Source organism: Geotrypetes seraphini, chromosome 9 (genome assembly GCF_902459505.1).
Source record: "Geotrypetes seraphini chromosome 9, aGeoSer1.1, whole genome shotgun sequence".
Classification (NCBI taxonomy): domain Eukaryota; kingdom Metazoa; phylum Chordata; class Amphibia; order Gymnophiona; family Dermophiidae; genus Geotrypetes; species Geotrypetes seraphini.
In genome coordinates, this window is record NC_047092.1 from 6,256,990 (window position 1) to 6,545,347 (window position 288,358).

Here is a 288,358-nt window from a genome sequence, read left to right on the forward strand (position 1 = left end):
ATTCATTGGGGAAATCCTGAAAACACGACTGGATTGCGGCCCTCGAGGAGGGCCTTTGACACCCCTGGCTTAGAGGGAACGCAGGTCTCAACCTCCTCCTCTTCTGCCAGGAAGGGAAGGACAGGGGCAGAATATCCCCACTCCCCTGTAGCTTTTCCCCCGTAAAGCCAGAGCAATAATCATGTGACTAATGGCTTTGTGATAACGAGTGATCTCATAACGTAGGGTTACCTAATGACTGTGTGACATAAATTAGGAAAGGAGAAATATAGATGTGCATCCACGCCACTGGAAATCTATGCTTGTCGCCTTAGTTCAGTGGTCTCCTCCTGCTCCTATTTATCATTTCTATAGCGCTGAAAGGCATATGCAGCGCTATACATTTAACATTCAATAGATGGTCCCTGCTCAGAAGAGCTTACAATTTAATTTGGACAGATAGGACATCTCAGGGTTGGTGAATTTCTGGTAGAAGGAATCATACAATGGACATAGGTAATTGAGGGTGAGTGGGAGTTAAGAGTTGAGAGCAGTTTAAAAAAAGTGGGCTTTTAGCTTGGATTTGAAGACTGCTAGAGACGGAGCATGACGTATTGACTCTGGCAGCCTGTTCCAGGCAAACAATGCAGCAAGAAAGAAGGGACAGAGTTTGGAGGTGGCGGTGGAGGAGAAGGGTACAGATAAGAGGAATTTACCCGACAAATGGAGTTCATGGGGGTGGGGGTGAGGGAGCATAGAGGGAGATAAGGGAGGAGAGATATTGAGGGGCTACAGAGAGCATGCACTTGTAGGTCAGTAAGAGGAGTTTGAACTGTATTCGGAAATAGATGGGGAGCCAATGAAGTGACTTGAGGAGAGTGTAGCGGCTCTCCAACCAAGCTCTGACAACCAGCAAACGATTTCAAGCTTATACATTTAAGTCTACTGTATACTAGTTCAATACATCGTTAACTATATTTTGGTGCTCAAGCGTTTCATGATTTCTCTAACTTTGTCATACCACTACAGTATAGGTGTATCTAAATATAAATCCTGACCTTTGACCTGTCCTACAGCAATGAGGATTATGTACATATTATAATAATAATAACTTTATTCTTTATACCGCCATAGTCGTGAGACTTCTAGGCGGTTCACACTGAAGAGAGCTGGACAGTCAGCGAGTTACAATATGTTGAAGTCCAGGATACAGTATATAGAATCTTAAAAAGGCAGCAAAATATAATGTTAGACATTTCAGACTTAAAGCAGGAGTGGACATATGTAGCGTTAGGTGTAGATACTTTTTTAGGTGACAATTCTGTTGAATAAGGCAGTTTTTATGGCTTTTCTAAAGGCATTATATGTCAGTCTTGCTCCATTTATGTAGCTGTCTAACCAGTGTTGTTGTTTGTTTGCTTGGTACTTAAAAGTTCTATCCAGGAAGGTTTTGTATTTGCAGCCGGTAATGCTTGGGTTTGCAAATAGGTTGCTGTTTCTGGTTTGTCTCGTAGGACTGTATAGAGTGAAGTGAGGAAGGAGGTATGTAGGAGCTAGTCCCCAAACCAGCTTGAAACATATGCAAGAGAACTTGACACAGGTACTAGGTACTACACTGCCACGAGCCGGCCTATGGCAATCCTTTCTTCAGACATTCTATAAATGGTGTCTATCTCCTAGACGCCATTTGGTGCGGTTATCAATCAACTGCTAGGTGCATTCTTAGGTACCGGTCTTCCAAGTCCTTAGGCGCACTGCCATTTTGTCCAGAGTTTCCTTGAACTAACTGAATGCATGTAAGTCAATCCACACCCAAACTCCGCTTCAAATCCATTCCTAATTATGGTTATTTCCCAGTAGATGCCTACATCACAGTGGTAGGTGCCTACTGGCAAATTAATTTTTTGATTCATGAAAGATTGTTATACACATTCAGGAGGGGAGGGGGGAGGGATTAATAGCTGTATATTATTTGTGGGAATAGAGTACAGTTTGTTATATTATTGATTGTTCATCTGTTGCACTATATATTTGATTTAAAAATGAATAAAGAATTTACAAAAAAAAATAGTTTTTTTAAGGGCGCTTTCAATTATCAGTATTCCACATTTTGGCAATTTAGGAAAGGGGTGTAAACTGAGCGCTTTTTTGGTGTGAGTTCTGTGACAGGTTGAGTGATGGTGGGGGGGTTTCTTTTGTTTTTATGCTGGTTTGGTTTTGTTGTATTGTGATTGTATGCATTATTTACTTTGTATGTGATTTTTGTTCCCCGCTTAGATTTGTGGATAGGCGGGTTATAAATAATTTTTAAATAAAATAAATAAATAAATAATTGTAGACGTCTTTTATGTTTAAATTTCTTTATTGATTTTCAGAACACGTAGAGAAAACTACAATATCACAACAAAGTACAACATTTCCTAACCCCCCATCCATCCCCAACTCCTAAAACATGAGTGCTAATATATCGTTCGATCAAGTTATAAGGTCAAAGTCAAGTATTCAGAATTCTACTACGAGCAGAGGGCGTGAGCTTTGACTGAAAGGGTTCCCAAATTCGAGTAAAATGTTGTCCTCACAGAGAATCAATGTCCGTAAAGCTGCATCGCTTTAGTGATGCTTAAACAATCATAAGGGATTTCCAATGAGCATAAGTAGGTGGGTCAGAAGACAACCAGACATTCAAAATAGCCTTTTTTTCCCAAATAAAACAGTTCTAGCAACAAAGGCAGACAGGCCTTTAGGTGTCGGAAATGATAACAGGTAACATCCAAACAGAATCATGGCCTTAATGCACTAGGTTAAACTTAAGTCATTACTTTTCGGACCTGTGTGACAGAAGAAAACCAAACATCTGGTAAAAACATACATGTTTATGTTTATTAATTCCTATTCTGCCTTTTTCCAAGGCGGATAACAAAATAACATACATAATTACAAAATGGACAAAATCAGAAGATACTGTATAAACTAGCAAAATATAAAGAAGTCCATAAGCTGAAGCCTCAGCGGCTGCTATCATCAAACAAAATAGATATCATTTTGAATTTTTTGTCTTTCTATGTCCGAGACAGCAAGCAGGCTAAATGAAATCTGACAGGGTGGACCTTCAAGACTCATATGCCTTTCTACTAGAAAGAGGATTATCGAGGTAAGAACCTAATCTTTCCTTCTAGTGCAAAAGGCATATGTCTTGAACTAGTGGGAGGTAGTAAGCAGTCTAAGGCGGGATAGATAAGCCTGCTGTTAGCACTGAGGAACAAAACGTGGCATTCAACGGTGCTGCCACATCCACCCTGTAAAATTTTGTAAAAGTATGGAGGGTGGGACCACATAGCTGCCTTACAAATCTTCTCGGGCAGAACTTGAGGAACATTTGCAGGACTTGAGGAACATTTCAGCCAACTGTTTAAGGGTCACAACAGAGGACTTTGGAAACTGCCTCTGGGGTCCAGGGATCGTGTTTTGGAGACCACTGCCTTAGTTATTGCCTATGAGTAGAAGCAAGCATATGGTCTGTCTACACATGATTAGGATTATTGGGCAAGCATAGAACAGCAAGAGCAGGCTTTCTAAGGCACAGCTTGGTGCATCTGTAAGCAATCCCAGCTTTTTGTTCATTAGACTGATGTCCAATTGATGGATGCCAGTAACCAAGCCAAGTGGCTCAGCTGAAATTGTCCTGAGTATGCAGTTTTGTGTTAATGATTTTCTGCTCTGCCTTACACTTCAAAGACCTTCAAAGAGCAGAAAACCTATTCTCTAACACATGAAAAACAACTTCACTTTCAACTTTAAGGAAAGCAAATCCTGACTTTTAGATACTGGACCTCTTCTAACTCTTTTCAGATGGAAAATTGCACTAGCATGATGATTGTACATATCTGAATACAACATAAAAGGGCTAATTTCACATGATAAGAGTATATTAATAGGAATTTGTGTACATGAAGTTTTCTTTTGCTTCTTTGGTGTGTACACTTTTCTTTTATAATTGATTAATAAAAAGAAAGATTTGACCTTTAAAATGAGGGTAATTTCATAATAGGGTGTCTCCAAGATTTTCAACAGAGCAGATATTCATTAAGGGCAACATGGAACCTATGCGCTGTTACACAGGCTTGGACTGCCCGATATTCAAAACAATTTAGCTAGCCGCTGACTGGTTAAATTGCTTGGTTGGGGCTAGCTGCTAATATTCAGCGGCACTTCACCGGATAATTTAATTGATATATCACAAAATTTTACAATAAAATCTATGCAGTTTACAGAAAATATCAAAGGAGTTCTGACCTTTGTCTTACCCCACAATTTTCAGAATCGTGCGGTATCTTCATGATGAACAGGGTAGGAGGTGAGGTGTAGCTACCGCTGAGAGAGCCCAGCAAAAACCCAGAGCTGCCCAGTGGTATACAACACCTGCTGTTAGACCAGTGTCTTCAATTTGGCTCTCTACTCCATGGTCTAGCAGCTCTCTCCTTTCCTTCCTTTCTTCCCTCCTACCCTCCACCCCTTTCATTCCTTTCTTTCCCTCTACTGCTCTGGCATCTCTCTCTTCTTCCTTCTCACTGTGGATCTCATACCTATTCCTTCCCTTCATGAATCCGGTCTCTCTCCCACCCTCTGCTTCTCACATTCCTTCAAACTCATCCGGGTCACTGGCAATGGAAGCCATGAAAACAGACTGCTTCTGGCTAGCAGAGCCTTCTGTCTGTTGCATCCTGCCTACTGGGGATGAGATGTGGGTGAGATGTGACAGAGAGAAGGCCACTCAGTGGCCAGAGGCGGCCTACTTTTATGTCTGCTGCTGCCAGCGACCCACGTGAGCTTACAGCAACATAAGGGGTGGGGTTGAGAGATGCTGGACTCCTTAAAAGAGATGCTAGACTCATGGTGATGGGGGGAGGGGGAAATGGAAGACCCGTGGGGGAGGGAAAGATTCCAAATTTCTGGTAAAGGGGGAGATGCCAGACCCTGCAGTGGTGGTTGGGGGGGAAGGAGGGGGAGAAAGAGACTGGACCAAGGATAAGAAGCATAAAATCTGTTTTACTACTTGGGATCTTGCTAGGTACTTGGGACCTGGGTTGGCTACTGTTGGAAACAAGATACTGGGCTCAATGGACCTTTGGTCTGTCCCAGTATAGTAATTTTTATGTTCTTATGACCAGAGGAGGGGGGAAGAGATGCTAGAACCGAGGGAAGGGAAGATAGAAAGAGAGAGATTGGGGGGGGGGAGAAGACCAATTGGGAGGGGGCAGGGAAGCAGTATAGAGACAGAAATGCTGCTACCTGCTTTGCTTCATAAGACAGGCCTTGCACGGACCTTGGCAACAACGCAAAATATATTTCAGCGAAGTAAAAGTTCTAAAAGAATTCCTACAGCTGTTATTGTGGGCAACCAAAGATGGAGTTACTCTAAGCAAGATCTTACAGGGGACGATTAGGTTCTTACCTTAATAATCTTTCTAGTAGAAAGGCATATGAGTCTTGAACCAGTGGGTTATTCACCTCTAATCAAGAGTTGTGTAGAAGGCATCACTACATTTTTCAGTTCCGCCTCTTGCATCATTGGGCTGTGCTGTAGCTCCTCAGTTTGTACCAAAGCAGTTGACAACCACTATAAAAGGAGGAATAACCATGAGGGGTACGGGACTTGCCTGAGAAAGCCAATTCTGCTTTGCTCTGGGATGATTACAAGTAAACAAATCAATGTTAATAGAAACATAACTTAAATCAAGATGGAACGAATAAGCCACCCACCTGAGTGCAGCCAGCACTAGCACTTATGTAGTTTTCACAGTCTCTTCCTTGCTCCTTTGCAAGAGAGAGTTAAGTCATTCGGACCTGGGTGACAGGAGAAAACCAAACAGCTGATAATACATACATGTTTATGTTTATTAATTTATATTCTGCCTTTTTCCAAGGCAGATAACAAAGTAACATACATAATTACAAAATGGACAAAATCGCAATATACTGTTTAAACTAGCAAAATATAAAGAAGTCCAAAAGCTGAAGCCTCAGTGGGCTGCTATCATCAAACAAAATAGAAACAATTTTGAATTTTCTGTCTTTGATGTTGTAATTATTTCTACATTTCTATGTCCGAGACAGCATGCAGGCCCGGACATTCAAGACTCATATTCCTTTCTACTAGAAAGAAGATTATCGAGGTAAGAACCTAATCTTCCCTTCTAGTGCAAAAGGCATATGAGCCTTGAACTAGTGGGAAGTAGCAAGCAGTCTAGGGCGGGATAGATGAGCCTGCTGTTAGCACTGAGGACCAAAACGTGGCATCCAACTGTGCTGCCACATCCACCCTGTAAAATTTTGTAAAAGTATGGAGGGTGGGACCACATAGCTGCCCTACAAATCTCCTTGGGTAGAACTGCCCATGAAGAAGCCACACTCCTTCAAAGAAATCGGTGGTTGCTTAACACATCCAATGTATACTGAAGAAATAGCCAAGCGAAGCCCTAGAAGCCGGCTTCCCCAGGCGGCTAGGACTCAGTAGTACAAAAAGATGATCTAAGACAGTGTTCCCAACCCTGTCCTGGAGGACCACAAGGCCAGTTGGGTTTTCAGGATAGCCCTAATGAATATGCATGAGAGAGATCTGCATATGGTGGAAGTGCCAGGCATGCAAATCTGCTCCATGCATATTCATTAGGGCTATCCTGAAAACCTGACTGGCCTGGTGGTCCTCCAGGACAGGGTTGGGAACCACTGATCTAAGAGACAAAAATTATTCGTTACCTCAAGTTAGTGGAGAGCTCTCCTACGCCAACATTTTGTCCTTTTTCTTCAAACCTGTGTTAAGGATCACGGGCAATCGGACTTCCTGATTTACATGGAAGGTTGAGACCACCTTTAGCAGAAAAGAAGGTACCGTGCGCAATGAAATGCCAGCCTCCATAAATCTGAGGACAGGCTCTCTGAGACCCTTCTCGCTGAGGCGACAGCTACCAGAAAAGCCATCTTAACGGTAAGATCCAACAGCAATGCTTCTTGTGCAGAGCCTTACTGAGGGCCTGCAAGACAATATTAAGATTCCAAGTTGGGAACGGCTGTCGCACAAGAGGATGTAGCCGCAACGCTCTCTTAAAAAATCTGGTTACATCAGGATGGGAAGCCAAAGACACTTTCTCCACTTGAGCCCTAAAGCACGAGAGGCCCTCTGCTTTGAGGGAACCAACTACCAGACCCTTTTCGAGCTCTTCCTGGAAAAAACACTAGAACTGCGGAAAACGGAGTCTTAAAAGGCTCCGCATTCTGCTTAGCACACCAGCGCTGAAACATTTTTCAAGCCTGAAACATTTTCCAAGGCTGTGAACGCGGCTGGATTTTTTTATTTTATTTTTTTTAGATCTTAGGAGGGTAGCTATGACCACCTCCAAGTAGCCCTTTTGTGCTAAGGCCATGTGCTTATGAGGCATGCCATTAAGCCCAAAGTGATCCAGAGCTTCCAGGTCAATTGAACCCTGTGAAAGCAGAGATGGATGAAGCGGCAGTTTGAGAAACTGGTTCCTCAAAGCAGAGCAGATTAAAAAGACACCTCCTCTGGTTTTACCATTTTCCTTTCTCTGGAATAGATTTTGTTCTACGTTAATACCTTTCAAATATTTGAGCATCTGAATCATGAAGCTGCAGCACCTTCAATCTATCAAGCCAGGCGTGGCATGTCAAATAGTGTAATTAATTGTTGGAACCTTATCCCTATCCAACCTATAGTAAACTTTTCACAGTCTGGGGCATTTTAAACTGTGTGTATAGCACCAGGTACTCCTACGAACACTCCCTCTCTAAGGCTGCTGTTTAGCCAGCTTACAGCAGGTGGCACTAGTCTGTCATATCAGAGGCTGAGTGAGAAGGGTGGGACTCAGGCTGGGCCATTGTGAAAATGCCCTGGAGCAAAAAGATTTCCGACTTAGAGGGAGCCTCCAAGCAAAGGAGCCCTCCCAAAGTGTCAGCTGGGCTGAGTACTTTTGAGGGAGTCTCAGGGAAGTGAGGAGTGGCCCTAGCGCAGAGGTTTTCAGCACTTGTGTTAAGAAGTAGATTCACAAGGACTGCATGGGGAGAAACAGAAGACTGTAAAGGTCAGAGTGCCTTTATTTGTTTAGTGATGACCCAGGGATTGAGCGTCTTAGGTGGAACTAGGCCTGGATTTATGTGTGAGTAACTGGAACTGTTAAGAGACAAGGAAGTAAAAGTTGATGTAGTCACTGCTCAGATTGAAACTAAACGTCAGTAACAGGAACAGACTGTATTGCTTTGACCACTTGTTTACCAATCACGCTTTCCTTTTGAGTTTGAACTACATTCTGCCTGTGTGGGCTCCCACGGTGTCCACTTGGCACACTATCAGACTATAAGAAGTGTAGCGTGTATGGATTATATGCCAGCTAGCCTCCTAATTTTGCTAATCCCTGCTCTGTTCTCAAATATGTTAGGGTAGACTTCTTCATGCTCTCACGGAGCTTTAAAAAAAAATGATCTCAGGGATACAAAGCACATGTGTACAGGACTCCCCCCAACCGCGAATACGGTTTTTATAGGCAGGAGGGGGCAGCTGGGGCGCCGGCGGGTGCAAAATCACTCGTGGTCTGCTCCGACCGCCTCTTCCTGTTGCTAAAGTCAGGCTACACCAATCAGGAGCTGCTTTGACATGCAGCTTCTGATTGGTGTAGCCTGAATTTAGTACAGGAAGAGGCGGTCGGAGAATACCGCAAGTTAGTCTGCGATTTGCGAATTCGTGGGGGAACACTGTAAGAACAGGTGTGTATTAGAGAATAACATGGGGACAAATTTGTCCCCATCACCGCAGGAGGTCAATTTCCTTGCCACATCCCTGCGAGTTTTGTCGCTCTCCCCTTCCTGTAAACTCTGCCTTAACCGCACGAGCCTTGAACGCTGATTTTAACGTGTTTGAGACTTGTGCAGATAAGGACGGAGCATGCGGGAATGTCACAGAGACAAGAAAACATAGTAAATGATGGCAGAAAAAGACCTGTACGATCCATACAGTCTGCCCATAAGTGATACTCATTTAACAAAATACATGATTAGATTAATTTGTCTCTTCTTTGATATTTCTGGGCCATAGACTGTAAAGTCTGGCGTTGTCCTAGGTTCGAACTGCTGAAGTTGCCATCTAATCAAGCCATTGTGACATCACTGCTGAGGTTGGCTCTTAGGCATTGGTGGAATGAGGCATTATGACATCACAATCTCAGCTCTGGAATGTTGCTACTCTTTGAGTTTCTGCCAGGTAACATAGTAAAATACATCAGATAAAGACCTGAACAGTCCATCCATAAGTTATATTCATTCAAAAATACATGATTAGATTAATTTGTCTCTTCTTTGATATTTCTGGGCCGTAGACTGTAAAGTCTGGTATTGTCCTAGGTTCCAAATGCTGAAGTTGCCGTCCATGTTCACTCCATCCTATCCAACCATCCTGTTGTTTCAAGGACATCTACTGTAAAGACTGGCCAGTAACATACTCCAGTTCCATATTAGTGCCAACCCAGCCCATCCTACACCGAATTATCATATATGGAACACAGACCGTGCAGGTCTGTCCAATAACGGCCTTAGTTCTTTAATTTACATCATTCATTTTCTAATTTTCTATTCATCATTCATCATTCATGTTCTAATTTTCTATTACAGGACGTGCCTCTTGTGGCGAAAGGCACGTCCTGTAGTCAGCCAGCCCGCGCCACCCCTCCTTCTGCAGCACCCCCAGCAGTAATGGTAGGCTGTGGGCTGCTGCAGGAGGACATCTGCGTATGTGCAAACATGAATGTGATGACCTCATGCATGCACATAATATCATCATGTCGACATCCGCATATTTCCAGGTGCCCTCCAGCTGCAGCCCCGAGATTAGTGTGCCGCAGCTTAAAAGGTTTGCCACACAATGTTCTAGAAAAATCTCTCTAAAAGTGGGGACAATCAAATGATTATAATTAAGAGATCTGAGTTTGTGGGGGAGTAGATTCCAGGTGTGCCGTGAGATGCCAGCGAGGAGAGGTGCTTGCTTACAGGACGTGCCTCTTGCGACGTGCCGTCCTATAGTCAGCCACCTCTCCTCCTTCTCCTCGCCTCTCCTTCTGCAGCACCCCCAGCAGTAATAGTAAGCTCGGGGCCGCGGCTGGAGGACATCTTCACATGTGCAGACATTGATGTGATGATGTCATGCATGCACATGATGCCATCATGTCGACATCCATGCATTGGCGGGTGCCCTCCAGCACACACTGATCTAGAGTACGGTTACAAGACGTCTGGATTTCTCTGGACATATCTTCCTTTTGAGGACATGTCCAGAGGTCCAGACCGCCTTTCAAAACCCGGCACTTTGGGCTAGATTCATTAAAGCTTCAGATCCTGTCCTGACGATGCGATTGTTTCCCGACCCAATTCACTAAACTGTTGCCCTATCGATCCGATCCACCCATGCAAATGAGGGAAAATGGCATGCATAAGTAGGAAGCCATCGATTCACTAAGCAGAAGAAGAAACACTGATTGGTTTTGCCGATCTGAAATGAAGCGACTGCTGAGGACCTGTTGCTTACTGTCCTTGCTGACTCTCCTGCGCTAGTGACCTGGATTGGCCACCATGAGAATGGGCTAGTGGGCTTCATGGACTATTGGACTGACCTAGTAAGGCTATTCTTATGTTCTTATGCTCTCTTCCGCCCTGAAATCTCAGTATCGAGGTTAGAACTCCATATAAAACAACCATCAAAATAAAAAATAAAACTGTAAAATCTATACATATGCATACGAATTCCCTTTTTATATATTCTGCAAAAAGTGCAGTGCGAGTTCATGGTTTTAACCGGCGGGTTTAAAGCGTGTTCTGTTCCATAAAATGGCTGCATAAAAATTGAAATCATTCCTTTTAAATATCCACTTGCAGGGCCAGCAAGTAAAGTGCAGCCCCCCTCCCCCTTTATTATGATTATTATTCTTTATTCTTATATACCGCCATACCCAGCGAGATCTAGGCGGTTTACATCAATTAGCAAATGACCTGCATTGACAAGCAGATTTACAACAAAATTACAAGCAGATTTACAGCAAATTACAGCGATTTACAACAGTCTGCAATGAGGGGAAGATTTACAACAATTGAACAGAAATCGCAGCTTTGATCGAACTAGACAAGGGAAGTAGAGTGGGAAAAAAGGGAGGGTCGGGTGAAGGAGGAAGGGGGCAGGGGTGGGGCAAGTGTTATGTGGGGTGAAGGGAATATTGAGGTTCGTGTTTGCTGAATAGGTAAGTTTTTAGTAGTTTTCTGAAGGCAAGGTAAGTGGGGGCCTCGAGTATCATCTGGGCTAGCCATGGGTTCTATCGAGGCGAAAGTTCTATCGAGGAATCTTTTGAGAGGACAGTGTTTTGGCGAAGGGAAGGCGAACAGTTGAATTCTGCGTGATGTCCTGTTGTTGCAATAAAGGTTAAAGTGGGTATTTATGTAACTTGGAGTAGAACCGTTAACCGATTTGTAGCAGAAGCATGCGAATTTAAAAAGAACTCTAGATTCGAATGGTAGCCAGTGTAGTTGGTGGTAGAAAGGGGTGACATGTTCCCATTTCTTTAGGCCAAAGATGAGGCGCACTGCGGTATTTTGGATTATTTTTTAGTCTCCTGGTAGTTTTCTTTGTGGCGTTAAGGAAGATGATATTGCAGTAGTCGAGAATGCTGAGGATGGAGGATTGTACAAGTAGGCGGAATGCAGTGTCATTGAAGTATTTTTTTATGGTACGAAGTTTCCAAAGTACCGAGAAGCTTTTCTTAACGATGAGGTCTGTATGGTTTTCTAGGGATAGATTTTTGTCCAGCGTGACTCCCAGAATTTTTATGGTCGGATCGAGGGGGAAGGTCATTCCTTTTAGTTGAATTGTGGTTTCCTTGATTTTATCTTTGGGGGAGGCTAAGAAAAATTTTGATTTGTCGGGGTTTAATTTCAGTCTGAATGAAAGCATCCAGAGTTCTATCTGATTGAGAATGTTTGTGATGTGGTCGAGTAATTATTGTGTAAAGTTGGTTAGTGGGATGGCTATTGTGATATCGTCTGCATAAATGAAGAATTTGAGCTTTAGGTTGTGTAAGAGTTTACCTAGGGAGGCTAGGTATATGTTGAATAGGATGGGGGATAGGGGGGAGCCCTGCGGGACCCCACAGGTGTTGTCCCAGCAGTAAGAGAAAGAGTTATTCTTGAATACCTTGTATGATCTGTTTTGTAGGAACCCCTGAAACCAGTTGAGGACCTGGTCTGAGATGCCAATGTGAGCTAGGCATTCAAGGAGAATGGTGTGGTCGACCAGGTCAAAAGCACTGCTCAGGTCGAGTTGTATGATCAGGGCACTTGAGCCCTGACTGAAGAGCGTGTGGAGGTGGTCGAGAAGGGAGGCTATGATGGTTTCAGTGCTGTGGTCCACGCGAAATCCTGATTGGTTGTCACATAGAATGTTGAATTTTTCAAGGTATGCGGAAAGTTCCGCCTTTACCATCCCTTCCGCTATTTTGGTAAATAGGGGGATGCTGGTGATCGGCCTATAGTTATATGGGGAGTTAGGTGATTCAGTCGCGCTTTTTAAAATTGGGGTAATCATTATATGATCTTGCTCCGACGGGAAGTTTCCTGTGGATAGTAGGTGATTAACCCATGTCATCATTTTTGCTTTAAAGTGGGGGGAGGGGGGGCAGTTTTCATGATATTTGGTGGGCATGTGTCCAGATGGCAGTAGGAGTGTGTATACTTGTTGTAGTAAGTATTGAAGGTTTGCCAATCGGTTAATGCGAATTGTTTCCAGCTAAGGTCGACTCTGGCTCCAGGATCTGGGTTTGATAGATTCATGTCTGTGAGGATGGGGAAGAGCTCGAGGGGGTTGGGACTGGCGGGTAGTGTTGTTCTTAATTTTTGGATCTTTATTTTAAGCTCGCTTGTGCGAAGAGCAAGCGCATGCGCAAATGGCATCTACAACCAACAAAGATAATCTGCGCATGCCTCTTGATTGCACTAGAACAGGGGTGTCAAAGTCCCTCCTCGAGAGCTGCCATCCAGTCGGGTTTTCAGGATTTCCACAATGAATATGCATGAAATCTATTTGCATGCATTGCTTTCATTGTATGCTAATAAATCTCATGCATATTCATTGGGGAAATCCTGAAAACACGACTGGATGGCGGCCCTCGAGAAGGGACTTTGACACCCCTGCTCTACAGCGATCTGTGGGCCTGCGTCCGATCAGATCATTTGCATGCAGAATCTGTTGTGAATCGGTCGCTCGGCAAAACTCGGCCAAGAATCGCCCAATAACGATCCAGATCGGTGAGTTTAGTGAATGTAGGCCAGGGGTGGGCAACTCTGGTCCTCGAGGGCCGGAATCCACTCATGTTTTCAGGATTTCCCCAATGAATATGCATGAGATCTATTTGAATGCACTACTTTCAATGCATATTCATTGGGAAAATCCTGAAAACCCGACTGGATTCTGGCCCTCGAGGATCGGAGTTGCCCACCCCTGATTTAAAGCTTCTCGACAAAATCGACGCCGTCTGGGGGGCGGGGCTGTGAGGCAGAACTGGGCAGTCCTGGGGGGTGTGGCCACAGGTCCAGATTTTGGTAAGTGGGGACAATGAAACCATTATGATGAAGAGGGAGTCAAGGGTGTATAGCAGGGGTGTCAAAGTCTCTCCTCGAGGGCCGCAATCCAGTTGGGTTTTCAGGATTTCCTCAATGAATATGCATGAGATCTATTTGCATGCATTGCTTTTATTGTATGCAAATAGATGTCATGCATATTCATTGAGGAAATCCTGAAAACCCGACTGGATTGCGGCCCTGGAGGAGGGACTTTGACACCTCTGGTGTATGGGAAATGCCTCCAAGCACTGAGTGGCCGGGGCGTTGAAGGGCAGCACCAATTTAGGCGCTTAAATTCTACCCGCGCCCTCTCCTTTTCCACGCCTCCGGCTATTGGCCAGTGGCGCCGCCCCGCCCACCTCACGCGCTCGTTTCCCCCGGCAACAGTCGCGGAGAGCTCGGCGTCGGCTCCCTACCTGGCTCGGGCCTCCCGGCGTCGGCGCGGTGACGTCACCCGCGCCCCGCCCACCTGACCCCGGGGCGCACCAATGGCGGGCGAGCGCGGGCGCGGCGGGACGTCCCGGCCACGCGGAAGTGGCCCACCGGATGCGGAAGAGGGCGCGAGCGCAGCCATGTCCGGCTCGGGGCGGTGCGCAGGGAGCGGGCGGAGGTCCCGGGGGCCCCCCTGAGGCGCTCGCCGCCTCCTCCTCCTCCCCCCCGGCCGTCTCGGGGCGCCTTCCGGACCCGCCATGAGTGAGTAAAAGCCGCCGGCTACGGAAAGGCGCGAGTTAATGACCTCGAAAGCGCGCGACTTCTCCCCCCCCCCCCCCGAAAAGGTTGTAGCCAACTTCAACGACGCTTGAAAGGCGTACGCGGCGTTGTCCGGCAGGTCCCTGCTCCCAAGAGCTTACAGTCTAACTCGGGGCATATAGGGTTGGGGGATGTGCAACTGGCTAAGGACCTCCGTTTTCTAATGTTTAGAGAGAAAACTCTTCTTTGGCTTAGTACAATTAGGTTTCCTCTTGCCCATTCCAAGTCGCCTTAAAAGCCACTCACAAATACTAGATGAGATAATAGAACCCAAGTCAGTTCTTAATCATTAATTTTAGATCAAAGAGCTTTATCTTCTTCAGAAAGATGTGTTGAAAGTGCCAATGACTTATAGATTATGTGCCCAGGAATCAGTTCTTGAATTCAAGAATAGCTTGCATCTTCCAGCAGATTTGACGATTACCACAGTAATAGATTTGATGCATAAGAGTACGAACTTCCTTATAACGAGACCAACATACAAATCGGTTTCTGTGCAGTTACACAGCTTAGGGTAAATAACCTTGAATCGAGTTCATCTAAAACATACACCTCATCTCCCTGAGCCATAGTAAGAGAGATCAGCAGGGTAGGAGTAACTCTTTGGCAACCATGAGTAAACAAAGGTGTTTTCTTCTCCACTGCACTGTCATAATTGCTTCTTAAAACAATCACAAATGGGACCCTGCCTGCTTCTGACTGCAAGGGAAGCAGCATCAGGTGAGAAGTATTGCTTCCTAATTTCTGCTGCCAGCAGGAGGGGGAAGAATAGATACATCTCTTCTGTTCCACATTTTCCCAAGATTTTGTATGTATAACCCCCCTCCCCCACCAACTTTAATATTTAAGAGTAAACCAGCCTTCACGAAGAAACTCCTCAAAACTCCCTCCCATATCCATTATGTTTGTTTATTTGTATTTAGTGTATACAAAGCCATGCATCCTGTGCCTGAACAGGAAGCCTTCTCTCTGATGTCGCAACGTCAGAAGGAATGCTTCCGGATGAGCCGCTGCCTGCGACTTTGTGCGCACTGCGGCAGTGAGGAGGAGGGAACTGACCAGAAGATAACACCTGGGGTGACAATGAAAACGCGCATTGCACCATGGCCGCATAAAATGGCCAGGCAGGAGCAGGCCAGATGGTGAGGCACAGCATGGAGGGAGGGAGACAACAAAGGTAGGGGGAATGATTTTCATTTCAATTTAGTGATTTAATTGTGTCAATTTTGAGAATTTATATCTGCATTTGTTCAGGAAGAAAGGCATTTGTTTCTTTTTCTCAGGATTGCATCTTAGGCTTTCGTTTGTATATACAGTATTAGTTTTTGGTCCCATGTTTGCATAGGGGTTATAATTTGATTAAATTTTAACTTGATATACAAGCAAAGTCTTGCAGTACAAGTACTTACAGTATACATACATCACAACTGAGCCGATGGTTCTTCTCTCTCTGACACTGCGAGAGTGTAGTGACTGTTCTAAACGAGCGAGGTCTTGCAATATGAGTACGTATAATATTTTGTATTAAAGTTTTTGGGTTGTGGAACGAATCGTCTGAGTTTCCATTATTTCCGATGGGGAAATTCGCTTTGATATACGAGTGCTTTGAATTACAAGCATGCTTCTGGAATGAAATATGTTAGCAAACCAAGGTTTTACTGTATTGTGTTTGTATATATGACAAACGAATGGAAAAAATGGTGTTACAATTAGTACTGTAATGGGGTGGGGTCTAGCCCACGATTTAGCCTGTGTTTTGAATTTCGGCCCCTTAATGTGATTGAGTTTGACACCCCTGTCTTAGAGAGAGGAGGAGATAATGGTTACTGTGGATGGGCAGAGTGGATGGGCCATTTGGCCTTTATTTGCCATTTCTGTGTTTCTAAGTGCAGTACACAGACCACACCCATTCACTGCCCCATAACAGGATATGCAGTTAGTGTATGAATTAAGATGTTTTGTCATGTTAGCATGGTAACTTATTGTAACTGTGGGTAGATAGTTATTGTATGCTAATGCATATGCTAATTGCTTAGCATACTTTGGTAAAAAGGCTCCTTAGTGGTTATTTTTATTCTGAAATATTGGCATATATTCATTTGTGTGTGTTGAGAGGGAGGGTAAAGCTGTTGAGGATAATGTAAAGGAGCTGTTTGGCTGATCTGGATTTAGCTCATGCCTTTTCTGTACTGGCTACAGATGAGCTACATTCAGGTACAGGAGGTGCTTTCCCCTCCATATTCATGGGGGCTAGGGACAAAGCTGGCCCGTAAATAAGACAAATTCACGAATAACTTTAGGGCCAACTCTCTGACCCACCCTGGCCACCCTTCCTGCCTCCAGAAACAAACGTTATAAAGCCTGGTGGTCTAGCAGTGAAGCAGGGTTAGGAGCGATCTTCCTACACTCCTGCCTTATGCAGGGCTGCAGACATAAATGGCAGCCATGAGTTCCTGCTGTAGTCTCACAAAACCTCAGGAACTCACAGCAGCCATTTATGTTCATGGCGCTGCATAGGGCAGGAGCATAGGAAGATCACTTCTGCCCTGCTTCATCGTTAGACCACCAGGCTTTAAAAAGTAAGTTGTAGAGTAACTTGCATTGAGTGTGAGGGTGGTTAGAGGCCGTCCTAAGTAAGTTGTGGACTCTTTAAAAAGTAAGTTGTGGTGAGGTCCGGGAGAGAGAGAGAAACTGAATAATTGAAGTCATGAGTACCGAACCTGCAAATATGGAGGGGGAAGTGTATTTTCACTGTCTGAAGCAGTGGAGGGTTAAGTGACTTGGAGCTGTGCTGAGCAGTCAGTTTCTTTTTTCTCTTTCCTCTTTCCTTAATCTACGAGGGATCAACAAAAAGCTTCTGCACTTTATTTTTAAAAATACTTTTCCACATAATCACCCTGCTCGGCTGACAGACTGGTCACATGACATTCTACAACACGCCCTCTCCTGCCCCAACCATTTCATGCAAAAATCTGAAAGTGTGGAAACTTTTAGAAGAACCTTGTATGTGTATTGGAGTTCTTTTACTAAATTTTATTGTTTGTCCTCCGTCTTGAAAGTCTGACTGGAGGCAGTTAATCAAATTGAATAAAGCTAAACCTAAGATCAGAAAGAGTGTTGTTGAGATTAGATCCTGGCTTCCCTGGTTCAGCCCCTTGTTCTAATCACTAGGCTACTCCTCCACTCTGTTTTGGTTTCTCAAGCAGAATTTCTAGTGTGAGGGTAGATAAACTTAAGTAAATGTTCTCTTCTTGACAGAGCACCAGTTTGAACTGAGGGATAAGGTCTCCAAATGGGTTACTGTTGCACATACTGTGACAAGAATGAATTTCTCTTCTATGTTAGAATCTCAGTTTTTGCTTTTTTCTGTGGTATCTCTGATCTTATGCCCTTATATGAAAAACAATCGTAGATCGACAGCATCTGGAATTGCCATACTGAGTCAGACCAAAGGTCCTTTTAGCGCGGTATCCTTTTTCTACGTGGCATAATCTGAAAAAAATAGTATAAGTCACATTGTATATGGTAGTAGATGATTAAGGCAAAATTTTTGGGGTTTTGAACTCCACTATTTCCCTTCTCCATTGAGAATATTGAGCATTTAAACCTACTCTCTGTTTTCTGTCTTTCAAACAGCTCTTAATCCAAATAGGATCTATAACTTTCTAATTTCCTCAGAAGTCTTTCATGAGGTACTTTATCAAATGCCTTTTGAAAATCCAAGTACACAATATCAACTGGCTCACCTTTATCCATGTGTTCATTCACCCCTTCAAAGAAATGCAATAGGTTGGTGAGTCAAGATTTCCCACGACAGTGTTGGCTTTCTCTCCTTAATTAATGCTTATGTATATATTCTGTCATTTTGTTCTTTATAATAGTTTCTACCATTTTGCCCCGCACCGATGTCAGGCTCACTGGTCTATAATTTTCTGGATCATCTCTGGAATCCTTTTTAAAAATTGGCGTGATGTTGGCCACCCTCCAGTCTTCCATACTATGCTGGATTTTAAAGAAAAATTACAAATTACTTACAATAACCCTTCAAATTCATTTTTCAATTCTATTAGCACTCTGGGATGTATATCATCTGGTCCAGGCGATTTGCCAGTGTTCAATTTCTCAAATTGACCCATTATATATTCAAGTGTTACAGAGATTTGTTTGAGTTTCTCTGATTTATCAGAATTGAATACAATTTCTGGCACCAGTAACTCCCCCTCATCTTCCTTGGCAAAGATCAAAGCAAAGAATTCATTTAATCTCTCTGCTATGGTCTTGTCTTCCCTTTTATCCCTCTGTTATCTAGCAGTTCAACTGATTCTCTTCCTGGCTTCTTGCTTTTAATATACCTAAAAAAGTTTTTACTGTGTGCTTTTGCTTCCAGTGCAGTCGGCAGCCCCGGTCTCTCTTTCTTCCTTATTAGCAGCTGCCCAGTGGAGGGTTTAAGGCATGATGCTTCCTTAATCCACTCAGTGGTTGTTCCCCCTCCATGCAGAATATGAAACTGGCAAGGGATACCAGGCTTTACGATTGCTTCATGTATTATGGATATTGTTAATAAAGCAGCATGTAGATTTGAGGAGTAGCCTAATGGCTAGTGCAGTGGACTGGGGACAAGGAGACCCAGGTTCAAATCCCACTTTAGCTTTTTATTTTTTTGTTAATTTATTGTAAGTCCTCCAGGGACAGATAAATTAACTATTGTACCTGAATATGTGAGATACCTGCAAGCCTGAATGCTACTGAAGTGGTGTACATTCACATATTTTTCTGTTCCTTTAGGAACAATTTTTTTTTAAAGTGAAAAACAGATAAGATAGTATGGACCTGGGCCCCCTGATTCTCAGCCCACTGCTTTAACCATTTTCGTAGATCCTCTGATCTGCATGGATGTCTGTGTGGCCATTTTATAAGATGGATGTCCTGTGATGCCACCCAGGCGTTCATGGCCTGTTTATTATCTGGACGTTTCCATTCATAAAATGAATGTTTTCCATCTTGCATGTATTTTAGAACAAGCTCTATTCTGTTCTGAAATACATGCAAGACTGACTTTCATTTGTGGCAATCTGACTTGGATGATGTATTTTCTAAAATGCTACTCTGTATCATCTATGTAACCCTTCCTGAACATTTTCGGGAGGACAGATTGAATAATAAATGAAAGGGCCTCCTTCATGGGTTCATACACTTGGAAATTCCTTCTAATTTGTCCTTTGATGCCTAGTACAGTTAGGAGATTTTATTTTTCCCATTTCTCTCTTTTCTTTGATTGCATTTGTTGATATGTGATCTGCTCTTTCTCCGTGTGTATTAGAGCAGTTATTTGGCCGTGCTGTTACTTGTTTTTCTTTGTGCGAGAATTGTACTTCTTACAAGCCTGGAAATAATACTTGCCCAGTAGAATAGCTGCATATGAGTTGAACATATGCCTTCTGGCACAGCCAAAGCAAATGCATTACATGACTGGCAGATGCCCTGATATTACAAAATGAGTGAGAAATAGGGGACGGATCAAAGGTTGGAAATGTCTTATGTAATCACTGGACTCAGACCAATTCACATTTCCAGCAGTGTGCAGTCATTGTCCATCATGAGTCCAGAGGCTGTTTTGTAATCTGCAACTTGCATTGAGAAAACTGCTCTTTGACTTCCTAACCTGCAAATGCTAAGAGAGTTTACATCAGAGTGTCATTTAAACCTATTGAAAAAACGATTGCATAGCTGGGAGAACCAAGTGAGGTGCCTTTTTTCCCCGCAGAAGGGTGGAATGTGAAAAGTTTAATTAAATTAGTTTTATCTAGCATAACTATAATAAAGTTTTAACAGAATACTGGTAGTGTCTTCCATAAAGATTGTCATAAAAGAAGAAGTACTAATTAATCTGCTAAAAGACTGTGATGCCATCCTGAGCATTCTTTGTCCATTAAAATCTGTAAATACTCAATATCTACTAATATAAAAAGATTGGTTCAGTTCTCTGTGGCCCTTTTTTATCAAGCAGTGTAAAGATATTTTATCTCGGGTTGCTGCAGTAAAAGCTCTGACACTCATGAGCGTCATAGCTTTTATTGCAGCGGCCTGCGATAAAAAACCCTTACGCGGCTTGATAAAAGGGGGCCTTTATTATGTAAGGTTTCATTTTATTTACTGCCAGTAAATGTAATATCTAAGAGGTTCACAAAATTAAAATAATTGATATAAATAAGGGAAGAATGGAACAACATAGAGGTGCCCAAAATACAAACTTAAAATTATATACATGTATTTATATACCACTTATAGCCTAAGTGGTTTACTTTCAGGTACTCGAGCATTTTTCACTATCTTTCCTGGTGGGCTCACACTCTACCTAATGTACCTGGGGCAATGGGGGGATTAAGTGACTTGTCCAGGGTCACAAGGATTAACGTGGGATTTGAACCCACAACCTCCGGGTGCTGAGGCTGTAGCTCTGACCACTGAGCCACACACTCCCCACTCATTAATAATAAAGAGTATCCGTAATACAGGAAAGATGAACTCCTAATATATTTAATAATAAGTATCAATAAATTGTGCCTAAAACACAACATTCAACAAAGAATACAGCAGGTCTTTTTCTATAGTGTGTTAAGTTTTGGGCCTAGGACCAGACTTTGTAAGTGGCATCTAATTTTTGGTGGTTCCCAGCGTAAACCTGGTGAAAATCCCTGCGTGTAAATTAGGTGCAGGTCCCCTATAATGCTGCGCACAGCTTCCATGACCACACCCCCTTTTCAGTTGTGTACTATAAGATTTACGCTTGCATCTTTATAGAATAGCGCTTAGCGAGATGCACTACATTTCCATGTTTGAGGTAGCTGCGATTCTGTAAATGGCGCCGTTGTGCTTGGCTTTGGACATTAGTTTTTGTTTCCACTCACTCAGACATTTTAACCTGCGCTCTTTACGTTGCACTTGTGCTAATATAGTGCCAAGACTCTTGCCAAAGGCACAGACGCCAAAACGTTGTCAGTGTTGAGTCCTTGAGCTCTTGCAGTTTATATATCAATAAAGTGACTACTGAACTGTATTTTAACATCTTATCCTCACGACTCCACCGTTGTGTGCTCTCTCTTCATTGTTGAGGCCTTCTTTGGGCTGCTTCTTCAGTGCTGTTGTATGATTGACGCAGGATCAGTGACCGTTTTTTAGGTGGCTACTGATACCAGCACTGTTTGCAGAATCCAGCCCTAAATGCTTAAAACACTTTAGCAAAAAGGCCCCATAATTAGCACAGAGAATTTACAGACAGTTTAAAAAAATAATTAATCACATAGGCCTTTGCTCTAATGTAAGAAAGAAACCCATGGACAGTGCAATGGAATTTAGCTGTTTTAAAACCCATGTAGTCAAATGTGTTTTTGGAATGCAGGTGAAATTTGTCCCCCTTCCTATTGTTTTTTTCCCTAAATTTAATTAAATATTTTAAATTCGAATTAGTGATTGTATTATCGAATGTAACCATTAAATAATTTTTTCCTTATGTTTCACTGTAAACTATTTAAATTACCTTTAAATGTAATGTAATATGTGTTGTTTGTATTTTAGATAATTGTTTGTTTAATTTAATAATTGCAAGTGTGTTACCAACTATTTTATTTGTACATCGCCTTGAATTTAGAATAGGCGATAAATCAAAAATACCTAATAAACTTGGAATAAACTTGGAAACTTGGGATTACTATTTTGTTAATAGATTATTAGTTCAGAATTTGAAACTCATGGATATAGGGCCTCAGTGTCTTGTGAAGTTACAATGATTCTCGTTAGAGAGCATATGGGGTTTGGCAATGGTTTTGTGTAACTAGCATCTTTTACAGTAAATAATGTTTATTAAAATTTTGAATCTAATTTTCTGCTATTGTGTATGTAATGTCCAAGCCAGATTTTAAAAAGTTGCAAATTGCTTGAGTGATTTTGACTAAAAAGATTGAAGGGGAGTCATTTACTAATAGTGGGCATTATCCGTTGTAGAGCTTCTCAGAGAATAACAGAATGATTTTTTTTTTTCTTTTATTGTAATTATAGATAATAGACAAAATGCCCAAATCAAAGAAATCAAATACCCAAATAAAAGCAACATCATTAGGGAAAGATGATAATACCAAAGATAAATTGTATATGTAATACAGAAAATAAATCTTTATGAAATCTGGCGTAAATAAATTCTGGCCAATAACAAACATGCCCCATTGTTAGGAAATAACTCCCTGAGTGCTTAAGGTTTTCTTTATTTAAATTTTGCTAATAGAAATACTTGCTTGGGGGAGGGGATTAATGTGGACTACTGTTAATGTGTTATTTTACCATTAACTAGTGATAACATGCAATGATAACCTACTGTAGAGTATATGATGCAAATGAAAGCACTTTCTGCTTTCAACCTGGTGATCAGTAATAGTTTTTTTAAAATTTTAAATGTTTTCTTTTAAGTTTTAAAATTACTTTGATTACGGTAGTTTTATCTATAATAGAGGTTCTGCTTTGTTTGCTGAAACTGTTGGTGAACTGTTCTGTTCCTCTTTCAATACACTTTTATCATTCCGTGAAAACCGCGTCTTTCTTTTTCTAGTTCCATTTGAATATTGAGAGTGAGAAAAACTCCTAAAGTTTTTGATCATTTCTCCTTTTCTGCAAAGATGACTAATATTGTGTGTGTAGATCAGTTGACTGCAAAATAGTTGGATGAAAAATTCTGTGAACGTGTCATATGATAAACATTTGTAAGATTTAGAAGTCCTATGCAGTAGTAATTCAGTAACTGATGGTCCATTTTGGTCTTTAGCTTTATGTAGGTCAAACATTTTGCCCATAGTGGAAACTGCATTGATAGCCTTCAAAGCCAGAGGCAGAAAGCTAAGCTCGGAGCCACTGGAGATACTAAGCCAGGAGGCGTTCCTCAGGTTCTCATTTAAGTTAAATAATGTACATTACATTTTATTGTTTGAAGTTCTTAAGATTGCCCCATGTATGGAATAGTTTCCTCTTGAAGACTGTATTCATGTTCAATCTGTTGTCCTTCAGGGAAAAGTCAAAACATGAGTCTCGTATTTCTTTATTTATACCCCGCCTTTCCCAAGGTGGGTCACAGTAAAGCACATACACAAACATACTCGCATACAATACAAGAAATCAAACATCATTATCCTATATAATAAAACCCTAGCCGCGCATGCGCACTCTTAACTGTGTGCTTCCATGATCCGTAGGTCTGTGGCCGCAGGAGTGCGCATGCGCAAGTCCCCAGCCTTACTTCTTCCCAGCACCTAACTACACTCGCCGACAGGACTGGCTGCCAACGCTGGACTCCTTGCTCTCCACAATATTCAAATCCTCTCATCAGCCGCACCAGCGTTGGAGAAGGCTTCCAACGCTGGCGGGGATCGAGAGGAGCCGCGGTGACACCTCGCGGGGCGGGGCGGAAAGCACCGAAAAACACTCCAGCCGCTACATTCTTCACGGTCCTGACTCCAAACTTACCGATTCCAGCAGCGTGTGCAGCACTCTACACATGCTGCTTCGGGGCCTACTACGGCCCTGATTTGTTCTGCCGCATCTCTGATGATGTCATCAGGGACATGCCAGAGTAAATCAGGGCAGTAGAAGGCCCCGAAGTAGCGTGTGTAGAGTGCTGCACACGCAGCTGGAATTGGCAGGTTTGTCGGGACCGCGAGAAGGGAAGGGGGGGGGTAAGGGAAATGCTACTGCTGCACAGGGAAGTGGTGTCGGGGGAGGGAATGCTGCTGCTGTGGCTGCTGCACAGGGAAGTGGGGAAGGGGGATCGAAATGCTGCTGTACAGGGAAGTAGGGTGGGGGAAATGCTGCTACACAGGGAAGTGGGGGGAAAGAAAGACAGACAGCGGGAGGAAGGCAGACAAAGAAAAGAAGAAAGACACAGGGGAAGGGAGAGACACAAAGACAGACAGACAAAGGGGGCCAGGGAGAGAGACAGAAGGGAGTGAGATGGACAGAGAGACAGAACAGCGAGAGGGAGAGGGAGACAGAAATAAAGAAAGACAGATATATATTCTAGCACCCGTTAATATAACGGGCTAAAATACTAGTAACATAATAATAATGTAAAGCCTCCTAAAATTACAAAGAGGTTACCTGCGCCTTGCATCAAAAAACTATAAATCAAGTCCAATATTTCATCTTACAGAAGAGATGTTTCATTTTCTTAAAGCTACTCAAACTAGATTGCTTTCGTAGATATCCCTGAAGTTTATTCCACTTGCGAGGACCCACACACGAAATTATGCTAGCTCTAGCCACAGCTGTTTCACTTTTGGAATATGTAGGTTATCATGAGTCACCGTGCGCAACATACGCTGTGGTTCATATGGCAGAATGCTATCCATCAAATGTTTAGGAGCCTTTTTGGGGCTACAAAAATGCACCATGTCCAGTAATTTATAATGGATTCGATGTTCCAATTTTAACCAATACAAAGATATATAGCATTCTGTCAAATGATCACTCTTTCTTAATCGAAGCTGAGTTTGAACAATTGCATTCTGGGCTACCTGCAACGTATTCGGTACTGATGCAGATAAACCCAGAAGCACCAAATTGCAGTAGTCTAAGCATGATAATACCACACTCTGCAAGACAGTCCTAAACATAAAGGCAGACAAGTATGAGTGCAATTAAAAAAAATACCTTTTTGATGACTGCACATACATCATGCCCCCTGAACTTTGGACAAGAATCCAGTAGAACCCCTAAATATTTTACCTCCATGGATAGTCTTGGACACAGCTTGGTTGGTCTCCAGTTAGCAAGATTCTGATGAAATGCAGCAATTTGGTAACCTAGCTCAGGTTTCTCTTTCAGGTATAGTTCAATTTGTATTTTACATCATTATTTATTTCACTTTGGATGATTATTCAGGGAATTGGTTTGTGATGATTGTTCATGGACACAAATGTATTGGAACCATTGCCACAAAAAAGGCTTTCATAGAAGAGTTTTAGCTAAACTTGATTTTAAGTGCAGGCTTTTCAACAATACTGACTTAAGCTGATTAAAAAATGCTTTAAGAATGACGAGGTCAGTGTGAACTACATAGGACATCCTGTCTTTCATATCTCTGTGTCATTGTGGCTGTTGTACTGGAAACCACACTAGCCTCCAAGATTGGGATGGCAGACAGTGCTTTAAATTAGAACTGCTTTCTTCTGTATGCCATTTGTCTGATTTATCTCTCAAAAAGTTGCTGTGCTATCGTAGCCCACAATAACAAGAAGGCGTCTCTCTTTTTTTTATTTATTGAAATCATAGGTATCGGGCAAAGTCTCCAAGTTAAAGAAATATAACATTGTTGGAGATAGAGGTTAATGCCAAAAGTAAATTGCATAGGAAATACAGAAAACAAATCCTTATCAAATTTAGATTAAATTCTGGCCCAGTGATACACAAGAAAAATGTTCCCCTAAACAAAAAAGTGGGAAACTATTCACTTTTTTCCTAAATTAAACTAAAACTAAAACTTAGCCTTATATACCGGGTCATTCAACCATGGGAAGCTCGACACGGTTAACAATAAAATTACTAAAAAAAAAAAAATACATGGAAATTAATTTTCAAAGTGTTTAGCAAATATGTTTTAAAGGATTTCCGAAAAGATTGGAAGGAATTAAGACAGCTCAGAATCAAAGGAAGATTATTCCATAATTGGGAGAATTTAAAAGCCAAAGAAAGGCTGAAATTCTTAATTCCTTTCTGTATCTGAAAGTAAATGTTCAAGCTGTACAAGATCAGAAAACACACAACCAGCATTGAGAAACTTAATTGAGCACTTGCAGTGTGGACAAGTTTCTTTTTCAAACTCCCCTGCGAGCAAGTGCCTGTGGGTTTTAAGTGTCGAAATGCTTTGCTTTGTATAACTGGATAACCCCTGAATTTTCCTTGCACAAAATAAAAACCACTTCTCTATAAAATAAGCTTTCAAAAGTGCAAACTTCTCAGTTTCACAGGAGAAAGTGCTATGGAGGGTAGGTAGCTGGAATGGTGTCTTGTGTTGACAACTCATCATGAGTCTCCTCCTTGTTCTTCTTATTTATGCTTCAAAAATAGTAAGTGGAAATAGTTACATTGTTGGACTTAGATAAAGCTTCTTTGAAACACTTCAATAACATCTTGGGTGATAAAAGGGACATTTTTAAACATTTTAGATTCTTTTTCTAGGTTGTCTCCAAAGCTCCAGAGAGCTTACAATCATTCTAAGGGGTCCTTAGCGCAGTGGTCTCCAACCTTTCATGTAAAAGAGCTACCAAAATGGCACAGGGACAAAAAAAAGCCTCTAAGTTTCAATCCTTAACCCTACTCCCCATTGCCCACCAACCTAGCCAGCGAATTCCCCTTAATTGTATCCATTACATCATGTGTCTTTCTTGTCTGTTCATAATGTAAGCTCCTTTGATCAGGGATTTTCTTCTTTGTGACTCTATACAGCGTTGCGTACGTCTGGTAGCGCTGTAGAAATAATTAATAGTAGTAGTCTAAGGTCACAAGGAGCAACGGTGGGAGAAGTGATCTGAATTCGGTTTTCTTGGTTCTCCTCCACTTCACTATGGGATCCTTTTACTAAGGCGTGCTAACCATTTTAGCATGTGCTAAATATTAGCGTACGTTTACGCATCCATAGATTATAATGGATGCGTTGGCATTTAGCGCGTACTGATAGAAACATAGAAGATGACGGCAGAAATGGGCCACAGCCCAACAAGTCTGCCCATTCTACTAACCCACCCCCTAATTTCTTCCTTGAAGCGATCCCACATGCCTATCCCATTTTCTCTTAAAATCCAGCACGGCTCAAGTGCCTTAGTAAAAAGACCCCTATGTTCAGCACCTCTGTCTTCCATGGCGAAAGACGTAAGAAGACTTGAGGTGGTCTAGAGGAGGGCGACGAAAATGATAGGAGGCTTGCGCCAGAAGACGTATGAGGAGAGACTGGAAGCCCTGAATATGTATACCCTAGAGGAAAGGAGAGACAGGGGAGATATGATTCAGACGTTCAAATACTTGAAGGGTATTAACATAGAACAAAATCTTTTCCAGAGAAAGGAAAATGGTAAAACCAGAGGACATAATTTGAGGTTGAGGGGTGGTAGATTCAGGGGCAATGTTAGGAAATTCTACTTTACGGAGAGGGTGGTGGATGCCTGGAATGCGCTCCCGAGAGAGGTGGTGGAGAGTAAAACTGTGACTGAGTTCAAAGAAGCGTGGGATGAACACAGAAGATTTAGAATCAGAAAATAATATTAAAGATTGAACTAGGCCAGTTACTGGGCAGACTTGCACGGTCTGTGTCTGTATATGGCCGTTTGTTGGAGGATGGGCAGGGGAGGGCTTCAATGGCTGGGAAGGTGTAGATGGGCTGGAGTAGGTTTTAATGGAGATTTTGGCAGTAGGAACCCAAGCACAGTACCGGGTAGAGCTTTGGATTCTTGCCCAGAAATAGCTAAGAAGAAAAAATTTAAATTGAATCAGGTTGGGCAGACTGGATGGCCCATTCGGGTCTTTATCTGCCGTCATCTACTATGTTACTATGTTATTATGAGAAGCAAGTCCTTTCCTGTGCTTTCTCGTGGAATATGAATGAGCTGTTTTTGTTCATTGTAAATCTACTGGAAACCTGCCTGAGAGGATCGTTATGGCGCTGTAGGTTCTACATATGAAAAGACTTACTTCGTTTTGTTTTGTTTTTTTAGCCTTAAATAAGAGCATGAAGATCTGGCTATCTAACATTATAAGCACTAAACGAAACCTTTTAAATTAAAAAAAAAAATGTAAAAATTCATGCACTTCATTCCATCTCCTAAAATATTGAAATTATAATTAAAGGCTTACTGATCAATTTTTCTCTATGAATATATCATATTCACTCTCTGCTTGGGCTTAGCTTAGAACAAAAAGGAACACGCCATCTGCACACATGAGCCGCTTTTACGAAGCGCTATCCCCACCCCCTCTTAATTTATTTTGTCTCGATGTACTTTACTTCTCCTTACCCACGGATCCCTTTGTTACCCTATGTCTCTGCCTGTCCAAGATATTTTTAACTATGAAATGTCCCCCTCTTTTTGGTTTTTCCTTATTAAAATATAGTATTGTCATCTGTCTAGGTAACCATTGATAGACAGGATATGAAGTATGAAATAAACTTGGAAACCATGCAGCCACACATTCCCTTTGTCTGTCAGTGGCACATTTAATGCTTGTTTCTAAACTTTTCCTACAACCCCATCTTGTTCAGTCCTTTTCAGAAATCCTGTTTACTTATATTTCAAGACCTTCCAACTGAAACATAGGGCAAAGTGGGGCTTTCCGTAGCTCATATTTCATTAACTATACAGAGGAGGAGTGTGTGGCGCGGTGGTTGAAGCTACAGCCTCAGCACCCTGGGGTTGTGGGTTCAAACCCCGTGCTGCTCCTTGTGACCCTGGGCAAATCACTTAATCCTCCATAGCCCCAGGTACGTTAGATAGATTGTGAGCCCACTGGGACAGATAGGGAAAACGCTTGAGTACCTGATTGTAAAACTGCTTAGAAAATCTTGATAGGCGGTATATAAAATCCTAATAAACTTAAACTTAAAACTTAAACTTAAACACACTAAAAACACATGACATTTATTGTTTTTCTTTATGTAAATGTTCAATCTTTCCAGTATAATTTATGGGCAATCAAATTTGCAGCTAATATTTTACATTTCATTTATCCCTCCCCAATACCTCCCATGGATTCACCCCCTCCCTTTCTCATTCATGGAATTCCTTGCAGGGTCGAAATGACTTTCTCCTTTTCTTTCAGCTTGAGATCATCCCTATAATTCAAATAATGCCTCTACTTCCTCATAAACTTACTTAACCTGTCCTCTTCTGTTTTTAAGAGCTTGCTCAAGCCCAGTATCGGCAAACACACCCCAGGGTCCACATTCATCAAAATCTCAAACGTCCTTGTTCTCAGGGCAGGTCTACCAGATGGGCTGAAAAGCTCCCTCCTCAGAACACCCTTGCCAGAAGCTTGATTTCTTGATGATGTAAGTTCTTTTCCTTTGAGACTGCAAAAAGGCAGTATAGTAAATAAACTGAAGAATAACTATAAATGATAAATCAATCTAAAGCGCTACCAGACGCATGCAGCACTGAACAACAGACATGCAAGAGACGGTCCCTGCTCAAACAGCTTACAATTTAAATATGACAGACATACAGGACAAAAAGTGATTTTTACATGCAACTCAGGTGGGAAAACACAAAGGACTTGGGGCTAGATTCACTAAGCTCACCGATCGTGTTCCAACCAGTTTGCAAGCCTTCTCCGACCCCGACCCGATTCACTAACCACCTGCCTGATCCGATCCGCACCCAATCCGATCCACACATGCAAATGAGGGGAAATGGCATGCATAAGTAGGAAGGCAGCGATTCACTAAACAGACGATGGAACACCGATTGGGCTGGCCGATCCAAAAAGAAGCGACTGCTGAGGACCAGTCGCTTACGTCCTTGCCGACTGTCCTGAAATCCCGGTATCAAAAATAAAACATCTCCCTTGTGCAAGAAACGCCCTGTGGGCGGGGCTGCCCTACGGTGTGTTCTGCAAAGCATGTTCTGTTCCATTGAAATGATTCTCGTGGGGCCAGCGAGTGCAGCCACCCCCCCCCCCCATTTGTTTTCACCTCAATCTTGTGCGGAAAGCAGGCGCATGCGCGGATCACATCTACAGGCAAAGAGGATGGTCTGCGCATGCGTCTGGATCACTCTGCAGCTAAGGGGTGTGCATCCGATCACTTCATTTGCATGAGGACTTTTTAGTGAATCGGTCACCCGGCAAGACTCGGCCAAGGATCTCCCAGATCGGTTAGTTTTAGAGGTAGGGGAGTAAAGAGGGAACGAGAACAGATGTGGGTGCTTTGAACAACTCCCTTGTCTCTTGTCATTGAACTCTGCCCGAAGGCCCTTTTCCCATTCCAGGATGAACTTGAATTTCTCAAACCCTTTCCAAGCTAAAAATGGGAACTGCCCCTTTTAGTTTATTCACCGAACCCCACAGAAGTACTGTATACACTGCTATCAAACTTCCGTATCAGTCACGTACAGAAGCAGAAAGTACAAGTGAAACTCTGCATGAGGAAGAGCTGAAAGGGTTTTTTCAGCATCACCACAAGCTTCCCTCCCCCAGTTCAAGAGCAAATAAACCATTATCAGATGAACAGTCTGAATTCTGTCCCCTGCTGCACTGATGACCAGACAAGAAAAGAGCAGTCTTAGCCTGGCATATCCTTGGTCTGCAGGATCATCTATCTTTGCAATCTTAATGGTCAAATCAGTTGAATTTTACAGTTCTCTAGCTTGGGTTACTGAGGCTTTAGAGACAGCTACACTGGTTTAGGAGGGGGACAGGGGATAAAGACAAGAGTGACGCAGACCCTGGGAAGGTTGTAGGCCCAGCTGGCAAGTAAACGAGGGAATAGGTGGTAGGCAGGGTAAGGAAGGCTGTGGTCGGGCAGCTAATTGCATTCAAACCAAAAAGGGGACTCCTGACAGATGACTAAATCAAAACAAAAAGCAACTACTGTAGGAAAAGCTACAAAAGTGAGATTGCCAGTACATTACATTGTAACATTACCCTACAAGCGGAGAAAAAAGCCTCAGAAATATATCAGCAGCAATAAAGTAGCATAAAGCTAATATTGTATCTACTGTGCACATCAAATCACAAGCAGGAAAAACTCCACTATGTAGCCTTTATATATCTTACAATGCACATAAGCAACTCACGATTCTGTAGACATACACTGTACACAGTGAGGAACTTATCCAAATGGCTCCACGATCTTCACTGCAATTATTCACTGTTGTGACCTCATTTAAAAGCAATAATTTTCAAAAATGGAGCTCCGTCCAACAGAAGAATCCAACAACAAGTTGTGCTTCGCCAGACTGCCCAATTTCTTCAGGGGAAATGATCACAATGGAGTTTTGATGGCCCATCATAATCTCAGAAGACCTGAGAACAAAGTCAGGGCTACCCAACCCATAGCCATAAACACTCACTAATGCATTTTATAGCACTGAGACCTAATTAACAAAATTACTCAGGTACTCAGCACGGCCTTGTTGCAATCTTACTTAGAACTGCCTTTAAATAATGTCTAAAAATGCAGGCTTTGACTGACTTATTCTAATCAGTTTAACTCTGTATGGGCTTGACAAATCAGATATGCTTTCACCCTTTCCTAAATTTCAATAAGTGAATAGTGCCATTCATTTCTCCAGGTAGTCCATTCTATAAAATAGAAGCTTAATAAGCAGTAGATTTTCACAAATCCATCTTTAATGGCTTATGGCCTTTTCTTTTAGAAAATTATCCAAACCTTTTTTTAAACCCTGCTACGCTAACAGCAATAATAGTAAAGGCTCTATTACTTGACTTCATCAATCTTGACCACTGGGATCTAGAGTGGCAATAGATGTTTAAAAGCTGAACAAATTCTAAAATAAGTTTCTTTTGTAGTTCCCTAAACTTAACTTGCATAATAATTGGTATCCCATGAAGAAAAATTAAAATGGAAGAAATGTGATCCTGGCACCTAATCCCAGCAAGAACCTGTGCCTCCTTGTTCTATACCAGGGGTCTGCAACCTTTAAGACATAAAGAGCCACTTGGACCCGTTTTCGAAAAGAAAAAAAAAACTTGGAGCCGCAAAACCATTATAAAACAAATCTAACACTGCATATATTGTTTCTTATCTTAATGCTATATACAGGATCACTAAATTGAAAATAAAATCATTTTTCCTACCTTTGCTATTTGGTGATTTCATGAGTCTCTGGTTGCACTTTCTTCTTCTGACTGTGCATCCAATCTTTCTTCCTTTCTTCCAGCCTCCTGTATGTTTCCTCTCCTCCAGACCTCATTCTCTCCCCCAACTTTTTCTTTGTCTCCCTGTTCCCCCTTCTTTCTGTCTCCGTGCCGTCCCCCAAGCCACTCGGTTTGCTGCCACCGCAATCGGGGAACAGCCCCCAAGCCACCACCGTCCCAAGCTTTCCCTGCAGAAGTGTTGCGCTGACCAGCATTCCGCTCCCTGACGTCAATTCTGACGTAGGAGAGGAAGTTCCGGGCCAACAAGGCATTTCTCCTCATTCCATCCAGCCTGAGCCCCATCTCTCCTTGATCCAGCATTTCCCTTCTGTGTCTGTCAGAATTACCATTCCACCTATTTTCCAGCATCACCCTTCTTTGTGTCCATCTCACCTATATCCCTATCTCATCATTTTTTCAGAATCTTCATTTGTCTCTGTCCTTGTCTTTACCCCATGTTCACCATTTGCCCTTTCAATGTCTTTATCTCCCCCCCCCCACTTTTTCAGCATTACTTCTATGTCTCTATTTCACCTCCTCTTCATGTCCCCTCTGTATCTCTATCCTTATTCAGTAGGTCCTGCTTACTCTTTCTCTTCTTTGTGTCACTATCTCCATTTTCAGCTTTCCCCCCTTTTCCTTTGTTACTGCACCCTGTAGCCAGAATCTTTCCACCCTCCCTCCACTCCGGCCCAGCCCAGTATGAAATATTTCATTTTGTTTCCTCCCCTCTCTCTTTCTCTCTCTCTTCTCCTCCCTCACCCACGAGTCCTGCATCTGGCCCTCTCCCTTCTACCTGCACCTGGCAACACCCCCCTGCTCCGCGGCTCTCTTCAGCAACTCGTCAGCAGCGGTGATCAAGACAAGCTGCTGACATCGAGGCCTTCCCTCTACGAGTCCCGCCTTTGTGGAAAAAGGAAGTTGAAACAAGCGGGACTCGCAGAGGGTAGGCCCCGACGTCAGAAGCTGCTGCTGAGTTGCCGAAGAGAGCCGCGGAGCAGGGGATGTGGCCGGAAGCAGGTAGAAGGAAGAGGGAGATAGGAAGGCTGTAGATCTCCGGAGCATGACACCGACCCCGGCCAGGATGATTTCTTTTTCAGGCGTCGCGGCGGGAAATAGCCATGCTGAGCAGTGAGCTCAGCACTACACAGATGAAAGCCTTGCTTGCTGATTGGTCCGGCGGCACGGCGGGGCGGGGCCGCCGGACCAATCAGCAAGCAAGGCTTTCATCTGTGTATGTGCTGAGCTCACTGCTCAGCATGGCTATTTCCCGCCGCGACGCCGGACTTGTAACTGCATGCCTGCGTGACACACTACCGGAGCCGCAGCAAAGGTGGAAAAGAGCCGCATGCGGCTCTGGAGCCGCAGGTTGCCGACCCCCGTTCTATACCGATGGCAAGGCAAATGAGGATGAATGGCACAATCCCACTAAGCTAGGATTTCAATTTGTAGGTCCTCAAAGCTCAACAGAGGCTCCTTGCTGCAGCTTTATCAACCATTAGCAACCAGGTAGACCTTGGCCAATATTGGATACAGGATGTTGGGCTTGTTGGATCTTGGTTCTGATCAAGTACAGTATAACACTTTATTTATTTATTGGTATTTCTTGTCCTCTTTTATGAAGAGATTCACCATATGTGGCCCATAGAAACATAGAAAGATGATGGCAGAAAAGGGCCAAGGCCCATCAAGTCTGCCCACTCTATAGACCCTCCCCTTAAGATTAGCCAATGTTTTGCCCTGACCCACGTAGTGATCCCACATGGGCGTCCCATTTATTCTTAAAATCTGGCACGCTGCTGGCCTCGATTACCTGTACTGGAAGCTTGTTCCATTGATCAATCACTCGCTCCGTGAAGAAATACTTCCTGGTGTCGCCGTGAAATTTCCCGCCCTTGAGTTTGAGCGGGTGCCCCCTTGTGGTTGAGGGGCCTCTGAGAAGGAAAATGTTATCTTCCACTTCTATACGTCCGGTGACGTATTTAAACGTCTCAATCATAGGTACAGTTTGACTTAAAATATACGACAGAAAAGTGACCAATATAAGAGAATGAGGTAAACCTGGACATGGCAAATTGAATTCTAGTAGCAGAGCATAAGACGGACCCTACTGAGTTCTGTCTACCCCAGTATCCTGTTTCCAGGTCACAAAATGTAGCAAGTTAGCCTGCTGCTCACACTTGTTGGTATCTGTGATTGGTTTTCGTTTAAGATGTGCTCTTGGTGTTCTTTTGGTTTTGGAAGTCTTAACATAGGCACTCAGCTGAAACAAGGCTCCACTTCATTCCTTGGCATTCCAGGCTGGAGTCACGAATTCATCTTATTTACCCATCCCTTTCCTATTATCAATTTCGGAAACATCTTAAGTTTCAAGTTTAAGTTTCAAGTTTATTAGAATTTTAATATACCGACTATCAAGCAAATATCTAGCCGGTTTACATAAAGTTTAAAAAAAAATTTTTTTCTAAAAGAAATGGTACAAGTAATTATAAAATATTAAAATAAATTAAAATACGTAGTGTACATTGAAGACTTTAACATGACCAACTGGATAGTGAGGGCAAAAGGGGAAAGGGTGGGTAAAGTTACATTGTAGAGAGAAAAATGGAGATAGAAGGGTTAGGGTTATAACAAATTGGGTGGGGAAAAATGTATGAGATGAAGAATAGTATGTAAAAGTATGATAATAAAGAGATGTTTAAACCGAAGAAAATGCGTCAAGAAATAGGAATGTTTTTAGGCTCTTCTTAAATTTATCGAGATTTTGTTCTTCTCGGAGTGGTTGTGGAAGGGAATTCCACAGTGTCGGGGCAGATACGGCAAAATTTATTTTTCGTGTGTAGTAAAATTCTTTTATAGACGGAATAAGTAGGAAGTTTTGATTAGTAGATCTCAGGATTCGGGGGGAGTATTAAGGAATGAGTAATTTGTGAAGAAATAAAGGCAAACTTATCTATTTAAAAAACAGGAAACATAGAATTGATTTTAATTTATAACCTTTAGTAATCCATTTAATTGATTATTTGATGAATTTGTATTATCAGTCGAATTCCATTTTTTAATACGTTTTTGGATGCTTCTATTTCTTTGCTTAGTGTTGTATTACTTAGATTTGTGTCATTTTCATTTCACATTGTACTTTTTTTTAGTTCAATTTGTTTATTTAAGTAATAAAGTAAAGGAAAAAAATTACATCATACAACCAAGAACAGTGGACAGAAAGTGGCATTAGACAATATGACATGGCAGAAAGCAGAACATCCAAAATGCACAGTAATTAAGGTAATATAAAATCATAGAATTAAAGAGATTGTAAGTATTCGTCAACGGGTATCCAAATATCACGTGTTGGAATTAAACGGTTAGTTCTCCTTTTACCTATAGCATATTGCTCATATCTTTTGCCCAGTGCATGATTATTGTGAACCGCCATGAACTGATGGTTTGGCAGTATATAAAAATAAACTATTCTTATTACATTGCTTCTTTACTGGTTCCCTCTTGTCTGTCTGTGATTTTAGTGTAATAGTACAAAGGTCAGAGAGATTACAACTCCAGTGATCCATAATGCACTAATTGACCACATTTCACTTTACACCCCCATTAAGAGACCTAAATGGCCAAGGTGGCTGTTCTCTTATTACACTTTGGCCAAAAAAACTTATTACACTTTGGGGAAAAAAAGTGTAATCCCAATACAAAGTTAATCCCTTTCCCCATCTCCAAAAGTCTTGTATCTGTCCACAGAATCTCTGTTTTGCTTGGGTTCAGGTAGTTTGTTGGTTTGTTCATTCCTGAGTTGAGTCAGTTTACTCAAAGTTGTGGGTCGATCTGGTTCAGTCGGTATGAGTAGTTGTACGTACGGAATTTTTTGTTCATCAGCTCAGCTAATGGAAGAATATGAAACATCTGAAAGCTTTTCTATTATCTATTCAAGAAAGAAATATTGGCCACAAACAAGGGAGAGGGAAGAACATAATGACTGTCTGACTAGAAACGGGATTATTTTCTTGTCTGCTTTAAGTACAGATGATAAATTTTGCACTTTATTTTTATTGTGAGGACTGTGTCAGCTTTGGAAGATGCCAGCGTTCTACGACTTCTGAAAATGTGTGTTGGCCAACATGTTGCCATGGCAACCCACTCTGGCTCCACTTTCTTTAGTGGATGTTGGGCTTCTATTACAGTGCTGGCTGTGCAAGAGTTCAGACAATTACAAGGATTTAAACAAATTTTACCCCCCCCCCGACCAAAAACCAAACCTACATCTGAGGAGGAAGTAAGGAAAGATGAAGATGGCGGAGGTGGGGTGGGGGGGTGGGGGCAGAGAACCCAGCTGCCTGATTTCTTTATTCCTAAAATGAACAGGTAGCTCTTAAGTGGCCTTTATTTTATTGCTTATTTCTTCTGTTAACGATCCTCTACCTGGACTTTGAATATGGCACAGCTCTTGCTTATGACTAGTGCTGTGGAGTCAGAAGCAATTTCTGGGTTACTGGAGTCAGAGGCGGTGAAAATGCCGTCTCCAGCTCTGATTCCTAATAGAGTTAAATTGTATATCATGCAAATATTATAATGCTTACATTTTTTATCTCACAGTTAATAATTTGATTAACCCATTTTTTTCAGGATATGTTTTACTTTTAGAATGTTTTGATATCAGATTCTTTGATTACAAAAAGTTAATATATTTTATGATATTTATATTGGTAAAAGTGGCACCTAAATGATGTCCCCTATCCCAGCCTCCGCAAACTCTGACCCCTTCCACACAAGCCTTGAATAGGTATGATTTTATATTGAAATCATTTTATTAAAGTATATACAGAAACAATATTCTGTACAATTGTCATTTTATAAATCACAAATACAGAGAACAAGGATCCAACAAATCCTGTATCCTCTCCCCTTACAAATATCCCCTTCACTATCGAGATAACTGTACAAGCCAAATTATTGGAAAATGCTGCATAGGAAAACCGTGCTAACAGAATACCTTAGTCGCACACACAGAACAGAAATGCCAAATCCATAATAGCTGTCCAAAAATAATAAACCTAAATTACATGTAGTACAACACCTTTAAAGGAGTCTGAGTCAAAGTGAAGATAGCCTAAATAAAGGAGTTTTATGTACCGACTCCACTGCCTTGGTTACGACGGTTCACTATGGACTGAGACTTTCTTCTCGAGTTGTATGCTATATTCCCCCTACCATGAGGGTTCTTACCCCTTTCCTACCTGCATCTATTAAATATGTACTAAGCCAAATGACTCGTCACTGAAACCTTAATAAAGAAGAACCCAAATCCAGAAATCAAAAAGTGCTATCCAGATAAAAGGAGTTCTCTGAAACCACTTCTAAGTGCAGACCAGGATTGGTGCAATGTAATCCTCTAATAAACCTCCTCTTTTACAAAAGCTGGCAGGGGCTCAATGTTTTAAGTAAGTACAATGACGGTAACATGTAAACCTAATTTGCTTACGTTTTTTTGGGAGGGCCTGAGCCCAAAATGAGTGGGCTTAGGCCCCACCCTTGGCTAGGCCATTGCCTACAGTATATCCACTATTTTTTGCCAACAAGTTGTATCTGACAAAGGGAAAACCACTGCAAAATAGTCCCATCAATTCTATTTTCTCTCGTTACTTCCAACAAAGATCATGATTGACTGTATTGAATGCAGATTAATTCTTTTTTCTTATCCCATCCATCTTCTGGTAAAGGTCATCAAGTAGTTACATCAGAGTGTTCATTTTACGATATGTTTGCCTTACCATTCCAGTCAGGATTCCAATTCCTATTCATCAAAAAAAAAAATCAGTAGGCCGTAGACTATCGCCACCACCTTACCTGGGGAAGAGGAGATAGGACTTGAATGCCGCATTTTACCCATTCAAAGCACTTTCATATATACACCCGGGGCAAAGGAAGATTAAGTGACTTGCCCCAGGGTCAAGGGCAGGTATAACGTAGGTCTATAAGCCAGGGTGCCCTCTTTTAAAATTGGTCTCATCTTTCCCTTCCTAGGTGAAGGAGAAAACGGGTCTTCTGCCAAAGCTGCATTCGCTAAGGCACAAAGCTCCTGGTTTTTCCTCTCCCAAGCTAACCTTACATGGATCCAATGCACAGATTAATGGAGTCATTATTTAAATGATCTTCAGAATATCCATTACAAATATTGGGGAAAACTGCTCTCTGACTAAACTGCAACCACAGACAGTTTCCTGTAACTCAAATTGATCAGCAGAGTCTAATGCTCATTTCCAGATTGGGCACTTTAGTCCAAACTCTTAAACCTGAAGCAGTTTTCTTGACTTTACTGGAGTGGTTTATCACCTTTTGATAAAGATCTCTTCTTGGCAGTTTTAATCCCTTCCAGTGTTGCCTAGTCTCTTGTGCCACCTCTCTGATTTGCATTCCGTAATGCCTTTTAAAATCGTAGAGCAGCCATTTTCCGACATCTTCCTTAAGATCTGTTTTTCTAGGGCCTAAGAGTTTTGAACACAGCCCACATACCGCATCCCCTTTATATCATGCTCCTGCAACATAGGTTAAATATGCCTATCTGTTTGGCTTCCCCTCCCTGAAGGGCTGTATCTACAAGAGATTCCTTGATAGAACACTGTTATTCCAAGCAGGCAAATGGAATAAATGCCTAAGCACCCTCATTTCAAATACATCCTCCTACCAATCCTTCAGGAAATCAATTAAAAACCTATCTCTTTGATAAATTTCTCTGACTCCTTCCTGCCTTGTTTGTATCTCTGAAATACTTGTTGTATCTCTGATATTCTTCTAGATATACCTAACCTCTCTCGGCTTACTAATGTAATTGAAAATATTTTCTGTAACATCGCTGTCTGTGTACAGTCTCTTCCTCTGTAAACCGCTCTGAACTGCTTGTGGTATTGCGGTATACAAAAATAAAGTTGTTGTTATTATTATTAAATATCCTTTTTGTTTATAAAAGTTTTTATAGGAGGGTCACGTGATGTTCTGAGCCGAGTGAGACGTGTCTTACTTGTGCTCCGGGGCCCCGGGTCCCCTCGTGCCTACCTTGCTCCCTTCTTGTGAGTCCTGTGCATTTCCTACTGGTTTGGGCAGTGCATGGACAAGTTTCTTCGTTTATCTAGTCCGGTCATGAGCGCAAAATCGACCCGGGCCGTCAAAGACCGAGAGAGCAGAGCAGCGCAGCCTGAACTGAAAATGGCGGCGGGGGATTTGGGCTCTGCGCTCCCCTTGTCAGAGGCCCACATCGCAGCGTTGTCGGCGTCCGTTGTGAGAGCGCTAGATTCCCGTTTTGACCAGCTATCGGGCCAGCTTACCACACTTGAATACCTCCTGTCTGAGACCACGAGGCGGACGGGTGAGCTGGAGCAGCGAGTCTCTGCGGTAGAGGACACCACCACTGCTTCTTCAGCGGATCTGGCATCCGTGAAAGCTTTGCTTTAACAGCAGGGGGAAAAACTGGAAGACCTTGAGAACCGCTCCAGGCGGGATAATATCCGTCTGGTGGGTCTTCCGGAGGAGATTCCAGATTCCCACTTGCTTTCTACACTGGAGTCCTGGCTCCGCACCGCATTACCCCTTCCGGATGGTGTAGGACCCCTGTGGCTCGATTGAGCGCACCGCCTGGGTCGGCGCTCTGATGAGCATGAGCGCACCCGGGTTACAATTTTCAAGGTGCATAACTCGGCGGTGAAGGCTGAACTGATGCGGCAATATCGAAAAAATCGGAATACCCTTTCCTTTGAAGGTGCGTCGGTTCGCCTCTTCCAGGATTATTCGCCCGCGCTTCAAGAACGGAGGCGCTTTTCCCGGGTGTGCACGGCACTGTTTGACAGGAAGCAGTGGTTTCAATTGCTTTATCTGGCGCTGTTGAAGATTTGGACTTCATCTGGATGGCGGACTTATGATTCGGCGGAGGCGGCACAAGCCTATCTAGACGCCTTACCTGGAGAGTCTGGGCCTTCCTCGGCCCCCTGAGATTGCTGGCCTGGCGAGAGTGTTGGCTACTGCTCTCCGGAGGAGGGGACTTTTCTCCCTTTTGGCCTATTTGGGCCTAGAGACCTGCTAACGACATCGGACTCATTTGTGCACTGGCTCTGCGAGGCGGGGGGGGGGGGGGGCTCGGCCTCCCTCCTGGTACTGAACTGCTCCACGTTCTTGTTTGTTGTTTGGGGGCCGGAGTTGGGCCATTTGACTTGAGTGAGTCTGCAAGGGAGCGGAGCGAGGCCTGGAGCTTCTGGTGACTGGGATCTCTCCCTTCCCTCTGTCGTGGGCCCATGGTTGTTTGCTGACTGAGAAGTTTGGGGGTTGGTTGGGTTTCTGAATGTTTGCAGCTTGTTTTTGGGACCTTTGTTCTTCATGGGCTGGGTACTGTGGTAGTGCTTGTTGGGGTTTGTCTTTCCCGGGGGGGGGGGGGCGTGTGGCTATTTCTCCACTAGCTAGGTGGGTTTTTGCTGATTCCGAGTGGGTTCCTCATTTTAGTGATTTGTTGGATTGCACTGCCTCTCCTAGTTTCTTTCTCTGGAGATAGGTTGTGTGCACTTTTGGATTTCCTTCTTAAGGGGCACTCTAGAGGGCTGTGGAACCCCCTGAAATGTCTGGTTCTCTGTGTGTGTGGGAGTGTGTCTGTTTGGCGAGGGCTACTGTGGGGGTTCTAGTTTGATTGTACTCCGGACAGCACTATGTGGAGCGGGTGGGGTGGGGGGATTGGGGGCCCTGTATGCATCCACTCGTGACTCTCTCTCCGCTTCACGTTTGTGGAGTGGGGTTTGGAATTGTGATTGGGTTTATGGGAAAACTGGTTTGGGGGGTTGGGTTGGGATGGGTGGGGTTTGTAGGGGTGGGGGGGTCCTCCGTCATTATGTATGTTCACTACTTACAATGGGTTTGCTTTTGTCTTCTGTCATGCCATTTTGGAGATCATGGGTTGCTGAGTTGGGGGAGGTTTGGGTGTGGATGGGGTTGGTTTTGGGGGGTGGGGGGGGTCCTCCTTCAGTATGTTTGTTTCAATTTTGCTGTGATCTATTGTTCCGCATTTGCTGCATTGTTCTCCTTAAGTGGTCACTGCTACTCTGGGGGGGGGCTGGGCCCTTGGGGTAGTTTTCTTTTGGATTCCTTTTTCTTCTCTCGCATCTTTTCTGACTTTCAGCTGTGAGTACCCCTTTTAGAATTACATCTTAAACTAAACTAAACTAAACTAAACCTTAGGTTTGTATACCGCACCATCTCCGCGTGTGCAGAGCTCGGCACGGTTTACAGAGGTTGAGAGGAAAGGAACTACAAGGAAAGGATATAGGAGAGGGACTGGGGAGATAGAGGGGGACAGGATACTAGAGCACGGGAGGTGATTAGGTTTTTGAAAAGAGCCAAGTTTTCAAGTGTTTGCGGAAGGATTGGAAGGAGCTAGAATTTCTGAGCGGGGATGAAAGGTTGTTCCAGAGTTCTGTGGTTCTAAAGGGGAGGGATGTTCCAAGTTTTCCTGCGCGGGATATACCTTTTATAGAAGGGAAAGATAGTTTCAGTTTTTGGGAGGATCTAGTCGAGAGCGGGTTTGAGGAGTTCCAGAAGAGTGGGATAACAGGAGGGAGGACGCCATGTAGAATCTTGAAGGCTATGCAGGCACATTTATAGAGGACTCTGGAGTAAACTGGGAGCCAGTGAAGCTTGGAGAGGAGTGGGGAAACGTGGTCGAACTTGCCTTTTGCGAAAATAAGCTTGGCCGCGGCGTTTTGAATTAGCTGAAGTCTATGGAGGTTTTTCTTTGTTAGGCTTATATAGATGGAGTTGCAGTAGTCCAGTCTAGAAAGAATGGTGGATTGAACGAGGATGGCGAAATGAGAATGATGAAAGCAGGATCTTACTTTCCTCAACATATGGAGGCTAAAGAAGCATTTTTTTACTAGGGAGTTGAGGTGATCGTTGAAGGAGAGAGAGGAATCTAAGATGATGCCAAGGACTTTGCTTGAAAACTCAAGCTGAAGAGTGGGGCCGGAAGATAGAGGGATGGAGGTGGGTAAATGGTCTAAGGTTGGGCCGAGCCAAAGTAGTTTGGTTTTGGACTCATTCAGTTTCATTTGTACAGATTGGGCCCAGGATTGGAGGTTCGTAATACATGTGGAAATGTTCTCAGCGAGGTTCGAGAGGTTCGAGTCGGTTTCGAGGAGGATGAGGATGTCATCGGCGTAGGAGTAGAGAGTTTCTAGTGGGGATAAATGAAGGAGTTTCAGAGAGGACATGTAGATGTTGAAAAGGATAGGGGAGAGGGGTGAGCCTTGAGGGACTCCACATTTTGGCTTCCAGGCGGGGGATGAGGAACCGTTTGTGTTAACGGTGTAGGAGCGGAAGCGTAGGAATTTCGAGAACCAATCCAGAACTGTGGAGCTTATGCCTATTTCGGAGAGTTGGAAGATTAGGATGTCGTGGTGAACGACATCGAAGGCTGCGGAGAGGTCGAATTGAAGAAGAACAGCAAATTTGTTGCGAGAATGGAGTTGTTGCACCTTAGAGATTAGTGAGGCCAAGAGGGATTCGGTGCTAAAGTTGGGTCTGAAGCCGAATTGGTGGGGTAGGAGGATAGAGAATCGTTCTAGGTAGGATGAGAGTTGGGTGGATATGATGGATTCTAATAGCTTGGTTAGGAGAGGGATATTTGCTATAGGACGGTAATTTGATGGAATGGAGGGATCGAGGTCGGCCTTTTTCAGTAGAGGGGACAGTGAAATGTGTCCCATGTCGGGGGAGAAAAGGCCTGATGTTAGGGCAGAGTTTATAAGTTCGGTGAGGGAAGCGATGGCCTGTGTAGGGATATTCTCGAATAGGTAGGAGGGGGGATTACATCGCCTGTTAAGAGATCCAAAATAATTGCTGCTCTACAGCGCTATCGGTCAGATATTGCCTGTTTACAAGAAACTAGATTGACTGATGCAGAACATCTTAAGTTGCGTCGTTCTTGGGTGGGAGAGGTGTACTTTGCTTCCTCTTCGGGCCGTCATGGGGGCATTGCTGTGTTGGTCCGCAAGTCTTCTCCCATTGGTGTCCAGGTTCTGGAAAAGGAGCCTGACGGTCGATCCCTGCTTTTGCGACTTACCTTGGGAGGGCGCTCCTATCTTTTGTTAGTGGTTTATGGCCCTAATTCTGGTGAATCGTCCTTCTTGCAGCGGTTGCTCCAAATTTGTTCTTGTTTTCCTGGTTATCCTCTCTTTCTCCTGGGAGATTTTAACTTGGTCATGACTCCTGATCAGGATAAATCAGGATCTCCCGTTTCTTCTTTGGGTTCTAAGGGTCACCTTCTTTCGGACTTTTGTGAATCTTTTTCGGTTGTGGACCCTTGGCGCCTCCTGCACCCTGAGGTTCGCGACTACACTCATCTTTCTCATGCCCATGGCACTTGGTCTCGCTTAGATTATATCTTCTTGTCTTCCTCTATGTTTCCTTCCGTTCAATCGGCTGAGATTGGGCCTCTGTCTATTTCGGATCACGCCCCGATTTGGGTAGATGTTTTCTTGGATTCTTCGTACCTCCGAGCGTCATCCTGGCGGTTTCCCTTCTATCTGGCACAGGATACGGAATTTCGTACCTTTTTGCAGGCCCAATGGGATGACTATTCAACGAATAATGCTTCCCACATGGATGATCCTATTTTGTTTTGGGAGGCGGGGAAGACGGTGATTCGAGGTCATATCATTTCATTTCTGTGTGCTCGTAACAAGCATATTAACCAAGGGATCGTTACTCTCGAACGGGCCTTACGTTTGGCGAAGTGGTCCTTTTCTCTTCACCCTTCTCAGGAGACTCGAGACTGTTATCTGTCTACTCAGGTGGCCTTGAACTCACTTCTTCATTCTCGTTCCCAAAAATGCAAAGCCTTTTATCAGCATCGTTTCCATCGTTATGGGAACAAACCTAGACGCCTTATGGCTCGTTTGGTTAACGCTATGGCTGGTAGGAAGCCGATTTTATCTTTGCGGACCCGGGGCGGTGGGGTGGTGTCTCAAACTTCTGAGATCTCCGGGGTTTTGTTTGACTTTTTTCGTCGGTTATATGAAGCTCCGGATGATGCTTCTTTGGAAATGATGACGGACTATCTTCACTCTTCTGGGCTTCCTCGTTTGTCGGAGGCTGTGATTTCTTCTCTTAATAGTCCGTTCCGGGCAATTGAACTAGAGTCTGCCATTAAATGGCTCCGCTCTGGTCGGGCTCCGGGCCCCGATGGGTTCTCGGGTGACTTCTATGGGCTCCTTTCCCCTTCTCTTTATGGACCTTTGTTGGCGTATTTTAATGCTGCTACTGCCCGTGATTCTTTTCCGCGCTTTGCGAACGAGGCCCTTATTACTTTGCTCTTGAAGCCGGGTAAGGATGCTGATTTGCCGGGGTCTTATCGCCCCATTTCTTTAATAAATGTTGACCTCAAGCTCTTCGCACGCATGCTGGCTGATCGTCTTGCTCCTCATTTACCACAGCTTATACATGAGGATCAGGTTGGTTTTGTTCGGGGCCGCCAGTCTGTACACAATGTCCGCAAGGTACTTCTTGCTCTTGCTCAGTGCCAATCTCGCCAAATTCCGACGCTATTTGTTAGCCTGGATGCATCCAAGGCGTTTGATAGCATTCACTGGTCCTTTTTGTTTCGTACCTTGGAGTATGTGGGGCTCGGAGGCATCTTTTTGGATGCCTTGAGTTCACTCTACTCTAATCCACATGCTTCTCTGCTTGTCAATGGGACACGCTCAGACTCTTTCCCTATTCTTCGTGGTACCCGGCAGGGTTGCCCTCTTTCCCCTCTTCTGTTCCTTCTTTCTTTGGAACCCTTGTTATGCACTCTTCGGGGGTTCGCGGAGGTCAGCGGTCTCTCGGTTGGCGACTTCGAACTTAAGACTCTGGCGTATGCAGATGATATGTTCTTAATTCTTACCCGCCCTGAAGACTCTCTCCCGGCGGCTCTGGATCTCATTTCGGAATTTGGGTTTTATTCGGGGCTGACCCTTAATTTGGATAAATCCTTGGCCTTACCTTTTCCACCGGATTTATGAACTTCCTGGAGGGGTGCTTTTCCTCTTCGTTGGGCTGATTCCGCTTTGCGGTACCTGGGGGTTACCATCCCGCTAGATTTATCTGGTCTGTACCGGTTAAATGTGACGCCGCTGTTTCAGGCTTTACAAAATAAGTTACACCTTTGGGAATCTCTTCCTTTCTCGCTTCTGGGTCGAGTACACTTGTATAACATGCTATTAGTTCCCTGTTGGCTTTATGTTTTTCAGGTCCTTCCCCTTTATTTGACTTTTCGTGACGAGCGCAGACTGGAGCGCCTGGTCCAGAAATTTCTTTGGGCCGGTAGGAGACCTCGTTTGTCTTATAAGCGGGCGGCGACTCCCTGGTATAGAGGGGGTTTGGGCTTATTGAATCTTCGCTATTTGACAATTGGCTGTGGCATGCGGCATATTAACGATCTCTTTAGGGGTACTTCAGCGTTTACTAACACTTCTCTAGAACTTACTTGTTTTCATTCTGCTCACTTTAGTGCCTATCTACATTCTGTCCCTTCTATTGCACCTGGGTCTCTTTCTCTGAAAGTATTGCATCGACCCTTGAAGAAGGTTTGGCGTTGGGTCTGTAAATTTCACACTCTTTCTTCCTCTGTTTCTCCCTTTCTACCTCTTCGCTTTAATGGTTCTTTCCTGCCTGGGATTGATGGGCCGAATTTTGTTCAGTGGGAAACGAAGGGCATTCATTATCTATTTCACTTGGTTAATGATGATGGTACCCCTAAATCTTTTGCTCAATTGCAAACAGAATTTGATCTTCCCCCTTCTGACTTTTTTGCTTATATGCAAATCCACCATTACATTTCTTCCTTACCTCCTAGCTCCTTGCAGGCATCCTGCCAAGAGTCGTTGTCCACGGCCTTTACCATTGGTTCACAGGAGCCGGTCCCTCTCAAGTTCCATCATCGCCACTTGAAAGATGAATGCCCTTTGTTTGACCATTCTCGGCTGAGAGATGCTTGGTCTTGTGATCTTGCTGTAGACTTGCCTTCGGACATACTTCTTCAGTCTGTCCGACGTCTGCCAGCATTTCGTAAATATACCACCTTTTGGGAACAACATTTTAAATTGATTTTTCGTTTATATATCTCTCCTAAAAGGGCTTATTTGGCTCACTTTCGTATAACCGCAGCCTGCCTTCGTTGTCAGGCTCCGGAAGCCAGTTTAGGACACATGTTTTGGACGTCCTCAGGTACAGCATTTTTGGACTGCTATCTTTGCTTTTATTGAGAATCTTTGGCATGTTACCATCCACAGCTCACCTTTGCTTTTGTTTGGGACTATTCCTCACTACTTTCCACGTTCCAAAGGAGTTGCAGCTTTCCTCAAGTGGTCTATCCTGATTGCTTTGAAATGCATCTTGCTGAAATGGCTTGAGGCCGAGGCTCCGGACTATTCCCTTTGGAGGAGCCGCATGATTGCTCTCTTGATGTGGGAGCGACGGGATGTGACTGATTTGTCCTCTCACCAAGGCCGCCTTTTCCAGACTACTTGGGAACCCTTCTGGACTACTTTGACCCCTCTGGCTCGTAGCCGGATACTTAATTGATGCTTCTTGTTTGTACTTATCCTTTTGTTTCATTTTATGTATAGCTTGTTCTTTGTTTCTTTTTGGTAATTGGAAGGAGGACCCAGGGGTGGGATTGGGGGGGGGGAGGGGGGTGTTTTGGGGGGATAATTCAAACTCTTTTGAGCTAGTTTTTGATTTTGTTGTGTCACTCTGTTGTTTTCCTGATTGCTCAATAAAATATATTTGACCATAAAAGTTTTTATAAATAATCTTCTGTTCTGTCTAAACGTAAGAATAGGTCTTAGAAATTTCTGAAGAATTGTTGCCACCGTTTACCCAGGTTTACTATTTACCTATACGGAGAGAAGAACAGCAACAAGGGGAAAAATTACAAGATGGCCAACAGCCATCAAATATTACATTGTTACTGGAACGCTCAGATAGGGAAATGGGAACACTTCTCCTTACAGTAGCATTAGTACCAGACAAAAACTGGGTGCTTAGACTTTTCTTTAAAAATAAATTAAAATAATTTTTTAGGATATAAAATACAAATGTTCCCAGACCTGGAACGAAACACACAAAAACGTTGACGTGAATTTCTGACTTTAAAACCGGGTGTGACTTCTTTAGGGGCAACTTTTTTTTTCTTCGTTATCCATGTAAATGCATGATACAGTATCAAATGCAAAAATATGTCTTCTATGATCCTCCCCAATTGACAACGTTCTTGACGGCCGCTCAACTGAGAGCAGAGACAGTATAAATGCTCATTGTTTAATTTGGACATTTCCTTCAGTTGACCATGTTTCCTTTTTTTTTTCATGAATATTTTTCATATTAACTCGTTGAATCTATTTCTTGGATCTCAGTATTGAGGACTTAAGTTGAAGTTAAGTTTTAAATTTCTTTATTATCTTTGTCATATTATCATAATGTATATCTGTTTATTTACTTAACTCAACTTTTCTGTACAAGTGCAATGTTCTCCCCAGAAATTTTTTCCAGCAGGGTGGCCCGAAAAAGTAGCCAGGTGGGGCGGGACGAGGAAATTTGGTGGTGCAAATTTGGTGCTATGCAAATTACCCCTCCTTGCTTACAGTGAAGGAGTAGGCAGTAGGGGCAGGGAAGAGGATTGGCGCACAGCTTCGATGCTGGTGGTGCGATGAGCGGGGTTACTGGTAGATCTGCGGATGCAAGATGACAGCCGGGTACTCACCTAAATTAGCCAGGTGGAGCGCCCGGCTAAAACACGCTAGGGAAAACACTGAAGTGGATACTTGATAATGTTATAGAAAATCTGATTAAAAAAAAAAAGAACCTAAGAATAGCCATACTGGGTTACACCGATGGTCCATCTAGCCCAGTATCCTAAATAGTAGCGAGATTCTGTGCTGCTGCTACCAGGGCAAGCAGTGGTTTCTGCCATGTCTATCTCAATAGCAGACTATGGACCTTTCCTCCAGGAACTTATCCAAACCTTTTTAAACCCAGATATGCTAACCGCTGATCCATATACTGTGGCAATAAGTTTCAGAGTTTAACTACAGTATTTTATTTCTTGAGTGAAAAAAATTATTTCCTCCTACTCATTGTGGCACCAATCTTCAGTTTTGCTTTAAGTTTCTTTCATTTGTTTTGTTAGAGAAAGGAAACTTACCCCCTCTTCTACAAAGCCGCGTGACAACAGCCCCGAAGCCCTTTAAATCTTGCAGCTTTGTAGAAGAGGGGGTTAATGTACTTGCATATTTAAAGCAACTCTCTGCATGTCCTATGATCTGAGCTGGATCTGTCTCTGTCTAACCCTCCTCCTGGACTACAAATGAAAAAGCCTGCATTGACCTGTATCAGCTGGACCATCCAAGAATATCAGAATCAGGAACAGTTTTTATTTGGTTTCATTCTTGGTTTCTAGGACATTATAAGAACACTAGTCTTTAAGCCCATTACAGATGTCTAGAGTAGATGTCTGTCTGGGGTTTTTTTTTCTTTGTCTGTCTCTCCTTGCACGCTGCCTGTCTGTCATTTTTTCTGTCTGTGTCTCTCCCTATGTCCTTAGTGCCCTCAGTGCCTCCTTCCTATGTCCTTAGTGCCTCCTTCCCATGTCCTTAGTACCTCTTCCATGTCCTTAGTGCCTCCATTACCTCCTTCCTGTGTCCTTAATGCCCCCAGTGCCTCTGTCCTGCTTAGTGCCCTCAGTGCATCCTTATGTCCTCATCATTATCTTCCAGACTTTGTCCCACCCCCCCGATGCCAGCCTGCCTCCTCCCATCCCCCTGAGCAACATGTTTCCATTTAACCCCCCCCCGATGCCAGTCTGCCTGCCTCCCATCCCCCTGAGCAACATGTTTCCATTTAACCCCCCCCCCGATGCCAGTCTGCCTGCCTGCCTCCCATTCCCCCGAGCAGCATGTTTGCATTGAAACACCCCCACCCCCCTACGATGCTTGCCTGCCTGCCTTCCATCCCCCTTCCATTGAACTCCCCATGCCAGCCTGCCGGCCTCCCATCCCCCTGAGCAGCATGTTTTTAACACCCCCACCCCCCCGCCGACCCTACTAGGCACACCAGAGACCTCCGTTGACTCTCCCAGCCGACCCTCCCACCGCTACACGGCTGACAAACCTGGCAGCTCCAGCAACGTCCCAGGCACAGTAAACACGCTGCTTCGGCTCTTCTATTGGCCTAATTTCCTCTGCCGCGTCCCTGATGATGTCAGCGTACGTCCTTGTTGACTTGTTTGTAGGGTGTGGTTTTTTGGGGGTTTTTTTGCAGTAATTTATAGTTTCTGTTCCGAGTAAGCCTTTTGTCTGGCCTAGCTTCTGTGGAAATGCAGTTCAATTTTTTTTTCCAACTAAGCCCTAATATTGTTGGAATAGAGAAGTCCTTTTGCATTTTTAGTGGAAGGTATAGCTGAATTCTTTTCTCCTTAAAGATGCAATTGACTTTGTAATTTGAACAGAAGTGAGGCAGATAATTTAGACCTGGATAATTTTTTTTTTTTTTTTTTTTAATTCAGGTGCATTTTTAATTGTTTAAAGGATTTACTGAACATTTTTGACAACTGTTCTTTGAAATATGTATTAATGTTTAACTCTTCGAATGACTTGTTCCTGTGTGCTCAATGTGAGAGGGGCTGTTTCTCAGCCAGCGGACCTGCTGCTGGCATGTTTCCTATCTGTCTTTTCAGTGGCTGCAATGCGGGGGCTGCTTTTGCAGTAAGCACAGAAAGCCAGGGAGGAGTTTCTACAGGATTCAACATTGAAAGCATTCCTTCAGAATGCAACGTGTTTGCAGAGATTGAGACAATAGGATCCCAGGGTGGTCTGTGTCCTGTAGGAAATCCTATGGGCCTTGAGACAGCCACTGCTGTGGTTAGAGCTAGACCATTGGATTGCTGCAGGAAGCAGCTACCTCTAAGTTGAATTGATTTTGTGTCATGTTAATAATGGTAATTCAGTCTCTGTATATTCTCTCCAAATTAGGACTCCTTTTACAAAGCTGCGGCGCTCTGATACCCCTAGGGATTTAATGGGTGTTGGAGCGTTTGCTAACATGGCTTTGTAAAAGGGGAGGGGATTAGTTGGTTTCTGGGTAAGAGATGCTCTAATATACCACCCTTTTTTGTTTATGAAAATAATTGGAGCAGCTTTAGCAAGATGACTGATTTAATCATTGACAGACATTTGAGGCAGGGGCAGAGGGGATTGTGTACATGCCGTGCACTTACTGGAAAAAAAAGGATACTTGTCTTTTTCTCTTTTGCTTCTCTTTGTACTGGTGACGAAATTCCAAACAGTTAAACCCAGTGCTTTGAAATACTTTGTACGTTTTAAAACAAATTTCCAAATTTAACTTCAAGGTTCAGTATCTAAGCTCTGGCAGCGGAGCTCACTTGTACTTTGTTGCAATAACTTTGCACTTTTTTTTTCCTCCTTGCTTGAGGCCAAGTGTGTATTATGCTCATACATTCTGTGTTTTCATATGATACTCACATGGTATTTTGATGGATCCGTACACCACGATACTCCGTTTCTTAATGGTGAGATATGCCAAGAGGCTTCTAAAACCTCAGAAATATACTCGTACATGTATCTATATCACTTTTCCATTAAGATATTGAGCAGCCTCTGTTTTTACTGACTTCAAAGAGCTGTACTAGCCCATTACTTCAGATAAAGACTTTTGCGGATGTGTTCTGTTCTGGCTTTTGTCATCATCAGAGATAAGCATGATAAATGCTGCGTAGCTCTGTTTATTGTCTTTGGGCTTTGTATAGGCGATTCAACATTTCTTTTTGTATTTTAAGATTTGTAGACCTCTAGAGAAGTTGAAGATTGTTGTGTACGCTTTAAGATACAAATTCAGTGAAGAAATGTTACACTCGGGAAAAATTTAATCTTTCCTAAAGACAGAATCTTCAAAAAGTTTACTAATGAGCCTGCGGTTTCAAGAGTTGATGATGGTCTTGTAAATCTTCCGTCTACGAGTTTGAAATGGTTTCTTCTTTAGATTTCTAATGTTCTCTTTATCTCTTGTGAATAGGGTATTTTAAAATCAAATTCACACAAATTTTTCCATCTACTTTTGGAAATTGCTTAGTTGGGACCTTTCTCTACTAATTGAACTGCCATGAGTTAAGAACATAAGAACATAAGAAGTTGCCTCCGCTGAGGCAGACCAGAGGTCCATCTCATCCAGCGGTCCGCTCCCGCGGCGGCCCTTCAGGCCTATTGCCTGAGCAGTGATCCCTGACTATTTCTATAACTTACCTCTTACTCCTATCCCTATAACCTGCCTCTACTCCTATCTGTACCCCTCAATCCCTTTGTCCTCTAGGAACCTATCCAAACCTTCTTTGAAGCCCTGTAACGTGTTTCTGCCTATCACAGCCTCCGGAAGTTTGTTCCATGTATCCACCACCCTCTGGGTGAAAAAGAACTTCCTGGCGTTTGTCCTAAACCTGTCTCCTTTCAATTTCTCCGAGTGCCCCCTTGTACTTGTGGTTCCCTGTAATTTGAAAAATCTGTCCCTGTCTACTTTTTCTATGCCCTTCAGGATCTTGAAGGTTTCTTGAAGGTTTTCTTGTTCCTTGTTCCTTATCCACTTTCACTTAGCATAGCAGTTGCAGTGACCTTTTTGGGCCAGGAGCCACAGAACATTGTAGAATATAGATTTCATCCACATTCTGAGTCTAATCCAGGATTCTTCATTGCAAGGCCTGGGGGCCAATGGTATCCCCCCTCTTTGTGTGACTATCTGACTCCTCTCGTCCCTCTCCCAAAGTCTTGCCTAGTGACTTTACATTTATATTTATTTTTATTTTAATGCAGAGTTTATATACTGCTAAATCACCACCCAGGCTTCAAAGTGGTTTACAAAAACAATTAACATTTGACTAATACAATGACCGCAAAACTAATCAGGTACTTTAATTTTCCCTCTCTGTCCCAATGGGCTCACAATCTATAGTACCTATGAAAGAAATATACAAACACATATTTTGAGGGAAGAAACCGTACAGTAAAAGGCACAGCTCAAACTTCCTAAAGTCATATGATGCCAGAAGAAAGTTAGTTAATTAATTTATAGTCGGCTCTATCTAGATATTCTAGGCAGATTCCAGATACGGCATACATAATCACCTGACACTGCTAACTCCCCCCTCCCCTCAGCAGGGGGAGAAATGTCCAATCCCTCCCGCTGCCAAGCAATGCTCCCCTATATCCCTCCCCCAGCATTGAGAGTGATGCCCACTCCCTCTGGCCAGTAGACCCGCCTCTTCAAAATGGCGAGACTTCGCCTCCTGGGATGCACTGGGGAGGGGCCTGAGGCTCTGATTGGCCCAGTTTGTTTAAGGCCCCCCCCTATTGGTCCAGTGGTCTTGGAAATCTTGGGTCAGGGATGGTGAGGGATAGTAATGAGTTAGTGGGCTCACAATCTAAGTTTTTTGTACCTGGGCTAATGGAGGGGCAAAGGTAGGTGCAATACCATGAAGGTCATTTGAAAATTGGTTAAAGACTGCAAATAAAAAGTATATACAGCATTTGTAAGAATTGTAGGCATGAAACTTGTATAAAATGAGAAGTACAAAACTTGATTTCAATCATCTTTGCACAGAGCGTGATAATGTGATTTGGGCAGTACTCTTAAATCCATTTTTTGGTGTTTATGGATTGTAGCTAATGCCCATGATTAGACCATAAATTGAACATTTTTCAATAATAAGACTTCAAAATCTTGTCTAAAGGAGAATGTGGTGCAGTGGTTAAAACTACAGCCTCAGCACCCTGAAGTTGTAGGTTCAAACCCACACTCCTCCTTGTGACCCTGGGCAAGTCACTTAATTCCCCCCATTGCGCCAGGTACATTAGATAGATTGCGAGCCCACCAGGACAGACAGGAAAAAATGCTTGAGTTCCTGAGTAAATTCATGTAAACTTTTCTGAGCTCCCCTGGCAGAACCATATAGAAAATTAAATAAATAGACACGTATAGGAAGAAGAAAAAGACATTGGTACTTTCCATCTGTCAAACAATACTGTGACAAAAATTAAGTAAACACGCTCTTGAACTATTTTTGCAGAATCATATACTGTATTCATCCAATCATATCAAAACACATCAGAAATAATAAGCACAAAAAGTGGAGAAAAACAAACCTCTGTACCCTAATCAATCTGTATCATAGGCTTGAAAAAAAATCCACACTAGTTGGATTGCAAACTTTTCATGCATTCTCCCGACAGCAGGTACCTCTGTTTCACACATTCATGTTGCTACATCAGGGGAAGAGTATAAATCCACAAATCTTTCACAAATAAATGTGTATCCAGAACTTCCATGCCACTGAAAAGAAAGCCAGGCAAAACAGAAATGGGTTGGGGTTAATTTTAGTTTTTGTGGAAGAATCTGTACAGCTATAGGTTCCATTTTTGATTGGTTGACTTAAACAATACTGTGAACCATAATTTCTCATATCGATTAGATTTAATTTTGAAATAATTGTACTTTTAGAAAGATGTGAAAGCAATCTGATATTGGAAGGCTCTCTTTGGCATTGAACCAGAAAATGGGTCTTCTGGTTCTTATCTGCTGCCATTTATTGTTTTGGTGAAATATGCTTCAAGTACATTAAAATCAATTTGTTCTTCTTGTCCATTTGCAGTACATAATCTCTTTCTCCCTCTCTCTATTAGCCTACATTACATTACATTAGTGACTTCTATTCTGCCAATACCTTGCAGTTCTGGGCGGTTTACAAAAGAGGATAACTGGACATTTCCAGGAAAATTACAAATTAGGGTGCTGTTTACATGGTTGAGACTTTGCTGGGAGATTTACAAGAGTGGGGATAGAAATTTTTTGAATAACAGGGTTTTGATTTCTTTTCGAAATGATTTGTAGTTGATCGTTGTTGTCAGCATGATGGAGAGGTGGTGATCAAGTTTCGCTGCTTACGTTGCTAAAGGTTGTCGTACATCTTCTTGCACTGTGTACCTTTGATTGGGGGGTGGGTAAATGGGGTCTGAGTTCTCCTTGGTCTGGTTGATTTGTTCCGGTTTAGGCAATTGATTAGGTAGGAGGGGGCAGTGCCGTTCATTACTTTGAATAATAGACAGTAGAATCTTGGGCAGGTAGCCAGTGTGAGTCTAGGTATGCGGTGGTGATGTGGTCATATTTGCTTAGTGAGTAGATTAGTGTGAGGGCTGTGTTTTGTACTGTCTGTAATTGTTTTATCATGTTTGCGGAGCACGGCAGGTAGAGGATGTTGCAGTAGTCCAAAAGGCCCAGGACTAGGGATTGGACTATGAGCCTGTATTGCTCTCTGTCGAAGAATTTTCTTATTTTTTGCAGGTTGCGCTTGACTATAAAGGCTTTTTGGATGGTCTTGTTGATTTGAACTGGCATGGTGCAGAATATGTTTTATCATCACTCCGAGGAGTTTTAGGGCTTATCATATTCCAATTTCTCCAGACTCTCCCTCAGGCATATTACTTCTAACTTCAGTAAAACCCAGATAATCTGGTGCCACAGACAATTTAGTAGGCATGGTTGACCAGGTGGCTTTTGCAGTCTAGTATAAATGGTGATTTCAGTATGAATAGCTACAGCATATGTATATTGCTGAGCAGATAAGTCAATCACTAACCTTCTGTGAATTGCTGATAACTAAAAGAACTATAATAAATGGTGATTAGAAATATCGCTTTGCCCTGGAATGCTGTTAGCACGTTAGATGATCTTTGTCAGTTGTAACAAATGTACAGTGAATAGAGCTATTAATCTGATTTGTGATTGTTTACATAAGAAATGGAAAAAAATTAACCAGCAGTAATGTAATAAAACAACCATGAAGGCTAATGTGTTGGTTTGGTTGCTTAAGTAGAGGTGGTATTGAGAAAAGGTCATATGGCCCTTATGTAGATGATCATCGCGACACCATTTCTGGAGGCTAATGTTGATAGTTTAAAATTTTATCAAATTCAGGATCCAAGATGGCCGCAACTTACTAACTGCTGCCTGCAACTTTGCTCTCACCTTCGATAAGAAATGCCGAAAAGAAGGGGGAAAAGCGCTGGTGTTGCCTCCCGACGCTCGATACCCCCGTCGGCTACAATTGATGATTTCATACGGCGACTACAGCGAGAACAAGGATCGCCAGGGACATTACTGCTGGGAACGCTGCCGGAGAGTATCACTGCGGCAAACTCCTTAGGGCCTGACACCTCTTTGAGCCCTGACGAACGGACGCCACCTCACCAGCCACAGGCAGCCAGCTCACCGCGAGATCAGAGTGCAGCCAGACAGGAAGTTCTCTCTTCTCGAGAGGCAAGCATGTTGGAGGGCTCGCTGAATGAAACACCTCAGCCTGTAACTGGGACATCTAGTGCTGAAGAAGACAAGGCTTCATTGAAGTAAACCAGCTTCAAGAACAGACTCTAACCACACAAACACAATTATTTTCAGTGGTCAAACCCCCACAAGTCACATTAGAAGCTCTTTGGGATTTGGTAGTGAATTTGGGGAATACCTTAAATCCTCAAATAAAAAATCTGGATACAGAAATAAAAGTACAGAAAGAAGAAATTAACTCTTTAAAACAAGATGTATCTTTATTAAAGCAGGAAACCAATAAAGAGTTAATAACTGTTAAACAAAATCAAGATCAATTGGTTAAAGATAACACAATTATGAGGAGGAAATTGGAAGCCTTGGAGAACAATACTCGGGCTAATAACCTGCGATTGTAAATTTTCCTAAAATTTTATCAGTTTCCCCTCAAGATATGATAAAACGATATTTTATGGAGATTCTTAAGATACCTGAAAATTCTCTACCTCCCCTTACAAGGGCTTATTACCTTCCTGTTAAAGCTCAAACTCTTCAAAAAGAAAAAGTCGAAGAACCTCAGGAACATCCATTGGATATTTCCGCTATATTAGAACAATCGGACAGAAAAGTGGCTATGCCAGCCACTTTCCTGTTGACCGTGGCTTTGGCTCCAGATGAGGACTGGATCCTAAATCTTTACTTCAAGAATAGATCCAAGGATTTCCTGGGTTTCCATATTCAAATCTTTCCAGATGTCTCAAGAGAGACTCAAAAAAGAAGAGAATTCCTGAATCTGAAGTCTGGTGTGACGCAAATTGGGGTTTTTTTTCTTCTTAAGATACCCATGTAAATGTGTCGTTAGATATCGTTCGTTGAAATATGTATTTGTAGATCCATTTCATTTGATAATATTTATCTCAATGAAACGCCTTGAGAATGAAGTAACAACAGCTCCTATTGGAAATTAGTTCTCTGTTTAGTAGTAGTTAAAGTGCTTCTTTATATTTGTTTGCATTTAATTAAGATACTCTTGGATCTAATTTGGATTTAATTAAATCTTGGATCTAATTTAATTTAGAAGACTGGTGTGTGACCAAGGGAAGCTGAATTTTTTTTCTTCTTTTCCTATAATAATTTGAGTGAATTACTTTTCAGAATTGAAAATTAATTTAAAATAGAAGTGTCTTGATCGTACTTTTCTGTACAAGATGTTTATGCTTGGAAAAATTTTATAAAACTGTATAAATAAATAATTTAAAAAAAAATTTTTTTTTAATCAAAACCTATTTGTCAACATCATGCCAATAAAAAATGTAACGCTATGTACTGTGTGAAAAGGGTATTTGTGAAAGGAAATTAAGAGCTTTCTTCCAATGTAATAGAATCTTAGAATAATCTAGAACTTTATATCATGGAAAACACATTAAAGAGCTATGAAAGAAAGACCATGACTGTTTAATTTCCCCATTCTTTACCTTACTGAACTGATCGGTTTTTGATGATAATACTGGATGTACTAACTCACAGAGTTTGAAAATAATGTGCTATTGGCTGATTTTGAAATAGTGCTTCCCAGGAGTCCTTGGTGCATCTAAGGAAAAAGTTACCGTATATACTCAAATATAAGATGAGATTTTGGATCCAAATATGGCCCCAAAATGGGGGTCTCATCTTATATTTAGGTCATGCCCACCTGCTCCCCCTTCCAAACTTGTTGCAGGCCTCTGCCGGCCTGCCGTATGACCTGGTGGGCCGGGACAAGAGGGATCCCTCCTGTCCTGACCAACTCTGACAATTTTTTTACCTCTCTCCCACCTCCCCATGTACCTTTTTTTGAATCCCTGGTGGTCCAGCGGTGTACTGGGTAGGAGAGAGCTTTCTGTGCTCCTGCCCCACGCTGAGTTCCTCCCTAAATGACTGCCTTGAGAAAGATATGAGAGCAATCTGATATTGGAAGACTCTCTTTGGTATTGAACCTGCAAATGTCTTCTGGTTCTTATCTGCTGCCATTTTCTGTTTTGGTGAAATATGCTTTAAGTACATTAAAATCAATTTGTTCTTCTTGTCCTGAATGGCTGCCTTGAGTTCTCATGGTCCAGTGGTGTACCGGGCATGAACGAGCTTTTTGCGCTCCTGCCCGGCCCTGAGCAGCTCCCTGAATGGCTCCTGCCAGTTCTCACTAGTCCACGTTCCCCTTTGTGTTCCTGTTCCTATGTTCAAACAAACCAAAACTGCAGATATGTACAACGATGTAGGCAAATTTTATTGTGACAACCAAAATATATATTAAAACCTTTTTACCAAACAAGGGACCCAACACGGTCCGTGTTTCGGACAACCTTCATCAGGGGTCCATGGTAGAAAAAGGAAAAAACATATGTCACAAAAATTGTTGAAAAAGACAATCAAAACAAACTATCAGACAATGTGTCACGTCTGATAGTTTGTTTTGATTGTATTTTTCATTGCAGACAAGGTTGGACCCCTCTTCCTCCTGGTCCCTATGTTCCCATCCATGCCCACCATCTCCCTTCTTTTCGTATATCTCAATGTCTAGCTTCTCCCCTCTTACTCCTTTACACCAAAGTATCTCTCACCCTCTCTTTCCTCCCTGTACCCCTTCATTGTGTTAAATATTCACCCCTTTCATCCCCTTGGTTTAGCATTTCTTTCCCTTCCCTCCTCCCTGCAGGTCCAGCACCTCTCTCCCTTCTCTCAACACTTCCCAAGGATCCAGCACCTCTCTCCCGTCTCTGTAGCCCCTCTTCCCATGGGTCCAACATCTCTCTTCTTTCCCTCTAGCTCCAGCTCTGAGCCGCAAATCCAATACCAATATCCTTTTCCTCTGACTATCAGCTTTAGGTCTAGCATCTGTGTCTCCTCCACATCAGTACCTCTATCCCTTCCCTCCGGTCCCAATCCCCCCCCCATTGGTCCAACACTCTCTTCCCCCCAGCTCAAATACAGCACCATCCTTCAGCTTCAGCTCTGAAGACAGACAGCATCCCAGAAGTTACATCAAGGAGGAACTTGTTGGCTAAAGGAAGGCCTCGGAGCAGACTTCTTGAGATTTTTCAGCGTGGTGCGGCTGACTCGTTTGGGTAAGGTAGGCACAAGGGGAACTGGGGAGTCGATGCTGAGCTGTGTAGAGAGGGGATATCGCGCTGACCCTGGTGCAATTTTTTTGCTACTTGATCAAGACCTTTTACTGCTCTAGCCGGGGCGGTGGAAGACCTTGTTCCCGCCATGTCGGTTACATTGTTTCCTGTTTTTGCGGGATAACTGCAGGTTGCCATGGGAACCCTTCACTGGGTCATTCTCTACCAGACACTGCAGCCTTGGACAATGGGGGAGAAGAGAAGCAAGGTGGGTTCTGATGCACAGTTCCCGTTAGCACGAGTGGCACATTAGGTTGGTCCCTATAATAATAATATAGTAATATCTCAATTGTGTTTTTCATGTTTTAGTTGGAACATGAGCTGGTTCTGACTAATAAATTCAGTTTCAGTTGTCAGCATTTACTTGGTGGTGTGAGGCTGGTTCCGATCAAAGGAGGGGGAAGGGAAACTTCCACAGAGGGGGTGAATGCATTAGGGAAGACAAAGTGGGGGATGGGATTTAATGGTAGACGTGGGTGTGTATATACAGTATCTGGGTTAGTGTATTGGATGGGAAAATTTGTCAGCGACTAAAGTGAGCAATCCGGGCGATGCCCAGACATTGGCTTCTGATGCACGAAATGAAGCGCTGACCTTTAACCAGAGCTGTGGAGTCGGTAGATAAATGTTCCGACTCTGACTCTGACTCCTCAGTTTTTTGTACTTCAGACTCCGACTCCAGTACCCGAAATTTCCTCCGACTCAGACTCCTCGACTCCGACTCCACAGCACTGGTTAATTTTCAGATCATTAAAATGGAATGTCAAGTTGAGAGAAATGAGCATTTTCGACACCACCTTCTTTTTGCTTTTAATCAAGGTTCTAAGGCCGCAGAAGCTGCTCGCAACGTTTGTGCTGTGTATATAGTGGGTGCTATAGCTGAAAGAATCGCTCGTGATTGGTATGCCAAGTTCAAAAATGGAATCGGTAGATAAATGTTCCGACTCCGACTCCAGGTACCCGAAATTTCGTCCGACTCCTCGACTCCGACTCCACAGCCCTGCTTTTAAAGCTCCAAAATTATTGGCAGGTCTGGAGGTGCTGGTGCTGTTGAATGGTATGGTAAAAGCACGTCTCAGGCATATGTGTTAAAGGCGAATCTCATATACGTGCATCAGAAGTGTACACCGGCAGGTCTAGGTTGCCAATTCACATGAGAGATGGAAGTTAGATACATTTATCATACTTGATTTGGGTGGGGGGGGGGGGGGGGTTTGCCATATGCATATGTCTTAAAGGCGCGCATCCATGTGTGTTTGTTAAAAGCATATGCCAGCAGGTAAGATCAAAAAATACAGGAGCAGCATATATGTCCCACAACAGGTAGTTCTCCACCTCTCCCCTCCACCTATAGCATCAACGGAGGCTTATGACGTGTGACCATCATGCTCTACAATAAGGCATGCCTATGATTGGCGCTCATGCTTGCTTATGATGCAGCATTTTCTGGCGCATGCGCACATTTATGCCTCTTTCCATGGACTATTCTGCGCATGTGTCATTCGCTTTCTCCAATTACTGATCTGATGGAATTTCCGTGGATCTCTGCAGAGCTTATTTGCATGTGAAGTTTTTGCAGCATCACTTGGCTTTTTGAAATCGGAACATTTACCGTTGGTACAACAACCCACAGAATTTTAACCAGTAGCCTCAAACTCGTGGCCCGCCAGGCACTATTTTGAGGCCCTTGGTATGTTTATCATAATCACAAAAGTAAAATATGTCTCTTTAGCTATAAATGACAATATTATTATTAAGACTTAGCCAAAAGAAAAGATTTATAAACTAGAAAGAGTTTTTATCTCATGCAAAATTGTCATTTCTGTAATAAGACATATTAACTGTTTTTTTCTGAGGCCCTCTAAGTACCTACAAATCCGAAATGTGGCCCTGCAAAGGGTTTGAGTTTGAGACCACCAATTTTAACTGTTGCAACTTTATTTAGAACATCAGACCCTCAGTGGCTTAACATGGTAAAAAAGGATGGATGGAGAAGAGAGTGGACATACCAGGCTTGCATCAATAGGGAAGGGAGGAAAAGTATGTTAATAAGAGAAAGGGGGTGGTGGTAGTGGGGATGTGAGTGTGTGTGGAAACACAAGTAGGCCCAGTTGCACACTTCTTCCCAGCATGCAGCCATGCAATACTTGCGTCCACTGTGCTGTGCAATAGTCTTTTCAGGCCAGTGTGTCACTAGGCTGTCCCCAGTTCCATAGCATACTCTTTATCTGTCAAGCTCCATCGTGTTAATGCTGAATGCCACTCTGTCCATAGGGAGACTAGTGGCAGAGCCTTCTTTCTTCCCAGGGCTGCTGAAACCCTGCAGATGTGCTTGATCATGTCTTCATTTGACAGCAGAGACCAACTTGCCCTACAAACACATCTCTGAAAGATCTTTGCGGATAAAGACAGTTTGGCCCACTTGAAAGAGATTTTTTGTAAGAAGTTGCTAACCTAGGTAGGCTTTTACGAACGCCATAGGAATAGAACAAGCAGCTCAGCAGCTTTGTAAAAGGACAGCTAGTTTCTCTGCTTCATCTGGAAGGTTTTGTTCATTGAACTACGATGACTACTTTTACAACTGTATGATATAGCTTTCAATCCTTAACCTTACTCCTCTGCCCTCCAACCTAGCCAGCTGATTAACTGGATCCATGATATCTTGTTTGTCTGTCTTGCTTCTTTAGATTGTAAGCTCTTTCGAGCAGGGACTGTCTTCTTACTCTTTGTGACTCTGTACAGCGCTGTGTGCATCTGGTAGCGCTATACTCCCTCCGTATGTGCTGTGATAGGGGATTAACAGAACCGCAAATACTGGAGAAACTGCGAATAACTTTTTTATATGTTATTTGCAGACTATGTAGCATGCTTGGGGGGGGGGGGGGGGGGGCGGCTCAGCAGTGTTCCACAGCGTGCTGGCTGCATTTTTGCACCTCTGCCCATCCAGGTGCACATCTGGTGGTCCGCAGGAGTGGAGTCTGACTGGCAGCCCAAAGACCAGCTTGAAGGATGTATTTCCAGCAGTGTGGCAGTGAATTCTGAACCTTCCATTGAAAAGGCTTGAAGCAGGTGCAGCAGCTGTGTTTCTGGTATCAGTGAGTACAGAGGAGCTGTATGCACATGTGCATTTATATAAGAATATCACTGGCAGTTATGTGATTTGGATAGAATATACTACAGATGTTCTAGGAGAGACAAGACCTACGGTCTAACCAAACCTGACAGGATCCCAGTATATGATCTGTGATTTAACTTCCGACTTTTTGTTGTTGATCAATATAATGTCACCAGCCCATTGGTCATCATTGACCACTTCTGGTGCTCTTATGAGTGCTAAACTGGTCAGCATGGTGGTTTCAGGTCTCAAGGAAATGCACGATAGTATGTCATTGCTGATCATGGCCTTGATTTGCAAAAACCACATCACAAAAACACTGCTCTTAACATTTTGCAATGCTATGAAGAATAAATAGCTAACCTCCAGTAATTACTAGGTACCACCACATCTGGTGAAAGTCCTGTAAAACGGATGCTCTGCTAGCCTTTCTAAATTATTCATGAAATGAGCTGTCATGAATAGTAATGTGGCCTGCATTCTACTTCAGCCTTTTTTTTTTTAACATTAAATTCATTGTAAATTCTTCGCAAGCAAAACATTGAACTGAACTAGTTAATGCATCTGATCTCAACAGTTATGGTTTCATTGGCTCTCATAAGAACATAAGATTTGCTGCTGCTCACAAGGTGGCCCTTGGTCATAGACCAGTGCCCTCCTTGAGTCTAGCCTTACCTGCATATGTTCTGGTCCAGCAGGAACTTATCTAACCTTTTCTTGAATCCCTGAAGGGTGCTTTCCCCTATAACAGCTCTGGAAGAGCGTTCCAGATTTTACTTATGTTTGTACAGAGTCTATCGCCTTTTAACTTTAGAGAGTGCCCTCTCGTTCTCTCCACCTTGGAGAGGGTGAACAATCTCTCTTTCTCTACTAAGTCAATTCCCTTCATTATCTTGAATGTTTCGATCATGTCCCCTCTGTCTCGTCTTTTCAAGGGAAAAGAGGCCCAGTTTCTCTAGCCTCTCATTGTACGGCAACTCCTCCAGTCCCTTAACCATTTTTGTCGCTCTTCTCTAAACCCTTTCGAGTAATACTATGTCCTTTTTCATGTACGGCGGCGACCAGTGTTGGACGCAGTACTCCAGGTGGGGGCACACCATGGCCCAGTACAGTGGCACCAATGCCTCAGAGCCAGCCTCAGCAGTGATGTCACAGTGGCTTGATTGTCCTATACTCAGCTCATATAAGAATTGCCATACTAGAACAGACTGAAGGTGTGGCTCACTGATACAGCTACTGCAACCAGAGGCCATAAAATCAAATCCCAGTGCTGCTCCTTGTGACCTTGGGCAAGTCACTTAATCCTCCAGTGTCCACCACTTTGAATGTCAAAACCACAAAAAGGTGGTATACAAGGCCTCTTTCCCTTAGTCCAGCAATCCTCCACCTTTTTTCATTCTGTATTTTTCCAACAGCACAAAAAATGTGGAAAATCACTGGACCAAGTGTATAGCCCTCAATGAAGGCTGCCCCTTGCAGGTACTTATCTGGATAATCCATGCATGGTTGAGCTGTTGTTTTTGATTTCACTCAAGACAGATTCCTGTAGCTGGATGCAGGAGAACTGTCTACAGAGGAGAGTGTGTACCTCATTATCTTCTCAGTGATAGACCACAGGAGCTTCAGTAAAGTCACCGAGTTGCTCCTCCGGCTCCACACTTCACGGCCCAATGAGGACCTTCCCATCATTCTCGTAGGCAACAAGAGTGATCTAGTGCATTCACGAGAGATTTCATTGGAAGGTAAGGCTCATAGATACTTATCTTAGTGAAATCACTTGTGTCAAAGGAGCCACACTATTCACTGTACGTAGAACAAAAAGAGCCAACCTTCCCACAATGATTCAGGGGCCCAAACAGTACTGGAACTTGCTCACCACTCACTGGCACCCCCCTTGCCTTCCTCTTCCCGCACCCCCATGCCGCAATTGTGTTGGAAATTTTATGCCAAATCGCTGCATCACTGAATCCTGTTTTGCTTGCAGTGGGAGACAGAACTCCTGTTGCTTTTAAGCTCTAATTGAGCCTCCTTAACTTTGTATTTTTCCATCCCTCTACACTCCTTATTCTGTTCTGCAGGGCTGTGAATAGCTCTGCAATGCTAAACATCTGTGTTGGGTTTAGCCTTCATTCCAGACATTCTGATATTTTGAAAACTACCGCAGAGCCCTACATGGTGTTTGGCACACGAGCAAACTCCTTTTAAACAACTGGAGCGTGCATTTTTTTGGCAACTTTAGGATTCTTGAATCGGGAATTCCCACAAACTTGTTCTGTTGTAAAATGTGTAGCATGGTTAATGGGAAACTGTCAGAAAGAGAAAATGGAAATGATGGACTTCTTTGCCTGCAGACTTCAAGTTATATGCAAAGTAAAACAGAGACTCAGCTGCAGTTCCTCGGTGTTGGTTTGGCAGGATGAAGGGATCTTGTGGTTGCTGCTGAATCTTAGCTTGGATCTCCTTATTTTTACTTTTATTTTCCTGTCATAAATACCTGAATTCCTATTTTCTCACAACATACATTGAAACATAGTTAAATTTAGTCTGGCTGGTGATGATTCCTGAATGGGATGCATGGGCTTATGAATTGATTGTTTTTCTTTGAATTTTTTTGTATGTACTTTTTAAACATTTTTTTAGATTATGAGAGGATGAGTCATAGTTGAATTTTATTATATGATGTTCCTTGGTTAGAGGCTGTGAATTTGTATTATTTCACACTGGGAGTTGGAGGGCTAGTGGTCAAATTTTAAGTTTATCATACTGTACCACACTGGGTGGTTATTTTATTAGGTGGATTTTATCTCTTGAGTTCAGTCTTTGAATCGTAGGTCACAGTGGGGGGGGGGGGGTGTTTGAGGGTAGGGCATAGAAACATGATGGCAGATAAAGGCCAAATAGCCCATCTGAAGTAATCATTATCTAATCTAATCCTTAGGTTTGTATACCGCATCATCTCCACGTTCGTAGAGCTTGACGCAGTTTACAGTAGGAGAAATAGGAACGAACTACAACAGAGGGTTAGAGGTAGAAGTGTGAAGAAAATTTAGAGGACTTGGGATGCCAAGATATAAGAGTTTCCTTGATTCCTAAATTGGAGGGAGACTTACATTTTTTGAGAAAAGCCAGGTTTTCAGATGTTTGCGGAAAACTTGGAGAGAGCTCAAGTTCCGAAGAGGGGAGGTAAGGTTGTTCCAGAGCTCAGTGATTTTGAAGTGGAGGGAGGTCCCTAGCTTTCCTGTGTGGGAAATGCCTTTTAGCGAGGGGAAGGATAGTTTTAATTTGTGGGAGGAACTGGTGGTATTAGGGTTTGAGGAATTCCAAGAAAGAGGGATAAAGGGAGGGAGGATACCATATAGGATTTTGAAAGTTAAACAGGCACATTTATAGTGGACCCTGGCGATTATCGGAAGCCAGTGGAGCTTGGCCAGGAGCGGTGAGACATGGTCAAATTTACTTTTAGCGAAGATGAGCTTGGCCGCGGCATTCTGAATCCGTTGGAGTCTGTGGAGGTTTTTCTTAGTTAGGCTTAAGTAGATAGAGTTGCAATAGTCCAATCTGGAGAGGATGATGGATTGGACAAGGAGGGTAAAATGTTTTTGATGGAAGCAGGATCTAACTTTCCTCAGCATGTGAAGGCTGAAAAAGCATTTTTTTACCAAGGATTGGAGGTGGTCATTGAAGGACAATGTGGAATCAATGATGATGCCCAAGACCTTGCTCGAGAACTCAAGCTGCAGAGAGGAGCCAGAGGGTAGTGGGATGGAGGTGGGTAGGTGATCTAGTTTTGGACCGAGCCAAAGAAGTCTTGTTTTGGACTCATTCAATTTCATTTGCACAGTGTGGGCCCAGGATTGTAGGTTCATTATACAAGAGGATATGTTCTTAGACAGGTCGGTGAGGTTCGAATCGGTCTCGAGGAGGACGAGGATGTCGTCTGCATAAGTGTAAATTGTTTCAAGGGGGGATAGGTGGAGGAGTTTTAGGGAGGACATATAGATGTTGAAAAGGATAGGGGATAGTGGAGAGCCTCACAGCTCTGGTTCCTGGAGACAAAAGAGGCGAAACTACTGGGCCAAGGGAAGAAATGACATGTAAAATTTTGATGTGTGCTACCTTTGTTTTTACTGTACTTTTCAGTCTTTTAGCCTTTGTCTTCAAACTTTTTCAACAGGATTTGCAAATTATAGGGACAGATTTCACCCATCTTTCCCTGTCAGTAAAACACATGGAATGCAAATATCTATTCTTGTGGCTACTTTAGCATGGTGAACACGGTCTGTTAATACTTCAAGATGTATATTTTAAAAACAGTATTGAGAGATCAGAAAGCTAAAAATATGAGAGACGACCAAGCTAAAAAAAAAAAAAAAAAGCCCTCCCAAAAACCCTATGGCTACCAAGATCCTTTTATTCAAACTTCTCTTTTCCAGCTTCCTAACTGTGAAACTGCTCCTTTAGAGAGAGCTTAACTTTCTCTGTTTTTGAAAGTTAGCATTGCTCTCATTTTGTGGCCCTAGAAACTAACAGCATTTATACCGAAATCTGAATGGTGATAACGTAAACATCCTACAAGCTTCTCATTTGAGAATTTCTTTCCTTGCATCTAATCTAGTTTTTATACATTAGCTAGATTTGCTTAGTTTAGAGGCCCAGAGAATAGTGCTGCTGTGAAAGCTACAGCGGTGCTGACCCAGTGGCAGACCTTAAATTTTGGAATTCTTTATGTGCGGACTTGGGATTCAGTTCTGAGATGCAAATTCTACTCCTAAGTCAGCAGTGCAGCACCAAACAATTTGCCAGGTCCTGATACTGAAAAGAATGAAATTTTTATTTGTATACTGCCAGTACCTTTTCGAAGTTCACAAACAATGAAATAGCTAATATTAGGTGCTTAGAAAACCTTCCTAACCATCCAATAGGCTCCCAATCTGACTAAAGAATATAAAAAGAAGACCAAAAAAAAAATCATAATTTAAATCCCTTAAGGATTGAAAAGAAAAGCAGAATAACAAAATTGAATCAAAATAAAAACAAGGTTGTGGTTACCTATACAAGAATATGTGGACAATGGTTGAGTGTTATTAAAGAATGGATAAGTATGCATGTATGATTTTTCACTTTCTGCAAATGGGGTGGGATGGGAGGGTTTGGGAATAGTTCCTCCTAGACATTTCATGAATACCCTTTGCATTGTGATGATATACCCCGTCTTCTACGAAACCACGCTAGCGGTTTTTAGTGTGGGGAGCCGCGCTGCTCCCAATGCTCATAGGAACTCAAAGAGCGTCGGGAGCAGCGCGGGACATTCAGCGCAACTCTCTGTGCTAAAAAACGCTAGCGTGGTTTCGTAGAAGAGAGGGTTAGTTTATAAACAAGCCTTTCAGAATTTATATTCTCTCCTGTTTGAATGTATGTTTATTACATAAAATTTCAATAACAAATTTTGGAAATGAAAAATAAAAAACCAAAAGAGTGAGTAAGACCTCGTCAGATTAAACTACCTGCATTTAGAATAGTTCAGATGCTAATGTCACTAAAGAAGCCACAATCAACCTTTCCAACATTCATCGTTCCCTTCATACTTACTATGGTTTTGGATTCTGAATGATGGCTATGGATTTGTCCTTTGTGTTAAGTCTGCAACTTAAAACTGGAAGGTGTTTGACAGAAGTACTGTTGACATTCGGTTTTGGTGCCTCTGGAGGCATTTCGGTCTGCTGTGCTTTGCAGGCGATTGGAATTCTAGTCATGCCTGTGATGCTGGAGGGAAGAAGTGGAGGAAGAAGCATTTTACAGGTGCTACATACAGCAGCGAAGCACAAACCATTGCTGTGTTTGAATAAGCTGTGTTTCGTTTTCATTGATACTTCTTCTGCATCTATAAACTAAGATAGGAAATTAGAGAAAGTTCCTTTTTTGGTTGTGACAGCAAAAATAATACTTTTCTTCATTTGAACTGTGTCAGACTACAGTTTGTATTTTGTAACATAATGTGCTAAACACCATAGACAAAATGCATTCTGGCTTGCAGAGCCACTTCAGTCCTCTGGCTTGGATAATTTACCGAGGGTCGCTTTTGCCCCATGTGCCAGGGCTGTGTGGAGTCCATTGCAGCGGCCGGCAAAGACCGTCTTCATTTGTTTCGGAGATCTGTCTCTTAAGTAACTCAAAAAGCCTTTCTCTGAAGGGTAAAACCCAGCTTGAGCTCACTGAAGCAAGAATGGAATGAGCCGTAATGATGAAACCTGTTGGAATCCGAGTTCAGCAGCTGGTGTCTTCTCTTAATTAGCAATGATTCAAGCCCTGCAAATTGTAAAGGAGCTGGTGTCTCCATCGAGACGGAGAGCAGCCCCAGAGAAGAAAGGTAGGAACAGAAGAACTAGCAATTGTATTGTGATGCTACTTAAAATGGGTGTATATTTTGAGTGGCTTGGCTCTCTCTGTGATCACTACAAGGACACTGGTCTCTTTCTCTTCGCATTGATCTGCTTCTTGGGATACATTTTCATTTTAATGCTATTTTTCTTTTAATGATTTTGTACCGACAATGATGTCAGAGGCAGAGGATCCTGAATTTGAGATCATATTCATATCTCTCTGAATGAGACATGCTCAATTTAATAAACTGAATGAATTTTGTGAGTGGCTTAAGATGTTGGGAGATTTTTTCAGGTTGTAATTTCTGCTTTTGATAGCACGGTATTATTTATTTTTAAAATTTCTATACCGTTTTTATCCAGAAATTCACATATCAACAGGGGTAGTTTTAAGGAAGAACATAAATGACTTTGCATAAAGTGAACTGATGTGGCAACTGCAGTACTTTTTATGAATAGAAACTAAGAAAGAAAAAGCTAATGGATTATCACTGCTTATTTCTAGGATAAAATCTGTTTTACTCTTTTTGGGATCTTGCCAGATATTTGTGGCCTCGATTGGCCACTGTTAGAAACAGGATGCTGGGCTTGATGGTCTATCCCAGTATGTGAGAACATAACAATTGCCATACTGGGACCGACTGAAGGTCCATCAAGTCCAGTATCCTGTTTCCAGCAGTGGCCAAACCAGGTCACAAGTACCTAACTAGATCCCATGTAGCAAAACTGATTTTATGCTGCTTATCCTAGAAATAAGCAGTGGATTTCCTCAAGCCATCTCAACTTTTATTTGCATAAGTTGCTCAGTGTGTTAAGAGCTGTTTAGTTTTGTGAATGTATATTTGATTTTTTGTGTGTGTTCGGTTTACTGGTTGAGACCTTTTTACTAAAGCTTACCATGCACTAAATGTTGCACATCCTATTATATATGTTTGGGCCATGTGGTACTCAGTAGCGGACTATGGACTTTCCCTCCAGGAACTTATCCAAACTTTTTTTTTTTAAAAGCAGTTGTTAACTGCACTTACCACAACCTCTTGCAACACATTCCAGAGCTTAACTATTCTCTTAGTGAAAAAATATTTCCTCCTATTGGTTTTAAAAGTATTTCCCTGTAACTTTGAGTGAACCCATAGTCTTTGCAATTTTTAATGGTGTGAAAAATTGATCCACTTGTACCCGTTCTACACCATTCAGGATTTTGTAGACTTCAATCGTATCTCACCTCAGCCTTCTCTTTTCTAAGCTGAAGCGCTCTGACCTCTTTAGTCTTTCCTCATACGAGAGGAGTTCCATCCCCTTTACCATCCTGGTTGCTCTTCTTTGAACTTTTTCTAATTCTGCTGTATCTCTCTTGAAATACAGCAACCAAAACTGAACACAATATTCAAGGTGTTGTCGCACCATGGAGCGATACAGAGACATCATAATATTCAAGTTTTATTTACCCTTTTTTTTCTAATTCCTAGTATCTTGTTTGCTTTTTTCTTTTTAATTGTACAGTATCTTGCTTTTGCTGAAAGAATGGTGGTATATTTAAGTCTCTATAAATGTTATCTATAAAGGACATGTTTGAATATGCTCACAAAGCCTGCCTCCCACCTTCACCAGTGTATTTAACCCTCCTACCAGCCTCAGTCATTTGGACAGAAGCTGCCTCCCTCGCTCTGACGTTTCAGCCATCTCTGTGTAATGATGTAACTTCTAAGATAGAGTTTACTTGCCTGATCCAAGAAAGTAGGGATGGAAGAGTTCACATCAATCGGGGTTTGCTTTACAAAATTAAGTCTCAAGACTGAAGGAATACTTCCAAATATTGATATAAATAGACCTGACATGGTCCATGTTTTGGCTCAGGGGTACATATATTATCGAGTAGGTAATAATCTTGAAGCTTTTTGGAAGAAATCACTGAATTATTGCGTCAAAAAATGAGTTGCTGAAGGAACGCTCGTCTCTCTGCAGCATGGGAAAATCTGGCCATGTGCTATAAAACGCCAACAATATGATATCTGAACAAACACTCATTCCTGGTCTTGGGACCAGGATGTGATGTCAGAAGGGAGCTGAGACCGGCGCGAGCAGCAGGTAGAAGATGCCGCTTGTTCTGTTGAACATTTCAAGAGGTGCGGGGGGCACATGGCATGGCAATATCTGGCGTCACTGCCCTGGGCGCCACTTTCCCAGCTATGTCACTGGCTCTGAGGTCTGAGGGGGTGAGAGAATAAAGTTGGAATCCAGACAGAGAGAGGAATGGGTGGAAATCCAGAGGCAGCTGGAGAAACATAGAAATATGATGGCAGATAAAGGCCAAATGGCCCATCTAGTCTGCCCATCTGCAGCATCTACTATCTCCTCCTCTCCCTATTGGCTAAGGCTCTTACCATTTGCATCTCCTCTCCCTATTGGCTAAGGCTCTTTATACCTGCATTGTGATGTCATAGAGTTTTATGGTTATAGAAACATAGGAACATGATGGCAGATAAAGGCCAAATAGCCCATCTGCAACATCCACTATCTCCTCTCCCTATTGGCTAAGGCTTTTAACATTTGCATCTCCTCTTCCTATAGGCTAAGGCTGTTTACACTTGCATTGTGAGGTCATAGAGCTTTATGATTATAGAAACATGATGGCAGATAAAGACCAAATGGCCCATCCAGTCTGCCCATCCGCAGTAGCCATTATCTTTCTCTCTCCGAGAGATCCCACGTGCCTATCCCAGGCCCTTTTGAATTTGGATACAGTCTCTGTCTCCACCACCTCTTCTGGGAGACTGTTCCACGCATCTACCACCCTTTCTGTAAAAAAGTATTTCCTCAGATTAATCCGGAGCCTGTCAACTCTTAACTTCAGCCTATACCCTCTCATTGCAGTTTCCTCTCAAATGAAAGAGACTTGAATAATGCACATTTATATTATGTACGTATTTAAATGTCTCTATCATATCTCCCCTCTCCTGCCTTTCCTCCAAAGTATACAGATTGAGATCTTTAAGTCTGTCCCCATACGCCTTATCACGAAGACCACACACCATTTTAGTTGCCTTCCTCTGGACCAACTCCATCCTTTTTATATCTTTTTGAAGGTGCGGCCTCCAGAATTGTACACAATATTCTAAATGATTGAGTAGATTGGAAATGTGGCAGGGTTTTTTTTTTTCCTTTTATTTTGGGGGGGAATGAATTAGAGGGAGGGAAAGAAAGTGCTGCTAATGGGGGAAGATTGGTAATGGAGGAGGAGGTGGAGAGTGAATGAGGATGGGCGATGGGTATGGCTTAAACTTGATGCACAAGGGGAAGTCAAGCAGCAGAGAGGAGACAAGACTGGATATTGAGCATCCATGCATGCATACACAAACTTAGGAGTGAGGTTTTTATTTTTAATTTTACTGTCATGGTATGTATATCACTAATCTATTTGAAGGTGTCCCCCAAGGTAATTAACGCATTTGGCAATTTTGCATTCTCCATAGAGTACCTTTTCAGTCTTGAATCTCATTGATTCAGAAGCATAGTCTATTTAGGCTAGACCTGTGGGTGAGCAGTGTAGAGGCTGACTTGACCTTTTGAATTGGCCTTGTATTTTGGAATAATAATCCTCTGTTATACTGCATTGCTTTTTCAGTGCTTCTGTTCTCTGTGCTTCACTGGTTGTGCTGGACTCACTGAATCTAATTACAAAGCTGTTTAATAATTACAATTCCTGCAGCTTTGGCATGAGCACAGTGCAACCATTGTTTTCCTTCTGAGCCCAGGCTAATGCCATTTGCCATGATGGAGTGGAGCAGCATATGTTCACAGGGTAATGTGTGAGAAGGATAGAGGGTTAATAGGTGAGTGCAGTGACGTTTTGGTTTTCTGTACATTTATAAAGCTGCTATTCATCTTTCAGGAAGAGGAGGAAGCAGAGATCTATTTGAGTTGATCTTTCAGAGAGGGGGGGAGTATTTGTGTTTTTTCCCCCTTAATCTTTAACATAATTAGATGGCAGTAATTTCTGGATATTTCTTGTCTGCTCACTCTTAAAAGCCAAAAGCGTATAATCCAGAGTACGCAAAATATGTGGCCTCTTTACAGTTTTTTAAAACTTTGACATACAATACAGTCTGTTCAACTAGTATTCTTTATAAATAAAATATTTCTATTATACTCATCTTCATAAATAATTTGGCTAAGAGCAACATAAGTTCCCCTAAGGTAGGGGTGTCAAAGTTCCTCCTTGAGGGCCGCATCCATTCGGGTTTTCAGGATTTCCCCAATGACTATGCATGAGATCTATTAGCATACAATGGAAGTAGTGCATGCAAATAGATCTCATGCATATTCATTGGGGAAATCCTGAAAACCTGACTGGATTGCGGCCCTCGAGAAGGGACTTTGACACCCCTGCCCTAAGGAGTAGCTTAGTGCAGGCCTTCTCAACCTAGCCCAGGGATGTCAAAGTCCCTCCTCAAGGGCCGCAATCCAGTCGGGTTTTCAGGATTTCCCCAATGAATATGCATGAGATCTATTTGCATGCACTGCTTTCATTGTATGCTAATAGATCTCATGCATAGTCATTGGGGAAATCCTGAAAACCCGACTGGATTGTGGCCCTCGAGGAGGGATTTTGACACCCCTGACCTAGCCCTTGAGGTACACTAAGTCTCATCAAGTTTTCTGGCTGTGTACAATGAATATGTATGAGAGATATTAGCATTCACTTCCTCCTTGGTATGCAAATCTATCTCATGCATATTCATTGTGGAGATCCTGAAAACCTGATGGTATGCCCCAAGGTTTGGATTGAGAAATCCTGGCCTAGTGGTCAGATGTGGGGACCCCACCCCCACACACACACCTAAGGAAAGCCAGATTTCACATCCCTGCTTCTTCCACTGTGGCCCATATGCACAAAGCTCCATCAACCCAGTAAACATTAATGGGTTGAGAATGGTTTACTTTTACCAGGCTATACTCATACAAATAATATGCAAATCATATGTACGTTGTTTGTGCAGCGTAGCCTAGTAGGAAAGGAGCTGTGCCTGCTCAGAAGAGCAAGATAGGCACAGCCCTTCCTCCTGCCTGCAGTTGCTATTCTCTCCCTCTGCCCAGCTGATGGTTGCTCTGGAGCTGTGATCAGCTTTGAGCTGGCATAAGGGAGAACAGTGACTTCTCTTGCCGGCTCTGGAGCCGCAATCAGCTGGTAGGTTCCAACTGCTAGAGTTGCCGATGAAGCTCACATCACCCTATCCAAACCATCTTGTTATTTGCGGGACACAAACCATAAATATCTGCCCAGCACTGTCTTCATATTCCAGATTACCAGAGTTTCTGTCGAAACCCTCGCCAAGCCATGCTAGACCGAATTATCATTTACAGGTCAAAGACCATGCAAGCCTTAGTTAGTCATCTAAGTACCACGCGACACATCAAACACACATGAAACCATTTAAGTTTTGTGGGGTTTTTTTTAATACCATTTATTTTTTAATTAGATATCTTCTGTGTTCATCCCACACCTTTTTTAATTCCGTTGAATTTGTTTACTTCTGGTTTAATAAGAAGGTGATATTGAACAGATGTAAATGACTAATTGAGGAGAGGGGGTGATGGGCAGAAGATGAAACAGTTCAGGTTTCTTTTGGAGTATGTTATAGTTTTACCTGCTCACTGGTTCTGTTTTGGGCCAGTCAAATACTGAGTAGGGAAATGACTAAAATAAATGATCCAGTAGATTAGAGAGGTTGTTTTCAGACATAGTGTATCATGGTTAATTTGGTGGAGTCAGCAAAGCCCAGAAGCGCCTGTTGACAGTAGCTTTGTGTATAATTTGAGGATACAAAGTGCAGCATGGTTCAGGAGTAAATTCAAAAAGAGAGCATAAAGTTGAGGCTCTTGATGTATAATTCAGGATATCAGGAAACAAGACCTAGTTGTTAGTCTGTGATGGTTCAGTGTTAGAGGCAACCCACAGGACCATTTTAGTCTAGCTGAAGCACTGAGGGAGCTATCAAGTTTAGTGAGTACAAGGGACAGCAGCAATTTTGCTTAGCTATTACAGAAGAAGGGGAAAATGATGTGCCTGTACAGGAAATGAGAACATAGACAAATGCAAAATTATCCAAAGCTCATTTAGAGGAAAACAAATGAGCTACCTAAAAAGGGAGAGTAGATAAGGTTATGGTCTCTGGCATATACCTCAGGATATGGAAAGAAGTGGAGTGCCTCCTACCCCAGCTTTGTTCAACTTTTCTGGACAAAAGGGAGTTTCAGTGAGATTGAAGGAGAGCAGACATTGCTGACGCTCTCTGAGATCAGAATCAGATGCATCTTTTCCACAGATGAGAGACAATGTGTGAAATATGCAGCAACTAGGACAGTCTCTCAAATTGTGTGCCATGAGAGATTCCAGAATTTTACTTTAGTTTTTTAAAAGTATACACTAGAATAGATGAAATGTACATTGCGTACGCAGGTCAATGTTATGAGCGTCTGTGTGTGTGTAAGGATGCAACTGCCCAGACAAGCATCATTCTTTGACATGATTGGTCCTTGAAAACTAATAGCAAAGCTTGCAGCTTGAGGTACCCGGAAGTAGACGGGCGTTGCCGTGATGACATCATGTGCATACGTGACATCATCATGACATCCGCGCATGCTTGAATGCCCTTTACATAGGTGGGGGGAAGGGGGAGGGAGCAGCAGTGAAGAGGCCTGGAGAGAAGGAGAGGTGCCGGCTGATTACCTACAGGATGTGCTTCTCGCCGTGAGAGGCGCATCCTGTAGGCAGTCGGCCAGTGCTGGTGCCTCTCCTCCTTCCCAGTGTGCCATGGCACACCTGAAATCTCAGGAGGCATACTGGTTTTCGATGCACTGCAATAACCCATATGTAACTTTAAAGAACATTAAATAAGTAACTCTCAAATTTAGGGCTCCTTTTATCAAGGCGCACTACGAGGGTTAGCGCGTCGGACATTTTGTCAAGTGCTAACCCCCACGGCAGTCTAAAATCCTAACGCCTCGTCAATGGAGGCGTTACGTACTAGTGCGGCAGGCGGTTTAACGGGCGGTATTCCGTGCGCTAAACCGCTACCGCGCCTTTGTAAAGGGACCCCTTAATTTTTTGTTTGGTTTGTAATTTTATGATTTCAATTATAATGTGCTGCAAAAAACATTTGCTCTGTTTAGTGTGCTAGAGCTAAAAAAAGTTTGAGAGACTCTGACCAAGTACTCACTCCCACTCAGTAGAGGGAGTGAGTACCTGGAATGGTCTTCAGGGCAGTTGAGATTGGTGGATAATCTACAGAAGATTTTCTGTTTGGGTGAGTGAGAAGAAGATTGATGTTGTGCAACAAATATAACCCCCCTATTACAAAACCACAATAGCGATTTTTAGCGCAGGCCGGCACGCTGAATGTTGCTCCCGACACTCATAAGAGTTCCTATGAGCCTTGGGAGCAACGCAGAGCATTTAGCACGCCGGCCTGCGCTAAAAACCTCTATTGCGGTTTTGTAAAAGGGGGGATAGTTTTAGATGACTTTTATTATAAGTTATACTCTTGTTTTGTACAGTTGATGTTTAATGATTGTTTATGTGTGTTTCTTTTGGAACCTGCTTAGGTATAACTAGACTATAAGTCTGTTAAATAATAAAAACAAAAGTGGGGGAAAGAAGGAAACAGACTAAAAGCATCGGTACAATGCAGAGCTGTTGAAAGACTCCTAACTAGAGAACCGCATTTTTAAAACAAGGAGATTACAGGGCACAGACAATGCAGAAAAGAGCCACCTGACCCATACAGTGGCCTTAATTATTCCAGTCAGTATTTGTCATCACCTTTGAGCTTGCCAAACCAGCAGCCTCTTTTCCCACGTCCAAAAATATCTAACACTGAAACAAACTTTGGTGAGTTGTGGATTAGGAAGCTGAAGTGAATGTTTCTCTGGGTTTCATAAAAGACCGGTAGATGGTATGTGTGTGGGAGAGAGAATTGGAAACTAGCTGAGGAACTGGTTGAACAATAGATTGATGGTAGTCAGTGGAGTCCATTGTGAAGAAGGTAACATGATCCATGAGCGAGTTCTGGGCTTACTGTTAATGTTAAGGCTGTTTGCTTTTTCAATAGCTTTACTTTGCAAATCTGTTTAAAGAGAGAGGAAAAAAACAGTAATAGGTTAGAACCATTGGGAGTGCTAGAAAATTTGAAAGGGGATTTGAAAATAAATGAAGACTTACTGCAATAAGTCTAAAATCATGCATCTGGGATACAAAATCCCATTAGGCATCCACGTTTTCATTTAAAAAATAAATAAAAAAAATTCTGGTTTGTATTATGTGTGAAAAGGTTTTTGTCTAAAGATCTCCCACTTAACCAAACAATTCTGAAACTGGTAAAGACAGGCAGACTGTGCATATCCTTAAAATATTCATTAATATTGCTTATACACTTAAATACCATTGAGTGAATGCAGAATGAGTTGAAAGATAAGGGTAAGTTGGTTGTTTTGTCTCAGGATTTACAGAAAGGGTGGTAGATGCTTGGAACAGTCTCCCGGAAGAGGTGGTAGAGACAGACTGTGTCTGAATTAGAGAATGACACGGTGACAAAATTCATCACCGTTCCCGTCCCCGCGGATAACCGCGGGAAATAATCCCATGTCATTTTCTAGTGTCTATTTCAACTTCGGTCCTTCTACACCAGCATTCTTCAAAGCAAAGCTTGCGGGTCAGTGGTTGTGCCAAATTATACTCTGATTCTTCCCTCTCTCCTTAAAAAATGACATGAAGATGGTTTCTCGCGGTTATCCGCGGGGACGGGAACAGTGATGAATTTGGTCACCATGTCATTCTCTAGTTTGAATTCAAGAAAGAGTGGGCTAGGCATGTAGGATCTCTTAGAGAGAGGAAGAGATGATGGTTACTGCAGATGGGCAGACTGAATTGGGCCATTTGGCCTTTATCTACCATCATGTTTCTATGGTTCATGTTTCATCAACAGTAAAGTTGGCACCAGCTCAGGAAGTGTCTACTTGACATAATTTCTTGCCAGCATTCAAACATTTGGGCACCCACTTGGCTGACAGCTTCTGCATAACCAGCTGCTCGTGGATTATGCACCCAGTATGTTCCCTGGATGTCTTTAGTGTCTCAGCAATTGTTTTAGCTAATATTCGCCGATCTGCTAAAATCAGGTCATGGACATTGTCAACAATTTCAGGAGTTGATACCTTTTGAGGCCTCCCAGACCTTTCTGCATCGTCAGTTTCGAAATTTCCATGCTGAAAGTTTGTACACCACTTTTTCACTGTGGAGTATGATGGCATTTGTCATTCGATGTTTGTTTGCGTCATACATTCATGGATTTCCTTTGGAGTTTATCTTCTTCATGACTGCTCGGAGTTCCACACTTGAAAATTCCACACTTTTTGTTGACGTGGTTCAATCAATGATCTGAAACAATATTAAAACATAGCATTATGATTCTGCAAATTGGCACTTTGCAAAATAAAATAACACTCTCTTCAGCTACAGTGGCAAAATAACGCTCAGAATTTAGGAAGTTGTTTGGGCTGAGAACGTTTCAGCAGCCCCTCGTAGGAATCCATTCTTCCCATTGGAAATTCTTGAGGAGGCTGAGCAGAAATTTTAAAAGAAAACTGTTTACATAGTAAGACCAAGCTACTGGGTCAATGGCTACTACCCAAGCAAAGGAATTTATTTTATGAGGTTTGTTTGGAAAACATTATGCATTCTCTGTTAAAAATAGATTATCTGAACATAGGTTAAGCAAACAATTTCTGGGATGCGGGTCAGCTGATAGATGAGAATTAAAGGTCACTGGGTAGTTGATGAGAATGTAGACTGCATGCCTAAGGAAAGGTAGAGAAATGAAGTACGTTCGTGTTTTAAAATGAAACCCAAGGTGATTTCCAGTCCTCAAATTACTACAGCAAGAATATTGTGTAAAGGACACTCCTTTATTAAAAAAAACTACATTGGCTCTCAATACAATTTAGAGTTCAATTTAAGATACTTAAAGTCCTACATACTGGAATCCTTTCATATACTCCTAAACGTACATTATAATCAAAACCAAACTGGGAGTTGACACGAAACTCAGACTTCTTTGCAATTGCACCTATGATATGGAATTTGCTTCCTCAGAATTTAAGATTAGAACAGACATATCACACTTTCCGTTCAGTGTGAAAAGGCTGTCGCTTGTTATTACAGTAGTTCAGCATCATCACTGAATTGGGGTTTTCTCTTGAGGAATCAGAGTATGAATAGGCTCTGAATGATTGTAACTGTCTTCTTTTTTAATGTTTTCCTTTTAATTTATTATTATTTTAACTGTAAACCACCTTGACTTACGTGGCAAAAAGGGTGGTAATATAAAGTACAATAAACGATAATACTTTTCCTAATATTTTCATTTTGTTAAAAATGTTTTTGTTTAAAGAGAAATTATGTAAACATCCAAGAAAACCTCTTGTTATAGATTAGGAAAGAAAAATGCTTCTACACCCGCCCTTTCCTAACCTGGGAATCAACTACTTTGATGGCAAAAGACAAAGTACGTAGCCTAGGAATTTTTCTTGATTCAAACCTATCTCCAAAGGCATCTCACAAGTAGCCTCTTCATCCTTCTACTACCTCCGCCAACTCTGAAAGATAAGAAACTACTTCACAGAACAAGACTTCACCTAACTACTCCATGCCTTTGTCTTTACATGTCTGGATTACTGCAATGCTTTATTCAATGGTCTTACAGAAAAAAAACACTAAACGACAACAGCAAGTTCAAAATGAAGCAATAAGACTACTGAAAAACCTACGAGCCCATGGCCAAGTCTCTCCAGCACTGATATAAGCCCACTGGCTGCCTATAACCAAATGCTGCATTTTCAAAGGCCTAGTGTTGGTATATAAATCCCTCTACAACATGACACCCAAATACTTTTCAGACAAACTTCCTCTCTACACTCCAAAGAGAACGCTATGCTTACAAGATGAAAAACGCTTACATACACCATCCGGATACTCCCTCCAACTCCAGTGAGCCTGGAAATGATCCTATTCCCATTTCTTACCACACCTGTGGAACAGCCTTTTTCCTCACATCAGAGTCCTTAAAGGACTTTTTAACTTTATAAAAGCCATAACAACCTACCTTTTTGACTAGTCACGCTCTCAACCCTTCACCAATATCAGTAAGTAATCCTGTATGAAGATATATTGCAATACACTATATAAACCTTTTATTGAAACACTGTGACTGTAAACTATAACTCGTTCTGAGCTCTTTGGGGAGGATGGGATATAAATATAGAGCACCCTTCCCACATCTTTCTGCTGAACAACAGACCCAGCTGTGTTTCAACAATAATGGACACGGGGGAAGTCATTGCTTGCCTTGTATTGGTAGCATGGAATATTGCTAAACCTTGGGTTTTGGCCAGGTACTAGTGACCTGGATTGGCCACCGTGAGAATGGACTACTGGGCTTGATGGACCATTGGTCTGACCCAGAAAGGCTATTCTTATGTTCTCTATCATGTCTTCTCTCAACTCAGAGTTGGTGTCAAATTCCTGCAGATCAACAACATTGTTTCCTTGAAAATCTCTGCCATTCCATTACGGTTTTTGTTGTGATCTTTGGTAAAATCTTTCTGCATTTGAACCTAGGTGTTGCTTGGAGGAATGCAGCCTCCTTAACTTTGGTCTGAAAGTTAGCGTCTGAAAGCTTACTATCTCAAAGGGTTCTAACTTTGCTCATTTTGGGGATCATAGATTAAGTAATAAATCTCAGGAACCCACAATGCTCCTCTTTTTATTTCCCCGATTTGCATTGATTTCAGGTTATCTTGAAAAGATGCAGAATTAGGTTTAAGCAAGAATGATTCCATGGTGCTCGGCGATATTGAGCCTGAGTGAAATGTTCTGGAATATTCTGGTGAATGCAGATAACAATGCGATAGATTCTCTAGCTACACATGGACTTGTTTGTTTCCCATCCTCCTTGTGCAGTGGAATTCTGGTATGTAGGCTGAAGTGAAGAGCTCTTGCTTCTAATGCGAGTCTGTGGTTACCCCGTAACAGGCAGCCTTTGTTTTCGTTTGGATGACTGTGTAATTTGTGTAGGATAGTGTGTGCTTGGAACTGAGGGAAGCACAAGGCAGCAATCCTCATTACAAGTGGAAGAAAGAAGAATTTAGCAGTGGTATGATCTTGTAACTAATTCTGTTCTCCATGCGGACTAAAGCTCTGCTTAATATCCAGGACTCATGTGGGAACCAAAAGAAGGGTAAAGTGAATCTTTTCTTAATAACTTTGTGATATAAATATGAAATGATGGAGATGGAAGAAATATTGAAAGTTGTACTATACCTTCCATTTTTTATAACCCCCAATCCCTTGACAGCACATCTCCATGGTGCCAAGCTCAGATGATCTTTTTGGCTGGTAGGAGCTGCTGTGGTGATGGTCATGTTAGTCCACTTTTAAAGAATAAATGGGTTGCAATCTAAGAAAAGTGCACTCTCACCTGAGAAATGAGGCAACAATTTCAGTTGGCTTCTATTTAGAACTAAAAGTTTTGCTATATATCTCTGGCAAATGAAATGATAGATAGATGTGGTTTGTTGCATTTGAATCCAACTTCTTGATTACTTAACTCAATTTCTAAGACTTGGTGGTCCCTTTTCTCAGATTATGACACAAATAGAAATAAAATGGAATAAAAATAAAATAGAATATAAGATGATACCTTTTTTTATTGGGCTAAATACATTTTTGATTAGTTTTGGAAGGCAATACCACCTTCAAATCAGAAATGCTGCCGGTTTTTCACCCCCTCACCTTTCCTCTTGAGACTATCACTGAAGTGCTTTTATGTTTTCCTTATATATTTTTATTTGTTTCATCATTTAATCATTTCTGATCTGAAGAAAAAGGTATTGCCTTTGAATGTGTGTTTAGTCCAATATAAAAAAGTATCACCTTATTTTCTTCATTTGTTCTGTTTTATTTCTATTTATTTGCCTTGTTGGCTGTGATACGTGCCCAGTTGCTAGCATCAAACAGCAGCCCTGTTGCCGAACAGCCTGAAGACCATCTAGAAAATTTTTTTAGGTAGATTTGCATTTCTTTTAAAAAGTTAGACAGTTGTTTTAAAATTAAACTTTGGGCTCTTTTTACAAAGGCGCTCTTGCGGTTTTAGCTCACGCTTAGCGTGCACTAAAATGCCACGTGCGCTAGCCGCTACCTCCTTTTAGGCAGGCAGTAATTTTTCGGCAAGCATGCGCTGCTAAAAACGCTAACCCACCTTAGGAGCCCCCTTTTTTAACCTGTGAGCAGTCCTTTTGGGTTAAGCCAATCTAATGTATCTCTATGTTAATTGTATTGTTTTAAGGATATGAATTGTTGTGTAATTAACATTTTCCCTTCTTTTATTTCTTGTAAAATTATATTTTTGCTTGGTTGTTTGTAATTATCTGTATTGTAAATCGCCTTGATATATTTTTGATTGTAAGGAGGTATAAACAGTGCTATTATTTCCATTTATTGATATATACCTAAGATCAAGGAATGGTTGAGTTCATTTCATGTCTTGGTTTTGGGGAATTTTATTTTATCAATTTTTAGAGCCTCATTAAAACTTGGAACTGCTAATTCTTGTTGCTAAGCCTTACTGGGTCAGACCAATGGTCCATCAAGCCCAGTAGCCCATTCTCACGGTGTCCCAAGGAGTAGCAATATTCCATGCTACTGATACAGGCTTCATGAACTGATGAATAAAAATCCAGGAAAAAAAGTCATAAACCCCATGCTCTCTACGGTCAGGGTCCAGTATGTGGTAAGACAGATCAGAATAGGCTGGAGTTAGCTTGGATGGTATCTCCAGTGGTGGGGTAGTGTGGCCAAAGCTGGGAAAACTTCTGCTGGCAGTATGGATCAGGAGCAAGAAAGCACTTTTTTGACCACATTCATATAGTCTAAGTATAGGTCTTGTTTGCACCAGGGGAGAGGGGAAAAACATCTTATATTGGTTTTTATATCGCCCGAAAAATAAATGTGACTGTTGGGCAGACTAGATGGACCACCCAGGCCCTTTACTGCCATCATTTATTTATTTATTCCATTTTCTATACTGTTCTCCCAAGGGAGCTCAGAACGGTTTACATGCATTTATTCAGGTACTCAAGCAGTTTCTCCCCAACACACATTCACGTACCCTCTTCTTGCCAAGATAGGCAGTCACCCACTACAAAGACAGCCTGTTCTCCCCAACCCCTCCCACTAATCTGGTGTCTCTCAACCAGCCAGCCTCACCTCCCTTTCCTCAGATAGCCTACGTGTTGTCTCACTCAAGCAGTTGGTGAACTTGGCCCTCCCTCACCTCCTGACAAGAGGATAGCCAGTGTATTCCCCTTCCCCCTAAAGAAACAGTTCCCAGGCAAAGAACATAAGAATAGCTTTACTGGGTCAGACCAGTGGTCCATCAAGCCCAGTAGCCCATCCTCACGGTGGCCAATCCAGGTCACTAATACCTGGCAAAAACCCAGAATAGCAACATTCCATGTTACCGATCTAGGGCAAGCAGTGGCTTCCCATAACAGACTATGGACTTTTCTTCCAGGAAATAGTCCAAACCTTTCTTAAAACCAGCTATGCTATCTGCTCTTACCACAACCTCTGGAAATGTGTTCCAGAGCTTACCTATTCTCTGAGTGAAAAACAATTTCCTCCTATTGTTTTTGAAAGTATTTCCCTGTAACTTCATCGAGTGTCCCCCTAGTCTTTGTAATTTTTGACTTGAGTGAAAAATTGATCCACTTGTACCCGTTCTACTCCATTCAGGATTTTCTAGACTTCAATCACATCTCTCCTCAGCTGTCTTTTTTCCCAAGCTGAAGAGCCCTAACCTCTTTAGTCGTTCCTCATATAAGAGGAGTTCCATCCCCTTTATCATCTTGGTCGCTCTTCTTTGAACCTTTTCTAGTGCCGCTATATCTTAAGATAAGAAGACCAGAATTGAACGCAATACTCCAGGTGAGGTCGCAGCCAGCTACCAGAATCGGAGTGTAAAAGCCTAAGGGCTCCTCACCGTTTTATTGCTCATTTTACTGCTCCGAATGGCTCAGATTGAAGCACCACTGTTAAATCCAAGCAGAGCCTGTATTCTCCAGCGATTCCAAGCACTTCAAGGCTTATATGATAAGAGGCAGGCCCCTTTCAGTGGAAAGGAAGTTCCCTCCCCTCCTCCTCATGCCTTCCAACCATTACCACACACTGGATACAAAAGCAGCTTTAAGCCAGTCAGTAGATCTTGTGCAATGGCTGGCCCCTTCTGTGGGGTTTTCTGTGCTTTCACTGCTCTGTCCACAGCCTTGGCTGACCCATGAAACGGGCACTAAGCCCAGGACTCAACTGTGTCCTCCTTGGCACCATTTAGTTTGTTATTTTTTTCTTAAACATCAGAAACACGCAGATGGCGCATCCTTGATATTTTTTTGTATGTACAAGCTTACAACAAACAAGAAGGGCTCCTTTTACTAAGCTGCGATAGCAGTTTTAGCTCGCACTTAGCACGCGCTGAATTGCCGTGCGCGCTAGACCTTAACACCAGCATTGAGCTGGCGTTAGTTCTAGCCGCATAACGCGGGTTTAGCGCGTGCTAAAATCCTGCGTGCGCTAAAAACGCTGTTGTAGCTTAGTAAAAGGAGCCCTAAATGTTTTTATGGGATTTTGTCTTTCCATCTTGTAGGATGAATTTAAAAGAAGGTTTTAATAATGATATCGTTAATTAATGTTTCATTGTGTTTGTCTTGTTTAAACATGTTTAGCATTTTTAATATGTATGCATGTAATTTTGTAAACCGCATAAATGAAGAATAGGGTTTCAAGTTTTATTAAGGTTTGTTGTATACGCAATATCATATACTTCAATGCGTATAACATTAAAAAAAAATAGGGGACAAAACATTTTTTATACAATTGAATACAAATTATATACGTTCTAATACATAACTGATACAGAGGGGGATGAACTACAATCTTTAAAGAAAGAGAAGAAACATTTAGGGAAGAACACATATGGTGGGAACACAAAAGAGGAAAAAAAAGGGATATAAAGGCAGAAATGATCATAGAAAAAAGAAGATAAATTTACGACCTACTCGTAGGTCTAATTAAGATGTATTCTTTGACATTATTTCTATACGAATAAATATTGTTTCCCTCTAAATATCAAAATAACCTGTACAGAATATGATGTGAGATTTTTCCTTTAACCTTTAGACCAGCTTTGGGACGTGATCTCCACCAGTTCTGCCTTAATAAATTGCAGCCCTAGTAAAGGGTAGATAAGATAATAAGGTCCAAAAGAAATGCTAGAACTTAATAATCTGCTAAGTCCCAACAATGTCTCCTAAAGGAGATTTGCTTCTTTCCTATCTAGATAAAGTCATCGGCTCCTCAGATTTAGTTGACCTTTTAAGAACTCTTATGTTTACTTCCATCAATGTTAGTTTTCAGACCTTGTTGTTCCCTTCCCCCTCCTTTCCTGTAGTCAGCAAAGTTTGTGCTAAGTGTATGTATTATGTTTATTATTGAGGCTCGCTAGTTCCTCACGAGAACTGAGGCAGCCATTCAGAAGTGGCTCACGCCTACACAGCAGCACGCTTTTGCGCCACTGGCCCCAACATGCTAGTAATAAGCAGGCAGCCGTCCAGCGAAGCATCAGCGACTAGTACAATTAAGAAGTGGCGCGGGCCCAGGCATTAACGCGCTTGGGTGCTGCGGGCCCTCACAAACAGCAGGCAGCCGTCAACCGACCTCTACAATTTAAAAGTACTGCCGGGGGGGCTGGGATGGAATTTAAAGGTGTCGGGTATATATTAGTACAATTTGGTTCAAAATGGGTTTTTTTCTTGGTTTCCTTCTCTAAATCTGTGGTGTATCTTATGGTGAGGTGCTTCTTATGGAGCGAAAAATACAGTAATCAACTTAAAGAGGGAGGCAGGAGGGAGGTGGGGGTGATCAGAGCCAGCCCAAAAGTTATTCGCAAATTTTCAATATTCGCGGGTCAGCTCTGCCCCTAACTCCCACGAATATTGAGGGTCTGCTGTACTGATAACATATTCGAATACTGTGATATTAATTATGCATCTCTCTAATATTGATAAGTATGAAACAAAATTTAGATTAAAAAAAAATCATACCAACATTTCAGAATAAATAATGTTAATTAGATCTTATCAAAACTGCAGTAAATTACATTCAGGTTACAACTCTAGGCCTAGCTGTGGAAAAAGAAGTTGACAGATCCTTTATCCGAAACGCTATTAAACAAGATGAAATCGATGGGGTTAGGTGAGACACTAACTGTATGGGTCGATGATTGGCTGAGCGGAAGACTTCAGAAGGTAGTGGTCAACGGCACCCTCTCTGAGACATCGTAGGTGACCAGCGGAGTGCCGCAGGGCTCGGTCCTTGGTCCATTGCTTTTTAACATATTCATAAGGGACTTGACCAGTGGGCTTCAGGGTAAAGTAACATAGTTCGCCGATGACGCCAAACTATGTAATATAGTAAGTGAAAGCAATCTGCAGGATAGTATGATGCAGGATCTGCTTACGTTGGAAAACTGGTCCTCGACATGGCAGCTGGGCTTCAACGCTAAGAAATGTAAGGTCATGCACCTCGATAGCGGAAATCCATGCAGAACTTACACCTTAAATGGAGAAACATTAGTCAGGACTTCAGAAGTTGATTTGGGAGTAATCATCAGTGCAGACATGAAGGCTGCCAAACAAGTGGAGAAGGCCTCATCCAAGGCAAGGCAAATGATGGGATGTATCAATAGAAGCTTCGTCAGCCGGAAACCTGAGGTTCTAATGCCACTCTACAGAACCATGGAATACTCATCTGGAATACTGTGTGCAATTCTGGAGACCACACTACCGTAAAGACGTGCTTAGAGCTGAGTCGGTTCAGCGGATGGCCACTAGGATGATCTCCGGGCTCAAGGGTCTCTCGTACGAAGAAAGACTAAACAAATTGCAGCTCTACACTCTGGAAGAGCGCAGGGAAAGGGGAGACATGATTGAAACATTTAAATACATCACAGGACGTGTCGAGGTGGAGGACGGCATCCGCACAAACTCAGAGGAGGGAAATTTAATGGTGACACCAGAAAGTATTTCTTCACGGAAAGAGTGGTGGATCACTGGAACAAGCTTCCAGTGCAGGTGATCGAAGCCACCAGCGTGCTTGACTTTAAGAATAAATGGGACATCCATGTTGGATCCCTACGGAAGTCGAGTCAAGGATCTAGGTCATTAGCACTCAGACTTAACGGGGTGGGTCAGTGAGTGGGCAACTTGATAGGCTATAGCCCTTTTCTGCCGTCATCTTTCTATGTTTCTATGACCAGAGACATTTTGGATTTTGGAATTTTTCAGTTTTAGGAATGGTGTCGCCAGTGGCTGTAGCAATTCATATTTGTCAACTGCTGCAGCCCTGCGGGCGTCTCTCTGCCGCTTCCTGTCTTGCTGACATCACTTCGTCTTTTGTTCCTAGCTGGATGGGACAGAGAGAAGCATGCAGGGCAGAAACATGATGACAGATAAAGGCCAAAGGGCCCATCCAGTCTGCTCATTATTTCTTTCTCTCTCTGTGAGATCTCGCGTGCCTCTTGATTTCTTGAATTCAGACAGTCTTTCCATCATCTCTTCTGGGAGACTGTTCCATGCATCTACCATCTTTTCTGTAAAAAATTTCTTTAGATTACTCGTGAGCCTATCACCTCTTAATTTCATCCTATGTCCTCTCAATTCAGAGCTTCCTTTCAAATGAAAGAGACTCGACTCATGCGCATTTAAGTCACATAGGTATTTAAATGTGTCTATCATATCTCCCCTCTCCCGTCTTTCCTCCAAAGTATACATATTGAGATCTTTAAGTCTGTCCCCATACGCCTTATGATGAAGACCACACACAATTTCAGTAGCCTTCCTCTAGACCAGTGTTCTTAAACAACTGGTCCATGGACCAGTGCTGGTCCACAGAAATTTCCTGCCGGTACACAGGGCCAGCACGTGCATCAGGTCCAAAACGGTGTTCTTCAACCGCCAGTCCACGATGCGATCAATGCGGCGTTATCTTTGAGCAAGCTCCTTCAGTGCACAAAGCCACGGGCAGTGGCTCCTATGGGCATCCTGCGCCTGAACCGGAAGCCTTCTTTCTGACGTTGCAACGTCAGAGGGAAGGCTTCCAGATGAGGCACGGGACATGCAAGGTGCAATTAGTACTATTATGGGGGCAGGGTCTGGGGTGGAGATTGGGTAGAGATGGGCGCAGACTGGCCCACGACTTAGCCCAGTGGTCTTCAACTTCCGGTCCACAGGCCGATTCCGGTCCACAGAATAATTCTTTTATTTCTGCCAGTCCATAGGTGTAAAAAGGTTGAAAAACACTGCTCTAGACCAACTCCATCTTTTTTATATCTTTTTGAAGGTGTGGTCTCCAGAACTGCACACACTATTCTAAATGAGGTCTCACCAGAGTCTTTTATAGAGAAGCATCAATACCTCCTTTTTCCTACTGGCCTTACCTCTCCCTATGCACCCTAGCATCATTCTAGCTTTCACCATCACCTTTTCAACCTGTTTGTCCACCTTAAAATCATCACATACAATCACACCCAAGTCCCACTTTTCTGTCGTGCACATTATTATTAAGTTTATTAGGATTTTGATATACCGCTTATCAAGATTATCTAAGTGGTTTTTACAATCAGGTACTCAAGCATTTTCCCTATCTGTCCCGGTGGGCTCACAATCTATCTAACATACCTGGGGCTATGGAGGACTGAGTGACTTGCCCAGGGTCACAAGGAGCAGCGCGGGGTTTTGAACCCACAACCCCAGGGTGCTGAGGCTGTAGATCCAACCACTGCGCCACACACTCCACACATAAATTCTTCACCCCCTAAACTGTACCTTTCCTTCGGATTTTTGCAGCCCAAATGTATGACCTTGCATTAGCATTAAATCTGCCAAATTTCAGACATTCTTCAGGCTTCATTAGGTCTTTCTTCCTGTTATTCACAGCATCCGGGGTGTCTTCTCTATTTAAAATGTTGGTATCATCCGCAAAGAGGCAAATCTGACAGCCCTTCAGCAATATCGCTTATAAAAATGTTAAAAAGAACAGGCCCAAGAACAGAACCTTGAGGCACATCACTGGTAACATCCCTTTCCTCAGAGCGATCTCTATTGATCACTGCTCTCTGTCGCCTTCCACTCAATACTTTCTGACCCTTGACACAGGCGGAGACACCAAAACACAGCCCGTGCCAGGTCCATCATTAAAGTAGAATTGTAAGGAACTAGAAGGCCCTTTGTGCTTTTCTTGTGTTCCTTTGTGGTTGGTACTCAAAATCCTACTACTCTTTGGGATTCTGCCAGGCACTTGTGACCTGAGCTGACTTCTGTTGGAAACAAGGTATTGGACTAGCTGGTCTTTCGTGTTCTTATAGTTAGAGCAGTGTATCGCAAACAGTGTGCCATGGCATACTAGTGTGCCGTGAGACGTCGGGGAAGAGGCGAGGTGCCAGCTGACTGCCTACAGGATGTGCATCTCGCGACGAGAGATGCATCCTGTAGGCAGTCAGCCGCCAGCGCTTCTCCTTTCCGCACCCCCCACTGGTGGCTCAGGGCTTTGTCTTGAGGGCCTCCACACATATGTGGACGTTGATGTGGTGACCTCTGCATTTCTGGGTGCCCTCGAGCTGTGCCCTCCAGTTTAGTGTGTCATGGCTCATAAAGTTTGCGAGACATTGAGTTAAAGTAAACTGAGTGAAAACTGTTTTTGAAACATATATGTAGTAGTAGCGAAATATTCTTGGTCATATAGTGTCACAACACTCCTACTTTCTAGCTAAAGCATTACTGCATTCTGATGTGTCTGACTCAGAGTTTCAGGGTTCATAGGGCCATTGTCTACCAGCTATGACTACAAGCCTTGTCTAAAATGAGCATACTTTACAATAGCAATCCACTTAGAGCAAGAGTCCTTCGATGGTTCAAACAGTATGCTTTTGTAGACGGAGAGATCTTTTCAGTTTATTAGCAATTCATGAAGTAGGGGAGATGAATTAACAGACAAACTGTTCGACCAGATGCTGCCTAGAGTTGTAATTAAACTAGGAAATCTCTCTGTGTGTGCTGGGGGCTTGAGATCCCACTGCTAGATTTCATGGCATCTCCCTTCAATTGATTGATAGGTGGGAGTGGAGGAGTGGCCTAGTAGTTAGAACAGCTGTCTCAGCACCCTGAGGTGGTGAGTTCAATTCCCGCTTCACCTCCTTGGAACACTGGGCAGGTAGGTCACTTAATTTGTTTATTTGCTTCGATTTCCGGGAGCTCAGAACTGGGTACAAAAGGACATTCACAATATATAACAATACATCACAAGATCATTTCGAGATCATGAAGCTGAAATAGAAACCACAGCAGAATAAAGAAGTTACAGTAGATTGAGAGGCATATCCCGGATACAAAATAGGCACCTGTCTAAAAACCACTTGATTGTGGCCACACAGAAAAAGCAGTATAGCAAGTCCCCTCCCCTTTTTACCCGTTACTACTGTTTTTCCTATGTGAGTTGATATGAGATGGGAAGAAAATCAAAATGGACCAACTTAGTGTTTGTTATAGTGCCTTACAAGCTTGGAAGGCTGTGTTTTCTTGAACAGCTTTACGCATGTAGACCTTCTCAATAAGGATATAATTAGCCAAGAGGGCAGCCCTTCATGGAAATCCATGGGAGTCATCTGATTGGTGGTCATTGATCATCTTGTTTTGCACTAACCTTGTAAGGAAGCAGAGTTTATAGTTTATTAAAACTTCTATAATGCCTTGTCCAATCAAGTGGGTCTAAGTCAGTGGTCTGAAACTCGCGGCCCACCAGGTACTATTTTGAAGCCCTCGGTATGTTTCTCATAATCACAAAAGTAAACTAAAACAATTTCTTGATCATATGTCTCTTTGGCTATAAATGACAATTATTAAGACTTAGCCAAAAGGAAAGATTTATAAAGAGTTTTACCTCATGCAAAATTGTCATTTCTTTAATAAGACATTAACTATTTTTTTCTGTACCTACAAATTCAAAATGTGGCCCTGCAAAGGATTTGAGTTGGAGACCACTGATCTTACGTGGTTTACAAACTAAAATCTCAGTTTCAGAAAGGAACTGCATTTTCTTCCACTCCTTCCCAAATCTAACTGATGTAATGCCACCTCACTATCCTACAGCTCCTCTTGTACACTGACTTGAACTAAAAAGGTATGACGGGATATAAATAAAGCTGCTATTATTATAGTAAGAGCTTTAAGATTACAGGTTAATGCTTGCTCAAGCGCCCAAGTTTCTGTTTAATAAAAGTACAGAAATGAAAGCAGATAAAGACCATATGGCCTATATATCTGTGTAACCACGCCATCTACTATCCCTTCCTTTCCCAACGTACTTTATCTAATTGTGGCCACCTAGTGGCACCTAAATTTGAGACCTTCATGGAATATTTTTTTTTAAATTGACTTAATCTACGAAATTGATCACACTGGTTTTCAGCCAATCAAAAAAAACCCCTTAAAAACTAAACAATATAAGAGCTTTGCGCTGAATTCTTAGGATTCCTAATATCACCTAAGTGGAGGTGCCCTCCCATGCCTAAGGACATCTATTGACGCCTATCTGAAAAAGGCATGGTTAGGGGCAGGCATCGTTAGGTGACCAACGTAGGTGCCGGTAAATTAGGCCAGTGAAAACCTGACCTAATGGAGTGGTGCCTACCTTTAGAATGCCTAGTGATGAGTTGCTAGGTGCGATTCTGTGAATGGTTCCTAGTGGTTGATTGACAACTGTGCTGACATCACTAGGTGCTATTTATAGAATCAGGCCCTTTGTCTCCATCACCTCCACCAGGAGGCCGTTCCAAGCATTCACCACCCTTTTCATAAAAAGTATTTTTGAGGATACTTATACATCTCTTATGCTATTCCTGTAAACTTTTTATGTAATTTCTGAAAACTTTTATGTAATCCTCCTTGAACCGCAAGGTATTGGCGGAATAGAAATCACTAATGTAATGTAATGTAATACTTATGAGACTGTCCCCTTTCACCTTCATCCTATGCCCCTTATTCCAGAGTTTCCTTTCAGTTGAAAGAGACTGGGAGGGAGGCCTAAGATTCTGGTTGGCCAGATCCCTTAGGCTATCCTCCATGGGAGTGGATTAAGGCATCTGGCTAATCGAAGTCCTAGGCCATTCCCTGTGCATCCCAGAATGCACTGGGAGGGAGGCCTAAAACTCCATTTAGCCCAGGTGCCTAAGACCCCTCCTATGGGAGGGACCTTAGGCACCTGGTCCAATCAGGGCCTTAGGCCCATCCCCGATGCATCCCGAAGGGAGTAAGCATCCCTCTTGCCGGCGTACAAGAAAATGGTAGGGGGGGGGGCAAGTTTTCAGGGGGGGTTCCAGCAGGAGGGACTGGGCATATGTGGATATATGGTCCTGTTTTTTCCTGTTTCAACATCCAGCAAGTAAAATCAGTTTAGATCTTTTTTCTGCATGGTAGGGAACCTAAACTTGATAGGGATTGTATTGGCTAGTTGGACTTGGGGCGGGAGTTGGAGGCTGGAGGGTAGAATCTGAAGGGCCACAGCAAGGCCATGGGATGAAGCTGATGCAAGGAGCAGAAGACTGAATGACAGCAGAAATTGGGGAGAAGCCATAGGAAGGACACAGGTGAAGCTGGAGCTCTCAGGAAGGATCTGAGAACTAAAGGTTAAAGCTCCAGCCTCAACACCCTGAAGTTGTGGGTTCAAACCCAGGCTGCTCCTTGTGACCCTGGGCAAGTTACTTAATCCCCCCATTGCCACAGGTATATTAGAAAGATTGTGAGCCCACCAGGACAGACAGGGAAAAATGCTTGAGAACCTGAATAAATTTTTTTTTATATATTATTTTTTATTTTCAAATTTTACATAAAGTGTACAATATAATAAAATACAATTGATAAATATACAATATCACTTTTATATCTAATACATTATATTCTAAGTATATTTTTCTCCCTCTCCCTCCCCCTACCCTTCTATTACTTATATTCATACATTATATATTGTATAATATATTATAACATATTATGTATAAAGTTATTTTCAGTACCCCCCTTTATGTGTGTCACAAAAATCATATTTAAAAGAAGAAAAGAAGAAGAAAAATTCTGCTATTTATTCATTACAATATTTTGTCAATGGCCCCCATATTTTTATAAATTTTGTATATGTCCCTCTTTGTATTGCTATTGTTCTTTCCATTTTAAATATATGACATATTGTATTCCACCAAAATGTATAATTTAGATTGTTATAATTCTTCCAATTATTGGTTATATGTTGAATGGCAACCCGTGTCATAATTAATAAAAGCTTATTATTTTCTGGTGAAATTTGACTTTTTTTTCTCATCATCATTCCAAATAATATTGTATCATATGATATTGATATATGATTTTCCATCAATTTATTAATTTGTGGCCAAATTGAATTCCAAAAACTTTTAATATAGGGACAATGATACAGTAAGTGGTCTAACGTCCCTGGTTCCAGATTACAGTGCCAGAATTTATTGGACTTAGAACTGTCTAATTTTTGCAAACGTGTAGGGGTCCAAAAAGCTCTATGTAATAAAAAGAACCAAGTTTGTCTCATAGATGCTGACACTGTACATCTCATTCTCCAAGACCAAATTAGTGGCCATTGAGATGCATTAATTTGATGCTTAATCTCAATGTTCCAAATGTCTCTTAGACCATTTTTTGGTTTTTTATTCAAATATCCAGATATTAATTTATACCACAGTGCGGCTTGATGTCCTAGGAAGTCTGCTTGAAAACATAAGAACTTTAAACTATATTGATTATTCAATGTTTTCCATTCAGGGAACCCAACCTGAATGGCCTGCTTCAATTGCAACCATTTAAAACCTTGTGTTTTATTAAGACCAAATCTATGTTGCAATTGTGAAAATTCCAGCAGTTTACCTTCTGAAATAACATCATCTAGAGATCTAATGCCTGCAATAATCCAGTTCTTCCAAAGGATTTGAGCTCCGCCAATTTTGATCTTGGAGTTTATCCAAATAAATTAATAAAAAATCCTGAATAAATTAATGTAAACCATTCTGAGCTCCCCTGGGTGAATGATATAGAAAATTGAATAAATAAAAAAAATATTGGGAGCACAACCGAATTCAGAATTTAGCTTTGAAGACAGGATGCTGGATTAGAGGAACAACTTCCTAGCAACTCTTTTAAATTAGCTTTCAGACAGTCTAGCTCACAGGGGCTGTGGGAGAGGATCTTGGGAAGCAGAGGCCAATTTTTTTGTCTGACTCTCTGGACCTTCGTCCAGTTTCTAAACAGGGAACCATAAAAAGTTGCATATTGACATTTCAAGTGAGCTTATAGAAGCACCTGTAACAAAATAAGTAGCAGTTTCTAAAAGTGGAACCATAAGACATCTCCCCTGTAATTACCTCCTTCCTTCCAGCTGATTATAGCAGAGCCAGCCCTAACTTTCTGGATGGAAGGTTCAACCTGTTTGCAGTAATTACTGCTTCTAGAGGTGATGTCGTGTCTGAGCATTACTCCTGTTATTACTGTATTTGGATTGCTGACCAGCACATTGACTGGCTTTTTGCTGAGTAGGTTTAAGAAGTCCGTATCCCTGAGTGAACATTTATTTTCCTCTTCTGAGAGCCAGCATAGGCTTTTTCTTCAACCAGGAATGACTGAACAAATCATTCCAGGATTCATACATATGAACCAAAAGTTTACATACAAATGTTCATGGTTTTGAATAGCAAATGATTTGGGGACAAAACTTCTGTTAAATAGTGACTTTCTCTGGCAGTAAAGCTTCTTCATAACTGAACTGCTGAGCCATCATTTTGGAAAATGCGTAGACAGGTGGTTCAGGAAATAGGCGAGGCGAATAGCTTCCCTTAAGTATCACTAGAATAGATGACATGTACGTTGCTTGTGCAAGTCTGTCAATGTTATGAGCGTCTGTATATAAGGATGCAACTGCCCAAAAAAGCGTCATTCTTTGACATGATTGGTCCTTGAAAACTAACAGCAAGTCATTTTAGTTTTTTTATGCAGTAGCTGTCCTGACTTGAGCAATCAAGACTTTCTTACTGTTTGGATCTTCTTATCTTTGCAAACTTGGATTTTCAGCTCTGACAGAAATTAAATAAAAAAGAGAAACTACAGATGGTGGATGATGAAATGCATGTTTGCTTGTTGACTACTGAGCTGCATTTTAAGTTAATTTGCACTCAAAAACAAGCACATCCATTACATTGATTAGCAATTCTATCTACTTTTTTATTATTAAGATATATTTTATTAATTTTATAAGATAAATTAACAAACTAACTGTACAAATCATGGTAATAACATATTTGAAGGTAGTACATAGCAGAGTCAGCATACACATCAGCGGGAGAAATACATGTGAACATGGAGGAGAAAACTCAACAAGCATCACATACTAACATTAAACCAACAAAAAGTGATCAATATATGTGTTGAGCAATATATTCTGAATTACTATTTGCTAATGGTCTAAAATAGAGCTCCAGACTTTAAGAAATGCACCAGTGGAATGATGTTTTTCTGCACCAGACCATAAATTCTACATTGGATAAGTTCTTCTAGGAATGCAGTATATTTTTGAAAGCCAAAAATAGTAATATATTGAGGAGGCGAGCATTTGGTTCTGAGAGAGGTTGTGTGAGGCCCTGCTGACCAAGGACAATAATTCTATCTACTTTAATTTCACTGTTACAATTATTTATTTATTCTGTTCTCCCAAGGGGGCTCAGAATGCTTTACATGAATTTATTCAGATACTCGAGCATTTTCCTTGTCTGTCCTGGTGGGCTCACTGTATCTGGGACAATGGATGGATTGAGTGACTTGCCCAGAGTCATAGGGAGCAGTGTGGGTTTGAACCCCTGACGTCAGGGTACTGCGGCTGTAGCTTTAGCCACTGCGCCACACTCCCCCCCCCCCCCCTGATTCTTAGCTTAAAGAACTTTAAATAACTCTCAAATTTAATATTTTGTTAGTTTTGCAATTTTATAATTTCAATTACAATGTGCCACAAAAAACATTTGCTCTGTTTAGTGTGCCACGAAAAACGTTTGTTCCGTTTAATGTGCCGGAGCTAAAAAAATTTGAGAGACTGCTTTAGAGAATTGATTTGGGGACAAAACTTCTGCTAGATAGTGACTTTCTCTGGCAGTAAAGTTTCTTTATAACTGAACTGCTGAGCCATCATTTTGGAGAATACGTAGACAGGTGGTTCAGGAAATAGGCGAGCTGAATAAAGTAGGGTAGTAGACAACAGATTCAGATTCCTTTCGTAACCCATGTAAAATTGTCATGCCAAAAAAGTTATGTATGTGCAGGTAAAGGTAAAAAGAAAAATAGGATGTAACTTACAAAGCGAATAGTAACAACAGTGTTTCCCCCAAATTAAGACACTGTCATATTAATTTGGAGCCCAAAAAACGCACTAGGGCTTATTTTGGGGGGATGTCATATGAATTATGAATCTTATGTAGATACGCTGTCACACAAATATATACACACTTCAATAGGTATTCTAGAGAGAAAACAGGGGTCTCAAGAAAAGGATAAAAAAGAATAAAAATAAAACAAAATAGAAATAGAAGAAAATATAAATAACCACAAATCATTGGTATAGAGAACATAAACGGGACCGATGATAGCTCACTGCATTAGTCATTAGCTTTGAAGTATATCTCAGGCTTCTGGCTGTGAGCTCTTGAGACCCCTGTTTTCTCTCTAGAATACCTATTGAAGTGTGTATATATTTGTGTGACAGCGTATCTACATAAGATTCTAGTGTGATTCACAACATTAACAAAAGTGGTGTTATATGAATTATGAATCCACATGTATAGAAGGATTTTTTGTTCAACCCTTATGTTACTGCAAGTACATTTAAAGCCCAATTTTGCATGGGGCTTGTAGGTGAGAAACGGGACATGAAAGCTGAGGTGCTGCTGATACTTTTCTGTGTATTTTATAAAAGGCTCTGCTGAATGCAGAACCTTCTGTAAAATATCTATCACGATGTGCAGGAGTATGCGTATAAATGCCAACAACATTCACAGTAACACAGTAAATGATGGCAGAAAAGACACTCACGGACCATCCAGTCTGCCCAACAAGGTACAGAGCCTTGCCCACCACTCCATGTAGGCCCAGGTTACCCATGTTTAAAAGCTGGCTATGAAGTCAACACCATGCCAACCATAAAGGCAGCCAGATATCATGGAGATAATATATGGTATATTGCTGACAGTATTCAGCTTACCAGTCAAGATGCCTTCCCTCCCAAGCTGCATAGTTCTACTTGCTCTGTGGTTGTTTAACTTTCACCTGTCTCTCACCACATGCAGGGGACAGACCATACAAGTCTGTCCAGCATCAGCATCTGTTCCCCCATGCTGAATTTGGCCACTCTTCTTTGCCACTTGCCATATGGGGGATACAGACCGTGCAATTGTGCCTGGCATCAACCTCAGCCCCCACTATTCTTGCCCAAGAGAACACATCAATATGTTGCGTTTTCATCGTCTTTCTATTTAAGTATCTCATTTGTCTATCTCATGCATTTTTGAATTCATTCACAGTTCTAGACTCTACCACCTCTCTCGGAAGAGCATTCATGCATCCACCACCTTCTCTGTGAAAAAGTATTTCCTGCCATTTACTGCAGCTACATCCCTGCAACCTCCATTCGTGTCCTCTAGTTCTACCACCCCTATGTCTCTGAAAGAGGTTTCTTTGAATATTAATACCTTTCAAGTACTTAGAGGTCTGTGTAATATCGCCTCTCTCTTTTTTTTTCAAGTATATACATATTCAAATCCTCCAGTCTCTTCTCATATAATAATAATAGCTTTATTTATATCCTATCATACCTTTTCAGTTCAAGATGGTATAGAACAAAAACAACAAGAGATGCTGTAAGGATAGCGAGGTTACATTAGTTAGATTTGGGAAGGTGTGGAAGACAGTTGAGTGAACGGGGTGGTAGGGTAGGAAGAAGGAGCGTATTAGAAGAGGTAAGAGATGAGCAGAATAGATGGATCAGATAAATTTGTCGAATATGTCTTATGGCACAAACCTTTACCATTTTGTCGCCTTCCTCTGAACTGCCTCAAGTCTTTTTACATCCTTGTGGAGATACAGCCTCCAAAACTGGATGTGGTTCTTCAAACAGGGCCTCGCCAACGACTTGTACAGGGGCATGTGGGATCTCTTAAAGAGGAGAAGATAGTGAATGCTGTGGATGGGCCATTTGGCTTTTATCTGCTGTCATGTTTCTTTCAACACCTCCCTTTCTTCTGATGGTTATGCCTCTCTCTCTCTCTATGTAGCCTAGCATTTTTCTGGCAACAGCAACCTTCTTGTTATATTGTTTCGCCGCTTGAGATCTTCATACACCATCGCCCCAAGGTCTCTCTCCTGATCACTTACTGTTTTGGATTTCTGCACTCCCAAGTGCATCACTTTGCACTTCTTTGCATTAAATCTCAACTGTCAAACATTAGACCGTTCTAATTTTTGTAGATCCCTTCTCATATTGTCCACACCCAAGGAGTCCACTCTGTTGCAAATCTTGGTGTCATCCACAAAAAGGCAAACTTTTCCTTCCAACCTTTCAGCAATATCAGCAGTGATGGCCATTTCAGTAAGAAATGTGCTCAGAAAAGAGCAGTATCACTTTGAGTTTTCAACATGTAAGTAAGTGCTAGATTTTACAAAACTGGACATCCAAACTCAGTGAGGATTTCATTTAGAATGGAGGTAGTTCATACAAATTTACTTTATTTATTTTATGTGTACTAAGTGAGGATTTCCTGAAAACCTGACTTTCTAGGTGTAACTCAAGGACCAAGTTGAGAATCCCTATGCTAAAATGACCTCTTTCAATACCTTATTGTTAACGTTATTCTGAACGGGAAAACGTAAGAATTTTGTTGCACCTAATTGACAGATAAATCAAACATTCACAATGTTCCTGTTTTAATTGCTTACAGATTCGGATGGAGAGCATGATGCAGCAATCAAAGCTGCCCAAGAAAGAGCAGAAATTGTTGCGAAGTATGATAAAGTAAGTGCCACCCTTTCCCTTGTCTTCTTTGTGCTTAACAGCTTGATTATTTCTTAACTGCCTATAACTAAGTGGTTTACAGCGTAAAACATTTAGACTTAGGCCCAGCAATGCTCTTTGGCATGATCCTGAGAATTGCAGATTTCTGCCTCTTAGTTTTCCATGGTATATGTTGATTTCTGGTTTTCCATTTGCAAGCAGGTTTCATGTCAGGTACATAAATGTGCAATATAATGTGATGTCACTGGGCTGGAACAAACTTTCCCAGAACTCAGTTTTGAGTATGCATGGCCTTATGTGCAGTGATCTCTTCGGTCCTTCTCTGCTAAATGGCTGCAAAGACACAGCTCTTCTATCTTTTGAGGTTTTAATGTCTTGATATGCTAACCACTCACTCTCTTTTGTAAAAGAAAAAATATTTTTGGTTTTGTTTCCGTATTACTTTGGAAATGCTGCTTGGAAATGATGTTTAGAGTCTGACCATGCTTTTAATGTTTTAAGATGGATCTGGAGTTCCTATTCAGGGTACTTGATGTATGTGGACTTACAGCATAAGAAGGCTGATTGCAAGCATTGACCCTCATTTTACAGTTGGTCGTAAGCCATTTGGTCCTGTAAGAATAAGGTCTTATCTCATCAGCTTCCAAAGTGTAGGATGACCGTACTGGAACCAAAATGCCAGCCCATCACATGTTAATTGTGCGAGCCAGTCTACCCACTGCTGATTCGTATTGATTCCATGTTTTGGTTCTAAAAAGTAGGGGTGTATGTGCTTTACCTCGAGCTGGTTGTTATCGGCTTGTGATGTAATTGTGTTCAAAATAAGTGGAGTTTGTTCACATGTTCTGTTTGAGGCATAGTTTCTACAAGGTGGTCATTTGTTCGATATTGCTTACAGGCACACACGCAAGTGTAGCAAAACACATAAGAGATCTAAGGACAATGTCCATTCTCTCATATGCAGTCATAGTAACAGTAAAATAACAGTAGATGATGACAGTCCGCCCAACAAGATAACCTCATAGGGTATGATGTGATACATATATGGCCATTTCTTCATGCCTATTTCAGAAATATCACTCTTATCTTTGCTGATGGGTAGGCTTCTTCCAATGCTTACCTGACTCCAATGTCAAAGTCTGTCAGTAGAAATGTTGGACAAGTAGAAAGACTCAATTGTGATTATATATTGAATGCTGCTTATTGAATAGCAGACAGTATAAACCAGCTCAATTTACATTTATCAGCAAATTGGAAAAACGACACAGGTGCTACCTTGAATGTTCCATCTGCAATCCATAGTGTTGACTGAGCCAACCTGTCTAATAGTTCATTTGATCCAAAGATGAATCTGCGATCATCTCCAGATCCAGAGTTTACATGAACTCCCTGTTCTTTGACTGGAGAAAAGTGTAAGCTTCTGACCTTGTATGCAGTTAGCATATTCAAACCGCAAGGAAACAACAGTAAAGAAAGTGGAAAGTTACACAAATTATGTTTTTTGACTCTGGCTTCAGGGGTAACACCAAAGGCAAAATGAAAGAATGGGAAGCTGCCCAGTTGAAATCCAGCTGTCGGGTGTAGTGTGATTTGCTGAAAATACCCATCAAGAATTTCAGACCACCCAAGGCTAGCCACAGGAAACACAGTGGTTGTGTAAACCTTAGTGGAGCTGTTGTGGGTTTCCTGTGGCTGGCTGCCAACTCATGAATTCCCACAGCTTTCAAATCGGCAGCACCACATATTGCTTATTTATAGTCTGACTAAACGAACAAAGAGAACACTAGCAATTATTTTTGTGCTCTATATGGAAAAAAAAGGTTGGAAAACTCTTCAGCAGCTAGTTTGATATTAGATAAATGAGGGCGAACACTGTAAAGCAATATTTCTCAACTCAGTCCTGGAGTCCCCCCTTGCCAGTCAGGTTTTCAGAATATCCACACTGAATATGCATGAAAGAAGTTTGCATATAATGGAGGCAGTGGATGCAAATCAGTCTATGCATATTCATTGTGAATATCCTGAAAACCTGACTGGCAAGGGGGGACTCCAGGACCGAGTTGAGAAACACTGCTGTAAAGGGTTTCACATCATAGAAACATGATGGCAGATAAAGGCCAAATGGCCCATCTGTAGCACAAATGCCGAACTATCATCTGGCGAGAGAAACCTTTTTCAAAGGTATAAAGATATATTTTAGTTAAGTTTATCATTTTTTTTTTTTTTTAGTAAGAATAGAGTATACTGCTGTGGCTTTCAGTAGAGAATGACATGGGGAAAAAATTTGTCCCCGTGAGCTCATCCTTGTCCCTGTCCCCTCCCTGCGAGCTCGGTCCCCGTCCCCACAAACCATCTGATCCCATCCACACAAACCATCTTCCTTCTGTGTTCCCCATTTCTAATATCTCCCCTCTTTATCTGTATACTCCCTCCTGTGTCCGGCATTGTCCCCCCCCCTGTGTCCATATACCATCCCCATATATCTCCCCTTTATATCTCTGTCCCTATGCCCCCATGCAGATAATTTCCCCTCTTTCTGTTACCTTGCTGTATCCAAATTTCCCCTCTCTTCCACACCAATGTGTCTCTCTCCTCTCCATCTCCATCTAGCTTCTTTCCCTCTTTATCTCCACGCTTCAAGCATCTGGCTCACCTCCCTGTCCTCCCCTTTCTCTTTTCTGCTGTGGGTTCAATATTTGTCTCCCTCTTCATCCACTTGGCTCAACATCTCTTTCCCTTTCACTCCCTCCTTCCTGCTGTGAGGGTCACGGATCGTGCGGTCCAGCAGCCCCCTCCCACCCGATCGCCACATCCCATCATCTCTCTCCCTCCCTTCCCCTCACCTAATGTGACAAATTTAATTGTTCTTCTCCCAGCAGCGTGCTTTCAATAAGTCACGCGCACACGGGTGAGGCTGCTTCAGTTGAATCTTTTCCTCTGATGCAACTTCCTGTTGCGTCAGAGGAGGATTCAACTGAAGCAGCTGCGCGTACCTGGGGGCCGCTGCATGAGCAGACTGCTGGGCACGATGTACCACTGGTCTGACCCAGCAGTGGCAATTCTTATGTTCTATGTTCTTATGTTCTCAGTATTGCTCGATTCTTCCAGTTTCAATTTGTAAAACCACAATATTTTGTGAGCTCTTCTGGTTCTTTTTCTCAAACCCGACGATCACCTGGTATTAACACTTCAAACCATATATTTTTCAATTCTGTCACTGTTATATCTGGCCTAGTGTCATCTATCAGTTTGGATGTTAAAATCCCATAGTATTTTTGCATTTTCACTTTCTTTGACTTTATTGGGAACATGACATCATCTTGAACGCATTGGTTTTACATAAGGGCCAGTGAATTCCTAAGAATTTGCAGCTTTGTTTTTCAAGTGGTAGCCTTTTAATCATGCTGCCATTCAGAGGTTCACCCTCTTATTTTTTATATACATTGTGAAATGAAAAAAAACCACACCAAAATGTTTTTTTGTCATATCTTCCACAGAACTTGGCCGATTCTTTTGAAATTTTAGTGTGTCGTATCCTGAATGAAGTTGATCATAATGTTGTAAATAGTTCTCATCCCACTGCACTACAACGCTACTTTGTGAAAATGAATTGTTACACAGAAGCAGACGATAGCTTCTAAACAGTCTCTGTATCAAAATGGTTTTCACTGTAGAAGACCAAATTCTGATAAAGAATTTAGTACTGCTAAAAGGTTATAGCAGTCGACGATTGTTGAAAGAGTTCCCACAGAAGGTTTGGAACAAAAACAGCCTTGATGTGTTGCTACGCAAGATCCAAGCAATGGGCACTGTGGATCATAAGCCAGGCAGTGGACGACTGCGCTTGATTCATACACAAGAGTACGTGGATGTTGTACGTGATCTTGTACTAAGCCAGGAGGCAGCACCGCAAACACACTGAACAACTCGCTAAATAGCAAGAGAAGCAGGAATAATCCAGACAACTGTGGTTAGGATAATTCATGATGATCTGAAATTAGTGTCTTCCCTAGCAACAGCAGCAGATGAATCCAGAGACCAATGGGATAGCTCACATCTACCAGCAGGCGGAGATAGAGAAACTGATTAACAGGTGGTCCTATTGGCTGGCACTCCTCCTGTCTCATCAGTATAGCTCCTTGCCCAAGCACACGTAACCAGTAATCTCTATCTCCCAGCAGGAAAAGGTCGCTATTCAACTAGCTCCTGAATTCTGGCTGTGGCTGGAACTTTATTTTCTCCTGTTGAGATTTTTCTCTTCAGTGAGACAGGGGTGTCCGGCTGAACGGTGCCGGCTTTAGAGGTTACACTTGGGCCCCCCCTTGTCCCTGCCTCACCCTCCCTCCATTGCTAGAGGGTCTGACTGGGTCTCAAATTTTTTCTTCTTTCCCTTCTCTGTAAAAAATAAAAAAAAAGACCACAGTTGCTACATTCTGCCATGCTTTTGCTGCAAACTGGCTTCAACCGGCCCTAACAACAAGCTGTGAGTATGTCTGGCTTTTACAGTTGTTTGAACTTCAGGTTCTGTTTGGGAGTCTTAGTACTGTGGGTTCGGTCATCATACATTTAAGGTATGGATATTTTATTGAGGCTAAGTTTTATGACTAGAAATCCATGGAGGGAGCCGGGACTTCCCGCCCTTTGCATGCACGCGCTTTGTTTCCTTGTTGGTTACAGCGCAGCAGTAGCGATTCGATTTCATGCTCGTACTTGTTCTCTTTGTTGGGTTTCAGCGCAGCAGTAGTCCTGTTTATTCTGAGGCTCTCTTTCATCAGTGTTTGTCACGGCCATGTGCAGCTGATTGTGCAGGTGCCGGTTTATAGCAGCGCGCATGAGATGGGATATGTTTTTTCCGGCGCTGTGGGCCATTCTTCTGCTTATTCCCCGAGTCAGATTTTCTTTCTATGCAAGCTGCGGCAGGGTAAATTTTGCGGGGCTCGAATCCGACTATGTTTCTAGGAGCGTTGATGCAGCGGCCACGTGTCAGCGAGAATCAGGCGTGCGCATGGGTCTCCGGCGATGGCGGGAGAGCTGCAGCGTCCCAGTAGTTTGTTTCCAGCTGACTTTGGTCAGGGTATGCCGGGGCTTCTCTCCTTTCCGGTTCAGACAAGTTGTATGTGTTTCACCAGCTTTGGGACAAGCTTGGGCAGCTTTATATGTCTATGTCTGTGTTCCTGCTGTACTCATAAGCATAAGAACATAAGAACATAAGCAATGCCTCTGCTGGGTCAGACCTGAGGTCCATCATGCCCAGCAGTCCGCTCACGCGGCGGCCCAACAGGTCCAGGACCTGTGCAGTAATCCTCTATTTATACCCCTCTATCCCCTTTTCCAGCAGGAAATTGTCCAATCCTTTCTTAAACCCCTGTACTGTACTCTGCCCTATTACTCCCTCTGGAAGCGCATTCCAGGTGTCCACCACTCGTTGGGTAAAGAAGAACTTCCTAGCATTCGTTTTAAATCTGTCCCCTTTCAACTTTTCCAAGTGTCCTCTTGTTCTTTTATTTTTCGAAAGTTTGAAGAATCTGTCCTTCTCTACTCTCTCTATGCCCTTCATGATCTTATAAGTCTCTATCATATCCCCTCTAAGTCTCCTCTTCTCCAGGGAAAAGAGACCCAGTTTCTCCAATCTCTCAGCGTATGAGAGGTTTTCCATCCCTTTTATCAAGCGTGTCGCTCTCCTCTGAACCCTCTCGAGTAACGCCATATCCTTCCTAAGGTACGGAGACCAATATTGGACGCAGTATTCCAGATGCGGGCGCACCATCGCCCGATACAATGGCAGGATAACTTCTTTTGTCCTTGTTGTAATACCCTTCTTGATTATGCCTAGCATTCTATTTGCTTTCTTAGCGGCTGTTGCGCACTGTGCCGTCGGCTTCATTGTCATGTCCACCATTACCCCCAAGTCCCTTTCTTGGTTGCTCTCATTCAATAATATCCCTCCCATCGTATAGTTGTACCTCGGGTTTCTGTTTCCAACATGCAATACTTTACATTTCTCAACGTTGAACTTCATCTGCCATCTCGCCGCCCATTCCCCCAATTTGTTCAAGTCCCTTTGCAATTCTTCGCATTCCTCTTTAGTCCCAGCTCCACTAAATAGTTTTGTATCGTCCGCAAATTTTATTATCTCACACTTCGTGCCTGTTTCTAGATCATTTATGAATATATTAAATAGCAGCGGCCCGAGCACTGAGCCCTGCGGAACACCACTCGTGACCCCCATCCAGTCCGAGTAGTGGCCCTTCACCCCTACCCTCTGTTTCCTACCCGCCAACCAGTTCCTGATCCATCTATGTACGTCTCCATCCACTCCATGGTTCTTCAGTTTCCGGAGTAGACGTTCGTGAGGCACCTTGTCAAAGGCTTTTTGGAAATCAAGGTATATGATGTCTATGGGGTCTCCTCTGTCCATCCGTTTGTTAATTCCTTCGAAGAAGTGCAATAAGTTCGTTAGGCACGATCTCCCCCTGCAGAAACCATGTTGGGTTGTTTTCAAAAGTTCGTTTCTTTCCAGATGTTCATCGATGTGTTCTTTAATCAGTGCTTCCGTCAGTTTCCCCGGAACCGAAGTCAAACTCACTGGTCTGTAGTTTCCCGGGTCACCTCTTGATCCCTTTTTAAAGATGGGCGTGACATTGGCTATCTCCCTTGAAGGAAGCTGCTTGTTTAATCGGACTCTGGGGTTAGCACTCAAGGGGTTTACCAGAGAGACTCTGACCTGTGCTAGGTCACCCAATCTCGGTTTGTCTCCAGACTGGGGCGACATAAGGCAACTCACGGCACAGTGAGATCAGCAGTAAGATAGTGCCCTGTATTTCACACAGGTATCTCATTGTCTCTCTTGGGGTCCCTGCAGATTGAGCCTTTGTCTGTTGGTAACTGTCCTTATTTGGGCCTCTGTGCTGCGCTGCATGTGTCTAGTAGTGGCACAGGATATTTATGCCTAAAGGTAGTACAAGCAGTTTCCAAGTTCGGGCTGTCTCTATGGGCATAATGACACTGCGCATATTCCTGCGGCCAGGACTCTCTTCTTTATTTCTGAGGGGGCCTGGACTTCAGATTTCCATGCTTATCACGCTGGTTTCTCCCGTCACCATTTTCTCATGACACATGCTAGACGGGCCCCCCAACCAGACAGAAAGGGCTGTACAGCTCCTTTTAACTAGGAGCCAGTTACCTATTCTATCAAACCCATGGAAGATCACGCACTATGTGGCTGTTAGCCTCATCCCTGAAGCTCTCATTAATGATGTGAGCTTTGTCTGATACCTGTAAGGATGCTGTTGTTTTCCACGGGGCGGTAGATGCAGCATCTTGATTGAGTCTAGTACGTATTCACTTTAAAGGACATACGTATTTCGCTCATGTTGCATGGGGTTAGTACTGTTTTCATGGTTCCAGTATATTCCTCTTTACATTGTGAACCTTGATTTTTCCTAGGAGAATCTTCTTGCAGATCCTACAGTCTTATTCTGCCATTCCCTGACCTTCTGCACTTCATTCTGAGGGGATCTTGACTTCTTCCAATGACTCTTCAGGCTTTCTCATGAGGGAGAAGACACTATAATGTCAGGTCAGAGGGCTGTGAAGATTTTTCAGGATGCTTGCATCTTTGCATTCTCCTCAGGTTTTCCAGTTCGTTCTTGGAGTCTCTATGTTTTGTGTTTCCCTTTTCAGTGTTACTGGTCCTCAGGACGGTTCTTGTAGTTCTTCGGGAACTAAGGGACGTTGTTCCACTTACTGCATGGTGCCCGAGATAGGGGGCATTGGGCAGGCTGGATCCCATTCTGCTGAATTAGTTTCTCGGGGTTACACATTTCTGCAGACAACCTGGGAGTATATTTACATTTTCTCTATGGACTCCGAATCAGCACTTGGTTTGCCTGCCTCTCTTGGAGCGGCGCTTTCGGTTTTGGCACATGCCATTTTGCCTACCCAAGGCTTCACGAACGTTTTAGGTGATGTGGGCGGTGGTACCGTTTTGACGCTACCAGGCGATTCATCTAATTTCTTCTTGACTGCCTGCTTGATTCGGACGACTTCCAGTCGGGCCATTTGACTGACACGAAAAGGGTGATATCTTTTCCTCAGTTCTTTACACGTGCATCTTTGAATTTGCACAGCACTCTTTTCTCCTGTACTATTTATAGGTATATCGGGGTGATGTTTTTATTCATATAGGAGAGACGTGTGTTTCTTTCTGGAGACTTGGGCGTGGGGTCTCGGTCTCAGATTGGTATTCTTCTTCGCTTACCATGACCAAGAGTATGGGATTCTGTACAGTTTCTGGGATCCATATTGCTGACTCCACTGGGGACTTCGGCTTGCTTTCCCCTTCTTACGCTACAGCAGTTGCTTTTGTTCCGGTGGTTCTCGGTATCTCAGGGCACCAATTATTTGGTATGCTCCTCCTGCATCACTCTGTATGATTTGGTGGCTCCACGCGATTTCTCTTTTCAAGGCATGCCTCGGTCTTTGCTGGACTATCTCATGACCACCGACCATCCTGTGGCTTCCATCCTCAGCTCCTGGAGTCTGGTCTTCAGAGGCGACTCAGTACTTGTTCATTCTTCTGCTCTTGAGCAGGGTCAGGCTACCTTTCTGGAGCTTCAGATCATTCTTCCGGATTGCCGCTGAGGGTCCTTTTGGTCAGTATTAGGATGGGGGTATTTCTCTACTGCTTGGGCAGTAAGTGTTGTACTCATTGGCAGGTGAAGTTGTTCTGCTTCAATGGGTGGACTCTCATCTTCGTCTTCTGTTGGCAGATCCTTTTATGGATCAGGATAAGAGTTTGGATAGACTTTCTCTCCGCGGAATCTGAGCATGGCCCATTTCTTGTATGTTACAGTGTACAGCGCTGTGTACGCTCTGGAAAGTGTGCATGTTAGTAATAGTGTAATCTTCTGCATCCTGGATATTGAGATTTGTGGCTCAAGCGTTCTAGCTCTTTTTATGGAAGTGAGATCTGCTTGACCTAGACCTCATGGCCTCGTCTCTCAATTCTTAGCTTCCTAGCTTCTTCGGCGGGCCCAGGGAGTGGGAGTTAGAGGGGGTAGCTGCATGGCTCCTTTCTCGCTTCTGCCTTCTCTTTTTCAGTGTTTTCCGCTGGCTGATGATGGCTTGGATTTGCCACCTCGAGCTCGCTTTCCGGGCACAGTATTTGTAGAATCTCTGGATTGGCGGTGCCATCCTTACTTTGCGGATTTGATGAGTCTTTCAACAGCCGGACTAAGAAGTTTCCTGGTATCTCCGGCTTTGCTCGCCTAGGGTCCGTTCAACATGGATATTTGTACTACTTTAGTATTACGACCTAGTTTTTTGAAAAATCTTGGCTGACGTGTAAGGATTATGCGAAGCAGGTTGTTTCTTCTCTTATCCAGGTGCTACGGACGTCTTCTCCTGTGGCTTCTGCTTCCTTTTGGAGGTTTTTCCTTTCTTGGGTGCTTCTTAACGTTTGAACCACTCCAGGGTTCCTTTTTGACACAGGTGTATTGCCGAGGGCTTAGCGTTCAATTCCCTTCAGCTTCTAGTGCCATTCTTAGCTTGTTACAAGGGCTAGGTATATTGCTCTTCGCTTACTTCTCAGCTTCATGTAGTTCAGGTCCTAAACAGAGTGCGGTATATTCATGCGCCTCTTAGAAAGCCCGGTTTGGAGTACAATCTTCACGTACTTCTTCTCAGTATACCGAAGGCTTCATTTCATCCTTGTCTTTTGGGACTCTAAAGGGCTGTGCCGTTGAACATGGGGTTTCTTGTGGCCATGGCTTCAGCTCTGCAGTTTTCTATGTTTCAGGCCTTGTTCAACGGGGATTCCTATTTCTGATTTTCGAAATATGGGGTATCAGTTCGGATGGTACCATTATTTCTTTCTAGGGGGGTGTCATCCTTTCTTTTATGTCATGCTCGCTTTTCCTTCCTTCTTCCTGGGAGGGGAAATTGGGAGCAGTGCTTTTATTCACTGCATTTTTTGATATGTACGTAGCGTTCTCTGTGAGCTCGGTTTCTTACGACTTTTAGTTGTTTATATCTCCTTTTTGCATTCTTCAAGGGACGCCTCAAACGTTTGGTGGCGTCCGAAGCCTCCATCGCTCAATGGGTCCAGGAGGACATTCTTTATGCTTGCTTGCTGGCAGGGAAGCGGTTGGCGAAAGAACTTCATGACCATTCCGCTGGAGCGATGGCTACTTCTTGGGCTCGGCCCAGAGGTTTTTTCCTTGGAGGAGATTTGTCTCGCGGCTAATTGGTCTTCCGAGCGTGCTTTCTCTCCCCATTTCTGCTTGGATGTGGGGGCGCATGCGGTAGGGGCGTTTTGTGCTTCGGTTGTTGTGGAGGCGGCGTTTGCTTCCCACCCAGATTGAGGATTGCTTTGCTACATCCCATTGGTCTCTGGATTCATCTGCTGCTGTTGCTAGGGAAGGAAAAATTATGTTCTTACCTGTTAATTTTCTTTCCCTTAGATGCAGCAGATGAATCCAGAGCCCCACCCTTTCTGGATATTGTCTCTCGGTTTTTTCTTTTGCAACTTTCGCAGTTTGTTATTATGGCAGGTTGTTTTCTGTATTATTGCATTTTGAGATTTGTTATGGGAAAGAAGTTTTTTACATGCTATGCCTATTGCTGGTTACGTGTGCTTGGGCAAGGAGCTATACTGATGAGACAGGAGGAGTGCCAGCCAATAGGACCACCTGTTAATCAGTTTCTCTATCTCCGCCTGCTGGTAGATGTGAGCTATCCCATTGGTCTCTGGATTCATCTGCTGCGTCTAAGGGAAAGAAAATTAACAGGTAAGAACATAATTTTTCCTTAAAATGCGTCGTGCCCAAGAGTTAACTTTACATAGCAAAGACACACGTCTGAAATGGTGCAAGCAGCTTTTGACCAAGTACCCAGAGCACAGTGACAACTTCATCTGGTTTTCAGATGAAAAGATATTTTCAGTAGCTTTACCGATCAGCACACCGAATGATTGCCTTTATGTGCCTTCAACAACACTGAAGCGTGAGATTAATGCCAAATGCCTACTATGGACCTGTCCAACCTTCAGCCAATCAGTCATGGCCTTGGTCGCAATCTCGAAACTCGGATTCACAGATCTGTTCTTCATCAGTCCTAGGGTTAAGATCAATGCTGCATACTACCGGACTGTCCGTTTGACGTAGAAGCTGTTGCCAGCGATCCATTACATGTTGAGAGACTACTTTTTCTTCCAACAGGACAATGCCTCAGCAAGATATGACAAAAAAACATTTTGGTGTGGGTTTTTTTTTTTGGGGGGGGTTTGGTTCACAGTGTGTATATAAAATCAGAGACTTTTGGGATTAGATTCAGTAAATAGTGTATCAAAATCAGCGCAAAAAAAAAAATGGTGTTCAATGCTATACTATAATGGGCCTTCAAAGATGAACGCCTGTTGTAGAATAGCGTTGAGTGTCCAAATTTGAGCGTTTATCTCCGATATTCTATAACACTGCGCAAATTTGAGGAATGTCTCTGACCATCTCCTGTGACCACAACCCCTATGGTATTTTATAGAATAATGCGTAGCAAGATGTGTGCAAGTTATTACTGTAATGCCGCCTAGATAGAGCCGGCTGATAATTTTTTAAAATAAATAAATTGGTAACAGTTAGCACCTAATTGGTTCATTAGTCAATTTAATTGGGCGCATATCTTAGATCAGCTTCCAAGTTGGGGTTCTTTATATAGAATCCAGGAGATTAGTGTAGGGACAGGGGTTGGCAGTTCCAGTCCTCGAGAGCCGGAGCCAGGTCAGGTTTTCAGGATGTCCACAATAAATAAGCATGAGATAGATTTGCATCTCAAGGAGGCAGTGCATGCAAATCCATCTCATACATATTTATTGTGGATATCCTGAAAACCTGTTCTGGCTCCGGCTCTCGAGGACTGGAATTGCCTACCCCTGGTGTAGGAGATGGCTTATATAAAGTACTCTGATAATTGAAAGGGGCATCTTCCAGTTAGGGAAAGGGATGGGGACTTATATACCTCCTTTTTATGGCTTTGGCATTTCAAAGCTGACATTCAAAGTGGTGGACACTGGAGGATTAAGTGACTTGCCCAGGGTCACAAGGAGCAGCACTGGGATTTGATCTCACAACCTCTGGATGCAGAGGCAGCAGCTCTACCAGTGAGCTCCACTGTCTCAGGACTTGTGGAATAAAGCTCTCTGGGAATATCTTGCTTTTCAAAAGGCTTCCAAAGTTGATTAGATCAGGAACCTTTTTTACAATGTGATCTATGATAGGGAATATTTTACCTGTTTTTTTATAAGTTTTGTATTTTGATGTAAATGGTTTGATGTGTTAATTTCTTTTGTACTATGTATGTTGGGTTGTAAGTCAAGTGGAGATCTTTTTCATGGGCTTGTAGAAGTCAATTTGTAAATATATATTGACTACTTGCTTTTTGTTTTAATCTAGGGGCGAGAAGGTGCCCAGATTGAGCCTTGGGAAGATGCCGACTACCTTCTTTACAAAGTCACCGATAGATTTGGCTTCTTACAGTAAGTTGGACAGTTCAATGAAATGCATGAAAAATGAAAGCTTTTAGGAAATTGTTTGTTTTCACTGTGGACAGAACATAAATTTGGATCATATTAAGAGGAAATGCAGCCTTCTAGCAATACGTGTCCATATCCTTTTCTATGGGGATTTAGTAGACCAAAACATGGGCAATCAAGTTTTCATTAACAAATTGTATTTTGTTGCAAACTGTAGCTGCAGCCTATGCGCTGCCACCCAGTTTAATTATTTTATACAAGTTTATTTAAGCTCTTTTAGACTTTGTGTTTACATAGCATATAATATTTTAAGTAAATAAAAATATAGAAGTACAGTGGAACCTTGGTTTGCAAGTATAATTTGTTCCAGAAGCATGCTCATAAACCAAAGTGCTTGGATATCAAAGCGAGTTTCCCCATGGGAAGTAAGGGAAACTCGCTTGATTGGTTCCACATTCCACCAGCGCTGCTCGCTTCCACCCCACCATATCCCAAAAAGACCCCCCCACCCCTGAGGCAGCTGGCGCACTTCCACCCCACCCCCAAGAACTGGAATCCCCCCCACTTCTGCGAGCCCCCATCCCCTAATAAATGGCATCGCCCACCCACCCAAACCCAAACCCTTACCACGATCTAGCACTGGCACGCAGCACTAACCCACAGGACTTGCTGGTGCCGGAAGAGCCTTCTTTTTGCTGCTGATCTCTGCTGGGCTGGGCCTTGAGCATCTGCGCATGCTCAAGGCCTTCTGGATCCCGCTCTCTCTGAGAATCTCATTAGAATCTCGGAGAGAACGAGAGCCAGGAGGCCTTGAGCACACGCAGATGCTCAAGGCCCAGCCCAGCAGAGATCAGTGGCAAAAGGCAGACTCTTCAGCACCAGCATGTCCTGTGGGTTGGTGCTGCGTGCCAGTGCCAGATTGCGATAAGGGTTTGGGGGTGATGCCGGTTCTCGGGGGTGGGGGCTTGCAAATCGAGTCAACACTCGGTTTGCGAGGCACGATTTGCAAGAGTGTTTTGCTCGTCTTGCAAAACACTCGCAAACCGTGTTGCTCGTAAACTGAGGTTTGACTGTACCTGTGTGTGCATTGCTCTTTGTTTCATAAATACAACAAGTATAATACTATTATTTATCATTTCTATAGCACTAGTAGACGTACAAGGCGCTGAACATTCAAGAGAGAGTGCCTGCTCAGTAGAGCTTATAATCTCATTAAGCAGACAAAGTTGATTATATCAGGAACTTTTTTTACAATGTGATCTATGATAGGACAAGTAGGGGGTTTGGGAGTCTCTCAGAGAGGCAATGATGAAAACAGGCCTGGGAGCTTTACAAGTGAGTGGGAGTTAGGAGTTAAAAGCAATCTCATAAACGTGGGCTTTTAGCCTAGATTTGAATACTCGCTGTACAAAACCAAAAGTGATGGGTAGACTTAAAAATAAAACAAAAACTGTGGATACAGATGTTCTGGAGATAATTTATTAAACACTGACATATAAAACCATGAAAATTCAATTAAAAAAGTACAATGCTAAAAAATACAACGATAAAAATTCAATCGGACCCTACACAGTCCGTGTTTCGGCAAACACGCCTTCCTCAGGGGTCCAGTGGTTTGCAACCTCACATATAAAGAATTGGACTGAAAACAGTCTATTGTCTTTAAACATGTGAGCAAAGAACACCGCAGACAAGCTGAAGTAGCAAAAAAAATTGCTAAACCCCCACTGAATAATGCGGAATGCAGTACATTCAAAATATAAACTCACTCTTAGTCTCAAACGAACAGTGCACTAAACGAAGAGCTTAAATTAATGGAAAAATGTATAAATTGTGAGTACCCAATGTGCCTGATGGAGGAACAGTTGCTCTCGCATGGGAGCTTCCTTTGAACCTTCCACAGAGGATTGTGGTCATGGAGAACATCAAAGGGCCTTTGGTGAAAAGGATAATTCAAATAAATTGAAAATTCAGTGTTCCAGAAAGTATATTCAAACTGTCCAAATGTACTATCCTGAGTCAATCAAATAGTGTCACAATCCTGCTGACTGATGCAACAGTCTAGCGCAGTATTTTCAAATGATTCAAAAAACCTCAAAGGTTAAGTGTGGGAAAAATGGATTCACTTGAACACTTATCTGAATCTTTGGTATGATTGAGCTCGGTTTTGGAAATTAGCATCCTTCCTCAAGAACCTGTTATAACAGTGAATATGTTGATAATCTTGTGCTGGAGCATGGCGAATCGCGTGGGAGAGTGCCATACTGAGTTACTTGCAGATAAGTAGAAAATTACACGATAACATGCTCATGTCAAGTTGTCATCAAACTTTATTTAAACATCTGAGTGTTGCTATGCCATTCATACAAAAGTATGCCATTTAATACATTCATTTAAGCCTAGAGTTTGTCTTGCTTGCAATTCAAATATCCAAAATTGTTCCCGTAGTTGTAACCGGATTAATTTAACTCCCCTAAAATCAATTTTTTTCAATGGTCAACCATCATAAGTCAGAAAATATGTGACCCTTTTCAATACAATGAGGGAGCATCGGAGAACTTATAGATTTGGTCTTAAGTCAACTTTTAAGTTCAATTAAACATGTTCTAATGTTTCTACTCATACGTCCCATGTAAATCATCTGACCTGGACATATCCAAGTTTCCAAGTTTATTAAATGTCTTGATTCATCGCCTATTCACATTTCTAGGCGATGTACAAATTAATATCATTTACAATAAATACAAATACAAAAAAGAAAAATTAAACCTTAAATGGGATTTAACTGACAATACTAAAACATAAGGAAAATTATTTAATTCGAGGGTTACATACAGTTATTATGTTTAAAAATTCAAGGGAAATACATTGGGATGGGTAAACAATAAATTCAAAGAATTAGCTTGACAAGCAGAGAGATTTATTCAATAGTAGACTTAATCATTAAATGCATCTATAAATAAGAAGCTTTTAAGAAGAGCTTTAAATTTTCCTAAATTTTTTTCTAGTCTTAGGTAGAGTGGGAGGTTATTCCAGGACTGAGGGGCTGTTATAGAGAAGATTGTGGTTCGTCTTGTATTGATGACTTTCAATGAGGGGATAGCTAAGAGATGTTGATCCTGTGATCTGAGAGATCTAGAGGAAGTATACGGTATTAATACTCTATAGATAAAGGCAGGAGTTTTAGATTCTAAAGTTTTATGTGTAAGTAAGCATTGTTTGTAAATGATACGGTGTGCGACCGGAAGCCAATGTGCTTTTTTAAGTAACGGTGACACATGGTCAAATTTTTTAGCATTATATATAATTTTAATGGAGGCGTTCTGTATTACAGATGAGTGGTGATCTAAGTGATAGATTAAAGACGTAGTCATACCAATTAGTGAGTGTTCCGTAGAATGATTTTGTCTAAATCCTGTTTGGTTTGGGTGCAATATGTTGGTTTTTTCGATGTATTCTGTTAGTTGGTTAAATACAATTTTTTCAATTGTTTTGGCTAAAAATGGAATGTTAGCAATTGGTCTGTAATTAGTTTTTATTTCTGATCCTATTTTTTGATCATATAGATAACCCATGAACAAAAAGTTTGTGCGTCCCCAAAATTTGTATGAATTATGAGTGATGGGATTAGTCCAAGTTTGATAAATGGAAGTCATGATACAAAGTTGCAAGGTCCGTGAAGAGCTTGCATATGTTGAGTATATTATCCAATCAGCTATATTTCTGAGATGAGTATATGGAATGCATGTTGTCTCCTGAAAGGCTTCATGTAACTGGTGGCGCATGCTTTTAGCTCTGTCATAAAAAGTTAATACACAGATCAATTTAGCCAAAACAGTGTTAAGTTGAGACTGTAATAATAAATCCGGGTTGGCATATAAGGCCATTGTTTATTCACAATTTATACGTTTTTCCAATTAATTTAAGTAACTGAAAACTTGGCTCTTCTCTAACATGTAATTCTATTTTCCCCCTTACTCTTCCTTTCTATATATAAGCTCATGTAAACCTTTTCCTTTCTCTTCTTATATTTAAGCTCTTGTAAACCGTGCCGCGCTCCACTTCTGTGGAGATGATGCGGTATATAAACTTAAGGTTTAGTTTAGTTTAAGTACTTCATTTAGTGCACCATTTGTTTGAAAATGAGTGAGCTTATATGTTGAATACACCGCATTCCACATTATTCAGTGGGGGTCCGGTACATTTATAGATTTGAATACTACCAGAGACGGAGCTTGACATACGGACTCGGGCAGTCTGTTCCAGGAGTATGGTGCAGCAAGAGAGAAGGGACGTAGCCTGATGTTGGCAGGAAAGGAGAGACTTGCCCGATGAATGGAGTTCCCAGAGAGGAGTATAGGGAGAGATTGAGGAGCTGCAGAGAGGAATGCACTTGTAAGTCAACAAGAGAGTTTGAACTGCATGTGGAAATGGATAGGGAGCTGATGAAGTGACTTAAGGTGAGGGGTGATTTGAGCATTCTGACTCAACAATAGTCTCTTCATCATAAGAATAGTCTTACTGAGTCAGATCAATGGTCCATCAAGCCATGGTCAATCCAAACCCCCTAAATAGTAGCAACATTTCATGCTAGCAATCCAGGGCAAGCAGTGGCTTCTCCCATGCATGCAGAGTTAGAGAGAATTCTGTGAACCATGCTACAAAATCTTTCCCTGTTTGTTAGAATATTAAAAGAAAAGTTAAAAAGAAACAAATATCTTTCTCTTTGATCTCCAACAGTGTTTTTGTTTCTCTCTCAGTAGACTTTTTTTTTTTAGGGAATTTAATCCAACGTAAACAGAAAGGAATGCAACTGTTAAGTCTATGAACTAAGAAAACAGTTTTTTATCAGCTATCACAAAAATGTTTTTAATAACAAAAAAAAACATACCAATTCAAAGGCACTGTGGTTTCTTGATGTGATTATTGGTGCTAATAAAATAGTCAAATGAACTGATCATATCGGGCAATAAATACCAACTTTATAAAATTATTAATTTATTGATGTTTTCTAATCATTGATAACTCAAAAGAAAATGCAGAGGGAAATCCCCAAGCTTCAATTCGAATTACAGTGTTAAATTTAAAGATCCATCTTGGCTCTCTTCAACAATCCTTTTACAAATTAGGGATTAGGTCCATAAGTTCACTTTTTTTCCTTCTCCACTCACTATTCTCACTTATTTGTTAATCAAACAGCAGATAGATTATTGTAACTCACATACCGGACTACATCAAAAAGATCTATAAATATTACACCTCATTCCAAAATACTGCTGTCCAACATTACTCCTCTTCTAAACAAAAGAACACTGGCTCCCTTTACTGCATCTTTGTCGGGTGAACCTACTTATCTTGCTTGTCATCTCATTCCATACATTCCTACACGAATTCTTAGATCACTGAATCTTAATCAACTTGTTACACCATCATACCGAATTGTCTTTCACGAATATATTCAACAATCAACTTTCTCCGTATAAGATCCTTTATTCTGGAAATCTCTTCCCGCATCATTTAGGTTACAAAATTCTTTGGACAAATTCAAAACATACTTGAAGACATTCTTATTTACCAACGCCCATACTTAAACAATATTTTATTGGAAGACATGCCACAATCCTTATGTGGCTCCCTGTCCCTTCTTTCCTATCATAAAATTGTAGTTCACCCCCTAAACTCACTTTCATGTTTGGTTGGAATCCCACATCCCTTTTCCCCCCAACTTTTTAGAATTGTAAGCCACTTAAAAGGTTAATAGTGAATTGTAGGATACTAAACCTTTTAATAAACTTTGAAACTAGAGTCTTAATTATTTTACATAAACATGGCTAATAGGTAGTTGGGTAACTGAAAATGTTGCGTAATCTGGAAATGGTGGGAACAGCACTCAGTGCATCCCCTCCCCCCCAGATCCAAAACCCCCTCTTCATTCTTCTTATCTATTTGTAGTTCCCTCAGGCCTATCATGATTCCCGGTGGTCTAGTGGTGAAGTTGTGGCAAGAATGCTCCCTAGTCACTCCTGCCCATGCTGGCTCTGCTTTCAAAATGGCTGACACGATCTCATTAGACACTTTGTTTATGAATAAGAGGATGCGTAAAATGATCAGTAAGGATACTGAAAGGATAGGCACTTAAAGCTGACAGCAGATGATGGAAAGGCACAACAAGATGATGTGCCTCAATCACTGAAAACCTTATAAACATTACAAAATTGCTGTTGCGGAAATCATTGGTATCATGATTCTAAGAAACTCTGGAGAATAAAGAGGTTGTGTCACATGGGACATCTCCATTTAGACAGATAAAAAAGCAAAGGGCTCCTTTTACAAAGGGCCTTAACGCACGGAATAGCGCATGCTAGCCGCTACCGCCTCCTCTTGAGCAGGCGGTAGTTTTTTGAGTAGCAAAAATGCTAGCACACTTTAGTAAAAGGAGCCCTAAATGTAAGGAGATCAAGCACAAAGAGAAAATATCAGAATGTATTGGTCCCAAGAAATTATTGTAGCGAAAGAGATCCTCAAGTACCACGAAAACATGTCAGGAAGATACAGAAATATTTCTTGTTGTTTTGGGTATTAGAGGCTTGATTAAAAAGAATTTTCAAGCACACCTGTATAGATTGTCTGAACACATTACAACTTCTGAATTCCAGAAGGAAGCTATCTTTTGAAACAATGCAAATATTACTCCTAGTGTTAGCAGTAAATTTGGGAGACTGAGATGAAACACCACATACCCTGGCTTCAGAACGATAGAATTATGGAGAATGACAAAGTTGCAAATACCTGGGACATTTCTTTTCCCACAGACAAAAAAACATGGTGGCAGAAATAAATCGAAATGAATCCAGTTGTGTATCGAAGCTTGTTGCTGTGTTTTCCTACTTGAGAGAGCCTTCGTGGAACAAATTTGTGGAGCTGCGACATATCTGTTCATACATTCACAGCCCACTATTGTTTGGAACAGGATTCCTGGTGAGACAATAGGTCCAGCTTTTTAGTCCTCCAGAACATTTGAGGATTAAAATCCAACTTCCATGTCTCTACCAATTTTGTTTGTGTTCCAGGCTGCCTTAAGGAATCCCATGTTGTGAGGACTTGCTATCCTTTGTATCGCTCCATGGTGTGACCTCACCTGGAGTATTGCATTCTATTCTGGTTTCCTTATCTCAAGAAAGATATACTGGCACTAGAAAAGGTTCCGAGAAGAGCGACCAAGGGGATGGAACCCCTCTCGTACGAAGAAAGACTAGAGAGCTTAGGGCTTTTCAGCTTGGAAAAGATACGGCTGAGGGGAGATACGATTGAAGTCTATAAAATCCTAAGTGGAGTAGAACGGGTACAAGTGGATCTATTTTTCACTCCATCAAAAATTACAAAGACTAGGGGACACTCGATGAAGTTACAGGGAAATACTTTCAAAAACAATAGGACATTTTTTCCACTCGGAGAATAATTAAGCTCTGGAACGCATTGCCAGAGGTTGTGAGAAGAGCGGATAGCATAGCTGGTTTTAAGAAAGGTTTGGTTTCTTCTCATCTTAATTTGCCATTTTTGTGATGCTCATTGGGAACTTTGCATGCATATTTTCAACTGAAATCATATGTACTGGCCTCGCCTTATATGTTATATATATATGAGAAACTGATTGTATTGTTTTAAGATCAATATTCTCCTTCTACATATTAAGTGTGATATGTACAACTAGATGGTTTCATGTTTTAGTTAATTACTGTATATTTCTAGTTATTATTTGTATATTTTGTTTATCTTGAAAAATAGATAAAATTTTGAAAAAAAAAAAAAGGTTTGGCTAATTTCCTGGAGGAAAAGTCCATAGTTTGTTATTGAGAAAGACATAGGGGGAGCCAGTGCTTGCCCTGGAATGTTGCTACTCTTTGGGTTTTGGCCAGGTACTAGATTAGCCACCATGAGATTGGGCTACTGGGCTTGAAGGATCATTGGTAAGACTATTCTTATGTCCTTATCCTGCTTGTCCTGAGAGAAAACCAAGTTACCTGTAGCGGATTTTGTCTTTGGACAGCAGGATATTGTCAATGGAGAACACCTGCTAGAGATAACTAACGTTTTTTTAATGCTATTCAGTGGTATGACTAATAAAATGGATTGCTTGTGGTGTTTGGATCATTCATGTGGTGGACTGTGTTTCCTCCACTTTAGTCCAGGCAGGGCAAAGCAAATATGCCGTCACAGCTATCAGCAGAGTTGTTCTGTGAAAGAAGCTGAGCAGATCAGAAGGACCAGTGGTAAAACAGCAGAGCACAGGCTTTTCAATATCCTCTGACTGCACAGAAGTCTTTCAGTCTGCATTCCACTGCTTTTATGAACAGATCTGGGTCTGTATCTGAGAGTTTGAACAGACACACCCTGGGAAATGGAAAACTGCTAGATTAGCCAGCATTGCTTCATACTCTGGGCATGGATGACATGACCCTTTCACCAGCTAAGTGTCATATAAAACTGAAATGGCATAATAGGACTTCTGCCAAGTCTCGGAAGGGTATGTGAAAGCAAATGTAGCTAAGGCTAGGCTCCAGTACAGCAATGTGCTACTCACTTTTTGTGGAGCAGAACGGGTACAAGTGGATCGATTTTTCACTTCGTCAACAATGACAAAGACTAGAGGACACTCGATGAAGTTACAGGCAAATACTTTTAAAACCAAAAGGAGGAAATGCTTTTTCACTCGGAGAATAGTTAAGCTGTAGAACGCGTTTCCAGAGGATGTGGTAAGAGCAGATAGCATAGATGGTTTTAACAAAGATTTGGACAAGTTCCTGGAGGAAAAGTCCATAGTCTGTTATTGAGAAAGACACGGGGGAAGCCACTGCTTGCCCTGGATTGGTAGCACGGAATCTTGCTATTCTTTGGGATTCTGAATTGGAATGTTGCTACTCCTTGGGTTTTGGCCAGGTACTAGGGACCTGGGATGGCCACTGTGAGAACGGGCTACTGGGCTTGATGGACCATTGGGCTGACCCAGTAAGACTGTTCTTATGCCTGTTTTTTTTGTTTGGTGACTCAATATGAATTGTGTTCCTCAAAAGTCAGAAATTGCCAAATGCTGTGGTCACAAAAGGTATCAAGAACTACTGTAATGCAAAGTCAAAATGATGAAGTCTTACCGATGAAAACTGCAAATGCACTTTGTCACATAGTGCTGTGCATTTGCAGTTTTCACTGGTAACACTTCATCGTTTTGACTTTGCATTACGATAGTAATTGTCTCCTTTTGTGACCACAGCATTTGGCAATTTCTGACTTCTGAGGAATACAATTCATGTTGAGTCATTGAACTGTCCCTTTAGGTGGTTCATCTGAAACACCTCCAGTGCCTATTGATTTTTCATCTACTCCATTGTTGCTCCTCCACGGAGAACTTTTTGCTCTTTGTTTTTTTGAATGATAGTAAGTGCAAGAAGAGGAAGTTGTAGGAGAACTTTCGTGCCAGAATTTCAAAATGAAACCTATTAATTGTCATAAATTTGATTAATCTAATCTTCTATTTGTGCGTCGCTCATACCTATACAGGCTCAAGGCGACTGTAAGGAGAGGGAGAGAGGGGCGGTGGAATAGGTAAGAGGGAGAGAAAAAGAGAGGAGAGTGGAGGTGGGAGGGAAAGGGAAGAGAGGAGAGGGTGAAGGAGATTAAGTATCAAACAGATGGGTTTTCAGTTTTCTTTGGAAGATGATGTGGCAAGGTTCAGTTCTGGTCCTTTCTGTAAGGCCATTCCAAGTTTTTACTCCTAGAAAAGTAAGCATGGAGTGGAAAACTCTTTTATAGCGAATATCTTTTGTGGATGGGAGATTTAGCAGCATCCAGTTGAGGGTTCTTGCGAGAAGTAGACCATGCTATTGAGAAGCGCTGGATGAGTGGGGCCGCAAAGTTTCGAAATAATCTAAGGTGGACAGTGTATGTCTTACAAGTGGTATTTTGTTTTCTGTTGAACAGTGCAGAAGAGCTGCCGTTCCATGATGCTTCAATTGAACGGGTAAGATGCATCGTTTCCTTAAATATCCATGGACAGTGAGTCACATTATGAATGACACAAGAGCCGTGAATGCTACACTGTCCTTTTTTGTTTGATCAGTATTGCACAGAGTTCTCAACGCCACCTTTTTTCTGGTGCTTTCAAAAATTACATGAAAGTGCATCGGCCAAACCAGGTTCTAGGATACAGACACAAGATGCTTGAGAATTGCATAGGGATGAGGTTATTGCAGAACCCAGTAACATATTCCTGGGAAGCTAGGAAACTTCTAATAGTTTTCTAGCCTGTAGACTGTAAAATATTTAGTTAAAACGAATAGAGCTGTAAATATTACTAGGTTTAAGGTTGAAATGCAGAATGTATGGCCAAATGTGTAGGAATCCTGCTATGGCTGCTGTTTATTCCATGGTGCCAGATATAAAGATATTTCAGTGGTCTTTCCAACATGTAATTGATATAGCTCTTAATAGTATACATTTTAAAGATTTGTAAAATTTGTAAACAGTTAATACAATGTGTGCTTTAAGAGGAATTATTTTTTATTGCAGCAAAAACATCTTGAAATTGAAAGAACCACAAAGTGGCTGAAAATGCTTAGAGGCTGGGAAAAGTACAAGAACAGTGAGAAGGTAAAACATATCCTAATGGTGGTATCAGCTTCAGATAATGTATTACATTACTGCTGCCTTATCTGAACCATAACAAGTCTTCATGGCAGATGTCTTAATGTAAACTAATTTTATTGTCATGCATTTGCAGCCCCTGGCCTCCTCAGAGGCCTGCTGAATCTCTGCACTTAGGTTCAGTGAACACAGAGACACATATAGGGAGCACAGGAATCCCGCTCCTCACTGTACTTTGAAAGATGCAATGGACATGGGAATCCCCCTCGTCACACATATTTACCATATTTTACGCTCCATAAGACACACTTTTTTCCACCCAAAAGTGGGTGGAAACCTCGGTGCATCATATGAAGCGAAGATACAAAACTTGTATGCCCTGTACAGCTGCACCACCTTTTTAAATGCCGCAGCACCGTACAGCTGTAAACCCCCCCCCCCACACGGACCAGTCACACCACCTTTTTAAATGCCACCCCCCGTGCCGTAGCACCTTTTAAACACCGCTGTTGCCACCGTACCTTTTTCAAGCATCTTGTGGTCCAGTGTATATCCCTCCCTTGACAGCTCCTTACTATTTACGGGCATCAGGTGCACAAGTCAGGAGTGCGGACGTCAGGACCAAGCTTTACATGGTCCCGTTTGGGCCCACGCCGGTTTCTGAATGGCTGGCTGCAGTTCTTGCAGGACTCGCAAGGTATGCAGTTAAAAAAAAAAAAAAAAAAAAGACACTGGTGGGCTATGATTAAAGGTACGGGGGGGATGATTAAAAAAGGTACTGGGGATACATGGGGGGATGATTTAAGGTTTTTTTTCTTGTTTTCCTCCTCTAAATCTAGGCTGCGTCTTATGGAGCGAAAATTGGTTTACATTCAGCTGTAATGCAAAAAGAGTAAAAGTGAACCAAGAGATTCTGGAGGCTCAGTGGATTGATATATAGAAACATAACGACAGATAAAGGCCAAATGGCCCATCTAGTCTGCCATCCACAGTAACCATTATCTCTTTCTCTCTCTGAGAGATCTCACGTGCCTATCCTAGGCCCTCTTGAATTCAGACACAGTCTCTGCTTCCACCACCTCTTCCGGCACTGTTCCAGCATCTACCACCCTTTCTGTAAAAAAGTATTTCCTCAGATTACTCCAGAACCTATCACCTCTTAACTTCATCCTATGCCCTCGCATTGCAGAGTTTTCTATCAAATGAAAGAGACTCGACTCACGCGCATTTACATCACATAGGTATTTAAATGTCTCTATCATATCTCCCCTCTCCCGTCTTTCCTCCAAAGTATACAGATTGAGATTTGTCCCCATATGCCGTATGACAAAGACCACACACCATTTAAGTAGCCTTCCTCTGAACTGACTCCATCCTTGTTATATCTTTTTGAAGGTGCGGCCTCCAGAATTGTACACAATAGTCTAAATGAGGTCTCACCAGAGTCTTATACAGAGGCATCGGTACCTCATACCTCTCCCTTTGCAACCTAGCATCCTTCTAGCTTTCGCCGTCACCTTTTCAACCTGTTTGGCCACCTTAAGATCATCAATACAATCACACCCAAGTCCTGTTCTTCACCCCCTAAACTGTACCGTTCTGCTTCTGTCATTTCTAGGTCACCGGTTCAGAACGTGGGAAAGTGCCTTAGTGGCCCATTTGAAATGTACTGGTGACTAGTAAATATATCTACAAATTCACCCACACAGTTATATTGCTTTACAACCTTTTCAGCAGTCTCAGCAGAGGTGAAGTGCCAGATGGAGATGGAACTGAATTGCCCTAATGATGTTTCTCTAAAGCAATATTGACTTAGCTGTTTAAAAAAACTATTACTGCTACTAGATGTAAGCAGTGCTATATGCAGATAACTTCCTCTGTCCCTACTGGGCTCACAATCTCAGTTTTGGATGTGGGTCGATGGATGGTTAAGCACCTTGCCCAGGGTCGCAAAGAGCTGCAGGATCTCCTCCCTTGTTGCGTTGCCCCTTCCTGTTCCCCATCCCTTTTTAACTTCTCTGGCCCACATCGGTGTCCGCTCACCCTTTGATGTCACTTTCTAGGCATGGGTCCTGGAAGTGACATCGGAGAAAGCGCCGATGCCAACGCGGGCAGCAACATCACGTCGGGGAAGGCAAGGGGAGGAGTGAGGAGGGGTGCCACGCCCCTCCCTTACTATGACACTGTACCTAATTTTTAAAAGTGATCCTTTGCCCTTAGTGAGAGAATAATTCAGTTTTATTTCCTCAGCTTCACAGAAGAATTTACAAAGGAATTCCCCTGCAGTTAAGAGGTGAAGTTTGGTCTTTAATGTTGGAAGTCCCTAAAATGAAAGAAGAGAGAAAAGACTTTTATAACGTAAGTGTGTACAATTTGCCTTTTAGGATTTGAAGTTCAGCTTATTTATAGAATGAGCGATGTTCAGGTAATGATATCCAGATGTGTACAAAGCAAAGCTTTTGGACTCATCAGCAACCATTCAGTCTCTTGCAAAGGTCTGTTGCTTACTGTGAAGACATGATGGGACCCATCCAGGATAGGCTTGAGAAGGGGGCGTTTAGCCATTTTAAAACTTCTTATGAAACAAGATACTTTATAATGAAATAAATATGCAGAATATTCTTTACTTAGTACAAATTAATTTGTTTTATGTGTCCTATGAGAATAAACCTCATTCTTAAACCAGGGTATATTGAGTGCCGTCCGTCTTATGTTTACTGTCAGTTCTCTTCCTGCATGGTTCTGCATCAGGCCAGTCGCAATTCAATCAACCGGGAATATGTCTGAAGCTTTCTGCCACCTTTTCATACTTGACAGTCTTCTGTCTCTCCCCATATGCAGAGTAGTATAGTTGCTTGGAATTGACTTAGCATCTGTGTGCTTTTTTTCTCATGTTCGTGTCACTAGATGAGTTTGTCACATCATTGTGACAAGAATGAACAGGGGTTGAGAATCCATTCCCATACGAGTGGCTTTTCAACATCTGGTGCAAGAGCCCTGCAAGCAGTGAGCATTGTTGATTTAGCCCAGTGTTGAGGATGGAGAGATGATGGCAGAAGCCTCTCCGATTGGGATCTGAGGGAAACATAAGGGGGTCTTTCTGAGATCGTGCCAGGATCAGGGAAGTTGGAAGGGAGAGAAGAAAGATGATTGCACTTAGTTGGGATTGAGGGTGAAAGTGGTTGGATAAAGCTTGAGTAGGAGGAGGTGAGAGTGCAAGGTGCATGAGATGTTTGGAGGAGGGGGAGAGAGGACTGCTTCTTGTTGAGTGAGTGGGCTGTACAGGGGTAGGATTGTACGGGGTGCACTTGTTCAGGAAGGAATGTAAGTGTTGAGGGGTGGAGTTCATGGTGAGAACATTTCTTCTCTGCTAAGTTATAGCAAATGGAAGTGAACTTGGCTCAAGCCAGGGCATTAGAGCATTTCTAAATATTTGCATTGGACCAAAGAAAGATTGTAAAATATTTTATAAATATTTTATAAATATAAATTGTAAAATATTGTATGGTATCGAGGGTTTTTTTTCCTTCTAGAACCAGTGAAACTTTTTTTTTTTTCCTGTGAGCATTCCTTCTGCTACTGCAGCACATTTGCCATATGTATGATGTATTGATCCTTGTGTCAGATATACACATATTTACACACATGCGCTATTTACTCTGTACTAACTCATAATTCACATGTTACAGTGCCACTGCACAGAAAATCTTTCTCTTTAGTTTGAACACAGGTGAGTTGATGCTCAAACACTCCTCTAAATGGGGAGCTCCAGCATCCAGGAAGCTGTTCTCTCTCTCAATTTGTCACTAGTTATGAGTGGGTTAAAAATCAGCAATTTGAAAGGCCCATCCAGAGCTACTGGGACATCTTTGGGCAAAGTCTAAAAAGGTACTTGTTTTATGCCATTAGCATTCTCTATAAAATAAGTTTTTCATTGTGTGTATGTATATGTATATGTGTATATGTGTATATATATATATATATATATATATATATATATATATATATATATATATATATATATATATATACTAGTCTTATAGCCCGTTACATTAACGGGTGCTAGAATATATGTGTGTGTGTCTCTTTATTTCTTTCTCTCTCTCTCCTTAGCCGCTTTCTGTATTTCTGTCTTTCTTTTTCCTCAGCTGTCCACCCATTCTCCCTTCCTTTTACCTTCCCTGTGTCCACCACCACCCCTTCACTGCTCCCCTTATCCAGCAGCAGCCATTCTCCCTTTTTTAAATCTCCCCCCTGTCCAGTAGCACCTCTTTCCTGTCTGCCTGTCCAGCAGTAGGCCTCCCTTCCTTTTTCTCCCCCCCCCCCCCCCCGGTCTCTTCCCCTATCCATCAGCACCTCTTTCCTGCTCCCCCATCCAGCAGTAGGCCTCCCTTCCTTTTTCTCCTCTCTGGTCTCTTCCCCTGTCCAGCAGCACCCCTTACCTCGCGTCTGCCTTCCGCCGCCAGCCGCCAAGGCTGACGGCCTCCGCGCCGCCTGAAGCTGACAAAACCCTAAGCGCGCATGCGCACTCGTACCTGCGCGGACCTACAGCGTACGGAAAACGGGAGCATGCAGGTAAGAGTGTGCATGCGCGGCTTAGGGTTTTATTATATTAGATTAGGGTAGTCCAAAAAATTAACACATTTCGTTTCTCCACAAGGCTAATTTTATTCCTTCATCTAAAAATGAAAAACACCAAATTTTTACTTAGAACAAAGTTTAGGTGTCGCCCCACCTCACTGTTTTTTTAAAAACTACCACTAAGCTTAACAGTATACAATAGTCTAAATGTAATTCTTGTGCACTTGACAATTCACTGGACAACAAATTTTTCCTTTATTTTAATTCTTTATTCATTTTTTCATCTTAAATCAAGTGCACAAATATTATTTCAATTGAACTTATACATATCACTTGAAAATCTTAATATTATCTTACATACATAAATTTATTTCCTCCGCCCCCACCCTTTCCACAGATATTATAGTCAAAATATCATATAAATATTACATTCATAATTATTAATTAAATCTTTAATACAACTAAAAACCCGCCCTCCCTTCCCCTAATTATAAATATACTTTCAGTGTAAAAAGGCGTCTAATCATTACAGTAGTTTATCAAGGGCCCCCAAATCTTTTTAAAATTATTATAATTCCCTTTTTGCATGGCAATTGTTCTTTCCATTTTGTATATATGACACAATGAATTCCACCAGAAAGTGTAATTAAGTCTAGAATAATTTTTCCAATTCATGGTAATATGTTGAATGGCAACTCATGTCATTATCAATAAAAGTTTATTATTATTTGATGAAATTTGACTTTTTATTCTCATTGATGTCCCAAATAGAATAGTGTCATATGATAGAGCTACATGGTTTTCTAATAAAGAATTAATTTGAGACCAGATTGATTTCCAAAATGCCATGATACAGGGACAATAGAATATTAAATGCTTCCAGATTACAATGCCAGCATCTATTAGACTTAGAGCTATCTAACTTTTGTAACCGAACTGGGGTCCAAAAAGCTCTATGCAACAAAAAGAACCAAGTTTGTCTCATAGATGCTGACACTGTACATCTCATTCTCCAAGACCAAATTCGTGGCCATTGAGATGCAGAAATTTGATGCTTAATCTCAACAACAAATTTTTCCAAAAGTTTTGCTTTCTTAAATGGAGGAGTGTGTGGTGCAGTGGTTGGATCTACAGCCTCAGCACCCTTGGGTTGTGGGTTCAAACCCCGCGCTGCTCCTTGTGACCCTGGGCAAGTCACTTAATCCTCCATAGCCCCAGGTACGTTAGATAGATTGTGAGCCCACCGGGACAGATAGGGAAAATGCTTGAGTACCTGATTGTAAAAACCGCTTAGATAACCTTGATAGGCGGTATATAAAATCCTAATTAACTTTAAAACAAACTGGTAATTATCATAGACCCCGTCAAAATAAGCACAAATATAATTTCCCACTGACTGTATTACATATGAATTCTGAGAAATACGTTAGTATCTTTAACTATAACATATTTTAATGCGCAATAGTTTTGATACGCTGTGGTAGATCGCCGTGGCTAAAAGTGTTTCCCTGCTGATTTTCGTTTGTACTCAGTATCCAGTGCATCTCGTTGCAGTCAGCCAGCATTGATGGATTCCAGTTACCCTGATATCTTTTTTTCAAAGTGCTAATGTCCTGGTGAAACTTTTCACCATGTTTGTTGCTGACTGCACCAAGATTTGCGGGGAAGAAGTCCAAGTGTGAATGTAGAAAGTGCATCTTCAGTGACATTTTGCATTTCATGGCTTTGTATGCTCTAAGAAGTTTGTCAACCAGTTGAATAGAGTTTGATGCTCTGGAATTGCTAAGAAAATTCTCAGCGACATCCTTGAATGCTTTCCAGGCAATTTTCTCTGGCCCGACTAACAGATCTTCAAATCTCTCATCATTGAAGTGTCTGATCTGTTTACTGTGATTCAGGTTATTCTTCCCAATGTGCATCACTTTGCATTTGTCCACATTAAATTTCATCTGCCACTTGGATGCCCAGTTTTCTAATTTCCTTAGGTCCACCTGATCAATAAATATCTGCATTTCCATTGACCAAAACTGTTTCCTAGATCACACTTAAATATTTTTAGAAAAAAGAATGCCAGTCACTGAGTTAAGAATCATTTGGTTCTCAAGTGTGTTTAAATTTTAAATCTAAAATTGCTCTGAAGCATTTTCTTCTGATCTCCTCCACGTACCTTAAATGGAATGTAGTCCCAAATAAAACAATGCCGATCATTGAATTCAAGCCCACTGTAATCTTATGGGGTGCTTCCTTCCGTGCTCATAAAACCTACCTCTTATACAGAATTTTTGGGATGCGAGACTGGACCGCACAGTTTCCCCTCCCCTTCTTTTCTTATTACCATTGTAGTTCTTCCCTCCTCCCATCTTTGCAGTCCTTGTCTATTCCTTTTTTTTCTTCTTGCTCCCGGGATTAGACTGTAAACCGCCTAGATATATACTTGATGGGTGGGATTGCAAATCTCTGAATAAGCCTAAAACTTAGAACGTAAACATGCTAGAGATTCATCCAGCATAAACTTTCTTATCTGGGCATACAATCCAGTACACTACAAAATTAACACACAATCTATACTGTAGAGTATATGTAAGCTGGTCATTCAGCAACCACTGGGGGAATAAGGGGGTCTCCTATTAATCCCTCCAGTAGTGAGCTGTAATCTGCAAGTGCCAAGCATCAGGTCTAGCTATCAGTGTCCATCTCTTTGAACGCAGATATGCCTTTCATTCTGAAATTGGAGTTGGACATCCATCTTTTGACCCATCCCTAGTTCAATGAGGTACGCCCCCTTGCCGAAAGAACATACTCTGATTTTAGATATCCATATCCCAGCTTTACAAAATCAGATTTTGGATATCCATGTAATATAGATTTCTAAATGCTGGATTTTAGACGTCCAAAACCAGAATAGAGCTACTATGGTGTTTACACTGTTTATATTGGGAATTTTTTTAGTGGATAAAACGTGCACTGTTCATATGTGCTAAGGGTTTCAATTGTTCATATGTTGTGCTGTGTTAAGTATGTTTATGTGTTACTTTTCCATGTAACTGAAAGCAGAATGTATAAATGGTGCTTTTGCCTTTGTGGTTTGTTCCTTGTAGAATGCTATAAAATCTGTGGAGGAGTAAGAGAAAGATTTGCTACAAGGCCATTTGATGAACCTTGTTTTCAGCTTTCTATGGTTGTAAACCCAGGCATTTCATAGCTGCCTCTCTGCCCTCTTCACCAGCACTCGAGTGCCATCTAGTGGCTTGCTTCATGCACTGCTAACCTGATTGCAGCCTTGGAATATTTCAAGGCATCTCTTGCTTTTCTGTAGTGGAAATTGTAATTTTCACTATGAATCGTAAGTCTCTCCATATTTAAAGCAATAATGTTCTGCCTCTTTAAAAGACAGGGTGATTTTGAAGCTGTAAATGCTAAAATTGACTTGGGTGTGCAAGGTTATTTCATAGACTTAAATTTGATAGAAACACAGAGCATGATGGTAGATAAAGGCCATGCTCATATGACCTATCCAGTCTGCCTATACTAGCAAGCTCTATAATGCCTTCCTCTCCCTTACAGATCCCCTGTGCTTGTCTCATGCTTTCTTGAATTCAGATAGTCTTGTCTCCACAATCTCCTCTGGGAGGCTGTTCTACAAATTTACCATCCTTTTCATAAAGAAGTATGTCCTCGGGTTACTCCTGAATTTATCACCTTTCACCTTCATCCTAATCCCCCTAATTCCAGGGCAATGAAATTACGTATTTAACCTTGAGTTTACCTTTTCCAGATAAGAAACTCCACGAAGATTTCTTCCCTTCAGTAGCTCCTCACTCAGCACCCTAAAACAATTAAAGAATAAAAAGTAATGAACAAATAAAAAATACAAATTGAAAAATGAGAGGATCTAAAGCAGCATGCAGAACCTTGCTCAGAACGTAATGGTAACGTTCAAGCCCATTAGTTCTGGACTAGCTCTGGCGTTGATCTTCGCAGAATGGTCAGAGGGCTTTAGTGCAGGAAACAAGCACACCAAAGACGGCTACAAATTGTATTTAAATATAGTCAAATGCATTTGAATGAGGTCATTTGCTACGCCTCATAGTGCACAAAACGATCCCTGCTCTTAACATTGAAAACCTACTACCAGCTCAGAACTGGTGTGGGAGGAGTCAGGCTGCCATTTGGGTGGGTGAGAATGTGGAAATAGGAGCCTGTGTGTCAGGTGAGAAAAGTGATGACATGGAGGGAGCTGCTGTGGTGGTTGGGGCTGAATTTTGCAGTTCACCCCAAATTTTGCATTCTGTACCACTTGTTCCCACCCATTTTCATGTTGCAACCCACCCAGAAACCTCTAGCCTCTTCCCCTCCCCACAACACAGTTGTCTTATTTTCTTTTCTTCCTGTCTCCCAGTCTTAATCTTTCTATCCTCCTTTCATCTATAATAAAGAGAAGAGACCAGCCTTACTCTTCAGCAATTCCTTATCACCCTCTCTGCCTTTTCTTCCTCGTTACCTTCCTTCTTTTCTATCTGTAGCAAGTGTTGGAGGAAGGGGGGAGATGAAAATGTCCCAGGGGTAAGACTGCTGGTTTTTAGCCAAGTGGCCTACAGCTCACTGTTCCTAGAATTTGGGCTGTTCAGGAACTGCTGTGTTCTGCTAGGTGTTCCAGGGTGAGGTACCACAATGTGGCCATTTTCCATCGTTTGTTTTGGTGGGCAGCCCTTGATGTTGCCATGTGCATGAACTATGTCCTTTGCTGTCAGAGTCAGGAGCAGAGCTGCAGGGACTAGAATAGGGGTTGGCAACCTGTGACTCGTGAGCCACATGCTGCTTTTCTGCCATGTGGCTGTGGCTCTCCAAACCCGATCCTTTAATCTCCCTCCCAACCCCACAATTCATCCCCCACCCTCCGGGCCTACCGAGGTACGTGGTGGTCCAATGGGGGGGTCTTCGTGGCAGGAGCGCAACCCTTGTGCTCCTGCCTTCTAAAATGGCTACTGCGGCAGCTCGAGGTACTACAGGAAATGCAGCGAGCAGCCATTTTAGAAGGCAGTCGCTTGGAGGCAGTCACTAGAGGGCTGTGCTCCTGCCATGAAGACCCTCACTAGACCACCTGATACCTTGGTAGGCCTGGGTGGGGGGGAATCGTGGGGTTGGGAGGGAGATTAGAGGGTCGGGACCTGGAGAGGGGAGACAACCTTGGCTATGGATTAGAGGGAGGGAAGAGAGGAAGGGAAGGGAGGGGAGCGAAACTAGACCTTGGGGAGGGAAGAGAGAGTGAGAGACCTGGAATATCTCAAACTCCCTTCTCTACCCATTGTGATTCTTTGTAACTCTTGGGATAAATTGGCTCTTTGCTTTTAAAAAGGTTGCTGACCCCTGGACTAGAATATGGGTGACAGCACTCTGCTCTGTCTTCTTGGGAGGTAAGGCTATATTTGAACCTCTAACTTTGAGGCTCAACAAAAATAATGTTCTGGCCAAAATTAAACCTTGCGATACAGTCCAATACAATTTCTAAAAGTATGCAGATTTTGTATGCTTCAGTGGGAACTTTGTGTAATTTCTAGGCATATTAACCACACTTGTTAGGCAGGTTGTTACAAAATTAGTCTGTCCAATGCCAATTAAGATTTCAAGAAGTTTCCTTGACAGAATAACTTGCTAAATAGCATGTATTGAACAGGAGCTTGGAAAGCTGCCTTCAGCCTCTTAGCTTCTGTATGGTTGAGTGAATTGCCTTCTTGCTGAGAAGGTTAAAGTCATTATTCCATTCGTCTTCATTTGAAAATCAATTTAAGTGTGTCATCAGATCATCTAGAAGCATATTGCTTTTACTTAATGTGTCTGATTTATTTTTCATTTTACAGAAGCTAAAGCATCGAGCAAGAGGGTTGTCGCCAGATATCAGACAGATTGATCTTGATGTCAATCGTACATTTAGGGACCACATCATGTTCAGGGACAGATATGGAGTTAAGTAAGTAAATATGTATAAAAACTTTTGAAATGGTTCATCGCTCAGCAATGCAGAATGCAGCTCGGCCCGTCAGTATTTCAAAGTACACTTCCTGGTTCTAGTACAGATTAGATGTACGCCGGTGCAGCCATCTTGAAAGACAGTTACAGCACTGAGAAAAAACAAGGGAACCTCCTAGGATGGCCTGTATTTTAGCACAATTTATACTTGGAACATTATTAGGTCCTAGTCTGTATCCTGCTGAAAAAAGAACTCATAGAAAAGGAACAAAATGATTCAACTACTGTAGAAGTTTCGTGCAAAAAAGGATGTGAACTCTTCATTCAGTAACTAGTGTCACCTCTTGAAGCAGCAATAATGTCATCTCACTTGAGGAGTTTTGGCCCATTCTTTCAAACAGAGCTAATATTTAGAGGTGGTCACAGAGAGTAACGCTATAAATGGGTGTTTGTTTGTAAGCACACAGTTATGTTTGTTTATTGGATGCTTCTGTACCGCTCCTGATGACTGGGGAGCCAATTCAGAGCGGTTTGCATAGGCTTCAGTAAAGGTGTTTCAATACATGAGTTAAATATAAGTATATCTTACCTATATGTACCTTGTCTGATTTATAAAGTTCATCTATATGCCTTCCTTGTCGAGTTACCCCTGAAGAGCTTTTGTTCCCTAATGACAGCAGGAATCAGATCTGGGAGCTCCTTAAGGACTGTTTGATGGAGGCTGGCACTGGCTGGTACAGGACAGGCGGGGATGAGGCAGGCCCTGATATGCCACAGCTCTGCCTGGCCAGACAAGGTCATTGTTGCTGCTTCCCCCTTTCTGCTCCCACTTCCCAGCAGCTGGAGTTTTTCCAGTGCCAGATTGATATGGGATACTTTCTTAAAGCTATTTGTTGTACTAAAACTTGATACACCGCTAAACCTGTCCAGTACAAGGCGATTTACAATAAATAAATTAGTATTAAAAGAACTGCATTCACTCGGGACACAATCACACAATAATATCTATCTCTACTTGAAGATAGCAATCCATAGACACACTTATGTCTTCCTCCTTTGATATCCCAGGGGTCACCAAAAACCTGCCTAAAATAAGTCTTATACTTCCCTAGTGCAGAGTTTTCATCAAACAAACATGGGCAGAAAAAAAAAAAATGGCAAAGGGCCACAGTGAATTTTGAGAATAAAATGTTCTGCAATATTCACTGTGGCCCTGTGCCATATTTTTTTGTTTGTTTATTCATTTATATCCTATCCTGGCCTTACCCAGGGCGGGTTACAAACGTACGTACAAAGCTATAACATTATATCCAACCTTACATCTGCCATCGACAATACATGCCCCCATAATACAAAATCCCCATGCAAACTCCCATTATACAAGAAGTACAAACCATAAAATAACAGAGGCGATCTGCACCTTATTATTAACGCAGTCCTAAACCTTATCTTTCATCTGGCAGAAAAGATGCCTCTTCAACAGCTTTTTAAAGTTAGGCCCTATACAATGGAATATATTAGACACTGTCAGTTTCAGCTGCCTGACTGATGGAATTTGTAACTCCAATTGTTCTGCCGATCGAAGGGGACGTGGCGGAACCCGTGGCAGAATGTTCTCAATGAGATGTTTGGGTGCCAAATTGTGCAAACACATATAGACGTTTAGAATTAGCTTAAAGTGAATCCTATCCATCAACCCCAACCAATACAAGCTCATGTACTCGCGTCTTCCCAGCCTAAACAACATTCTGACCATCGAATTTTGGGCTACCTGGAGGGCACATAACGCTGACATCGACACACCCAGGAGTACCAAATTACTGTAGTCAACCGCAAAAACTGTCGCTTGCAGAACTAATTTAAACAGATAAACTGACAGATAGGCCTAAGTTCATTCCCCAGACGAAGTTGAAAAAACACTTTCCGTACTACTGCCTGTAGCTGCCCCTTGAATGTTAAGCCCTGAGTCAACAAGAACACCCAAGTATTTCACCTCCTGCACTACCAGTACAGTCTCACCCAGCAAATCAAGAGAAACTGGCACATCTGGGCCAAACGACCTCCCTTGTTTTCTGGATGCTTGACTTAAGCCTGCTGCAGTCCATCCACATCTTAATTGCAGCTACAACCGACTGCATTTGCAAAACTGCCTCACTGAAATCTCTCTCTACTGGGGAAAAAAGTGAATATCGTTGGTGTAAAGCAGAGAGTCACCAAATACCGATTAAACAAAGCAGTGGACAAGGAAGACCCTTGCGGAACCCCCGTTCTAACTTCTCTGCAACATGACAGACTTCCTCCCACTAAGACTTCTTGCATTCGCCCACTCAGAAAAGATTCAAACCATGAGAATACAGTCCCACAACAACCCCTCAACCTGGTTAACAGTATGGTGTCATCTACAGTGTTGAACGCCGCTGAAATATCTAAGAATGCCACCGAAAACTGTTTACCGTCATCTAATCCACACACGTCAATTCATCAAGCATAGACACCAACAACATCTCAGTGCTATGATGTCTCCTGAAAGCGTACTGATGATCATGAAGAATATGATGATTCTGCGAATGCTGATCAAATTGTGCGTATACCAGCTTTTCCAATAATTAGCATGAATGTCCCTGTGATGTGCATTAGCTTCTGTGGAGACAGGATGCTGGGCTTCATGTACATTTTATATTCTTAGAAAACATTAAGAGTGACTAGATATTTCTTGTTAATTTTCCTTTTTATGCTGTTTGTTCTTTTTCCCTCCTCGCTTCCCTGTAAACATTACGTATCTTTTGAACGGAAGAATGAAATTTGTCTTTGGTGGACATGGTATTTGTAGCATCTCGGCATCTTGCTGGTGCCTTTGTATCTCTTGATTTTTCATTGAAACAATTTCTTCGTCTTCATGTAGGGTTACCAGATGTCCTGAAAAACCCAGACATGCCCTCTCTTTAGAGGACTGTCTGGGTGTCCGGAGGGATTTCCAAAACCTGACAGTTTATCTGGGCTTGGAAGTCCCTGACCTGGAGGATGTCTGCACATGCACAGACGTTACCGTGATGATGTCATATGCATGCACATGATGTCATTGTGTTGAGGTCTGCAAAGAGGCGGTCCTGAGCTCGGGGAGGTTTGTAGAGGCCAGAGCTGGAGGTGGAACAGGGCTGGGATGGGACCAAGTCAAACATAGGAAGTGTTTGTGGAAATGTTGCCTTACCCATTGCTAGTTCTCTGAAAGTAGAGGAAGTTGGTTTTCTGCTTTAAAGGATGTGGAATTTTCTTATGGTTAAGGCTGTTTTTCTTGTCTTTTCCAGGCAGCAGGCTTTATTCCATGTCTTAGCTGCATATTCTCTTTATAACACAGTAAGTTCTTCCCTTTATGTTGTGGCCTATAAAACTAAATTTGAATCAGCTTAGGGTGTAATAACTATTTTTACTGTTTGTTTCTCTCCTGCTTCCAAAAAACCCACCCTACCAAAAGCAGAGTGGGCTCAAGGTTAAGATTTCTTGTCAGTAATTTTAATTCACAGTATTAATGTGCTTGCTTCAGAAACATGAAAGTGTATTGAGTTTCTATCTGGGCCCAATACAAAAAACTGTTGTCTTAATACATGGAAATGGAGATAGTTTTCCGTGTTATCTCTATGTCCATGTTTCTATGACGGATTTTAAGAAGAAATGAGATATTTACGTGGGATCTCTAGGAGAGTGAACGCTGGGGGGGGGCGGATAATTGGAATGGGCAGACTTGATGGGCTATAGCCCTTTTCTGCCGTCATGTTCTATGTTTCTATACTATATATAAGTAATTTCAAATTTTGAAAGGTTTGAGATTTTCTTTTCTAACTCATATTTTTTGGGGGGAATCAGTTTCCTAACATTTGATAAATATGAAATACAGTGATATACCTTGGTTTACAAGCATAATTAGTTCCAGAAGCATGCTCGTAATCCAAAGCACTTGTTTATCAAAGCAAATTTCCCCATAGGCAATAATGGAAACTCAGACGATTCGTTCCACAACCCAAAAGGTTTGCTATAAGGAACTGGAAGTGGCGAGGGGTAGCCCAGGGGTGGGTTCCTGCCTGGATGATGCCTGGGTGCCACAACTCCTTCAGCAGGGTGACTTCCTTCAGAAGTTTGTAGGTGGCCAGGCGCTGGCAACCCTCAGGATCCCTGTAGAGCTGCAAGCAACGCTGCATGTTACTGCCCTCCTGATGCATCTGCCTCCCTTTCCAAAACAGCACCCCGAGCCCACATAACTGGTCCAGGTGTTTGAAGAGTGGGCTGCTATACAGTATTTAAGACGAGCGCTGTCCCGATAAATGATCATGTATGCACGCGTTACGTATTAACACGCACAATGTCGATGAGCATGTCATTGACATGCGTGCTTACACGTGATGTGTACGTACGCGTTCGTATATCAGGACGGTGCTCGTCTTGCGAGTTAAAGTTTGCTGGAATGTTTTGCTTGTCTTGCAAAACACTCGCAAACTGAGGTTTGACTGTATAGAGAAAAGGAGAACTAATAGACACACCTCATTAAATCTTTGAGATCTAAAGTTCTGTTCAGAATGAATTGTACCAAAGAAGGAGGGCAAATAGCAATTCTTATTGCTGGACCAGAAGATTCTCTTTAAGCAATATACAGTATTTTCTAATGCAATCTTATTCCAAAGTGAAAAAGAGACAACATAACCCTACTCCCCACTGCTCACCATCCTAGACAGCAGATTAACCTTCCCTCCTAACCGTATCCCTCATCTTGGCATCCTGTTTAGATTGTAAGCTCTTTTGAGCAGGGACTGTCTCCTTCGTGGCTCTGTACTTCTGGTAGCACTGTAGAAATAGTAGTAATATTATATGAAACCAAGTGAAAATCCTTTTAGAGCACACTGTATATATGTTGGTCTAAAACAGCCAAATTGTTTCCTTATCTCTGACTGGATTTCAGTCATTCCAGTTCTGTTTTGCCAAGTTATTCATGAGAAGGATTAAATCGACGAGCAGGACTGAGCGAGGCACACAAGTGGGCAACACCACTGCATGTCACTGGGACAAATGAGTTCTCCTTGAGCTCAGAACTTAATGGAAAGTTCTAGGTACGTTTGGTCCTTGCCCTTGTTTGCAGTCTGGTAGAAGACCGAGAACATTGATATTCACATGAAATGTTTAATTTTCCTTAGCTCTGACCATAGTTAATGTTGACTGTCAGCACTGGTTTTCTCTCTGTGAGCCCAGAAGACTGCGGTTGAGATAGACACTAAAGAATGACACGGGATGGAAACGGTGATGAATTCTGTCACCGTGTCATTCTCTAATCACCACTTGGTGTTAAGCCCAATATGAGGCACAGAACAGCTGCTCTGGCTCAGCAGGAGGAGAGGAAGGCTTCTTTGCCCACCCCAACATGCCTTGTTCAAGTGACGTTTCAGCTGTCTCCCTATGTGGCTTTAAGAGTAAAGTCACAAAGGAGCAATACGGACTTATCTCAAGTGTCACAGCTCCTTGGAGGTCGTCATCAAAATATTTGCCAAGAGTCTGAGATAAAGGTGTTCGGTGCAAAGGATGCATTTGATTTTCTTTTTCTAAGTGTTTTCTGTAGAGCAGATCTGCACAGCCAGTTTTTGGACACTACAGACCAGTTCTGACCTATGTCAGTACTTTGTCCCAGTGTACCTTTTGTAGATTGACTGCACGTCAATTCTGCGCCATCTCTTTAGCACAGATCCAATGCAGTCCTCAGGCTCTTCACTTCAGCCCGGCACTCTCGTGTGCGTACTAGCTGGGTTTCAGGCACATCTCCTTTTGCCAGTAGCTGTCAGGTCCTGCTGTGACAGTGGAGATAGGTCAGGTTAAAAGTAAACATAAAATGCCCTAGCAGAGATGAAGTGTAGTAGCAACACCACCAATGCCCATTTTCAGCAACTTTTATTGGCCAAGTGATGTTGGAGGGTAGGGTTGGGTACTCCTTCGGGGCTATGTGTAACTCCCCTCCCCCCTTTTCTCCTGTTTTCATGGTCAACTTGATTTGAAAAATGGACAGTTTAACAGATTGAAAAGCCCAACCTTGGGAGTCACTCAATCCCGCTTCTTGATGGAAAAAGCATAATTCCTCATCTGTATCAGGATTGATCAGGTCCACACAGTTCCTTCTGTCTCCCCAAGAGTTACTTGACAAGTTAAGCTGTGGAACTAACTGAGGTACCAGGGAGACTGCTGTGCATGCTCCTAACTTTACATTTCGTTCTGGGCTCTGGGAGCACTCTTCTATCCTACTGTCTATGGAAAAAATCTTATAATTGAGAGACAATCAGGGCAGTTCTATAATCCAAGGGCTTATTTCCAAAACCTGCTAAGTCCATTTTAGTTGCATCGGTAAAAAATCAAATTTTCATGTAAACAAATATTTTTCAAGAGGTGAAATAAATGTGGTGATTTTTATATATGTTTCATTATAACTCGCTTAGGTTTTAGGCAATAAATAAATTTTAAAAATAAATAAAGCTAAAACATGATAATTATAAGTGTTTAAAATCTTGCATGATATATTATATAAAACAATGTTGAATTTCAGAGAAACCTACGCATTTCATTCTATGATGGTTTTATTGCATAACTTTTTTTGAAATGTGCATGAACATAGCTGATTTTGGAAACAAATCTTATTTTAACTTGGCCACAAGTGAATAATAATAATTTTATTCTTATATACTGCCATACTGAAAAAGTTCTAGGCGGTTCACAACAAGGTGAGCTAATACCGTATTTTCACACATATAACACGCGCGTTATACACGATTTTACAAACCGTGCATAACCTTGCGCGTTTTACAACTTTTTTTTTTCAATCCGATCGGCATCCCCCCTGCGAACCGGCATCCTCCCCCCCCCGCTCGCGTCACCCCCCCCCTCCCCCGTGATCCTACATCCCCCCAGCACCAAACATCTCTTACCCGACACCAGTGCCAGTGCCCGAAGATCCTCCCTCGTTGGTTTGGCTGGGCTGGGCTGGGCGGTGCGGTGCAGGAGAGATCCTCCTTCTTCCTGCGCCGGGCTGGACTAGGCTTTGAGCATTTGCGCATGCTCAAAGCCTTCTGGTCTCGCTCTCTATCTCGGAGAGAGCGAGACCAGAAGGCTTTGAGCATGCGCAAATGCTCAAACCCTAGTCCAGCCCGGCGCAGGAAGAAGGAGGATCTCTCCTGCACCGCACCGCCCAGCCCAAACCAACGAGGGAGGATCTTTGGGCACTGGCACGTCCTGTGCATTGGTGCCGGTGCCCAATCGGGTAAGAGATGTTTGGTGCTGGGGGGATGTAGGATCGCGGGGGATGGGGGGTGACGCGAGCGGGGGGGAGGATGCTGGTTCGGAGTAGGCGGGAGGAGGTTTTAGCATGCGCGGTATACGCATGTGCGCGCTATATTAATTTTTTTTAACATAAATTTGTGTTTCCCGCGCACTATACCCGTGTGCGCGTTTTACACGGGTGCGCGTTATCTACGTGAAAATACGGTACATGGGATACAGATAAAATACAGATAAAGACAGAAAGCATTTACAATATAATGCAGAAAATACCGGCATGGCAGGGAAAGAAGTAAATATATGTGGATTTTGTACGTATTGTTAAATATAGTTATTAGCAGGGACTATTACGATTGTATCCCAGAAAATTGCTAGGGAAAGAAGTAATACATAGAACAGATCAAATACATCAAGTTGAATCTAAGGAACTTGATTGCAAAAATGAAGCAGAATGCATTACGATACCAGCCTATCAATGGCATACACTTTTCATCCCAGCAATTATACTGGTAGATAACATATCCTTTGTTCATTCAAAATGTAGCTCATTTTATGCAAAAGGTGGACTTGGTGGGTGCTGAGAAAATGGACACTTAAGAGTGTTATTGCATGTAGTGCAGGAGAGTGTGGTCTAGTGGTTAGAGCCCCAGGTACGTTAGATAGATTGTGAGCCCACCAGTACAGACAGGGAAAATGCTTTGAGTGTGGTTGTAAAAGTTTCAAAAGGCTCGATCCCTATCCCCTTAGTGTGTCATTGTAAGGGGTCGAATGCGGTAGCCACATGGGTAAGTTCCAATTCCAGGCATAACTTAAGTGTGCCCATGTATGGTGATTGCCGTTGACCTGGTGGGGCATCTTGATGCACAGCAAGTCAAGTGTTAACCCAAGGGAATAAGTTGCAGAATTGCCCTTTATGCTTTCCCTTCCAAACAAATGTGCCTGTTCCTCAACCCTTTTGCTCTGACTTTTCTTTTGATCAGGAGGTCGGATACTGTCAGGGAATGAGCCAGATCACTGCCTTACTCCTCATGTATATGAATGAAGAAGATGCCTTTTGGGCCCTGGTGAAACTGTTTTCAGGTCCTAAGCATGCTATGCACGGTAAGGTAATATCAGGGAAAAAAGGTCTGTTCTTTAAATAACAATTTTGTGGTATTTTTTCCATCTTGTATTTTTTATATGCTGTTTCCTGGCTCCTCTGCAATCTACTGTAAAGTAGGACAGGATTTGTTTGAGATGCTCCCATCAGTATTACCGGGGGATCAGATGGGCTTGGCCAGATTGTATAATGATAACAAATAAAGATCATACAGCCTCTCTCATCTGCTCTGCAATCCCTTCTTCTGTTCTTTTTGGAATTCAGATACTATCATCACTTCCACTAGAAGATTGTCTCATGCATTACCACTCTTTTCTTTAGATTACTCCCAAGCCTGTCCCCTTTCCTTCTCATTGACATCCCTTATCCCTCATTCTAGAATTGCTTTCAGTTAAAAGAAGTCCACCTCATGGGCATTTACACCACAGAGATATTTAAATCTCCTCTATGGCACTGTCTTTGTTGGAATGAACTTGTGAAAGACTGACATATGAGGGGGGAAATGCCTTGACGCAAACTCGGATAAGTGTTAAATTTCTTCACTCCAAAAACTATATATGATTAAACTTAAGTGTTGAATTATTAATAAAGTGCTTTTTCCAGGAAGATTAATAATATGAAAGAAAACTTTGGATTAATGATGAGCTATGGTGAACCTGTGTTCTCAGTGTAACTTTCACCTCTGATGGTCCACAAAAATTGACAGTGATTTTTTGGATATACATTTCTTTGCTAGTTGAGTTTGTTGACAAAGGCCATAGCTACAGTTCTAAGCAGCAGAGAACATGATCGGTACCCTGCAGAACCCATCAAGGCCATAGCTACAAAGTCTGATAATACCCGGCATTTCCTTGCCTGTCCACTAACCAGCACGCACAGTGACTAGATATCATGAGTTCACATTGGTCACTTATGGAACCTTCTTTTAAACAAGAATGATAGCCCTGAAGACACTTGACTTCCGAGTAGCTTTTGGTATATAAATAGCTCCATCGAGCAGGGATTGTCTCTTTATGGTTAATGTAATGTACAGCGCTGCGTGCGTCTGGCAGCACTATATAAATGATTAGTAATAATAGTATTTAAATAGTCACTCGTGTTGCTTGCGGTGGCATTTTTCAACATCCATGGAATTGATTAAAAGTTTTAGTTGATGGCCGGACATATCTTGCCTTTCCCCTTTTTTCTGCTTAAAGCAGTTTCATAATCTTTTTATTCTACGTTGCCTAGATCGCTGGTATATAAAGTTGCAAGAACCAACATAGTGGCAGCCTAAAGACACACCTCAGTTCTGTGCAGCTAGGAGGACTGAATGCATGTGTATTGTTCCGAGACTCTAGGCCCTGCTGACTGAACTGCTCCCATTCTGTCTGCTCCTTTCCATTACGAACAGCAGTGTTGCAACTGTCTTGTTTCTACCAGGGTGTTTTATCCCCCAAGTAACATTAGTGGCTTGGACAGTTTTATGCTCTACCCCAGTTTTGGTGTAGAAAATTCTAGATTACCATTAGAATGTTGTGCCACCCATAGAAATACAACAGACAGGCTTGTTAAGCTTTCTCATCACGGCACTGTAGTTTGCAGCTCTAGAGATCCTGCTTCCAGGACTCAAAAAGAGGCAGACACAATTCATTGTTTACCTGTACAAGCTAAGGATGTTTCTTGTCGTTGCCCGTGTTTGGCAAGGTTCATTTTCCCTAGTTAGCAGTGTTGCTAGCAGTGCATGCTTTTCTGGCACTATTTGCCAAAAAACATGAAATGACAGGATATGTTTTTTGACATTTCTTATCTTATTTTTAATGAATAGACATTCCTAACACAAGCTACATACTTTGATATTCCTGTTATGCTGTTGAAGAAGTTAAAAAGTGGATAAAAAGGAGTCGTGGACACAAGACAATGGTTGTAGCTATGTTTAAGCCTGTGCTTGGAAGACATGTACATGCCTTGTCTCTGCCTCTTCTTACATTGATTGCAGATGGTCTGAGTGATCAGCTCACTTTCCTGCTTGTAGATGACAATTGTATTCTTCTGGCTGCTTTGCACCTTTCTTGGATCCTTGGGCCTTCATCCTGCTTTTTATATGGTGCCCTGATGATCTTCCAGAGGGAAATGATTGCTGAATCTCTTAGCCCCCAATTACCTCCAGGATAACATTTCTTAAATTAACAGATTTTATGTACGCAGTACTGCAGGACACCTTGGATACTGATGCCACTTAGAATGCCAATGACTAAATCATTGGATTAATAAACAAAGTTGATCTTGAACTCATGCACTGATTACAAATACAAAGACTTTGTTCTCATTGCTTTGGGGCCTTCCTGCCAATATTGGTGGTCCTTTAATCTTCTCGCCTTATAATAATAATAATAATTTTATTTCTTATATACCGCTATACCAGAAGTTCAAAGCGGTTTACAGCAAAGAAACATACAGTCAGAGAATAAAATACAAATTAGAACAAAACATTCAGTCTGATACAGGATAGTCTTTCTGCCATATTTCTTTATTCATGACTTATGTTTATTTTATTTAAATGACCTTATTATCCGCTTATTTCCTAATGTGGCTTCAGTAAAACATACACAGTAGAGGTCAAATTTTACCGTACATTTTCCAATACATTATAAACATCAATCAGTTTTGTTTACATTGTTTAACAAAAAATTGTAGTCATTCTCAAATAGACGAAAAATTTTCAAATGGCAGTAATTGTTACTAAAACGTATGCTCCAGACAGGACCATTCCAAAGCACCGGACCCACATAGAACATATGAAATAGACGTCAGATAAGGGCCCAAGGCCCATCCAGTCTGCCCACCCTAATGTCCCTCCCCTACCTTTGCCCTCGTGAATTAGATCCCATGTGCCGATCCCATTTGGCCTTAAAATCAGGCACGCTGCTGGCCTCAATCACCTGTAGTGGAAGACTATTCCTACGATCAACCACTCTTTCAGTGAAAAAGAATTTCCTGGTGTCACCTCGTAGTTTCCCTCCCCTGATTTTCAACGGATGCCCTCTTGTTGTTGTGGGACCCTTGAAAAAGATGATACTCCTTCCTCCGCCTCGATTCGACCCGTAAGTATACTTGAACGTCTCGAATCATGTCTCCCCTCTCTCTGCGCTCCTCGAGCGAGTATAGCTGTAATTTGTCAAGCCGTTTTTCGTACGGAAGATCCTTGAGTCCCGAGACCATCCGGGTGGCCATTCTTTGCACCGACTCCAGTCTCAGCACATCCTTGCGATAATGCGTGCCTCCAGAATTGCACACAGTATTCCAGGTGGGGGCCTCACCATGGATCTATACAATGGAATAATGACTTCCGCCTTACGACTGACGAAAACCCCTTCGTATGCAGCCATGATTTGTCTTGCCTTGGACGAAGCCTGCCTCCACTTGATTGGCAGACTTCATGTCCTCACTGACGATTACCCCCAAGTCTCGTTTCTGATACCGTTTTTGCTAGGAATCTCGCCATTAAGGGTATAAGACTTGCACGGATTTCTGGTTGCCCAGGTGCATAACTTTGCATTTTTTGGCATTGAAGTTGAGTTGCCATGTCCTAGACCATCGCTCCAGTAGGAGTAGGTCGTGCATCATGTTGTCGGGCATTGAATCTTCGTCTGTTGTTGCATTTGCCCACTACATTATCAGTTTGGCATCATCGGCGAATAATGTTATTTTACCTCGAAGTGCCCTTCTGCCAAGTCTCTTATAAAGATGGTTGAATAGGATTGGGCCCAGGACTGAGCCCTGTGGTACTCCACTAATCACCTCTGTCATTTCGGAGGGGGTGCCGTTCACCACCACCCTTTGGAGCCTGCCTCCAAGCCAGCTCCCAACCCATTTCGTCAATGTGTCACCTAATCCTATAGAACTCATCTTGCTCTAGTAACCTGCGGTGTGGTACGCTATCGAATGCTTTGCTAAAGTCAGGTACACGATGTCCAGGGACTCACCCAATATCCAGCTTCCCCGTCACCCAGTCAAAGAAGCTGATCAGGTTGGATTGGCAGGATCTCCCCTTAGTAAATCCATGTTGTCGGGGATCCCGTAGATTCTCCTCATCCAGGATCTTATCTAATTGGCGTTTGATTAGAGTTTCCATTAGTTTGCTCACTATCGATGTTAGACTCACTGGTCTGTAGTTTGCTGTCTCCATCTTTGAGCCTTTCTTGTGGAGTGGAATGACGTTAGCCGTCCTCCAGTCCAACGGGACGCTGCCTGTACTAAGGGAGAGGTTGAAGAGCGCGGACAGTGGCTTCCGCCAAGACATCACTCAGCTCCCTAAGCACCCTGGGGTTACAGGTTGTCCGGCCCCAATTGCCTTGCTAACCTTGAGCCTTGACAGCTCACCGTAGACACTGCTGGGACCCACAATTGAAAACCATAGACTTTCTAGTGGAGGCATACTTAATTTTTGTCTCTTATTCTTGCATTTAACAACATCCTATTTTCTGATCTCAAAACTCTTTATTAGGTGTCATTATATCCCTAGATGGATTATTTTCAAAATCTTAAACTGTACCCTATGTTAGATTGGCAACCAATGTAATTTCTTTAAATTGGTGTCAATATGTTCATACCGTGCTGCTCCCGCGGAATATTGTGTAATCTGTAATGCTTTTAAAGCAGGTGGATGGAAGACCCAGGTAAATGCCATTACAGTAATCAAGCTTTGAGAGCACTAGTGTCTGTAAGACTTGTCTGAAATCCCAACCAGATAAGATCTTTTTCAGTTGGAGCAACTTTCTGATTGCGAAGTATGCAGCCTTTACTACTTTAGTTATTTGAGACTTAAAAGATCATTACCCTCAGCATTTTGATCTCTTCACTAATGGTAATCAGATGATTCACTTATTGTCCCAGAAATTGTTTGGGATTGGTCAGAACTAGTTCCTTCGTAAGAGCCTGAGGAACAGTGCAGAAGAATGTTTTGGACCACATTGTAGCCTTTTCTTCAAAGAAGGGGCTCCAAGACCATCATGTGATCGTTTTTTATCAGTGTGGCAGAAAAGCTCTTGTTGTTGGTTTCTCCTTAGGCAATTCTGTCTGTGGATAGCACTCAGATATTCTTTCACATTCCCCTCGGATGGACTTCATTTTCCTACGTATTCTGACCCTGGCCTAACTCTTAGTTTGGTACTTTGCTTTTTTCTCAGAGGATTGGGGGTCTTCTGCCAGTGTTGGTGCTGCCTTAACCAATAGTCCATCAATAACATAGTAACATATTGTAGATGACGGCAGTATAAAGACCCGAATGGTCCATCCAGTCTGCCCAAACCGATTCAATTTAAATTTATTTTTTTTTTTTTCTTTTCAAGCCCAGTATCCTGTTTCCAACAGTGGCCAACCCAGGTCCTAGTCCCAGACAGAAACCTAAAGAGTAGCAACATTCCAGAGTTGAGATTGTGATGTCATAATGCCTCATTCCACCAATGCCTAAGAACCAACCTCAGCAAGTGATGAGTCACAATGGCTCGACTGTCCTGTACTTAGCTCAGATAAGAACATACTGAAGGTCCATCAAGCCCAGTAGCCTGGTTTCACAACAGTGGCCAACCCATGGTCCTAAGTCCCAGACAGAAACCAAAGAGTAGCAGCATTCCAGAGTTGAGGTTGTGATGTTCATAATGCCTACATTCCACCAAATGTCTTCAGCAGTGATGTCACAATGGCTTGACTGTCGTATAATTGGCTCCACATAAGAATAGCTATACTGGGTCAGATTCCAATGGTCCATCTAGCCCAGTATCCTGTTTCCATACAGTGGCCAATCTAGATCACAAGTACCAAACAGAACCCCAAAGAGTCGCTAGCATGCTAGCAACACCCAGGCCAAACAGTGGCTTCCCTCATGTCAGTCTCAATAGCAGACCATAGACCTTTCTAATAGGAACTTAGTAAAACATTTTTTTTTATTTAAACCCAGCTAACGCTAATGCTGTTACCACATCCTCTGGCCAGTGAGTTTCCAGGAGCTTATCTATCCGTTGAGTGGAAAATATTTACTCCTATTTGCTTTACCTCTCTCCTTGAGCCTTGGCGGTTTTCATGCTGCTATTAATTCCCTTTGCTCCTCTTGATGTCATAGGGAGCTTTGGGGTGCTTTTTGCTTGTGGTGACAGATATCCAGCAAGTTGGAACCAAACTGAAAATGTTTTGCTCTGCATAAACCCTGTTTGTTGTTTATTTCTGCAAAGCTACTGAATACCCGTTTGCTTGATAGACTGGGTAAGCTGATGAATTTTTGGAAGAACTATATCTCCGATCTCACGTTGCTTCTTTTGTTAAAGCTCAATGCCCATTATTTGTATTCTGTTGAATTATATTTTTCATTATTCGCATTCGGTTGAATAGTAAAATAGTTATTTGGTATAGCTCTTATTAATACCGTGTTTCCCCGAAAATAAGCCCTAGCATGATTTTCGGGGTAGGGCTTAATATAAGCCCTACCCCCCAAAGTAAGCCCTAGTCGTAGGCAGTTGTGCTTCCCCCTGCCGCACAGCCAAACCCCCGCTGACCCTCCATCCTTCCCTCCCAACCGATTCCTGTCAACTGCAACCATAAATACCTTGCTGCAGAGGAGCGTTGGGCCAGAAGCAATCACAGGCTTCTTCGCCGCCTTCTCGCAGCCTGTGATTGCTTCTGGCCCGATGCTTCTCTGCAGCAAGGTATTTATGGTTGCAGTTAACGGGGATCGGTTGGGAGGGAAGTATGGAGGGTCCTCGGCGGCAGGTGTTCAAGGGTTCTGCTGCACGAGGGATGGGAGGGAAGGATGGAAGCTGGGCAAGGATTCTGCACAGGGGGATGGGAGGGATAGAAAGATGCTGCAGAGGGAAGGCACAAGGGAATAAGTGAGAGGGGAGGAAAGATGTTGGACATGTGGGGGAAAGCAAAGAGGAAGGAAGAGATGATCGTGTACATGGGAAAAAATAAGCCCTACCCGAAAATAAGACTTAGTGCTTTTTTTGGGCCCCAAATGAATATAAGACACTGTCTTATTTTGGGGGAAACATGGTAGTAGTGCACTATATGTAATTTGCAAAACTGGTTCAGATCTGACAGTTTTGAATACTTCTGTAATTGGCTTTGGATAAATTGGTTAAATACCTGATGTAGAAAAGCTAGTGCGTTTCATGAAATGTTTTTCTGTCTTTTCTCAGGCTTCTTTGTGCCTGGTTTCCCAAAATTGATCAGATTTCAGGACCATCATGACAAAATACTGAAGAAGTTCATGCCAAAGCTTAAGCAGCACTTGGTGAGTAAACAGTCAGAAATCAATAGTACTTAATGAGACAAATGAAAGCTGACGTAGTGTTTGAGTTTTTGTCATGATCTTATTGATTTTGAATCCCAACCAGTCAGTAGCTAGGTCAGAAGTTGCAATTACAGCTACCTTAAATTTTCTAAGGCAATCTCCTACAATTCTCTGGTGCCCCCCGAACCCAACCCCACCCTAGCTGCTCTCAACCCCATCCCTGCCGACAGATCCTGGACTGTCTTCGAGCTCATATCTGATTCTCAGACCCTTAAACTCTGCCTCAAGTTAAAATCATGCAACTGCATCCTGGACCCATTTCCCTCCTACCTATTTGAGAAAATCCCTGCACAGGCCATCACATCTCTTACCAAACTCATAAATTCTGCCCTATTATCAGGCCTATTTTCCACTGAAATGGGACACATCGCATTGACCCCTTTACTGAAAAAAGCTGACCTAGACCCCTCCATACCATCCAACTACCGTCCAATAGCAAATATCCCTCTCTTCACCAAACTGCTCGAGTCTATCATATCTACCCAGCTCTCTTCCTACTTAGAAAGATTCTCCATCCTCTTACCTTACCAATATGGCTTCAGACCCAACTTCTACACTGAATCCCTATTGGCCTCTCTAATCTCTAAGGTTCAGCAACTGCATTCTCGTAACAAGTTTGCTGTCCTTCTACAATTCGACCTCTCCGCAGCTTTTGACGTTGTCCACCACGACATTCTAATTTTCCAACTCTCCGAGATAGGCATTAGCTCCATAGTTCTTGATTGGTTCTCCAAATTCTTGCGCTCCCGCTCTTACATGGTTAACATGAGCGGCACCTCATCCTCCCCCTGGACCCCGACTTGTGGTGTCCCACAAGGCTCACCCCTCTCCCCAATCCTCTTTAACATTTACATGTCCTCCCTGAAACTACTCCAACTATCCCCCCTTGAAACTCTTTACACTTACGCTGATGACATCCTCGTCCTCCTTGAGACCGACTCGAACCTCACTAACCTCTCCACGAACATATCCTCATGCATAAAGAACCTCCAATCCTGGGCATTCACAATGCATATGAAACTAAACGAGTCCAAAACAAAACTCCTTTGGCTCGACCCAATATTAGACCATCTACCTTCCTCCATCCCATTGTCCTCCGGAGCCCCATTACAGCTCGAGTTCTCAAGCAAAGTTCTGGGTGTCACCTTAGACTCTTCTCTATCCTTCAACGAACATCTCCAATCCCTGGTGAAGAAATGCTTCTTCAGCCTTCACATGCTAAGGAAAGTCAGACCCTATTTTCACCAAAAACACTTCACAGTCCTAGTACAATCCATCATCCTCTCCAGATTGGATTATTGCAATTCTATCTACCTCAGCCTAACCAAGAAAAGCCTCCACAGACTTCAGCGGATTCAGAACGCCGCAGCTAAGCTTGTTTTCGCGAAAAGCAAATTTGGTCGCGTCTCACCACTCCTGTCTAAGCTCCATTGGCTCCCAGTAATCCCCAGGATCCACTTCAAATGTGCGTGTCTGGCCTACAAGATCCTACATGGCATCCTTCCTGCCGTTATCCCTCTATCCTGGAACTCCCCAACCCCTACTTCCTCCAGATCCTCCCAAATTTTTAAACTATCCTTCCCTTCCATAAAAGGTATTTCCCATGCAGGCAAACTTGGGTCATCCCTCCCCTTTAGAATCACTGAGATCTGGAATAACCTCACCTCCCCACTCTGAACCTCAAGCTCCCTCCAACTCTTCCGCAAACACCTAAAAACCTGGCTATTCTCAAAACTGTAACACTTCCCCCATTCTTAGGCCTCTCACCTTCCCCTTTACACCTAACTCTTTAATCTCTCCACTGTAGTTCCTCTCTCATCCTTCTTCCTGTAAACCGTGCCGAGCTCCGCATTCGTGGAGATGGTGCGGTATATAAACCCAAGGTTTAGTTTAGTTTAGTTTATTTTTGTGCTTCATAATTCTAAAAGCATACTCTCAATATAAAACAGTAAACATTAGAGTTTGTGCAGCAGGTGATTGAACATCTCCAGTATTCAGCAAACTCCTTCACTATATGCGGGTAGGGATAACTGAGTTTAGCCCCCCTTAACTGTTTTAAAAAATTGAGTCGTATGGCATAGAGTCAAAGGGCTAATAAGTGCCAGATCTGCCAACTTGTACCACAGAGGAAACATAAGATGTACCCAAGCTAGCTATTCATCAAATCCAGGATACGAAGATTGATAGCAGCACATTAAAACTCTCCAGGAAACATAAATCCTATCCCATCTCAGCTGAGACCAAAGATTAATCCAACCCAATATCCTATTTGCAGCATGGACCAGAGTTGGTGCTGGCAGGTTAATGATGACCAAAAATTATCCAGCAAGGTCGTGGGTCAGGATGGTTGAATTGCAAGACACCCTCTCCTCTCAACCAGCCCTTTGCAGTTTCCTGCACTGTGTGTAATACCATTTATGTCATGTGTGGTTGGGGTTTTCGCATTAATTAACATCTGCAATGCATTGCTCAGCAGTGGCAACCGCATGGTTAGATTTATGATGGCCGTCTACACCGCGTGTGTGCTGGTAGTCTACACTCTACATGTGTATTGCAGCTCTGTCTGTGCTCTGCCTACATTGCATTCCTGGGGATGCCTAAACATAGCATATGAAGGTGGGAGGGAAAAAGCACCAAGGCCTTAACCATCCAACCTTTAATGGAGTGATGGAGCCACATAATGGTTAGTGCAGTAGCCTGAGAACCAGGGAATCGGGTTCAGTTCCCACTACAGCTCCTTCTGACTCTGGTCCATTGCCCCAGGTATAAAATAAGTGCCTCTTCGTAATATGTAACCCACTTTAAGTTAACTGTAGAAGGGTGGCCTATCAAATTCCTTTGTTAAATGCTTGATGGTCACCCAGTCTTGAAGACCCTTCATGCTTTTTTTCTGGTTGACTTATTCTCCTGTACTGTGGACTCCGTCTCTTTCCTTCTGATATGTAAGTGGCATCATCTTTTTGCCGCTTGTAGTTTTATAAGAGGACTTTTCCATGTTAAAATAAATAAATAAATGTTTTACATACAGGAAAAAAATAACAAAATTACCATCTGAAAAGGAGAGTGGGGTGCAAGTCCTTTCGAGGAATGTCACATTACTCTGACCTGTGTAGAAGGGGGGGCTTAGAAGGCAGCAGAGAGGACCAGGGCATCTGAGTCTCATACACTGCAAAAGTTATTGGTCCTAATTTAAAAAATATATTGGTATCAAATTGAATATAATTAATTTTTTTTATAATGTTATATCATTTATTTTATTTATTTATATACTGCCTATTAATTGTCTAAGTGGTTTACCTGGGGCGGTGGAGGATTAAGTGACTTGCAATGGTCCCTTCTGAGAAGAGCTTACAATCTAATGGCAGACACACAGAGGGAACTAAAGATGGTAGGGGACTGTTAAAGGAATGAGAGACAGATGTGTTTAAATGCAGCTACAAATAAGTAGGTTTTTAGTCTGGCTTTAAATATCGTAGCGAGCCAAGCAGATTGTTGCAAGGTTGACGGTGGACAGAGACAGGAGTTGGCGGTAGAGCAGGGAGGCCTCTCCTTCCTTATTTCATGGGGATAGGGATAGGAAGTATTTGAAAAGAGGGCTTATAGGTCCTTTTCCATACTCTTGATTTCTGTAAAATGTTTCCTGTTGTCCTGCTTTAGTAGGGAATATTTTCATTATGGTTCCTCCACTCGTCAGTCTCTCCTTTTTCAGGTTCCATAACTATTTGATCATTGATTGGTTTTCCCAAAAACCCAAATATTAAAACTGATTTTGCTTAGATGCTTTACTAAACTAGACTGGCACATCAAATTCATGAAAGTTTCATGCGTCTTAATACAATGAAACTGCTGCCACTAGCATTAGCCATAAACTGTTTAAATCTGATGTGATGACACATGGCTCTTTCCCTGTCCTGTTCAAGATTTCATCATCCATCCTGTCTTGATCTGTTTTACAGGATTCCCAAGAGCTCCATACCAGCCTGTATACCATGAAGTGGTTCTTCCAGTGTTTCCTGGATCGTGTGTGTAGAATTTGCCTTTTTCCTTTAGAACTTTTGTTTGTAACTATTCAGAGATTTATAGCAAGTTACTGATATGGCTCTGCCTGATTCTCTTCCAGACACCTTTTCCATTAAACCTAAGGATATGGGATATCTATGTACTTGAAGGAGAGAGAATTCTTACTGCTATGTCTTACACAATCCTTAAACTACACAAAAGTAAGAAAACATGAAACATTCATGTTACTGGGATTCCTGATTTAGTTTATAAGTGCTAAACTGTTTTTGCTTCTTTGATGTCCTACCTTTGGCGACTTCATCCAGAGTTTCCATAATCTTTGGTATTATACCCAAGCCTTTGCTGGAGTGCCAGGAGCATAAAACCTAACGATAAAGAAGCCACATTTGGACAAATCACAAAATATACAAGAAGGCTTGAATGCTCAAGAAACAGCTAAAACCCCCATTGTTTGTCACTGCATTCTTATGACAACAGTTCTTTGGGAAAGAAAAGAGAGTTCTCCCCTGTTGCTTTTAAGATTAGTTTGTCATAATTTATTATGTTTGTTTTAACTCATAAGAACTGTTTAATTCTTAAGTGACCTAGAAAAAAATTAAAATCAATCAATCAATAGAACCTTAGATGGATTTTTAAAAATGTGTTTCTTCCTTTGATTTAAATTGGCAGGTGAGTATGTGCTCATGAAATGCAAAGCCCAATAATTTTCTTTTTTACCTGGGAGAGTGGAAGGGAGTGCAAAAGATGTTTGTAGGAACAATCTGCATATTAGATTAAGTCTTTGTCATTTTGGAGAAAGGAAGTGTCACAATTAGCAGGCATGGTATGTGCGTCTGTTGTGAAGAAAAGTAGAACTGTTGTCCATCGAGCCTGTTTTGTCGCTGAACCCAATGGCAAAACCTTTGGAACTCCCATTTGGTCACCTATGATAAGGCCACGCCACTGAATGGTTTATAAGCTTCCTTCCATATATTGTTCTCCCCTTTTTATCTATGTTAGTTTCTCTAATCATGGGCCTGGTAATCATCTGGCAACTTAGTTCCTTTTATTCACTTAAAGCTCAGCATTAAATGGACAACAAAAACGCCGGCCTCCTTCTTGTGTGAAGAGGCTGTTCCTCTCTGTTTTGTTTCTGCTCTGGGTTTTTACTTGCCCCTAACTGGTCAGTGCATTATGTGTGGCTTGTTATTTTACTGTGATCTTTTTGGCAAAATGGTACATCAAATAACCTGAACTATGAATGCATAGGGTAGAGGCTGTAACTGAAGTCAAGAAAGCTTGGATCTGTGAAGGAGAGGATTGATATAGATGGACAGACTGGGTAGGACCTGTGATCTCTACCTGCCATTATTTTCGCTGTGTCCGAGTGCATACTATCGTATGGGGTTTCAACTTGACAGTTGTGAAACCAGATAGACTGACTTGAGGATAAAACGATGACTCTCCTCACTGATTAAAGTGATGTCGTATTTCCAACACCATCCTGCTGATGCTCTCTTTCTCTTGCCACAGTTTTTGCTGATTGACAATGTTGTGGGGCAGGGCACAGATAGTGAACATGAGACAGGATAAACACAACAGACTGCCTGAGTCAATCCAGGCATTATTCAAATGAAGACTAAGAGCCCACCTTGCATTTAACTCCTAACCCCCTGCTTGTCCTGTTTTAGATTGTAAGCTCTATTGAGCAGGACAGCAATATAGAAATGATTAGTAGGAATAGTTTGTGCACTTTGTAGGCTTCATGTTTTATACAGTCAAAGATTCTGCAGCATAAAACAATAGTGTTATCAGTAACTACTGAGGTGATGTACATTGTTACTAGAGAATGACATGGGGACAGATTTTTTTCCCATCCCCACGGGAACTCATTTTCCCATCCCTGCCTCATTCCTACAAGCTCCGTCCTAATCTGCACAAGCTTCAAAAACACTTTTAAGTCATAAGTGTTTGAGGCTTGTGCGGTTATGGGGCAGGGACAGGGAAAGTGACAAAACTCACGGGGATGTAACGGGGAAATTGAGTTCCTGGGGGGACGGGGAAAAATTTGTCCCCATGTCATTCACCTACAGTAGTGGATTGTAGGTATTGTAACAGTTTGACAATGCCTCTTACCCCACTGCAACACTCTCCATTGCCAGATCTTGCACCTGACCCTAGAATTGGCAGCACAAAGCAGTACCACTGAGCCACTAGGCCATCCTGTCTTTAAAAGCAAACTTTTTGTTCCTGTTTAGAATATTTAATGAAGCTGTCCATGGAAGAACTTGTAGAATTTCTTCAGCAGACACTAGGTGTGAATTTCTACTTTGAAGATGACTTTGCAATAGAGCAACTCCAAAATTCCATGGCTGAGTTAAAGCGGGCGAAGCTGGATCTTCCGCCACCAGGTAAGAGCACATTTTCAGGCAAACTGTGGATCAGGATCTATGGATGTTACTTGTTCTCTTTGACTATTTGCTGTAACTAGTAAGGCCTGAATTCTGTCACCAGCTCCTATGTTGGCAGCCTGTCAAATCACTCAACAGCACCTGTTACAGAATCGCACATGATGCAGCCAAGATAGGTGACAGAAATGTAGACCTGAAAAACCCTGGCCTACATTTCAGCCATTTTGGCAATTTGGGGTGTCATGGGTTCGGGGTGGGGGGAGTTTGCCCGCAAGAGGGATTGGGCATTCCTTCCTGCCGTGGAACTTCCGGTGGGAGGGAATCAGCATCCCTCCGGCTGTGGGACTTCGAGGGGGGGGGTTTCGGGGGTTCCGGCATGAGGAAATGGGCATACCTCATGCCAATATCGGGGGAGGTCCCCTGCCGCAGCTGATCGTGGCAGGGGTATTTTCCCCCCAATCATCTGAGCCGACAGGACTCCCTAAAGCCCCTGTCACAGCTTAGGGTTTAGGATCCTGCGGTGGCATAGCTAGGCAGCTGAAATATAGACCCGAGTTTTCCTATTTTGCCATGTATCACAGCTAGGTAACCGCTTTAGCCTACCTAATGCCACTTCCAGTGTTGGCCATGCTTATTTTGGTGTTCCGTGGCCTAAAGCGGCTACTTGGTCGTGATTTCAGCCGCTTCAACACTGCCATTTTTTTGCCATTTCTGATTATGTTTTTCAATTAACTTAGTCATTGGCAGGGTGCCTACCGATGCCTAAGTTTAGGCATTGGTTATAGAATTTCCCTGGAAGTGTTTGGTTGAGTATGTGCCTCTACAGGGAAGAGCAATATATTCTAGGGCAGTGGTTTCAAACTCGTGGCCCGCCAGGTACTATTTTGAAGCCCTTGGTATGTTTATCATAGTTTCTTGATCATCTGTCGCTTTAGCTATAAATGACAATATTATTATTAAGACTTAGCCAAAAGGAAAGATTTATAAACTATAAAGAGTTTTACCTCATGCAAAATTGTCATTTCTTTAATAAGACATTAACTATTTTTTCTGAGGCCCTCCAAGTACCGACAAATCCAAAATGTGGCCCTGCAAAGGGTTTGAGTTGGAGACCACTGGTCTAGGGTGATTATCACTTGGAGTGTGGACCTGGAGTGTTAGTTGCGCTGAAAGTTTATTCCCTTTCTTTGTTGAAGTATCCTGTCCTGAAGAGGTGGATACTAATTTTATTTTTTATATTTGAATGTACATTCTGTGAACACATCTGAAATTTCTTTTTAATTTATTGACTAGTGATGAGCCAGAAATGTACTGTGTGACCAAATCCTAGTATTCTTATTCTGACCTGTATTTCTTGAATCAGTGTGTTCCTTTGGCCTATAATTATGTACTTTTGGCAAGACCAGACAAACTTGGTGGGGGAGCTAGTCTTTTTTGCTCCCTTTGTGGACTTTCCCACATCTGTCTTAATATTGACTTATGGACTTTTCTTTTAGGAAATTATCTAAACCTTTTTAAAACCCTGCTAAGCTATCTGCTTTTACGACAAAGAATTCCAGAGTTTAACTATACACCGAGTAAAGAAATATCTTCTCCAATTTGTTTTAAATTTACTACTTTGTAACTTCATTGCTTACTCCCTAGTCCTAGTATTTTTGGAAAGAGTAAACAAGCAATTCAAACCTTCCCATTCCACTCTACTTGATATTTTGTAGACTTCCCTCATCTCTTCTCTTAGCTGTTTGTCTTCCAAGCTGAAGGGCCTTATCCTCTTTAGTCTTTCCTCATAGGGAAGTTGATCCCTCCCCTTTATCGTTTGTCAACCTTCTCTGTACCTTTTCTAAATCTGCTTGATGTTTTTTAAGAATATTATTATATTTGAGGAATCCAGAATCCACCATTCCACAATTGCTTGAACTAATTGATAAATTCGGAAAGTTTTCAGGATATAAGATAAATTGGAATAAATCTGAAATACTTCCATTAAATGTACACTGTACAAAAGGTTTATTTAATACATTCTCTTTTGTTTGGAAGGAGGATACTATTAAATATCTTGGAATTTGGATTTCAAAAGATTTAGAAGACACAATGAAAATTAATGAAAAATGTTTATTACAAAAAGTGACAGAGATGTGTGAACAATGGAATCCTTTACATTTATCTTGGTGGGGAAGAGTACAAACAGTTAAAATGATGATCTTACCTGTAGTTTGTTACCAAATGGGAATGATACCAGTTTTCTTTCAAGATTCTTTTTATACAAAGTTAAATAAGGTATTGACAAAATTTATTTGGCTTGGGAAAAATCCCAGAATTGCTTTAGTGACATTACAAAGACCAATTGCGGAGGGAGGGGTAAATTTTCCCAACTTCTATAGGTATCATCAAGCCTATATTTTACGTCAAGGTATGTATTGGATCCTCCCAGAGCCCACTGATAATATTCCAGATTGGTTCTGGCTTGAATGGAGACTCATGTTTCCTTTACGTCTCAGTCATGTAGTTAGTATCAAAATGCCAAGGCTATACAAAGAACATAAAATATTCATGGATACATGGAAAACTTTAAGATATATAAGTAATCTAACTCCTATTCCAATTAGTAAATCAACAACTCAAACGATTTGGTTAAACCCCAAGATCAAAATAGGCGGTTTCAAAATAATCTGGAAAAACTGGATGACAGCAGGTATTCGTATTTTAGATGATATAATAAAAAATGGAAAGTTGCTGGAGTTTTCACAATTGCAACATAAATTTGATCTTAAAAAAACACAATATTTTAAATGGTTGCAATTGAAGCAATCCATTCAGGTAGGGTTCCCTGAATGGAAAAATCTTACTAATTATCACAGTTTGGAATTCCTGTGTTTCCAGATTAATTCAACAGGTCATGAAGCTGCACAGTGGTATAAATTAATATCTGAATATATAAATAAAAAACCAAAAAATGGTCTTAGAGACATTTGGAGCATTGAGATAAAGCACCAAATTAGTGCATCTCAATGGCCACGACTTTGGTCTTGGAGGCTAAAATGTACGGTATCAGCATCTATGAGACAAACTTGGTTTTTTCTTTTACATAGAGCTTTCTGGACCCCTGTTCGATTACAAAAAATAGATAGCTCTAGGTCAAATAGATGCTGGCACTGTCATGTTGAAATTGGGACATTAGATCATCTTTTATTCTATTGTCCATTCATCTTAACATTCTGGAAATCAATCTGGCCCCAAATAAATAGGATGTTAGAAAATCCGGTAGCCTTGACATATGATACCATATTATTTGGAACAACTATGAGAGCAAAAAGTCAAATATCATCAAGTAATAACAAACTTCTTTTTATTTTAACTGGAATAGCAATACAACAAATCACATTCAATTGGAAAAAACATGACAGATTAAATTATACATTCTGGTGGAATTCTGTATGTCATATATACAAAATGGAGCTCACTATAGCAACACAAAAAGGACATGTAGATAAATTTCAAAAAATATGGAGACCATTAACTGAATATTGTAAAGAATGATTAATTTTCCCATGTATAGAATTTGATTAGAAGAAAAAGAGATCATATCTCTAAATATTATATAATATATTAATACTAGATTTATAATATGAAATATGGATAAAATAACATTTAAAAATTTTATTCATGTATTACTGAATAGAAGGGAGGGGGGAGGGGATGGGATATTATTATATTAACTAAGAATTATATAAATTTAGTTTTCTGAAATATTAGTATGAATTTATATTGTTGATGTAACATATGAAAATGAATAAAGATTTCTCATTCAATATTGATAGGGAGGGAGAGAGGGAGGGGAGATTATTATATTCAATAATAATTATATTAATTTAGATTTCTTACATAATATTATAACTTTATAAAATATTGATTTTCTAAAGAAATTTTAAATTTGATATTAATCTGTAAATTAATCAAGTGTGATTATTCAAGTTTATAATGAATTTATTTGAAACACTTGTTGTAACATAAGAAAATGAATAAAGATTTATAAAACAAAAAAAAAAGATGCAGAGACCAGAATTGCACACAATAGCATAGAAAAATGTAGGCCTTTTTTTAAAGGGAATTAAAGGCATTGCTGTTTGCACAGGTTTTTGGTACTTTCTAATTATTATATGAGTAAGTTTAGGGATTTTGTGGGTTCTTGAGTTATTTAATTGTTTTTTTTTTAAAATGTGGAGGGGCATAATCGAAAGGGATGTCTAAGTCCGTTTCCGTCTAAGTTGCAAGTCGTCCAAAGTTTAAAAAAAACAACAAAAACAGCCTAGGACACATTTTCGAAAAATACGTCCAAAATTTTTTTTTGTTTCAAAAATCGTCTAACTATACGTCCTGCCGATCTGATTGTCCAAATTGCTAAATCATCCATCTTTATACCACATTTTCGTCCAACTTTTCATCCAAGTCAAAAATGCCTAGAAAAAGCCCTGTTGGACGTGGGAGGGGTCTGCAAAGTGATGGACTGAACATCCAGACATGGCACCTAAATAGTGGGGTACCTTACAGGGCACTGCTGTGAACTTCACAAAAAGGGTGCCATGCGTTCTCCTCACTACAGCTCCCTTATAGGTCACGGTGAGCCCCACAAACCACCTCCACAATCCCCTAGACCCACTTATCTGCCACCCTAATAGCCCTTATATGCCAGTAAAAAAGGGTTTTGGGGATGTATAGGGCAGTGCACATGTTTCAGTATCAATGCAGTGAGTACAGAGGCTTATGGGCATGGGTCTTCCTCTCCATGAGTCCCTAACCCACCCCCAAGACAGCTTAAGCCGCCGCTGTGCTGGACGACTATGCCAGGCTGCCGGGTGATGATGGTCTGGAGGCTAAATTTTAAAGGTGTGATTAATATTTTTAAGGGGGTGGGGGGGATCGGTGATCACTGGGGTACTGTGTGGGGGTCTGTTTTATGTGTTTGCTGTGCTTATCTGGTGACTTTAGGTGTTTTTTTGTGACTTAGACCATGTTCCATCTAGACTCTTGTAAAACTTTCGGTTATAAATGCTGTACAACTAAATCTAAGCCGGCCCACGTCCCGCCCAACTCCCGCCCTCGACACACCTCCCGAAACGCCCCGTTTAGCTTTGGTCGTTCAGCGGCACTATGAAGGCCTAGGTTGTTTAGAAATACGTCCAAAATCCATTTTTATTATTGGCACTTGGACGTATTTGGATAATGTTCATCCAAATGCCGACTTAGGCCGGTTTTTGGACATTTTTCTCTTTCGATTATGAGCCCCTTAATGTATGAGCTTATTAGTAATAGCTTTTTATGTTTTAAATGTACAGTATGTTTAGTGTATGAGAAGGCAGATTATAGGTCTTTTAAATAAATAAATAAATATCCTTCAATGGGATGCAGTGCGTGGCCCTTGCTCATCTCTTGATTGCCTATGACAGAGCACAGATTAGACAATTGAGTTTTATGATAATTGGTGACATTTCAAATAAAGATCCCACCCGGAAAAGCATCTCGTCCCTTTCCCACTTCTTTTTACTGTTCTTCTAGCCTTCATGGGAATTTTGTGCTGTTTCTATTTTGTAAAAGTCAATAAACCATTCTTAAGGTAGTCTTGAGGTAATCACTACTCATCCCAGGGGATAATCTGCATGGAATTTCCTTTTCGGGATGCTGCTGACTGTGATTGGAGTGGCCAATGTTGTAGACAAGATACTGGGCTTAATGGACCTGTAGTATGACCCAGATGGCAGTTCTTATGTTCTTATCTAGCGAAGAGCTCAGGAGAGTATGCAGATTGCTTTCTCTTCCCATCCTTGATCTAGCAGGGACAACAGTTTTTTGGGGACAGAGTTTCCTAACCAGTGTGCCTTCAGACCGCATTAGATGTGCTATGGACTAAAGTTCTTGTTGCCCAAATTCAGACCAGCACATGAGCTCTGCACTTAACATCTTGTAGCAATAGAAGATGACAGTAGTAGCTCTTTAAAAAGTAAGTACTCCTTTCTAGCACATATGTAGTCATAGAAATATGATGGCAGATAAAGGCCAAATGGCCCATCTAGTCTGCCCATCTGCAGCATCTACTATCTCCTCCTCTCCCTATTGGCTAAGGCTCTTACCATTTGCATCTCCTCTCCCTATTGGCTAAGGCTCTTTATACCTGCATTGTGATGTCATAGAGTTTTATGGTTATAGAAACATAGGAACATGATGGCAGATAAAGGCCAAATAGCCCATCTGCAACATCCACTATCTCCTCTCCCTATTGGCTAAGGCTTTTAACATTTGCATCTCCTCTTCCTATAGGCTAAGGCTGTTTACACTTGCATTGTGAGGTCATAGAGCTTTATGATTATAGAAACATGATGGCAGATAAAGGCCAAATGGCCCATCCAGTCTGCCCATCCACAGTAACCATTATCTCTTTCTCTCTCCCAGAGATCCCACATGCCTAACCCAGGCCCTTTTGAATTCGGATACAGTCTCTGTCTCCACCACCTCTTCTGGAGACTGTTCCACGCATTTACCACCCTTTCTGTAAAAAAGTATTTCCTTCGATTACTCCAGAGCCTCTTAACTTCATCCCGTGCCCTCTCATTGAAGTTTCCTTTCAAATGAAAGAGACTCGACTCATGCACATTTACATTACATAAATATTTAAATCTCTCTTATCATATTTATTTAAAAAATTTATCAACCGCCTATTTCTAGGTGGCATTACAAAAGTAACATTCACAGAATGGAACAGACATGACTTATGCAAACATCTCAAATTACAAATCATTCCATGTAAACACTGGGTTCACAGATCCTCACATTACACTCATCCTAAAACCATCATTGAGCAAAACATCTTTTATTAGAATGCCTCTATAAAAAGTGTGGTTTTAAGCATTTTTTTAAACTACTGAATATCAGATAGAGCCCTTTGCGGTCCAGTTAATTTGTTCCACAGTGTTTCTCTCATAATGTATTTTTGAAAAGTCCATCAATGACAATTGTATCGCACCCTCAGATCTCAGAGTGGTCGGTAGATAGGAATCCCATGGTAAATGACTCTGTAAACCAAAGTTAATGTCTTGAAAATAATACGTGATCGCACAGGTAGCCAATGCAGTTTCTTCAGCCAAAGTGTTATGTATTCAAATTTTCTAACCCCACAAATTAACCTTGTGGCAGCATTTTGGATCATTTGTAATACTTTACACTGTACTTTTGAAATTCCTAAATAAAGGGCATTGCAATAGTTCAGTTTTGATAAAACTATCGTTTGTACCACGATCCGGAAATCATATATTGACATCATCGAACATTGGAAAGGAAAATTGGATGTCGTCAGCATAAATACGATATGCTACCTCTATTTTACGAAGGCTCTCCCCTAGTGAGGACAAGTACAAATTAAACAGTAATGCACTAAGGGCAGATCCCTGTGGTAAACCTTTACTCATTGGCTTACTATTAGACAGTTCCCCGCTGTTTTGTACCTTAAACATACAATCTTGAAAATAAGATGTAAGCTATTGTAACACTGTCCCACCCACACCCATTTGCAACAGGATATGGCAATCAACTGTATCAAAGACTGAAGATACATCCAGTGAAACAAAACAGATGATATAATTTTGATCCATCCATCTTTTCAATTGGTGAACAATAGTCATCATCAATGTCTCAACAATATGTCCTGCCTGAAATCTGAATTGATGCCAATTGAGGTTTTTTTTTCTTTCAACAAATTCCTCTAGTTGTTCTAAAACAGCCTTTTCAATAAATGGTAGAGCTGGAATACGTTTTTTAAAATTTTGTTTTATTGTGGCTTACTAATCTCCTCCCTACTCGCACATGCTTTCTCCCCCGTGAATAACACATTAGTTAACTCCTCGAACCATACCTACCAATATATATTCAGATTCCTAAATAAGCAACCACCATCTGTATCCAATAAACTTCTTCCTTCAATGTTAGATAATTTTCTTCTGTTACTCGAATATATTGTTATTCTCCACTGTATTCTGCAATTTACTTGAATCTTTGCTATGTAATTCTCTCGGAAAAATCCAGATATCTTCTAATTTGTAACTCTCTACCGTATCATGTAACTTACATGAATCTTTGTTATGTAATTCTCTCGGAAATGTCCAGATCTCTTCTAATTTGTAATCCGCTTAAAACCGCAAGGCACAGGCGGAATAGAAATCACTAATGTAATGTAATGTAATATAACCTGACTGTAGAGATCTATTAACAATCATTGCAAGTGAAGGTATCAAACTGTTTCCTAGCTTTTGAACAATAGTGAGCGAACAAGGATCATCCACCGCTCTTGTTGAACGTAAAGATTGTATATTTTTTGTAAGTACCTCCTCACTAAGTTCCAAAAAACTAGACCATTTAGAAATTGTTTCTGATTCTAAGACATCAACAAGTTCTTCCATGCCCTTAATATTCCCATACAACCCTTCCATCTTTTTAACCATAAAATTTAAGTATTCCACGGCTTTCCTCCAAAGTAAACAGATTGGGATCTTTAAGTCTGTCCCCATATGCCTTATGACGAAGACCACACACCATTTTAGTAGCCTTCCTCTGGACTGACTCCATCCTTTTTATATCTTTTTGAAGGTGCGGCCTCCAGAATTGTACACAATAGTCTAAATGAGGTCTCACCAGAGTCTTATACAGGGGCATCAATACCTCCTTTTTCCTACTGGCCATACCTCTCCCTATGCACCCTAGCATCCTTCTAGCTTTCGCTGTCATCTTTTCAACTTGTTTGGCCACCATAAGATCATCACTTACAATCACACCCAAGTCCCGCTCTTCTGTCATGCACATAAGTTCTTCACCCTCTAAACTGTACCGTTCCCTCGGGTTTTTGCAGGCCAAATGCATGACCTTGCATTTCTTAGCAAACTTCACTAGGTCTTTCTTCATGTTATTCACACCATCCTGTGTGTCAAGTCTTTTGCTGATTTTGGTATCATCCGCAAAGAGGCAAATCTTACCCGATAGCCCTTCAGCAATATCGTTTATAAACATGTTAAAAAGAACAGGCCCAAGAACAGAACCTCGAGGCACACCACTGGTAATCCCTTTCCTCAGAGTGATCTCCATTGACCACTACCCTCTGTTGCTGTCCACTCAACCAGTTCTTGACCCAGCCCATCACTTTGGCACCCATCCTGAGGGCACTCAGTTTATTAGACCTCTGTGTGGAACACTGTCAAAGACTTTGCTAAAATCTAAATTCACCACATCTAACGCACTCCCTCTATGCAATTCTCTGGTCACCCAATCAAAGAAATTGACCAGATTTGTCTGACAAGACCTACCTCTAGTGAATCTATGTTGACTCCGATCCTGTAATCCACAGGATTCCAGAAGCTTGACCATTTTCTGTTATAAAAGTGTTTCCATTAATTTGCTTACTACAGAAGTCAGACTTACCGGCCTGTAATTCCCTACTTCTTCCTTACTTGCACTTTTGTGGAGAGGAACCATATCCACCCTTCTCTAGTCCTCCGGTATCACTCACAACTCTAGAGAAGCATTTAAAAGGTCAGTCAGCGGATCCACTAGAACTTCCCGAAGTTCCTTCAGCACCCTTGGATGTACACCATCCAGCCCCATTGCTTTGTCTACTTTTAATTTAGCTAGCTCCTCATGAACATAACCCTCTGAAAATCGATCAGGGTCTTCCACTCCTCCATCCGTATTCATATTTGTCTTCTGCAGTCCCTCTCCTGGCACTTCAGCCATAATTCAAATCAAATAAATTGGAACATAATCATTCCAGGTGGATTTCCAGGTAGCACACAGTGATGAACCCACTCCCCTTGGAAAAAGGGTACAGATCCCCATAAAATGCTCTTAGTTTCCTCAGGTAAATTAATATTCAGTAGCTCTGATTTGGCCATATTCATCATAAACCCAGACAATCTTCCATATTCCCAAAACTCATGTATTACCACTCTCACTAAATAAAAATTCATCTGCAAACAAACTCAGCTTATATTCCTTACCATTCACCCCGCAGTCCCATAATCATAGCCTGATCTCGCACCCGTTGAGCTAAAGGTTCAATCATTAAGGCAAGCAATATGGGCAAGAGTGAGCTTTGATGCGCTTTGCACATCCTTCAAAAGTACCAGAGCTCACTGGGAATTTCTCTTTGAAGATGTGTTTGCTGATCTGTGTGGATTTTGAAACTTGCCTCCTTAGTGAGCATTATTCATGTTTCAGCAAATTCAGCCAGCTATGCTTCTTTGGGATAGTTATTCAACAAATGCAGCCTTTGTCCTCTTTACAGATTTGAGGTACAGGCTCTGATGCTTAACACTGTTTCTTAACACCGCTAAAACATTCAAAGTAAATATATTCTATTGCCATCATGCGGTTTTTAGACTTTGCTCATAAGGTATGAAGATGATTACTTCTAATTATGTTGCAAAATGTGAGGCAGTGTTGCAGGTTTGATTTTTTTTTTTTAACCTTTTTACACTTGATAATAACCACCACTGGGTGGTGCCAGAGACTGTAGTACAATCGGGATTCGGGGACAAAGCTACAATAGATGAGATCTGCTCCATTCACGATTTGCTAGACCTTTGTCATCTCCTCATTTGAGAACCATCCCATCCTCTTTATCATTTTGGTTGTCCTTTGTGCCTTTTCTGATTCTGTTATTTGTTGGGTTTGTTGGTTTTTTTAGGTGATGTGACCAAAATGCACACAATACCAGAGATTCATTCACGTTATTGGGTGATGCAGAGGCACTACATTTTTTTGTTTTATTCTCTTATTTTTCCCTAATAATTCTGAACATTCCGTTTCCTTTTTTATGTTTTTCTTGCAAACCCTAAGAAATCTATTCCACTTCAGGGCATGTTTTCTCAGCTGTGTGCAGAGAATAACGGCTATCCCTTTGGATTGATGGCCTCAGAGCTCCTTTATGCTTGGGCAAGACATATTTATATGATAGTTATTAGGTGGTGGTTTATTAAATGGTCAGATTTGAAGAACATCAATGTAAATAGGTAGCCAAAGAGTTAGCAAAGTAGTCTGTATACTTCATAAACATTTGGTGGTAGTGATTTGGACCATTGGCAAATGCTGGTCATTCCCATCTGAGAGACCTGGGGATGCTGTGGAGAAGGTTCTCATTGCATCTGAAGTGGTGAGGGAGTCCCAGTTACTGCAAAATAGCAATAACTAGTGTCCAGATTTGAGGCCCATGATTTATCGGGTTTGGAAGAGTCTGGCCCCTCCCTGAGAACTTGATGCAGTGACTGAAATGAAATGAGTTGGGGGTAAGGGGAGAATGTGAAGCAAGGGGGAGAAATCCCCAGATATTTTCAGAAAAAGATACTTGGCTCCAAATTCCAGAGGAGGAAGAGGAAATTGGCCAACTCATTGCATGTATTACTTTTGTATAGTTTGAATTAAGATGAAATCATTCTGGTTAATTATCACATTTTTGTCTGTTGCTTGATTTTCTGCTGTGCAGCCTCATCAATGCGTTGTTACTTGACAGTCAGCCTAATATAGAATGTATCATGTTTTATTTTTGAAGGGGAGAGGGGACGACAGATTTGTGCTTTTTGGTAGAAAAACATTTCACACATTTGTTTCTGATATCGAAGGAAACGTTCTCCATTTATATATTGTTTCTTGTTAGATAATGAAAAATCTGGCTTGTGGTGGTCTGGCCTGGAGCTGAAAACTGTATCAGTAGGCAGGCTGGGAAAATGTATGTAGTGGCAACAGAGGGGAAAATATAGATGTCTTAGGCAAGTGCTGTATGTGTTAAAAGCAAAGTTGGGTCTCTTCCCTTGAGCCATGTTGCAGATGGCACATAGTAATAACCATTAGTGTAAGGTAACCATTGATAAAAGACCACATATGGTTTCATTTGAACTCTAAATGCCAGTCAAAATATATAGGAAGAGGGGAAAAGATTTTTTTGGTTTTCTTTATTTCCAATTTAATTTTTCTACTTTTTTAGTTTTTGTTTGCTACTTTTTTTAATGGGGTGAATTTCAGGGTTTACAGTATTTTTCTTTTTTTTTTTTTTTTTACGGGGGTTAGGGGGAACCTTTCTTCCACTACTGTTTGCTTTACTTGTTTAATCACCTCACACCATCTTTATTCCCTTCAGTTTCTTGCCCCATCCTTTCTCCTTTCCAAATCCCTCCTTTACCCCATTTAAGAAGTAAAAATGTAAACTAAGCCTAAAACACATTTTTCCCTACTTTTTAAAGTGATTTTTTCTTAGTGTTATTTTTAAATCTATTATGCATTAACATCTTAGCTTATTATTTACAAAGCTCCCAATATTCAAAAGGATTTAACTGGGCAGGAGAGGCTCCTGTAGGATTAAACCTGGCACACAATATTCAGTCAACACAAGCAGAATACCAAACAAATAGAATAAATCACCAAAAGGTATTCACCAAAAGGTAAACTCCCGACAGGCCCTGTTTCGCAATTGCTAAGAAATAACGAAAGTCAGTCAGTTGGTATACTCTTTAAACACTGTACAAAGTCAAATTTCAATATCACTTACTGCTTCAAAAAATCTTCTTAGAGAAAATGGCAACTCGGCATATGTCTTGGTTTAAGAGCGCGTGTTGACGTCAATACTCTCCAATCGGAAGTTATGTTTCCATATACAATTTCAGGGATACTTTTTGATTGGACTGCTCAAATTTTACCCCTTCTGATTGGAGATGTTTACCCCTTCCGATTGGAGAGTTTTACCCCTTCTGATTGGAGAGTATTGACGTCAACATGCACTCTTAAACCAAGACAGATGCCGAGTCGCCATTTTCTCTAAGAAGATTTTTGAAGCAGTAGCTTGTTTTCAAATGTAAGTGATATTGAAATTTGACTTTGTATAGTGGTTAAAGAGTATACCAACTGACTGTGACTTTCGTTATTTCTTAGCAATTGCAAAACAGGGCCTGTTGGGAGTTATAAGATGGGAGTTACAAGATTTTCATTACGCTGAATCTCTGCACCGGGAAAGTGTGGTCTATCGAGCAGCGGTGATCTTTCCTATATCTGAGGATATTATTGAGCTTAGTGCAGGTTGCTTTTTCTTTTTTGTCACAAGCATTGCTATCTGAAGAGAAGTTAATATATTTAAACATTTACTGCATCTTAACGGAGTTTTTCTATGACAACTTAGTAATTGTCATAGTAGTTTCCCGAGTTTGTTCTCAGGGAACACTGAGGTCTTTTCTTTGAATTAGGACCCTGCCTTAATCAGTCTGAGATAGTGGGATATATTGAGTGAATACCTTTTGGTGATTTACACAATATTCAGTACCACTTAACCGATTAGTGCTGCTATAGGCTAACTGGCTATCTCCTAACTAGATACAAGGGATGTTCAATAATTTATCTACTTCAGTAGGAAAGAAAAGAGTTTTTTAAAAAAAAATTTGTTTTATTTTTCATTATAGTCCCCTGATAGCTCCACTTCTTCTGCAGTTGACTTTAATCCCTTTGAAAAGAATTCTTCTGTTTGACCTTCAAACCAGGACTTCACAGCTTTCTTGACATTTTCATCACTTGAAAACCACTGTCCACAGAGAGATTTCTTCAAAACTCAGAAGAGGAAATAATCCGAGGGATCCAGGTCGGGACTGTAGAGTGCATGGTTCACATTCTCAGATGGCAGCCTGTGATTGTCGTGACATGCGCACTGGCACATTGTCATGAGGACGCAGCATGCCTGCTGTGAGTTTTCCTTGTCTTTTCTCCTTGATCGACTACTGCAAAGCGACCATTGTGTTGGCATAACTCTCCCCGGTTATGGTTGTCTTGTGTGGCATGAACTCCAGAAGCAAAAGTCCTTTATCATCCTGCAAGACAATTGCCATGACGTTGTTTGTAGATTTTTCTGTCTTGAAATTTTTTTGGGTTAGGGCAGGGATAGGGAACTCCGGTCCTCGAGAGCCATATTCCAGTCGGGTTTTCAGTATTTCCCCAATGAATATGCATTGAAAGCAGTGCATGCACATAGATCTCATGCATATTCATTGGGGAAATCCTGAAAACCCAACTGGAATACGGCTCTCGAGGACCGGAGTTCCCTACTCCTGTGTTAGGTGATTACTCGTGCTTCCACTGCACTGACTCCATTTTGGAATTGGGATCTCTGTGATAGACCCGAGTCTCATCTCCAGTCACCAAATGATGAAAAAAATTCATGTGGTCTTCATGGAGCATCTCCAAGTTCTCCTGACAGCACTGAAACTTCGTGGCCTTCTGACATGGCATCAGCATTCTTGGAACCCAACTTGCACTAACCTTGGACACGCCCAACTTTTCATGAATTATTTTTCAAACTGTACCTGCCGAGATGACCATTTCTTCAGCTATTCGGGAAACCTTAATTTGTTTGCCTGACAAAATTAACTCTCTGACTATTTTGCACATTTCTGTCTTTTTCAATGGACTCTCTACCCCACTTAGTGCTTACTCCAAAATTTTACTTTGTAGGATGATGGGGCAGACTCATCATAAACTGCAGTCATGCGTTCATGGATCTCCTTTGACTTTTCCCCTTCTTTTGTGAGAAATTTTTCTAGCAGTTTCTTGATTTGCGCAAGGACTCTCCTGACATCCTGTCTCTTGGAATGTTAGACTCACACTGAGCCATAAGACATCATAGTATGCACAGACTTGTTTCAACATGCTTGCTACTTTCTTTCATACTCAGATAAATTATTGAATGCCCCTTGTAGGTTAAGGGCAATTTTCAGACTGCCAACTGGATAACTAACTGCATAAAATTTAGGATAGCAAAAAGACTGTCCAAACTTTTCTGTGCCAGGCACTAGTCTGAATATTGGCTGGTGACTAGTGAGATCCAGGTATTTCATGCTAGGAACTGCACATTCCATGACATTGGATATCTAGAGTCAGTTCAGCCCTGGCTGTTAATGGCTTAGATTCACATACCAGTACAGGCATGTGCACTGGGACGGAGTTAATGATGAGCCTGGAGCTGGCAGCAAAATTTCCGTTCTGTAATTTTCATTTGCTATTTTTCCTCTTTCTTTTTTCATACTTTTTGTATATTCGTTTTAATTGTGAACTGCTCAGGTGTATATATCAATGAATGGGTAGATCAATCAGGGGAATTTTTTAACACATGTATTAACAAAAATCTGCTCTAAAAAAATTGCATAGATTTTAGTTCGTGTTTTATTTCATCAGCTTGATTATGTAATACTCTCTAGTGTGCAGGAGACAAAGAGTTCGTAATATTTTCTTTTTCTTTATTTTAGGTAAAGAAGAAGAATTGCCAAAGAAACCACTAGGGCAGCTTCCACCAGAACCTCAACCTTTAGTCCTTAATCATGTGGTCAATGGACAAAAAACTACTACTGAACTGGCTACTCAGACTAGGACTGACAAGATACATGAAAAACAGCATGAGATTTCTCTTGAAAATGACAGAGAGAGAAATAATTCTCTGGAAAAATCATCACTGAAATTGCAAAGGCGAGGACCAGTAGATAAGCAGGACAGACAAAATAAAGGTGATCTGGAATACTGGAAGAGTCCTCAAACAGTAAGAGCGCAGGAAAATCCACAACACACATTCAGTAATGCTGCTGCTGCTGCTAACCAAAACGCCAATGCTACTTCAACGGTAACGAAGGACTTTGTACCTAAGTGGCGCAAACCTGCTACTAAAACTGCAGAGAGCACAATGAAATCTGCTTTAGATATCAAGAGCAAATCGGTCAACTACAGCTTGGCAGGTCCTGCAACCAGTCCTGGGGAGGCCAGAGCGTTTCTAGTCAAGAAGAAAAGTGGGAGGGTTTTGAATGTTGATGAAGGCAAGAGGGGCTCCAATGCATCACAGTATGACAATGTTCCTGCAGTTGACTATGAACATGAGATTCGTGCTGAGGAGCTGGGAAAAAGGTCTGGTTTCCAGAGTCCAAGGAATCTGAATTCTCTCAGCAGTTCAAATGCAAGGCATCCTTCGAAAAGTTCTAGTCCACCAAAAATATTAAATAGTCCTGGTTTCAACCTACAGCCAAGATCCCCAAAGCACACCTTGCAGTCTGACATTGCTGACCGCGGCCCTTTCGTAAAACAACCAGCACCCTCCTATAGTGGCCTGCCTGTTTATAATGAAAACCGGTCTAAGTATTACCCCAGGCTTGCTTCTCCGCCCTACAGTTATGGAAATATGGCAAACCTTTCCAGTAATGCTTACAGTACAAACTTTGATTTTCCTCCCGATAAACCGTATTTGAATTCTTACCCTCCCAATCAACAGAATTCTCTTTTAACACCTACTACCCGCATAGACGTCTTACCTGCTGATATAAATACAACTCTGAATTCGGGAAATTCTAGACAGCCTGTAGGCAGCAAATATGTATTACCACCACCCGTGGATTATTTGCCAAACAGTGAAAAATATTTAGATTCTGACTCGTGGAACAAAGATGCCAGCCGAAGTCACCTAGGAAATATGCAGAAGTCTCCAACTTTTCATCAAACACCCATTCAAGACTATAACTTTTCATCCATTTCTATGTCCAGTCCAATAAGATATAGGACCTCACCATATTTGGAACAGCAGGGTTCACCACAATACCAACTCTCAAGTCCCCGGGTTGGTACCTACCGTTACCGAAACCCTGGAGAAGGGCTGACCGTACAGGAGTCTGTGATGCTGTGAGATGAGATGTTTACTGAGAGTTTTCAGAAACATGAACTGCATTGAATTGCTATGTTTATAAATTCCAGAGCAGTATTTGTGTACAAGGACCAAAATCCCCTTATTTGTGAAGCTAAATTTAGAAACACTGTGAAAAGAAGTTTGAATTTCAGTGTAAACACTAAATTTGAACATGTAGGTGTGTACAGTATACTGGTATGATTGAAGGGTTCTTATGCATATAAACATAGCAATTAAAGGGCAACAATCCCCAGTTAGGTCTAAAAAGTCCTGGCAATTAGAAAAACAGGTAACAATATGTACAGGAACCTAATTTTCAGTCGTTTCAAAAATGAAGTTACTGTATTTATTTATTTAAAGAAATGATGTACATTGTTTACATGCTCTTATGCGAGAGATTTTTGTAGTTTTTTTCTTTTTGTTTTAAATGTTCTCCTTTGAGAAAACGCCACCCTTTGAATTTGTATGTAAATTACTCTTTTGATAACGGCTGTCTTTTCAGACCCAGATGACAATGTGGTGTCCCCTGTCCTACCATTATTGTTTTGTCTTCATTTTAAGTGTATACTTTTCCATTCTTGAGTTGTATATACAGTAAACCCCCCATGAATTTGTGGTTCACGAATCGCGGACTCAGTAATTTGCGGTATTTTCTGAAGTTACACTAATCAGGAGCTGCTTTGACACGCTATCTGGTGTGTCAAAGCAGCTCCTGATTGGTGTAGCCTGACTTAGTAACAGGAAGAGGCGGTCGGAGCATACCGCGAGTGATTTTCTGCACCCACCGGCACCCTAGCTGCCCTCTCCTTCCTTTTGACAGGCGAAAAACCGTATTTGCGGTTTCTCGAAATTACGAACCCCCACAAATTTCGGGGGAGTACTGTAATTTGACTTTTGTGCTTACATTGTATTTTACGTTGGTTTATACTGCTTTGAGGGAAGGACGTAATGGAGAGTTTTTAAATAACCGAGATGGCAATTTGATTGGCCCGGATCATTGTTTTGTGTTTGAACTATGTCGAAGACCAGAAATGAATTTGATGGGAAGCGGCATCCTACACCATGTAACAGTGGCATACCCTCATCTGACTACTGCTGCCCTCCTGTAACCCTGCTTTCCCTACTATCTTCCCTGTAAAAAAAAAAAAAAATTGCGCTGACTGTATCCTATAGTTGCCTTAAAACCTCAAAAACATTGAGTGATAGCTAGGGCTGTACATTGAGTGCTTTTGACTGTTCTATCAATTAATACTACTGGAAGTAATTTCACTCAATTACGTGAAGGAAAAATCATTAGTGATATAATATAGCTTTACGTAAACATGCTACCCAGACTGCATTAGCTCTGAATCACATGAGCTGATAGACTTCCCAGCAGTGTGTGGCCTTACCCGGCAGTGCTGACTGCTGGACATTTTGAAAGACCTACCCTGAAGTTTGGCTGCACTTATTGTCCATCTGTGTTGTGTGTTTGATTTACTGTGGAGGATGATCTTAATTTACTTAACATTTATTTTTGTTGATTCAGTTTATCATCTGCACCCGTGTTTCATGTCACTCATACTTGAGTAATGAATGTGGAGAAGAGAATCGTCAGAATGAATAGAGTACAGCGCCCTCTGCTGCTAATTCTGCTACCTTCTTTATATCGAACATGATACTGAGGAAGGGCTTGTTAGCTTAGAGCATTTCCAGTAACCAGGTTTCATAAAGCCCTTCATGGCCAGCTCTGGGATCCTTGCACTCAGCCAAAGATTTGAAGCCAATAAAACTACATCTGCTTTGTATTAAAAGTTATGTGTACCTCTTATAAGTCTAAGACTTGGATGCAATTTAATTTGACGGTTTGTATCTCCCCTTAAATATTGCTAGGGGTAAAAATTACAGACTACTGACATTTTAATCATTTGAAGCGGGAACACTGTAGAGGTGTCTGTTTTTAAATAACTTGTATTCAGGGCCAATTTTAGGGAAGGAGATGAGCAGAGCAATTAACTAGAGGTAGAGTTTTAGAGTAGAGAATGATGTGAGGACAAATTTTTCCCTGTCCCCGTGGGAACTCATTTTCCTGTCCTTGCCCTATTCCTACAAACTCTGTCCTCATCTGCACAAGCCTCAAACATGAGTGTATTCAAGGCTTATGTGGTTAAAGCAGAGCTTGTAGGTGTGGGACATGGGGACGGGGAAATTGACTTCCTGCAGAGATGGGGAAAAATTTGTCCCCATGTCATTCTCTGTTTTAGAGCACTTGGCACTGGTGAGCTATATTCTTGGTATCTACCCTAAGCCCCCAATATATGTAACACTGGCCCTGCTTGCATTGTACATGTATTTCAGAAATACTTTTTGCCATGTCCCCTCCCTCTCCCCCCACCCCAAGTAAATGGGATTCCATTGTTGAATCAAGTAATTCTATGGGAAATATTCAGGAAACTTAAGAAACTGATGATCAAATGGAGGACAACTTAAACCCTGGGTCTGTCTGTGGCGAGTTACATTGTACTTGCCCAACCCGAAAGCATCGAGAGGCACATCTCGGTTTAGTACCCCCTCTCAAATGATAATTCCTAGTGCCGTTGGATAAATATGATGGGCTTGATTCATTAACGTGATGCTACTGTTTTAGCATGCGCTGTTAGCATGAAATGGAACTTTAAGGGGTGTTAGCCCAAATGTGTTTAACAGGCATTAAGTCATTTATACTATGTTACATACCAGGAAATAGCAAAGGAGTGCCCTGATAACCTCACCAGAACTAAAATTTAAAAGAAAACCAGAAAAATAGCTGGTAGAGAGAATATCTTAGTAAAATAAACCCTGGCCTCTTTGCGTAGGTTATCAACTACTTCGGAAGTCCTTTCAACAGTCCTAAAAGTTTTCCCTTTAAAAAAAGTTTCTTAACCTTACAAGACTATTGTCTTTACCTGGTTTTCTTTTGATTTCATATAATCTTTCCCAAACCTTCATTTCTTTATGGAAACTAAAACTGTTAACCAAAACTAATTCAGTATGCAAAATTGTTTTCGTAAATTGTACACCTTCTAAAGTTTTGATATTCATGGTGAAGGCTAACTGAGATTTTCCATTTTGTATTACCCTGCTTGTGGCATAATCTACACAGATTTTTTTTTTCTTTCTATGAGATGGTGGCTTTGTGCTTAAAAGATTCTTTTTTTTCTCACATGCTACCTTATACTCATGACTCAAGGATTGTTGCTGTCCTTGCGTTGGTTGGTTGAAGCTGTCCCATAACCTTACTAATGAATGTAATTTTTCCATTTTTGATTTCCGTACTTTATGAGCATCTTCACTTAAAGTCTTGCAAAGAAAGCCAAATAATGTAATTGGACCATATAGGTGACAGCTCTGTGGCCCGGCTTGCTAAATTGAGCTTGGATCTGAGGAAGACCTGTGCAGGCCGCCACCTGGAAGAAGCACCAAATTGAGATTCTGTGACATTATGCTGCTTGCCATCCAGTGCTGGACTTCTGGAAAGACGGGAAAGAGAAATAAAGTTTAAAATCCATTTCTTTCCTCTCCACTGGACCTTAGCAGCTATTAGTACACTGCAAAGTTTTCTCTTATCTTTTCCTACATGATGAAACTAAAATCTTCCCTTTTTACGTGGAATTACCTTTCGCCTAAGATCCGGCATGGAATTTCCATGATATGCCTTGTCGGGAATTGGACAGCTGCCTTACCAACATAAGAAATTAATCAAATCTGTCCAAAAAGAAATGCTCTGAGATGCTGCTTTTGCATGCTTTTTTATTTGCAGAGTTTAAAGAAAAAAACCATTTCCTCTTGCTTTTCTGCAGCAATACAAAAGACTGTTGCTCACTGTACCACACGTTTGCAGCTGTTCTGGCCTAGGAAAAGCAAATTCTACACCATTTGCAAGATCTTTCAGAACTGCTGTTTGAATGGAAGGCAAAGGTGGTCTCTCCTTAAGGGGATGCCTGGTCCTCCTCAGGTTTAGGTCTCTGGAGTATAAGGTACAAAAATGTTTCCCTTAATAGAAGCATTGTTTATTGAGCTGATAAGTGTATATTTGTATATAGTGAGAATTTTATGGCATTGAATTAATCAACTAGAACATATTTAAAACTGCAGAATGCAGAGTCCTATTAATAGCTGAGTAGCTAAACACTACATTGAAATATACAGTGAACTTTTGATTGTAATTCTTGGTGACTCATGGTAATTCTGATTGTACACAACAGCTTAAAGTATATGGAGGTGTGTATATATGTCCCTGATTGTGAAAATCTGGAAGTCCAGAGTCTGCGATTGCTGTGCTCTGATGTACACTTTGTGCTAGCAGTCAATGCTGTTTTAATGGGAAATACTGTAGATTTTATATATAAAATATATGCACATTATTTTCTTATGTTACCTACTACAGTTTTATAACTGGTATCCTATTTTGATGTGACTATTTTTAACAAATTATAAAGTAATTATACATACTCTATATTTCACATCTCTTGTTATTTTGAGAAATAAATATTATAAATTTAGGTGACCAAATAAGACCATTTCTAGGGTTATAATTTCTTCGGATGTATTGCTGTTTTTATGCCCCTGGTTCAATGTTTTGGTTTTTAACTTGAAATTTTTTTTATTTCATTCAACAAGTGAACAAAGCAAACAACCAAAGTGATAGATCAGTAAGAAGACAATATCCTATCGAACAGAAAGCAAGTCAACCCACCATGAAGGCTGCATCTCCCACTTAGATATAGTACAATAAACCCTACCCCACTGCTGCTCCCATCCTCTTATTTTGGGATGAGAGGGGAGATTTGCGAGTAGAACAGACATGGCAGAGCCCCTGATTTCACTTGCAAAATGAAATGGAGTGGACTGAGGAGAGTTTGGCAGCACAAGTCCCCTTCTTTTCCTCAGGAGCTCATCAGGTGTTGGGGAGAACCCTGTCCACAGCAGTGACACTTGATTTTGGGGGAGGGACAGGATGTACATGGGAAGGGGGTTGATTCCTTTTCCCTGAACTTGCCAGTGCAGAATTGGGTTGTTGGGGAAACAATGTCTTTCCCAAGTATGTGCAGCAGTTGTGGACTGAGCCAAGCTGTGGGAGAAGGCCAAGGTACGTGGGGCCTGAGAACCATATTTGGTGGGAAAGTTAGGAGCTTTGAAGGGAGTTCAAGAGAGCTGTTGGAAAGAAGATAGATGGGTGTATGAGAGCCAGGGAATGTGAAACTGGAAGTGAAGGTTATGGGAAAGAAAACCAGAGATATAGTGCTGGTTATGGGACAAGAGATGTGTGTCTGAGGGAATGCTAGAAGTGGTAAGGAGTTGAGGGCGATCACATGGGGATGGGAGTGCCTGTGTGAGAGCCTGAAGTGTGATAGGAAAGGGAGTATGAGAGAGGAGAGACACTTTTAGGGGATGGCTTTATGATTGGTATAGCAGGAAGAAGGGATGGGGGGAGTCCAATCCAAATGAGATAGAATAGGTGGCTATAGGGTGAGAAAGAAAGGGGTTGGGTATTAGAGAAGAAAAGGAATTGGAAAATGGGAAAAGGCAACACAATAAAGCATACATAGGTTAAAAATGCTGTTGTATATATGCAGGTGGGAGGGGGTGGAGCTGATCATGAAAACTTTTATTTAGTGTGTCATGAGGACGGAAAAACCTCAAGGTTGAGTAGCATGCTTTTGCCCAGTGAAATGCAGAGAAGGCTGGGAACCCTACCCAAACATGATGGCCAAAGCATAAATTCAACTACAGGGAAGCCTTACAGGTTCAAAAGAACAGTTCTCAAGGGCTTGGGAAAGATTTTTGGATCTCACTGGTAGCCCTATTGTGTGTGAATAACAGCAGTGCATGAACTTGGATAGTGCAATTACTATAGATCAAATTCACAAAATAACAGTGGAACTCCTGCCCCTCACCTCCAGCTGGCACAAATCAACAGCAGCAGCACTTTGGCTTAATGAATCAAATTGTCCCATTCTTAAGGCACTGATGATGAACGTAGGGAGAGGGAAAAACTGCTTCTCAAACTCTCCACTATTCACGGTTATTCCTACACAGTATGTTCCTATGATGGTGTGGGGCTAAGTTGTGAGTCCAGAATGTTCAAGCCTGGTGACTGCAGTTCTTTTTCAACTTTGTACTATCTCAAGTTTGTAACCTCACACTGAGGTCATACCTCACCATTATTATATCATTTTGGTGTTAATTTTGTAGTTGGGTTCCTCCCCTTCACCTTTTGGCAAATACTGCTCAGTTTGTGACTTTCACATTTAAATAGGACACCACCTTTTTTGCAGTAAATTTTCATATTTTTAATGGGAGAGGAACATGTGGAGAGTAGCAATTTGGCCATCTTCACTTCTAAACATAATCCTACTGTAAGTGAAATTCATCATCTCTCTGTGTATCTTGGATATCCTTTTATGTTGTGTACTGACCAGCTTGGCCACTGGCCATTTAATGACCCTCCACTGTAATGATGTCACAACAGTATTTTTAGACAGCCCCTCACAATTAATTTCACCCCTCGCTAAAGCCTTGTCAGTCTATTGATACACATGACTCTCTGGAAGCATGTCGAGGTATATACTGACAGATTATGAGAAACAAGAACCTAAAAGCAATCTAGAAACATAGAAAGATGACGGCAGATAAGGGCTACAGCCCATCAAGTCTGCCCATACCATTGACCCCCTTTTAAGTCTACTGGCCCCCTTAACTCTACTGACCTGCTCTATTAAGTCTATATCCTAGCGACCCTATTTATTGGTATGACTCCCGCAGTGATCCCACATAGGTATCCCATTTGTTCTTGAAGTCTGGGATACTGCGGGCCTCGATCACCTGTACTGGAAGCTTGTTCCAATGCTCTATCACTCGTTCTGTGAAGAAGTACTTCCTGACGTCTCCACGAAACTTCCCTCCCCTGAGTTTGAGCGGATGTCCTCTTGTGTTCGAGGGTCCTTTGAGAAGAAAGATATCATCTTCCACCTCTCTCTCCATTATCCTATCAGAATTATAGTCCCCACTCTCTTCCTTACATCCCATCTTAGCCTGTACACTGCCCAGAGCACCAACTTTGAATTTCCATTTTGTCCAGCATTGAAATGATTTTACATAGAAGAAGAGGGCTCACAATCTAAGGTTGTACCTAAGGCAATGAAGGGTTAAGTGACTTACCCCAAATCACAAGGAGCAGCAACAGGGCTTGAAACTGGTTTCTCGAGCTGCTGCTTTAACCATTAGCCTGGAGTTAGAGGGCTACAAGATGTGGTAAAAGAACTGGTGGCATAAGATGTTTGAGGGGAAGAGAGAAGGAACAAGGTCTGAAACACACCAAATGGTGCTGGGGGGGGGGGGAGGGGGGAGGAGAGGAAAATGGTAGGGTGTGAAATAGTTGGGAAGATGCCCTTAAGGTCATTTCTTTATGTCAACCCTTAGGATTATCTGCATTGTGCAACATATCATTTACACACTCATCTTGAAGACATCCAAGATTCCACTTTATATATTCTTGTACCTCTATTGTGGCATGCTTTGCTGAAATATCTCCAACTGGTAGTCACATGTACAGACAAGACAGAAAAAAAGGACACATATTAAGAATAAAAAACCAGCAATTGCTAATTTTTTATCCAGGGAAAACAGAAGAACAAAAATCTCTGAATAGTCTAACCAATAGTACAAAACAACTGAGGAACCAGTTAAATCAAGTTGATGCTTTGGGGAATGTTATTAATTTTGCCATCAAAGGAGCAAGTCATTGAGTGTGTACTATATGCAAAGAGTACTCGTGCACTATTCAGGCATGCACAGTGGTTCATACATGCATAATGAATTGGTGCACTATTAAGAAAAGAGTGCTTAGAAAAAGTGCTTAAAATGCCAATAATTGAGATCTTAATGAGCAATTAGTGTTAATTGGTTTTAAACTTAGTCCAAAAAGGAGGTGCAGAAATGGGTAGGGTGTTGGGTGGATTAGGGGTATTTCTCCAAGTTACGTACATAGTTATAGAAAAAGTGGGATCCATCACACATGGGCGGTTTCCACCACATTTCCAGTAGTGTAGACGGCCATACCTAAAGTTATCACGGTTCCTGGTGCTAAGCATTATTTTATAAGTGGCACATAACGTTGAGCAAAATTACACAATTATCAGAAATCCACTGAAACTGGATTAGTGCTACCTAACTCTTATACATAAATTTTCTATTTCCCTCAAAGTTCTTTTTATTTTTATTAATGTATTATAAATTTCAACATTTATTTTATACAGGTGGAAAAATGCCTCGGACATTGATCATAGCACCATCTGGTGTCAGAGTATATATATAAACTTGATTGGAATACACTGGCTCCATTATATACAAATTTCTTTCATGCATATTGTGGACTGGCAAGGGGGTGCTCCAGGACCAAGTTGAGAAAGACTGAAATTTAGTCACAGATCTCAGTGCTAAGCACTGTTCTATAAACCATGCCTAAATCATATATAAACTAACAAGGAGATAACATTAGTACAAACACTCAGGTCTGATCAAAAGAAATGCATGTAACGTGTTCCAAAAATGTTTTCATGGGTTTCTAATTTTATCTGGACTTTCGACATCATAATTGAAAATGCAGTAGAGTTCTTCCTAATTCTAAAGGAAGGAATTCCTAACAGATGAGCCATTGAAGTAGTTCCCTCAGTTATATAACAGCACCACATGTCTTCATTTTGAACACCAACAAACAAGTCTTGAATTTAATCTGTGGTTCAATGGAAAACAAGAAGAGATGGATTCTGCTGCTTGTGAGTAATTTTGCAGATGCATTCTGAACTTATTATGGTGAATGTAGAAGACCAATATAAATAAGACTGGCATAGTCTAAGCTGATTGACACTTTGTCTTGAATTATAACACTGGCCAACACTCATTTTGGTGCCTCAAATGTTAGACCTGTTTCTGGGTATATCTGACATTTTGATTCCAAAAATGGCACCAGTTTTCTCCCATCTGAGATACAGAACATGTGCCATATCTGCTTGCCCATTATAAAATCACTCTTCACTCTGCTTGCCCATTATAAAATCAGGATATTTTAATGTAGTGTTTACATTAATATCTTTTAAGCACGAAGGAAACAAAAATTAAAAGAAAAGTGTACAACCTGAAAATCTACTTATTTCATACCAAAAGCACAAGTTTATGATACAAACTTTCCAGTCATTCGACACACAAGAAGCTCCATTTGTAGGACTTCCGAGAGTGGGATCTGCGAGGACAATCCTGCATAAGATTCCAACAATTATCTGTCATTATGTGTGCATTCCATCTTCCTTGATATCTGGCTTCCATTGTTTTTATGTCTTGGTGAAATCTTTCAACTTGCTCCTAAATCCTTCGCTTTCAGTTTTGTAGTTCCATTTGAAATTTGGGAAGTAGAGTGATAACGGTATAGAGCACGCTCTTACCCATAGATCAGACGTGTCAAACTCTGGCCCGCGGTGTCATACAATTTGGCCCACCAGACAATTAAACATTTGTAATTAAGCTGGCCCGCTGGGAGGACGAGGCAGCCAGGAGGACTAGGCAGACTTTAACTGTGCCGGCAGCCGGGAGAGTGCAGGTAACTGCGAACGGCAGTAGAGAGCGTCCGGAGCACAGCGTGGCAGCCGTGAGACTTGCCCACCAGAAGGCATCAGCTGTAGATTCACACGCCAAGTTTGAGGCGCAAGAATCTATAGCTGATACCTTCCGGCGGGCAAGTCTCGAGGCCGTGACGCTGTGCTCCCAACGATCTCTACTGCTGCTCGTGCTCCCAGTCTCCTCTCTCCAAATCTTCCCCATTATGGTCCAGCAATTCCTTGTCCCCTCTCCCTTTCCTTCCACCCCTATGGTGCAGCAGCATTTTACTCCCCCCTCCCATCTCCAGCGCCCCCCCCCCCAATTGAACTTTCAATGTTCAGCAGGACAGTGGCTCAGAGAGGACAGCCTACTTAGGAAAGTCAGCCTGCTCCAGGAGACGTAGCTACAGAAATCCCAATGCTGTGTGCCTTCCCAGATTGTGTAAGCAGCAAACTTCAGACCAGAAATAAAAGCCTGCTAAGTGTGTTGTACCGCCTATATAACCCATAAAGGAGCATGGAGACAAAGGAAAAATGCCAGACCTCCGGGGGAGGGAAGGGAAATGGAAGGAAAGGACAGAGATGGTTAGTATGGAGAAAGAAGGAAATGACAAATGGGCAGGAGACCCTGACAAGTGAGTTATCAGAAGACAACCAAAGCCTGGGACCAACAAAAGGTAGAAAAAATAATCTTATTTTCTGTTTAGTGATTACAATATGTCAGATTTGAAATGTGTATCCTGCCAGAGCTGGTGTTAAGACAGCGAGTGTGAACTAGAATCTAACAGAGAGGAAGTCTTTTTTATTTATTCTGTTTACACCACAGAGCCGGTGTGGGGTTGTAGACGTTGTAACCCTAGACTTCTACTAACACTAAGCCTTAGTCACTTAGGGGTCCTATTATTAAGGTGCGCATTTAGCGGTTAACGTACCTTAATAAAAGGACCCCTAAGTATCTTAATTAAAAATTCAGCCCGCGACTTAGCCTTTTTTTTCTTTTTTTTTCAGATTTCGGCCCCTTATGTGATTGAGTTTGACACCCCTGCCATAGATGCTCAATCTTTGCCAAGTTACTGTTAACTTGGTTGTATCCAACAGATCTTACACTTAAAATATGACTTCTTTTAGCCTCAATATTGATTTCATAATCTAAAGATAATATTGGAATGTACTCGGCATACATTTTATAATTGTAGAGGATATAAAGTTGTGCGGCAAAATATGATTATTAAAAAGCAAAGAGAAATGTATGAGACTTATGTAGAGACTACACTGGAATGGACTTTGTGGTTTTCTTATGTGCAGGTTGAGGGTGGGGGAGGGGGTAATGGGGGGGAGGGTTCTCTGCTGTAAGGTAAAGTTGGGCAGTATTTTGGTACTCAAGTTCTTTGACTGTACATCTTACATAATTGAAGTTTGTAACTTTTCATAAAACGCAATAAAAAATATTGAAAAAAAAAAAAAAAAAAAGCAGAGAGAAAAGGGCCAACCTCTATGGAACTCATGTTTCAAAGTCTTCCAGGTTGACTTTGCTCCTTCCCTGGTTAGACTTTATGGTAGATATCCTGCAAACAGGATGATTGGATAGGCTGGCGTGAGCTTGGATGGCAACTTCAGTATTTGGAACCTAGGGCAATGCCAGGTGGATTTTACAGTCTATGACCCAGAAATATCAAAGAAGAGACAATTTAATCATGTATTTGTAATGGGTATAGCTAATGGGCAGACTGGATGGACTGTTCAGGGCTTTATCTGCCATCATATACTATGTTTACAATGTGAAAAGACAGCAAGTAGTTTTTCTTCTTTTTTTTTTTTTTTTTTGGGGGGGGGGGGGGCTCAGTGATCATAAAGATATCAACGGGGCCCTTCACTTACATTTCCCCATTTCAGTCTCACACCCTCCACCAGAAGAGTAACTGCATTCTCCCAGAAATGAGAGAAAGTGACTGACTGTCCTGAGCTTCTACACTGCCACCAAATCACCCAACAAATGCCAGACCATCATCCCTTGTAGTGAGGCTAGGGCAGGGGTGGGCAACTCTGGTCCTCGAGAGCCGGAATCCAGTCGGGTTTTCAGGATTTCCCCATTGAATATGCATTGAAAGCAGTGCATGCAAATAGATCTCATGCATACTCATTGGGGAAATTCTGACAACCCGACTGGATTCTGGCCCTTGAGGACTGGAGTTGCCCACCCCTGGGCTAGGGCAGGGGTAGGCAATTCCAGTCCTCGAGAGCCAGAACCAGGTCAGGTTTTCAGGATACCCACAATAAATATGTATGAGATAGATTTGCATCTCAAGGAGGCAGTGCATGCAAATCCATCTCATACATATCCATTGTGGATATCCTGAAAACCTGACTTGGCTCCGGCTCTCGAGGACCGGAATTGCCTACCCCTGGGCTAGGGCAAGACGCTTCCTCTGTGTTTGTGGAGTTATGACAATAACGTAATTCTTAGATTTATTTAAGCAAGTTGTTAAAAAAAAAAAAAATAATAGATACAAGATACCAGGTGTAGAACATATTCTCATAAGCAAATGTTGCATTTATCTAGTATTCAGTAGTCTTGTCTCACAAATAATAATCTCATTACTTGTAAGAATTATATTTATTCAACAACTTATCAGTTAAGTGTAAATATCAATTTTTATAATTTCTACTGTAACTCCGTTACTAAATCAGTAATTCTAGTTTCCTTCCACAGACTTTGGCTTTCTTCAGCTCACCATAGATAAGTGCTTCCGGTTTAACATAAGAACATAAGCAATGGCTCCGCTGGGTCAGATCTAAGGTCCATCGTGCCCAGCAGTCTGCTCACGTGGTGGCCCAACAGGTCCAGGTTTCCCTTGGGGTTTTGCACAGCTAGGAACTTTTCAGGGGCTTCTGAATTTTTTCTCCATTTTCAGGTGTATCTTGTTTGATTTCACATACTGTATTTGTTTTAATACATTAGACCTTTTGAGCACATACAAACCCATCGTACACCTGTTTGTAATTTTATGTGTATAGCTGATTTTGCATACACTAAAATTTTGATGTAAAAATATCCAAAACCTAGTGCATCGTCATCATTATTGTTTCTAGAATGCTTTACAACTTTTAACTCAAGATCTGCTGTACAGACAAAGTGTAATTGAAGTCTGTGTCATGAAAGGTACAGAAATTATTCTTTGGAGACCAGTTATTATTTAGTCGTTTATTTAGCCCGTCTTCCCAAAGGAGCCCAGAACGGGTTACAAGAGTACTTTCATAGTATGGGTAAGACAACCTATAGTGAGGAATACAGACTTTACAGCATTTACAGTGTAGACATAATATACCAACTTAAAAATATAGGGACATAGGGTGGATTTAATTGCAGCGTTTCCAGTGTAGATATTAAACGGAGGTAGAAATAGCTCTTCGTATCAGGTGGGAGCATCTTTGTTGTTGGAGAATGCAGATAAAAGAAAGATGATTTATGCCTAATTTCTTCATAAAGATTTTTTTTTTACTAATTCAAATTAGAAATAAATAATGTAGCTTTAAAAGCAAGAATGTTGAAAGTTAGAGTTAAAAAATGAACAGGGGAAGTATGCGCGCTGTTAGCCCTTGAATCTTTTGAGGAAAGTCACCTCTAAATGATCCCCAAAATTTTGAGGTTTGTAAAGCATTCTAAAGACTGTGAGGTACATAATCGAAACAGAAATACGTCTAAAATCTCGTCTAAATCAGCACTTGGATGATCAAAAAACAGGTCGTCCAAGTGCCGATAATTGAAACAGTTTTTAGACATATCTAAAAACAGCTTAAGCCTTTTCAGGGGCATTTTTTGAGGAGTGGTTAGGGCAGGATGTGGGCCAACCTAGACTTAGTCGTCCTGCAACGATAATCAAAAGTTCAACGAGACTTCTGAGATGGAACTTATACGTTGTGACTTAGGCGATTTAAAAACAGGTATAAGTGCCCAGAAGGTATCAAAAGTGACCAGATAATGCAGGGACAAGGTACAGACCCCCTGCCCCATAAAAATCAGAATAAAAAAGTACATACCTGCCTCCAGAATATCAGCACCTGGCATAGGAAAGCCTATTAGAGCTGCAGAGAGGTGTCTTATGTAGTCTTGGGGGTGGGCTAGTAACCATAGGAGGACCCAGGCCCATAAACCCCTCTAACCACTGTATTCATGGTGAAACGTGCATGCACCAACCCTCCCCCCCAAACCCTACTGTACTGCCATAGAGGTGGCACCTACAGCCATAACAGCTATTGGGGTGGTGGACTGGTGGGTATAGTGGGTTTTGGGGGGATCACCATGACCTATAAGGGAGTTGTGGTGAGATGTTTATAAGGCACCCTTTTTATGAAGTTCACAGCAGTGCCCTGTAAGGTTCCCCCATTACTCTGTTGCCATGTCTGGGTGTCCAGTCCATCACTTTGCTGGTCCCTCTCATGTCCAAAAGGTCTTGTTCTAGGTCGGGGGTCGGCAACCCGCGGCTCCAGAGCCGCATGCGGCTCTTTTCCACCTCTGCTGCGGCTCCGGTAGTGTGTCACGCAGGAATGCAGCTTACAAGTCCGGCGTCGCGGCGGGAAATAGCCATGCTGAGCAGTGAGCTCAGCACACACAGATGAAAGCCTTGCTTGCTGATTGGTCCGGCTGCCCCGCCCCGCCGTGCCGCCGGACCAATCAGCAAGCAAGGCTTTCATCTATGTAGTGCTGAGCTCACTGCTCAGCGTGGCTATTTCCCGCCGCGACGCTGGACTTGTAAGGTGCCTGAAAAAAAAATTATCCTGGCCGGGGTCGGTGTCATGCTCCGGAGATCTACAGCCTTCCTATCTCCCTCTCCCTTCTACCTGCTTCCGGCCACATCCCCTGCTCCGCGGCTCTCTTCGGCAACTCAGCAGCAGCTTCTGACGTCGGGGCCTACCCTCTGCGAGTCCCGCTTGTTTCAACTTCCTTTTTCCACAAAGGCGGGACTCGTAGAGGGAAGGCCTCGATGTCGGCAGCTTGTCTTGATCACCGCTGCTGACGAGTTGCTGAAGAGAGCCGCGGAGCAGGGGGATGTTGCCAGGTGCAGGTAGAAGGGAGAGGGCCAGATGCAGGACTCGTGGGTGAGGGAGCAGAAGAGAGAGAGAAAGAGAGAGGGGAGGGAAACAAAAGGAAATATTTCATACTGGGCTGGGCCGGAGTGGAGGGAGGGTGGAAAGATTCTGGCTACCGGGTGCAGTAACAAAAGAAAAGGGGGGAAAGCTGAAAATGGAGATAATGACACAAAGAAGAGAAAGGGTAAGCAGGACCTACTGAATAAGGTTAGAGATACAGAAGGGACATGAAGAGGAGGTGAAATAGAGACATGCTGAAAAAGTGTGTGTGTGGGGGGGAGATAAAGACATTGAAAGGGCAAATGGTGAACATGGCGTAAAGATAAGGACAGAGACAAATGAAGATTCTGAAAAAGTGGTGAGATAGGGATATAGGTGAGAGGGATATAGGTGAGATGGACATAAAGAAGGGTGTTGCTGGAAAATAGGTGGAATGGTAATTCTGACAGACACAGAAGGGAAATGCTGGATCAAGGAGAGATGGGGCTCAGGCTGGATGGAATGAGGAGAAATGCCTTGTTGGCCCGGAACTTCCTCTCCTACATCAGAATTGACGTCAGGGAGCGGAATGCTGGTCAGCGCAACACTTCTGCAGGGAAAGCTTGGGACGGCGGTGGCTTGGGGGCTGTTCCCCGATTGCGGTGGCAGCAAACCGAGTGGCTTGGGGGACGGCAAGGAGACAGAAAGAAGGGGGAACAGGGAGACAGAAAGAAAAAGTTGGGGGAGAGAATGAGGTCTGGAGGAGAGGAAACATACAGGAGGCTGAAAGAAAGGAAGAAAGATTGGATACACAGTCAGAAGAAGAAAGTGCAACCAGAGACTCATGAAATCACCAAATAGCAAAGGTAGGAAAAATGATTTTATTTTCAATTTAGTGATCCTGTATATAGCATTAAGATAAGAAACAATATATGCAGTGTTAGATTTGTTTTATAATGGTTTTGCGGCTCCAAGTTTTTTTTTCTTTTCGAAAACGGGTCCAAGTGGCTCTTTATGTCTTAAAGGTTGCAGACCCCTGTTCTAGGTGTTTTTGACTTGGATGATTTTTTGGATGAGAATGGGGTATAAAGGTAGATAGATGACTTAGCAGTCTGGACGATTAAATGGCTGGACATATAAGTCGATGATTCTCGAAAAAAAAAAAAAAAGTTTTGGACGTATTTTTCGAGAATGGACTTTGGACACTGCTGACTTTGGACGACTAGTGATTTAGGCCCAAAATGGACTTAGATGCTTTTTTTATTATGCCACTCTGTGTGTTTTATTAAATATATTGACGTGCTGGGATTTGAATATTTTTACTCTACAATACTTCTTTGATTGTAACCACAGAAAGGTGGTGTACCAATTTCCATCCGCTTTCCCTTTCACGTAAATCAGAAACCAAAATCCTCAGATCGGACTCTGGGTTTCTAGGTCTGTCTGAGATCAGCAGTTGAGTATGGGTCGTTCTGATGTTATTGTTAACCCTTTAATTGGCAGATGGTGAAATGGCTGCTTTAAGAACATAAGAACTGCCATCTCCGGATCAGACCTTCGGTCCATCAAGTCTGGCGATCCGCACACGCGGAGGCCCAGCCAGGTGTACACCTGGCATAATTTTAGTCACCCATATCCCTCTATGTCTCTCGTAAGGAGATGTGCATCTAGTTTGCTTTTAAATCCTTTACATAACTGAATGTTGAACGAGAGCAACAGTGCCAAGTAAACAGGCATTTGGATCTCCCATAAGAAAAACTTGAAAAGGAGGAAATGGGGGTACAGTCGATCTAAATACCATTTACAAAATTTCTTTCTTGTAGTCAATAACGTTTGTTGCATCACTACATTGCCTACCTTTCGATTGTGTAGTGCAGTGTCTCTCAACCTGGATGCCCCAAAGAGATTCCGGTGTGCCACAAGAGATTCCAGAATTTTACTTTAATTGCACTCAAAAACAAGCACATCCATTGCATTGATTAGCAATTCTATTCCATCTACTTTATTTTCACCATTGTCACAATTACCCATACATAGTTTAAATAATTTTAAATAAATAACTTAAATTTAATTTTTTTGTTGATTTTGCAATTTTAGAATTTCAATTATAATGTGCCATGAAAACATTTGCTCTGTGTAGTGTGGCCAGAGCTAAAAAAGTTTGGGACACTCAGGTGTAGTGTCTGGCATACAAATATGAATTGCTCCAATCTCAAGTGAAGAGATCTCTAACCCTAGACTGCCTTGAATGGCTTGTGGCTGTGGGCAAGATCCAATTGGTAGGCTGTTTGCTCTAATTTACCCCGCCCCCAACACTGAAGAAAGCCCAGGTGGGTGTTCAATTCTCTTTAGGGGAGATTTTGTAAATGGTATTTAGATCTCCCATATGAGCCAGAGACGACAAATGTTGCTTCTGAGCAACAATGACAAATAAAAAGTTAAGGCTATCTTAAACTTGCGGCCCGCCAGGTCCTATTTTGAGGCCCTCGGTATATTTATCATAATCACAAAAGTAAAATATGTCTCTTTAGCTATAAATTACCATGTTATTATTAAGACTTAGCCAAAAGGAAAGATTTATAAACTATAAAGAGTTTTACCTCATGCAAAATTGTCATTTCTTTAATGATAACTATTTTTCCTCCAGGTATCTACAAATCCAAAATGTGGCCCTGCAAAGGGTTTGAGTTTGAGACCACTGGGTTAAGGGTTTGTAATAGCAGTTCAGTGCTTTTGTTGTGTGGCATGCCTTTTTGTGTATTAATTGTTCCACCACATGTCTTCATTGCATCCATTAGGATGCCATTTTACCCCCTTTTCTACGCTTAAGGGGTGCAACAAATGCATCCAGCAAAATCACGCTACTTGAATTGGTCTGATTAGAATTGGTGTAATGTGAACGCTGTGTACATTGAGAATGGCTTAGATCATTTCAGCATGCAACATTGAAAGCTTTTGTGGTCTAAATAGGGTCATCTCTGGGGAGGTGTAGCTTCACTTTTCGTGGTAATAAGTATAATTGAGCTATGTTGTGTTAAGTTTTTTTCCCTAGGGGCTTTCTTGTAGTTACATTGATTGCTAAGTATTTGAACAGACAGAGTCTATTTGCAGAATGAATTAAAATTGTAATGCAATTAAAATATTTGTTGGTCCTTTTTCAAATACTGGATTACATGTTGAATGGCATCATTTTCTCCAAATTGTGGCAGGGTGTCCCTGCAATGTTCATTAGGGTCTTATTCATAGAAAGATGTTTTTCATAAAGCTTCTCCCTCCCCCGTTGCCACATTCACCCTTGATTTAGCTGGATTTGTAGCTATTTGTTCTGGGTAAAATCAAAGAATTTCTGTTGGCCTCCTGCCTTATTAGGCTGTTGCTAAGTAAGAAACACTGGGGAGTCTATGCAATCTCTATAGGATATGTGCGTTGAAGAGAAGAGTACAGATAGGAGGGACTTATCAGCTGAGCAGAGCTCATGGGGAGGGGGGGAGTTAAGTGAAGAGAGATAGTGAGGGGCAGCTGAGTGAGTGCATTTGTAGTTCAGTAAGAGGAGTTTGAATGAATTTGCAGAATGAATTAAAATGGGATGGGAAGCCAATGAAGTGACTTTAGGAAAGGAGTAACATAAGTATAGCGGCTCTCCCAGAATGAGACTCGTGCAGCCAAATTCTGGACAGACTGGAGGGGAGTGAGATGGCTAAGCAGAAGGCCTGAGAGTAGCGAGTTGCAGTAATCTAAGCATGAGGTGATCAGGGCATAGATAAGTGTTTTGGTAGTGTGCTTAGAGAGGAAGGGACGGATTTTGGTAATACAGAGGTACCTTGGTTTACGAGCATAATTTGTTCTAGAAGCATGCTCGTAAGCCAAAGTACTCGTATATAAGAACATAAGAACATAAGCAGTGCCTCCGCCGGGTCAGACCATAGGTATAGCAAAGCAAAGTTCCCCATAGGCCATGATGCAAACTCAGACGATTCGTTCCACAACCAAGGTATGCTCTGGTGGCCCAGGGGTGGGTACCTGCCTGTGGGTGCAGCAGCCCCTTCAGCGGGTGGCTTCCTTCCCTCGGGGTCCCCATGTTGCTGCCCTCTCGCTTCGGCCGATACCTCAGCCGTCCACCAGCGCCTCCCAGCTCCCAATTCAAGCCAGCCACCATGTCCAAGCATGCGCACGACTTCTCAGCTCCCGAACCAAGCCAGCTGCTGCTCTGACAACGCGCGTGCGCCACATGCAAGCACATACGACAACATGCGTGCTTGCACGTGGCGCGCTGTTGTCAGGGCAGCGGCCGGCTTGGCTCAGGAGTTGAGAGGTCGTGGACATGCTTGCACAGGATGGCGGCCGGCTTGAATCAGTAGCCGGGAGGCACTGGAAGATGGCAGAGGCACAGGGACCCTGAGGGAAGGAAGCCACCCCGCTGAAGCGGTTGGGGCACCCACAGGCAGTTACCCCTGGGCCACCATATCTGAGAGCTCATTTTGCGAGTCAACGCTCATTTGCAAGGCACGATTTGTGGGAGTGTTTTGCTTGTCTTGCAAAACACTTGCAAACCGAGATTTGACTGTATTATAGAGGAAGAAGCAGCAGGTTTTAGCGATATGTTCTATCTGGGTGATGAAGGAGAGAGAGGAGTCAAAGATGACTCCAAGATTACGAGCAGACAAAACAGGAAGGATGAGAGTGTTGTCCACAGAGACTGAGAACAAGGAAAGAAAAGAGGTGGGTTTAGACGGGAAGATGAGCAGCTATGTTTTAGTCATATTCAATTTTAGATGGTGGCAAGACATCCAGGCAGCAATGTCAGAAAGGCAGGCTGAGACTCTGGTTTGGATTTCAGTAGAGATATTTGGTGCTGAGAGGTATATCTGGGAGTCGTCAGCATAGAGGTAATACTGGGAGCCATGGTAGGAGATCAGCACTCCAAGTGAGCAAGTGTAGATTGAGAAAAAGGGTGGTCCCAGGACAGAGCCTTGAGGTACACCAGACGATAGTGGGAAGGCTGTGGAGGAGGAACCACCATTGCATACATTTGGTGCGATGGGAGAGATAAGAAGAAACCCAGGAGAGGGCAGAACCCTGGAATCCCAACAAGAACAGCATATCAAGGAGTAGGTGATGATCAACAGTATCAAAGGCAGCAGACAGATTGAGATCTGGCCAAGAACATTTAGTAAGGACAGATTCTGTAGAATGCAATAGTCAAATGCTTGATTGAAGTGGATCCAGAATAGCATGGGATGAGAGGAAGTCCAGGCAATGACAGTAAACAAGTACGTTCAAGTAACTTGGATAAGAAGGGGAGGAAGGAGATGGGGCACTAGTTGGAGGGACACTTGGGGTCCAGTGAGGATTTCTTGAGGAGGGGTGTGACTATGGCATGTTTGAAGGCATCAGGGACAGCTGCAGTGGAGAACGATAGGTTGAGGATGTGTCAGATAGGAGGGATGACAGAGAGCACAGAGTAGGTAGTGGGTTTGGAGGATGAGAGAAACTGTGTGGTTTCCTCCTCCGTGATCTCAGAGAAAGAGGAGAGGGTGGCAGGTGTTCTCCAAACTGAAGAGCCCTAACTTCTTTAGCCTTTCCTTATAAGGGAATGTTTAGGGTTTTTTGTTTTTTTTTTCCTCAGCACTGGCAGCCATTTTGCAAGAGCAGATGCAACTGAGCTATCTGAATATTTTATGGTGCTTTAAGTGCATTGTTTCATTTAGTGGAAAGGTGATCTACTAACAAGAGTGATGTGACTCCTGAGACAGGCCTGGCGGCTGAAACACAGCTCATGTTACGTCCTTTTATTTTTCCCCAATAAAGACTTTTGCATTGAACATTTGGCTTCCTCAAACATCATTTCTGCCATCGATGGACAGTCGTCTCTGCTGTTTGTTTTTGTGGGTGGTGTTTGTTTTTAACAATAACTAAAATCATATAACACATGCATTTTATTTTAAACTAGTCTTATAGCCCGTTACATTAACGGGTGCTAGAATATATGTGTGTGTGTCTCTCTTTATTTCTTGCTCTCTCTCTCTCCTTAGCCGCTTTCTTTCTTTCTGTCTTTCTTTTTCCTTGGCTGTCCATCACCACCCCTTGCCTGCTCCCCTTGTCCATTCTCCCTTCCTTTTACCTCCCCTGTGTCCACCACCACCCCTTCACAGCTCTCCTTATGCAGCAGTAGCCCTTCTCCCTTTGTTTTACCTCCCCCCTGTCCAGCTGCACCTTCCTTCTCCCCCTGTCCAACATTAGGCCTCCGTTCCTTTTTCTTCACCCCCCCGTCCATCAGCACCTCTTTACTTCTCCCCCTGTCCAACATTAGGCCTCCCTTCCTTTTTCTCCCCCCTCCTCCTTCTTATCCCTATGATACACTTACCTTGCTCTGCCCCTGATCAGAGGTTCCCGACAGCCGCCCAGTTGCACCCATTGGAAAAGTTCCCTCTGCGGCATCCCGCACCCCTCCTGACGCGACTCCCGGTGTCTTTCTTTCTGTCTATCTCTGTCCGTGGCCCCCTTTGTCTGTTTGTCTTTCTGTATATCTCCCTGCCCCTGTGTCTTTCTTCTTTTCTTTCTGTCTCCCTTCCTCCCTCTGTCTGTCTGTCTGTCCGAAGCAGCATTCCTTCTCCCTCCATTTCCCTCCCCCCACACCAGTTCCCTGTGCACCTGCCCCTGTCTTTCTTCTTGTCTTTCTGTCTCCCTTCCTCCCTCTGTCTGTCTGTCCAAAGCAGCATTCCCTCCCCCTCCATTTCCCTCCCCCCACACCAGTTCCCTGTGCAGCAGCATTAGCGTTTCCTCTACCCCCTTTTCCCTTCCCACAGTCGCGACTACAAACGCGGTCCCGAGTCCTCTGCCCCCCCCCTTCCCTTCCCGCGGGCCCGACTACACATGGCGATTCAAGCAGCGTGTGCAGCAGTCTTCACACGCTGCTTCGGGTCCTTCTACTGCCCTGATTTACTCTGGCAAGCCCTGAGCAAATCAGGGCAGTAGAAGGGCCCGAAGCAGCATGTGAAGACTGCTGCACACGCTGCTTAAATCGCCAGTCGGGCCCGCGGAAGGGAAGGGAAGGGGGGGGGGGCGGCAAATGACTCGGGTCCCGGGCAGCGGAAAGTTGCTGGGCTCCTCGGTGGGGGCGCTGAGCGGCCGCGATCCCTCTCCTCCCAGACTCCCCCCACCTGTAGGAATGGAGATTGGCGGCTACAGCAGTTGGCTTCGGCGTCTTCTATCCACTGCGGCCAACCCTAGCGGAAACAGGAAGTAGTGGAAAATAACAGCATTAAGGGATCAGGGAGCAAGGCAGAACTTAAAAGAGGAAAACTTTTGCATAATTATTATTAAGTTTATAGTTGCCGCTGCGGCTCCTCTCACGATCCCCGCCAGTGTCGGATCGTGAAAGGAGCCGCTGTTACAGGGAACGATTGCGGCGGCGACGGCAAAGTTACTTTAAGGGGAGGGAGGAAGCAGTCTTAAGTTGTTTGATCTCAGGTTTTTATTAAAGTAGCACAAACAGGGAACGGCGGCAGTAAAGGAAGAGAGGGAGAGAGTACTGTAGGGGCATGCGCACTCCTACCTGCGGATGGAGCAGGCTAGACCGTAAGCCGCGCATGTGCACTTCCTATGAGTCGCTACAGCTCACGGAAAACCGGCGCACGCATAGGAAGTGGGCATGCGCGGCCTAGCGTTTTATTATATTAGATGCTGTTAAACAGAACTAAGCCTAGGCCTCTTCTCATCCTCATCCCCCCACACCACCTTCAATCAACCCTATGAGAACAGAAAAGCCTTAAGCTGACTGACTTGTGCTTGCAATGCTAACAGAAGCTCATTCTACAGTGGGTGCTGCTGTCAAAAAAGCCCTAGCTCACCTGCAATTTTGACCTATCCCCTGTGATGAATGAAACACATGCCCCAGGCACTACCAACTCAACTTATCCCTCAATAATGCAAGTATAGCAGTACATAGAGCTACAAACATCAGTGGAAAACACAGTTCTTATTCTAATCAATACATGCCTGCTTCAGATCACTGAACTGTTATCAGAGCAGAACTGAAATAATTCTGACCTGGCTGTGGCTAATTCTCAAATGAGCCTGGTCAGCTTTCATCTTTCCCAATATACCACTGAACAGAAACCTATGCTAGTAGAGAATAAATACGCAGTTACCACGTCTGCACAGTACACAACCTTGTAAAAAGTGATTTCTTGTGACCCCTTTTTCCTTTATCTCAGCACTTCAGGAGCAGCATCCACTCTGGAGATTCAGCCGGCAAACTGGAAGAACTGAGTGCCAAGCCTGAGAAAGTCCTATTCCAGTAATGACATCTGGATTTTGACTAGTTTCTCGACTTTTACCATGACAGACTTTGCTGCTGACTTCTCCGATAGTTCACGGAACTGTTTGTATGTTGATGCAGGGTCAGGTTTTGTAACTTCATTTCTTCATGATATGAATTTCAGGTGCTTGTCTTTGGCCTTTCCTCTTAGGGAAGTCATTCCATCCCCTTTATCATTTTTGTTGCCCTTATATTCTGCTCATATATCTCAAAAATGGTATAGCAGAATTCTCCTAGATCCCACAGCAATTAGTGATACGAGACATGACTTTGCAATTGGAACCATAATCTGCTTCCATTGAACATGCAGACATGATTAACACGTGTTTTATAGTGTAGCTATAGTGTGTTAAATGCTGCTATCATGTCCCGATTGTCCTTACAATCTGTGCTCTTAAGAACATAAGAATTGCCATACTGGGACAGACTGAAGGTCCATAAAGCCCAGTATCCTATTTCCAACAGTGGCCATCCCAGGTCCCAGACAGAAACCCAAAGAATAGCAGCATTCCAGAGCTGAGATTGTGATGTCATAATGCCACCAATGCCTAAGAACCAACCTCACCAGTGATGTCACAATGGCTCGATTGTCCTATACTCAGCTCACATAAGAACTTAACATCAGCCATACTGGGAGAGACCGAAGGTCCATCAAGCCCAGTATCCTGTGTCCAACAGTGGCTAACCCAGATCCCAAGTACCAGTCAGAAGCCCAAAGAGTAGCAACTTTCCACATTCCACCAATGCCTAAGAACCAACCTCAGCAGTGATGTCACAATGGCTTGGCTGTCCTAGACTTGGCTCACATAGGAACATAAGAATTGATGTACTGGGGCAGACTAATTGATAACATAATCCTAATCAAGCAAAAACAAGAGTAAATTATTGCCTTTTGTTTGTGTGCCTTTAAATTGAATGGTTCATTCCTCTAAATATTGTCCTTCTGTAATGCTAGCTGGGGAGAAGGGAGTTATAATGTGATGGTCTTGTCAGAGTCTCCGGGACCAAAAACATTATTTAGACTGACACTACATCTCTCCTTTCACTTCCTTCACCAGATTTATTTATGTGTTGGGATTTATTAACTGCCTTTATAAAGAAAGTCACACACCGGCAGGTTCAGCTTCATAAAAACAACTCACATTTTTTATAATGGCCAAGTGTCAATCGGTGAAGTAAACTTGGCGATTCAATCCTACTAATTCCAATGACATCATACAGTATCAGAAATACACATATCAAAACAGCACAGTAGAACATTTGTATAACAGAAATATGAACAAGTTAGTAACTTTTTTTTCAAACAAGAACGGATGATTTTGTGTCTTGGTATGATACATTTAAAACTAGTTTTCTCTGAATTTATTACATTAACTACTCAAGATCATTACACAAGATATATTCGTTTTTCTGTTGCTTTGTTCCAGAGCTCAGAGGAAAAAGGGACGGGAGTGAAGACAGGAGGCGGGTGGGCACAAGAACAGCTGCCCCTGAAAGCACCCCCTCATCCCCACCCAGCTAAATACAAGCTGACAACTCCCAGGAACATGTGCATACAGCATAATGATTGTACAGTCTTCTCGCTCTGTCGCTAAATAAACAATATGAACAGCATTGCAATTACTAGAGTTTGAGTGACCTGGTAACTATAGAGTGTAATTACTGCGACAATGCACCAAGCAGAAATAATACTTTGAGCTTTGGGCAATCAACTCAGAAAGGGATAAAAACGTGCATTGAAGGACCTTGCACTATAACTACGGCAAATTACAACCAGTAAACTGTATATTATGAAGACTGGTATTAGATCCTTAGTAAGTGTCGAGTTAGGATAAAATCTTGTACCAACCCCCCACCCCCAACAACAACCCTTGTATTATAACGGTAACCCGTCAGAAGTGCACTGGACTTTGGTGTGCTGACAATCCCGTGGCAACATTTGCGTGCAGGACATATATGCGCTGCCATTGAAGCCTTTCCGTTAGTGCTCTGAGGAGGTGTTGGGGGAACCCCCACTACATTTACAACTCCCCATTACATTTACAAGTCCTCGTGTTCCCGTTGGGGGTGTGTGTGTATGAGAACGCCCCCCCCACTACACAGAAAACTCCCAAACAGCGAAAATGCCCCCCCTCCAACGGGAGCTCGAGGACTTCTAAATGTACTGGCAGGGTTCCTCCGCCCACACAGTTGCTAATGGGAACGAGTGAAAGCGGCAGAGCGCATATGTCCTGCACGCAAACGTCGCCGTGCCAGAGTCTGGTGCACTTTTGACGGTGTACCCATTAGAATTATGGCAAAATTGTAACCTGTAACCCGTTCTGAGCTCTTTGGGGAGGTCAGGATAGAAAACAAGTTAAGTAAATAAAGTTACCCAGTAAACAGGAAGTTACAGACCTGAACTGCTGGAGGGAAATACAGTCGAGCAAACTGTAACTCGCAAACCGAGCATTGACTCGATTTGCGAGCCCCCACCCAACCCAACCCCGGGAACCGGCAGTATTGTTTCCCCTGAGGCCACCGCACTGCTCCCTCCCTTCGCGATCGCCTCTTCCCCCCCCCCCCCACTGACCGGCCCTGTCCTTACCCGTGTGCCGCCAGTGTTAGAAGGTGCTTGCCGCTGGTTTTCTGCTGGGCCTTGAGCATCTGCGCATGCTCAAGGCCTTCTGGATCTCACCCTCTCCGAGATCCTCATGAGACTCGAGATCTCATGAGAATCTCGGAGAGGTTGAGATCCAGAAGGCCTTGAGCATGCACAGATGCAAAAAAAAAATACAAACAAATATAATTTTTTTTCTACCTTTTGTCGTTTAGTTTCTACTTTCCTCATCTCGTCATTCTCTTCCTTTCATCCACTGTCTACCCTCTCTTTGCCTCTTCTGTATGGCATCTGCTCTCTTTCTATGCCCCTTCAAGAAACTGTCTGCCTCCCCCTCTGGCATCCATCTTCTTCCCTCCATACCTCCCAAGGTCTGGAATCTCTTATCTCCTCCCCACCTGTGATTTTTAGTGTCTCTCTCTTCTCATTTCCTCCCCTCAGATCTGGTATCTCTGTCTCCTTCCCCCTTCCCTGGTCTTCCTTCTCAGTTTATTTTCTGCCTCTGTCTAGATTAAATTCTTTCTTACTATCCAGTCCTCAATTTCCCACTTTTCATTGTGTCTACCTACAGCTTGACACCCCTTTCCTTCCCCTCCTCCAGTATTTCACTAATTCTATCCTCTTCCCCCACCCAGCATGTTGCCTTTTTTCTTTATCAATTCCTGCCATCCAGTAAATACCCTCTTTCTCCACTTCCATTCAGCATCTGCTCTGCTCTCCTCTCCCCAATGACCTCCAATGTCTGCCCTCTTCTCTCTCTACCTTTACTCCACTTCCACCATCTGCCCCATCTCCTTCCATCCCAATTCCATCCAGTATCCTGCCCCCTCTCTCTCCCTCCACCCCAATTCCATCCAGTATCCTGTCCCCTCTCTCTCCCTCCACCCCAATTCCATCTAGTATCCTGCCCCCTCTCTCTCCCTCCACCCAATTCCATCCAGTTTCCTGCCCCTCTCTCTCCCTCTACCCCAATTCCATTCAGTATCCTGCCCCCTCTCTCTCCCTCCACCCCAATTCCATCTAGTATCCTGCCCCCCTCTCTCTCCCTCCACCCCAATTCCATCCAGTTTCCTGCCCCTCTCTCTCCCTCTACCCCAATTCCATCCAGTATCCTGCCCCCTCTCTCTCCCTCCACCCCAATTCCATCTAGTATCCTGCCCCCCTCTCTCTCTCCACCCCAATTCCATCCAGTATCCTGCCCCTCCTTCTTCCTCCATCCCAATTCTATCCAGTATCCTGCCCCTCTCTCTCCCTCCACCCCAATTCCATCCAGTATCCTGCCCCCTCTCTCTCCCTCCACCCCAATTCCATCCAGTTTCCTGTCCCTCTCTCTCCCTCTACCCCAATTCCATCCAGTATCCTGCCCCCTCTCTCTCCCTCCACCCCAATTCCATCCAGTTTCCTGCCACTCTCTCTCCCTCTACCCCAATTCCATCCAGCATCCTGCCCCCTCTCTCTCCCTCCACCCCAGTTCCATCTAGTATCCTGCCCCCTCTCTCTCCCTCCACCCCAATTCCATCCAGTATCCTGCTCCCTCTCTCTCCCTCCACCCCAATTCCATCCAGTATCCTGCCCCTTCTCCCTCCACCCCAATTCTATTGAGGAACCCGCCCCCCTCACCACCGCTGCTACTTTCCCACACGCACCTGATGGAACATAAGAAAGCTCCAGCGTCACTCAACCTCTTCCGCTTGAAGGCACATCAACCGCCCCTTCCCCTTCGCGGGCGCCTTGCCAAAGCGCGGTTTCTTTGCTTTCCCTCTGACGCAATCCCGCCGGGCGTAAACAGGAAGTTGTGTCAGACGAGAAGCTTCGGGCCGGGCAGCCGCGCGCAGCTTCTGAAAACGGCCGTTGCGCTGAGGCCCCGCTCAAGAAAGGAAACCGCGCTTTGGCAATTCGCCCGCGAAGGTGAGGGGAAGGGGGCAGTTACGCTCCTGAGGAGGCCATGCAGGAGACCTTAGTAACCCAGATGCAAGTTCCCGCACTTTTCGGCCCCCGTCCTGCCTCCTGCAATATTCATCACAGCCCTGCCTGAAAAAGGCCCCAACTGAGTTCAAGCTCCCAAACCAATTTGGGGTCTTTTCCAGATAAGCCCCGCCACCTTATAAATTATTAAACTATTGAAGCCCTCCGAGGGAATTATTCACATGATTTGAATAATGACTCGAGGGGGTTTAAGGGTGGGCGGAGCCCCCCCTTTGTATATCACTTTCCCCAAGTATTCACTTAGCATGGTGTTAGCTAAAACTGTGGCGGGGCTTATCTGGAAAAGATCCCCAATTTGTTAGGCTCCACCAATAGTGTTTAAATCCCCCGTCCTTCGTTTTTTGGAGCCATCTGGTGACTCTGGTCCTGTAAGGCTGGTTGGGGTTGAAAGGAGTTATTAACATTTTTCAAAGCGGTATTTCGAAATTAAAATATTACATGAAAAACATGGAATTGGGGAAGAGAACGCAACCAAGGACAAAAAAAAATAAAAACAAATCATACTTAACTAACATTGATTAACTGGCACACGAGATAAAAGGGAGAACGCCAATATTTGTAAAGGAAAAACCGAGAGGAGGGGGAACACAAAAGAGCAGCCAACTAGTGGGTTAGAGTTTGGAACCATGATTGCATGGGCTCATGAGACCATGAGAAGTCATGGCAGCCATTTTGGATTCACAGACCCTAGGACAGGGGTGTCAAAGTCCCTCCTTGAGGGCCACAATCCAGTCGGGTTTTCAGGATTTCCCCAATGACTATGCATGAAATCTATTAGCATACAATGAAAGCAGTGCATGCAAATAGATCTCATGCATAGTCATTGGGAAAATCATAAAACTGACTGGATTGTGGCCCTCGAGGAGGGACTTTGACACCCCTGCTCTAGGAACAGGGGTGAGCAGATTTCAATTTGGTGACCAGTCAGTTAAGCACAGGACAAAAGCGCTCCGACAAAGACAATTGCTCACAGGCTGTATGTGCGTTGCTGTTCCCGCTGCTTTAAACCTGTAACATTAGTGCTGTGAGGGTGTATGTGTGGGGGGGGACATGTAGAAGTCCTCGGGCTCCCATTGGAGGGGTGCTGCCCCCCACTGGACCACCATGGACCTCAGGTAGGCCCAAGGGGCTATCCTGAGTTGGAGGGAAGGAGAGTATGGACTTGGGGTTGGGGTGAGGATAAGATGACACTCATCAGAGGTGAGTTTGGAGGAGGGAATAATGCAGGTCCCAGCAGGTATGTTGTGCTGGGACTCACACAGCTACCCAGGCCAAGTTAGGATGACTTTTCAGTTGTCCTAACTTGGTTGGATTAGCTTCATAGGTGCTGGAACTCAATACTGCCAGCATCTGCATAAAAACTGGTTCCTTTTCAACACCACACTCTGTATTGCCCTTGGCCTGTGCATGTTTTAAATGGGCCTGTCAGGAGCCCAAAAGATAATAAGGAGACACTGGCATAGGAAGAGTTGCTTAATGGTTAGTTCAGTGGACTAAGTCTGGGAAATTGGGTTCAATTCCCACTATAGATCCTTGTGACGCTAAGCATGTCATGTAACCTTCCATTGCCCCAGGTTCTACATAAGTACTTGAATATAATTTGTAAACCACTTTGATTGTAACCACAGAAAGGCAGCATTTCAAGTCCCATCCCATTTCCATATAATTCAAGACTGTTTTAATTGAAAATAAAACAAAACACGTCAATATTAGGGCACAAAACTAGAGGACCATTAGCAGTGCATCAAAGAGTATATTACTGTAGGTCCTTCTAAACATGGACAAAGTTCAGTGTGCCCTCAAGCAATAACAGATATTCCTTGGGACAATCTCGATTTTGGTCTGGGGCGCCTAAGTCACGCCTACAGTTAGGCGTGCTTTAGGTGTCCAATCTAAGTAGTTAATGAGAACAAGTGATAATTGGTATTTAGCTTCCAAATGATGTAGATGCAGCTACAATTTCATGGACGTCCATGTTTAAAACTCACGAAACTATCATATCACAGGGCAGTCAGAGACACCTGCCTGGAAGCTGCTATAGCTCAATAAGTAAAAGCTCCCCCAGCACATACAAAATGTTGTAAATCCGTGTGTCATCACGGATCTTAATTAACTGATGTGAACCGCCTAGAACTTCTTGGGTATGGCGGTATACAAGAATAAATTATTATTATTATTATTATATTTTTATTGCAGGGCACCTTGATGATCTCACAATGAGGTCACCACTGTGCAGCTGCAAACCTCCATTTGCAACGAAGTAGAAGCCATTGTAAGGTCTGTATCTGGGTTTTTTTCTGTTTTTAAGCTTTTGCAAATGAATTTATGTATGCAATCTATATATATTTGTCATGTGCTTTATTTGTTGGATCCACCTGTTTTAAGAATGACCTCATTGTAACAATCTTTAGTGAGAAAAAAAGGGTAGCTTTTTAGCAAGAAACATAAAGCTGTTTTTTTCATATGCTGTGCTTCAGTTAATGGATCTTTCCCTCTAATTAGCAAATAGCATTGCTGTTTGCCCAGAAAAATAGAAGGTTTTGCATACAATATATTTGTATTGATGTGCCCTGTTTATGTGGTGGCTTATTAAATGTATTTTGAGCTTAATAAAGCAAAAATAAAACCCCAGAGATCTATTTAGCAGATTGCATTAAAGACATCCAAACTGTGCCTAAGTTACGCCATAGAATTCAGGACTATCTGAAACCTAAACTATGCTCAAAAGTAGACTTCCTTACAATGCCTATAAGACCCAGTTTTACAATTGCTATGCAACTTGCTAGCTCACTCTGTAGCACACTGACTAAACCTATATCCTTCTATCCTAATGTTGCTGGTTCGAATCCCAGTCACTGTCTGATGGAAGAGAAATAAATAAAAGCATTAAACAGATCCAACTCCCCATATTACAATTATAATGAAAAACAGCATAAAATTGCCATTGTAATAACATCATAATAAAATATTATAACATTAAGGACATGGTTTGGACGTCTAAATCTCACCTAAAACCGGATTCTCTAAAGGATGCCTAAGCAGTGCTGAACTCTAACTTTAGACCTATTTTGCAGAATCAAGGTCAAAGTATGCAACATAGGAAGTTCCTCCTAAGCTCAGTCTCCGGGAAGGGGTAAAACGCGGACCTCGTGGATCTAAAACCGCACGTTCTTAAAAATCTGAGGTCCGTGTCCGTGCCACTTGTAGTTTCTGTCTCTGACAGACATCTAAGAGATTTTAGTGCTGACGGATCCATCTCAGCATAGGAAGGGAAAAGTATTAGGATCCGTCAGCTCTAAAATCTCATAGAGGTCTGTCAGAGCCAGAGACTAGTGCTGGAGCGGCAGAGCAGAAGCCTTATGTATAGGTTTTCAGAAAGACAAAGAGAGCGGGAACATAGGTTTGGCAAGTGCGTTATGGAAAAGAAGTCTCCAAATGTTGCTGGGTGCTGCTGGGGTTCAGTCTGAGGATCGTAGTCATGAGGCAGAGCCTTGGCTGCTTTCCTTCCTCTGAATTGCTCGATGTACCCCTCTGCTCTGCCTTTCTTGGAGAAGGGGTAAAACGTGGGCCTCAGTCTCTGACAGACCGCTATGAGATTTTAGCGCTGACGGATCCTAATACTTTTCCCTCCCTATGCTGAGACGGATCCGTCAGCGCTAAAATCTCATAGAGGTCTATCAGATTTTTAAGGACGCGCAGTTTTAGATCCGCAAGGTCCGTGAGGTCCATGTTTTACCCCTTCCCTCTGTCTCCTTTCATAAACCAGGCAGAAAACAAAAAAACCTGTGGAACTGATGATCTTGATAACACCTTTATTTGAACAGGGTACAAAGAAGTAACAAATTAAAATATTCAACAATATAACATAGAAACATGATGGCAGATAAGACCAAATGGCCCATCCAGTCTGCCCATCTGCAGTAACCATTATCTCTTCCTCTCTCTAAGAGATCCCACGTGCCGATTCCAGGCTTTCTTGAAATCAGACATAGTCTCTGTCTCCACCACCTCTTTCGGGAGACTGTTCCACGCATCTACCACCCTTTCTGTAAAAATGTATTTCCTTAGATTACTCCAGAGCCTATCACCTCTTAACTTCTCATTGCAGAGTTTCCTTTCAAATGAAAGAGACTCAACTTATGCACATTTATATTATGTAGGTATTTAAACAACTATCATATCTCCCGTCTTTCCTCCAAAGTATACAGATTGAGATGTTGAAGTCTGTCCCCATAAGCCTTATCACGAAGACCACGCACCATTTTAGCAGCCTTTCTCTGTACTGACTCCATCCTTTTCATATTTTTTTGAAGGTCCGGCCTCCAGAATTGTACACAACGTATGACTTATGGCATTGACCCAACACAGGCCGTGTTTCAGTTGTGGAAACAACCTTCTTCTGGGGTTATAAAGCAAAATATGGTACTGCTATAAACCACAAATATGAGAATTGCAAAAGAGCACCACAGATTATAGTGCACTTGCCAAATGAGCTTAGTCGTCTACTCAACCCGTGTTGGGTTTATGCCATAATTCAGACTCACTAAAGTTAAAAGGGGATAGATTCCGTACAAACGTAAGGAAGCACTTCTTCACCCAGAGACGGTAGAAATCTGGAATGCTCTTCCAGAGGCTGTTATAGGGGAAAGCACCCTTCAGGGATTCAAGAAAAGGTTAGGATAAGTTCCTGCTGGTAAGCTAGACTCAGATAGAGCACTGGTCTTTGACCTAAGGGCCGCTGCGTGAGTGGACTGCTGGGCACGATGGACCACTGGTCTGACCCAGCAGTGGAAAATCTTATGTTCTTATATTGTTAAACATTTAAATTTTTAACTTCTTTGCTCCCTGATCAAGTTAAGGTGTTATCAAGATCATCAGTTCCACTGTTTGTTTGGTTTTCTGCCTGGTTGTGTTCCTGTGGAACTTCTTTGGAGGACTTTATTGTTTTACTCATTTGTGTCCAATTCAGCTTAATGGAACTGGACAAATACAACCCTTCTGGTGGTCATCTTGAAAACTGGTGGCATCTGACCCTTAGCAGTACGCTCACAATAGCCAAATGAGAGGCTTTCCTTCCAAATGATTTTTATTTCTAATATTTTTAGGTTGTCTCTCTGGTACCATTTTATAAAGTTTCAAGTTTAATAAGGTTTGGTGTACTGCTTAATGAGGAGCCCTTCTAGGCAGTTAACAATGCAGAAGTAGAACAAAGTTACTTTTAAGACCTCTTGTTGTTATGGTTTGGGTTTTTGTTTGGTTTGTTTTTTAATGCTTATATCACACATCACTTTTTGTTCTAGTCTCCTTTTCTGTTTATCTTCAGTTTGGTTTCTAATTTTCTACTTCCTTTTTTGGGTTTTTCTGTAGCACATTAGCATATGAATAACATAGCTGATTGTCCATATGGCTTCTTTTTTTGCTTGAAATTGTATTGCTTAGAATTGGGAGGACCCAGGACACAGAGAAACAGGCTGACATCTCAGCTTACACTGGAAGCTTGAATGTTCAGGTAGACATTTTTTAATAGGTAAAAAATAGTTTTTCATTTTGACTCATTCTGAGTATCTTTAGGGAAATGGTGTGGTGGCGGTGTCAGTCCACTTTTCAAGGTAATATATAGAAATAAAACAAAGAAAATAAGGTAATACCTTTTTATTGGACTAACTCAATGCATTTTATGATGAGCTTTTGAAGGTGACCCTACTTCAGATCAGAAATGAGCAAATGTTGACAAATTTCAGTATATATAAGGAAAGCATAATAGCATTTAAGTGATAGTTTCACAGGACGAGGTGGGTGAGGAAGTAGGAGGTGACAAAGCAGTTTTCAATTTCTTTGTAGTGTGAAAGAAAGCCTAGATCTTTAAGTCCTGTCTGGTAGGTGTCAAAATATTTCATCATTTTAATTTCAAAGGTTATACGTCCTTGGATTGTCTTAAAATTTCCTTTTAGTATTCTCACCATAAAATCATTGATGTTTTTCCAAAGTATTGTACGACAGAGGTGACATCCTAGTTGGTATTACAGTTTTTAATATATCTTGTAAGGTGATCCTAGTCTTCAGCATCTGGCCTATTTCACCAATGTAACATCCTTCTTTCCACATTTTTGCATTGAATGATATTCACCACATTAGAAGATGAACATGTAAGAACATAAGCAGTGCCTCCGCCGGGTCAGACCATAGGTCCATCCTGCCCGGCAGTCCGCTCCCGCGGCGGCCCAAACAGGTCAAGACCTGTCTGAATCCCCAGAGGGGGTCCCCTTGCCACCCTGGTTTCCCATTTAAGTCCTAGCTTCCCATCGAAGTCCTAACCCTCCAGTCTTGCACATGCACGACCTGGTTGGGTTTCTATACTTATTACCTGGTTAGCTTTCTATACCTATGTTACATCCCAGCACCTCTCTCAGTATCCCACGATCCCTTTATCCTTCAGGAATCCGTCCAATCCCTGTTTGAATCCCTGTACCGTACTCTGCCTGATCACTTCCTCCGGTAGCGCATTCCAGGTGTCTACGACCCTTTGGGTGAAAAAAAACTTCCTTGCATTTGTTTTGAACCTATCTCCCTTCAGTTTCTCCGAATGCCCCCTCGTACCTGTTGTCCTCTTCAGTTTGAAGAATCTGTCCCTATCCACCCTCTCCATGCCCCTCATGATCTTGAAGGTCTCTATCATATCTCCCCTGAGCCTCCTTTTTTCCATAGAGAAGAGCCCCAGAGTGAAGGATCCCCTTATGCATATGAGTGACCATGGGATCCTTTGAGATGTGCGTGCATAGTTTGCAGCTCGCCACACTGCAAGGATGTGTACCATTCTCTGCTTTGTGGGTTTGTGTGGGGAGCTTGCTTTTTACCAATTTCTGGCCAGCAAAGGTGGAGCTGGGAATATTTCCTTTAGTAATTCATCTTCCTGGAGTAGTGGTTGTAGATCTCGTGTATATATATATATATATATTTTTTTTTTTTTTGGTTTTCCAGCTATGTCACTACCAAGGGGGGTCCTGCCTGTGGCTTTCTTGTCCTTGTAGTGTAGTATGTTTTCTTTGGGTGTTTCAAGGGATGAGGCAATATTATTGGAGACTATTTTAGGGTTGTATCCTTTTTGTTTGAAGGACTCAGTCTCCCTTGGGTCAGAGCAGATGTGATGGTATTGCGTTGCTTGGCTGTGTATAATGGATTCTTTTTATAATGTGAAGGGTGAAAGCTGGAATAGCTGCATCTGTTTGTAAGTTTCTTGTATAGAGATGTTTGTATGTGACCTTTGTTGACAGAGACTGTGGTAGGGAATAGTCAATTTTGAATTTGATTGTAGGATCATATTTATTGGAAGAATTGTTTGAGACTCTTCTCCCTCAGTCCAAATCCTAAAAATGTGCTATTTCAGGGTGTGTATGCACTGATATGTATTTAGAAATGTCTGTTCTAGTTCTGCCATGAAGAGGTGGTGCCATCCTGGTGCCCATGATTTGCAGATAGATATCATTATTAAAGCGGAAATAGTTGTGAGCTAGAATTAATTTGAGAGCTTCTGGTGAGTGCTGGTGGTTCAGGGTGGACGTTTGAAGGAATTTTTCACATGCGTCGAGTGGGAGCTGCTTGTTCCTATTTAATTCGTTCAGGAAGTCGGTGGTGTCTTGTATGAAGCTCTTTCTTCAGAAGCGTATATGCTGATCACAGAGCATGATCCATGTTCCTTCCATCTCCATCTGTTCCCCATGTCTGTTTTGTTTAGGCTACACGTTCCAGCACGCTTGGACTTTATCTTCTTGTAGTGCTGTAGAAATGTTTAATAGTAATAAACATTTCCAGTTGACAGAGCTACTAATACTACTGATTTCCACTGTTAATGTTTTATTTTAGCGTAATAAGTATAATTTGTTCACTTTGGGTTTTGGTACGCCTGAGGGAATTAGATCATATTAATCTGGTTTTATCCACCTGCCTTTTCTTATAGATACATCTGTTGGAACCTTCATTTTCCACATTAAAAAGTCTTCAAATTACATTTTGCATCATGTTGGGAATCCTTTTTATAACTCTTTCTATGTATGTTCTGCGTTTGTTGTAATTTAGGAGTCCCACTGTGGTGAAAACTATTCTTGGATTCCATGGATGAGAAAGTTAAGAAGCTTGAATCCCACATGGACCATTTAGTGGATGGCAATGTTTGATTACATAGTAAAGCTGGACCATTCCAAAATATTGGGCTTTCATCAATTTCCCCAAAGTTGGCCACTGCTTCTGTATTGGAGGGATATTAAGGATTTCAGGTAGGCAATGTTTATTACTGTCCTCTTTTCATGAACATTTATTTGGAAGCCTCGCAATTTTTTTTTTTTTTTTTACTGCGTCTTGAGAATATTTTAACTTGACTCTACTTGTAAATTTCTTTTTAGACTTTAGATATGGATTTGATGCTCTTTGATCCTTAATTGGGAAATTAGGGTTTCTCCTGACTGGGAGAAACAAGTCAGTACGTTGAAGATCACGAGTGCTTCTTTGGTTTAATTCTCCTAATGAAATATTAGTTAAATATATTTTTACAAGCTTCCACAACTTGCAGGTCTCCTTAGTAATAAGTTGGGTGTTAGGCCCTTGGTGCCTTTTCTACCTTTACTGGAAGGTTCAACTGCCTAGACCTAATCTAACCTGATCTAAGACTTGGGTTTATATATCGGGTCACCACCGAAAAGGAGCTCGACTCAGTTAACAAAAGTCTAAGGGCTCCTTTTATAAAGCCACATTAGTGGTTTAAAGCACGTTGCCAGCCTTGCTAGCCGCTACCGCCTCCTCTTGAGCAGGCAGTAGTTTTTTGGCTAACGTGGGGGTTAGCGCACGCTAAAAATGTGCGATAAGTGGCTTCGTAAAAGGAGCCCTAAGAGTAACAAAACAAGTGTATTGGAAGAAGAAAAATATTTTTAATTTGCGGCTAACCTAATACAAAATAAGGTTTAATTAATTCCTAGAGATTATTGGATCATCTAGAAGGGTCACCTAATATTGTGCAAATAGTGACGTGTTCATAGTCATACGAAATAATTGAAAGGAACCCATTGTTCTAATAAAAAAAAGGAATTCCATTCCAGATCTCCGTTCGTTTGAATGTATATGACTGGCATAATTTCCCAACACATTTTAATCCCTTAAAAGAAGGGCATAAAAGTTTATATTTTGAGGTATTCCTCGAGTAACATGTAAGACCAAAAAATGCGAGCTTCCAACAAGTTGTTTTTGGTTTTATTTGCTGTATCTAATGAGCCTTATCTATATATACGCCTGAGGAAGGCTTTTACAGCCGAAACACAGACCAAAGGATTGAAAGACTCTTATGTTAGACCTGCATACCTTTGTGTAGATGCATTATTTTATTGTATTTTCAATAAACCATTAGATCAAGTCCCTTCCCTACTCCTTTTTTGTTTCACACATGGGGACTATGTTTCCATTGTGTTTACTTGACATTCGAGCCCAATGCTTACTGTCCTTTCAATCATGCTCAGAACCGGGGCTCAGAAGCCCTGTAGAAGGAGCATCAGTTCTGGATTTTTCTGCTTCATTTTGGGCAATTCCTAACAAATCCTGACTTGGGCAATTTAGTAAAATTGTAAGGCAACACAATAGCAACAGCCTCAATAATAAACAACAATACAGAGGCTTTTGCTTGGTATCCATTCTGGTGAGCAGAGAAAGCAAAATTAAGAAGCCAAGGCAGTGGCATGGCCATGGGGGACCTTGGGGGCCACCCTTTCAAAACTGCAGCACCACTTCAAATAGCTAGCAAGGATGTTGAAGTCCCACCAGGCAGTTCTCGAGTTGCTCCCTTCCTCTTCATGCTGCTGTTTTTATGTAGAAGTTGGCGGTGTGTCTCCAACCACCACTGGGACTTTTCTTGCATGCTCAGTTCATGCAAGATGACTGGCGGCATGTCATAAGAACCAATGGTCCATCCTCACAGCGCCAGGGTTCCCGTTGTCCCGGCCAAGAGAGGAGCAGCGTCGGGCCAGGCACAGCAGGGGAAGCGGCGAGAGACGAAGCAGTAGGCTCGGGGAAGCGGCGAGAGTTCGCTCCGCCCACCCCCACCGCGTCAGAGGCTGCGCCGGACTCCCCCTTAAAAGGGGCGGAGCCAGCGCGGCACACGCGGCAGAGGAGAAGCAGAGGAGAGGAAGAGACCAGCGCCAGGGTTCCCGTTGTCCCGGCCAAGAGAGGAGCAGCGTCGGGCCAGGCACAGCAGGGGAAGCGGCGAGAGACAAAGCAGTAGGCTCGGGGAAGCGGCGAGAGTTCGCTCCGCCCACCCCCACCGCGTCAGAGGCTGCGCCGGACTCCCCCTTAAAAGGGGCGGAGCCAGCGCGGCACACGCGGCAGAGGAGAAGCAGAGGAGAGGAAGAGACCAGCGCCAGGGTTCCCGTTGTCCCGGCCAAGAGAGGAGCAGCGTCGGGCCAGGCACAGCAGGGGAAGCGGCGAGAGACGAAGCAGTAGGCTCGGGGAAGCGGCGAGAGTTCGCTCCGCCCACCCCCACCGCGTCAGAGGCTGCGCCGGACTCCCCCTTAAAAGGGGCGGAGCCAACGGCGCCCAGCTGTTCGGCGCGCGGCGAAGGCGAGCGGTAAAGGCGCTCGCCTTAGCGAGAGCGCCTTTGCGAAGGGCCTTGCAAGGGACGAGTACCTACTATCAAGAACACCGAGGAGGACTGAACGGTAAGAAAGCGACAAACACAAAAGGTAAGGAAGAGACAGACGCCAAGGGAACAAACCCACACATACAATCAAGGTGAGGTAGAGCGGAGACAGCACACACAAAAGAGACAGCAAGGCAAGCAACATAAGGAAGCAGCAGGAAAGGGACACAAGCACACACAAGGGAAGTAAGAAATGGAATCCCAAGGAAGTCAGAAGGTGAGCTTTCCGGTCTTCTGTATCGGCTGCAATATGTATGACTACCTCCCTTCGGGGATCCAGGCATACATTTGCAATCGATGCATGGAGATGGATAGCTTGAAATGTCAGGTAAGACTATTGGAAGGAACAGTGATGGAACTCGAAGACAGAATCCGAGCACAGGAGAAGATGCTAGTGGAGTACAGCCCAAACGACGAGGTCAAGGAACTAGAAATGTTCATAGAGGAAGCTCATCAGCACCACGTAGAGATCCCAGGGCTGGAAAACTGTACTCAGGAAACCGATGTGAGGAGAGAAGACACCCATGCAAACACAGAAGAAACCGAAGACGAGGTAGGAGACAACCGCACATCAGGAGGAATAGTGAGAGCACAGGAAGACATCGCCCCACCCAAAGAACAGGAAACAAGTTCAAGAGTATCATTGGAGGAAGAAGACTGGCCCTACTCCAAGGACGTGGACCTACGCCCCCCAAGGAATCCCCGAATAAAGAAGATGGGGATCATCGTAGGCGACTCCATTATACGACATGTGGACAGCCACACCGCAGGAGGAAGAGAGGACAGAGTCGTCACCTGTCTGCCTGGAGCAAGAGTGAAGGATGTGACCAACAGGATCTCCAGGATCATAGATGGCGCACGGGGAGAGGACACCGCTGTGCTTATCCACGTGGGAACAAATGATGTGAGCGGGCGGAAGTATGACAGGGAAGAGCTGAAGGGCCAGCTCCGCTCACTTGGAAGAAAACTGAAGATCAGGGAGATGAAGGTGGCCTTCTCTGAGATCCTCCCAGTACCAAGAGCAGATGGAAAGAGACAAGGGGAATTGCAAGTAATCAACGCCTGGATGAGACGATGGTGCGAAGAAGAAGGCTTCAACTTCGTGCGCAACTGGACGGCGTTCTGGGGAAAAAGCAAGTACTACAGAAGGGACGGACTACACCTCAACAAAGAAGGAGCAAGAGTTTTGGCAGGCAACATGAAGAAGGCAATCGAAAAGGCTTTAAACTGAAAGATAGGGGAAAGCCGACAGTCGACCACCGGTCGATGGCACGGATAGCAGGATGCCCCGACGAAGAAGCCAAGGAAAACTACTCCAACACAAGAGAAGACGACCTCACGGCAAATAAGGGAGAAAAAGCAGGAAGTGACAAATCAGACACAGGAGGGGACGACCACACAGCAAACAAGGGTGATAACACAGGAGCAGTTAAGGATATCGTAATTGAAACTACAGGGACAGCCAAGAGTAGAAGGTCCAAAAAGGTAACACGTAGGGAACTTAGATGTATGTATACGAATGCTAGAAGTCTAGGTAACAAAATGGGGGAACTAGAGACAATAGCAAGACATGACATATTGGATATCATTGGCATAACAGAAACATGGTGGAATGAAGAAAACAAATGGGACACAGTACTACAGGGATACAAGCTGTATAGAAGAGATCGAGTAGGGCAGAAAGGTGGAGGTATTGCTCTATATATTAAGGAGGGAATAGATTCTGTTGAAATGGTTACAACAGAAATGAAAGAGAAGCTTGAGTCACTCTGGATCAAGATTCCTGGTCAATTTGGAGCAGATACGAAAATTGGCCTTTACTATCGTCCCCCAGGACAGGCAGAGGAAACTGACTCAGAAATGATGGAGGAAATCAAACAAGAATGCAAGACAGGCAATGTAATTATATTGGGAGACTTCAATTTCCCAGGGATAGACTGGAAACTAGCAACCTCCAACTGCGGCAAGGAGGCCAAGTTCCTGGAGGTGCTAGGGGATTGCTTCCTGGAACAAATGGTAAAAGAGCCGACAAGAGGCAACGCCACCTTGGACTTGGTCCTAAATGGCCTCACGGGACCGATAACAGTAGTGGAAGTCATGGTTCCACTGGGAACGAGTGATCACAATGTAATTAACTTTAAACTTGACATCGGGAAAGGGAAACATGCCAAAACCTTAACCACCACATTGAACTTTAAAAAGGGTAAATACGATAGCATGAGAGCCATGGTAGAAAAAACGACTCGAAAAGAAGGTGGACAAACTTGAAAACGGTAGATCAGGCATGGTCCCTACTGAAAAATACTATCACAGAAGCACAAGATCTCTACATTCCGAGGATTTCCAAAGATCGGAGATCAAAGAGCAAAAGAGAACCGGCATGGCTTACCAAACAGGTGAAGGAAGCCATAAAAGAAAAGAAGGACTCTTTCAAAATATGGAAATACATAAAGACAACCGAAGCCTGGAACAAACATAAAGATGATCAGAAGAAATGTCACAAGGCGGTGAGGGATGCAAAACAGGAATATGAGGAAAAAATAGCCCAGGAGGCCAAAAACTTCAAGCCCTTCTTTAGATACGTGAAAGGGAAAAAACCTGCAAAAGAGGCAGTCGGACCCTTGGACGACCAGGGAAGAAAAGGGTACATCAAGGAAGATAAACAAATCGCAGACAAACTAAATTCCTTCTTTGCGTCCGTCTTTACGAAGGAGGACACCTCAACAATACCTGAAGCGGAGAAAGTGTTTGCAGGAGAAATAGAAGACAGCCTCACCACAGTTGAAGTGGACTTAGACCAGATATACTATCAGATCGACAAACTTAAAAGTGACAAATCCCCTGGACCGGATGGAATTCACCCGAGAGTCTTAAAGGAATTGAAGGTTGAAATCGGAGAGTTATTGCAAAAACTTGCAAACCTGACAATCAGAACTGGACAGATACCGGACGACTGGAGGATAGCGAACGTCACCCCAATTTTCAAAAAAGGATCAAGAGGGGAACCGGGCAACTATAGACCTGTGAGTCTTACGTCTGTCCCCGGCAAGATGGTTGAAGCACTGATCAAGGATAGCATGGTCCGGCACTTGGACGCACACGACTTGATGAAACCCAGTCAACACGGATTCAGGAAAGGGAAATCATGTTTGACGAATTTACTCCAATTTTTTGAGACCGTGAACGAGCAAATTGATAGTGGGAAGCCGGTGGACATAATATACTTGGACTTCCAGAAAGCGTTCGACAAAGTTCCACATGAAAGACTTCTCAGGAAACTACAAAGCCATGGCATAGAGGGGGATATACAAAGATGGATAGGCAAATGGCTGGAAAACCGAAAGCAGAGAGTGGGCATAAATGGGAAGTTCTCCGACTGGAAGAAAGTGACTAGTGGTGTACCCCAGGGCTCGGTACTTGGGCCGATCCTTTTTAATATTTATATCAATGATCTGGAGGAAGGAACATCCAGTGAGATCATCAAGTTTGCAGACGATACAAAACTATGCCGGGCGATCAGATCGCATGAGGATAGAGAGAAACTCCAGAGCGACTTGTGTCGGTTAGAAACATGGGCGGAGAAATGGCAGATGAAGTTCAATGTGGAGAAATGCAAGGTAATGCATTTAGGAAATAAGAATAAGGAATACGAGTATACAATGTCAGGTGCAACTCTGGGGAAGAGTGAACAAGAAAAGGACCTGGGTGTACTGATAGATAGGACCCTGAAGCCGTCGGCACAATGCGCGGCAGCGGCAAAGAAGGCAAATAGAATGTTGGGCATGATAAAGAAAGGAATCTCGAGTAGATCGGAGAAAGTTATAATGCCGCTTTATAGGGCAATGGTCAGACCACACTTGGAATACTGCGTCCAACATTGGTCTCCCTACCTAAAGAAGGATATAAAACTGCTGGAGAGGGTGCAGAGACGAGCAACAAAACTGGTGAAGGGTATGGAAAAACTGGAATACGAGGACAGACTTATAACACTAGGATTATTCTCCCTTGAGAAAAGGAGACTGCGTGGGGGATATGATCGAGACCTTCAAAATACTGAAAGGAATCGACAAAATAGAGCAGAGAAGATTATTTACGTTGTCCAATTTGACACGGACTAGAGGACATGTAATGAAGCTAAGGGGGGACAAGTTCAGGACTAATGTCAGGAAGTTCTGCTTCACTCAGAGAGTGGTTAACACCTGGAATGCCCTCCCAGATGAGATTATTGCGGAATCGACCGTCCTAGGCTTCAAGAGCAAACTAGATGCATATCTCCTTAAGAGAGGCATGTAAGGATACGGTGGACTATAAATTACGACAGGTGTACACCTGGCAGGGCCTCCGCGTGTGCGGATCGCCGGACTTGATGGACCGAAGGTCTGATCCGGAGATGGCATTTCTTATGTTCTTATGTTCTTATGTTATGGCCAATCCAGGTCACTAGTACCTGGCCAAAACCCAAAGAGTAGCAACATTCCATACAGAATCTCAAAGAATAGCAAGATTCCGGAATCCCAGAGAGTAACAAGATTCTAGAACCCCAAAGAGTAGCAACATTCCATGCTACCAATCCAGAGCAAGCAGTGGCTTCCCCCATGTCTTAATAACAGACTGTGGACTTTTCCTCCAGGAACTTGTCCAAACCTTTCTTAAAACCAGCTGCGCTATCCGCTTTTACCACAATCTCTGGCAACGTGTTCCAAAGCTTAACTATTCTCTGAGTGAAAAAACATTTCCTCCTATGGTTTTAAAAGTATTTCCCTGTAACTTCATCGAGTGTCCCCTAGTCTTTGTCATTTTTGATGGAGTGAAAAATCAATCCACTTGTACCCGTTCTACTCCACTCAGGATTTTGTAGAAATCAATCATATTTCCCCTCAGCCGTCTCTTTTCCAAGTTGCCAGACATAGTCCTCTAATGCAGAGGTGAGTGGATCACTGACTTCTGTGTTAAAGAAGCAGGGGAAGTAGTTTGGGAACTGTATTTCTTTTGCTGGCAGCATATTGGCATCCCTGCCAGCAAATGTATGTTTAGAACATGGGGGATGGGGGGAGGGGGATAGAAGGGGGAAGAAAGGAGGAGGTAGGGAAGAATGTGTTGACCCTCCAGTCTACCTCTGGGCACCTTCAAAATTGGAAGGCTGGCTATGCCCTAGAGCTGAGGATACTGCTACATGCAGGCAGGGCTGCTCATGGGCAGAATTTTAATACTAAATTTCTGAGCTCTGGGAGCATCCGAGCCAGGTTGGCAGCACTACCAGATGACATCACCCACTTGTGTTCCTGACAGTCCTGCTTCTTGTTGGAAAACCTGTTCGTTTTTTTTTATTACTATATGATATTACAATTTTTATTGTCTATTTTTTTTTTGTCTGTAAAAGAACTTCATAATTTCATTTTTATTTGTTTTATATTTATTATCATTTGTTATTCTGCAATTCTCCAGGCATCAAAACAGTGTACAAAACATGAGTAATGATAAAATGCATATATGACAAAGACTTTACTCAAGAACCAGTAATTTATATAGATTTATAACCAACCCACTCAACTAAATCATGTAAAAGGACAATAACTGGGTTGTTATATCAATATAGGAATAGGCTTAATCGAAATACCTCAGCCCCACCACTCCACCGCAATAATAATTTCTAAAGCGGGAGATCATTTGATAGTTCCTCAGGGGATTCTGAAATAACCAGTGAGGAATCAGCTGACGCTAATAGTGAGAAGCCGGGGGAAACAGCCAAACCACTACGTGGCAGAGGAAGGACACGACAACAGAGAGGCAGAGGCAAGGTCACACAGCCTGCCCCCAACACTCGAACTACGAGTCGTCAGTAATAAATCTGTCTACTCTTCCACTTACCGTTGAACAACAACAAGTGTTGGAGTTGGGGTTGGGATTTGTTCCCACGAGCACCCCCGATTTCTTTAAACTCCACGTGGCTCTACATGTATTCATTCGGAAAATGCAGTTAAAGGTTTTCTTTCAGAAACATAATGAGAACTTTATGTGCCACCAAGTGGAGGGTACCCAACCCATTAAGAACACGCAAGCTGAAGAAGAATTGAGTTTTGACAACACAATAGAGATCTGTAGGACTAAATCCAACTGGGTCCCCCCTGGCCCTGTTGATCCGCTAATTGTAGCGTTTCGTGAATTGGTTAGTAAAGCACTTTATGAGTTACAGTCCCAATGGGTAAATAGAGGCCCGCACAATATTTCAAGATCTCAGTATCAAGGCCTGACAAGCTTGTTAGCTGAAGACCAAGTTATTATTATTAAAGCGGACAAGGGGGGTGCCACAGTCTTACTTAACAGACAGGATTACGAGCAAGAAGCTTATCGTCAGCTAACTAATGCTCAGGCTTACTGTAAATTGGTGGGGGACCCCACTGAAGCTCTAGGGGCCAAGATACTTGAATTCCTGAATATATATTTGGAAAGTGGCATGATCACCCACAGAGAATACAGGTATCTCTATGAGAAACATCCAATAACCCCTAGAATTTCCTTCGTGCCAAAAATACACAAAACTTTGAATTGCCCACCGGGGCGGCCAATAGTCAACACTCGAGGGTCGGTTCTGGAACCTCTCTCTAAATTTATTGATTTTTTCCTAAGGAGTGAGGTCCCTAAGATACGATCCTATATTAGGGACTCCTCAGATTTCCTTTGAAAATTAACAACAAATGAGATTAGTATGGAAGGGAAATGGATGGTGACGCTGGACGTAGTCTCCCTCTATACCCAGATCCCCCAGTCAGAGGCATTGAAGGTCATATTCGACATTCTTGACCATCGTATCCCTCCCCAACGGGTGTCTACCACCTTTCTCATGCAATTAGCTAAATGGGTCATTCAAGAAAATTATTTTCGGCACCATCATGAATTTTATCAACAGATTCAGGGGGTGGCCATGGGGGCCACTTTGGCCCCCTCGGTGGCAGCCCTCTTTATGGCCAAATTTGAGGAGGACAATGTATATCCATCACAATGGTTTGCTTCCATTGTATTTTGGGGCCGCTTTCTTGATGATGTTTTTTTCATCTGGGACGATACAAGGGATGAGCTGGATCAATTTGTTCAACATCTTAACATGATTGATGACAATATAAAATTCACCATGCTGTGCCACCGCACACAGATGGTGTTTTTGGATATTGCTATTTCTGTCTTTGAAGGCAAAATCCAGACTTCGCTGTATCGTAAACCGGTGACACGGAATACCATCCTCCACTACGACAGCTTCCACCCATTCAAATTAAGATTTAATCTCCCCATAGCACAATTCTTACATATTCGTAGGGTTTGTTCCTCTTTAGAGGAGTATAAAAAACAGGCGGATCTGTTAGCGGGCAGATTTCGCAGAAGGGGTTACCCGGAAAAATCTATACGTCATGCTTATTTAAGGGCTAGATTAGCTCAGAGGGAGTTACTTCTGGGTATTCCAGAGGATGTTGAGGGGGACACCCAAGAATTATTGACATGTGTGCTTCCCTATTCGAAAGCTACTAAGTTGCTGGTGGGTTATTTACATCGCTACTGGCACATAGTACAGATTCACCCATCTCTCAGTGAGTTCCCTCGGATAGCATACTCTAGAGGTAGGACCTTGGGACAAAGATGCGACCCTTTAAAATATGGGAAGAAGACTGTGAGGGAGAGAGGATGTCACAACCCCTGTGGGAAGTGCCAGTGGTGTTCCTCTGCCATCATAGGGGACGTATGGAGGGTTCCAGGTAGACCATTATCCTTATATTCGAATGCAATTACGGATTGCACATCTGAAGATGTGGTATACGCGATCGTATGCCCATGTGAGTTGGTCTGCATTGGTAGGACGAATCGTAAGATCAAGATTAGACTTAATGAACATAAGTCACGTATTATCAACAACGTTGTTCAGGCCCCCTTAGTAACCCACTGGCAGAGATATAAACATGGGGTGGATCAACTGAGGTGGCGAGTGGTTGAGAGAGTAACGGGGAGGGAGGGTGGGAAGGATGTACGGAGATTGAATGAGATTGAGCAGAGATTAATTTTCACATTGGATACTGTGGAACCGCGGGGATTGAATGCTGAGATTGACTGGAGTACATTGATTGGAGGGTGATTGGACCAATAGGCTGCTGTGGGGGGTGTGGTCATGTTAAGGAAATTATTTATACCTGTACTGAGGACGCCGCCGCCATCTTTCACAGACAGCACACTTGAGAGTCGGATGACTGCGGCTACCTCGGTGAGTCGGGATGAGAGGGGACAGTTATGTATACATTGAGATTTGAGTGGAGGGCGGTGATATGTTGAGAAATGTCACGTTTACTGCCCTAAGTTGTTGGCTTTTTATCTTTATACAGGGAGACCCTTGAGACAGCACAACTAGTGCGAAACATGTCGGGTCAGACTCCCAGGTCTAGCTGTGTATAGACGTTAAGTATATAATCTTATACACTTTTACAACTCTTTATTTATTGATAAGTAGAAAAACTAAAAAATAAAAAATAAAACCTAAATATAACCACGGCGCTAGAGACGATTTACCAGTGATGAAGCACCACGTAAATCTCCCGCTTTAGAAATTATTATTGCGGTGGAGTGGTGGGGCTGAGGTATTTCGATTAAGCCTATTCCTATATTGATATAACAACCCAGTTATTGTCCTTTTACATGATTTATAGTTTATATAGTTTATAGTTTATTCAATTTTTGATTAAACGCCTTTTCGTTACTACAAAGCGTTGTACAGAATAAAAATTATTTACATTTAACAAAAATGACGAAAAGTATTTACATTTATCTAAGATGACAATTAAACATACTTTCTTATAGTAAAAATTCAAGACAACAGACCGTACAAACTGGGTAAATGTTGACCCTTAGGCCATTAAACATAAGGGAAAGGGGGAAGAAATACACTTGAAATAGAAAAGTGAGAAACATATAAGGGAAGAACACTTAGGAACTGGGGAGCAGTAAAATTAATAGTTAAGAAAAAGAAGTTCAATTAAAAGCGTCATTAAAAAGAAAGCACTTTAAGTTGCTTTTAAAATTTTTTAAGTTTTTTTCCATTTTTATATACAAAGGGAGAGCGTTCCAAATTGTAGGGGCTGTAACAGAAAACGTAGAGGTGCGACGCGTGCCAATGATTTTTAAAGAGGGAACGTTAAGGTTGTATTGAGAGATGGATCTTAAGGTTCTTGGGGGGTCGTAAGGAATCAGAAGTCTATCTATGAAAGCTGGTGTGTTGGTCTGCGTTGTTTTAAATGCCAGAAGTGCGATTTTATAAGTTACCCTATGAGAGACTGGCAACCAGTGGGCCTTTTGAAGCAGAGGGGTAACATGATCGTATTTATATGACAAAGACTGACACAAATGGAATTAAATCATTTTCTTTATAATTTCTGTTTTATACATGAATCCCATTTTCTCAATTCATGATCCTTTAATCATATTTACAGTTTCTATCAGTCTAAATGCTATGAGTTCAATATTATGGACCATATTCAGATGTGCTTATTCTTAACCCTTTAATTGGCAGATGCTTTACATAACATGATGTTGAACGAGAGCAAGAGTGCCAAGGAGCAGGCATTTGGAGATGCAGATCTCCCATAAGAGCCATCGAAACACACGCTGCTTCTGAGCAACAAGGCCAAATAAAGGGTTACAGCGGCAGAGGTCATGGGACAGTTTTCCATATCTCCCAATCTTTAGTGCACAATTTGGGTATCTCCTTTCACCTTTATTCTGAGACCCCTCTTCCGAACTTCTTTTCCTTTTAATGAAGAATATCTCCTGTGCATTTACACTTAAAGGTCTCTATCATATCTTCAGATATTACAAAATACGGCGGTGAGAATACTAAGTAATGCTCGTAAATATGATCATATATAATACCTCTATTAAAAAATTACATTAGTTGCCTGTTTATTTTTGGATGCATTTTAAAATTTTTACTTTGACTTAGAAAACACTGCATTTGGATATTCCTGATTATCTGGCAACTTTAATTATTCCTTATTCTCCATCAAGGACTCTTTGATCATTGAGAGATAATAGATTGGTTATTCCGCATCCCTCAAAAACGAAAAGGGAGAGAACCCGAAATTCAGCATTTTTTGCTATTGCGCCAGCACTATGAAAGTCTTTACCCGCAAATGTACATTTAGAATCTTCATATACTCTGTTTCGTGTACTTTTGAAAACTCATCTTTTCAAACGAGCTTTTGCTTAATTGAAAAAAAAATTAGTGGGAAGCACATTTTTGCAGTGTTGGTCTTTGAATGAATGTTTTTTATGTTTCTTTTTGTACGAATGAAGTATGCAATCCTATTTTTAATGGCGTTCCATTTCAATTTTAATGATGCATTTTATTATAAATCTCTTTGAATTGTGTTGCAGCTAAGGTGGTATATCAAGTTTAATAAACGATAAACGATATCGTCCTTGTCCTGCCTTTCTTCCAAGATACCTAATTGAGAGGAAGAGGAGGGGTGTGGTGTTGTCAGATGCAACTTACATCTATCTTTGTTGACTCTTATGCCTTGCCACTGTGATGAGTTTAACAGTCTTGTCCTTGCACAACTCTGGTTCCTTATAAAAGATTTCTTAGTAATAAATAAGGTACATTTCTCCTGCATTTTATAGCATGCAAAGTCCCTTTACACAAGACCTGGATACAAAGTCGAAGTGTTGGGTATTTTTTTCTCCTGCTATAAATCCAGGTTGGGGTGGGTGGAGGGTTTATAAATAAAGCATAAGAAAACCGTGAGCCCACTGATAAAAGGCAAAGGAATAACCAGAACCATGAAATAAAATGTAGAGGTTACATCTCATTCAGAATAAAGGTCACATTTTTCTTTTCTCTTTTTGTCTGCAGTGAAAACATTACAAGGCGAGACAGACTTGAGCAGATATGGTAGGAAGATGAAAGGGGAGAGAGGGGGGTGGTTAAAAAAAAAAAAAAAAGAGTATGTAAAACAAATACCAGATTGGGTACTAACATGATAAATGGACCAGGTGGCCTGCGGAGATCAAAGCAGTGGCAGCCAATTAAAGGATCAAAGAGTGAGGGCAGGAATGAAGCTTGGACTGAGAAGGGAGGGAGCGCTTTCAGGACCTTGGAGAGGGTTAGAGGAGAGATGCCACAGGGAGACAAATTTGGAATAAATAGAAAAAGCTTTGTTTGAATGACGCACAAAATAATTACAACAGTATGGGAAGAAGCCCTAATGTAGCAGTTTTCCTGTCACATTTCCCCAGGTCTTATCGCCCCCTAGAGGACCTGATCACATAGAGAATCTGGCTCTTCCCTAGGCTCTGGTTGGCTGTAACCTGCTCTTTGACATTTCATTTATTCATTCAATTTTCTATGCCGTTCTCCCAGAGAAGCTCAGAACATTTTACATTAATTTATTCAGGTACTCAGTATTTTTCCCTGTCTGTCTTGGTGGGCTCACAATCTATTGAATGTACCTTGGGCAATGAGGGTTTAAGTGACTTGCCCAGGGTCACAAGAAGCAGCGTGGGTTTGAACCCACAACCTCAGGGCGCTGAGGCTGTAGCTTTAACCACTGCACCACTCTAGAAATCAAAATGTAGTAAAAGTGAGCCAAGTCTAGGACAATGAAGCCATTGTGACATCACTGATAAGGTTGGCTCTTATTGGTGGAATGAGGCATTATGATGTCACAATACCAGCTCTGGTTATCAAAGGCTGAAACTTCACACTATTTATTCAGGGGAGCTCAGAATGGTTTACATGAATTTATTCAGGTACTCAAGCATTTTTCCCTGTCTGTCCCAGTGGGCTTACAATCTATCTATTGTACCTGGGGCAATGGGGGATTAAGTGACTTGCCCAGGGTCACAAGGAGCAGCGTGGGTTTGAACCCACAACCTCAGGATGCTTGGAGCTGTGTCTGTCTTACTTGGCTCTTCATTACCTTTGTGCTCTCCTGGTGATTCTCTCCCTTATTTTTGTTTTCATTTCTGTTAGTCTATTGTCTGTCGGCATTTTCCATTCCAGGAATCTAGTATACCTAGATCGCTAAATCTAACCCCCCTTTCCCCTTTTATACATATTGCTCTTTGGTGCAAGTACCATGTAAAAGCTGCCAATTCCATGCATCAATGTCATCCTTTGCATGTATATTTTAAGATTAGTTACACATCATTAAAATAAATCAGTACTTACTGAGCAGTATGACTATAATGATATAATAGGCTGTCATTACAGTTTTATTTCAGTAAATTGATATAGCTGAATATAATATTAGTGGATAACATCGGTGTAATTAAAATTTGCCTGGGTAGTGGTGTGTACATATCATATTAATCTCATTTTAGAGAGAAATTGCAGGCTGTCTAGTGTATGTTTGGCCATGACATACTGGATTCTTCCAATCTCTCCCACCCTTTTCTGGGTGCTGCTGTTTTCTGTTGGTCCTTGGGACTTTCTTCCTTTTTTTGTTATTTGGGGTACTCGTGAATTTGTTGATGCTGAAGAAAACAGGATTCTTATTTTGTGCCGATGCTTTTTAATAGCGCGTCTTAAGAATTCCCTCAAGGTGCTGTAGGGCAGGGGTAGGGAACTCCGGTCCTCGAGGGCTGCAATTCAGTCAGGTTTTCAGGATTTCCCCAATGAATATGCATGAGATCTATGTGCATGCACTGCTTTCAATGCATATTCATTGGGGAAATCCTGAAAACCCGACTAGATTGCGTCCTTCGAGGACCGGAGTTTCCCTACCCCTGCTGTAGGGCATGATCTGTTGAGGGCCAGCTTTTTCATGTGTCCTTTATGTTGTGGCAGAGCCAAACTTAAGATTTTTGCACCTACAGGCAGGAGTAAGGCTGAGGCTGTTAGCAATTGGACATCGAGCGACACCTGCCTCCAGTTCAATTCACCCGCATTGATGTCATATGGAGCATGTCCTTTGGAAACTGAGCAGAGGAGTGTCCAAAGAAGTCTAACCCTTCAGAGCCATCTCAGTGTCAGATTGGAGCAATCTTGAGCAACATATTTCGTGGGTAAGTCAAATGTGCTAAAGACCTTTTATTTACTGCTAATTTACATATGAACTGGAATAACAAAAGTTTCTGAGAACGTGGTCATATTGGTTCTGTATACATTAGAGTGATTTTTACCATACTTTTCGTTTTCTTTTCTCGCAGTTGTCTTTGGGAGCAAACTATTATTCAGTCCCTACCCTACTCGCGACCCCTGTCACCTGTTCATTTTATGGCAATGTGCTTGGAATAGTGCAGGGAGGTCCAAGTAGGACACTCTAAGAAGATCAATGGCAGAAAGTTTCTTTGGGAACTGCTGTGGTTATTGGTGCAAATCATTGCAGGTTTGAGTAGGTTTTTTTGCTTTTTTTTGGGGGGGGGAAATGATGAGGACAAGATTCTAGTGGACAGGACCTTAACTACTGCTTTATTAATTAATGGACATAATAGTGGCCAAAATAAAGCTCTTATGCCCGCTACTTTCTCCACTTCCCCTTCTAAATAGAAAGGTATTTATTTATTTAATCTGTTTTCTAGCCCGAGTTCCCCAAAGATCTCAGAACTGGGTTACAGGTTAAACATACAATAATATACAGTTTAAAAGGCTGCAATTTGCACTGGATTTATCCTAATTTGACACATAAGTAAGTTGTGGTGTCTGCCATAGAATCCGGGGCTACCAAGAACCTTAGGCACCAGAAATGTAGGCCAGGGTTTCTGGCTCTTAAGGTCCTTGCAGAATCGTGGCCAGCTGCGCTTAGTGAAGCCAAAGTGCAGTGCCATCCCTAAACATGCCAACTTCCGGGCCTTGGCACCGCTAGGTAAGATGGATCCAGATGCCAGCCTGGAGGCCACCAAGCAGAGCCTAATTTTAAAAAATGTTTTTAATTGGTTTTTAATGACACGATCAATTATTGTGCCACTTAAAACCAATTGAAGCAAGTTAGACACCAGTAAGTACAACTTTCAGAGACAAATCGGCCCTTTGTGTTGGTGCAAAACTGGTGATCAACTTGAGATGTCTTGAATGGATAAGTAAGTAGCTTCTCTTGATGATCAATCATAGGGCAGAAGATGACATTCAAGCCTGCTTGTTTTTGTTATTGGGACCAGATCTCTTTGGATCTGAGAGGGCCAGTGTCTCCATATTAGTGTACAAATCTATTTTTGACACTAAAAGCTGCTGTCAATACTAGTGATCAAGTGCCTGACTCAATCTTGCTTGTTGATAGAAAAAGCAATGTTGCGCTCCATAGACAGCAGGGCTGATGAGGCCAACAGTCCCTCTTACTTCGCCCAGAATTGGTTTTCTTTCTACGGATTTAGAAATAACAGAGTAACTGAGCAGTTTCACTGTTTTTGGGAAGGTCCGCATGTGTTCGGAATATTAAGACTGCATTCTGAACTCTAGGAGAGATTGCGAACCACCCAGAATGCTGCAGTTGGACTTATTTATGTCATAAGAAGTTGGATCATTTAAGCCCCTATTATTAAAAAATACATTGGTTGCCTGTAGAGGCAAATTTGCTTGCCTCTGCTTTAGAACTTTAACAGGTTCATCTCCGATTCTCTATTACATCATTTACATTTCCAGGCATAACCTGCACACGTGGTGCTTATTTGATTGCTTTCCCATCCTTGAAGGGTTGTATTTACAAAAGATTTCTTGATAGAACATTATCTTTCCAGGCTGGCAAATGGAATGAGTGTTTGACCAAATTCATTCCAAATGCATTCTCTTATCAAACTTTTAGAAAGTCAATTAAAACTTACCTTTTTGATAAATTTCTCTGACTCCATTTCTTTCTTGATGTAGCTTTAAACACTCTAAGCTAAATTTAATTAATATCAATCTTCTGATGTAATTATAAAAGCTTTTCGTAATATCGTTGTCTGTATACAGTCTCTTGTTCTGTAAACCGCATTGAACTGTTTGTGATGTTGCGGTATTGAAAAATAAAATTATTGTATTATTTCCCTTGTGACTCTGTTGGATGATGTCACTTGCTCATGTGCCTTATCAATCTTTTTACACCTTTATACTCTAGGTTCTGGGCTTGGTTTCTCCTCAAGTATCATGTTTTCTTCCCTTTTATCTCATGGTTGCTTCTCTTGGACTCAGCAATTTGTAGACTTGGTATTAAGTACTTTTTACGATAGACCTTGTAACCCAAGTGTTTGATATTTTCCTATGTACTTTGTTTTTCTGTATTAAGGTTTATTCTTGTTGTGTAAAAATGAAATAGAATTTAAAAACCTGAAATAGAAACATGATGGCAGATAAAGGCCAAATGGCCCATCCAGTCTGCCCATCCGCAACATCCACTACCTCCTCCTCCTCTCCCTATTGGCTAAGGCTCTAAACATTTGCATCTCCTCTCCCTATAGGCTAAGGCTCTTTACACCTGCATTGTGAGGTCATAGAGCTTTATGGTTATAGAAACATGATGGCAGATAAAGGCCAAATGGCCTATCCAGTCTGCCCATCCACAGCATCCACTATCTCCTCCTCTTCCTATTGGCTAAAGCTCTTAACATTTGCATCTCCTCTTCCTATTGGCTAAGGCTCTTTACACCTGCATTGTGAGGTCATAGAGCTTTATGGTTATAGAAACATGATGGCAGATAAAGGCCAAATGGCCTATCCAGTCTGCCCATCCGCAACATCCACTACCTCCTCCTCCTCTCCCTATTGGCTAAGGCTCTTAATATTTTCATCTTCTCTTCCTAAAGGCCAAATGGCCTATCCAGTCTGCCCATCTGTAACATCCACTATCTCCTCCTCTCCCTAAGAGGAGATACATGGAGGCTCTTTGATACTGCACCTGGAATGAGCAGACCTCAGAGGCCTCACTGTTCGTATCTGCTGTTATTTTATCTGAACTAGGAGGTAAGCTGTATGTACCAGGGGGGCTCTCCTCAGGGTATCTGTACAGTGCTGTGTATGCCAAGTAGTTCAGAGAGTTTAAGTTGTAGTTGTATGTTTTGCATGTACTCTTAGGCAATAGATTATTAACATTTTATTTTACAGTGTGTGGCAAACTCAGCCAGTTCCTGTGTCTGGCCTGCACCTGGAAACTAATAATTAGTTGGTGGGTAGCAAGGTAGAGAGCAATGGAACCGTTAGAAGGATGGTAATGAATTCTGGAGCCAGAGAATGGTTGTCATGTAAAAATGGATTTGTAATTCATAATTAATTTCTTGCTCTTTCTAAATCTGAGTTCCAGATGAGACAAGACTTCATGTAGAATTGGCACGTTCCTTCCCCTGAAGGCTTACAATTGAACTTGTACCCAAGACAGTGGGTACAAGTTTAAATGATTTGCCCGAGGTCATAAGAAACATGTATGGCAAAGGCGGGATTTGCACCCTAACTTTCTTGGCCCGAAGCCCTCTGCTGTAACTACTAGGCTACTCTAACTTAAAAACTAGGATAAGCTATAACAAATGAGGGCTCCATTTCCAGACTAGCAATGGTGAGAGAATTGTAAATTATGGAAGACCAGGAGGGCCACAAGATGCTGATCTGAATAAGGTGGCTCAGTCCTGACACAGAATTGGATCCATATAGAATAGAAAATAGAATGATTTGATGGCTAGATTATAGGTGATTTCAATAGATAGTGCCTGGAGGAAGGTCAATATTAAAAATCTCTTATCTGTTCCAAAATTTTATTGACATTTTATATAGTAACATACAATAAAGCAGAAGAAACATATTGAACAAATTGCTCAAAACACTATTAACACAAAGCTTAGGATATTAAAAGATAAAATCCATGAAATGAAACTCCCTCCCCCCACCCATCCCATTTGCAGAGGGCGAAAACCCAACATCCATTCACATCTCCATTCTTTCACTATAATTCAACTATAATCCACAAACTCTTGTATGGGTGCCCATAATGATCTCAATTTGGCCCCTTGACCTCTCTTCTCTATTATGACAATCTCATATTTCAGAACTAAACACACTGAATTCCACCAAAATTGGAAAGACAACATGGATGCATTTTGCCAGGTTTTCAAAATGGTTTGGATTGCTACAGTAGTCTTAGTGATATCAACAGATGCAAAGAGGTTAAAGCTCACTCCAGCATATGTTAAGGGAAGATTTACTTATTTATTTTACATAAAAATCTCTTATCTGGATAGTATCTCTGAATATCCTTATAGACCCTCTCTGTATGTTTGTTAATGTTCATTATTCATTTGATAAGTCAAAGCGGCTTACAAAATACAATCTTGTGAAAAAGAACACCAGTATTAAAAAGAAAAAGTAACAATCAAGCAAGTGCAACTGTCATACAAATAAATTAAAATATAGACAAAATTAAAAGTACCAGTGCCTGAAATTCAGTTCAGTTTACTCCGAAATATTAAAAGCTTTCTTGAAAAAGTTCACTTTCAAGAGTGATTTGAACTTTAAAAAAAACCTTCAGCTTGGATAAAAGGTGGAAGATTATTCCGGAAAAAGGAGAGAGAAAAAAATATGCTGAAGATCATTTAGATTCATAATGGACCACTCTTGGGGATGGGAGAACAAGTCTATTAGAATCAAGAGATCAGGGGGCACTCGATGAAGTTACAGGGAAATACTTTTAAAACCAATAGGAGGAAATATCTTTTCACTCAGAGAATAGTTAAGCTCTGGAACGTGTTGCCAGAGGTTGTGGTAAGAGTGCATAGCATAGCTGGTTTTAAGAAAGGTTTGAACAAGTTCCTGGAGGAAAAGTCCATAGTCTGTTATTGAGAAAGACACAGGGGAAGCCACTGCTTGCCCTGGATCGGTAGCATGGAATGTTGCTACTCTTTGGGATTCTGGAATCTTGTTACTCTTTGGGATTCTGTATGGAATGTTGCTACTCTTTGGGATTCTGGAATCTTGTTACTCTTTGGGATTCCGGAATGTTGTTATTCTTGGGATTCTGTATGGAATGTTGCTACTAGGCTATTCTTATGTTCTTATGAGGAGTATAGTCTAAATAAGGTGGTTAAATTGACATCTAAACTGAACCCGGTAGCCAGTGCAAGTGTGTCAATAGTGCAATTTGCATAGTGCATCTGAGATCACCTCTGCAACATCTGGAGAGTGCTGGCGTGGACTTGTGGGCAGAAAAAGTGAGGCCCAGTTAGTGACAATATCCAGTCTGCTATTTGGATAGAAATCGAAAGCTGTCCTAATTTATGCAGACAAATTATCCATATTGTCACTAGCTGGGAAAGGTCTGGTTCAGACCACCTTTATCCAGATGTCCAGTATTGGCCACTCTCCAGATAGTGGCACTGAATATTTGGGTATATTTTGACTGCCAGAGCCAGCGATTAGAAAAAATACTGATGGGACAACTGAGTATTGATCCAATAGACTTTAATGGTGTGTGGTCTTCGTGATAAAGCATATGGAGATGGAGTTAAAGATCTCAATCTGTAGACTTTGGGGGAAAAGTAGGAGAGGATAGATATGATAGAGAAGTTTAAATACCTACGTGGCGTAAATGCGCATGAGTTGAGTCTCATTCATTTGAAGGAAGCTCTGGAATGAGAGGGCATAGGATGAAGTTAAGAGGTGACAGGCTCAGGAGTAATCTAAGGAAATATTTTTTTCACAGAAATGGTGATAGATGCGTGGAACAGTCACCCGGAAGAGGTGGTGGAGACAGAGACTATGTCTGATTTCAAGAAAGCCTGGGATAGGCACGTGGGATCTCTTAGAGAGAGGAAAAGATAATGGTTACTGCGGATGGGCAGGCTGGATGGGCCATTTGGCCTTTATCTGCCATCATGTTTCTATGTTTAAATACCTATGTGGCGTAAATGCGCATGAGTCGAGTATCTTTTATTTAAAGGAAGCTCTGGAATGAGAGGGCATAGGATGAAGTTAAGAGGTGACAGGCTCAGGAGTAATCTAAGGAAATATTTTTTTCACAGAAAGGGTGGTAGATGCATGGAACAGTCTCCCGGTAGAGATGGTGGAGACAGAGACTGGGTCTGAATGCAAGAGGGCCTGGGATAGGCATGTGGGATCTCTCGGAGAGAGAAAGAAATAATGGTTACTGTGGATGGGCAGATTGGAAGGACCATGTGACCTTTATCTGCTGTCATGTTTCTATGTTTCTAATGTTGTTCATGATAAGGAGAAAGTGTCCTATTTTTGTAAGTTTAAATTACAAGTGAATTACGTTGTTTGTTATTTGTTCAGCTATTGTACAGGGTGGGCCACAAAAAAAGTAGCCCACCTCTAAATACCGGTGCCAGAAAGATGGTGTTCTCCCTGGAACCGCGAATAGCGATTGTGGAAGGTGCATAGACGTGAACGGGGACCACTTTTACCATCTGTTGTAACTTGTACGTAAGTGAAAAAAAAACCAATCCACTTGCTCGTTCATCTTCTCATACTTTCGCTGGAGGCTGGCTCCTTTTCCTTGGCCCATCCTGTACACTGCCATGATGGAGCTCAGATAGCGGTTTATTAAATTTTCATAAATAAATTTAAAGTTTGCAGCTCTAACACAGAAACTCAAAAAATACAGGAAGGAGAAAATACTCACTGGGGTGGGGGTGGGGCCATGGCTGTACAGATTACCCAACCCCCCTCCACCCTCTACAGGGAACCCGATTCAATGCAAAAATCCAAAACTCTATAAGCACCAAATCGTGCCTTTGGACTCATGAGTTCCATTTCCTGCTCTGTCCCCAACTTTCTGTGAGCTTTGCAAGTGGTGCGGTGGTTAGAGCTACAGCCTCAGCACCCTGAGGTTCTGGGTTCAAACCCACGCTGCTCCCTGTGACCCTGGGCAAGTCACTTAATCCCCCAGGTACATTAGATAGAGTGTGAGCCCTCCAGGACAGAGAGGGAAAAATGCTTGAATAAATGCATGTAAACCAGTCTGAACTCCCCTGGAAGAACGGTATAGAAAGTTGAATAAAATAAAAAATACCTATCTTTATTTATCCCAGGACAAGCAGGCAGCATATTCTCTACATGTGGGTGACGTCATCCACGGAGCCCCGACGCGGACAGCTTTTCAAGCAAACTTGACTGAAGATTTCAAGTTTGCTAGTGCTGCACCACGCATGTGTGTGCCTTCCTGATCCACTAGAGGGCGCATCCCCTCTTCATGGTCCTCAGTTCTTAGTTTTCCGCGGAGCCAGAAAGCCCTGTCTCTCTTCTCTGCGTTCTTCTAAGTGCCTTTCTAGCACCGCGGCTTCTTTATTTTGTTAGGGAGTCGCTGTGTGTGGTTGATTTATCGTGTATTTTCTTTGTTTCAATAAAAAAAAAAAATAAAACAAAAGGATTTTTTCTTGTGATTTCACCGGCAGGCCCTTCTCGGGCTTCAGCCATGCTGCTAGGCCTTGTTTGGCTGCAGCTGTGTTTCTTCTTCCCTGACCTCTCTCTGGGCTCACCTCATGTGAGCAGAATAAGCGGGACCCAATTTCCTTCGATCGAATCGATCCCCGGTAAGTATTTATTTCTTTCTAGGTGCGTTACCTCGGTAACGCCGCCGGCTGAGTCTCAGGCATTTCGGGCTTCGCGTGCAGTCGGGCCTACCTCTCGGAGACCTTCGAAGCGTGCCTCCTTTCATGGGAATACTCTTCTCGAGGTTGCCCTTATGGAGCGCACTGCTGCACCTTCATTACCAGTTTCATTGGTACGGTGCCGACTTCTGACCCTCGACATCGGTGTGCCTCGACATCGACTGGGGCTTCGTGCCTCGACATCGACTGGGGCTTCGTGCCTCGACATCAACTGGGGGCTTCGGGCCCTCGACGTCGGCTGGGGCTTCGGGCCTCGATTGTCGACTGGGGGCTTCGGGCCTCGTCGTCGGCGGGGACTTTGTGCCTCGACGTCGGCGGGGGCTTTGATGCCTCGGCGTCGGCGGGGGCTTCGGGCCTCGACGTCGGCTGTGGCTTCGGGCCTCGACGTCAGCTGCGGCTTCGTCCCTCGACGTTGGCTGAGGCTTCGTGCCTCGACGTCGGCTAAGGCTTCAAGCCTCGACGTCGGCTGAGGCTTCGTGCCTCGACGTCGGCTGAGGCTTCGTGCCTCGACGTCGGCTGGGATCGACTGGGGCGTCCTCAACTGGGGCTTTGTGCCTCAACGTCGACGGGGGCTTTGTGCCTTGCCGTCGCCTGGGGTGTTGTGCCTCGACCTCGCCTGAGGCTTTGTGCCTCACCCTCATCTGGGGCTTTATGCCTCGCCCTCAACTGGGGCTTTATGCCTCGACCTCAACTGGGGCTTTATGCCTCGCCGTCGTATCGGTTTTTGTGCCTCGACATCGACTCGGGCTTTGTGCCTCGCCGCCCTCTGAGACTTGGTGCCTCGGCGTCGACGGAGGCTTGGTGCCTCTACGTCAACTAAAGCTTTGTGCCTCGCTGTCGCCGGAGGCTTTGTGCCTCACCGTCGACTGGGGCTTTGTGCCTCGACGTCGACTGGGGCTATGTGCCTTGACGTCGACTGAAGCTTGGTGCCTCGCCGTCGATTGAGGCTTGGTGCCTCGACATCGTCTGGGGCCTTGTGCCTCGACGTCGACTGGGGCTTTGTGCCTCGACATCGACTGGGGCTTTGTGCCTCGACGTCGACTGGAGCTTTGTGCCTCGACGTCGACTGGAGCTTCGTGCCTCGCGTCGTCTGGGGCATTGTGTCTCGACCTCCTCGGTGGCGTTGTGCATGGACTTCGACTGTGGCTTGTTGCCTCGACGTCGACTGGGGCTTGATGCCTCGACGTCGACTGTGGTTTGGTACCTCGCCGCCGCCGGGGGCCTTGTGCTTCGATGTAGACTGTGGCTTTATGCCTCGACGTCGTCTACGGCTTTGTGCTTCGACGTTCTGCCTCGCCATCGACTGAGGCTTGGCGGATGCTTTGTACCTTCGACGTTGGCTGCGGCCGTGTGCTCCGCGTCGCCTGATGCTTGTGCTTCGGCGTTGCCTGAGGCTTGTACCTCCCCGTCGACTGAGGCTGGGGGCCTCATTGTCGGCTGGAGCTCTGTGCCTCGTCGTTGATCGTGGCTTCATGCCTCGCGGTCGACCGGGCTTTGTGACTTTACCTCGTCTGGGGCTTTGTGCCCTTGGTTGACGGTGGCCTGGTGCCTCGCTGTCGCCTGTGGCTTGGTGCCCGCAACGTCGCTGGGGGGCTTTATACCTCAGCATCGGCTGAGGCTTGGGCCTCGGCGTAGACTGCGGTTTGGTGCCCCGTTATAGACGGGGGCTTAGTGCCTTGACGTCGCCTGGGGCTCTGTGCCTCGACGTCTACAGCTCCTGTTTGGGAGGGTTCCCCATTTTTTCTTCGGTTCATTCCGGGCGGACGTGCCGGAATCTGGTAGTACGGAGTTTGGTCTCCTGGAGGAGACTCTCTCCCTACTCCGGTTCTATTGCTCCCGCCAGGCGTCGTCTCACTTGGCGCAGAGTGGGGCTGGGGATCCGAACCTCCAGGATCATCTCGCCATGTTACTTGCGTGGGTCCTGCGTTTTCTTGAGGCCTCTCTTGCGGCGGCCACTAACCGCCTCTCAGAACGCGACCGGTCCTTCACCTATCTGGACGCCTTCGGATGAATCCCTTCTGCCTTGGCTCCTTCTCCGGCGGGGCCCTCCGGATACCTTTCCTGTGTTATCTCGGCCTCTTTTGCGGCGGCCGTAATAGCTGCAGCAGCGCCGGGTTATGGTCCAGCTGCCGGCTTCGGCGGCTTCTGGCCGTCTTTTGGACTATTCTCGCATAGCCTTCGGGCTGCTCTCCTTCTGGGGATTCCTCCCCTCCCTTCAGGAGGGGTGTCTCCTTCATGTCTATGCACCAGGGGGGTAGCCTCGCCTCTGTCGGTTGGGCGTTCCCATCTGCCCATCTGAGTCTTGTACTGGCTTCCTGCCCTGCACTAGGTTCTAGTCCAGGAGCTGTTCAGCTTCTGTCCGCCCCAGTCTCGGGAGCCCGTCGGGGCGGACCTGAACCATGTTTGTTTGCGCTCCTTCTTGTCTCGCCCTCAGGGGGAGGCCCTTGTTTGTTTATGCCGGAAGGTGGCCCCTCTGTTCTCGGTCCACCTCCGGTCTTTTCGGCGCTGCCTCGGCAGGCCGCCCGTCTGTGCCTGAGTCAGCTGGTGTCTCAGCCATCTTCGGTCTCGGTTGAGCCGATGCTGATCCTTTTGGGACCATGGGCTCCACGTTCAGGTCCCGCTGTTCGCCTGGTTTCCTCTTCGCCCCACTGGACCTGAGCGTCTCAGTGGTGGCAGGAGAGGGATCCGGCTTTCCGGCACGTTGTGGTGCCTCCCTCCTTGAAACGCTTTCTTCATTGGAGGGTCACCTCGTCGTATCAGAAGATTCTGACGGTGGACTACTCTCCATAGGCTTAGAGGTGCACCTCGGCGGCCTTCGGACTCAGGGTCTCGGTTGAGTGCGAACCGTCGCTGCCACATCAGCCTGCTGGAGCGCTGAGCCTTTCCACTGCCGTGGTGGATTTTCGTTCTTGGCTGCAGGTTTGCAGGGTCCTGGTGCGTAAAGACGTCCAGGTAGCGATATATATCTGTGACCCGGCCAGGGGGTACTGGTTCCCTGTCACTTTGCAGGGAAACCCTTCGTTATTGGTAGGGGACGTTATGCCACAACCTCTTTTGTCGGGCGGTGTATTTCCAGGGCGAGCAGCGTTGTCTGGTGGACATGTTGGGTCGCTTTTTGGCCGCATGACTGGTCGCTCCATTCTCAGACTCTGCAGCAGGTGGTTGTTCGGTGGGGCACTTCACAGGGAGTTCTGTTCTATTCGCCCCTCATTGATTCGTTGTCTCGATACTGCTCGCGGATGTTCTCCCGGGTTCGCCTCGAGGCGGTTGCTTTTTTCTCGATTGGACGGGCAGGTTCCTCAATGTTTCCTCCCTTTCCTCTGATTCTCCGGCCTTTGGTACACCTCCTGTCGGTCTGTGCCACCATGATCTTGATGGCTCCTCTGTGGCCCCGGCAGCCATGGTTCTCCCTGCTCAGTGTCAGGGAGCCTCTGCTTCTACCTATGTTTCCTTCTCTGCTGTCTCAGTGTTGAGGTTTTCTGTTGCATCCCAATCTGCAGTTTCTACACTTATCAGTTTGGTTCCTCATCACGTGCTTCCCTCCTTCTGTTTCTCTCAGTCAGTGGGAATGTTCTCTAGGCCTCGTGGAAGAACTCCGCTCGGCAATGCTATTCCCAGAACTGGTCCAGATTGCTGCGTGGTGTGCTGAGCACCACATGGATCCGCTGTCTGCCTCCTTGCCTTCAGTGCTGGATTATCTGTTCCACTTGGCTCATTCTGGTCTCGAATCAATATCTCTTCGAGTCCTCCTTTGTGCATTTTCTGCCTTCTTTGGCCGCTTGATGGGCAGCTGCTCTCCGTCCATCCGACGGTTTCCCGCTTTATGAAGAGTCTCTTCAATGTTCATTCTCCGTCAAGCCCCCTCCAGTGGGTTGGGATCTTCTTGTGGTCATGGCTCAATTGGTGAAACCTCCGTTTGAACCCATTGAGGAAGTTCTACTTCACCTGGCAGGTGATATTCCTGGTTGGTCTCACGTCTGTTCGTAGAATCAGTGAGCTGCTAGCTCTGGTTGCGGATCCGTCTTTTGCTGTACTTCATCATGAAACGGTGGTCCTGCGTACTCATCCCTAGTTCTTGCCTAGGTGGTTTCGGACTTTCATCTCGATCATTCCATTGTTCTTCCAGTCTTTTTTTCCGAAGCCCACTCGCCCCCGGGCGAGGGGTGCTTCACACTCTGGCTTGTATGCGGGAGTTAGCCTTTTCCCTGCATCCTACTGAGCCTCATCGGATGGCTCCTCCACTGTTTATCTCTTTCGATCCTCGTCCGTGGGGTCGCCCTGTTTCCAAGCGCACCTTATCCAATTGGTTGGTTGCTTGTTTTTCCTTCTGCTACGCTCGGGCGGGTCTCTCGCTGCATGATCGGGTCACGCCTGTCATTTTCCTCAGAGCCTTGCCTATTGAGGTGCTCTGCGAGGTTGCCACTTGGTCTTCAGTTCATACCTTCACCTCTCACTACTGTTTGGACGGTTTTCCCGGCGCGACGGCCGGTTTGGCCGGTCGGGGTTCCATGCTCTGTTTTCATAATTGCCAACTTTCCCTCCGTCCCTTTTTGGTTAGCTTGGAGGTCACCCACATGTAGAGAATATGCTGCCTGCTTGTCCTGGGATAAAGCACAGTTACTTACCGTAACAGGTGTTATCCAGGGACAGCAGGCAGATATTCTCGCAACCCTCCCACCTCCCCAAGGTTGGCTTCTTTGCTAGCTATTTGAACTGAGGACCATGAGGAGGGGATGCGCCCTCTAGTGGATCAGGAAGGCACACACATGCGTGGTGCAGCACTAGCAAACTTGAAATCTTCAATCAAGTTTGCTTGAAAAGCTGTCCGCGTCGGGGCTCCGTGGATGACGTCACCCACATGTAGAGAATATCTGCCTGCTGTCCCTGGATAACACCTGTTATGGTAAGTAACTGTGCTATATGGTGCCACAAGGTGTACATAGAACTGTACAGAAATACATATTTAGTTACAGTATTTCCCTTCAGGCAATAGGAGAGAACCTAACTTACCCAAAGCAGAAAAAGGCATTGGGAGCACCAACCACTGGGCCACCTTCTGTCCCATAAGAGTCCTTAGACAGGGCTACAAATAACAGTTTTTCTCCCTCCCTCTGGTAATCTGCCATTCAGTCCAAGTGGCAGAAATGGGTGGCCAGATTTTGCAAAATCACAGCCAAAGGGGAATTGGAATACTTTGAAGAATTAATATGAGCCAAGGGAACTGTGCTGCTAATAATATCACGAAACCCTCCTCCCCTATCTGCCACGTTATGGATTATAATGTACAGTGAGCTGAACTCTCTGCTGGCAAACAGTAATAGATGGGTTTTTTTTTTTAGCACTGTTTATTACTCCAGGTGATTATCACTGCTGTAACTGGATCTGTCTAAAGTGTTTGTGTTTCTTATGCATTAATCATAGCCCAAACGGGATAGAAAGGAAGCCAAGACATCAAATTAATATTACACGCTGGCTTCTATTTATGTTGCCATAACAATCTATGACTCTTGAAATAACAAAAAAAGGTGCCAATGGCGGGAGCAAACGTCCTTCTTGGTGTATAACTTATCTTTCTAATAAATATCGTCGGTGTGTGTGAAGACATCATCCTCTTGTCGAAATGTCTCATCTTAATGTCTCCTGGCTTCTTGTACAGTAACTACATCTTGCTTATTTGTTTGTTTAGAAAGCATTTCCTGTCTTCGTACAGATAATCATAGGGGAAGCAGCAGTTTAAATCCATTATGGTATGATAGAATTAATAACCATAAAAGAGAGATTTACTGCCTGGTAACTCCGGAGTAAGGAGACTCATAGGAGAACTTCCCTCCCAGAGCTTTTAGCATTTCAGAGCAATAACTGTAAAACCGCCTTTTCTGTTTCTGGATTACCCATCTGCAACTTTTTTTTTTCTTGGTCTCTTTATTGTCTATTTTACTGAAAATTTGTTCAACATTGCATGAGTATCTAATAATAGGCTGGTGTCCTTTATTCTGCATAAAGAATGTTCTCCTTCTTAAGAAAGGTTTGGACAAGTTCCCGGAGGAAAAGTCCATAGTCTGTTATTGAGAAAGACATGGGGGAAGCCACTGCTTGCCCTAGTTCGGTAGCATGGAATGTTGCTACTCTTTGAGATTCTAGAATCTTGTTAGTCTTTGGAATTACGGAATCTTGCTATTCTTTGGGTTTTGGCCAGGTATTAGTGATCTGAATTGGCCACTGTGAGAACAGGCTACTGGGCTTGATGGACCATTGGTCTGACCCAGTAAGGCTATTCTTATGTTCTTATGTCACTCTTGAGTTGCTGATATTCTCATTATACTTCAGATGAGGTGGGTGCTTTTCATAAGATGCCTCTGCCTTGGACGCTCTTGCTCCACCCCCTCCAGTCCTTGTTCCCATACAGACTTTCATTTCCAAATTCATACTGACTTCTGCTGATCTCTGTTCTTCTCCCCAAGTGTAATTCTTGTGTCTATCTGACAAATACTTTTGCCTCCAGCATCTGTTGGTTCTTTGCCACACTCAGCTTCCCCCTTCCTAACTTTGGCTGAACTCTTCCATGACAAGATTCTCAAAATTAATTGTGAATTCTCCAAGAAGCCACCTCCTTCCCATTTCATTCATTTCCATTTCTCTTCCTCCTCCCCGACCCAACAACACACACGCTCTTTCTATTCTGAAATCACAGATGAAGAACCTGACCATCTTCCCTACCTTCTGCTTCCACAGTTTGTTCTGACCCTGTTCCCTCTGGACTCCGTTCTGTTTCCCCTGCTCTCCGTCTGTCACATCTTCTGTCAATCTGCTACTACAACTCATTGGATCCTACCTGCCCTGCTAATTCATCCTTTCTTCATACAGACAAGTCAAATGCTCCATTCACCTCTGTTGTCTTGACTTTTTCATCTCAAACTGTTCTAGATCTGTCCACTCCGGCTGTCATCTGCTACATTCCATGGATTTTGCTCTTTCCAAAAGTACAGTATCTAGCAGCAGTGTAGCCAGACCTCAATTTCTGGGTGGGCCTGGGGGGTGGACTGGGTGGGCATGACACATGCATTTCATTTCCACCTGCTACTGGATGGAAGAAGAGAGAGGGGGAGATGCTGGCAGCAGAATGGAGGAAGCTACAGGGACCAGGACCTCTTCAATATTTTCCCCAGCACAGTATCAGTAATTGGAGAGTTTGGGGGCAGGGGTGGAGATTACCACTACTCCATATCATTTATATAGTGCTGAAAGGCGTACGCAGCACTGTACATCTTGACATTTATAGATGGTCCCAGCTCAGAAGAGCTGACAATCTAACTTAGCAGACATGACATATAGGGTTGGGGATGCAGAACTGAAGGTGAGAGGAGTTAGAGTCAAAAGCACCTTCAAAGAGGTGGGCTTTTAACTGGGCCTTGAACACTGCCAGAGACGGAGCCCGCCGTAGGGATTAAGGCAGTTTGTTCCAAGCATACAGCACAGCAAGGCAGAAGGGACGGAGATAGGTTTGCTTGGCCCTTCCAACCCAAAAAATGTTCAGCTGCCACTAGCTGGATTGAAAGGGGGAGGGGGATGGGGAGAGAGCAAACAGGCAGATGCTGGATGGAAGAGGCAGGTGAGAGAAAGGTGAGATGCTGAAGCCCAGCCTGGAGGGAGAGAAGGGGGCAGATTTTAAAACTAGAAAATAAAAGAAAAATGGGAGGGCTGTGGGTAGGCAAAGAGATGGAAAGCTGTAAAGGGAAATTGAAGACTGGATAGTATAAATGGACAAAATCTGGACTTAGAGCTAGAAAAAAAAAAGGAAAAAAGCGAAAGGAAAAGATCAGTGTTGGTGATAAACCCAATGAAGAAGTGAGGAAAAAGGAAAATGACAAATGGACAGGAAACCCTGTGGAGAGAATGAAGAGAAGACAGAGGAAAGCAGAAACCAGAGACTAGGCCCAATGCTTCAAGAAAAATTTGCCCAGCCAACAAGAAGCCCACAGGTAGCATTTAGAAGGTGCTAATTCTGTTATCCCCCCTTTTACAAAACTGTATCGTGATTTTTAGTGCTGGCCATAGTGGTAACAGCGCCAACACTCATAGAATTCCTTTGAGCGTCGGAGCTGTTACTGCTGTGGCCGGTGCTAAGAACCGTACTAGGTTTTGTAAAAAAAAAAAAAAAAGGGGGGGTGGGGGGAGAGGTTGTCTGGAGAAACTGTGCAAATTGAAGTTTTTCCCATGAATTTATAAAACATTTTTAAGCCCATCCAGGGGTCGCTCTAGACCACTGATTACATAAAAATCTGTTTTTCTTAGAATTTGATATAATTTTTGCTTAACTTTTTTGTTTTCACACTCAGCAATGATACATTGATAAAAAGATATTTTATGCAAAAAATCTAGCAGTATTTTATTAAACGAACCTTCAATATCTACACATTATTGTGGAAAATAACAGAAATTTAACATACGAGGGGGTGCTGAAAAGTTCTTGGCCCAACCAACTTCCTAAATCTGATGTTACTTTGCCACTGTAGTTGAAAAAAGTGTTATTTTAGTTTTGCAAAGTTCCAATTTGCAGATTCTAGTGAAATAAACTAAAAATAACACCCTTTTCAGCTACAGTGGCAAAACCACCTCAGATTTAGGAAGTTATTTGGGTCTGGAACTTTCCAGCACCCCTTCGTTCTTTGCTAATAGCTAAACACGTACATGTTGGTGTAGTCCTCTACCAAAGGCGTTCCAAACACTCAAGCATTCAACATCGTCTTGAGATAGTCATGATGCACCAAACTAAACCTTAAGTTTATATACCGCATCCTCTCGGCACGGTTTACAGGAACTTTATTAGAAGGAAGGAAAAACATAAAGCCTGTGATGCTGTTCATCTCCGTGCAACAAGGCCTCATGCTGTGTTGGGTCCGTGATGATGCCGGTGGCAAAGTCAGTTATCAGCTTAACACCTCCTCAGCTATGTCATTAAGCCACCGGTATCACATTACATTACATTACATTACATTAGTGATTTCTATTCCGCTTGTGCCTTGCGGTTCTAAGCGGATTACAAGTTAGAAGACTGGACATTTCCAGTAGCATTGCAGTACATGTAATCAAGAATGCGTTAAGTTACAATTGTTATTCTGGACTTTTCCAGGATAAATTGGAAGCAGATAGTAGATAGTGATAGGTTGTTTAGACGAATAGAGATAATATTGTCCGGATTCTGTTGTTTAGACGAAAAGATATAATACTGTCCGGATTCGAGGTGTTGCTGGTGGTGGTGTTAGGGTAGTCATGAGAGCATTTTCTAATACTTTTGTGAGGTTATGATGATGGGAAGTGTTTTTTGAAGAGATGAGTTTTGATTTCTTTTCGGAATACTTTAATGTCTATTGATTTGGTCAGTAGATTGGTGATGGTAGTATCGATCTTTGCTGCCTGTGTCGCTAAAAGGCTGTCATATAGTTTCTTTCGTCGTGTTCCTTTGAGAGGGGGGTGAGTGAATAGGCTCTGAGTTCTCCTTAATCTGTGTGAGAGGTTACGGTGTAGTCTGTTGTTTAGGTAGCTGGGGGCTGTTCCATGTATTACTTTGTATAGTAGACAGTAGAATTTGAACTGGGATCTTGCTTTTATTGGTAGCCAGTGTGAGTCTAGGTATGCTTTGGTGATGTGGTCATATTTGCCTAGTGAGTAGATGATTCTGAGGGCTGTGTTCTGAACTGTCTGTAATTGTTTTATCATGTAGTTTGGGCATGATAGGTATAGGCTGTTACAGTAATCTACAATACTCAGTACTAGGGATTGTACTAATATCTTATATTGATCTTTGTTGAAGAATTTTCTTATTTTTCTTAGGTTACGTATTGTGAAGAATGCTCTTTGGATGATTTTGTGGATTTGAGACTGCATTGTGCAGTTTCTGTCTAGTAGGATTCCCAGGATCTTGAGTGTGCTTTGCATTGGGTACTTGATTGTATTTACTTCTAGTTCTGTGAGAGATGGTTTTTTTTCCCTTTCCAGTAGTAGGAATTTAGTTTTTTCCGAGTTCAGTTTTAGTTTATGACTTGACATCCATTTTTCTACCGTTTCCATTATCATTTTCAGGTGGTTTGTGGATAAGGGGTCTTGAATATTAAAGGGGAGGAGGATAGTTATATCATCTGCGTAGCTGAATGATACTGTGTTTAGGGCGTCTAGGGTTATGCCTAGGGATGCTATGAAGAGGTTAAATAATATGGGTGACAATGGTGATCCTTGTGGTACTCCACATGGGTTTGACCATGGGTCGGATATGTGCTCTTTTGATTTGACTTTGTATGTTCGTGTTTTGAGGAAGCTTTGGAACCATTTGTGAACATTACCTGAGATTCCTATTGCGTCTAATAGGAATCTCAGGTAATGTTCACAAATGGTTCCAAAGCTTCCTCAAAACACGAACATACAAAGTCAAATCAAAAGAGCACATATCCGACCCATGGTCAAACCCATGTGGAGTACCACAAGGATCACCATTGTCACCCATATTATTTAACCTCTTCATAGCATCCCTAGGCATAACCCTAGACGCCCTAAACACAGTATCATTCAGCTACGCAGATGATATAACTATCCTCCTCCCCTTTAATATTCAAGACCCCTTATCCACAAACCACCTGAAAATGATAATGGAAACGGTAGAAAAATGGATGTCAAGTCATAAACTAAAACTGAACTCGGAAAAAACTAAATTCCTACTACTGGAAAGGGAAAAAAAAACCATCTCTCACAGAACTAGAAGTAAATACAATCAAGTACCCAATGCAAAGCACACTCAAGATCCTGGGAATCCTACTAGACAGAAACTGCACAATGCAGTCTCAAATCCACAAAATCATCCAAAGAGCATTCTTCACAATACGTAACCTAAGAAAAATAAGAAAATTCTATCACCACAGACCCAGCGCAGCATGAGGCCTTGTTGCAAGGAGTTGAACAGCATGGCAGGTTTTTTATCAGTGTATCATTGCTGAGTGTGAGAACATAAAAGTTATAGGTATAATACCAAGAAATTTGCTCCGTTAAGCAAAACTAATAGCAAAATGTAAGAAAAACAGAGCTTTATGTAATCAGTGGCTTTGAGCGACCCCAGGATGTGTTTTTAAAAAATTATTTGCTGATCAAGCACAATCAAATTCATGGGGAAAACGTCAATTCGCACAGTTTTTCCCAACTGTAGGTTTTTCGGGACAACCCTAGTGTGTGCTGACTTTAGTAAAAGGTCCCCTTAGACACTTAAGTGTCTTATAAAATGCAGAAATAACACCTGGATTATGGGTACTGACATTTGTGTTTCTCCCAAGCATGTATTCATGTACTGCACATACTTTTACGCTTAACCTAATAATCATAGGACGCCTTTTATGTGAGAAGAAAAAGTTGCAAAATCACCTCCTTTATTTCACTGCACTCAAGTGAGCTCTCCCACCTCTTTATCTCGGACGCTTCATTCTTTTAATGGATTAATTCTTACAGGGGGTAGGGGTTGCTCATTAAGGAGATATGGCTACTTCTAGTTTAGTCTGGCCATTTTAATAAAAATCTGAGGTTATGAGCAGCAAGTTATACTCTGGTATTATATTTCCCATATGGTATTTTTCAAATTGCTTTCTTTTTTCATTTTACAGGAAACTCAGAAATTTAGGTGCAGAAATTTGATTCTACAGGGCAGCTTTCTTGGATGCACTAAGCAGTCTGACTTACAAAGAGGTAGATTTTATACTGGCGATGATTACGAGGGGAAGTAAAGCTTGTGCCAAAGGGAAGGGGGTTGTGCTGAGAATGTGCCAAACAAAGCACAGCAGCCGGCGAAAGGGAAATGATATAATTTCCGGAGCTGCTTTCAGAAATGGCCAAGGTTTAGCAATGGAAATAGCAACATGTTTTAGGCTGTCAGATGATTCATTTCTCTGCAGCACTAAAATCAGCAGAAAGTGGACGCAGGGATCTGGCATAAGCCTTTTAAAATAAAATATCTGTAAACTGCCATTAGGCACATTAGAGAAATTAATCAAATGGATTAGAATAAATTTAGATCACCACACTGCTTTGAAGATACCTAATACAAGGCACCAGAATGTAAGTGGAAAAAAGCCAGGTCATCAAGATAGATTTATAGGTCAGAACAGGGGAGGCACCGGACTATTCTCTATGGCGTTGTCGCCTGATAACGAACGCTCCTGATGTGGGAACGTAGGGGAGTGCAAGATTTCTCCTCTCCACTTGGGAACCCTTTTGGACTACAATGTCTTTGGTGGCTCATAGTCGCTTGTTGAATTGTTAAGTTGTTATTCTTCTATATCTAGCTTTCTTGGCATTGCCTGTCTCTCTTTTTTTTTTTAGGAGGACTGATGGGTGGGGGTGTTGGGGGAGGGTGGCTGGGAGGAGGGTTAGTTCCTACTTGTGGAAATTTGAGCTTGATTTGTTTATTGCTGTATTCTTTGTTGCTTTTGTTGGGCTCAATAAATACATTTGACAATAGGTCAGAACAGGTACCAAGCCAAGGTAAATGACAAAGATAGCATGAAACCGAATCTAACCATGGATAAGGTATTACATGAAGCTTGGCACTGATGCAGGAGCTCATAGGATCAACAGATATGCATACAGGGAAATACTTTTAAAACCAATAGGAGGACATTTTTTTGCACTCAGAGAATAGTTAGGCTCTGGAACATTGCCAGAGGATGTGGTATGATCAGATAGCGTTGCTGGTTTTAAGAAAGGTTTGGACAAGTTCCTGGAGGAAAAGTCCGTAATCTGTTATTGAGCAAGATATGGGGGAAGCCACTGCTTTCCCTGGATCGGTAGCATGGAATGTTGCTACTCTTTGGGATTCTAGAATCTTGTTACTCTTTGGGATTCTGCTTGGAATCTTGATACTCATTGGGGTTCCGGAATGTTGCTACTCTTTGGATTTTGGTCAGGTACTAGGGACCTGGATTGGCCACCATGAGAATAGGCTTCTGAACTTGATGCACCATTGGTCTGACCCTTTAAGGCTATTTTATGTTCTTATACCTTATCAAGGGGTCCTGATCTGGAGAAACAAGGACCACATCTCCAGCCAAAAGCATGTAATTAGATTTTATGATTTTAATTTCTTGTCTACAATTTACAAGCCTGAAAGTTATTGACTTCTTGTACATTCAGGTACAATAGCTATTTTTCAGTCTCTGGAGAACGCACAATCTTTGTACCCGAGTCAATGAAGGATTTGGTAGATTTGAACTGGACTCCTCTGCATCTAATGCCTATCAGTATATCTAGGTGGTTTACAATACATTTTTAATAAGTATATATATTAAAAAGTGGTAAAAACACCGACACAAAGTACGTCAAAACTATGACTAAGTACAGAAGGGAGGTTGGCCAAAAATACAATAATAATAATAAAAAGGGCCCCACGAACGGGAGGGAGGAAAACAAATTGGTCTTTCTTGTTTCGCACCCTTGAACATGTTGGTTTGGGTGGTTTTTATCTTAATGCCGTGCATTCTCTATACTCCAACCCGAGGGCTTCTCTTTTGGTTAATGGGACACGTACTGATTCCTTTCCTATCCTTCGAGGTACTCGGCAGGGCTGCCCCATTTCTGCTTTCCTTAGAACCACTGCTTTGCACTCTTCAGAGGTTTGATGAGGGGCAGGGCCTTCGTGTTAATGGGATAGAGTTAAAGACCTTAGCATTTGTTTTTGATTCTACCTAGGCCTGAAGATTCTTTACCAGCAGCACTGGATCTTATTTCTGAATTTGGGTTTTATTCTGGTCTTTCTCTTAATTTGGATAAGTCCTTTGCCTTGCCTTCTCCTCCCAAGTTACGCACTTCATGGAGGGGTGTCGTCCCTCTTCGTTGGGCGGACTCTACACTGAAATATTTGGGGGTACTTATCCCATTGGACTTATCTAGTCTGTATCGTTTGAATGTAGATCCGTTATTCCTGGCCCTTCAGAATAAATTACAGCTTTGGGGAGCCCTCCCATTTTCACTTTTGGGTCGGGTGCATCTTTATAACATGCTCATTGTCCCGTTATATGTCTTTCAGGTTCTTCCTCTTTATTTGGCTTCTCGGGATGAACGCTGATTAGAACGCTTGGTTCAGAGATTTCTTTGGGCTGGGAAGCGGCCTCGTCTACTTTACATATGGGCGGTGGCTCCGTGGTACAAGGGTGGCCTGGGTTTATTGAATCTTCGCTATTTGACTATTGGATGTGGTATGCAACATATTAATGATTTTTTCAGGGGTACTTCTACCTTTAATAACACCACTTTGGAACTTTCCTGTTTTCAGACTATTGATTTTAGTGCATACCTTCATTCTATTCTTTCTACTTAGCCTGAGCCTCTCTCTAGCAGGGTGCTGCACCGTCCATTGCGGAAGGTTTGGTGCTGGGTCTGCAAATATCACTCTATTTCTGCTTCTACTACTCCCTTTTTGCCTCTCTGCTTTAATGGCTCCTTTCTCCCTGGGGTGGAAGGGCCGAGCTTTGTTCGGTGGTAAACAAGGGGCATTCATTATGTGTTTCAATTGGTTGATGATGGGAAAATTAAATCATTTGCCCAGTTGTGAGAAGAATTTCATCTTCCGCCTACAGACTATTTTGCTTATATGCAAATTCATCATTACCTTACTTCTCTACCTTCTGGCTCTTTGACGGCTTCTTGCCAGGAGCTGTTGTCTACGGCTTTCACCATTGGTTCTCAATTTCCCGTTCCCCTCAAATTCCATCATCGCCATTTGAAGGATGAGTCCCCCTTGTTTGATCATTCTAAATTGCGGAATGCTTGGGCTCGTAACCTGGTTGTAGCGTTACCTGATGATATATTTTTGCAGGCTGTCCGTAGGTTGCCTGCCCTTAGCAAATATACCACTTTTGGGAGCAACATTATAAATTAGTCTTTCGTTTGTACATTTCTCCTAGGAGGGCTCACCTTTCTGGGTTTCGTGAATCAGCTGCCTGCCTTAGATGCCAGGCCCCTGAAGCGGGCTTGGGACATATGTTCTGGACTTGCCTTAATATTCAACATTTTTGGAATGCAATTTTTCTTTTTGTGGAGTGCATATGGAACATTAAAATTCAACGCTCCCCTTTGTTCTTATTTGGAGTTGTTCCCCATTATTACCCTCGTCAAAGGGGGGCTGCTGCTTTCCTTAAGTGGACTGTCCTTATTGCCTTGAAATGTATCTTGCTGAAATGGCTTGAGGGTAAAGCGCCGGATTATTCTATTTGGCGATGTAAGATGATTACTCTCCTGATGTGGGAATGGAGGGATGTAATGGGCTTTTCCTCTCTCCCAGGGCGCATCTTCCAACGCACTTGGGAGCCCTTTTGGACTACTATGACTCCCTTGGCTCGTAGCCGTTTGCTTAACTGTTGATTCCATGTTTTCCTGTATCACTATGTTCCAGTTGGTATGCTTGCTTGTTTTTTCTTTGCCTCTGTTGTTGTACTTGGAAGGAGGATCTGGGGGGGATTGTTTGGGGGGAGGGGGGTAGTGTGGGGGGGGGGTTGTATTTTTGAACTTTGAGCTTGTGTGCATCTCGTTTTGTCTGTTTGCTATGTTTTCATGATGAGCTCAATAAAATATATTTCAACACAAATGTTGCTTCTTTGCTGATGATGATGAAATCCCGTTAGACATTATAGGCATCCTCAAACATAAATGTTTGGTAAAGAAGTTTCTTGTCTATGATGGCTAGGGAGGGCATTCCATGATGGAGGTGCAGTTACCGAGAAAATGGTTTTATGTGTGGGTGTCTTAAACGATATGACAAATTGATGGAATCGAAAGGAGATTTTGTTGAGTGGAACGAAGTGATCTAGAAGTAGTGGAAGGAAGTAATGATCTATCGATAAATGCCAGAGAGTGCTACTCCCAGGATGGGATATTGCCTTTTTGTGGCTTTTTGACATGTCACTGGAGAATTAAATGACTTGCCTAGGGTCACAAGGAGCAGAACCGGGATTTGACCTCACAACCTTTGGGTGCAGAAGCCACAGCCTTTCCTCTGGATTTGTATACTGCCTTTTTGTAGTTTTAAAACCATACTCAAAGCAGTTTACAAACAGGTGCTGCTGCAGTCTGAATAATACACCATTCCTTTCTCCTACAAAGCGCAGCAAGATTTTTTTTCTTATATGTTCAGAGCCCATGTGAATTCAGGGGGAGAGTTATCAAATGGTCTGTGCTGGCACAAAGTTTTGCGGGTGATTCCCCCCCCCCCTCCAGGGCCAGGATTACTTCAAATGTTAGCACTATCTCAGATAGATTACTGTAATGGTATCTAACTAGGTTTACCTCAAGTATGCATTAAAGCGTTACAAATGATACAAAACGCAGCTGCTCGGCTACTGGCTGGAGTATCTCAATACAAACACATTATACCTATTATAAAAAGACTGCACTGGTTGCCGATTCTGTTTCGTATCCAATTCAAAGTTTTGAAACTTGACCAACAAGGAGTTTATGACATATTGCCGAATACTCCGCCAAGGATGCTGAGGTCACAGAATTGTTGGCTGTTAGACACATCAAAGGAGAATGTTTTACAATATGTACAGACCAAAAATTCATATTTCTCTATCGTTGGACCATTTATGTGGAATGCATTGTCTGGTTCTTTACGGTTTTGTAGAAATCTATTGCTGTTTAGAAAGTTGCTCATGACCCATTTTTTTTGTTCGTCTTCTTCTTGAATTAATTTTTTACTTTCTGAATATCATTTTGTAGTTTTTTTTTTTTTTTTGCAGATTATTAGATTTGTGCTGCTTTATTGAAGCAATGTAGTAGATGAGCGGTTGAGATGGTATGATTTTTATTAATATAGAGGATCTTTGTTGTGCAAGTCTTGAAATATGTATGTAAGAACTGCCCAAGGACATTTTCTCCACGTGTAAGCCAAAACCTATCCTGGTTTGCTTGTTGTCACTTGGAAAACATGCTAGAAAGACCTTGCTGTGCTGTTCTGCCTTTACAGTAGAGAGTTGCGTGGGGACAGAAATCCCACCCGTCCCCGCCAAAGTTCCACCCGTCCCCGTGAGGAATCCCACCTGTCCCTGCAAGGAATCCCTCCGTCCCCACCCGTCCCTATAAACTACAGAAATAGTTATTTCATTTAATTATGCTGCTAAATTAAAGGCTCTGGTAGAAACCCATTTACAAATAAGCAAAAAGACTTTATTAATTTGGAAATATTAATTGGGAAGAATACATACTTTGTAAACGGGTTTCTACCAGAGCCTCTAATGTTTATAAATTTTTATCAACACAACTAATATACTACTTTATCCTAAAGCAAAAAAAAAAAAAAAAGAAATAGAATTTTTTTCCTACCTTTGTTGCCTGGTTTTTGCTTTCCTCATGTTCTCATTCAATTCCTTCCATCCACTATCTCTTCTCTCTGCGTCTTCCATTTGCTCTGTTACTGTGCCTCTCCCTTTCTCCCCCCTTCCAAATTGGTCTGGCACCCATCTTCTTCCCTCCGCTCCCCCCATAGTCTGGCATCTCTGTCTTCTTCCCTGCCAGCGTCTTCTCCCCACTCTCTCTTCCCCATTTCCTTTCAACGTCCTTCTCCCCTCCATCTTCCCCATGTCCTGTCAGCGTCCTTCTCCCCCCTCTGTCTTCCCCATCTGCTTTCAGTGTCCTTCTCCCCCCTCTGTCTTCCCCATGTGCTTTTAGTGTCCTTCTCCACCCCTTTGTCTTCCCCAGTGCTTTCAGCATCTTTCTTCCCCCTCAGTTTTACATTAAGTGACTTTTCCTCTCCACTCCAGCCTTTCCTCCCTTTCTCCCTCCCTGCCCCTTACCTTTGTGGCGCTTCCCCGCCCGACTGACAACAGAACAGGCCCGGTCCGACAAACCTCCCTGCCCTGTAGCCGCGAATCTAAATTATCTTCTTACAGCAGCTGGAGTATTGAAGCTGCTGTAAGAAAGTAATTTAGATTCGCGGCTACAGGGCAGGGAGGTTTGTCAGACCGGGCCTGTTGTCGGTCGGTCGGAGGAAGTGCGACAACGGTAAAGGGACCTGGCCGGCTGTGCACCCCCCCTCCTATGGCTGCACCCGGGGCGGACCACCCTCCCCGCTCCCCCTTTGGTACACCACTGCCAATCGCAGCACACAACCGATCGGAACGGAAGTCTTCCCGATGTCAGTGCTGACGTCGGAGGGAGGGAGGGCTTTGCTTTGCGCTGTGTGCTGCGGCAGGGCAGGTAGGGAGAAGACGAGCCTCGCAACCAACCCCGCGACCCTAGGGGGCGTCCCCACGGGTCCCGCGGGATTCCCGTCATCCCCGTTCCCGTGCAGTTCTCTACTTTACAGTAGGTTCTGAAACTCAGCTCCCTTGCCCTCATAGCTCAAACTTGAAAGTGGTCCGATGTATTTTCTCATTGCAGGTGAAGTGTTATTTCTGGACTTTTATCTTTTGACTGCTCTTGAATTTTTTTTTTTCATTTATAATGTTTCAAATTTTTGTGTTATTTTCTTGGTCTAAGCAGAATTCAATTTATCATTTCTTCTTTGTTATAGAATCTGCTCAGAATTAGAACTGGGTTATAGTAATTTCTGTCTTCCCTTCTCCTCTGCCTTTACCCTTGGCCAAAGGCACGAAGCGGCTCTTCTTCTCACGGAGCAACTTACAGCTTCACAGGAGATGTGGCCAATCTTATCTTATCTCAGGGTTGCTTTAGAGTGGTTTTTCTCAACTCGGTCCTGGAGTCCCCCCTTGCCAGTCAGGTTTTCAGGATATCCACAGTGAATATGCATGAACTTGATTATATGTAAATTTCTTTCATGCATATTCATTGTGGATATCCTGAAAACCTGACTGACAAGGGGGGACTCCAGGACCGAGTTGAGAAACACTGCTTTAAAGCCTGCAACAGTGTAAACCCATGCTGCATTCCTTGGAATATTTGCATTTTCAAGTACAGTTTTCCCCCGGTCATTCGCAGTCAGCGGTTCACAGTCCCAGTCATTTGCGGTATTTTCCGACCACGAACCGCCGACCAGGATAGGACAGCTGGAGATAGCAGCCGGAGCGCCAGATAGTGAAGGAAATTACTTGCTCTATGCTCCGACCACCTCTTCCTGCACTAAAATCGGGCCTTATCAATCAGGAGCTGCTTTGACACACAGCTCCTGATTGGTAAGGCTCAACTTTAGTGCAGGAAGAGGCGGTCGGAGCATACAGCGAATGATTTCCGTCACTCGCCGGCGTTCTTGCTGCTCTCTCCTGCCTCTCCATTCTCCCCCACGAAAAATCATATTCGTGGTTTTTCAAGATTTGCGGGGGTTCCTGGAATATCAGGGAAGTACTGTACTGTATTAGTTTTACATCTGGTTCTTTAGGTAAAGCCTTATTTTTTTATGTTGAATCAATTTTTATTATCAAATAACAGAAAACAAACCAACAAGCAAGAACCACAGTAACAAAGGAGAACAATCAGATACATAATATCGGATTCAACACCCCACCCACACCACCCCCTCCCCAAACCCCCTAATCTGAAGCACAGAAGAACTCTAGTGCAGTAGGCTTGGACTCAGATAACCCACTGCCAAAGATAAAGAGTGAACTCCAACACTGAGAAAAAAAAAAAAAAGGAGAAGAAAGAGAGAACGAGAAGAGAGGGAAGAGAAAAGAAAAAGTATGCCTGGTGCCCTCTCAAGGATGAAAACAAGCCCGGGTCTCAGAGAGAATTACAATGAATTCAGAATGTCACTTCGAGCCCGTGGTGATAATGAAAAAAGGTAAGAATCCCAGATCCGAAGAAACTGGTGCTTTCTTCGCAAGCTAAAAGACGCATCCTTCCGCTCCAGCAGCAGCAGAGCATGCAAACGATTCCTCCAAGCCCAGAAGGAGGGCAAAGTATCACCAATCCAAACAGATAGAATCACCTTCTTCCCCAAGACACCCACCCTTCTCATAAACTGCCGCTGACCCGAATCAGATAAACAAAAGGCCTCATACTTGTCCAGCAGGAGACCCAGCTGCCGAAAAGGGAAGCTTATTACCGAAAATACGCTCCACATAAGATAAAACCTGCCTCCAAAAAAGTTTAATTTTCACACAGGACCAAAAGGCATGGATAAACAAATGGGGTTGCTGGAGACACTTGGGACACAACGGAGAATCCGTATAACCGGAATAATATAACTGACTTTTCGTAAAATAGCCCCGATGAAGTACCCTAAATTGACACTCCCGGAGATCTGCATTAACAGACACTCCCGGGATTCTGGAAATCAAAGAAGGGAGATCCAAAGCGTCCCGAGCTATCCCCAAATCTTGACACCAATGAGCATGTAGTACAGCACGATCAGTCGGTCCCAACCAACGCTGGAGATCTTTATAAAGACCTGAAACTGTAAACCTAGTCTCCAAATATGGATCCAGCAGTGCCGCAAATCTGTCCTCAATAGGGAACGCCAAAGCGGCTCGGGGGAGAGATCGAATATAATGATGAAGTTGCCGAAACGCAAGAAAATCACCCACAGAAAAAACTCCAGACCGGACTAAAGCATCCCAAGTCATTAAGGAGCCATCAGCCTGGAGAACATGGGCAAGCAGCGTATAATCCCGGGATTCCAGTTTACGAAAACTAGCATTCTCCATACCAGGGCTGAATTGCAGATTCCCCTGAATAGGTAAGTATCTAGTAATCGAGGGAGTACCATTCCAAAAGTTCAACACATAAGACCAGATGACGCGTAGAGAGTGCAACAACAAACTTCCCCGAAGTGGCACCGGTAAGGCAGAACGAGGCAACTGCACCAAGGACAGAATATGCCAAGGGGCAAAAAAATCCTTCTCATACGGTTTCGGAGTAAAATCCTGGCGATCCGAAAGCCACTCCCCCAGATAACGCAACAAACAGGCCGCATTGTATAACCGGAACTGCGGTAACCCCATTCCCCCACCTTCCCACGCGCCAAACAGGTAACGCAACGCCACCCGTGGCCGTCGTCCCCCCCAACAGAATCTAGAAAGCATAGAATGTAATTTAGTAATATCCCGTTTCAAAAGCCATAAAGGGAGTAACTGCAAAGTATAAAGCCATTTTGGAAAAAGGACCATGGTAAACAAATGGATCCTGCCTAACAAGGACAGAGGAAGAGGAGACCAACGAGCAAAACACTCAGCCGAAGAACTAAACAAAGAATCAATGTTGACGTGATATAATGCCGAAGTACAAGGCGTCAATAAGATCCCTAAATAACGAAACAAAGAGGAAGCCCATTGAAGCGGGAAGGGCCCAGGCCAAGAGTTCCGTAAAGACGAGGACGTGGCCAACGCTAGAGATTTGTCAAGATTTAGCTTAAAACCAGAATAATCTCCATATTCTTGAAAAGTGGCCATCAGATTGGAAAGAGATACAATGGGATCTGAGATATGGACCAGAAGATCATCTGCAAAAGCCGAGCTCTTAAATTCGGAAGAACCAATTCGAATACCCGAAATAGCTCTATTAAGCTGAATATCACGGATCAAAGGGTCCAACGACAGAGCAAAGAGCAATGGAGAAAGGGGACAGCCCTGACGCGTGCCACGACGGATGGGAAAAGAAGGAGAACAAAGTCCATTGGCCCAAACAAAGGCTGTAGGTGAATGATAAAGCACCCGAACCGCATCCTGAAAGAACCCCGTTATGCCATATCGAGTTAAAACCTCAAATAAAAAGTTCCAAGAGACCCGGTCGAAGGCCTTTTCAGCATCAAAGCTGACCAAAAGGGAAGGTAGATGGGTCCTCTCCACAAATTCCAAAGAAGAAGCCTTATCTTTAATCATGACATCTCTGTCCTCTGTCAGTAATAGGGATACCCAGATAGAGCAAATTTAGAGATTACCTTGCTAAAAGTAGTCTGTATGCATGATTATTGGAAACAGATACTCTGCAGTAGAGAATGACATGGGGACACATTTTTCCTCGTCCCTGTGGGAACTCATTTTCCTGTCCCCACAAGTTCTTTTCCTGTCCCTTCTCCATTCCTGCAAGCTCTATCCTCATCTGCACACGCCTCAGACGCTTTAAAATCCTAAGTAGCAACATTCTAGAGCTCAGATTGTGATGTCATAATGCCTCATTCCACCAATGCCTAAGCTCCGTCCTCACCTGCACAAGCCTCAAACCATTTAAAATCCTAAGTAGCAACATTCTAGAGCTCAGATTGTGATGTCATAATGCCTCATTCCACCAATGCCTAAACTCCGTCCTTACCTGCACAAGCCTCAAACCCTTTAAAATCCTAAGTAGCAACATTCTAGAACTCAGATTGTGATGTCATAATGCCTCATTCCACCAATGCCTAAGCTCCGTCCTCACCTGCACAAGCCTCAAACCCTTTAAAATGATGAAATAATTAAAAAAAAAAAAAAAAAAGGTAAAGTGAGTGACATGATAAGAAACTGGAATAAAAATAATGAAAATTTTGGGTGTGGTACCAGTAGCAGGTATTACAGCCCCATAGTAACACCAGGACTGTCCCAAGTCAGAAATGCACCATGCCCACAACCAAGCACGGAAAGCAATGGACAGGACTTAAGTTTGGACACCCTGCTCAAAATAAGTTCTTGCAAGCTCCTCAAGTCCCCCTCGTGAAGATTCCTTAGTACCTACCAGTTGTCAAAGTTCTTTTTGTTTCTTTTCTCAAAGTCTCCCCATTGGCTACGTTAGATAGATTGTGAATTTGCAAGCCTGCCAGGACAGACAGGGGAAAATGCTTTGAGTACATTCATGTAAACTGTTCTGAGCTTCCCTGGGAGAACAGTATAGAAAATGGAATGACTAAATGTTCTGAGTCCCTGGAGGAAAACCATCGTTAGGAGCATCCTTAAGAAAGCTTCCTTGGATTCCTTTCTCCCTATCTATTTTGTTTCAAACTTTCTTGAAGGAACTAGTTTTGCTCAGCATCTTTCTCACTGACCAGCTCACTGTCTGCATTCTGTCCTTGATGTTGGAGACATGCCTTGGTTTGGCTTGATCAGTCACTTGTGCTACTCATCTTCAAGCTCCTAGTCTTTCTGGAACTGCAGCTTTTGCTTTTGTTTAACTTGGAGATCATTCCTTTTCTGTCACTAACCCCATGCTTCTCTCCTTCAACTACCATCTTTCCTTCAAGGTTTTATACCATCTTCTCTCATATTTAATATTTTTTTTCTGAGTCCATTGGCAACTTTAATTCAGGGCTTTAACCTAAGGTTGCTTTTCTACACAGATGACAGTTGTTGATTATTTTCCACAGGTTGTGTACTCATAAGTTGATCTTGAATCCTAAGAAGACTATGGCTACCTAGCTTTTATCCCTTTTCTCTTCAATAGACCAATTCCTAAAATGAGCTCCTTCCTATTACCTAGGAGGAATTTGCAACAAGGAGGTTTCTAGCCCTACATCATTTCTGTTTTCTTCATAATCTCCTTGACTTTCCCATTCTTCACACACATTTCTAATCTCCTGATTGGATTATTGCAATTATTAAAACAAGCAGACAACCATTCATTCAGAACTTTCTTCAATTAACTGTAAATTACGATTATGCTCTTTAAAGAGGCAGATCCAAATTTGTGGGGTTTTTTTTTTTTAAGAAAAGATGTACTCCTAAATGTATGCCCTATTTTTAGATAAACTTAGGAGCCTAAGCTGCAGTTGAAAATTGATAGTAAAAACTGGTAACTATTGTAAAATCCGGACCTATGGCCCCGCCCTAGGCCCACTCTGTTCCACCCCAGCCTCACCCTCCTCAACCTGTTTGGAGCCATGGCGGGAGGGCAACTGCACATGCACAGGTGTGTTGCAATGATGTCACATGCACAGCCGTAAGCCCGAGGTCATAATCCATGTTGTACAGATCCATGGTGAGACCCCATCTGGAATACTGTGTACAATTCTGGAGGCCGCATTATCAAAAAGATGTGCAGAGAGTTGAGTCGGTTCAGCGAATGGCCACCAGGATGGTCTCAGGTCTCAAGGATCTCCCGTATGAGGAACGACTGGGTAAGTTGCAGCTGTACTCACTCGAGGAACTCAGAGAGAGGGGAGACATGATCGAGACGTTCAAATATGTCACAGGCCGTATCGAGATGGAAGAGGATCTCTTTTTCCTTAAAGGACCCATAGCAACAAGAGGGCATCCATTGAAAATCAGGGGTGGGAAATTTCATGGCAACACCAGAAAATATTTCTTCACCGAAAGGGTGGTTGATCGCTGGAATAATCTTCCACAACAGGTAATTGAGGCAAGCAGCATGCCGGATTTTAAGAAAAGATGGGATTGGCATGTGGGATCTCTTCATGGAGGTAGTTAGGGGGTGGGCCATTAGTGTGGGCAGACTAGATGGGCCGTGGCCCTTTTCTGCCGTCATGTTCTATGTTTCTATGGGTAATGTCACTGCATTGCAGACACAGATGCACTCCCGGCACAGTCCCAAGGTGAAAGCTTTTCAAAACCCGGCCAGACATGTCCTCTAAAAAGAGGACATGTCCAGGTAAGTCTGGATGTCTGGTAACCCTAAATTTAGGAGTTTAAAAGTTATGTGTATCTGCCCTTCATTTGCCCAGATATATGAGCCAAAGGCTAAAAATCAGTGCTATGCTAACTTTTTTCTCTCTTCCCCAAATCTGCCCTTTTCATGCTTCTATATTTAGGAATTGAATGAACTTTTAATTATAAATTAAGGCACTCAGGGGCCTAAATCGGCCGTTGGCCAATCCTACTTAGGAGCCGCTTACATAATCATGGCCTATGTCAAAACTTGGCCTTAAAACCCTGGCCTACATTTCAGGTGCCTAAGTTTTTGGAGAATCGTGCATAGTGGCACCTAACCAAGTTTCCAAGTTTATTAAAAGTTTGCTATCCCGCGGCTAGGGGGTTGCCTTCAGGGCGGCTTACAATCTAAAACCATATATAATAAAACCAAAATTCAAATACACATGAAATAAAGGGGAAAAGGGAAGGAACTACAAACTGTAAAAGAAAAGGTAGAAGGAAAACACATTAGGATTTTTTTTTCTGTTTTACATAGTACCTGCCTGGCACTACCACAATTAATATGCATAAGAAAAAAGAAATGCTAAGTCACGCACTGGCCATAGAAACTCAACTCGCGCCATGCGATAACTGCCTATCACCCAATTAAAATTATTGAGGCTATTAAGGGGATTTTGCCAATTAAGTTAGGCGCCCTTTAGAGAATCAGTCCCTCAGCCCTAGTAAATTTTCAGCTGCATTAAGCTCTCAGCCCTTAAACCCAGATCCTCCTTACAAATAATCAGAACCCCCCTTTTTTGAAGGTTTGCAGCTTCTTCCTCTTTTCTTTTTTTTCTTTCCTGAACTTTCATATCCCAACCCCTTTCGTTTTTTCCCTTAAATATTTCTCTTCCCTATCTCAAAATTGTATTTCTACCTAATTCTTCTTGTTTGTCCATTTGTCTACATTTTTCTTAATTTTTTTTTTTTAATTGTTCATTTCTGTATGTTAACAACTGACCAAATTTTAATTGTGTCTCGCTTATTAGGTTTTGATAAGCGAGATGCATCAAATTTTTAATAAGAACTTGAAACTTTGAAAAAACAAACAAACAAACCTAGTGTGGGTTTTACTGTGAAATAGACATTAGCACAGACCCACAGTAACATTGCAACAGCCAGTGTGCTAGCGACCCCCACACCAGCGACTCCGGCAGGTCAGAACCCTGGCAGACGATGAAAGGGATTGCTGCCACCCATGAGTTAACCCAACCACTGCTGACCACTAAGAAATCCTGGAGGATGTCTGTTGGGGGGGGGGGGGGGGGGACGGGTTCAGGGTCTTATTGTCGGAGGGATTGGATTGGTGGTCGTGAGGTTTGACTTGTAGGTGAGGCATCAGATCTGGGGGGGAAGGGGGGGTGTAACTCCCAAGGATTTTTAGAACATCTTTTAGTTATGGTATCAGAGGGGGCAGGCATTTGTGCACTCTCTGCCATTGCATATACCCCCAATCCTATATATGATGCTTTTAGTTGCATATGCCGATTTGGCTGTGCCCCAAATCTGCATCTGAAACTTAATTGAACAAGCCAATTAGCACTGATGATTGGCTTTTAACTAGGAATTATCAGAATTACATAGTAAATGACAGCAGATAAAGACCAGTCCTAGATTCTCCCAAAAAACCGTGTATCAAAGCGACAGTCTGCTATAGCAGCCGTTCTGATAGTGAATCTGGATTTTTGCCAGGAAAACTGCTGGAATGGGGTCCCGAGGGTCTCCTAGCTTCGATTCATGCCACTGTGCAGATCTGCCACTGTTTGAGCATTTTTGCGCCACGTGGCAGGTGATTACACGCTCAGCTAGCCCGTTGGGGCGGCCGTTTTTGCTTTCGGGTCTTGATGCTGCAACGGCGGCAGCCAGCCACAAGACGGACCCTCCACAGCCTACAGTACGCAAGTTTCAGTCATCTGAGGGTGACTCTATGCCCCAGGGTCCAGATACCTTCTTTTCCTTTGGACGGCACGTTCTCCCGATTCTGACGATAGCGTATTTGGTCAGAGTGGACTTCATCAGCTGTCAGACTCTAGACACCGGACAGTAGACCCTGTTGCCTCAGACGCTGTGGCCGATTATGATGTGCTGAGGTCAGCCCCACATGAACTTCATGACCTCAGCAGGGAAAAAAACCTTGGTGACTTAAGCAAAGAGCAAGATGCAAGATTTCACCAAGATATAAAACAATGGAAGCCAGATACTAAGGAAGATGGGATGCACACATGATGGCAAACTATTGTTGGAATCTTATGCGGGATTCTCCTGCCAGATCCCACTCTTTTGGAAGTCTTACAAAAGGAGCTTCTTGTGTGTCGAATGACTGGAAAGTTTGTATCATAAACTTGTGGTTTTGGTATGACATAAGTAGATTTTCATTATGTATACTTTTCTTTTCATTTTTAAGATGTTTCCTTCATGCTTAAAAATATTAATTTAAACACTACATTAAAATATCCTGATCTTTTAATGGGCGAGCAGAATGAAGAGTTGTATATGGCTCATGTTCTGTATCTAAAAAACTAGAGCTGATAGGAGAAAACTGGTGCTATTTTTGGAATCAGCAGGTCAAATATACCCAGAAACAGGTCCAAGATTTGAGGCACCAAAACGAGTATTGGCCAGTAAAAATACTTTAAAGAATAAAAATTATTTGATGTCAAATATTGTCAACCCTCTAATTTTATGCATTTTCTTTTTTTCTGAGAAATGGAGGGTAAATACCGGTAAGTCTGCATCACCTCCATATTTCGATGTTACATTCTGGGGGCAGCGTTTCCTGCTATTTTGTTTCTGCTTTATAATTTCATCATGTGTACAACTCGGTCATTCTGACGAGAATAGAACATGCAAAACAGATATCAATGATCTTTAATCCTGGGCCACCTACTTATTGATCAACCACTCCTACTCTTATGCGTTAACGTACAGTATCTTTCTTGGCAATGGCTTGCCAGATTTCCATCTTCATTCCTGAATGTGCCATTTTCAAGTGCCGCTATTTCACCATACACCAGTCATTCATTTGCTTTATTTGTTTATGCAAAATAACTTAACATTTATTTCCCTATTACATTTCATGATTTAAATTTTACTAGCATACGTGTTAATTCAGGAACACCATAAGTTTGTTACTGCTAAGTAAACGAGCCAACCTTTCAGTTCTTTTTGAGTTCAAGGTCAACGTCCCTGGGAAATCTGGAAAGTCCATTCTCTCTCTTCGGTGTGGTCTCTCACCTCTATAAACAATTCTGGGAAGACTTAAGTGATGTTGCACACTCGGGTTCAAAGAACCCTTAGAAATAGCTCTTCAATTTCTCCTTCCCCAGTACTTCCACACACCCGTGAAAGGATCAATGAACGGACTTGTAGCTTGGGGGGGGGGGGGGAGGTTAGCTGCCAAAAACATTTCTGCTTAATAACAAGTTAAACCTCTTTTAATTAATGTTCTCAATGCATATGTTGCATCAGCTCAACAGACAATAGAGAGTCTTTATTTTCTTTTATTTATTTATTTATTTATTTTTTCTTTCTTTCTTTCTTTTTTTTTTTTTTTACAAACTTTATTCAGGTCATTGATTACCATATAACTCAACCAACATGACACAGCCAGTATTGTGTTCCTGATAGTCAGTGCATAGATTTTGTTAGAATACCATTTTTCCCTTCATAGACGGTCTATGTTTCATGGTCTCACCCCCACCCCCACCCCCCCCGGTGGTATTATCAGAAGCATGAGAAAGAAAACAGAATACAACAAAAGTGGAGCGTTACAAGAAGGGATGATGTAACAAAAGCAGCCAGCGGACCAGCAGTACAGTCGATTCCTGATAAGTGAATGACCTGATTGCTTTTACCCCAGTGTTCTATTCACTTATCAGGAATGATTTATACATCTTGTTCTACTAACTAGGTATTTGCCTGCACTAACAGTCACCTGGCTGACGAAACCCAGCTTTCTCGTAACAAACTGGATTTAGAAATGACAGCAAGCGCTCATGTGCGTTCTATTTCCCTAGATCAGTGGTAGGCAATTCCAGTCCTCGAGAGCCGGAGCCAGGTCAGGTTTTCAGGATATCCACAATAAATATGCATGAGATAGATTTGCATCTCAAGGAGGCAGTACATGCAAATCCATCTCATACATATTCATTGTAGATATCCTGAAAACCTGATCTGACTCTGGCTCTCAAGGACCAGAATTGCCTACCCCCTACCCTAGATGAAACATATCCATATAGTTTTAGGGGACCCCCCCAAATAATTTTGCTTACAGTTCATATATTTAAATCAAAAGCACACAGGAGGAGAGGAAAATACCTGTAACTCTTATCCAACTTAGGGAAGGCATTCACGCTTTAGTTTGTGGTGATAACTAAGAAAATATTGAACTAGGTCTCTACCTTTGTTCCAACGAAGGCCTTTTATTTTACAGATTTGGCAATATTTTCATGGAAGTGATATTAAAAATATGTTGAAGTTCAGGATACAAGGGATATTTTCTCTGCAATTCAACTAACCTCACTTGGCACCTCACTTGAGATTGCTTGGCAGTGGCTGATAGTAATAACTTAAGTGTGCAATGCCCAGGGGCTAGACTAAAGTTACTGAAAGTCTCTGGGCTTGCAAAAAATTCAGGATACTTATTATAAATTAAATTAGCATTATTTAGCCCAAATTTCTGATCAGTGTGACCTGCAAGTCCACAGAAGGCATCCCAGGGCAATGACAACGCAATAGTAAATCTCTGAGAAAAAGTCCAGCCTGTTTTTGGATGACGGCCCATTTACTGGAAGGTACATAAGCACGTCACTAGAATGGGTGGCAGAGCTGCAGGGTTTGGTTCCAGCCTTTCAGGGAAATTGAAGCGGAGGAGTCGCTTTTGTGATACTGGCTGGCACTGGCTTGGCTCGATTGGGGACATGGAATTAGAAGCTGAGAATGACTGGGGTTTACAGTATTTTTAATTTTCTTTTTGCTTTATTTTTGTTGGGCTTGTTTATTTTGCTATTTTTTTCCTAATTTTATTTTTAGGAATTTTCTTTGGGGTTTTCTCTTCTGCTGTGCCTTTTACACAGTAGTGAATCTACTGTATTATCTTTTCCCTCTTCCTTCTCTTTATAGAGGTAAATGTAAGTAATTATTTCTTTCATAGATACTATGTAGTTAGATTGTGAGCCTGTTGGGACACAGAGGGAAATTCAAATTACCTGATTAGATCTTTGGTCATTGCTTAAGTCAATTTAATTGTTTTGTAAATCCTTTGGGAGATTTAGTGGTACATAAGACACCGTATTAAATTAAATAAAGTATGGTGAACTCCAGATTTCCTGCACATCAAGAACAGTGGACGCATTAAGCCCCCCAATGAGTATATGGCATTTGATGAAGTCCTCTGTCATTTTTGCAAACTGTAAGGTAACCACATATATCATCAAGTCCAAAGTATCGACATGTTGGTCTAATTTCTAGAAGAAAAGGACTACCCCTTTGTAGTGTGACCTGGATTGGCCAGCGTGAGAACGGGCTACTGGGCTTGATGGACCATCGGTCTGAACCAGTAAGGCTATGTTCTTTTTCTTATGATTAAACTAGGGAGTGGCTGAACTTACTCTGTTTGGTATGACGACCCTAGACTAGAACTAACTTCCCAAGCCAAACTCTTTGCATTTGCGACTATGAATTTGGAGGGTCATTCTATAAGGAGCTGTCTTGTTGTAGGTGGAAGGAATGCCAGTAGTCATTTGTGTGTATAAATAAGGAATTTCCAGCTAAGCGTTATTCTGTTAAGCGCATGCCTAGATGCGATGGAACATACTTTGCAGGTGGACATTTACATTGGCAAAGCTTGAGCAAGGTGCATACTGGCACATAAGCTTAACTAGTATTCTAGATGCATTTTCCTAATGCCTAAATCCAAGCACCCTTTATAGAATTACTCTTCTGATGTTTTAGGTTTCCCGCAAACCGTGTGATTAAGGGGGCAAGTGTCTACTTCTGAATGTGTGTTTTCACCTTTAATCATTCGAGTGAAGTCCTAGCAAATAGAGCGGCGGCTAAGATAAAGCTGACCAATCCTTTTGTTCACCCAATATGCTCACCAAGACCTCAGTGCCACAACTCACCACCCAATAGTTTTTGAAAGTGGGTAGATTTACATGGATATTTCTTCACTGGTCATGGAAATATTGTAATTATTTTAATAATATTTACATTATGCTATTTATACTTTTCTTTAATAAACTATTTTTAACTTTTCCACAAAATTTTACCATGATATAGCTCTGAAGAACCGGCTGCACTTAAGAACATAAGAAATGCCTGCACCGGATCAGACCTTGGGTCCATCTAGTCCGGCGCACACGCGGAGGGCCCAGCCAGTCCTACCCTGGCGAATACCTTAGTTACTCGTATCCCTCAATGTGTCTTTCAAGATGTGCATCCAACTTGCCCTTAAATCCTTGAATGGTGGCTATCTTAAAGCTATTCTACTGCATGGTCTGGGGAGGCTGAACCTGACATATTTTGCTGGCATAGCTGTAGAAGATAAAGCGAACCCACAGATGTGTATAGCACTAAATGCCGGGGGGATTGCGGGGGGGGGGGGGCTGCATTTAAGTGATCACATCTCCTTGCAGTCTCCCAATCAAATATTCACTTATGCGGAATCGACTGTATCTTTTGTACACACAAAGAGAAGAAATAAAACGAGAGAGACGTGGAACAGTGAAAGTGTATTAAGACGCATTATTACACATGATGGCCATCAACAATACAAAGACACACACACAGAGAAACAAGGATTAGGAAAATGGTTTAATATTGAAGACAGGAGCAAAAAACTGCATCACACGATAACATACGTTACAAAAATAAGTTTGACTGTTTCAACTACACGATTATGTTCACAATGAAGACAGAAGAATCGGAGAAAACGATCTAAAACAGCAAAAAAAGCAAACCCCTACAATTTGTCTTTTAGCTAATACATTTATCCACTTAAAGTGACCGAGTACTTATAACTGTGAATATCTTATTTTGTAACTGCACAATACATAATAAAAAGTGAAATTTACTGCTTGTTTCAGACAAAAATTCTAACATTAGATATAGGCAAAAGGGGGTGGGGAAAAGAAAAACAAGCCAAAGTCATTAATTGAGAAGAAAAGAAACACAAAATGTCTTTCTACCACCGAGAAAACAAATGCAAGATCAACCATAGCCATGGGCCCACAAGAGTAAGCCGCATCGTCTGCCATTTTGTTTTAATCTCTAGTATAAAAAGGTTGTGCACTGGTACACAATGCATAAGTACAATCAGTTTGTAGAAAGCCTGCTTTTTTTGGCTCAAATTCCATCAAACAATAAAATCCAAATGCATCAATAAAACAGAAACAATACTCAAAACGGTCTTACAATTTCCACTAGGTTGCATTAACTTTGGCTTTTTTTTTTTTTAGACAATACTTAAAACTATCCTTAATTCTAAACAAAATGATAGTATTAGTAATCTGCAAACAGCAATTCTCACATCACAAAAAACACAAATACATTTCTTTTATATGACATTATCCAAAAATGTAACGAAACTACAGTTGTTTTTCTTAAAAATTCATTTGTTATTTAGCACTTAAGATAATAAAAAACAAAGTAGTAAATGATTCCAGAGTCGCACAAGCCAAAGAAGTGTAACCCCTATGGTGAAAGAAAGATGAACTTGGTAGACCCCTTGGTAGTCTCAAATTTAATAGTTAATGTAAAGCTATACCACATGTCTGGCTAAATGCTAAACCAAAAGTTCAAAATGGATGCAACTGCTTTTTTTTCTGAATCTAGCACAAATGCAGAAGGATCAATTACACTTGACCTTTCTTAAAATTCTGTGGGAGAAAGAAAATGCTCCTTCTTCATCTTTTTGGTTCTGCATAGGGTCATCGTCTCCTTTTGAGCTTCTCCCTGAGTATTGGGATGGAGAATTGTGCTAGCTTTTCATGGGAACTGTCTTCCCACCTGAAGAGATCTAGAAACAGCTGATGTTCATGCAAAGGATGTACAGGCTTTGGAGTAAAAATAGCACAAGGATTTTGAATGGCAAATGTGGTCATCTGTTGATTACCGCAGGAAGTACAATTACCCTGAAAGGACTTCAAAGGGCCAGGTAGATTTTATCAGACATAACAATAAGCAGGCTAGAGGTGCTTATTTACACATCATTTCAAGATGAGTGTTTCCTACTTCAGTGTATTGATACACAAAGGAACAAGCATTCATATAATGGTAAAAATGATTTGTTTACATCTCTATGGGTTGCTATTTTGACAGAATGATATATAAAAACAGAAGAAAAATTATGAAGCTTTGAATTTTGAGCAGATAAGACCTATTATAACTATTGAACTGGCAAACACTTTAACCCTTGGGAATGAACACAAGTCTCCTCAACAGGGAGACTGGTGCTACTAGGTCAAGTTGAGTCCTGGTGGAGTACATGAATCTAATGACAAGAAGGCGGTTATGGAGTCCTCTCTGTGCTCGGGTTAAAAACAAAACAAAAAATCCAGGGCAATGGAACACTGACAAATGTGATCAGTGCCATGCTTAATTAGGTCCTGTCAGTATTCACAATGGCAGATCAGCGCTAGAACAGAGCCTGGCTACATTTGCACCTTCAACAAGAAATAATATTCCTGACCTAAATGATAGTTTGCTGTGCTTTAGCTTTACAAAACAAAATTATTCTGTGCTCTTTTCCGATAACTGGATTTATCTTTGTTATAGGGGCAGCTGGTCTAAGACCTCATTATTATTATTATTTTTTTTGAAAAGGAGACTCAAATGTATAATAAAGTAGCGTTTAAAAGATTACAAAGAAATGATGCTTGAAATTATTTAGGGGTCCTTTTATTAAGGCATCCATTATATCCTATGGGCATCTTAGCATTTAGTACATGCGGACCTTAATAAAAGGACCCTTTAATATAACATTAAGGATTAGATCTTTTGTGCCTTAGATCAGGTAGGGTTTAAGAGTTTTCAACTAGGAATGAGCACAAGGAGATAAATGCTACAGATTTCCTTGGTGTGTTTGTGCACAGACTAGGGAAGTTCTTCAGCGACAGCTACGGATAGATCACATCACGACATCGAGGGTCACGAAATAGCCCAATGACAGACGACCTGAGTGTAATGCATGTGGCAATAACATGGACTGGAAGTAATTCACGACACCTACCGAGTTCGGCCGCCTTTCTGGGTGTGCTGAGCTAGTTTCATTTACTGGATTATCCGATTCGTAAATAATGAACGTTCTGTGACAGAATATCCACCTACATAAAATTGCATTAATAGAGCTGGTGTAATCTTGCCTACACTCATCCAAAGGGTCACATATCCTTTTAAAATCCATTAAGCAGCCACAAAGAGCTAGAGAGCCAAATATACCCCATCTGTATTCTGCAATCGACTGTGCTTTTTTAAAGGGTTAAGTTTGAAAATTGTGTGCTTATCTGCTCATTTAGCATGAAATACTGGTGGGGAGTATTTAGATCAATTGCGTCATAGTGGCTGGTTATTCCTTATGCCTTGAGGTTGTCTGGAAGAGTCTAGTCAGATTTTGCTTATGTTCTGCTTCGGCACCTAACCTTGATATTTAAGGCCTGACTTATATCAACTAGTTGGGTCTACAATCATCTTTGTGGATGCTGAAACAGTCTGCTACTGAACACCTGATGCAAAAAAGCCCAAAATGGAAGAAATGCCCCTAGGTGCCGATTCATATTTGCAGTTGCACATTTCAGTACCTTTCACCAAGAATTTGAGGTGACCATTTTGAATGTTGAAGTTGGCCATTACCTTACAGGTCATGAAAACACATAGCTGAAATGCAGCTTAAACTGTAAGACTCAACCAAACAATAAAAAAAAGAGGCAAAAGCACAGAAACAAAATTGAACCGAAATACTTCAAGGGCCTTAATAGTTCAAGTTAGGCCCGGGTGAAAGGGGCTAGAAGTTCAAAACTTTCTCACCTTAGAGGTTTCTACATATCAGGAAGAAAGTACAATTGAGGTTTGCTTTCACAGCATTAATGTGCAGAGTGGTTAAAAAGTGAAACATGGGCACTTAATACAATGTTTTACAAAAAACAGCAAAGAGAAGTAACAAGAACAATTTCAGGCAACAAGACCACAGGATAGCAAGTTAACAAACGTTTTGTAACCTCTTTTTCTTTTAAATATTAGGGATTTATACAAAACACATAGCAAAATACCCATGTTATCAAATTACTTCTCACATGAAGCACACTGAAGCTGTAGGCAGAAAGTACCTTTGGAATTTGGCACTGTTTGTTATCTTCTCCGATTTTTTTCCTTCATAAGGAGAAAAAAACGGATCACGTTTTGCTGAACACAAACACGTTTAAAGTTTTTTGTTTTCCACAATAAAAAATGACATCAATGCTTCACAAGTCAACACAAATTCTATTCTGGAATATATTTCTTTTTTGTTTGTTCTCAGGAAAATGTAGCAAACTTTTTTGTTTTGTTTTATGTTATTTTACGATTTTTTATTTATTTTTTTTTGCTTTGTTCAAGTAAACCAATTTCTTTTGTTTCATTTTCAGGCTCATCTTATAAACATAGAACATTAAAGACTAAGACTTGTGATGAAGCCATAACCTTAATTCACAAAAGCACCAAATGGGACGCTTCTTCTGTACATTTAAACAGTAGAAAATATAAGTATTTTCATGTGCATTAAACCATAGATTGTCTAACTGTGAGTCAGTTCAGCAAAAGGTGACGGAAATAGGTAGCATTTGCCCCAAAACAGGGTAAATATTTTTATACTAATCTACAAAAAGTGGTTTCTATATATATAATTTAATGAGAAAGTGAGCCACCTAAAATGGCCTTATCAAAAAGCTTTACACTGCCTGAAAAAATGTAAAAACTATTATAGAGCTCTAGAGATTTAAAATCAGACAGTTTTTCTCAAACTGTTTTGGAAGTAGTCTGCTTCAGTTAGAAACCAACATTCTGTGTTCCTGGACACATATTGCTATTGGTACTAGTGACCAGGCAGAATGCCAATCCCTGTATAATACTTTCAAGTCTGTTTTATGAAACAAAAACAAACAAACCAAAACAAAAAAATAAACCCAAAAAAACAAAACCAAACAAAAAAGAAAAAGGTAAAAGAAAAAAAAAAATGAAATAAACATTTTTTGCCACAGGTTTATTTCCCCTCTATAATTATCTAATAAATTTCAAATCTCGCATGAATGCACATTGACTTCTCAGAATTCATAGCTAGATGAGGTCACATGCAAATTTCAAAGGTCAAAGGTCAGTAGGAGGACCAAATATGATGTGAGATCAGAAAGACATCAGAAACAATGACGGGACGATGAAACTTATTATATTTTTTTGAGACGCCACACATGCTAGGCAAACGATGAACTAACAGGCATGAAGATGTCTAGGGAAAAAACAAGGAAGAGTATAAAATTACACAGAGTCTAAGCAGCAGAAACAAAATCACTTTTATGGGTGCAGGAAACAAAAACAAACCAAAAAAACAAAAACAAACCATAAACAATGCAAATCTTTTTTTTTCACATTAGGATCAACAAGCCATTCCCAAAAATTTGCATTAGTTAATAAAACAGCACAATGAACAGATTTGACAAATCCTTTTCCCTCCCTCCAGCTATTCCCACCCCTCCCCCCCAAAAATACAGATTTTGGGAAAGGAGGAAAAACAAAACATTTTCAGAAAACAATAAGAGGGGAGGGGTGGGAAGAAAAGGAGGAAAAAGTCACATGACTGAGCCCATAACATGATAAATGGAAACACACACGCACAAACAGAAACCGAGCACATTCGAAAGAACACACAGGAGGAAAAGCGTGGTCTTTAGGTCCAGAGAAAACCTTTCCTGCCAATTAATTAGACTACTTCTATATTATATATATATAAAAAAAAAAAAAACAAAAGAAAAGAAAAAAGAAAAAAAACAAAACAAATCTAGCTAGTACAGAGAACTGTTCTTTAGATACCCAATAAATTAACAGTAGGCAATAAATAACTTCCATTATTTCTGAGGCAGTAAAAATTTTTGTATAAAAATAGAAATGCTTTTTTTACAAATAAAATTTACAGGCCTGTGGCTTTTTTATTTTAAAAGTATTATTAAATTTACCTTTCAAGAAACGTCAAGTATTTTCATTCACTTTATTTTATTTTTTAACCCTGTTGCTTTAGAAACAGATCTCCTAAGTCTTTTTTTACATGAATCCTTTCCAAAAATAAATAACAATAATAATTCTTAATAATAAATAAAATTAGATCAGTGAAGTCTTCCAATGACACATCTGTGTAAACTGTAAACTGAAAGAAAAAGGTGGCCCTTTCTGAAACAAACTGACATTAACCAAAAGAGGTTGCTTTTTTATATTTTTTTTAGTTGCTGTTGATGATCATGCTGATGTGTGGTTTAAGGGACTGCTTCTTTTTGCATCAGTTTCAAAGTAGGCCACCGCTTTAAGCTCTCATTGCTTTTGCCAGACCAATTAGATTGGGTCCATTAAAACAGCCTCTCTTTCCACCTTATGTGCTCCACAATGACACCATGTGGTTGTGGAGATCAATTGCACATTTATTTAAAAAAAACAAAATAAATCTTAAAATTTTTTCTCAGAATTCTAAAGATAAATTTTAAGAGCAGAACAGAACACTAGTGTAACTTGATAATTACTTGGTAACCAGTGTATAAATGGCAGGAGGAAGAGGAATAAGAGGAGGAGGAGGGGGAGATGGAAGCGTTAATGTAAAAATAACACTCTCTCTCTTGGGACGATTGGCACTGAGGTTGTCCTCGGCACCTCCTCCCCCCTCCCCCTTCCGTCCCTCCCCCTTCCCATCATGGAGGATCGGCTGGCTCATGGGACTTACCCTAAAAAGCTAAATTAAGATCAGTAAACGTGGGTAAACATCAGTAGGGTTTGCTGTCATTTTTGGAGCGTTTCAGTTGAACCTTTAAGCGCTTCATTCCAATCTGAAAGCCATTCATTGCCTGGATAGCAGCTTGTGCAGACACAGGATTGTCATAGCTAACAAAGCCTGGAGACAGAAAGGAGAGAAACCTGTTAGGTTTACATGAGTAGAGTCCAGACAGTAACTGGACCTCTGTTCTCCATAATACAGGTTTAGTACAAAGCAGATTCTACAACTGCTCTATAAATTTTACATTTTCAACTAAAATGTGTACAGCTTTACCGCTAAGTGTGCCATGTTGCACTGCTCTGAAGGCCCATTTATTCCATCAGGCTTTTCCTGAAGAGATGCGGTGCTGATGAGAATTCTCAGTTACTGTGGGAGTGTGTGGTGCAGTGGTTAGAACTACAGCCTTGTTACCCTGAGGTTTTGGGCTCAAATCCCGCACCGCTCCTTGTGACCCTGGGCAAGTCACTTAATCCCCCCATTGCCCAGGTACATTAGAGTGTGAGCTCACCAGGCCAGATGGGGAAAATGCTTGAATACCTGAATAAATTCATGTAAACCATTCTGAGCTCCCTTGGGAGAATGGTATAGAAAAATGAATAAATAAATAGTGTGAAAAGTTTCAGCTTCTGATAACCAGAGCTGGTATTGTGATGTCATAATGCCTCATTCCACCAATAAGAGCCAACCTCATCAGTGATGTCACAATGGCTTGAGTGTCCTCTACTTAGCTCACTTTTACTACATTTTGATTTCTAGAGTGGTGCATTGATTAAAGCTATAGCCTCAGCACCCTGAGGTTGTGGGTGCAAATCCCGCACTGCTCCTTGTGACCCTGGGCAAGTCACTTAATCTCCATTGCCCCAGGGAACCCACTGGGACAGACAGGGAAAAATGCTCGAGTACCTGAATAATTTGTACTCCGCATAGAACTGTAGGATATTCAGAATATAAATTATTAAAAACAAAACAAAAAAACTGAACTGAGTTAGTTAACAGGTTAATTAGCTGACTGGCTGATTTTTTTTCTCTCTCCTCTACTCTTCTGGAAATGGAGCTCATTTCCTTCTGTTCATTATGTAAACCACTAAAATCTGCAATTCATCAAGTTGCTAGGACTCGAGCACAAGTCATGGTACCTAACAACAAGAAACATTAAAAGTACCTTCCCCGTGTCTACCTTTTGATAGTTTGCTTTCTCCTCATACTTTATAAGTCATAGAGAGATACTATAGCTACTCCATAACTTGCTTCATTTCAAATTAGTGAGAAAAAGCTCATGACCACTACCCTACCCATAAGAGAGCCCAGAATATTTTTAATCCTTAGTACGCTGCAAGCCCCAAACTGAGCTCATCCCATGGTAGTGACTTACTTGACATGCTTACTGCAGCTCAATGAAATAATATGCATTTGATTCACACAAACAGAAAGTATCTATATCTATCTATCTATCTATCTATATAAACGTTTCTGTACTTTCATATTTCCACGGGAAATGGTTGGTGCGGGAGAAGTGGTACGAGGGCATGTCAAGTGACTAGCCAGTCAGGCAACAGGGTGATTATGTGGAAAAGTGAAGTAATTTGCTTTTGATAGTGTTTAAAAAAACCTTTTGAAGATCCCTTGTGTAACAAGGACCCATTTCATTGGTTTTCCATTGTTCTTATATATAAAATTAAAGGGCTCAAACTAATTGCACATTTCTTTTTCCTATAATCTGAAAAAGCAGCTATATATTCTCTATACCTTGCTCTTTAAGTGGATAATTAGATCATAAAATGGAAAGCCATGCAGAGTCTGAGTAATGTGCATTGAGCCCAGCATCCGGCCTCTAACAGCGCCAAGTGTAGGTTACAAGTACCCAGCATATGTCAAAAAAGAGATCAGATGTCTCCTAGCTCCTTTCAGGGCACGAGCAATGGCTTTCTCAAGTCTGTCTAATTATTATGGACTTTCCTTGAGGAATTTGTCCAAACCTCTTCTGAACACCATTAATTCACTTGATCACATTCTCTGGTAACACATCATTTAAGTATGCATTGTAGGAAATATTAACTTTATACAATTTGTTTCAGTCTCCTAGTTATCAGTTTCATGGAGTGTCCTCTTGTTTTAGGTTGTTTGAAAGCTCAAAACAAGTGTTGCCTATTTAACTGTTTTAGACATGTATGGTTTATACACATGTTTTTATGTTTATTTATAAATTTCTATGTTTTGGAGGATGCTGATATATTTGTATATTCTTGTTACATGCTCTGTCCTGGGTCCTCTCCTTTTTAACATATTCATAAGGGACTTGACCCGAGGGCTTCAGGGTAAAGTAACATTATTCGCCGATGACGCCAAACTATGTAATATAGTAAGTGAATGCAATTTGCAGGATAGTATGACGCAGGACCTGCTTATGTTGGAAAGCTGGTCCTCGACATGGCAGCTGGGCTTCAACGCTAAGAAATGTAAGGTCATGCACCTCGGGAGCAGAAATCCATGCAGAACTTACACCTTAAATGGAGAAACATTAGCTAGGACTTCGGTAGAACGAGATTTGGGAGTAATCATCAGTGCAGACATGAAGGCTGCCAAACAAGTAGAGAAGGCCTCATCCAAGGCAAGGCAAATGATGGGATGTATCAATAGAAGTGATTTGGGAGTAATCATCAGTGCAGACATGAAGGCTGCCAAACAAGTAGAGAAGGCCTCATCCAAGGCAAGGCAAATGATGGGATGTATCAATAGAAGTTTCGTCAGCCGGAACCCTGAAGTCATAATGCCACTGTACAGAACCATGGTGAGACCTCATCTGGAATACTGTGCAATTCTGGAGGCCACATTACCGCAAAGACGTGCTTAGAGTCGAGTCGGTTCAGCGGATGGCCACTAGGATGATCTCGGGGCTCAAGGGTCTCTCGTACGAAGAGAGACTGAACAAACTACAGCTCTACACTCTAGAAGAGCGCAGGGGGAGGGGGGATATGATTGAGGCATTTAAATGCATCACGGGACGTGTCAAGGTGAAAGATGACATCTTCTTTCTCAAAGGACCCTCGACCACAAGAGGGCATCCGCTCAAACTCAGAGGAGGGAAATTTAATGGGGACACCAGGAAGTATTTCTTCACGGAAAGAGTGGTAGACCACTGGAACAAGCTTCCAGTGCAGGTGGTCAAGGCCACCAGCGTGCTTGACTTTAAGAATAAATGGGACATCTACGTGGGATCCCTACGAAGGTCGAGTTAAGGAACTGGGTCATTTGCACTCAGACTTAATGGGGTGGGTCAGTAGAGTGGGCAGACTTGATGGGCTATAGCCCTTTTCTGCCGTCATCTTTCTATGTTTCCATTTTAGACTCCTGAGGCAGGCCCTTGTGGGCCGAAACACGATCGTGTCGAGTCTACCGCAATAAAAGTGGTTGAGCACCAATTGGTCACCATTGTTTTGTTTGCCTATTTAACTGTTCCACTTCACACATTATCTTATAAGATTGATTGCATCCCTTTTCAAGTCATATTTCTTCTAAGAGGAATCTGAATCTGTTTAGCTTTTCTTCTTTCTCTGAACCTTTTCAAAATAAGCGGGACTTGGGTGTGATTGTATGTGATGATCTTAAGGTGGCCAAACAGGTTGAAAAGGTGATGGCGAAAGCTAGAAGGATGCTAGGGTGCATAGGAAGAGGTTTGGCCAGTAGGAAAAAGGAGGTATTGATGCCTCTGTATAAGAATCTGGTGAGTCCTCATTTAGAATATTGTATACAATTCAGAAGGCTACACCTTCAAAAAGATATAACAAGGATGGAGTCGGTCCAGAGGAAGGCTACTAAAATGGTGTGTGGTCTTCATCATAAGGCGTATGGGGACAAAGATCTCAATATGTATACTTTGGAGGAAAGGCAGGAGAGGGGAGACATGATAGAGGTGTTTAATTATCTATGTGACGTAAATGTGCATGAGTTGAGTTTCTTTCATTTGAAAGGAAGCTCTGGAATGAGAAGGCTTAACTCTACTAAGCAGACACATTTGGTGGAATGCAGATTTAATAAGAGCCTTGCAAAAACTGCTCACACAAAACTTTTGCAAGGGTTGTATTTAGGCACTGAACAGGCACACTAGTGTGCGATTCACTGCTCTACACCAAGGGTAGGGAACCTGCAGCCCACCTTTAGACTTTTATGTGGCCCACAAGAGCAAGGGAAATAGACAGAGACCAGCGTTTTAGGAGTTTTTAAAGATACTATATTTCTCAGAATAGGAGCAGAGATTTCATTAAACTTTTAACCCTTTATTTGGCCTTGTTGCTCAGAAGCAACATGTGTTTCTTTGGTTCTTATGGGAGATCTGCATCTCCAAATGCCTGTTTACTTGGCACTGTTTCTGTTGTTCAACATCAAGTTACATAAAACAGCCGTTTCACCGTCTGCCAATTAAAGGGTTATAGTAATGAAAGTAGCATATAGCAACAGACCATTTGGGTAATTTACGTTTATTCAGTCATCACATTGACCATAATTGGTTGTGCGTTATATGGTACATTTGTGAATTTTTCGAGTGCAGCTTGCCAGGGATATTGCTGGCACCCATGTGTATAAAGGTTGTCTATCCCAGATCTACACAGACGTTGATAATACTAATACGCTCCATGCATCCCACCTTTAAAAAGTAAGGGGATCGTTTAGTAAAGCTTAATACATGCAAATAGGCACCTACTCATAAGATGGACTCCTATAAGCAAGTCTTGGATTACAAAATTGTTTAGAACTTGTCAACTAATTAGAAGTGGGATTGTGATGGGGGGGTTCAGGTATTATGTTAAAGCTTAGGATATCACATCAAATTCTAGCATTTATGTATAGAGACTGTTGGATTAATTTTATATGTTAAAATGTTTCAATTAAAATCCAAAACATTCCATAGTGTCCCTTGTGGGACACCCAATCAACTGTAAATCAGTTCAAGACTTTCTTTTATCAGAAAGACAGGAAATAATTATCTTGTCAATTTTTTATATAATTGTATATGTTTTGAGGAAAAGTCCATAGTCTGCTATTGAGACAGACATGGGGGAAACTACTGATTGCCCTGGATTGGTAGCAAGGAATGTTGCTACTCTTTGGGATTCTAGAATCTTGTTACTCTTCGAGATTCTGTATGGAATGTTGCTACTCCTTGGATTTTAGCCAAGTACTAGTGACCCAGATTGGCCACAATAAGAACGGGCTTGATGGATGGTCTGACCCAGGAAGGCTAATCTTATGTTCTTATGATTGTAAATCATTTGGCAACAGTGGTCTCAATACCATAAATATGGAACCTGTCCATCAAAATGGAATGCATTACAGAATCAAAGCTGCAGAATAATAATTCCTTCATGTGATTAAAGATGATACAAACATCAATCAAGAAAGGAAGCTAACTGTGTTTCAACGCTGTTTTCTGATTAAAACTCAAACTGAAAATCATCAAGCACTTAGATCCTTCAAAAAAAATCTTGCCTCATACTTTTTGACAATCAAATCAAAGCTGTTTACATACCCAAACTAAAACAGGGAGAGGGGAAGCAGTTATGAATACAAGACAAGGTAGCAGCTACCATGTTCTCCATTACAGGCATACAGAGTTAGTCTTCTGGAAAAACCACGATGAAAGAATATGTTTTTAAAACTTTCTTAAATTTTTGTTAAGTAATCTTCCGTCTAAGCTATAGTGCACTCGACATTGCAGAGATTGGTTCAACCAGGCTTGGTTTCAGGGCAAAACCCTATGAGAAAACTTTTTAGCTTTAAATCCAGCGTTTGTTTCTAGACACGCCGAACTACACTCTCTGGCTTGAGTCGAGTCACGGAGAAGTGTCAGCAGTGATTCCATCTAGTGAAGGCAGTCATGCTGGACTAAAAAGCTAAGTACAGTTTTATGCTTGCTTGACTAAAACTTTGGGCTACTATACTAAACCTTAGCTTTATATACCGGGTCTTCAACCATGGGAAGCTTGACACGGTTAACATTAAATTAATATAAAAAACCCAAAAACTAAAAACTAAAATACATGGAAATTAGTTTTCAAAGTGTTTAGCAAATAGAAAAGTTTTCAAGGATTTACGAAAAGATTGGAAGGAACTAAGACACCTCAAAATTAAAGGAAGATCATTCCATAATTGGGAGAATTTAAAAGCTAAAGAGAGGCTGTGTTTGTGGATTGAATGAAATTGCAAGAGAAAGTATCACGCATTGTTCATCACTATTATGAATTTGATTTAAAGTGGGGCATACACATGTGAATGCCTATGATGGTGTGTAGCTAAAATTGAGAATTTACTCTCACTTGTGAAAGACCCGGTGCCAAATTGAGCTTTCTCACCGGGTCCCTCTCTTTTGGGATTCCAATGGTATTTGGCTCTCAATCCCACAATTATATATTTAAGTGGTTATTAAAATATATTTTATACAGATACAGCCTTCATGTTATATTGCACACTTGCGCATTATTTTCTGCCCCACCTTACAGCAGAGTTGAAGCACACAAAATAAAGTTTGGCAGAAAAGAAATGAACCATTATAGCAGAATGCCTCTTAACCTACACTCGGTAAGGACTGCAATAGATTGAGGGAAACAATCAACATTACTTTACCCCATCTAGGTAACCATGCAATTCACCTATTAAAGCTGTCATTGAGTCTACCAGAAGCATGATACCATGTCAAAATCCTTACATCTTAATAAGGCCACTTCCTCCCTAGAAGCGTGCCTCAAGAATGGACTGCACTATCCACACAGTCTATAAAAATTTCATGTCTTAGCTTACCAAACTGTACAAACTGATTAATGTTTAAATTATCAAGTCACTTTTTCACACTGGCTCTAGACTTAAGCTTATATACTAAAGTCACCTTTCAGATGAATGTAAAAAAGGAGGTGACCTGACAAGAGAACCTTTTGAGAATAGTTGTATCAAAGACTTGAGTTTTGGCCAGCTAAGGGTCGAAAACTCAAGTCCAGTGCATGGTCCTTACTTAGGCAAGAGGGAAACTTCATGAAAACTGATAGGCAGCATATTTTAAAAAATAAGGAAAAAAAGATGTTTTTTTGTTCATTTTTAGCTCAATGTTAAGTTGTGGAATTTGTTGTCAGAAGGGAAAGGGAATGGGGACTTCTATACCACCTTTTTGTCGCTTTGGCATTTCAAAGCTGTAGGCACTGGAGGATTAAGCAACTTGCCCAATGTCACAAGGAGCAGCACCGGGATTTGATCTCAAAACCTCTGGGTGCAGAGGCAGCAGCTCTACCAGTGAGCCACATCTTCAGTCTGGCCTAATATGGCAATTCTTATGTTCTTATGTGAACTGAGTATCGGACAGTCAAGCCATTGTGAAATCACTGCTGAGGTTGGCTCTTAGGCATTGGTGGAATGAGGCATTATGACATCACAATCTCAGCTCTGGAATGGTGCTACTCTTTGGGTTTCTGTCTGGTATTTGGGACCTGGGTTGGCCACTGTTGGAAACAGGATACTGGGCTTGATGGACCTTTGGTCTGTCCCAGTATGGCAACTCTTATGTTCATTTTATTCTTGCAAAAATAGTTGATAAGATTAAAAAAGTCTTGGATAAATCACCATTGGAAAGTATGTGGCACTTCAGGAGAAATAAAAAAAAAACCCACTCCAAAGAGTAAAGGAGAAAAATTAACTAAGAGGTTTCAGTACGGGCTTAATTATCCCTCCGAATGACCAAAAGCCCCGGGCAGGTATTCATGAGTGACTGGCACTTAGACCAACGTCTAAATGAATCCTGCCCCGTACATCATATAACCTTTAATAAATAAATATAAAGTGCAAACGTGCCTCCAATGTGGAAACCAAGAAAAATGCAAAAATGATTCAAACCCCCCCCAAAAAACCCACTGAAAAAGGAAGGAAAACCTAAGTATCAATAAAGGAAAAAATTATAACAAACATCCCCACATGTGAAACCACATGGTTTTTTGAGGCCTATTCGGTAAACATTTACCTTCATGGAGACCCCGACATGGCAACACACTTTATGCTTCTCTAATGATTATGTATTACAATTATCTTCTAATCTTCTTTATTAGAAGATGACCATCAGGATTCGGTTTCATCTTTTACCATTCTAAAGGAACAGTGGATGAATTTACAGAGGACTTTAATACGCATGGAACTTATGTCATTGATTGAATATATAAAAAAACTAATGATTCCCAGGGGATTACGCATACAGAAACAACCAGGAATTTTCCGGGACAATATAACCTTTGGAGAGAAATGGGCAGCAATTCTTAATAAATGTTCTCTTGATTTGATGGTTCTCATGGTGGACTATAAATGAATCCACCGTAGAGGTAACCAGAGAATCGGATGAAAAATTTCAACAATTATCTACAGGTCCTGATTCTAAACAATTCCAGGATCAAATAGGGGAATTACAAAGTAACCTAGAAAATTTTAGAAAGAAACACAAACAGGATAAACTTTAAAAACTACAAAGAGACACTCAGGATTACACTCAAGGATCAATATATCCCTGGTTAGGTAAACCACAGGAACCACAAGGAGCGTCTTCCGTTGATATTATCAGACATGTAAGATATCAAGGATTTTCCGATGACAACAATAGCTCAACTAGTGGAGAAGATTCCAGATCTCGACCTGGAAATAAACATTTTTTAGGTCAACAAAGTCGGCAGGGACAAGGACGGTGGAATCGATGGAGGAGGGGAACGAGGCAGAATTCAATACAATCAAGGTACTTGACCCCAAACACGATGAAACAGTCCACAGACATTCTAGTCACCAATATCTCAGATATAACCTTAACTAATGACCAGCTTAGTCTTAAATAAAGGGTTGTCCTTTGTCCCTACTGTCAAATATGATCCTTTCAAGACTCGTTGTGATCTTGCTAGAATCATACGTAATTTACAGGTGAAATTATACTTTGCGACCATCATCCCCAATCAAGATGGCTCTATATTACGTCCCAAGTCTTCCTGGGTTCCTCCAGGTTTGATGGACTCTCACATAGCTACATTCAGAGATTTAGTTTTGAAAGATCTACGTGATCTCGAGTCTGTTATTTTAAATTTGACCAAAGATTTTCAACAAAATCAGGGGGTTGCCATGGGCACTACGGCTGCCCCCAGTGTAGCTAACCTGTTTATGTCTTATTTTGAAGAACATTTTTTGTATTCACATGTTTTTTTCAAACATATTATCTGTTGGTTGCGGTTCATAGATGATATTTTTTCCATCTGGACTTCTACTGAAGAACAGCTACTATGTTCATTATTTGGATTAATTCCTTGACTACAAGCCTCAGGTTTACGTATACCAGCCATAAACAACGCATTGTTTTTTTGGATACTGTGGTTATGGTCCAGGAGGGCAATCTCTCAATTAAGGTTCATCATAAAAATACAGAGCGTAACAATGTTCTGTCATATTCGAGTTGTCACCCCACACGTTTAAAAGCGGCCATTCCAATAGGCCAATTCTTACGGGCTAGAAGAATTTGTACTACTTATGCTGATTTTAGAGCAGAAGCTAAAATCTTATGGGACAAATTTATCAAGAGGAGTTATCCCACATCAGTGATACGTAAAGTTTATTTGCAAGCTAGGCATGCCAACCGGGATCTCCTTCTTACCCAGACAAGTAAAGAAACATCGCCTAACCAAATATCATGATTTCTCATTCCACCCAATCCGCAGCAGTGGCCTGGAGCATACGTAATCACTGGCATATTCTTCAATTACATCCAGTGTTCAAAGACAATCCCTGTATTGCATTCACAAGGGGGAAGAATCTGTCAGAACATTTGGTTTCCTCTGATTTTGGCTTGAAATCCCATTTTTTACACAGGAGAGGTTTCCATTCCCCTAGTGGTCATTGCACTATGTGTGATACTTCTCATCAAGGAGACTCATGGACTCATCCTATTTCTAAGCAGACATATCTTCTTAAGTCCATTACTTCGTGTGATTCTACTTATGTGGTATATGTGATATCCTGCCCCTTTGGCTTTATTTATGTGGGCTGTACCACTAGAGCGGTGAGAGTCAGACTTATCGAGCATCGGAGCTGTCTTAATATGGGGAAACTTACAGCCCCGATGGTATCCCACAACTTGAAATACCATCATTCTTTTGCCCATTTGAAGTGGGGAGTCCTGGAACAACTTCCCAGTACCTTTAATGGAGATAGAAACACTTACCTTTTACAAAGAGAAAACTTTTGGATCTTTCATCTAAAAGCATTCTCCCCTTGGGGTTTAAATGAGAATGTGGACAAATGTTTCACATAACGTAATCCTATATGGGTCATATGATATTATGCTTCTGTGTGTTCGTGGGCTACATCATCTTGCCATTCAGCATCGCTATTGGCGACATCATTATGTCTCTGCGTTGCCATGGGCGGAATCTTTGGTTGTTTTAAAAGAACCCTCTTAGTATGTTTATGAGTTTCAGCGTGATTGAGCCACTGTACTTGGCGAGAGGTTTATTACATAATGATATCACATTCCTAGCTCTCGGATTAGAGAACGTATTGCTGTTCCGAACTCTCCCTCCTGACAAAGAATATCGAAACAGGACCTGTCGAGCGGAGATACAGTATACTTATGAATGAGCTAAGTTATTTATTCATTTGATTTGAATGGTGTGAATGGAAATACGATTTATATAGTTATTGGCTATCTATTGAATGAAGACACGATTTACCTATTTATCAGATATTTATTCACTACATTAGACACTATACTGGATATATTTTGGAGATGGACTTGATATGAACTGTTATCATTCTTATATGACTTTTGGGACTTTTTTTGTTCTCATGTGGTTTCACATGTGGGGATGTTTGTTATAATTTTTTCCTTTATTGATACTTAGGTTTTCCTTCTTCTTTTTCAGTGGGTTTTTGGGGTTTTTTAAAAAATCATTTTTGCATTTTTGTTGGTTTCCACACTGGAGGCACGTTTGCACTTTATATTTATTTATTAAAGGTTATATGATGTACGGGGCAGGATTCATTTAGACGTTGGTCTAAGTACTAGTCACTCATGAATACCTGCCCGGGGCTTTTGGTCATTCGGAGGGATAATTAAGCCCGTACTGAAACCTCTTAGTTAATTTTTCTCCTTTACTCTTTGGAGTGGTTTTTTTTTTTTTTTTATTTCTCCTGAAGTGCCACATACTTTCCAATGGTGATTTATCCAAGACTTTTTTAATCTTATCTACTATTTTTGTATTATATAATTTTTGTTGATACATTTTCTTTTGGTTTTTTGAGGCCCATTTTATTCTTGCAACATATTAAATGTTACTAATATAGTAAATGACGGCAGATAAAGACCTGAATGGTACGACCATTCAGTCTGCCCTGTAACTGCATGCATTACAATTTCATGATTGAATTGCCTTTTTTTTTTCCTTTGTTTCTTCTGGGCCTCAAACCTTAGAAGTCCACCTGGTACTCTCCTTAGGTTCCAACTACTGGAGTTGCCGTTGAAGCTCACTCCAGCCCAGCCAAACCACCTCCTTTGCAGGATTCAGACCGTGAAAGTTTGCCCGTTCATATTCTAGCTAGAGATCAGTTTTTGGAATGTGCATCAAGATGACGACATACAGCCAGCGGAATGGGTTTCCAGACATGCACCCAAACAATAGAGGGTAATTAAGTATTCGTAATCCAGGCGCACATTGGCAGAGTAAATGGCACTCTGCTCATACAGGCTGTGACTGGGCTCATTTATTTTGCCACATCTGGCTGTCAGGCTCCTGAATTTGTCGACCATTCTCTCTTTGGTCCATTGTCTGTTTGCTGAACAAACAATTAAAGTCTGCTTCTACAGAGAGACATGCTTATCTTACAGACACATATATTTATATTTGAAAATTTACATACCAAAGCACTTGCTCAGATTGGTCTGTTTGTCAATGAAAACTTTAGCAGATATGACGTTCCCAAAGGGTATGAACATCTGCAGAATATCCTGGTCGCCGAACTCCTGTGGGAGGTGGTAAATAAAGAGATTGGCACCCTCCGGGCCTTTGGAGGAAAGAAAAAACAGGCCTGAAATTACTATAGTTAGTGTAAGTTTTCCCATATGGCTAAGAATGATATACACTAGGGAGGCAAGCTGGAGATGTTTAGGACTGAGCAGACTACACAAGACCAATTTTCCCTATCTCTGCGACATTCAACTCTGGCTCTGAATTACTTGGCTGACATTTTCATCTGCATGAGTAATTACTGGCAAGACAGAACTGGAGGAGGGGATGGGAGGCCTTTCAGGTTGCAATGAGAGACCGCTTCCAACAGGATTCAGGGCTGGAAGCTAGAAGCTGGTATCCTGGGGATCAGAAGGGGTCTATACAAGAGCGAGAACAGGTGGACACTCCGAATATCCCGCTCTGCTTGTTCTGAGAACTGGCTGCTCAATCCCAAGCTCTGTGGGACGCTGATTAAAATGAACAAATTTTGGGGGTAAATTCTGTACAGGTCGCTAAACATTAGGTGCCAAAAACCTGAGCATTAAAAGTGCGATTCTCTAAACAGCATTTAGCGCATCTCAATCTTAAATTAGGACACCCAGAATTGCCAACTGGGATAAATTAGTCTCTTCCTATAGATCAAAATCTCCAAGATCTTGTTATACCCAAGCCAATCTTAAATTAGGTGCCATTTTTAGAATCACGCGCGCCTAGAGGTGTCTAAAGTGGATTTAGGCCGGTAGGCGTCTGAATCTTAGGCACACTCTATTTATGCCAGGGTTTTATTGGTTTGCTGATGCCTAAGTCCAAAACAGGTGCCTATATGCAAAACACACCTATGATCCGCCCCTAACTATGCCTATTCTCCAGTAGGTGCCTACCTAATTGCTTGTTATCAGCGCCGATTAAGCTTTATAAATAATTAAGTTAGACATCTAACTTCAGGGGTCTTTTATAGCATCAGCCAGTAAGTTAGCACACCAAATCTGTTAGGCTTGCGTTTGTGTGTCTAACTGGAGGCACGCCACTTACGCCATGCGTAAATGCTGGTGCCTAACAGAAGCAATTGGGCACAAGAATAGTCGGAATGCCCAGGCCCCTCCATTACTGCCGCCATTGTAATTGCACACGATCGTACTTGGGCGCTCAGTATACAGATTAAGGCCGTAAGCCAGTTACACACACAACTGCCAATTATCAGCACTCATCTCCAATTAAGTGATCGTGTTAGGCACATATCTGACCCTGTTCTATAACTGGTCAAGGTACAATTTGGGCATTTTTAGTTTCACTAACATGAAAAAGGCAGCCAATAGCTTATTCATCCCCACTGTGCCAGATGGCCCTTTGCCCGGTATATCTATGTGTAAAATGACCCCTCTGGACATTACGGCGCTGTGGAACTGTGTCTACTACAATGAACATGGCCTTCTACTAAAGTCAGAACATAAGATTCTGTAATTTTCTGTGTGTGTGTTTTATTTGTAACCTGTTCCTACTATTCGGGTTTCTGCTGGCACTTGGTGACCTGGACTGGCAGGGTGGAAGCCAAAGAAATACACCAAGATCCATGGGTTAAAAAAAATTATTATTGTTTGATGTTTTATGTGACTTTATTTGTATTTTATGTATCCATTTTGTAGCCCACTTAGGTTTTAGGTGGGATATAAATTAGTTAAATAAATTTAAAAAAGGATTCTGGAGATAATTAGCCTATCCTTAGCTACTCTGATCTTAAATGAATCTAATTCTCCATGTTTCTGAGGCAAAAATGATAACAGAATCACCAAGAGACTGAACAGTTCTTTGTGGTGTTTCCATTTCTCCATATTGTGCTGGAATTTTCTTTTATGTAACCACAACATAGAATTAAATTTAATGTAATTTTGGAATTTATATTCCACTTAGTCCTCTGAAGAGATTCAAGGTAGAGTACCTCAATTTAGAAAGCAATGTATAATAAACAGTCACGTATTAAAAATCATTTCATATGATAGTAAATGAAAATTTCCTTTTTTTTTTTTTAATTATGATAGGACCTTATGTTATGTTCTTAGTTTTTTGTTGTTTTTTTTTTTTACCTTGACTGTAATTCGTTGAATATTGTCTATTTGTATGGACCTAATAAAACTCACTGAACTTAAAAATAAGATAGGGCCTTAGATTGTTTTGTTGTTTCCTTAGTTACAGTGAATGATGTAATCATAAAGTAAAAAAAAAAAAAAAAATGAATTCCATAATGTACAATTGCTTAAGACCCTGATCCAGAATATGTGTTTTAGGGGGTAGGAGGGAGGAAACATACATTTTAAATGCAAATATCGTGTGTCCTTCAGGAAAATGTTAAAAACACAATTATTTGCAGACGTCTCTCTTTAACTCTGTGGTTATTATTTGTTTTAGATTTAAAGAATTCTGTATTGAGGAAATTTGTGGGGAAGACATTTGTTTACTGCATTTTATAATGTTTGTGCTTGAAATTGTGGATGGAAATCTTTTTGTACATCGCTTAGATTTAAGCGATTCATAAATTTTTTTAAAGAAATAAATTAGAATTAAAACTGATCAGACCTTACTTCTAACAACCATCACTTTGCTATATTAGTCCAAATGCTTGTCCTATCCCAACTCAATTATTGCACCTTCCTCTATGCAGGCCTAACCTCTTCGAATATGCACAACTCCAAATGATTCTGAACTCCGCAATCAGACGGATCTTCAGCATTAAGAAATAAGACCCAGTTTCTGCTACCTGTAAATGCTCGAATCTTGCTCAAGCACTCCTGCAACACCTACCACGCTCTCGACTCCAACTCTCGGAACAAATAATTCACTTGTTCTCTGACTCCTCCTTCACATCACCCAGAATCAACAACACCCGTCAACACCTCTCATCCAGAGGAGTGAAGTACAAACTAAGGACTAGAGTCACTAAGGGCATGGATCGGATCCATGTCCGGGGGGGCTGATTCACGAATAGCCCTCATGTCCTCAACCGACTGCCCAGATCGCTCTACAACGATCCGGACGCATGCGCAGACCATATGTAGATGGTGTGCTCATGTGCTGGCCCTCCGTGCCTGGCAGAAGAGGAAACCTACTTTTTTATTTCTTTGCAAACCCGTGGTTTTAACCTGCTTTAAACCCATGGGTTAAAACCAAGGGCCTGCACTGTGGTGAAGGGCAGGAGATTTGGGGCGAGAGCTGGAGAGATTCGGGGTGAGAGCAGGAGATCGGGGCAGAGAGCAGGGCGGCAGAAAGGACCTGATCAGTTGCTTAGTTTTGATCGGTCAGCCCAGTTGATGTCCCTCTTTTTTTTTTTTTTTTAGTGAATCGCTGCTTGCCTGCATTTGAATGCCGTTCCCCCTCATTTGCATGTGCGGATTGGAGGATGATAGGGACAGAGGTTAGTGAATCGGGTCAGAGAGAAATCGGGTGGCAAAGGTGTCGCTCAGTGGTCGGAAGTTAATTAGTGGGCTTAGTGAACCTGCAATGGCCTTCCCATGTCTATAAGGACAGAGAGAAACAAATTCACCTTCAGGAAAAATTCCCTACCACTCAGTATCTCTACTTACCTGCCCAGTGAAGTATTGCCATCTGTTCTATTAGGCTTCTGCGGCTAGCGTCATGATTATGGCAGGTTTCCAGGTCTTGCCATGCCTGTGTAGAAAGAACCGATGTTTCAGCCATCATGTTGTGGCTTTTTTCAGAAGAAAAGCCACAGCATGATGGCTGAAGCGTTGGTTCTTTCTGCACAGATACGGCAAGACCCAGAAACCTGCTACAATCAAGAATTGCCATCATTCTTTTACCCCGCGTGACTTTAGCTCTACGCTCTCCTTATTCCATTCATGAATCTGTAAATACCATCCCCCCCCACTACTCTTTATTCATACCTGCTAAGCTAATGTAACCACACCCATCACCCTATCTACCAGCAATTTAGTATCTGACACTTACTGATGTGATGTAACCACTTTCTTTAACGACCTCCCAAATTGTGAATTGCCTAGAACCTGTACTGGATAAGTGCAATGCAGAAACTCAGATTAGATTAGATTAAAATATAAAGATGTCCTAAACATTACATTCCCAAATGTTCCTTGATCATGACTTTTACTCCAGAAAATTAGATAAACATCCATTAGACCTCCTCTGGTAACAAAATTCTATAGCTTAATTATGTTCTGCATAAAGAAATGGAGTTCGTTTTCAGTCTGCTGGTTGTTAGTTTCGTGGAGTGTCTCTTATTGTAGGATCCTCTCAGTCATACTTTCTTGAAGCTGAAGAGCACTGTTTAGCCTCTCTTAATAACATAAGAATAGCCTTACTGGGTCAGTCCAAAGGTTCTCACAGTAGCCAATCCAGATCACTAGTACTTGGCCAAAACCCAAAAAGTAGCAACATTCCATGCTACTGATCCAGGGCAAGCAGTGGCTTCCCCCATGTCTTTCTCAATAACAGACTATGGACTTTTCCTCCAGGAAATTGTCCAAACCTTTCTTAAAACCAGCTACACTGTCTGCTCTTACTGCAACCTCTGGCAAAGCGTTCCAGAGCTTAACTGTTTTCCGAGTGAAAAAATAGTTCCTCTTATTGGTTTTAAAAGTATTTCCCTGTAACTTCATCGCGTGTCCCCATGTCTTTGTAATTTTTGATGGGAGTGAAAAATCGATTCACTTGTACCCGTTCTACTCTACTCTAACCTTTTTAGTTTTTCCTCATACGAAAGGAGTTCCATCCCCTTTATCATCTTGGTCGCTCTTCTTTGAACCATTTTTAGTGCCGCTATATCTTTCTTGAGATAAGGGGACCAGAAATGAAAACACAATACAGTGGTGCCTCACACAACGAACTTAATTCGTTCCAGGAGCAAGTTTGTTATGCGAAAAGTTCGTTATGTGAAACGCGTTTTCCCATAACAATACATGTTAAAAAAAATAATTCGTTCTGTAGCATAAAATATGCTAAGATGACATAAAAAAAGATAAATTTTTGGTTATTATTTTTATTTAGATACATCTAAAAACATAATTGTTTTTTAAAACAACACACATTTTTTAAATTTAAAGACAGACTAAGTAGAGTCTAATTTTACAGTGAGAGAGGGCAGAGTCTCAGCGGCAAAAACTGGGACTTAACTGTTCATTTTTTTTTTTTTTTTCTACCGTGTTTCCCCGATGATAAGGCAGGGCCATCAAATAAGACAGCCCCCCCTTTTTAGAAAAAAATGTAAAATAAGGCACCCCCCCGCAAATAAGCCACCCACCGATACCTGCGCTTACCCGAATCGGGTGGTACGGTGGGTGACTCCGTGTGGTCCCTGGCACCCCCGACACGATCGGGGCAAGAGGGAGCTCAAGCCCTCTTGCCCCCCGACTCCCCGACACGATCGGGGCAAAAGGGAGCCCAAGCCCTCTTGCCCCGCCGATTCCCCAACTCCCCGACAATATCGGGCCAGGAGGGAGCCCAAGTCCTCCTGGCCACGGCGACCCCCTAACCCCACCCTGCACTACATTACGGGCAGGAGGGATCCCAGGCCCTCCTGCCCTCGACGCAAACCCCCCTCCCCCCAACGACCGCCCCCCCCCAAGAACCTCCGACCGCCTCCCCAGCCGACCCGCGACCCCCCTGGCCGACCCCCACGACACCCCCAACCCCCTTCCCCGTACCTTTCTGTAGTTGGCCGGACAGACGGGAGCCAAACCCGCCTGTCCGGCAGGCAGCCAACGACGGAATGAGGCCGGATTGGCCCATCCGTCCCAAAGCTCCGCCTACTGGTGGGGCCTAAGGCGCCTGGGCCAATCAGAATAGGCCCGGGAGCCTTAGGTCCCTCCTGGGGGCAGGGCCTGAGGCACATGGTCGGGTTGGGCCCATGTGCCTCAGGCCCCGCCCCCAGGAGGGACCTAAGGCTCCCGGGCCTATTCTGATTGGCCCAGGCGCCTTAGGCCCCACCAGTAGGCGGAGCTTTGGGACGGATGGGCCAATCCGGCCTCATTCTGTCGTTGGCTGCCTGCCGGACAAGCGGGTTTGGCTCCCGTCTGTCCGGCCAACTACAGAAAGGTACGGGGAAGGGGGTTGGGGGTGTCGTGGGGGTCGGCCAGGGGGGTCGCGGGTCGGCTGGGGGGGCGGTCGGAGGTTCTTGGGGGGGGCGGTCGTTGGGGGGAGGGGGGGTTTGCGTCGAGGGCAGGAGGGCCTGGGATCCCTCCTGCCCGTAATGTAGTGCAGGGTGGGGTTAGGGGGTCGCCGTGGCCAGGAGGACTTGGGCTCCCTCCTGGCCCGATATTGTCGGGGAGTTGGGGAATCGGCGGGGCAAGAGGGCTTGGGCTCCCTTTTGCCCCGATCGTGTCGGGGAGTCGGGGGGGCAAGAGGGCTTGAGCTCCCTCTTGCCCCGATCGTGTCGGGGAGTCGGGGGGGCAAGAGGGCTTGAGCTCCCTCTTGCCCCGATCGTGTCGGGGAGTCGGGACTTGGGCTCCCTCCTGGGAGTGTCGGGGAGTTGGGGAATCGGCGGGGCAAGAGGGCTTGGGCTCCTTTTTGCCCCGATCGTGTCGGGGAGTCGGGGGGGCAAGAGGGAGCCAGGCGGAGAGAGGGCAGTTAAGTGCAGTGCCTGCGCGGAAGGATGCAGCTTGGGCGACTTCGTTGTGTGAAACGAAGTTCGTTGTACGAATCAAGACATAAAGTTCGTTGTGCGCAGCGTGCGCTGTGCGAGGCGTCCGTTGTGTGAGGCACCACTGTACTCCAGCTGAGGTCACACCATGGAGTGATACAGGAGCATTATAATGTTCTTAGTCTTGCTAACCATCCTTTCATTAGGTGGATGTTTTATCTCCTTCATTGTTCTTCTTCTTCTCTGAACCCTTTTTCGCTCTGCTGTATTTGTTTTGAAATGGGACAACCAGAACTGCACAGACCTATTCATTGGCATAATGATGCTCTCAGCTTTGTTTTCTGTTCCCCTAGTATCCTATGAATTTTTTTGGGGCAGCTATGGCCTACACTTTGTTCCTCTGAACCTGACCCGGGTAATGCTAAACTTTCCCTGGCAGAGACAGCAACACGAGTCAGAAGCTACATCAAGGCTTTCTTTTTCATTCTTGTGACCTTGGAAAAATATATCTACCACCATGACATAGAACTTTGTCAAAAATCATGACGCTGCTCAATCCAGGCACTGAAAGGCTCCACCAAACTTGGCCTACAAATTGTCATCTGATATTACCGGCGGGAGGAGCTGATGCCAGCGTCATAGGGTTGGAGGTTTCCCTCTCACCTCCAGAGACTATTCCACCACCACGCCCTGCTCCATCCGGGGCTCAGCCGGGCAGTCCCCATTCAGAATCAACGACAGGGGAAACCCATTCGGAGGGGGATGAGTACTCTTAACTGACAGGGAAGCAGAGAGTACTGGGAGCTGGTCTATTGACCAGACAAGGAAAGAAGAGACCTTTGGGATGCTCTCAAGAAGCTGAACTTGTTGCTGGATCTTCCCAGGAGTTAACCAAATGTGTGAGTACTGTGGACGCTTTGGAGAAATCTTTGTCTTCTACTAAGGAAGAATTTATCTTAGAGTTTAAAAAGGTTAATGATAAAGTGGTGAAGTTACAAGATGTGACAAATGAGATGTTGAAGAAAAAAATACTTTTGAATAGAAAGATTGAACAGTTAGAAAATTACAACAAAAAGTTAAATTTGTGGTTATTGAATTTTATGAAATATTTAGGAGTGACGCCTCATGAGATGTTTAAAAAATATTTGATAGAAATTCTGAAATTTTCACCTGAACTTAAACCTCCCTTGAATTAGATACATTATCTACCTAAGAAACAAGCAGATGTTGCTACTGGAGAGGAAGCTCTTAATACAGTAGATCTCTTAAATGCCATTGAATTATCGGAAAAAACATTATCTTCAGAAACAGAAAGAGCTACATTATTGGTTTCCTTAGTCTTTGAACAGGACTTAAACGCAATTCTTAAATATATTTTCAGAGCTCTCGTTTACTGTTTCTTGGGAAAAAAGTGTGGATTTTCCATGACGTCTCAAGGAACACACAGGAGAGGAGGAAGTTGTTCATAACAATAAGAACTGAGGCATTGACTATTGGATGTTTGATTAAATTTCTTGACTACTGGATGCTTGATTAAATTTCTTGAACTGAAATATGGGGTTTTTTTAATGCCAGAACAACTCCGAGCATTGCTGGACATGAAGAAAATAGCAACTGGGAAAGTTTAATGAGATATTATTATAGTCATTTTCTAAGGATGAGACTATATATGTTGTTAAGCTTTTCTTCTTTATTTTCTTGATATTTTGCTCCTTATTCATACTCTGCTGGGCAGGATGGACCACTGGTCTGACCCAGCAGTGGTAATTCTTATGTTCTCTCCTCTTCATGATTTGTGGTCTAAGAAAGAATTAATTATGGTTACAGTTATAAATATGTTTTCCTAGTTTTGTTTTCTTTCTGTATTTCATGGGAAAACTTTAGGCAAATAAGGGTGGTTTTGCTCTTTTTGAAGATTTGTTTATTTTTGTTTTGGGAGGAGTTTTTTTTTCTTGGGGGTGGGGGGGGGGTCACTTTTATACTGTATGTGTATTTAGGTTTTGCTGCCTTCATCCTGTTTCTTGGGCTTTATAACCTGTCCTAACCCCTTCTCACTGCCTTGCCTTTTTTTTTTTTTTTTACTTTATTTTTATTGAATTTTAAACATAAGAACATAAGCATTGCCTCTGCTGGGTCAGACCAGAGGTCCATCATGCCCAGCAGTCCGCTCACGTGGAGGCCCATCAGGACCAGGACCTGTATAGTAT

General features: G+C 42.3%; 2 protein-coding genes across 20 annotated transcripts in view; one reads left to right on the forward strand and one right to left on the reverse strand.

Annotated features, from left to right (window-relative positions):
- The first annotated feature begins 8,086 nt into the window (after positions 1-8,086).
- On the forward strand, positions 8,087-171,892 carry USP6NL (USP6 N-terminal like). Of its 3 annotated transcripts, none has more exons than XM_033957921.1 (14): positions 8,087-8,150; positions 98,552-98,625; positions 111,072-111,154; positions 121,127-121,166; positions 121,715-121,795; positions 124,040-124,147; positions 132,229-132,338; positions 135,643-135,691; positions 140,617-140,737; positions 147,908-148,002; positions 152,019-152,084; positions 152,183-152,282; positions 154,320-154,472; positions 169,781-171,892. In XM_033957921.1, exons 1-14 carry the CDS (start codon positions 8,102-8,104, stop codon positions 171,193-171,195), a joined length of 2,544 nt encoding a protein of 847 aa, XP_033813812.1. In that variant the 5' UTR covers positions 8,087-8,101; the 3' UTR covers positions 171,196-171,892. The 3 variants fall into 3 exon arrangements, with proteins under 3 accessions (XP_033813812.1, XP_033813813.1, XP_033813810.1); XM_033957922.1 differs by lacking the exon at positions 8,087-8,150 and adding an exon at positions 14,107-14,334; XM_033957919.1 differs by lacking the exon at positions 8,087-8,150 and adding an exon at positions 80,566-80,635.
- Positions 171,893-261,333: 89,441 nt separating this feature from the next.
- The window catches only part of CELF2 (CUGBP Elav-like family member 2), a 1,015,007-nt gene continuing 987,982 nt past the window's right edge, over positions 261,334-288,358 (reverse strand). For 9 of the 17 annotated variants that reach the window (XM_033957563.1, XM_033957556.1, XM_033957552.1 and 6 more), the window contains 3 exons: positions 279,456-279,623; positions 267,492-267,659; positions 261,334-266,015 (listed from right to left, as the gene is read on the reverse strand). In XM_033957563.1, the coding sequence (XP_033813454.1) occupies positions 267,532-267,659; positions 279,456-279,623 (296 nt within the window). In that variant the 3' untranslated portion in view covers positions 261,334-266,015; positions 267,492-267,531. The remainder of the gene's footprint in view (positions 266,016-267,491; positions 267,660-279,455; positions 279,624-288,358) is intronic. The other 8 variants (XM_033957565.1, XM_033957562.1, XM_033957564.1 and 5 more) reach the window with 2 other exon arrangements.

Bases quoted from the DNA above. Each gene is read 5' to 3' on its own strand.
- USP6NL (XM_033957919.1), top strand. From the start codon at position 80,581: ATGCGGACTAAAGCTCTGCTTAATATCCAGGACTCATGTGGGAACCAA. The intron at 111,155-121,126 runs GTAAGTTGGACA...TCTGTTGAACAG, and splicing joins GATAGATTTGGCTTCTTACA to TGCAGAAGAGCTGCCGTTCC. The intron at 154,473-169,780 runs GTAAGAGCACAT...TCTTTATTTTAG, and splicing joins GCTGGATCTTCCGCCACCAG to GTAAAGAAGAAGAATTGCCA.